The 263,709-nt window shown below is 47.3% G+C and overlaps 6 protein-coding genes and 2 long non-coding RNA genes across 14 annotated transcripts in view; all 8 read right to left on the bottom strand.

The window, feature by feature from the left end:
* Positions 1-2,921, bottom strand: part of PRKAB1 (protein kinase AMP-activated non-catalytic subunit beta 1) — a 9,609-nt gene extending 6,688 nt beyond the window's left edge. The window contains exons 1-3 of one of the 2 annotated variants that reach the window (XM_054844666.1): positions 2,803-2,921; positions 1,024-1,198; positions 1-144 (exon numbers count right to left, since the gene is read on the bottom strand). The exon at positions 1-144 is cut by the window's left edge and continues 23 nt beyond it. In XM_054844666.1, the coding sequence (XP_054700641.1) occupies positions 1-144; positions 1,024-1,188 (309 nt within the window). In that variant the 5' untranslated portion in view covers positions 1,189-1,198; positions 2,803-2,921. Of the gene's footprint in view, positions 145-1,023; positions 1,199-1,676; positions 1,820-2,802 lie in introns of those variants that run through there. The other variant, XM_054844667.1, reaches the window with a different exon arrangement.
* A 7,214-nt stretch (positions 2,922-10,135) lies between these two features.
* On the bottom strand, positions 10,136-28,145 carry TMEM233 (transmembrane protein 233). Its single transcript, XM_054844670.1, has 3 exons — positions 27,654-28,145; positions 19,934-20,068; positions 10,136-11,964 (listed from the first exon to the last, which is right to left on the bottom strand). Exons 1-3 carry the CDS (start codon positions 27,840-27,842, stop codon positions 11,953-11,955), a joined length of 336 nt encoding a protein of 111 aa, XP_054700645.1. The 5' UTR covers positions 27,843-28,145; the 3' UTR covers positions 10,136-11,952.
* A 12,022-nt stretch (positions 28,146-40,167) lies between these two features.
* On the bottom strand, positions 40,168-105,444 carry CCDC60 (coiled-coil domain containing 60). Of its 3 annotated transcripts, XM_054844444.1 has the most exons (14): positions 104,489-105,444; positions 78,813-78,896; positions 76,142-76,233; positions 60,693-60,872; positions 57,635-57,757; positions 56,577-56,681; positions 54,806-54,896; positions 52,023-52,251; positions 47,486-47,576; positions 46,768-46,866; positions 46,233-46,355; positions 44,717-44,848; positions 42,154-42,343; positions 40,168-40,698 (listed from the first exon to the last, which is right to left on the bottom strand). In XM_054844444.1, exons 1-14 carry the CDS (start codon positions 104,978-104,980, stop codon positions 40,600-40,602), a joined length of 2,130 nt encoding a protein of 709 aa, XP_054700419.1. In that variant the 5' UTR covers positions 104,981-105,444; the 3' UTR covers positions 40,168-40,599. The 3 variants fall into 3 exon arrangements, with proteins under 3 accessions (XP_054700419.1, XP_054700420.1, XP_054700421.1); XM_054844445.1 differs by lacking the exon at positions 56,577-56,681; XM_054844446.1 differs by lacking the exon at positions 60,693-60,872.
* Positions 105,445-125,681: 20,237 nt separating this feature from the next.
* Positions 125,682-129,789, bottom strand: HSPB8 (heat shock protein family B (small) member 8). The gene is made up of 3 exons (XM_054844797.1): positions 128,905-129,789; positions 127,666-127,729; positions 125,682-126,448 (listed from the first exon to the last, which is right to left on the bottom strand). Exons 1-3 carry the CDS (start codon positions 129,281-129,283, stop codon positions 126,289-126,291), a joined length of 603 nt encoding a protein of 200 aa, XP_054700772.1. The 5' UTR covers positions 129,284-129,789; the 3' UTR covers positions 125,682-126,288.
* Positions 129,790-132,346: 2,557 nt separating this feature from the next.
* On the bottom strand, positions 132,347-180,383 carry SRRM4 (serine/arginine repetitive matrix 4). 4 transcript variants are annotated; one of them, XR_008579586.1, is made up of 15 exons: positions 180,151-180,383; positions 160,149-160,292; positions 157,627-157,710; positions 157,362-157,433; positions 155,689-155,715; positions 154,947-154,997; positions 152,843-152,941; positions 151,696-151,858; positions 149,271-149,396; positions 142,938-143,275; positions 141,156-141,368; positions 140,784-140,894; positions 139,013-139,156; positions 134,823-138,435; positions 132,347-132,702 (listed from the first exon to the last, which is right to left on the bottom strand). XR_008579586.1 is itself a non-coding variant. In XM_054844912.1 (14 exons), the coding sequence occupies exons 1-14, from the start codon at positions 180,279-180,281 to the stop codon at positions 138,171-138,173; spliced, it is 1,968 nt and encodes a 655-aa protein (XP_054700887.1). In that variant the 5' UTR covers positions 180,282-180,383; the 3' UTR covers positions 132,347-138,170. The 4 variants fall into 4 exon arrangements, 3 of the variants coding, with proteins under 3 accessions (XP_054700887.1, XP_054700888.1, XP_054700889.1); XM_054844912.1 differs by having other exon boundaries at positions 132,347-138,435; XM_054844913.1 differs by having other exon boundaries at positions 132,347-138,435; positions 151,696-151,852.
* Positions 180,384-192,972: 12,589 nt separating this feature from the next.
* LOC129213697 (uncharacterized) lies at positions 192,973-202,117 on the bottom strand. Its single transcript, XR_008579500.1, has 3 exons — positions 199,623-202,117; positions 194,899-195,718; positions 192,973-194,596 (listed from the first exon to the last, which is right to left on the bottom strand). It is a non-coding gene; the product is annotated as an uncharacterized LOC129213697 (long non-coding RNA).
* A 332-nt stretch (positions 202,118-202,449) lies between these two features.
* LOC129213696 (uncharacterized) lies at positions 202,450-234,708 on the bottom strand. The gene is made up of 6 exons (XR_008579499.1): positions 234,510-234,708; positions 233,285-233,484; positions 227,958-228,128; positions 209,911-210,043; positions 203,614-204,730; positions 202,450-203,504 (listed from the first exon to the last, which is right to left on the bottom strand). It is a non-coding gene; the product is annotated as an uncharacterized LOC129213696 (long non-coding RNA).
* Positions 234,709-241,142: 6,434 nt separating this feature from the next.
* On the bottom strand, positions 241,143-263,361 carry SUDS3 (SDS3 homolog, SIN3A corepressor complex component). The gene is made up of 12 exons (XM_054844271.1): positions 263,126-263,361; positions 261,204-261,273; positions 260,167-260,222; positions 259,690-259,761; positions 257,407-257,426; positions 256,679-256,835; positions 253,482-253,577; positions 251,491-251,552; positions 250,554-250,575; positions 249,737-249,842; positions 245,578-245,662; positions 241,143-242,661 (listed from the first exon to the last, which is right to left on the bottom strand). Exons 1-12 carry the CDS (start codon positions 263,289-263,291, stop codon positions 242,563-242,565), a joined length of 1,011 nt encoding a protein of 336 aa, XP_054700246.1. The 5' UTR covers positions 263,292-263,361; the 3' UTR covers positions 241,143-242,562.
* Between the last annotated feature and the right edge of the window lie 348 nt (positions 263,362-263,709).

The raw sequence follows: 263,709 nt of genomic DNA, 5'->3' as shown, positions 1-263,709 counted from the left end.
CCAGTTGTTGAAGGACCCGGATAAATAAACTTCTTTCCCTCCTCCAGTCCAGCGAAAGACTGTTGGTCGAGCTTGAGTAGGACTTTTATCACTCACTTCCAGATCTTGTTGCCAAGCTAGGAATTCTTCTTTCTCCAATGGAGCCTACAAGCACAATGTCTTAATCAAAAGGAATTCTTTCCTGGCAGACTTAGACAATCTATATTTTACTGAAGGCGTTTTTGCACTCAGGCACGATTCTCTAGGGTACAAGTCTACAAGTAGTTTTTGCCAGATGGAGATTACAAACTGCATTTCTAGATGCTGTTCACAAATTAATTTGCACAAATTCTGCAAAGATGTTAAAGTCTTACAAATTTGCAGAAAGAGCAGAAGGCAAAATAATCCCCTTCTCTCAAGCCTAAATTAGGTTAAAAAGAAGTTACTTGAGCTCACAAGACTTTTCAAAATACACAGATATAAGAAAAGGGAGAAAAATAATTAAGAAGAAATACAGTTAAGCATTTCGATTATACAAATATCATAGGCACAAAATTTGTAGTTAGCAGAAAGATTACAAGTTGTCTATAGGAAACAGCTCTGTCCAACAGTCAAAATCTAAGTGTAATTTTCTGTTAGATGTTCTTATGAAACACGATAAATGACATTTCTAACAATCCATTTAATACTGAGCAAAAAAACCAGTTATCAGATCTTTTAATACGAAAAATAATAGACAAGTAAAATATCGCTAGTGACTGCAAGAGCATTAAGGATCCGAAGGAAGCTGGGGCACTGTACTTACAGCTTTGATCCAGTTACATTTTAGTTTTTCTACAATTAATTCCTGCTGGAAACCATGATGTTACTCTCATTATACCTGCTTGAACATCAATGCAATATCTCTCCTTAGCGTGGGAAGCAAGGGAGATAGTTTTGTGTGTAAACTCAATGACAGAATTACTGAAGGTTGCTAACAGCACCACAATTGGACAGCATTCCCAAAGCTAGTAATGTTAGAAGACAAGAACAAACCAGCAATACCTTCATCTCCTCTGAATGGAACAAGTCTGCATCTTCAGGACTGTCCATTAAGATTTTTGGTCTATCACCCTCTTTCGTACTGATGGCTCCTCCTGAGTTGTCACCTCGGGATGCCTTATGCCCATGACGCTCCAGTCCAGCTCGCTCACTGCTTGTGTTCCCCATTTTTAACAGCCTGAAAGACCAGGAAAAGCCAGATTAGCACATGTATTTCTGAAGCCAGAACAACACTAGGCAGGAAAGCAGGCTCATCAGTAGACCTGGGCTCTGTTTCTGAGTTGAAGAGTCTAAGAAACTTGATTAACCCAAAATGCTATCATCTTAAAATTATATCATATCCAGGACAAAGACACAAAATGACACTTTTTAACTACTTCTGTTAAAGTGCTGCAGTTCAATATCCTAGCGTCTCTACAAGACTTAGACACTCTAAAAGTTGACCAAGCACATATCTATCACTACAGCACACTAATATTCTGTCTTCCCAAGCTAAGTGCTTGTTCTTCTGAATACTCATGCATATAACATCCTACTACATCAGCTGAAACATCAGTAGAACGTTCTGCCAAAATGCTTCAAAAACAGCCTAGGAGAAATGTGACTTCACTAAAAAATAAAGTTATCTCAGGTGGTAACCTGCTGAAGATCCTTACAGTGGCTGGCTGTGGCTCTGAAGCACAAACAGCACAATCCCGCTGATGCTCCACTGGAGGCTTCCTCCAGTCTCTGCTTTTCTCCGGGAGAGGCAGGGGCATGCTGTGGAAGAAACACAACCCTTCCTCCTGCTCCACAGTTCCTGTGGCCACATCCACAGGCAGAAGGGATGACACTGGATGCACATGCTGCATCTTATCTGAAAAACTACTTACAGGTGAAAAGCAGCAACTTAAGAGGTGGCCAAGGGGGCTGTGTGGAACTGTACAAATGGGGCCTTGCAGAACACCCAGCAGGGTACAAGTACATATATGGGATATTGCCCTGTTTCCTGTAAGCTCAAATTACAGACGTTGCCCAACTTTCAACTGTACAGATCTCAGTTCAGTCACAACCTGAAACCAGTCATACCATGCACAGCTTAAGTAAATAAACTACTAAACAAATAATAATTTAACTGGCACTATAGAAAGTAAGCATAAATGCAAACGTTAATGGGCTATATGAAATTGCAACAGCTTTGAGCATTCTGTATCTGCTTTCAATAACGACTTGCTGATTCCATGAGACAGACTTTAAGAAGGCCCAAATAAAATTGAACAGCCACTGAAATTCTCATCAGCACGCACACCTGTACATTTTATCTGCTGGGCTGATTCACGCCCCGATGTGGGCAGCCGGGCAGTCACTGCCTCCGCCACCCACCTCTCCCCGGACCTGCCAGGCACACCGGCACACAGCACGGTTCCCCCGCAAGCACCTAGGAAAGCGTTACAAAGGCCACCGGGGCTGCACCCGCACGGCACCCCGGCATCCCCGCGCACCGGGACCACCGGCGCCCGCCGCGGGCCACGGACAACTCGCTCCTCGCACGGACGGCAAACCCCGGGCTTTGCAGCCGAGGGGCACCGGGCCAGCGGCACCGGGACCAAGGGCCCCGGAGCACCACACCCGCCCCAGTCCCGCCGTCCCCATAGCAACCCGCCCCGGCCTCACCGTCCCCATAGCAACCGTCCCCATAGCAACCGCCAGGACCCCGCCTCTTCCCCCGGCCCCACTCCCGGCCGGCCGCCCCGGAGCTTCCCGCACCGCCCGGCCCGGCCATGCCCGGCCGAGGGAACCCACCTCCCGCTTCAGAGCCCGCCGCTGTCCCTCCACCGCCGCCGAGGCGCTTCCGCTTCCGTCCGGCTGCGTGCCCGGGCTACCGCCCCGGGGAAAACCCAAGCCCGGCGCGCAGGTTCCGACGCCGACTCCCGCAGCAGCCAAGACCCTTTACCGGGCGCTCCCGGGTCGGGAAGCCTCCATCAGGCCCCTGCCACCAGGCTCTATGCCGATTACACCATACCTACTTAATATGACTGCTAAACTGGTGTCGTAGCTATGAGGTCAGCAGCAAAGCGTGATGGCTCTTTACCTGCCTCTCGGAGCTGTTTTCTCCAAATCACCACCACAAGGAGGTTTTGGATAAGCTCAGGAGAATTGCAGATGAGCGAGCACCAGGCCGCTGCAACTAGGCAATAAATGCATTTCCCCTCTTTATGAAACGGGAGCAAGAACCAGCTGTACGGATGCTGACCATTATGAGGCCAAAGTGGCCTGGGAAACCAGCAGCACATGGCTCTCTTTCCTCTGAGGAAGCACAGATGGAAATTTAAGTCTTTAACTGATAAATGTTTCCCAAATTAAATTACACTCATATATTTCTTTAGCATATCTCTCTAAGCATTTTCAATTACACTATCTCATTTTACCCTTTGCTCTTCATCAGCTGTTTCTGTCTGTCTTCTGCTTTTCTAACAGGCAGAAAGTTGTGTGACTGCAGGTTCCTGGATCAGCAGTTCTCTTTACAAGGAAATGGCTGGTTTTTTCTTAACAGATCGAAGCAACCTGCAAACAGACAGAAGGATTCCTACCACATCGCAGTGTATCCTTGTAGCACACAGTTATGTTGTGGGAAGAATTCTGCCAGGATCGACAGATTCACCATGCCTAATCGCGAGTGCATGGCTGGCTCTTGCAGTACGTTTTGAGGAACAGCTGCTCCTGGTTTGTCTTTCATGGGTAGAATACCTAGGCATGGGACAGCCTGCCAGAGGGGGTGTGAGGGGAATGCCTGTGGGCAGCTCTTCCTCAGCCCCTGCAGAACAGTTACCCTGCTATACAATGCAGCTGTTGCTATTTTGATATGTCACACAGCTTAGCACTCCTAAATTCTTTGTCTCCAAATGCGATTGTTTTGTTCTCCCCAGTTCTTTTTCAGCCAGCACCAATGCGCGTGCCTCTGCATGTGCTGGTTACGTCTGTAGGTTGGAGATACAAGCTACTGTGTATTGTCCATCGCTTGCCCAGTAGGACCATTGTGATGATCTGTACCACAGCCAGCCAGACTCATTGCAAGCGATGGTATCTTGACTTTGGGGCCCATCCTCAAGTCTTTGCAATGGTTTTTGTTACTTCTAAGAACCACAGATAGGTAATAACCTGCAGGATAAGGACTGCTAATAGCTCATGAGGCTGGGGGGAACTAGTCTGTGGTAGGTCCAAGCATTATTCAAAGTTCTGGTATTAAAATGTGATGGTTCCTCCCTACATGGATGAACCATCCATCCATGGTGTGCCACATTCCAAAACCTTTGGGAGTTACTGGTCTGCAGGGAGGACAGAGGCAGTGGACACATGCATCTTGACCTCTTGGTGGTTGGGCTTCACTGTTCCTGCCTTCTCCTCCCTCTTTGCCCTGTGACTGCTTCCTCTTCAACTCCGATTCTTGTCTTCCCTCACTGTCAGTCATGACAGACGGGTGCAGCACCGTCCTAGAGCCTGTAACTCTTTTTTGTGAGGTGCCTGGTCCCCATGAATTATGAGGGCTGGATGACATTAAACCATGAACAACAAGTCTTACCACTGCTGCCCACTAAATCATCACCCTTCCTCCTCATGGGCATGTTTGTAAGGTCCTCACATGCACTGGAGTATTGTTTTCTATCAGCTTGAGTGGGAGCCCAATTCCCTTACAGCTGTTAATGCAGGAGACGTGGGAAGCGAGAGATTAGCTGAAGACATACCGCTAGGGCCTGGCAGAGCTCATCCACCCACCAATTTTCTGGAACCCTGGAGTTTTGCTCCTCCCTTTAACAGCATCTGTGACTTTTGCCTCCTTCCATGCTCTGCAACGTGAAAGGTATAAAAACTGCCCCCCCACCCATTCCACATTCCAAAGGAAAACTACAAAATCCCTTTACTACTCCTGCCCCTTTACATACCTGTCTTAACCTTCTTTTTCTTACAGCCAGATGAGGATGTAACAGATGGGAAGCTGGTTCACAATCTTCTTTCAAGACTTCCATATGTGTCACAAAGAGGTTCCTGGTTAACTTTCCTAGTGAGAATGTCAGAGGTGTCACTTGCCATTGAAATAATTTATCACGACTCTCTCTAGATTCCTGAAGTGCTGTATCTCTGAGACAGGGGAACAGCAACAGGCCATTTAGGCTTAGCCCTCACTAAGCACTCCTGACATTGGTACCAGAATAATTTATTCCATAGGTGTTTAGCTATGTATGTTGCCCTACAATTTTGGGGGATGCCCATGAATAGTGACTGTAAGCATTTGCACTGAGAAAAAGAATTAGATAAAATCTCCTCCTTGCCTCTGACACTAACTACCAGCACAACCTTCCAGACGACTCTTAATCACTTTCACCTTTAGCTATTAGCTTTCCATCAGCCAAAGGAATATATACTAGGTTGAGTGAATATTGCAAAATCTTTTAGTTAAGTACAAATTCAGAACTGTGAATTATTTTGTTCTGGTGTATTCAGGACCCTGCTTGTGTTCACTACCCACATTTCCGTGGAACAAATACTCACCTTAAGTAAACATTACATTTAGACGTAACAAAAACAAATACGAAATTTTGGTACTAGCAATCACACCAACAATGCAAATGCCCTAAGATTTATGGTTGTCTACTCAGGAAAGAGAAGTGGCATCATAGAAATTGTATGGTGAATCACAACAACAGTTTGAATTGCAAATGGTAGGCTGGAGGGAAGAAGGCTCAGTGGAAAATGTAACTGAAGAATTTTGAGTATGAAATTCCCTTGGAAAAAAAAAAAAAGCACAGTCCACTTTCAGACTGTCCACAACCCATAAAACAAGATAAAAGTAATTGATTAAATGCTTTATCAGGTGTCACGACTGTTACACCACCTCATAGGGCAATGTCAGGTTCTAAAAGGAGATGCTTGTCAAACATCTGCAGGATAACAAGAGCTGCACGGTCTCCATGTTATTTACCACGTCACGAGCCACAAGCAAAGGGCAGCTCCTTTTTCCCTTAGTCACATCTGCCTTCTTTAATAAGCATGAACCAGACTTGCCCTGACTATTAAAACTCACACAGGGCATCTTATTGAGAAATTAATTTTAAAGCATTTTGGTTCTTGGCTCATAAGATCATGAGATTCAGCAGACTTTGTCAAAGTTCTAACAATCATGACAGAGCACTTTTGGTGCTGTACAGGCTGAGGGGTCAAGTGAAGTGACATCTTTACTAATGAGTCATTCTACCCCCTTGGAGATATCACTTACCATCTGTCTTCATCAGCTGACTCATTTTTTAAGTAAGGACCAGACAGATCAGATCTGAGGTCAGAGAAAACTGTGTTAGAGGAACATATTTTTGATTAAATCGGGCAAAGAATGGCCTTACAAACCTTTCAGGCCCAAAAAGTCAAAGCTAAACTCTTCTGCTAGCCCCAAGGAAGGGATGACACTCACCAACCACTTGTGCTCTAGGCCAGAATCTCATTTTCACTGTTTGGATTATCTCCTGGACTTGGTTAAAAACAAAAGGCAATTAAGCCCTGACTGAACACCGGTTGAGATATGTGTACACGAGGCTGCCCTGGCTCACCATTACCACACAGCCTGCTCTGGTGTGCATCCCTTAATTTCAGTGGAGCATCCCCTTCTCTTACCCCAGTGTACATGTTGAAAGAGAAATGCAGTGGCCTAAAGTCTCAGACTGTGCAGTTTAAAGTCCTGATGAATCCATTGATACCTGGCAAAGTTCTTTTTCCTTGACATGATGCAAGTTTATTTAGCCAAAGAGAAGTCATTGCAAGCAAAGTGGAAGCTGACTCAGCCCGACAGCTAGATATGACAAAACCAGAAGAGCCATCCTCAGTCATGAGCTTGTAGATCAAATTCAGACATGCCATAAATCACATTATGAAAGACACATGAGGAAGTGCTGCTTCTAGCTTCTGTGCTGTGGAGAATGAGTTAGGTTGCAGCAGCAGCAGAACTTATCCTAGAGTTCAAGACAGGATAAATTTAACTGCAGAAACCTTCCAGTTAAATTTCTTACTATAACCTTCCTTTCTACCTTGGGCTCCCAAGTTTGTTCCTCCGTCTTTACATTGGCCGAGTGATCTGTTTCCAAACCCCCTCCTCCTTTTAGGTCATTTCTGAATTTAGCCCATTTTGCCAGGCTGCCAGGGAGTGATGCAGAGGAAGTTGGGCAGCCTCCTTAAAGGCTCACTCACATTTCAGGGACACATGCCATTGCTGTGCATGCAGAACATGCCGTTGTGCTTGAGAATGGAAAAATGTGGGTGCCCATAAAAATCACTCATAGACCACTGCATCCCTTCTTAACTCCTCTACTCCAACATAACACTGCACACCTTCAGACACCTACTAATTAGAAAATGAGGTTGGAGATGAGAGGACAGTAAGAGAAAGCCAACATTCAAGTAGTGTTTTATCCTGAAGGTATTGCCTGTGAAAGATCGAGGGCTCAGTCTCAGAAGAGCTGCAGGTTAGGCAGCAGCCATTCAAAGTGCTCTGCACAGGCCTTCTGATTTCTCTGACTTTGCCTGGAGGTACCTCCTCCAAAGTCAGCGTAGGTTCCACATCTATTCAACTTCCTCTTAGTTTACCCCATTATCAGGAGCAAAGGTTTGGTGATATGGACTCTCTCCTCCACAAAACAACACATTCTGTAAAGGCTCCTAAACAGCTGTCAGGTAACCAGGATGCAGCTTACCAGCTTGGCCCTGAATCAATACAGTGACTTTCTTTGTATTTAAATCTTACTTGCCTTGGGGAATCCAGTCCTTCAAACACATCCTCTTGTGCCTGCATGCACGCAGAATGCACACAAAGCAAAAACTGGCAAGATGACCCAGTCTCTCCCCTACTGATGCAAATCAGTGCCAAAATCTATCTTAAATAACTGTAGACAAAGTTAGGGTCCAGGTAAGGAAATGAGCCTAGTGAGAGATGCTTGCACACTGTTCCAGCAGATGCATCTAGACTGATTCTGAGAGTCATGAACACTGTGGTAGTAATCAGATACAACCTATCTCCAGGCTGAGAGGCAGAGCACAGTTCACGCTGTGAGCACGTATCCAAAGACATGGGTACAAAAGCAACAGCTTCTGGAGCCTTGAGCCGCACTGTTCATAGATTGTGGTTGCAACCACATAAAAATGAAGAGCCAGTGTTGATCTTCAACTCACAAGCTGTAAACTCCTGGGTGTGCCTGCAGGGAAGCACCCTAAGAATTTAATTTCATATTGTTCCCTTGAGTTTTTTTTGCTGTGCAATCTGATGAAACATACACTGCATGTTGTTTAAGAGTCTGGCTGACCCCCTTCATATGGCAGCAAAGAAACTCCTCTTATATTTAGAAGCCCTCTTCTAGGGTTACATATCAAGATACGTGCACACTGCTGTTTTGCAGAATGCAGCTGCCCTGTAAGAAGCGAAAGATGCTAACACGATCCAGGAGCTGAGGCCAGCAATTTCAAGTTTCCATCTGTCTCTGCCTGTAATAGATGCAGGAAGGAAAAGAGAGCTGGACTTCAGGCATTAGTTGGTGCCTTCAGCATGCAGGAAGACTGCATCAAAAAATGGAAGCCTTGAGCAGCTTTGTGGAAGGAAGGAGGAGGAAAACTGTTCACCTGCCCAGGACACACGTTGAGTTGAAATACATTTTACTGTTTCCCCCCTCTACCCCTCCATTTCGTGCAATAACATCATTCAGAACATACATATGACATTTCTTTTTTTTTTTCCACCAAGAAATGGTAGGTGCAATGCAGAATAATAGTGGGCCAAATCCAAATCTAGATGCGTGACAATGAAGAACAGGTAATTTCCAGAGACTGTCATAGATAATGAAATTTGTTTATATGCCCTCAAAATATAAAGCAGGCACTAATTCCACAATCAGACAACTGCATACTGCCTTCCACACTCACTCCTGTCACCAGGGGTCTTGCTGATTCCGGCAGTAAAATGTCATTTAGCTTCCCTATGTTTGATACCTCACTTTGTATGGGTCTGTCACACCTACAACAGAATGATTTGGTGTACAAGGACCATATTCATTTCCAGCACAAGCTGCGTTTGACTGCATTTCTCAAACATGGTTGAAAATTTATGTTAACATAAATAAATGAGGAGAAATGATACCAGTACATTAGTAAAGCAAAAGTAAGATTACCTATGACATAGAAGCACTAAAGAACATTAGAGGAATTGCTGCATTTTCCCCCCTCTGTCACAGTAAGTGGTTTAATATAAAGCCTTTATTTTTATACTAATCAATAGCACTGTAAGGTAGCAACATCTATCTTCAGAAGCACTGAAGACACAATGGCTCGATTCTCAATTATATTAAGAGCAAGACTTCAAAGATATTTATGAGCATCAAGATGCAAGTTAGATTTCCAGTATGGTTTTCAAAAGCATCTGAACAAGTCAGGTGTCTAGCTCCTATCGATCTAAATCCTTGTTAGGCACTTTCAAAAAAATACTTCAAGTTGCCTATCCCTATCCTCTAGTGCCCAAATAACTTTGGAAATCTTTCTCCCCTCTCACACCACTAGCTGTGGTTTAGTTTACGGTACTGGAGTTTAATATTTTACAGAAGGATGAAACTTTTTGTACACGCTTTGATTTTTAGTATGCTGACGTAGAAAACTATTACTACAACAATGCCATGGTGTTTGATGCCAGCGATTCAAGATGGTGGAAATCTGACTTCTGTTACCTGCAGAGACACCTTTGGGGACCTCATTTGACCACTTTTCCCTCATAGTAGGAAAGCCCCAGAGACGACCGAGGAACCATTTTGAAAAGGCCTCAACACTCTTTCTGGATGCTATTTTAAAAATGAAGCAAAGAGCCTACCTTGCTGATATTTTGAGCACTAACTGATCTATAGCAACTTCTGAATGTACTAGCTACAGTATGGACTGGTTGTATAGTATCATGTAGGCCAGAAATCCTGGTTTTGCTGTGATTCACTTTATTCTGAAACTGTTCAAGGGGTTAGAAAAAGGGATATTAGTCTTTAAAATAGAAGAGGCAACAAAACTTAGGAAAGACACTTCCCACGTACCAGAATGGACATGAATTAAAAGTAATTTTATTCCACTTCTCAATGACAGTTCTATCATACCTGATAATAAGGCAAGCTACTAAAAGTCCCACAAGACATATCAGACCATTGAAATAGTATTCAAAAACCAAAGAGGAGTTCACAGAACAGCCAATTCTTAGGATCATCAAAATCAGTGGCAAGATTCCCACGTGGACAAATTCAATCAGTGTAAATGCTGAAGAAATCAACTGATTTCACCAGTGTTCATGAAGTTTTATACTGAAGTAATTAAGGATAGGTCATACATCACTGACGTCAATGAAAAACAGAATTTGGCAGAAAGAAAAGCAAAAAAGCACACTAAAAATATAGTATCAAGGCACAGAAAATACATGCTACTTCCAGGCATATACTTTAAGAGGTAAAGGTTTCTGGGAGATTATTATTTTTTTTTTAATAGGTAGTTGTACTCCTGCCAGGCATGATTCTTTTCACACTTGCACCTGCAAAACTCCCATGCATTTCTGGGTATTCGGTCCAGATTTAAGTTAGTGCAAGGAGAGTAAGTGTAAGTTGGCATAGCTTGCTTGAAGATGTAGTAACAATTAAAGCAAATGGAGCAAAAACCGCTGAAGATGTAGCTACCTGTCTCAATGCTCACCTGAGCTTACTCCTTTTAACATGGAATATTTGTGTGACAAAACAAATATATTCTTTCAAACAGTTTTCAGCTAATAAAAACCAGCGGTCCCATGCTAAATTTTCATAAGGTATCAAGAAACTGCAGTAATTTAGAAGCCATCAATTCTGTAATCTAAGGCTGTTCACTGAGTAAAATCTTAGGATCAGCAAGAGTGTATGCAACTATGTAAGGGTACAAAAGTCTGTCCATCTCTAACTGCATTGATATATAGACCATTCATAGCAAGATGAGAGGATGAACAAAACAAAAAAAGACATGAACAAAGCAGAACACAATGAAACTATGTGACTTGCTAGAGGAACAATAACAAAGGGATGGAGAACATCTATTTAAAAAGAAGATCTTTTGTCAGATAAAAAAATAGGAACTTTTTACATAGGTGAAGTTTAAAGAGGAAAACATGATCAGTGCAACTTTAATGCAGAACTGTAGCTAAGTCAAGGGAGTTCAACAATGAAAGACAACAAAACAAAAATAAATCATTAAGAAAAATATGGATGCTATGGAAGAATAGTGTCTCTTAATAATCAAGTGATTAAAATCGGTCCCAGATGGTTAAAAATCCAAGGTAAAGACCTAAAAACTGAGGATGACAGAAGAAAGCAGCCGCTGAGTCAGAGTACACCCACGGCATTACAAAAATCACACAGCAGGATAAAATCACAAACCCATGTTTATGATCGTGTTACGTTGAGACTATTTTAAAGTAATAAAAACCCCCTCATGGCCTGATCCAAAACCCATTGGAGGCAACAGAGTTGTTCTACTAGCTTCAGCGGGCTGTGCATCAGATCTTATATTGTGCACTATAAACAGTCTAGTTATGTTGGCTTTGTCTGGCTAGGGTCAGCCAGGGAACATCATGGATCCAGCATACATTCCATGTAAATGAGAACAAAAATGGAGTTGTTAGGGCAAGATCTTATCATACAGTTGGGTAAAAGAGGAAATGCTGCTTTATACTGAGATTCTTTATAAATAAATAATTTTGAAAACCTGGTCACGCCATGCTGATTAACTAACTGGACTATCAGTTCATTCACCAGCAACATGCCTCTGCAGACTTGTAGGGTCAAATCTAACAGTCTGGAATGAAGGGTTTCCTTCTCTTCTTCTTTTTCCCCTCCTGAGATTTACATGATGATATCCTCCCAAGCGCAGTCCTGGTCTTCAGATAGCATGCTGCAAGGACACAGAAATACGTATTTTTAAAGGAGGAAAAGACAAGAGAGTTTGCCTTGTGAGTTTAAATTATTAATTCTACAGATCTAATGGATACATTATGCCACATTAGTGGCCCTTGCTCTCTTAACAAACATCCCTCTAGATTAGCAGTTCAATAGAGTTTTGAATTAGCTAAGTTTCTAATGGCACTGGTCATCTGTCAATCTGAACTGAATTTTTAAACTAGGTTACCTGAATCAATGCAAGTTAGGAACTTTCATTGCCAGGAAATGGGCTCTTATTTGGCAAAGTTTCACGAGGTCAATGGCACCTCTGCTTCCGTGAAGTGGTACATAAAACAGCCAGGCAAGAACAATACTTTCAGCAGCAGACAACTTGACAAATACAACAGCAATGCATGACAGACGTTTTAAAAGGACTGGGTAACCTCTCTTGTGCATTTGCATTAGGAGAAGAAAGAGCTGGGAAGTTCCCTCAAATTCTTGTGTTGGAGATAGGTCTCAGACATTACTCATGGATGTACTGAGCTCACTGTCTTGTTCCTAGATGCTGGGTTCCCTGCTGGAGACCTGAGATATCTTCTCCATCAAGCAGCTACCTTTTAGCAGCTCCTTAAAGAGCAATCTAGGACATGAAGCACTAAGTCAGCATTAACTCCTTTGTGGATTGTCTCTTGGATGCTACTCAGGACTCCAATGGGCAGAATCTATTGTGGGGACATTTCCTCCATGCACAGGTGAAACAACTAGACCAGAATTTTTAACGTGGTTTGCTAAGGAAATGAAGCTGATGTAATCACATTGCCTCTGTGCATCTACATGTGTCTGCCTACTACTCAGCTTCTGAGCTGACTGAACACGTTTGATAGACAGGTAGAGGACTTTAAACTCTTATGTTTTTACAAATCCAGTAAAAAGAGGTAGGGTATCAAGGATATAATTACTTAGCATCCTTACTGATAGAAAAGCAGCAGTACGAGCTCACTGGCTAGGTGGACACCGAGAATTAATGTGGGTTAATGACAATAGGAGTGCCCTGACTTCAGACTTTGTGCTCTACCAGTTACGGGCAGGTCAATCCCTGCAGCAAAAAGCAGGTAGTCTTCCTTGACTCTTTTTTTGCCTATAGTAAGAACAGAGAACAGGATTGGCACTGTAAAGATCTGGAGGCTGGCTGTGCAATTCCTGTCATCTTACTGGCCCTCAGCTTATTCTGTCTCTGAGAGACAGTCACTCAGTGAAATGGCTGCAAAGGCTTTTGAGAGCCTCAGGAAGGGGACAGCAGAGATATTAAAAATAATCTTGCATGCCTTTTCCCCCTGAAAAATTATTTACAAGTTAGTAAGAAAATTGTATGTATACATCTGTCCCTGGTGCACAGTCTAAATGCTTACTCCTTTTCCTTCTACCCGTAATTACCGATGTTGCATTACTGCACATATGCTTGATTTAAGACCCTACTGATTATGAAACAGTATAAGCTAGTACTTTCTGCACAGCCTGGCTGTCTCTCTTGTCTTCCTTCAAAGCCATGCTGACAGGTGGTATTTTTGTGACTTCCTTGGGGTGAAGTTCTAGATCAAGTGACACTAAAGAAGGGATCAGAAGTTCACACTCCTCTACAAAAGCATTAAAATATCATAATGGTTTGCATGAAATTCCAAAGTCACCAAACATGACTATCCTTCTCACATAAGTTACTATTAAAAGTTAATTCTACCCTGCCTGTGGCCCTGGGGTTCCAGATAAACAAAGATAATGAACTTCTGATGTGAATGAAAAAAAAGTCTTGGACACTGGTCCATTGGCAGGAGTTTCTGGCATTCCCTTCCTTCAGAACTTACCCTTCCTTATACCAAAACTGCCACTATCTCAGTCAGAGCTGTACCGAAAAGCTTGTGTCTTTACTTCACTCTAACGCTTCTTACTAGTTCTCCACATTTCTACTTGACTCACTCCTACTTGCCTAGACTGCAGAGAACCACTAGAGAGGTGCACAAAAGACATGGGCTTTATATGATGTGCTTTGTAGCTCAATTGGGAAGTAAAACTCGTGTGAGCTCTAGTTCTGCCCTGAGCAGCATCGTCAAGTGTCACTCAGAGTGATACAGATACAGCATGTGCTGTAAGAAGCTGCGTATTGTTTCAGACTACTAACAGGCTATGCAGCACACCCAGCAATAGAATAAGAATGCATGATTCCCATGGTAGAATATGGCATGTTAACCCAGCTAGCAAGAGGGTTTGGGATACCTGGGGTCTCCTTCACTTAACTAAGGAGGTTCCAGCCCAAGATTATGTTTCTCTGAATCTGCCAGTGGGACTCAAATGAAATCCAAAGACACCAGGTGTCTTGTGTTATCAAAAAGTAAAATAAAGAAGAATTTGGAATCTGCTCCAAAAATTTGGAGACTGCTCTTAAAACACAGATTGTAAACTACTGGAGAACCCTCATTCACTGACAAAATTATTAGATTTTGCTGATCAAAATACTTAGGACAAGACAGGAAGGCTGACTCCAAGTCTTCAAGTCAGAGGAAAGGCTACTAACAGACTTCGTGATGGAGCATAAGAATAGCGGTACTAGGTCAGAGCAAACAGCCACCTTCACAGCATCCCACCTCTGACAGTGACATGTTACAAATGCCTAAAGAGACTGTATAAGAAAAGGCTAAGTCCAGGGTGATATTTCTCCCTTTACTGCCTTCCAGCTCTGGCAATCTGCAGCTTAGAAACTTTCTGAGCCCAAGATTATATCTGCATCTTTGCATTTAAGCTCTTTTTCGTAACTTCACTTGTTGCTGTTTCAAATCACTTGTATTTTTGTATCCACAGCAACCAGGAGGAGTAAGTTCCACAGCTGCATTGTCATCTCCTTGGTTAAAGCTGCTTTCCTCTGATGCCCCTTCATCTCATCCATAACAGACAACAAATAATCACTCTCTTTCACTGTCTTTAACTACTAATTCCTAAGTCTTTCTTTCCCAAGCCAAAGAGATTGTGTCTCTTTTGTCTTTCCACATATAAAAGTTTTTTTCAATACCTTGCAGCCATTCTCTCTGGTTTTATGTGGTGGGGTTTTTTTGTTTGATTTTTTTTTTGGTTTTTTTTGGGTTTTTTTTATGTGTGCCTATACACCACATATTTCTTAAGACAAGGACATCAGAACTAAAGGCAGAATTCAGGATGTGGTTCACAGCTTAGTGTCGCCTGTCATTAGGTGTCTTGCCATTTACTCTCTAACCAGGCATATTACAGCAGATTAAAGCCACACAGCTCTGCACTGTTTCAGGTTGTAGTGACATCTCCTTATGGAAGACAAGTATGTCCCTTTTCTCACTGCAGTTCTTGATGGACAACATGCCTATGGGCACATATGCAGGGCTAGACTCAGTGATGACACAAATACTGGTTTAAGTTACATCTGAGCAAGCAGTGGAAGTGTAATTCAGCATGCAGGACTGGCAAGGTAGGAGTGCAAGAGAAGCTGACAGAGAGGGTAAAAGTTACAGAATGGAGTAAGAATAAATTTGGCCTAGCATGGAATGGGGGACAGCCCTGATTTCAGCACACACCACAGCTTAACACTCAGTGATTCCTCAGCATAACGAGGAACACATCAGTTTACATTGATCAAGACAGACGACTTTTATTGCTGGGCTGTTAACTCCAGTGATGCAAGTGATGGCTTCCCCTTGTCTACGTTCAGGGTCATGACTACAGAAGGTAGATGGTTCCCAAGTGCTGGGTGGGCCCTGTTCCAGGCTATATATATATATTTATGTATGTATCACTATATCTTAACGTATGTTTGCTAAAGATAACATGCCAGTGTTAAAGACAACTGAGGCTCTCCAAGGCAGCAGTCGAAGCCCCGAGTTGGCTTAGCACTGAGGAATTCTTCAAAATGAAAAGCTAAGGCCGTTTCTTCCATGCAGACGTAGGTGCTGCCTGCTCTTATTCGTGTGCTACCATTGCTCTGCAACTGAAGAAACCAAAGGCAGCATGCAAGGAAGCTCAGGGCTTAGACCCCCTTTCTCTGAAAAGTGAAAGGGTCATCTTCTTTCTGAGTCTACCAGCATTTTGGGGGGTATAATTGGGGGTGTTATTGGGGATATAATGTCACTGCTTGTTCAAAGCAGGAATTTCTTGCACTTCCTCTCTCTGCAGCTTCTACCATTTCTACCCTCAACATCCCTGACTAGATGTTTCTCTCCTGGATGAGGCAGTGGAGTACCACGGGAGCCCTCCTCAGCTCTGCTCAAAGTACAGGACTTAACTCCCTTCCTAAGATGGAACGCATAGTAGGTTTGGGTACTGAAAAGCCAGAAGAGGAGATGTAGGAACAAATGGATAACTTTGGTTAGAATTTTTAATAGTGCATGTGGGTTTTGATACTCAGAGGCTACCGAAATTCAGCAAATTAGGCACTGACCTCATTGAACTGGTCTTCTAGAAATACCATTCACAGAGGTGAAATTACTTTCCAGTGAATGCTGAAGGAATCTGGGTCCAGAGATGGAGAAGTATTTGAGTATTCAAATCACAGAGGTTTCAATGAGAGATGCTCAAGAGCGGCAAGAAGGTTTTTAGCAATTAAGTTGTGAGTTTGTAGAGAAGGAAACTCAGAAACTCTGCTGAAGACAGCAAGGGACTGCTTGAGACTGTGCAACAGTGGTGTGATAAGCCACAGGGCACTGTCCCCAAAACTGCTGGAGCAACTGGCCAGGTTGCAGCTGCAGGGAGTGCATGCTGCCTGTGTTTGGGGCTGGGACACTGGTGGCCTCTCTGCTGGGAGCTGTACTCTGGCTGAAGCACTAAGTCTCCAAGGGAAAGGGCTTCAGGAGGAGGTGAGCAGACTGTAGCCATCAGGGTGTACAAACAGGAGACCTACAGGGTCTTCACAGAGACTTTGGAGAGGGGAGAGCCTGAGCTCCACAAAGCAAAGGATGAACAACTAAAGACTACATTTGAACAAGAACTGAATGGAGACTTCGATGATGGGGAAGGCCTGAAGTTTGTGACTTCTGGCAGGAGAAGGAAGGTTCTTTCTTGGCCTGCAGATCTGCATTTTCAGGATGTGTAGCCAGCCCCCTGGGAGAAGGTGAGGAGTTGTTTTGAAGGAGACTTCAGAGCCAGCTGAGCCTGAACCAAATTTCTGAACCAAGAGGAAAAGTTGTGTAACAACTGATAGAGATTCTTTCCTGCCAACCTGACTTGAATGTCTCAGGTCTGTTGCTTTCCAGAAATGCAGACCTGGGACACTGTGGAAGAACTCCTGAGGCTTATCCAGTACTCAAACTCATTACACCTTGCATTTTTGATACTGTTGGCAGAACCATGGATAGATCAGAATAAGCTAGTGAAAGTTATCAAAGGGTTTATGAATACTCACGTAACACCCTCTGTAAGAAGCTCTAGCAGTCATGGGAGAACAGATAAAGTACTAACACAGACTAGAAATGGGATGGTAGGATGTTAAACAACAAGCTCTAGGGAGAGATACGTAAGAATATGGAAGGAAAATACAAGGGGGTACTCCCAATGGTAATTTGCAATGAGACTTGTTATCCTTTGAAGACCAAAAGAAGTCACAAGGAATGTTCAGCAGGAGCAACTGGGTAATGTGGTAGCTGATGAATTTCATGTGGATAAAACACACAGCAATGAATCCTGGAAGGATCAAGCTTTTCATACATATTGCTGAAGTCTAAATTAACTTTCAAAAAAAATGCATGTGTAGGTCATGGAAACATAAAATCTGTGCCTAATGGTAATGAAATAAATCAGTTACAGCACTGATTGTCATATTATTCTAGTAAGGCTATTTTGTACTACCTTATTAATATTGAAGCATATACATTAAAGTTAGCATAGAAGTAATTTATGCTCATTTCACATTAGCAGAGTGTAAAGTTAGCAAATAATCATGACCAAGGTACAAATGGATGTGAGGTAACTGCACGGAACATGCAACGTCATCCACACCAGTGACATGTGAAACTCAAAGACAATTTAGTATAAAATACAAATATCCAAGAGTAAGGCACCAAAGGGGACTCAGGTAAGGATGGAGGGTGGAAAGGCCAGTTGGGTGCTCCTGTTTGCTCATCAGAAGAATAAAGAAGATTGTTGCTCCTATCAAACACTCTCTTAGAAGCAAGGGCTCTTTGGATGGTGACAGGTAAGAGGGAGAGTGAGAGAAGTAAAGAGACTGGAAAGCCAGAGAGCAGGGTGAATCCAGTAAACCTTAAATCCTCACAAAACTCAAGGTACCATTTGGCCAAGAGACCTCTATGGAAACTATTCACTGAATACAGAAATTAATATCCCAGCAGTGTGATGAGAGTTCCCAGGCACCTGGCAATACTTCCATCTAACATAGAGATTTTTCTCTTAAAAAAAAAAATCAAAAGCAATTTAAAAAAATCCTCAAAAGACAAAACTCAAGAAAAAACCACAGAAGTCATATTATACTGATTTACTGCTGCTTGCTTCCTTGAGGGTAGGAGAGAAGGGTGCTAACAAATACTAGCTAGAGGTAAAGCGCTAACTACCACTGATATCTGGCAGTGGGCACAAAGAAGCATTCACACATTCAGCACACAGGGTCCTACTGTAGCGGAAGTGCAATGTTGACTACAACTAAATGTAAGTAGTGTGCCCTGGTTAATGTGAATGCTTCAGGTCAGTGCTGTCTGCCATTCCTCATGCTGTCTTCTCCTCCTGCTTAAAAAAAAAAAAAAAATTATTGAGCTGCTATCCTTGTCTGAGAAATGATGAGTAAGGTAGTAGACGCGAACAGAAGAATTTACTGCTGCTGTCAATTACAAAACTTGGCACACCTAGCCTGAAGTGACTTGATTTTAAATCTGTGAGAGCTGAACAAACTGAACACAAGCTGATCCAAAGACAGATTCATGCTTCCAAAATGCATGGGAAATTAATGAATATACAGTAAGCTTCTGATTCTGTGGCACCATCCACGAATAGACTACAGAAATGGATCCCATCCCCATTAACTTCCCTGCAGTTCAGTATGGTTTACTTCAAGTTTTTGTCTGAAAATGTTGTACATGTTTAACCAGCTACTCCATTCCACTCCCCAGACACATGTGCATTTCAGTGGTGGATGAGGTGATCTCTGTTTGTAGTTTATGCATAAGTTTGTACAGTGCACTGAAAGGCTCTCCAATCAAAACAGCCAATAATAAATTGATTTAAATTGGTTATTTTAATGGGAAGCGCACATTACTATGGAGAAAAGAACATACTGTTGCACAACCTTAAGAAAGGATATCAATACCCTAACTACTTTTGTCCTCTTTTCCAAATAAACTTATAATCCATCTGGGTAATCACTGTGTATGCAAAGATTCATTTGTTGAGCTTCTTCACTCTTGTTCCAGGTGTATGGAGGCAGGTCAATTACACAGCACTGAGAGTGAACAACCTTCTGCCACAGCAAGCCATGTCAAAATTACATTTGTGGTCACCTTTGATATAGTTACCTTAATATCTAACAACAAAATGGTAACTATCATCTCCTTGCGAAGTTAAAAGACACATTGGATAGATTGTGAGACTGAAAATTAGCACCTGAGGACTCTATTACCTGAAATTTAAGGACCTCTATGCACTTGGTCTTGCAGATGGTGAAACTGAGGGGCAGGAAAGAAAAAAAAAAAAAAAAGCAACTGGCCTAAATTGGAAAAACCTATATTGGAGCTGCAAGAGTTTCTAGAAAACCCACTGCCGCTAGGACACATTCGTTTGCATTTAACCACAGACAATACAATTTTCTAAATTGCAAAATAAGAAAAAGTAAAAATTGCTCTTTTGGAAAACATGCATGCCTCTCTAATTTTTAACATTAGTAGATAGTTCTGACAGTCTTTAATTTCTTATTCTGAAGCCCGTGCACAGAGAAGAACTGTTTGCATTGGAACTAGTAGCGTTTTGCTTACCGTTGTGAAATGAACTACGCAATAGATTCCAATGATGACAAGGCCAATGATAATTGATGCAACAGCAACCCAGAGTGCATTGCGACCCAGTCTTTTTGACCCTTCTATATCTCCTTGATTATAACTGTTTAAAGCCTGTAGAAGAGAAAGAGAGAGATTGTGACTTCTTTTAAACAGATACCTGTACACAAACCAATGTGACTGCTTTGAACTAACATTAAGTTCTGTGCACACTGGTACTGTAGAAAGGACTTCAGAAAATGGTGATTTGTTTTGTGAAAATAAACATCCACTGCCAACAGTCCAAGCAGGGAGTCCAGTTTTCTGTTCCACTCATTTTCAGTATATCTCATTGCAACTACAGCTCTTATTTTCAGTGGTGAGGCTATATTTATATGATGAGTTTTCTTGTACACACCAGCATAAGAGCTGTCACATCAACTCTTATCTACCCACTTGCGTATATCAGTGGCTTTTATTTCCGGAAATATTTTTGTAATATATGTGAACTGTTAGTTGGCCACTTCACTAGCAGTGAAATAAGCTCTTACGCTTGATAGGACCATAAGCATGAAAAGGAGCATAAATAGGCTGCATTTTTACAGAAAACCTCAGGAAAACTTCTTTAAAAAAGCTTACTAATTTCCTATTTTTCAAATGTTTTGTTTTTCAAACTTTGAAGAATTAATAGGGATTTTGGTGGTGGAAAAAAAACAAACCCCAAAGCAAAGAAATACAGATCATCTGAACAAAATATCTGAGTGCCATCTTCATGGGCTAGAAATTCTGTCTCTCTGCATTTTTGGAATACACTGATAATTATTATCATATACATCCTGAGGTATTCATCAGACACACGGATATTATCTCAATAGACCTGAGCTTATCTCTATCCACCCATGATTTAGTAGATGCTTTATATTCATTACATGCAGAGATTGCAAGGTGTGATAGGACCACTGATCTTCTAGTCTTTTGTGAGACAGACTGTAGGATTTTCTGAATTAATTTTTGTTTTAACCAGATGGTATTTTTAAAAGATAAAATTCAGTGAAGGACACTGAAGTATTCTAGTACACGAGTCTAACACAGCTTTGTAGTAAGTTTCTCCCCAAAATAAGATACTATCAAAGAATTTTGAAAAATAGTATTATTACTAAGAATTATTTTGTAAGATCAGGAGAGTTTGAGTTCATAAACCATAACAGTGAGTCCAGATTTCTTTATCAGATTGCACTATTGAACCATCTCAGCATACTTCCTCAGGGAATCAGGTTAGTCATAAACTGTTCTTCAGTATCTTTAGTATTCCAGGAAGTATCCCAGAAATGGGAGGTGTGGGGGCAGAAATATGGGGACCTGATCAAATGAACTGTTCTGTGGACTAAATAATTGAGGCTGTCTTTAGAAAATGACTGCATGAGGTATCACCAAGGGCTATTACGAAAGTGCCTTAGGTATAAATCACTTTCTGTAGCAAAGACCGAACAACAGCTACATCAACAAAGATCTGAGACTGTGGAGAGCAGGAAAGGAATGAACTTCAGAGGATACCAAGCATTGTTGTAGAGCCTTTTTTCCCAAGCAGAAAAATAATTAGGGACATTATCTGTGTGTGTTCTGTCGATTAGTGAGCACAGGGAAGTTAATGGGCTAGATGCATCCTTGGTGTTAGCACTGCAGTAAGGTCAGTTGTGCCAAGACAGTCCCAAAGCAATGAAGCCTATATTCCTAGAATTGCATCTCAAGGATAAGTGCAGGTACTTATTCTCTTGTGTCTAAGAAAGGCTGAGCTGCTGATGCACTCTTGCCCTTACAGACAGCACTGATACATTTCTTCTCTTCCTGGCAGCCTACATGCCTAAACATTTCTCTATTTTATTTCCCTAAAGAATATCGCTAATACCTCTGTTCTGATGTCAAATTTCATTGAGGTTGGCTAGTGGACTTAAAGGATATAGTGGGGAAAGAGGGAAGAGATGGAAATGAAAGAGACACAAACACATCGAGGACTCCTGTTACAAACGGCGGCTGGCACAGTTCCTCTCACCTAAGTTACTCCACTGTTTTCAGCAGTCCTGTCTACAGGAGAAGAGCTTTCTTAGCTTTTCTCAAAATACATTTGGGAAGGCCAATAAAAGGACTACCAGGAGATAGTACATGGCTTGGCTTGGTCTTGAGCAGGCTGATTTCTCCTCCCTCCTCTGTCAGCAGCTATGAATGGGACTGTGGCTACAGGGAGAAACATGGAGAAGCATCACTGACACCCCAGCCCTAACTTTGTTCTCCCCACTCAAAGGACTCATTTTCCATGACATCCAGAAAGTGGTCCTGCAAACACACTAAACTCAGTTCCCCATACATGTGGTCTCAAGATTGAGACAGAATTGTAAGCAAAACATGGCAGCACCAGCTCGCAGTTCTGTGCAATTTTACTAATTATTTAGGAAGTCTGGAGAATGTCCATGTAATTTCTGCAGGTACTGCATAAATAATTCTCCCTGTGCACTTTAATAAATAATGTCATTTTAATACAAATTCACGATGAAGAGGAGGAAAATAGCATTAATGGTAAAGAAGAGGATATGGGAGAGACAGGAAGGAGACAAAAGTTTCTTTATTAAGAGGTTTAAATTAAATGGCATAACTTAGCATTCAAGAAAAAATAAGAGGTTTGGGGGAGTGGCTGGGGTCTGATGCAAAGCTCTTTGAAATTAATTTACTTCCATCTGCTTCAAAGAGCCCTTGGATCAAGCTTCCAGTTTTCAACATTAGACATAGATAATATTAACTGTTAAAGACTTAAATGTTACATCTGTTTATTTCAAAGGGCTAGGCAATCTATACAGAATACAGCATCTGTGTGCGACATTTGGTCTGCCCAACTTCTAAAACAAATTTCAGCCATTTTCAACCTAATACCATATGATTTCTCAGGTTTCTGCTACCTCGCTCACTATGAAGTAATAAACTAAATTAAAGCCACAGTTCTGCAGCTGCTTATTTACTTGAGCTATCTCAGTGACTTCACTAGGTCCACACACATCTATTTATAAAATATATTCTCAGTTCAACAATGAAGCAACTTAACCTCACATGAACAGAAATTTGCTGAATTAGTTACAAACTATTAATCCCTTTTAATGTGCATTTTTTGTTCCACGTTCCCAGAGCACCATTTACAGCAAAAGCAGAAAGAATCCTGAATTACTTCAGAAATCCTGCTCTACATCTCTTACAAATCTGGGCAGACCAGACTAAGGTTCTCTGATAAACATTTTCTATGCTTTCCATAAGCCAGGCTGTAACAAACCTGATTTGGCTGTGCCTGGAAATGAGACACTCTAGTTCAGACCAAAGGAAGAATGAGACATACTGGGTCAGTATGACTCCTCGCTGTGAACAAGTTACAGGGAAGAAGAAAGAAGATGGGGGACTTAGGGATCAATTCGGAACCAGGCTTGATCCCTACTTATTGGCAAATGAAACAGGCAGGTGATGAGCAGGACACAACAAAAGGGGAGTTTGCTTTGCAGCCTGTATAGCAGCATGCAAACAAACACTGGACGTCTGTGTCTCAAGGGACAGGTTGAAAGTGTTGTTGCAGAAGAGAAGCTTACCAGTTTGCAAAGATAAGGGCCATGCAAAAATGCTTAAAAACAGCTACTGAGCCTTGTTGTTTAATACTCCTGAAGTAGGTACAGGCTACCCCATATGATATTAGATGTGCAGATACCTACAAGCTACTTACAAAAAAAAGCTGTATAAACAATAAGCTTTCCAAATAAACTTTCTAACTAAGGAGAAGTACAGCTGTACAGGAATACTGGTCGCTATGCTAGTCACTGACCTGACTAAAGCCAACACACTGTATGTAGCTTGTTAGGATCCCAATTTGAAGAGGTAACCCCCTCAGAAAGCAAGTTCCATCCTTTGGAGGATGGGACACACAAGCTGTCCCATGACTTCTACCACCCTCTTGCTCGTTATCTCTGCTTAGGGAAACTAATATATAGACAAGACATCTGAATCCAAGAATAACAAATCATAGAATGGTTTGGATTAGAAGGGACCTTAAAGCCCATCTACTTCCAACCCCCCTGCCTTGGGCAGGGACACCCTTAACTAGACCACATTGCCCAAAGCCCCATCCAACCTGGCCTTGAACACTTCCAGGGATGGAGCAGCCACAGCTTCTCTGGGCAACCTGTTCCAGTGCCTCACCACAGGGAAGGATTTCCTCCTAATATCTGATCTAAATCTACCCTCCTTCAGCTTAAGACCATTCCCCCTTGTCCTGTCACTCTCTGCCCTTGTAAACAGTCCCTCTCCAGCCTTCTTGTAGGCCCCTTCAGGTACTGGAAGGTGCTATAAGATCTCCCCAGAGCCTTCTCTTCTCCAGGCTGAACAACCCCAACTCTCTCAGCCTGTCTTCATAGCAGAAGTGCAGTCAAAGAACTTGTTACTATCAGAGGCAGATGAGTCAAGATTATCACAGCTTGACCACATATGTTGCCTGAAACATGCAAATGATTAAACAGAAATGTGTCAACATAAAGAGGGAGTGAGAAGCAAATAATCAGGAAGAAATAGGTTTTGAGAGATTGTTTTGAAATTGTTACAAATCTAAGGTCCTGTGGAATTAGATGACTAGTCTGACATACAGATCTTTGAAATAAAGACAACTGAAGGTGCTGTACTGAGAAAGACCAACAAAATTTGTTCAACTATCAGACCTCAGTGCTGGTGTTAGAAATATCTCACTGATTCATTTTTCAGACTCGTCCCACAGCCTCCCTCTAGCTCTGATTCCATGAGTCAGGCACAGCCAGTCCACCTGAGCCAGTTCTCAGATACAACTGCCAGTTCACTGCCAGCTAAGTGCTCTTTGGGTTCACAATAGAGGGAAAAGACATGACTGCAGATAAGGAGCCAAAGAGCTCAGTGACACACTTCCTAGCCACAGCCTTGCACCAGAGAAGCCTCTTCTGTCACATGAGCCTCCTGGCTTGGTACCCGCACCCCACACTCCTGCCCTGATACCTGTGGTCTCACTTATGTGAGAAAGGATAAGGAAAGTCTGAGTGAGGCATCTCTGAGGTTGAGTGAGCCAACTAATTGTACAGCAACATGATATAGCTGCTGGAAGCAAGAGGAAGAAGGAGAACTGACGGCATCTAGCTGGAACTGCAGAAGAGTATTGAGAAGAACAGTAATCTACAGCCAGGAGTCCTGGCCAGGACCCTGGTGAAAACAGAGGTCCACCTGTTAAAACTGCCAAGCAACCCTCACACGTGCAAGTGACCAGTAACTAGTTTGAGGGGGTTGCTCTTCTAATGCCAGTATATCAAATCACTGATGCCATTAAGTGTCCAGTCTACGAGCTATCCTCTTACCCCTACTCCGAGAAATAGATTTCTTTCAGAAAGGAGATAAAGAACAAGAAAAGGTTATTATCACGATAGGGAGAACTTGGGAGAGGTAGATTCTAAAAATATAGTCAAGGAGGTAACATCTGAAATGGTAAGGTTTGTGCCCTCAAAGGTAAGAAAAAAGTGAGAAAACCAGTGCTGGAGTTGTAAATGGAGCAGCAGCAGAGACTGAAGACAAATCTGTCATTTAATTCGGGGGTGTGTTAGAGCCCAGACTCTACTTTTAGAGTGAAAACGTTGTCTGAATTGAGAGCACTTAAGGAGGACATGACAGAGGCAAACAGGGTGCTGAACCATGCTCCTCTAGAAGCCAACAGGACTTTTCCTTCCAGGCTCATTCTAGGAAGTGGAAATTTATAAAGAACTCCACTTTTATGGGTCTTTATCTCTTCTGACACAAGATCTCAGGCAAGCTCTACAGACTATAAAGGTGTCTTCCGTAAGAAAAGAAAATAACCCACTCTTGTATCTCAGTGTTAACCCTTAGCAACTCTAAGAAACAAGCTGAGAAAGAGAGGGAGGATGTAGATCCCAGCAGAAGTGGAAAAAAACCCAGCATAAGTTAAAATGCAGAACCTGGAGTTGAGGTTAATGGAGCAGTTACAGCTTGCAGCTCTAAAAGGCAGGGGAATCAGGCTGTGACAAAGAAGTTGGACATGTTCTTTTCATGAAAAAGAAGAGATTTTAAGTAAGAACAATATTGAAACAGAAGGCATTCACAGCCAGTGGATTATTGGTTTGGTTTGTGTTTCCCCCCTTTAAGGGAGCGGGCAGCTGAGACCTGCACAGACTGTTTAGCATTCAGGAAGTGCTCTTCCCACCCTGGTTTCTATGTATCCCCTGGTGACAGTTACTTACGCCTGACTCCAAAAGCCTGCATGAACTTCAACTAGGGTGTGGGTGGAGATTTCTCCATATGGGGTGCAAAAATCTTTAGAGGCCAAATTCTGTCCTTGACAGTTAACTTCTGTGCAGCCCTAGTGCTTTGGTGAAAGTACTGTCACAGCGAACAGATGCTCACAGCCCCAGATCATCAGCTCTCATTACTTTATATAGAACCCTAAGTGTCCACAGGCAGAAAGGATGCTTGGTACCAGCAGAACCAAATCTTCTCAAGTCAAGGAAAAGAGAATATTGTATAGTTAAGTTAACAACAAAGAAAATAAACACGTAGGGGAAAAAAAAAAAGACAGCTAATACTTACCTAGATGAAAAAGGTTGTGAAGACGGCTTTGGAATAGATCCTTTAAGTAATTTTCAAGTTTAAGCATGTATCCCAATATTTAGGTGTGATTTGTGATTAATCCTACTAGTTTTAAAAGAGTGTGCTTTAACATATTTTAGATATAGGTAATTATTTTTACACTTAAATGCAAAAAGAAACAACTATATTTTTACTTACCTTTTTAGCCCGGCTGTCAGAGAAAAGGATGAAAATACACAACATGTTTTAAACCCTTTTCAGCTCCTAAACAACAGAAATACATTGCAGTATTACTGATTACACTGATCATGTATCCTATCAGAAAAGTCTGGATCTGACTCTGCAACTTTTAACTCAAAGAAGATTCTGTTCTAACAATCCCTTTGAAGTTAATGGGATTGCTGGATTATTAAGGACTATGGAAATCAATTACAGCTTGTAGAAGTAAGGCTGTTCTCTCAGTATACTCGACACTCAATTTTATAAGGATTTTTGCCAATAACCTACAATCATTACTGTTGTATTATTCTAGCAAATAGTATCAGACTAAAGAACCTGTTTACAGGGAAAATGGTACTTCTATCGTATTTTATTAGCTAAAGTAGAAACCACATCTGTTCTTTTGCATATCTGATTTCTGCTCCCCAAGCGCCACTTTCACACATAGATACTATGTCCAATTCAGCGTGCAAGTTAGTTGATGTAACAAATCCCACTAATTGGGATAAACCTCCCTCCCTTATATAGCCTGATATTGAAAACTTGATTTGAACTGCCTTTCACTCCACATTTTATATCTGCTGCTAGGATAGCTAAGTGGACACCCTGAGCCGCTGATGCTTGCAGGCTTGCTGCCTCACCCAACTTTGTTCACACGTGCCAGGGACAAGTGGTTAAACAGGCGGCTGGATGCCCATTACCCTGACGGCTCCTCCAGCCCCACTTTGCTTCTGCAGATCCCGGGCGGGACTGGCCGGGAGCGCCGCGGCTGGGGCCGGGCCGGCGCGGAGAGCCGGAGGTCGCCCCGCCAAGTACTCAGCCCCAAGCCGAAGGTCGCTTGGGCACCCGGCGGGGTGCTACTCACCATGACGGCGAAGACGAAAGCGACGATATTGACGGGATAGGCGGGACAGAAGCAGGCGAGGATGCTGAGGAGCAGGTAGTTCTTGGGCCGTGGCTGCGGCGGCCCGTCGGGCAGCTCATCCTCGATGTTGGTCTCGGGGCTGTTCTCCAGAGCCCTCTTGATGTCGGCACCGGCAGGGAGCGCGGACATGGGGCTGCGGTGCGGCGGGCGGGCGGCTCGGAAAGCCCAGCGCCGCGCACCGGGCAGGCGTGACCCCGCCGCGGCGCCGAGCCAAGGGAGCCGCCCGGCGCGGCGCGGCACCTCCCCGGGACGGGCACCCGGCAGCACTGCAGGGCGGGGGTGGGAGGCTGCCCGCCGACAGCTCCTCTTACGAGAAATCTTTTAACCCAGGAGAAAATTTACGGGAGGAATCGGAACAAAGAAAATCAAACAAAAGCTGTCGCGGGTTTCCAGCACCGTGACCCGACTGCAGCTGGCCGGAGACAGGCAGGGGTTCCCTGGGCTATCCCCCTCCTGCTCCCAGGAGCCTCCCTTGCCGCGCCGCCGCTGGCACGGCAGGGTCCAGAGCCACATGGTCTTCAGCTGTTCCGGTATTTTCCGAAACTTTTTAACTGTTTGCAGTTAAACAACTTTAACTGAGTTTGCATTATCCCCAGGGAGAACTTCGCTGTGTTCTTAGACTCTCATTCCTAGTGTCAGTGAGCTCCATCAGCAAGTGGCAAAGTCTGCAAAGGCATTTGCTTTGATTTGGGCTGAATTTGTCATCTCATAATCCCAGTGACTTGCTAAACTTAGCAAAATAATGAAAAATTGGCAGAAAAAAAACAACGCTCGGGCCCAGAGTATTTTGTCCAATTTTTAGCAAGTGATTCAGTCCTTACTGAACATAACATCTGTAAGGTGAAATCCACTTTGAGGAATGCAGGAGGGAGAGCAAGGAAATTAATCTTTCTCATTTCCAAAACCTACTGTATTAAAAAAAAAAAATGCAAACCCCAAACAAACAACAAAACCACAAAACAAGTAAATAAAGATCTGCTTCCCTCATAGTTTTGAAATTGATGAAGAAAAGCATGACAGCCTGTACCCAGAAAGGAAACAGCCTCTGTTACCGTGTGATATAGGAATAAAGAACTTTATACCTGCACGGAGCTTCAGCAAAATAGAGACATTTCTGATCAGATGAAGGTTGGAGTTGAGATTTTGCTCTGTCTGGCTCCTCTTGAGAGCATTTCATTAATTAAAGTTACAGAAAACAATAAGGTGTGTTTAGAGCTTTATGAATGAGCTACTTTTGTCACTGGGAGTTTTGCAATTGACTTGAATGGAGCCACATTTTCCTGTTTCTGCATGTCATCCTATAAGATAAAATGCAGTCAACACAGTAAAGACATGAGAAATATAGGTGCAGTATTTTTACTTTCATAGACATTAATCATCTCTCAACTGCATGCCTGGAATATATAACATGGAATGAGAATCTGCTGATCTATCAAAATGTCAAAAGAAAAGATTCTTTATCTTTAGGAAAGAGTAAGAAATGCCAAAGTTACATCTGCTTGCCAATGTACCCATTAGTGTTCAGGCACAAGCTCTTTGTAGCTGTAAAATCTCTGATATGTTTGTTCTCAGGGGACTTTAAACACAGTCACCAGACAAGCTCAGAAAACACAGTTCGCATCACACGACAAATACTTTTGGAATTGATTTCAGTAGGGACGGAGGCCCTGGACTTAGCCTTTGCAAAGGATGAGCATCTTCCAGGGCCACGCCAGGCTTTAATCCATGAGAAGACTTCTAAGGAAACATTGTAATGGCTTAATAACTTTGAGTTTGTCTGCTTGTAGTTGAAACACTCACAGGTAGAAAAGGACTTACTATCAGGCATGTGAATGAGAACATCCAGCTCACATAGGGAGTTTGAGCCATTAAAGTTCAACATAAACAAGTACAACAAAAAGCTGCTGGCACATCAGCTCTACAGAGAAGGCAAAGTTGTGTGCAGAGACTAGTCAGGGAGACTTGAAACTGGGGTATGAGGAAAGGATGTAGATTCTCACTGCCTAATATCAGACATTTAGTTTAAGCACCTTTATGGGGACCTCCAAGAGGGTGATTCAGAGACTGGTGAAGTTACCAGTCACATCAGGCCAACAACCTGCACTAAATCTTTCTCCAAATTGTAGGACAAATCTGGGCTCTGTTAAGTTGGACCGTGTGAATCCCTTTCCAGCTCTCTCAAAGACACAGACCTAATAGTAGAACCTGGGGTTCCTTGTGCGTTTCTAGAAACAGTAAAGTTTAATTGTTCAAATGAGGCTGCTAAGGGATGCTAATGGATTGTAAAGAAAGCAGGAGACAGGAAGTGGTGAGATGTGTGGAGCTACAAAAAATATTATAGATATTCAGGGGCAATTTGTGATAATGAGAGCTCATTAAGAGGTTGTTGAGACAAAGGTTCTGTCATGAGGCAGTTATTGTAACTGAATTTAGTGGTTTGTTTTATGTAGAAGATGGGTTAAAATCCAAGAAGTATATCCTGTTAGGACAAGATTGATTAAATTTTAAATGACACCAACTTGTAGCCACTTACTGAGGTAAAGAAAAAGAAGGAGGTATTCAGCCAATAGTTTGGTTTCACAGACTGCAGCGATGGAGGGTAGTTACATTCCTGAGAACCTGGGAAAGGTTCTTACCTCAGAGGGAAGAACCACTGTGCTGAGATGGCTCAGCAGAAAGCTGTGGAAATTATTTAAGAACATTAACTGAGAGTTTTAAGATGGAGTTTCATGGAGAACAATCATAAAAATAGCCCTCCAAGAGAATGAGTCAGAGTACCCAATATTTTTGCTTACAGCCTTGCACTTCAAGCTGAGTCTTGAAAAAGATACTGATTGCTCTGCACAGAGTAGAGATTTTCCCAGTGATATGAGTAAGATATCCAGTATGCTGGATAAATTGCTTATCATGATGGGCAAAGCAGATGGGCTAGAGACATGATAGTTTCAAGATATTTTTTTAAAGGTCATCTTCCTCTGATTTCAGAGGGTGCTATAGCTTGACAGCAGGATTTGTTGTAAAGCAGAATATGGTCTCTCCACCACACTTTGCTGTATTGCTGGCTGGTAGGACTCTCCTCAAAGGCACGTTCATGGCTCACAGTGGTTCTGGAAAGAAGTTCTAGTGTCTGCACACACAAGTCAAAGCCCACATAAAGATCAAAAATGGTAGTTTAATACCCAGAGGTTGTTTGGGACATCTGTGTACAGAGAACATGATACAAGGAGCTTCCTCATTGGTTCTCCGCAGCACTAAGAGAGCAGAGTCTCTGCAAATCCTGAGCACTATGAACTCTTCTCAAGGGTAGAGCCACACCACAAAGAGCTGGTGGGATCCTGTACTGGCCTGAGAAACTGGTCAGATGGGCTAGGTGTAGCCTAGCTAGGTGTACACTAGCTCAGTGTAAGGTGAGGGAGGCATTTCCAGATCACAGTTCTTGCTGGAACAATGTGGCAACATGTCACCAAACTGGCCTTACATGAGACTGTGTTTGATTAGCAGAGTCAATCCCTATGCAGCAGAGCTAGTGATGTTCAACAAACCTGATTTCAGATAATGCTTTCTGCTCTCCTGTGGCAGAAATGAGCACATTGCTCTTTCCCAGCTACTCTTAGAAAAAAAGAGAATAACGGAAAATTTTTAAGAGTGCAGTGTGCCCAAGGGTGAGACATGCCCATTACCTGACAGTAATGCAAACAGTGTATTTCTAAAACAACTATCTGTTATTTTGCAGTATGGTCTCACAGCTGCCCATCATTGCCTCTGTTTCCAACCCTTCTGGATTATTAAGCTGAAAAAAGGACCATAGAAATAATAAAGGAGACCTGTGAGCAACACTTTTATACTTTTCCAAAGAACTGTTGTTCTTTGGCTAGATCATGGACTCAAGCCTTTCCAAATACAGCAGACAAGATGTTTGCAGGAACCTTTCTCCACCCAGACTTAAACATCACTTTCAGGGAAGGAGGTCACAGTAACAGTCAATGGCCACATAAGGCTCCAAGCTGAGTTCTACTTACCTGAAGAAAAAAAAAATCCTCCCAAGCATCTTCCAACATTTAGCCATACTTTATCCTTCCTGAGAGAACAGTAAACCTGGCTACCTTGTAATCCCAAGGGAAGAGAAAACTATAAACTGGAAATTAATTCAATGTCTAAAATTCTCATACTATATCCATTCCACAGTAATTTAAAATTCTTTATATACTTCATCACAGTATCTCATGATAGTAAAAACCATCCCTGTTTTACAAATGGAACAAGCAAGCCCACGGGGATTAAGGCTATGTATACACAGCCGGGCTGGTACTTCTGTCATGTACCTCAATGCTCTGATTCTCCCCCTCTCCCAAAAGGGGGATCACCTGGAGATGGGACACATGACATTGGATGGAGGCCTCCCATATTCCAAAAGATAGTATTTCAGTTTGTTTTAATAACTGCTTGTGCAGAAGTAGTCTTCTACAGGGGAGCAGGGGAAAACCAATCCACCTTTTTAAAATTAAAGACAGTTCTGTACCTGGTCATTCTGATCTTGACAAGCATGTGGGAACATCCCTTCTCTGCTTGCTGCTCATCCTCATGATTGTCAGGCCATTTAGCAACACTTCACAAACTCAGAGACCATGGCTACGAAGGAACAAAGACTGAAGTGCATTATTAGTTCTTGTTGCTAGTAAGTTACAAAGAAATCTGTGTCAGCCAAGCAGCTATGGGAGGGAAATGACTCCCTGTCTGTTCCCATTCACCAATGCCAAACAAACCAGCTTCTCCAGCTTTTCCTCTTTGCAGGCTTACTGCTAAATCAGTCCTTTCTTCTGTACATTTTCTACATTTCATTGTCCAAATTTCCTTTGCACTGATAGGTCTTTGCTTAGAAGCCTCTATTTATAGTGAACGGAGGTGAACTGTCTTTTTTTACTTCTGCCTGAACTCCAGCTGCAAAAAACATTCTATATTTTATTTTATTTTTTAGGTCTTAAACCCAAATATCTCCACAGTTTGGGGTTTTCAAGTTTTGGACCAGAACTCTGTGCCTGGTGCTTATTTTTTCTTAATGAGAAGCCATATTTTTTATTCTATATTGCAGCTAGAGTTCAACAGAAGTTACGGAGAATCCTGAATGGGGAGAGATATAAGAGAAGAGCTGCCCTGGTTGTTATATTGATCTTCAGATAATCCTTTCTAATCCTATTTGGTTGGCTCCTAGGAATGTTTATTTGAGAGTGACATTTTGTCCTGGACTCAGAAAAAGGAATAAAAAAGTAGCCTCAGTGTGATGACAGTGAATATACTACTATTAACCAACAGAAACTTTGGATAAAAATGGAAGTGATGTTAATGACTAAACCAGGTATAGCAGATGTCTAAGCAGTACTTAAGGAATCAGGACTATGACAGTTTCAAGAAGTGCAAAAAGAAAGAAATCTATTGTAATTCATTGTGTTGACCCCAACACAGTGGGGAGCCTAGCAAAGGTGTTATTAATTTATGAGGCTGAATCAGATAGGTACAGTTTACTGGTTTTCATACATATTAAATATTCACACAGTTATACTTTTCCCAAGACAGGCAGCTGCGGTGTTATTTAACTGAATACTGTATTCAAAGAGTTGCAAGAATAATTTTGATGGTGATTTCTCATGGAAGGCAGAGTAGTGGGTGGACTTACAAAGAAGAGAGAGAGAACTTGTCTGAAAATTATTTCTTTTCCACAAGAACCAGATAAGAGCCAGTATCTGTGCGTGGCACAAGTGTTGAATCAAGAGGTGTAACTGCCCCTTAACTCTCTGCCATAAATAAATGAGAACATTCAGGAATCAAATGCTAAATTCCTGTTCGTGTTTTTTTTTTTTCTTTTTTTTTCCTCCAACTTGCTATATTTGTATTACATTGAACTTCAAGAATTAATTTAGACCTTTCCCTAAGTCTGTTCATATCACTGTCATCATTTCTTCTAGTATATAACCAGTTAGGCGACAACAGGGGCATGTCTCATTTTTCCTGCTTTTGAATTGTACAAGGTTTAATATGTGGCATATTAAATAGTAGAAAGTGTAATGGCTGGAAGGATGTGTGTTCCCTTCCTTAAAAATGGTGGATTAGAACTTTTTTGCTATTGTATTTCTGTGGGTATTACTGAGTCAGCAGTGTCTGTGGGGCTGATGCATTATTCTGCCACTGTGTATACTGATGTTGTAATAGGTATTGTGAGAGAAATGCCTTTCTCAGCTTAAACATAACTTTGCAATTTTACCCTTGCAGCTGTATACTCTTATTTTTCATTGTGGACTATAACTGTGGGCTGTGGCTTTGCAAACATCAAAGGCCCGTGATGAGCTGTTAACTTTGGTAAATTATTCATGGCAAATAAATATGTCAACAGGGAAATGTTCAGATAAAAATGAAATTTCCTTCATAGTCTGAGATTGTTTTTTCATTCACTGGTAACCTTCTGAAGTACTATCATAATTTGAAGCCAACAAATAAGTTGACTGTGCAAACTGGCTAGCGCTTAAACACATGTGAAGATGTCTTTATGGTTTTTCATGATCTATCCTTTTCCATTCTATCTCGTGGCTTCTGACCTGTCTGATTTAGTCACATATCAACATTAAGGATCTGTTATGCCAGCTCAGACCACAGTGAGCATCTGCTCAGTGCTGTGAGAAGCCCTTGTTTTATCTCAGTGTTCCATTTCTCTGCAAATGAGTTCATGTTCTTGGAAGTTTTTTTCCTTGTGACTGACAAGACAGTCTGTTGTAGCAGTCCCTTTGTAGCACTGAAATGGCAGGATTTATCTTACCTCACTTTAACCATTTGAAAACAGAGCATCACAGCTCAGCTAAGTCAAATTTCCTTTAGAATCCATGTGGAGAAGAACGTGCCCAAAGTGAGCTTGCATGCCTTAGGATTAAAGTAAGAGGAGATGAGTCCCAGGCAGGAATTTTGCTTATAAGTCACTTCTAAAGCACATAAAGTCCATTACCGTGCTAAGAAGTGTTCTTAGCAGCTGCCTTCTGCAGCATGCCTGAAAAGCTAGAAAATTCAGGCTGTGCTGAATAGAAGCAGTTCCAGAGGCTAAGAGCCCTTGCAAAAAGAACATTCAAGCCTCTCCTCTAACAAAGGAGTCTAGCATACATGTCCTGCATATCCTCACTACCTTTCTTCTTGGCCCAGGTGGTGTTCCTCAGCTAGGCTTATCGCTGGTTACTATGGGCCTGTCTGGGATACAGGATGATGGGTGCAACCAGTATGCTTGTGTGTTGGTTGACACCTGCTGTTTGACAGCTAGCCAAAGACCAAAAAGCATCATTGTACTGGGAAGTTTGATCAGCGACTGGGACACACTTTTTGACCAGAGATAATATTCTGAGACGTATTCAGTGGTGCACACATTCTGCTGGCATTAACTTAATTGCTGGTGTTTTTCAAATTATCACACACAGGTTCCAGTACTAGTTCCTAGTGGACAGTATCATTTATGTAATCTAATTAAAACCAATGTTGATACAACATTTATTTGAAATATCTCATAAAGAAAACATATTTCTTTCTCTGTCACTGTGTGTGGACAGCCTATACTACGTTAAATCTAATTTTACCTCTTTTCTTCTAAGAGTCGTTGCTACTGGGAGGTTTAATAGCAGGCACCTTCTCAATTACATCTATCTTTCTATTAAACTGGGCACCTAATTTTTCAGATTTCCTGCTAGAAGAATTCATTTCAGACGTGGCTGTGCAAAGCAGTGCTGTAAATTCAGCCTTTTGGAAATATTAATGAACATTTATTTTCTAGGAGTTCCTGAAAATATTTACAACAGACTTTTTTAAGAATTGGAACAATTTTGCCAACTTGAGTGGTATTTGAATTATCAAAGAAATTGCAAACTAATTTGTACTAGCAAATAACTGAAAATTGCTGTTTTCAATAATTTTCATAAATTCAATTGTCTATGAAAATGTTTCAGGATTATTTAATATTATTTCATCTCATTCTGTTAATTAAGGCATTTGGTACAGACAATGAATTTAATTAGTTCTCACTCACCCCACAGTCATTCTGGAATCTCTTCATAGACTTCTCTGGATCAGCTCCAGCTTCACACAATACAAACAAGAGCAAAACACAGGCATGGCTGTGCGTATTCTGTGGCTGGACTAGGTCAGTCATGTTACTTACAAGTAGGGTAGGGCTTGAACCAAAAGGCTAAATGCACCCATTAGGGAAAGTTTGGATCCGGACTCAGATCTGAACTTGTGGGATAAGCTGAATACTAATTGTTTTATAAATAATTAATATACTTAGCACTTTTCCATTGTGTAGCATCCCATAGGAACCATCTCTCCTTCTCTCACACGTATACACGTGTACTCTTCTTTCATTAAGGATTCCCAAATACAGTAATTACAACAGTCATCAAATTCGGATCTGACTGATCAATGCCACTCCAGCTTTATTTCAATGTAATTGCAGTGGCCTAGAGTGCACTGGTGAACATGGCCGAGAACTCATTTAACTATTACATCAGGAGATCATTTAATGGGCAAAAAGCAACTGAGACACTGTTTCTGGGATATGAAACCCACCAGGAAATAACCTGGATGGAGACATAACAGGGCATGATTCTTTTTCCTAATTTATACGTTTATCACAATTCCAAAAAAAGCCCTGTTCAAATGTACGAACTCAGCATTCACTTTTGTCCTGTGATGTCAAGTCAAGTTGCAGTAAAGATAAAGCTACTGATTGGGTAGACACCAGCACATCAGACTCATAAATATGCAAATATTCTATTTTGGGACAGAATTGCCATGCTATGCTCCATGGCTGTCAAAAATCCAGATGCAATACTATCACAGAAAAAAAAACCCGCTCTTTGGATGGCTACTCAGAAAACTGAGCTTTAGCCATATATATCAAGCAAGTGATTTCTCTCAGCTCCCTCTATAGCTAACAGTGAGAGAACTGCTTCTCCAGAAACAACCAGAATCCAGTTACCTACACTAACTTGTGTGGGGGCAAGTACTTCGGGATTCTGGATTTTCTGTGTGGGTGAAGGGCTTCTTGTCCCCTTTAGCTATAGAGGGGGCTGTAACTGTAGAGGAAAACTAGCTAGCTAATGTTCCTTCCCTATGGCTAAGGAATCTGCCCATTGCTCATCCCCACACAGTTTCGATACGAAATGATTGTTTTGTTTAATAATTCCAGTATTTTCTTTTTATACTTCATGCATGAGAAAATCTGGTAATTCTCTTGTGGAATTTGGAGAGGGCTTTTAAAAAAAAAAAAAAAAAAAAAAGAGCGATATTCAGTCCTTGCTTGTGTCCTGTATTGTTTTTACAGGCCTGCAGTAATCAAGTCCATTTTTTTCCAAGAGCAAAAGCTTCCTTTTTGTCATTTTTATCTCAGCCACTTAGATTATACGGGTCACAGTTCTTCCTCTTTTCCTACAACAAATGGGAACAGTTGGACATTGTAATCTTCCCTCCACACTTTTTGTGCAAAGTTTTCATTATAGACCATACGTATTTCCCTTAGCTGCAACCTGCCCTACTTTGTAAACATGGTTTGAAGAACCGTAGGTAGGACACAGCCTCTTAAAGGCAAGCATTTGTTAGAATATTCCGAGAAATGTTTTAATAAACTATCTGTGCAAGACAATATTTTGATGACTGTTATAGTAATCTGGCACTAGAAATAAATTAGATGCCCCAGTTGTGAACCATGATGGGTTCTTTTAAAAATCCACTGCAACTTACAGCACAATGACTAAATCCATCATATATAATTGGGTGTAATTTACAATGTAATATACTAAAATATAGCCACCCTAATAAAAAGCTATGTAAATCACATAGAAAACAAACAACCATTTACCAGGAAAAAAAAGGAAAGACACGTCAACAAAAAAAAAGAGACTTCCTTTTTCAGCTTTTCCCTCCTTTAGGTTCTGACCCTGCCTGTGAAGTGTACTGCAAAAGTCTAGTTCAACAATGGAAAATCAGAATCTTGAAAACTGACTTTGTTAATCAGGACTGATACAATATAATACAATACAAAATAATGTAATTGTGTGGGGCTAATGCAGTAATTAGTCTAAACCTGCAGGAGATTCATGTAGCATGTCCAGCTACTTTAGAAGGCGTATTCTAATGGGAGTTAGCTTTGAGTTGCTCTGCTTTGTGCAAGAGCAAATTCTTTCTCTTCTAGCGGAATACACCATTTATTTCCCTTCTCAACTGCAGAATAATCTAGGATCTGCCTTTTATTTCTTAAGGCCATACTTTAGTATGGAAATGGCCACTTACCACAAAGAGGAAGAGCCCCACAATCAGTGCAGTAGCATCATCAAAACATGGAACTCAGTGGCTGGTTCAATGCGATGAATGCTGCTGTTTCCCTGTCCTTCTGCACAGCAGCAAAAGAGCTTCTTTTCTACCACAGTGAAATCTTTTCTATGAAAAAAAAGAGTAGAGAATGACAATTTCAGAACCATTGTGAAGCAGAAGGGAAGGGCGAATGGTGAAAAATGCATTACTTACTATTTTAATTGATGAGTTTTCCTGTAACACTTGTCAGCCTAATGTCCAAGAAATTCTCATGCAACAATAACTTTCTGCCCTGATACTAGTGAGACCCAGGAAAATGTTCTTATTTCAGTTTCATAGAGGCGTAATCTAAAAAGGGTGGGGTTTGGATGACACTGAGAATACATCAGGCAGCAGGAAACAGGATCAACATTCTCTGTGAGTTCAATGTCTGAATCCCCCAAACATCCCTCCAGTGTGTGAAGCAAATGACCAGCCCAAGCTTGAATGTTTGTTTTGGCTAACAGAATTTGTGAATGACTGGTCCATTAGCTGAAATTATAAAGGACCAGACCAGAAAGGGAGGAAGGATGAGCAGACAGAACACTAATCCAAGCAGTGCTACCACATCCTCTGTTGACCTTTAGTAAATTGCTTGGACTCTTGGTGCATCCATCTCCAATGTGTTAAATGGGTTACTTTGAACCTACTTCGCAAGGATCTACTAAAGCAGATTGTGAGATTGTTCATGGAAGTATTTGGGAGAATCCAAGATATCTGCAGGAAAAAACCCCCAAAAGTTTAAAAAGTTCAAGTCTACTTTTATCTGGGTACGGACTTCTAAACAATTTTGTATTGTTTCAGTCCTTTAAATTGGAAAAGACTTGAGTAGGGTTGAGGATCTTGCCTGAGGAAATCGTAAGTTTGTCAGGAAGCAGGAAAAGGGAAACTACTATTTTGCTCCAGAGGAGCTCTTCTCCACCTCAAAGAAGCAGAAAGTTTTTCATTAGGCTGGTGCTGGAGGAAGAGAAAAGATGGTCTATTTTCTTTTTAGAGGAAGAGTCCCTTTTTGTTACCTAGTGGCATATGAGAGAGAAGAGCCATTACCAAATGAAAACATACATAAGATATTTCATAATCCCACAAAAACATTAGAGACTCCTAACATTCAGCATTGGCATCCTGCCTTGGGAGCTCAAGAGCTGCTCAGACATTAGCTAATTACATTTGGCACAATCATCTCATCTTACATGCAGGCAGACACATTAGGTCTTGTGCTCGGCTGGTATAAAGTTTTGATTTTGGCAGCATGGCTCATGTACTCCAGCTGAGGACAAGCCCCTTTGTTTGCATTTCTTATATGTAAGGAAAACTCGCAACCTTATATCTGCAGTTCCATATAGTGAGGGAGCACCAAGATGAAGGTTTCACCTGTGTAACCACAGTTCAGCCAGGAGATCCCAAGCTGCAAAAGTGGGAGCACAGCAGAACTTTAAGAGCTTACTTTCTCTGATGGCTGTAAGTCAAAGAAATCTGTGTTCTTGGCTCTTTTCCTTGAAAAAGATTTCTCTTGATAGTGAGGAGGGGACAAAATAAGGCCAGTAATCAATAACATATTACACATCAGTGGTACTCACCTGGACCCTAAGCTGGCATTGTTTCCCCTTATTGCAGCTGAAGGATCAACAACATTTCTCCCCAGTGGGTCCTCTGGAAGCTTTGACAGGCAGATAAGCAGCTCATTAAGATCATCAGCTTAGAAGGTCACTGGGTCACTGATTCCATCACCCGCCAATTGTGACCCACCATGAAATACATGGTTAAGCCCAGACAGGTTCACAAAGGTCATGTATTTCTCGCTGTCTGTGAGTTCAGGGCTGTCATTCTACTGTCTTACCCAGCAGAGTAATGGCAAACATATGCTAAGGTAATCAGGGGAAAAACATATGTTCAGGTGAAAACCTGGGAAATGCATCTAAGGATGCTTGGTTTTTGAATACTGATTTTAATATGGCAAGAATTAATCCATAATCACAGAATAACTACAGAATAAACTCAATGCAAAAATAAAACATCTGAATTACAAGAAAGGATTAATGCAAAAAAAGAATTATCTTAAAGCTTACAACTGCCCTGTGCTTGGGATATTTTCTTATAAAGGAGAGCTAAAATGAAAAGCAGAGACAATGCTATTTAGATATGGAAATCAGTATATCCACACTGAGTAGATGCCTGTTATAGTGTAGGTATTGGTAGAGGAATATCTGAAGAAATAACCTGACCTGTGATTAGAAACTCAAGTCTTCATCCTACATGGTCAGATGAGATTGAAAATTGATGGTGTGTCCAAGACATCATATGGGAAGGAGCAACAGTATTTAGTTTTTATTTTCTATGGCAAATGACAGCCAGTGAAGGATTGCAGAGGGACAAGCTGCAGTTGTGCAAGAGCGGTCGGTGGGACTTCCTGAAGTTAACTCCCCTTCTCTAGTCTTCCTTGAGGCAGATCTCAACAGGCAGTAGTTTTCGGTTGGAGAGAGTTGTAGCTGGAAAACCATCTCATCTGGCCGTTTGATTAAAAGGTGGAAGACTCTGCAGTGAGGGGGGCTACTCTTGTCTGAAACCACTCGCTGAAATCCTCTTCTGACATCTGCACAATACTTTCACGTACAAACTGAAAAAGAAAAAGGTTCTTTCGTGAGCTTTTATGTGTAAGAGAAATAACATGGGAAAAGTTGACCACTGTGACAACAGAACAAATGTAACGGCTTCTGCAAACAGTTAGTATAATGCTTTATATCACCAAAACATTTTTAATGCAACTTTCAGAACAGCTAGATATTCTCTAAAAAGACTTAAAAGGAAAACTCTACAATCTTCATTGCAATTTATATCCTGAATCCTTCCAACTCAAGCCTTTGTGTTTAAAACTTGCAGCTGTCTTCTACCTACCATTGCAGTACATACATTGAAGCAACTTGAACTTCAATAAGAACTTAATCTGGAATCTCTGTCAGTATCAGCCAGGTCATATTCAGTGATGCTGCTCTTGCTCCTAAAATGCAAGTTTCCTTTATCTATTCCAGTCAGAAGGAGCACCAAGGTCCTCCCTTCCTTTGTGGCTAATTTTGAAAGACATATAAATAAATAGATAGGAGATTCAGCTACACTCGTGTTTTTCCTCTATTACTATTACACTAATATGAGGGATCAAAATGCAAAGGGAACAGCATGGAAACCGCAAAGAAATAGATCTAAAATGAGCAAGCAACAGAGACATACATTGAACATTAAATCAAGGCTGCCTCTCTGGTTAGTGACTCTGCAAAGTAGGGCACAAGACAAAATGGCTATTTTTATAAGACATCAAGAAAATACCAGTAGTCTGATCTCGACATGTTGGGTGCTAAACTTTTGCCTTTGTAAGGTACGATAACACTTGATATGTGTAAGATGCACAGTAACCTGCTGCCTCTCAGAGATTTCCGTTGGTCTTGTAGGTTAGGGGAAATAACTGTGATGAGAACAAAAAACACAAGGTGGCATCATTGCCATTTTTTGTAAGCTAGTTACCTGGTTAGACTACAGAGCGGTATATATTCTAAATGTAATCTCTTCCTTTTCTTGTGTCCTTCCTCTTCTGCCAATTGCTTCTAGAACTACAGGAGTCGAGCCCAACTTAAGATCTTGAGAAGCAGATTTTTTTTTTTTTTTAATGTTGCTGAAGCAAAACAAAAATATCTGCAGGGTTCCTGGATCAGTGATGTAATACATTACTTGAATAGCTCATGGATGTAACTACTGGGAATGACAGGCCTTTTCAGGGCACAAATTAATGTTTCTCTTCAAGTGTCCTTACAATTTATGACAGATGTCACTTTTGCTATGGCGGTAAATAAATCAACAATGACATAATAATAAAAAGATACTGATTAATAATCCAATGCTTGTCATAACATCTTTCTTCTGAGGAGTTCAAAGTACCTTGTAAAAGGTGAACAATAGCATCTTTATTTAGTGAAATCCTAAATTACTTCATCTGGTAACTTTCCATTGCACGAATTTCACCTATAGTGCTTGCTCTCCCCACCCCCATCACACAGAAAATCACGAACTGGACTCATCTCACCTCCACAGCTGCAGCAATTTCTGGAGAACACAGCTCCCACACCTGTAGATCAGCCAGAGCCTTAAGAAAGGTGTCTGGATGAATTTTCAAGTCAGGAATCTTGCCATATTTTTCTAGTTTCTTTAAGATTTTCTGTACATAACGGTCACTCTTCACAGACTCTGGGAGTCTGGCAAGCAATACAGGAAACCTTTAGCAGAAAGAACAACAGCAATAAAAGAGAAGCCATGGGAACAAATGCACATCTGATTAATAACTCTGGGTTTGTCTGGAATTTCTGCCACTTCACCACCTCCATAACTTCCACAGAAAAAATGGCTCTTTGGGGAATGCAATACTCAGTGTAATTCCGAGTAAACAATATGAAAGAGCTTTACTTTATTGGACTTGTTCACCAATTCCCTTTGCAGAGCATTGAAATAGATGCTTCTTCATTGTTCATTTAAATTTTGGATGACAAACTTGGGTATGGAAGGAAATAATAAAATCCTAACAAATGTTTCCATTTTACTACAGATTTGTCCTCTTCATCTTTGCTCTATTTATTTTGTTTAGCCTCTATGGATTTTCCAGTGCAATCAGTGCCTGATCCGACATGCTTTCTGATTCTCTTTACTATCCCTTTTCCCTGTGCTATCATCATTCTCCTCTCTCTATGTGCTGACATAAATCTCACTGATGTAAGTGCACTGTAACATGCAGTCTTTACCATCTCACTCTGAATATAGAGATTCAGAAGGACAATTACACATTACAATAAAAATAAAACTCTTGTGAAAAGACTGCCTTTTTTTTTTTTTAATGTTCTGTATAAATTCTGCAGTGATGCTTTGACAGTCCTGGAGAGCAATGTTCCAAACCTTTCTAGACTGCGCATGACTGGGGTGTGCTGTGGCTTTCATTGCAGAAGGCGGAGGATTTAGCAACACGTCAGCAGGAAGTGTCTTCTCCCTCCAGTTTAGGATACATGTTACTGGGACAGTAGGAGAGTGGTGAGGAATCTCCTCCTTAAACCAGTAAAAAAGGAAACACAGAGGTTCTCGTCTTCACTAGGGCCAGTTCTACACTCAATAGTACACTGCTGGTATGGGTACAGCTGTATAGCCAACTCCTTATTATCACTGGCTAGATTACCCAGGTTACCATAATCGTGTCACACACAGGCCTTTTATAACCCATCCATGCATTAAGATATTTTGAGAAAGGAAGCTGTGTTTAGTGTACTCTTATATTGCGCCGTTCTTATTTTATATTATTTTTGTTTTTCTCACTTCATGAGAGAGAGGAGACAACTAGACTGACAGCATATACTAGTAAAGTGTTCCTGCTGTGATTCAGCTTTCTTGGCAAGGCAGTGTTTGCAAGAGTATGGGGAAAAAACAGCCCTATTGTAAATGAAACAAGTGGTATGGTGAAAGCAATTTCTTTGTCATGACTTGTGTCTCCACAAGGGGGTTGATCAGCCTTGTCAGAGATTTTTTCTTCATACTCCTCACGGACAGCACTTTGCAAAACAGGGCTGGCATAGAAAGATATACTCATCTAACTGTGCTGGCATAGTGAAAGCAAGATGCCTCCTCACTATGGAAGCACGATTTTCATATGAAGGAACAGTGGACTTGTACTATTCTTGCATAGGGGAAAAGTAAAAAGCCATATTAGGATAGTCTCCTTCATACTCATGAAGCTTTGTGAAAATTAAGGCTTCTTCTAGTGGAACTTTCAGTATAAAAGCAAAACCACATCCACTCCAGTTTCAGGGCTTATTTACATGCCAGATCTTAAATCTGGGGGACAGCTGAAGCATACATGTTTCACAATTAAAACCAGAGTTCTGCTAGATAGGCCAAGACTAGGTTTGTTCATTCATGCATGACTGATGTGTTCCTGATGTGTCCTGGGCCACCTGCGTTTTGGACTCGAGATCAGAAATGGACATTTCGTTATCTCAAATTATGAAGGACATAAGGCTTACTAGCAAGGACAGCAAAAAAAGAGGGCAGGCTGAAAAAAAAAAAACCCAAACCAAAAAAAGACATTCCATACTCTGTAATCCCATGTCCAAGGAGTTCTCATGGACAGGGCAGTAGGGAAGACGCTGTGAGCTTGCTGAGGTATTCTAGTAGGCTATTTGTAGTGTCTATCTGGAAGCTGATCACTGGATACAGCTAATATCCTTTCAAACATAAAACACTAGTAATCTGCAGAATTGCTGTACTGGGAAGCACTTAGGTGATTACTCTACTTGCCCTTGTAAGTGTTACAGTATTATCCACGTGCAGTTCACTGGAAAGGAACTCTTCATTATCCCCTTTCTTACTGTTTCCAATTGACCTATTTGTTGAGCAGGCTGGGATCTGCTCCTAGAGATCATATCTGTATTTGTATTACTACCACTTTGAAAGTCTGCATTTCCAGCAACTGATTCAATGGTTTCTAGTGATACTTTGCTTTGGGGAGGAAAAAAAAAAAAAAAAAAAAAGAAAAAAGCTTTTTGTACTAGAGACAGAACTCTAGGACCCTGACTGTCTCGTTTGAACTGAGGGTTTCTGTGCCTCCTTACCAGTGTAGTCCATCTTCATCATGTTCTCTTTCAGCTCTCATGCCCAGCTGTCTTATTCTTTCCACGTCTCTCCGGAAATACTTCAATTGTTTCAAAGCCTGGTATTTTTGACAACATCGCTCTTCCTGCCTCCTAAAAAAAAAATTAAAAAAAAAATTAAAAGTTAAAGCTGTGTTTTAAACATTACCATGCTTCTGCATAGTTAACTAGGAAGATACTAAGGAAGGCAAAGAATGAATGTGAAGAACACATTGTATGTTCAGTCTGTGGACACTAAGAACAATTTTTGCTTCTGCAGTGTTCTGTATACATTCATATTTCTACAAACATATTAAAGCGTTTACATTTTATATCAACTCTAGGCAAGAAACAAACCTCAGAATACAAACATTTAAACTGAAATTCAACCTCCACTTTCTATCAGGTATCCACTGCTTAAAAAACAAACAGAATACAGTACAGTGATTTAGGGTAAAATATTATTTAAAATACAACAGAAGAGAGGTGGAATAGAGTGACCTGAGTTAGAATTTTGACTCAGAGATTGGGCTCATGTTTGCATTCCTACAAAAAGTTCCACTGTTTTATAACAAAAACAAACATCTGCTTTTTTTTCCAGTAAATTACTTATAGTATATCCTGCCAAACTGGGGTTTCATCTCCAGATGCTGATGAAACAGAATAAGCTTGTGTGGCTATACAGAGAATGGTAAAATAGCTGCAAGCAGTAAGTTTCCATCTGACTTGTCCTTCCATACTGCAAGATACTGGAATGACTAGTTCCTTATGCAGTCACAACAGCTGCTCAGGGAAGAAAACAAGGACCCAGCTCCACATAAGGACAGCTCTGGGGACAAAAAAAATAAATCTAAGTACAAAATGGAACAGAAGAATGGAAAGAGGAGGGAAGTGAGAGGGGGAAAGAAAGCTGTTCCTGTAACACCCTTCAGAACAGCAATGTAGAGAAGAATCTCAGGTCTGATGTTAACTGAGACAAAAGAATTTGCACAAACATCACACATTAATGTTTCTGGGTGAAAAGAAAAGGACGACAGGCTTCAGCTGGTCAACAAGGTATAAAAGTCACTGATCTGGGAAAAGGCCTTGAGAGAGGACATTGTAACTGTTACTATGAGAAGAGTCAATGCTGAAGAACAGTACAGTGATCTCTGAACTGAAAACACAAGACAGCCATACAGATTGTATGTGGACTGAATTTATTATTCTGTCTTTGGGTAAAAAGGACTACGATGTCCAAAGTAAATATATCCAATGTTTTTAGTGAAATTATTTCCAGAAAAGTCCTTCAGAAATATCCCAAAACACTGCTATAAATATTTAATGTGTAATATATTTTTGTGCACGCAGTCATAAAACTTTCTATCATCCCTATATTCTTATTTTAATGTAAATCCATATAAACACATCTTTAAAAGGCCTGAAGACAAGTCCTAAATCTGATCAGAAGCAAGGTGCGCAGTGTTTTAGGAGTACACAGAAAATAATCTCTTCCTACCTCTCAAGGCTCACTAGGGTATCATGTAAACAACAAGCTGCTTCTTCACGTACTGCTGAGAACTTCTGCCTCACGTCGGCACACAAGTTAGATTTGCTTTTAATGAAAGAGCTGATATGGCAGCTGCAATGAAAACACCACAGAAAACTGGAATTAACATCTTATAGTAACCATTTTGTGGTAAGCACCTGTGCTGCTCAGAACATACAGCAACGTGAGCCCACATAAATGATGAGATCTCCTTATTCTTAGTAAAAATCCAAATTGAATATTATCTACAGGTTTTTTTAACTCAGCAAATTTATGAAAGAATTATATTAAATTTAGATTTTTACCATCTTTGTAGCCACATCCTTCCAAGAAAGTGCTTTCTCATTGCATTGAAATACACTAAATATGCTGCAAGGTTTCACTGGCCTGCTCTGGTCTCATGTAATAAAATACTCTCTGACATTTGCATGCCAAATGCTTTTCACACATAGAGCTCAGTTTATACAGCACATAGTGTGCTTCAAAACCAGATTTGTACCCTTACCCCTGCCTTCTAGGCCTCTGCTTCCTTGAAGATATACTCTCTTGGTTCTTAATGAATGGCATATTTACTCTGTAGTTGTTCTGAGCCACTGGCAACAAACTGTAAGACACAACAAGGTTTAAAATAGCATACAATATGCCTTCTCGAGAATGTCAAAAATTCTACAGGTATGGATAAACCATTCTTAGTATTACAGAATTGCTGGAGCTATCCAGGTACAAAATTTATTTCTCTTGATCTTAACTCAAGTGGAAAAAAAAATGCTTCACCAAAGTCTAATTGTAAGAATGGCTTGTCATGTTGATCTTATAGCTGTGGAAACAACCACAGAGCTGAGTAATGAGGGAACACATCTAACGTAAGCTTAGCTGGAAATGTTAAGAGAGACTACTGAAAAATGCAGTGGTAGAAACAGAAACAATCCTACAGGAATAAGATAGAACATTGCTTTTTCTACAAAGCTGCAGGAGCATAAGATGTCTTCTGTTTGCAAAGGCAAGATTCGTGGGATATTTTCCAGAAAATACATACTGCTTACACAGCAGCAAAATGGGCTATTCTGCCACCCATGCCAAAAAGTGTGAAACATCATCTGAATTCACTGAATGCTGAATTCAGTTGTTTGAGGGTGGAAAAAAAAAGAAAGAAAAAAAAAGCGTAAGCTCTGTCCTGATGAGTTGCTTCCCCTAGTCATTCAGAAACCCATCAGGTAACGTACCGCTGCAGTCCAATCTTCTTAACCGTATCTTCTTGTTTATGGATATCTTTTGACACCTTTTCACGTATTGTCTGGATGACTTTCTGTAGGGCTGATAAAAAAACCTCTGTAAAAACATGCCAACTTAATAGTGCATTCCTCTCTCCCTTGCAGAGAGGGTACTATCCATGCTGGCCTGGATGAGACATCCTAAAGAAACCTGCTATTTAGTATTTCTGAAAAATTAAAGTTTCTTCAAAAAAAAGTAGCTTTTTAAAGAGGTTTCAAGATAGGTACCCAAATATGAATGCACCCAATTCATTAATCACTTTTGAAAACATAAGCTTTATTCTTTCAGCTGCAAAAAAAAAAAAATCAGGTAGGAGATACTAAATATTTTTACTTCAGATGCTTATAAAAATAACATATTAGAAAAACAGGTAGATTTGAACAAACTATGCAGAAAGTCTGTTTTCAGTTCCTGTACTGTGCTGTTAGCATTCTACGAGCTAACTGTCAAATCTTCTGAATTTCTACAGCATCACTACAGTCTATAGTATCACTTTGCCATTCTTCTTTTAAATATCACATGGAATTGAATACATTTAACACATTTAAACATCAACAGGTATCTAATTATCTGTCTGTGTCTCCTTATCAGCATCCACTAAACCTTAAGACATATCCTCAAGCAGCCCTTCCTTGGCTATAGTTTCCAGATTATCCACTTTTGAACAGGTCTCTCACTAGTAACACTCTTTATTCTTTCTGCCTTCTACTGTAACGTAAATGCTTATATTGTCCTCTCCCTTGAATACCTGGAAAGCTAATTTAACTCACTGTTTTCCTTCAAATTGACATCTTTGTTTTCCTTCCCACTGTTGTTTCAATCCTGCTTTGATGCCAAACTGCAGGAGAGACACTGAGATGGCCATCTTATCTGTGTTATTCCCTCCAATCACTCATGCAGTAAAACAACCGTCACACTTGTTATTAAAAATCTCAGTGTTAGCTGTCAAATTCTAAATCATCCTCTGTGGCATTCATATGTCCTACATGGTAATAAGAGACCTTTTACTGAGCACACAACATCTTGAAGTTGTAATCCCCAAATTCAAAAGGTCCTTTTCCTACATTTTTGTGAAGCACCACATATAGTATGATAGAAAATGACTGTTCAATGTTGACTGCATTAAATAGCAGCACAAGCTATTTCTACTTGTTAAAAGTACAGATTTGAATATTGTACTGTGAATTTATAAATGTAAGTGTCCTAGTTTCATCTGGGACAGTTCATTTTCTTCCTAGTAGCTAGTATAGTGCTGTATTTTGGATTTAGTATGAAAATAATGTTGACAACACACTGATGTTTTTAGTTGTTGCTAAGCAGTGCTTACAATTAAGTCAAGGACTTTTCAGATTCCCAGGCCCTGCCAGCAAGGAGGCATGAGCCTTCTGCAGGAGGTGCACAAGAAGCTGAGAGGGGGCACAGCCAAGACAGCTGACCCAAACTGGCCAAAGGGATACTCCATAACATATGTCATGCTCCGTACATAAAATGGGGAGGGCCGTGGCTTGGGAACTAGCTAGGCATTGGTCAAGAGTTGGTGAGCAGCTGTGCATCACTTGTTTCGTATATTCTTTTATCATCATTATTGTTATTATTCTCTTCCTTTTCTCTTCTATTATACAGTTTTTATCTCAACCCACAAGTTTTACTTTTCAATTCAATTCTCTCCTCCATCCCATTTCAGGGGTGAGTGGGGAGAGTGAGCTGCGTGGTTGTTTTAGCTGCCTGCCAGGTTACATCACAACATGGAGGGAACAAGTTGCTGGGCTAAAATTTTGAGAACCATGCTTATAACGAATATCTCCTTTTAGCTGTGCCAGGTGAGTTTCAAGAATGCCATGGTCCCACTCAGAAACTCCTAAGTTTTAGCACTGACTGGTTCTAGTGATGGGTCCACTGTGACTCTTACTAGTCTCAAAGTGTAAGCCTGTTAAGATGCTGGCTACGCCAGTGGACCTACTAGAGCTGAGGAGCAGTTTGAATACAATGTCTGACCCGCCCAGGGTCTGGAACCCAACATTGATATGGGCAAGGAGCTAAGGCTGCATACAAATCTCATTTGTTCTTGGCATGCAGTGTCAGAACCCTTCTTAGAAGACCCCAGTCCTTTCTATTTATAGGTAACATTTGGGCAGATTGTGTAACTGGATATCTGAAACTCATCTACTTTGCAGATAATGGTGCTTTGGAGGATGAGGGCTATACTAAGCAGTGGCTGCATTTGATGTTTTCTCGAAGATCAGTTGAGTTGTCTAAATCCAGTCCTGAAAGCAGTCCTGTTGGCAGATTTTGGAGGGAGATGACAAGAAGCAGACCAGGGCTAAATCCACAAAGATATAGCTCTTCTTTTTGGCTGATCAACAGAAACAGAGGGCACAATACCTCTCTGCCCTCCATTCTGTAGCATTAAAATCTGTTCCAATTCCCCATCTGGAGCAACTGGGAAAACAAATACTCAAGGTTGTCCATATGTGTTGGGTTTTGTGTGGCAAGGTTTTGGTAGCGGGAGGGGCTACGGGGGTGGCTTCTGTGAGAAGTTGCTAGAAGCTTCCCCTGTGCCTGATAGAGCCAATGCCAGCCGGCTCCAAGATGGATCCGCCCCTGGCCAAGGCCAAGCCAATCAGCGCCTCTGTGATAACATATTTAAGAAGGAAAACAAAACAGTTAAAGGAAGCTTTTGTAACCGGAGAGAGGAGCGAGAAAATGTGAGAAACTCTGCAGACACCAAGGTCAATGAGGAAGGAGGGGGAGGAGGCGCTCCAGACACCAGAGCAAAGATCCCCCTATTCTAGCAGCTTCAGAATTCATTACGGAATCCAATCTTTGCTACAGAGCTGCCCTGCAGAAACTAACTTCCCATATTTTTTAGCGCTAGGAACATAATCCTTGAGAGGACCAGACTGGTAACTCACAGCAGTCCCCTGAAATCATAGGCAATCACATAACAGATGTTGTTCCAAAGGGTACAGTGAATACCCTTCCCATACATCACACATACCGCAAGATATTTCTGTATGTCCCAGAGCAAATGGAGGCTCCCAGCTGTTACAGCTCTCAAGATTATTTTCAAATCTCATCTCACACACAAACAAATTGTTCACCTACATCTGTAAACAAGTTGCTTGAAATTATAGCTTTGAATTCTCCACTACTGTCATAGGAAGGCCATTCATCTGTGCTTAGGGCCATGGACAGCAGCAGCTGCGTAGGTAGTATATAGTGTCAGCCAATGTATTGGCTCTATATATAGCTTCCCAATATATTCACCCAGCTTCTGGCAGTCTGAACCTAAAGGTCTTTCAGACCCAGAGAATATGTCCATTCCTTTACATTTAAGAGCAATTAATTGTTTTCTATTAATTTAAAATGCTTTTGGACTTGAATATACTTCCAGCAATATATTGTAGCAATGAATTCTTAAGTTTAATCATGAAAACACTTCCCATTGCTTTAAATTCTCTAGCAGATAATTTAATTTGGTGTGCCGTAAATTTGGTGTCAAGGGAAGCTGTGAATAACCACACTCTAATCACTTCTTTCCCCATGCATTTCATGATGTTGCAGGGATCTGTCATAATCTTGTATTTAGCCATTTCTTTTCTGCACTGAAGAGCCCTAGTCTATTTAATTGATTCTCATGTGGAAGCTATTCTGTATCTCTAACATACCACTTCCCCCCCGCCCCCCCCCCCCATCAAACTTTACTACTTCTGATACCAGCCTGTCTGAATTGGAAGGACCAGAACTCAAGAAGCACATGTAAAACATTTGTATTTTTGCATAATCTGTTTTCTGCTTTGCCTTCCACTTCACTCTTAGGGTTGTTCTTGCCTTTTTGATAGCTACTGAATGTTCACAGAACTATCCCAAATGACTCCAAGAGCTCATTCCTTAGTAGCAATTTAGAGTCTAGCAGAGCAGTCTAATAATGATATTATAAATGTCAACAGGTAATTAGTGGTACTAAATGCTAATGTGCTTTTCTGGTCCAGCTTTACTTGGAAGGGAAAAGACTTAAGGTTACCTAGCTTTGTACTGAAACGCATTGCAGAGCTAAGAGAGAAACTATTCTGTCGGGTCTATCAAGCACGGGTTATCACTGATGGATGAGTAGGAGGAATACAGAGTAAGAAACCCCTAAGTTAAACAGAATCCCCTAAGTTAGACAGATACATAGTGGATCAGTTGGTTATGGCAGTGAACAGTTTCACTGTTTTCACCACCTGTTGGACCCTATAGATGTAGATGACAGTCTGATTATACAACTGCCTTAACTGAATATTAAATTAAAACTCTTAATATTCACACAGGATTATATTGTCTTTAAACCAAGTTGCTAACATGGAGGGCGCAGAGAAACTTGTGCAAAGTTCCATATGCCTGAAGAGAAATACACTGGTACATCTAGCAGTGTCTTTGATGTAGGTTCTCCCTAGTAACAACGAAAGCAAATCCATTTGATATTGGCAGTCAAGAAAAGTAACTTACAGGGGAAAAGAAGTGGTTGTTCTTTAGCTTGTGCTGACTCACTCATAACATCAGATGAATCTACGCTAATCTTGATGTTGTCTTCAGAGCAAAGTACAGTGGAAGTTTCGCTGCCACGAGGAGTTTGACCACGGGGAGATGACTGACTGCTAAGCTGAGAGATGCCTGGAATAGATGTCTTGTTTATCTTCCTGTGAAGTGGAGTGTATCGTGCTTTCCAGGTGCATTTCTGTACATAGAAGAAAAAAAAGAATAGAAAGGAGGGGGTTTCTATAGTGATTTGACATCAAAGAATCATATTTCTGTAACTAATTCCAATATTATATCCTTCTGGTCCTCCTGTAACCTCATAGATCTTTCTCCAGTGACTTCAAACAAGCTACTGATTTCTTGGGTAGTACTTCCTTCATTTTGATATCTATCTTCAATACTCCTCTGTTATAGCATTAATGTCAACAAATTAAGCTAATTTGTAAATGAGTAACACTGCAGCTGCAGAGAAAGCTGGTAATAGAGCACCCTTCTCATGTACAGGGAAGAACAGGTCAAAGTGGTTTGATAAATGGTCAGGTCTCTGATAAATGGTCAGGTCTCCTCCCAACGTCCAATAACCTGGCAAATTAATTTCCTGTGTCAGGAATGTAAAACTGAAGTCTGAAAGCAGAATAAATTCTGCAGGCTTGATAATCAGAACAATATGCATTATAAAGCCAGTGCCCCTGAAGGAACCCAGTATTTCCACTAGAAGTTTCATATCAAATATGAAAAGCAGTCTTCAAGTAATAATAGTGTAAATGACAGAAAGGAAATCGTCATTAATTCAGGGAGGAAAAAAATAAAAGTCTCAGCAATGTAAATGCCAAGAGACACGTCAAGACTGACATGCACTTTGGTGGTTCTGCTCATGATCATTTGGACATGACTTTACAGAACTGGTAAGACTGTATGGAAAAAATCAGAAAGCCTCATATTTAGAAACAACTCTGTTATTTATGTGACTCACTGACTTTCCTGCTCTGTTTGCTAACAGCAGGAAGAATATTTGCATAAACACACAATCTTTGTCTCTTAAAAAGTTTCACAACTTTTGCTGCTTATTCCCCAACAGAAATTGTAGTCTTATATTGAATCATTTTAATTATTATGTCATGAGGGTATGAGCTGCAGGTGTTGATAAGTATCAGGAACAAATAGCCTGCATGTAACAACAGCTCATATTTCTAAGAGTGCTTCACCTGGGGTTCTAAAAGCACTTCACAAAACTTGTTTAATTTAGCCTTATAGGAGGCAAAGTAAGAAACTAAAAGCTTAAGCAAGCAACTGAAGATCAAAATGCAAGATATGCTACAGAGTGAGAAACTGATTGGTTCTTTATGAATTCTCCTAATTTGACTCCTAGGCATCACTCATTCCCCCTTCATTTTCCTCCAGTCCAGCAGTTGCAAGAAGAAAAGTCACTCTGTGGTTTCAGAAAGACAGTAGAAGTGTTACCAAATGTTACAGATAATTTTCTAGTATTTAATTTCCTCTCAGGGATTAACTTTATTTTTCTTTTTAAAAGGCTTTCATCAGAATTGCTAGTTTTCTCCTTTCCTTGACTTTGAATGTGGCAAGTGAATCCTGCTTTCTTTAAAGGTCTCAACATTTGGAATTTGTTTCTGAATTCAGCTTTAAATTCTGTGTAAAAAGGCAACCATAGAATCACAGAATGGTTTGGGTTGGAAGGGACCTTAAAGATCATCTAGTTCCAACCCCCCTGCTGCGGGCAGGGACACCCTCCACTAGACCACGTTGCCCAAAGCCTCATCCAGCCTGGCCTTAAACACTTGCCTCTCTGGGCAACCTGTTCCAGTGCCTCACCACTCTAACAGTAAAGAATTTCTTTCTAACATGTAATCTAAATCGACCCTCCTTCAGCTTAAACCCATTACCCCTCATCCTGTCACTACACTCCCTGATAAACAGTCCCTCACCATCTTTCCTGTAGGCCCCCTTCAGGTACCAGTAAGCCGCAATTAGATCTCTCCGGAGCCTTCTTTTCTCCAGGCTGAACAACCCCAACTCTCTCAGCCTGTCCTCATGGGAGAGGTGCTCCAGCCCTCTGATCAGCTTCGTGGCCTCCTCTGGACTCGCTCCAACAGCTCGATGTCTCTCCTGTACTGGGGCCCCCAGAGCTGGACGCAGTACTCCAGATGGGGTCTCACAAGAGCCGAGTAGAGGGGCAGGATCACCTCCCTCGACCTGCTGGTCACGCCTCTTTTGATGCAGCCCAGGACACGGTTGGCTTTCTGGGCTGCAAGCGCACACTGCCAGCTCATGTTGAGCTTCTCATCAATCAGTACCCCCAAGTCCTTCTCCTCGGGGCTGCTTTCAATCCATTTCTCGCCCAGCCTAGAATTTACTAGAATAAAAGGCCTCCAGAATACCAGTCTGAAATTCCCATTTGATTGAAGACCTATTTGTGTGAACAAGTATTGTTACATGACTCTGGGTCATAAAAAGGGGGCAAATGCAAACAAGAGGCTAGTTATGTTTTAGGTGAATATTGAATTCTTCCCACATCAGTACTTATCACTAAGACCAAGCCACAGTTTCAATCAGCTACATACTGCTCTTCCTATTACCTAGTATCAAATTATTATTCTTCAAAACCTGACACAAGTACTCTGCAGTCACAAGATCCAGAGCATAAAATGTGGTATCAGGGGAGTTCAATTAAGCAACAGAACAAATGTTTGAAAAGTTGAATTAGGTCCCAAAGAAGAAATCAACAATGAACCTACCTTTGTGTTTGTAATAAAGAGCTCCCACATATATGTTGCAAACTTTTCCTCTTCTATTTCTTTTACTGTTTTTTTACAACCACCAGGGTCCCTAAATGAAAACAATTTCATTAATTTTCCATTTTGAGTGTCTTGCTTTTATTGTAACTTCTTTTAAAAATGCAATAATTGGAGAGTAAATGGTGTCTGACCACTACTATGATGTATATCTTTGCTGATAAGAAATGGAAAGACAATGCAAGGTCTATAAATCATGAATACATCATAGTCACAAGTGAAGAAGAATCTAAAGAAAGCACAGTTATTCTACAAACTATCACGCGTGTACTGGGCCAGATTATGCTCTCAACTTCCTCTGTGCAGGTACTGAAGAATTTTGTCCAGTATAGCAAGATTTCATGGATACAAGTGACAGCAGGTTCATACAAATTTGATTTTTCAGTGCTGTTGGCTGAATGAGGACCTGTACTAGTCCAAAAGTTTAAATGTTACATCATGTTGACAAAGGTAAATGTGGAAGCTGCAGTCCTCGCAGCTGTGGTGTAACAACAGGTCATTGCTGAGGTAGTCTCATTTATCATGCAGCCCCCACCTAATCAGTCACAGGTTTTACACAGCAGACTAGTGCTCTAAGCTTGCTTCCTTCACCACATTAAAAAAAAAAAAAATCTCTTTTTGTTCAGACACTATATGATCTAAATGTACGCCTAATTTTTCACAGTTCCTGTGTAATGAAGAACGTATGTATGCAGATCAGTTCAAGTGACATTGAGGGAGAGGAGTGGTGGTTATAGAGACACAGGGAGCAGAAGGAAGTATGCAACAAGAGACTGCACTACTTCAGAACCCAGAAATTAATTGACCCTTACACATTTATACTCTGCTGTCAGCCTGTATCCGTGAGACTTGCTGACAAACTGTTTATTTCATCCCAGTCTATTGGCTGGTCCTCACATGTGAAAGTGTGAAGAACCCATCTACAATACATACTGGGCTGATTCTCCCCTCCAATTTATCAGGCTAATTCTATATAATGCTACTTTGTCACATCCGTTATATATAGCCACAGTTTGTCTTGATTAAGAATATACAGAGAGAACAGAACAGCTTTGAAGAGCTCTGCCCTGCAAATCAGAACATAATAACGGTTCACTGTTTCACCAAACACTTATGAATAATTTAAACACATGTTATGTCAACATGATTATATTGACTAAGAATGTTGGGAACTTAAATTAATATTTACTTTTAACAGTATAAAAGTTCAGAAGCAATGCATCTTTTACAAGTACCCATCACTGTCATACATAATTGATAGAATAAAACCAGCTACTAAATATCACTTAATAGCTGGCTTTATTCTGTAATTATAATGCATATGGAATTTCTGTTGAGTTCACTGGGATAACCCCCTGAGGGAAGGCTATGGGAATATACATACATACAGTACTACATGTATTTAATTTGCATAATTATTAACCAAAAGAGAAAAAGGAAAGAAAACACAACTGAATTTGGCTGCAATAGCTCAGTATTTTCTCCTGGTTCTGCAACTTGCAATAAGAGGACCATGCTGTGCTACTGATTTGACTGTACAACTCCCTGCTGACTGCGTGCGGGTAAAGTCGATGCAAAATTTGCTTATGTTGCATGGCACAGAATAACATTTCACTGAAATAGTTATTACTTGAAAGAAGAGAAACAACAGCATATAAAGGACAAAAGATCCCAAGCTCCTCATTCCATCTACTATCATGCATTGTGCACATACATTGGATTCCAACAGGTTAATATGGAATGCATTGAACTGTTGGATTCAAGAGTCAAAGCTTCCAAAAGCCAGTGTATAGCGCACAGCTGTCGGAAAAGATGTTCACTGCAAAGAAGAGAAACAAGTGTGTTATACTATAGCGTCAGGGAAACAGTCAAACTGGCATCATGTTAGCTGAAATAGATACAGCTAAGCATTTCTGTAGCAGATGGGTTTTTTCATTGTCCCAGAGAATTCTAGACACCCTCTCAAAGTTTTTGTAATGTTAACACATAACTCTGAATCCCAAAAGCATATTTTTGGATGTGAAATTTTAATGGACTTATCTTGGTGATATGCTCAGTGCTTTCATACCGGTGAGGATTCCAGCATTTATCCCTTTATGGTATGGATTCTTATGGTTTTTGGATTCTACAGTAGCTTCTAGGTTTTGCATTTAAGAAAAAGCAGTGTGTGTTTAAAGTGTTGGACCCATCTTTTTCTGAATTAAGATTATCTTTGGCATTTTAGCTTATTCCACATGCAAATGTAAATATATAAAGACACTTCTGGTGAGCAATTGGGTTAACGAACTTAGAAGAGATAGTGTGTATTAGTAACTAATAGAAAACATAAAAGTGCACATGGTACATGTACTGTCTTCTCCTACTCTCTTTTGTGGGCCTACTTTTTTTTTTTTAACTAGGCAAACTAAATTTAATTTTGATAGCCTTTCCTTAAAATGAGCCTAATCTTGAAATGTGGCTATACCACATAAGCCAATTTCATGCAACTTAGAGTTTGCTGAGTCAAGATCAGCAAGGCAAATGATGTGTTTGTGTAGATGCACACATACTGAGTTTTCAGTAACTCATTAGGATTCCATCATTTAAAGTTAGAATTAAACACTTGCTATTAGTAAAGACAGACTATTTCATCATAAACTCCTGGAATTCTCAGGATATGTGTTTACCAGTTGAACAGTAGCTATAGGTATATCTGTTATGGGTCTGTGTTGCTGTGAATTTCACTTGTGTCCTACCAAGGAGAGCAGGACATAAATCTGCCTTCAAAGATACCTTTTTGCTCCAGGGGGGCTTGGAGTCAAGACACTGGTATAAACAGGAGTGAAAGACCGTAAGGTCATCTTTTTTTTCTTCTTCCCTGACTTCCTCAGGTAGTTGCCTTCTGTTGGAGAACAACTGTGGGAAAGGACAAAGACTGAAGTTAAAAAAGGAGTATGTGAAATGAAGATATTGCCAATAAAACTGTTCATTGTGTTTGCATCACCACACTCCCTCTTTTCCTCCTTACATTAAAAGAAATACTTAGGTATATTTATAAATTGTTAATCACAGCATTTATTAATATATTATTATCATATATTAATATTTATGTTTACCAGGATATATAATTATTATTTATTTCTAATTTGCTTACAGTACTTTATAAATATGGTATTGTTTGTATTTACATATTTATACTACTACTTATTATTAGCAATTGAGCATTTATGCGAAATCAAATTTGGGGGCAGACGAAAAAACATGACTGATTTGTCTGAGAAAAGATGCTGACATACTGCTTACATTCCATTATACTTGTTTTCTGTTGGTATCATGCCAATGGCATCAGTGGGATTATATACACACGAGGCCAAAGTTTCAAGATGTGTCTGTAAGATTCTGTTCAATTTTTCCTGGGTTAACATATTGTGTGCACAGAAAACAATAAAGATTAAGTTGAAAAGATTCACCCCAATGAAAAAGAGTCTTGAGTGCTGGCCAAACCAACGTAACAGAAAACTGAGCTCTTTATAGGCTGTAGGCACTGTTTCTTCACTGCCACAAGCCTGTTTGGCCACTTACATCTGTGCAAAATATTTATAAAATGCTACCAAGCAAGAAAAGGAAATGTTTACAGCTGTTTTTCCCCAAATGTAAATAACTACCTGCACCTGGTGTTAGATAATGGAGAGTCAAGCTTAATAAGCACAGTGAGATAATGTAGACTTCATTTATCAATAGTATACAGAAGACAGGAGGTCCACAAAGAAAATATAACATTAAACTGTTTACCATTGCAGACAAGCATATATATAACAGCACACAACTGGAACTAACACATGCTGGCAGGGGTCCTGCATGTGTGAAAAATCACGTGGGACAGTTTGAATGAGTACATCTGTCAAAGCATGTTGTTTCACACATGTTTCAGTGTGTACTCCTGTCCCACCCAACGCATCCTGGGGTTGAGAAAGTTCTCCATAAGACTACCTAATTTTGACAACTGATGATAAGTCTAATGATTTCCCTTTTAGAAATATTAGCAGATGTTAGAGGTGTTTTGTCTAAAAATTAAGTTAAACTCTAAATTAAGATTAGTTTTAAGTTTCAACACATTGAAAATATTAGAGGATATGGGTTTACACTAGGAACTTTTCATAGTGTAGATTTTTAGGTTAGTTGTAAGATTTTTTTCTTCATAAATTTTTACAACTGGCAAAAACCCTGGTGCAAATATAGGATTAAAGTGGTTTTATCAGTATTCACCCACAAGTCTAGTACACTCTGCACCAGTAAAAGCTTTTTTACTGCTAGTACAAGCCATACCTAAATGAAGGTAATTTTGCCTACACAGGTATACCTTCATAAAGGAAAGAGGAACGTTAAATCTTTTTAGGTCAGCCTTGCTCAAGAAAGAAGCTTTTCCTTACAGAAGAAAATAAATGACTTCAATAATTTGAATGGTCACAATAATAAAGGCAATGGTATTTTTCATACATGTAATAAATTATTTGTCTGCAATAAATGTGGATTAGCTGAATTATGGGTAGATAGAACAGTTACAAATAAAAAATAAGCATGGAGTTTACAGAAAGCTTTCAGGGGGGTTCTTACATATTCAATTTTTATTATTTTTAAAATTATCTTGTTTACCTAAAATGTTCATATGGCCTTCATTAACATAGGATTAAAGTGCTTCAAAGTGCCGTTTAAATAATACAGCTGCAGGTGACTTGTTAAAGTAAGGAGAATTTTAGATGATACAGATATTAGAGGCTAAGATTCCAAAATACTTTGACTAATATCCTATACCTTTTCTTCTTTCATAACAGTACCTGTCAGTAAAACTTTATTCCTTCCCCAACTTTTCTAGCCATTCAATTAGTGACCATTTAGAATGTTGGATATTAAGTGCTACTCTAGTAAATAGGGTATGTTTCTGTTCAGAATCTCTCAGCCTGTCTGTGCTACTTGTTTGCTTTTGGTCTGGGTTTCATACTAACAGTAAAGATTTTATTTCTTATTTTTTAATAATGGCTATATATTGTTGTCCCACTTTAGGGCGTGATTGCATCTCAGATGACTCTGGAGACTGAGTTTTCCAAGTTGAGAGTCAGTTCATGGAAGAAAGGTGAATGAGAGAAAGCTGGTACCTGGAAGTGATAAAAGCCACAGCAAACTGATGAGAAAAGACTGTTAGAGATGGATGAGCTTTTGATGCAGTAAGGCTCCAAAGGTGTGTAACCTCTAGAAGAGCTACTCTGTCCTGCTGAGCAAGTATTTAATCATCTTATCACCTTGCAAGGGTTCACAAATGGAAGACAACTACAGAGTTACAACAGGCATTAGAGGGGCACTGAAAAGACCAGCATGAGCCAAAGAATTGAAGACTATCTAATGATCAAATGGAGAGAAAACCTGAAGAATGTAGTAATAGGTCTGAACTAGTGAAGAAACCCACTCTGCAAGCTAAGCCAACTATTCTGCTGAATGCAATTCTTTTTTATTCTTAATATCGTGGTCCCATTGTGGGAACAAAAGCATGGTACAAACTCACCAGGCCTCCTCCTTTTCTCCTCAGAGGATCAGTTCTGAGTTGGCTATGAAACGTCTGCTGAGTTCAATAACCTTCTACCTTCTAAACTTCTTTTTACAACAGCACCTGAAGCATTTTTTTTTTTCCATACTTGCTAAGTTTACAGGTCTTCACCCAGATTTTAAGCATTTTCTCTTTCTAGTTCACACAAATAGTAATATTCTGCTTTAATACCAAGTAATGACAGAAACTGGAAACTATCACTTTTTAAAACCACTGCCTTCAGACCACCAAAAGCCCTCTGAGTTGACTTACGTGTTTATTTCTTCCTCTGACTCTTCTGCATCAAAGGAGTATTTGGGTGGCTGGAACTCAGTTCTCCATCTTGTGCCCTGAGCCTGCTGGGCTACTGTCAGCGCATTCTGCCTCTCCAGTGATTCTTGGTGAAGTATATAAAAGTATTCTCCACCTTGCTTCACAGAACTGATATGCTGCCTGCCAAAAATCATCACAAGTTGGTCAGTGTACTAAAGACACACTATCAAATTGATTAAGTTGGTGGGCAACAGAGAAATTAGTTTTTAACAGAGATTTCACATTCTTCTGTATTCAAGAGTTCAACATTAGTATTTCCTTCTGTAATATGATAACAAAGGACAACAATTCCCCAATATGAACGGGGAGATCTTTCCCTTATTTCTTTCAGTACTGCACAGGTTAACTGTTGGATGTCTTGAACTCAGTATCACTTTGTCCGCTACTTGATTTAAAAACTCCCTGCCGGATTGTAATTTATAGCAGCCAGTTGACCACTGAGCCCCTCACTGTCTTAACTCAGTTGTCACAGCCTGACAGGCACTGCCCTGAAGCTACCTGTTAGCTGCTAAATTCCACTTGCTGTCAGAAGGCTGCACTGTTAGAAATAGGGAAGGTGCCAGTGAAGCCTGTGAGTGAGCTGAAGACAACAGGCAGGATATTACTGCAAGAAAAGAAAATAAAGAAGAAACCATAATGCACTCCCTGTAGGATGACAACAGAGGTTAAAAAAAAAAAAAATGACGACACACAATTACTCTACAGCCTTTGATTAAAACATTAGCAAGAATGTAGCAGCTGTTCCAAGTCAGACAAGCATACTATCCAGGCATGGGACACATCCCTTTGAGTTAAGGTGTTGCTGACTTTTGAATAAAGTGTCATCAGCCAGTATTGATTCTTTCAAACACAATCTAGGCTTGAAAGCTGGGCCTCATTTGTTTTACTGACAAGTAAAAACTCCCTTTTCTTACATGTATTAAAGAACCTGAAGATCATATAAGGTACAAATTTCAGGCACTGAATTCACTAGTTTAAGGGGAGCAGTTTACTCCCTCCTTGCTTCCCTTGATGGAAAACCACTTGCAGAATTTAATGGTTTGGGGATTGGGTTTTTGGTTTTGTTGACATTATTTTTTAAGTCCAGCAACTATAAATACAAGCTTGAAAACATTTCCAGTTCAGGTAGATAACCTGTCTGCTAGATATTTCTACACTAGCTTTGGAAAAAGAAAAAAAAAAAAGGATAAGAAAATAAGATGCCCCTGATAAGAAATGCTGTGTGCTTTAGAAAAACATAAGGATTTCAGAGTTGCATCAGACTGGCTTAATATTTTTCATAAGAACTTAGTATTTTGCATAATACACTTCTCTTGGAATACTAGAAAACAGTTAATGGCCTTGAATTCTTGCTTTATGTCCTTTTCCAGTAGTTTTCTCTCTCCTTTCTGCCAACTATCAAGGTATTTGTATGTAAAGATATTTTTCCCCTTCATAGTGCTTTTTCTACATTTCTGCATGCACTAATATAAGCATTCCCTCTTAAAGATCAAAACCCCTGCTGTAGCTGTATATTATAATGCCACAAATAACAAACAATGAGGTTATTACATGAATCAAAGACAAGTGGTAAAGATAATTTTAATATTAATTAATAGAATTAATTAATAGAATAACCAGTATAACTAGCCATAACCAGTATTATTGGAGAAAGATGCATAAATGGCAAGCGCAATCAGTATTTTTTAAGACTAACCTAATATAGAAGGCTTTAATATGCGTATACCAGAAATCACTCTCATATACCCATAGGAAACATTATACACACTTGTGAACGAACGTTTTTAGTCTATAACTTCCTTGAAGTCCCAGGTATTACAAAAAGTAGCTCTACAATCTCCAAGCACGGGGGGGGGGGGGGGGGAAGAATTAACAGAAATGCAGGATATAAAAAAGCTGTAATAACTACCTGATTTAAACAAAAATAATCCTCTCATGATTCCACAGAGTTATTTCTGGGAAATTTATGAACGACCCTAAAGGTTCATGGACGCTTGTCAGGAAAACAGTAAAACAGATCCAAACTTAAAATACAGAGGTGACCAATGTATTTTTCTACAATGTAGATTTACAGGGTATTGCTGGAATAGGACATCAAATATTTCTCCATTTAAATTCTGGCATCACAATACCCTGTTTATACAATAACTTAATAAATTTAGCTGGGCTGCCTATTTGACAAGTAGGTGAGAATCCCTTCATTAAAATGCAAATGTAATCGAGATGAAATTTGGAATACATTTATTAAAGTAATTGAGCTTCAGTCAGCTGTAGTCACAACACAGATTTTCAACTGCTGTTCAGACAAAAGGATTTGTCTTATTTTTCTAAGTTAATATCTTTATCAGCATGAAAATTAAAAGAGTTTCCTGAGCAGTAATAACATACCATAGAATATTTCAAGTTTTCTTTACAGGGATGTATTATTATAGATAAGGGTCAATGACATGTGCAAAGGAGTGACCCAGTAGTGTTGGGCACATAGAGAAGCAAGCGTATTTTTAGTGCTTGCTGTAACTACGTACTTATTAAATTACTCTAAATCCTTTAGGGACTCAAGGTCATCAGCTAATTGTAATACAAGGCCATTAAAGTATTGGGGAACAGAACTTTTACTGCTAAGATTTGAGAGTCTTGATGCCTTTCTCTGAGTAAGAAATGACTCATAAAAATAAAAGGAAATCATAAATTTATCTTAAGTATAATGTAGGAGCTAGAAAAATGTTAAGATGCTATAATAATAACACCAGACACCTTTGTATCAGGGTGAAGACAAGCTAGATTTTTTTTACCTTCTGTTTAAATATACCTTATTTAAGTACATTAGGTCATCCTCACTAAATTCAAAGGAATCATACTAAGGATGTATTTGTCCCAGAAGATCAAGTTTTACAATTAACAACCTCACATCTACTTTGCACATAAACAAGTTCAGTGGGAGATGGTTTACTAAAGGAATGATGTGCACTCCTGAACACGTGATGCCAAATCCTTGCCTAGGTAAGCTGGTGTAACTCCACTCTGAACCAAATCACTAGATGGGCAGAAGGCTGCACAGCCAACTGTATTCAACTTCTTACTGGGGGGGCTTCAGTCTCGTTAACTCTTCCTGCTAATCTCCCTCTGTCCCATTCCCTGAGGTGCAAAGAAGCTGCAGTCTATTTATACAGTCTTGATTCTCTGTCTCTCCAAGGCTGAACATTATATTATGATCATGGTGAACAAAAATTGTGAGCTATAAGTAAAATAACTATGTATCTATCAAAATTTAACTACATACATATTTCTCTGATCATGGAAATTGAGTAAGCCATTTTATGAAACAGTGGCTAACAATTTTCATATCTTAATGGATACAGCCTTTATATCAATAAAGCTAATAACAGAACATTTCCTGCTCCAGATGCTATACAGAAAGAATTTAGCCTTTTCCAGAAGCTTGTAGCCAATTGTAAATATAAATGAATCCAACGTGGCAGTGCTCTGAAAGCCACTGAGAGCACAGGCTTTCTAAATGCCACTTCCTGTATTTTCATAACAGCATTTTAACCTGCATCTGCAACGACTCGCTAGTAGACCAGTAAAAGCTCCTCTTTGACCCTACTGAGGGTGCTACAAGGTGAATATCAGTTGGGCACAGTCTAGCTTGTTACACTAGTGACAAACTGAATGAGCTCAGGCTTCCCAGGTGAAAACCAAATGCAATTTTATGCACACTGCCACTTAAAAGCATTAAGCAAATCTTTTCTATAGCAGAAAAAGTAATAAAAGCAACAATCCATAAAACAAAGCACAGTAGGCACTAACTTTGAAGCTACAGTAAATACAACTAAACTGTGTTCTGAACATTACAAACTAAAACCATGGATTAAACCCCAGTATATTCCTTCTAAATGAACACATAGCATTATTTGCAGCCATGCCATCATGAGCTGTGATCCCATCACAGATCTCAAATGAGGTTGATGAGTGTTTGGATCTTGAAGAATTCAAAGAAATATCCACTGAAGGAAGTAATGAGAGCAGTAAACTTGCTTCATTTGGATTAAACTTGAAATCTATGCCCTTACCTAGTTTTAGGGGGCACTGTGGTAGTGGAGGGTCTTTTTGAACATACAATAAAATGGAAGTTCTGACCACCTGAAGTTATTAAGGATCCTATGGCAATCTTGGTAGGAGCACAAGCATTAACACCTGCATTCTCATCAGATTTCAACTGATTAAATATTACTGTCCTCACTGCTGTTTCAGTTGGAACAGGACTTTTTATCATTACAGTCCCCCAAAAGGCCACGTTGTGTGTATATGCATTAACACACATCAGACTCCATTTGAGCTGTTGCTGCATTCTAATAGCTGCAGTAATTCTTATATGTCCTTTAACTTTCTGACAAGGTGCTGTAACACCTAAATAGCTAGTAAGTGTAAACCAGCAGGAAATGCCAAGATAAAAGAAAATCCATATGCACACAGTGCTTTTCTTATACACAAAACACACACAGAACAATAGGAGAGAAAACTCTGCATTTCTTGTAAACTGTCGTTATACTGATTTATACCAGTGGAGAATCTGTTCTGTTCTCTTATCAGTAAATACTGGAACTGCTGACCATTTCACTCAGTTCTTTAATGCCTTTTACTCAGCATTGTAATCTATGCCAGTATGTCCCAAATTTATTTACATAAGACTGCTTCACACCTTTCCTGAGTGATGTAAGGCACTATCATTGTAAACAAGAATTAGAGCATTATTCACTTAAAACTATAGTCAGTGAGTTATTACAGGGTGCATACACTACCCACCTTCTGACATTACCTAAAATTATGCTGGGAGTTATCAAAAAAACACCTGAAGGACAAAGCAGTCATTGGTCACAGCCAACACAGGTTCGTGAGAGGAAGGGCCTGTTTAACAAACTTAGTTTCCTTTTATGACAAGGTCACCCATCTAGTTGACCAAGGGAAGCCAGCTGATGTCATATTTTTAGATTTCAGTAAAGCTTTCAATACTGCCTCTCACAGTATCCTTCTGGACAAAGTGTCCAGCATACAGCTTGACAAAAACATAGTGCGATGGGTGAGCAACTGGCTGACAGGTCAGGCCCAAAGAGTTATGGTAAATGGGGTTACATCAGGCTGGCAGCCAGTCACTAGTGGGGTTCCCCAGGGCTCCATTTTAGGGCCAGTTCTCTTTAATGTTTTCATAAATGACTTGGATGTAGGACTAGAAGGTGTCGTGAGCAAGTTTGCAGTTGACACCAAATTGGGAGGCGCTGTTGATTCCGTCAAGGGTGGAGAGGCCTTGCAGAGAGATCTGGACAGATTGGAGAACTGGGCAATCACCAACTGCATGAGGTTTAACAAGGGCAAATGCCAGATTCTGCACCTGGGAAGGGGCAACCCTGGCTATACATACAGACTGGGCGATGAGACACTGGAGACCAGCCATGCTGAAAGGGACTTGGGGGTCTTGGTCAACAGCAAGTTGAACATGAGTCAAGAGTGCGCCCAGGCTGCCAGGAAGGCCAACCATATCCTGGGGTGCATCGAGCACAGCATTGCTAGCCAGTCTAGGGAACTGATTGTCCCACTCTACACTGCACCGGTGCAGCCTCACCTCGAGTACTGCGTGCAGTTTTGGGCACCACAGTACAAGAAGGACATAAAACTATTGGAGAGTGTCCAAAGGAGGGCAACAAAGATGGTGAAGGGTCTAGAGAGGAGAGCACATGAAGAGAGGCTGAAGTCCCTTGGTTTGTTCAGCCTAGAGAAGAGGAGACTGAGGGGAGACCTCATCATGGCCTACAGCTTCCTCATGAGGGTGAGCGAAGGGGCAGGCACTGATCTCCTCCCTCTGGTTACTAGTGATAGAACCTGGGGGAATGGCATGAAGCTGCGATGGGGGAGGTTTAGGTTGGATATCAGGAAAAGATTCTTCACCGAGAGGGTGGTCGGGCACTGGAACAGGCTCCCCAGGGAAGCGGTCACAGCACCGAGCTTGACTGAGTTCAAGAAGCATCTGGACAACACTCTCAGTCATATGCTCTGATTCGGCTGGTCCTGTGTGGAGCCAGGAGCTGGACTCGATGATCCTTATAGGTCCCTTGCAACTCAAGATATTCTACGATTATCAAGAGTCATAGAGTTAAGTTTACATGGTGGTGAGCCTGAGCAAGCAAGTCCTACTATTGAGCTCCACATTCGGGTCATATCCTGAAAGCTTAGTATGTGGACAAGAAAAAGCTTGCAACTATTCACAATTAATAATGTAGATACTAGTGTAAATCAATTACAAATTCTGTTTTGGTAGTGTTTACAGCCAAGTTAGAGATGCAAACTTGTACACATGAAGCAACGGAGAATCAGGAACAATCTGGTTACTACTCCTATTTAATGGTTGAGTAATTACACAGTAAGAACCAAATGGGTAAATATTCATACATCTAGTCTTTTTAAATTCAGTGAAGACCAGATGATAATGACATTAAAATCTATTAAATGTAGTTACTAACCCACAGAAACTCAGACATATGTGATCATTTACCATACTGAACCATTAACCATTCTGGCAAGGAACTAAAATAGTACCATATCAACATCTGTCTTGAGTAAAGACATAGAAACAATCTGGAATACCTACATTATTTCAGATGTAGATTCCCATTTTATTCTCCTGCAAATGAGTACAATTATCTGTACTCAAATGTCTCTGTTTAAAAAACAAAACAAGGTTCTGCATAATGGGATATATGCATATTGTCACATGAAAATCTGACCATGAAGTGAGTCAAGAAAAAAGTAAAGTTAAAATAAGACATGAGTAAATTTGTGGTATGTTCATGGAAGTCTGTGCAGCAGGAAATGAGGATCTTCAATAGTCAAATCAACACCCCACACTATTATAAAAGATGTCACCAGGTGAATGTATTATGGCATATTTAAAGATGTCTCAGAGTGGTTTTCAATTAACTACAAAGACATTAAAAATATAGAAGATGCTGCTTCCATTGTGAAGTGAGGCAGGACTTTCGAAAACGAGGAGTGGTTTGCTAACATTGAGAAGCACAAACATAATTTTGGCCACCTGGAGGTACAAAAAACAACATATAAAAAAAGCTTTTTTTTTTTTTAAAGTGGGAAACATATTCTTCTCAACCTAGAAAGAATGGAGGGCAGAATTTTCTCTTTTAAAAAGTCCCAGAACACAAGAACATGCACACCCACCCCTCCACTTGTGTCATGCTGCAACTGCCATTCCTGTTGATCTTCATATAAAACCTTTCTTTGAGGGTAGGCACATTTAGGTTTCCAGCTCTTGGTGTCTCTGGAGAAGTACATAAAACAAAGGTGAGTGGAGGAAGTACTTCCAGAGCAGCACAGAGAAGACAGCTTTGTATTGATAAAGGGCAGAAAAATCGATCTGTGAGATTTCAAGGCTTTGCTTTAAATCCTTCTCTAAAAAGCTGTGGGGAAACTATTACTAAAGCTTCAAAAGAAAAAAATTATCTAGAGATTTCTGGGCTTTCCATTTTCTTGCTGTAAGCGTGTACAATAACAACTTTATGTTCATATTACCAATAAAAACACTGCTTAGTGGAACTTCACTGAGGTCCCTGATCTTCTACCAGGAAATACTGCTGGTTCAAGATTTTCATGTGAAAACCACTCCTCACAATCTAGTGTCTTGCCTTACCATATAAAGGTATTTACAGAACAATGACATTTTACTACTAAATAATGGAAAAGCCATTTTGAGTGTTAGCTTTGTTCAAACATTCAGTGACAGTGTGTCATTTTGTATCATAATAGGTGGGATTAGACTGTTGTGTTTAGATAGCTAGTAAAACCTAATAAGCAATGAACTATTTTGACTTATGAAATTTCAAACATAAACAAACATTTTTGTACAAAACGAAAGGAGATTGAGGCTCAAACGAACAGCCTGGAAAGGCAGAAATGTTGATGGGAATAGCAGTCTTTCCAGTGATTGATGATAGCGATAATGATTCATACATCCATACACTTAAATGGTTGTCTTTGCCCATGACTGCTGTCTAATTAATGTGAGCCATCATTCATGTAAAAGAACATTTTTGCTGCTGGAAAAAAAAATGCTGCAAACTGCCAGCAGTGACAGTGCTAGAAACATGCCAATTAGAGTGATTTCTGCCAAGCAACAAAAGGGCACAAAACACGGGTTTCCAAGCAACTGACATTATGAAGTATTAAATACACTGGAAACTAATATTGGCAGATAAACATTTCACCTTCTCAGTACTGCCTCAGTCTCTTCTTTGCTTCTTAACTTTATGTTGCCTCTCCTCCTTGCTTTTACAGACTCCACTGTATCTTCCAGTAAACCATATACATTAAGGAATGCCAACTGATCATAAGCTCTAAACACTAACATCTTTTTTGTCTGCATACATTAGAATAGGATTGGCATAGATTCACAGGTAAGGACAGACAAGGTCATAACCAAAACTCCAAAAATAACACATTTCTTGCCATTTAAAGTCCTCTAGTAATAGCTGCCATTTCAATCACAAAATTTAAATGTGTTTGTATTAAAATCAGATACACAGCCACTAGCAGGAAAAGAAGTAGGAGAAACTTCTCTTCAGGTAACAGTCTAATTGCTGTTGCAGGCATAAAGATGCATTAGTAGAGGCTAGGCTTTCTGCATTCAGAGTGACTTTTAGAGATCTGCCTTCAGGAAACTTGAACCATTTTAAAGAGCCATCCAGTTTCTAATTTAAAACATAAAAAGCAGCCAGTTGAATACTGTTAAACTGCCAGCAGTTTGACATTTAGTTTTATTTAACTAGCACAGCTCAGTGAAACAGATGCACGGGAGTTTTCTTCAAATTACAGGAAATGCGATGCAGAGGTTTGGCATGCCCTTTTTGCAAGTAAAAGCTTGACTGACTCATGGCACAGACACTTCCCCTTTGAGCTTGCAGCTCAGAGCTGTGGATTCCTAGATGTCATCAGCAAGGATGACCACAACTTGCCTTTTTACATGAGCACCTATGCTTAATGACTGTCACTGCAGTTTCCAGTTTCTATCACCTCTCCTACCTCATTTTTACACAAAGTATTTTCAGCTAGTCTCATTTGAAGCAATATGCTTATTTTTAAGCACTCACTTTTTTGTGGCAATGTTTAACAACAAGAGTATTTTGAGTACACTTGCAAGGTCTTGGTGGGCTGAGTCTACAGAAATGATTTATGGCAACTTGCTTTTAGTATGGATTAACAGCTATAAGCTTCAAATGCTTTGCTAACTACATGCTGTGTAACTACATATTTCTACAACTTATTAGTTATAAAGACTTCTACTTTCCTCATTCTCATACAATACATCCTCATGCAAGTCTGGATTACTTAATATTATTTCTGCATCCCATTTACATATGTCATTGGAACAAAGCAATAAGAAAGGATCTCTGCCAGAGCTGAATGTCATTTCAAAGGGGCTGTGCTTCTTGAGTTTGCTTAGTTGTAGTAAGAATAGCAATAGAAATGAAAACATAATTCTTAGCTCAAAGTTAAAGATATTTGAATGCTCAAGGACAAAGGTGGTGTCTTTTCTGCCATTCTGTATTCCACCCACTGGATCTGACATTGGGAAGTACTTAGTCAAGTAAGTCAGAGCTACTTCATGTCTACACAGGCAATCTCCACTGGAAGTACGATGTATTGATTGACAAAGGAAGAGGAATGATCATTATCTACAGATTTCCAAAATAGTTTTTCATTCTATGCTGCACAAAGATAAGCAAATTCCTTCCTACATTTTAATGCTGTGTTTAGGTAAAATGGTACCTGAGAGCTGACAGGTGTCTCCTTAAGGTGACTGGGTACAACTCATCAGTAAGGAAGAGCTGGTACAACTTTCTACTTGGGACTAGTGACTGATAGTTTTGAAAGATGAATAGTTTGAGCAACCTCTGCATTCTGTCATCATCCTCTTTTATATCATCATGAGGACTCAAGAGAGTATAAGAGAATATTACTGAGAGGAGGTATGAGGTCATAATTATAAGGTTTATCTTCAGTTTAATTATACTTTTAATGTGTAAGGTAGAATATTAAAGCTTTATGAATGCAGCTAAGTCTGTTCCAGTAATGACTCTTCAAACATTTTTGAGATAATTTTAAAACTCATACTGCTGTGCTATGTCACTGTGATCATTAAAAAACTTCCTGAGGTTGTTCTATTACATTCTTTCATACAAACAAACTGCAAGATCACAGGCACTACTTCCTATGAATATTTATCAATTAACGTCCAATTAAGACAACTGCTGGGTGTTCCTTTTCGATCAGGAGGAGGAAAAGCAGCAAAAACCAAGTCCACAAAGGTCATTTGTATTCACTGACTCCCTGTAGTATGTATTACCATGCTGCTCTGCTAGCCTGACTGCTTTAATTGAAATTAAAAGTTGCTGCCCTGGAGAAGAAAACTCCAGTTTTCTTCTTTCTTTCTTTCTTGCATTTTCCACTCTGCTGCTTTTTGCTAAAACAGCTCCTTTTCTATAGTCTGAAACTGTTACTAAGTAGTATTGCTGACCTGTCCTTTGGTCCAAAACAGTAATGCAGTCATTCTCACTTGAAATCATCTTTTCCTGCAACTTCACATTGCAATATTTGGTTAAAAAGTCTGTGGATTTGCTTTGCCCTTCTTACTGTTCTTTTTTTCTACATGCAGATTTAGTCAAAGTAACCTCGTGCAAACACTCAAGATGAACGGTTAGCACGTTTTCATTGTTAAAAGTTCATACGACGACACTCAAAGAATTTCCAGGCTTACACAACACAATAAAAATTTAAAACACCACACGACACCCCCCCCCCCCCAACCTAAACAACAGTTAATGTATACCTTTGATTTCCAGATATTAAGTCTGTTGGATATTTTTCTGCATACTGGGTCATTTGGCTACTGTACATTTCAGAAAGCATTAGAGAATGTCAGTTCATATTTCAAAAATCTGTTTCCCTGACTTCTCAAGTAAATTTCTCCATGGCCATTATAGCTCATATCATATTTTATATTATTTAAGAAGTGAGGCATGTAGGATTCATAATTTAATTGCCACAGTAAATAGAATAAATTATATTAGGTGTGTTACAGGATCACTACTGGGATTACAGTGTAAAGAATGTGTGGTATTACATCATACGACAGGCAAACTTCACTTGAGCATTTATTCAGACAATAATGCTTCCCAGAAACTAGTATTAAAGTGACCATTGCCTACACAAGAGCAAAGAGGCACATTTCTCCTGAGTGTACTAAGCAGCTTTGACTAGACCTTGACCATGCTAAACTTCTGATCTTCAAAAACCAAACATGTGTAAATATATAATTTACTGTTCAGAAAAATATACTTTAATCTTGTGCTACCACACAAATAAAGTCTTCCCTTTCTTCATCTTCCACCTGTTTCAATTGTCATGGAAAATTTGTGGTCAGGAATATTTCCATCCGGGCATTTGAAATCACATGAAGCTAGCTTTGAATGCAACTGCAAATTAAATTTATGGGACTAGAAGAAAATGGCAGAGTTGGAGATGTTTAACAGGTAGGTATTTTCTTACTTATCACCACTTCAAACTCTGCGTTATTAAAGCAGAGTTGGGTTCTTTGCGTCTTCTGCATCAGGGGTAAAAAGGATTCTGCAAGCCAAATTAGGTATTTAAGAACAACTGCACATCATCACTATCCTCTCCGGGTGTGGTGCAGGTACAACCAATCAGGACATAACAGACAATTCTACTGATAATGTACATAAAGGAATATAATCTTGTTTGCCCCTTTAGCTGTATTGGCTTCTGGAGGCGAAAAGGATGAAAGACTAAAATCTGGGTTTTTAATCACTCAGAGAAAAGATATGACATCAAAACACATTAGGATCAAATCTATTCACATTGTTAAAAATCTACATTTAATATAATTTTGCAGATTGCATCACCATTAAAAATTCAGTGGAAAGGAAATCTGCATTTATCATAATGTGGTGCAGAAAACAGAAATGTCTTCAGTTAAAAGTAGGCTACACTAAACATTTCCTCTGTTATAGGAAACAACTGCACTCACCCAGAGTAATGGGCTGGATCTCTTAAGAAGTCTTTCCCTGGAGCTTCTAATTTAGTAGGCCAGTTTTGAAAATAAAAATAAAAATCAGAAGCATCACTGAAGTCTAAGTAAGGCATTTAATTACCTGAGACAACCAAGTTCCAATTGTAGCTGTTCCACTGATAATCTTACATCCCCAATTTGACTTTCATAATTTACCTATGAGAGTAATAATATTTATCCAGCTAATACCTAGCAGTGCTCAGAGATGAGTAAGACAACGCTTGCATGTACTTGAGTGCTAGGTATTGTAAGATTAATCAAACAAACATCCCTAAAAGCATAAGATAGTGGTAGATTAAAAATTTTAAAAATAATTCAAATGAAAATGGTAAGAAAAATTATGCCTTATGTAAAAAAAAAAATAAATGTTTGCCTTCAGTAACAAAAACAATTCTCATTCACACTCTGCCATCCACACCAATTTAAAAGCTATGTATTTATGCAAAGACTTTAGTTCAGATACATTGCCTAGTTTCCAATCTCAATTTACTTGACAGAGCTGCAGAAGGGTCAAGAAAATTGCACAAAGGTACATAAAGAGTTAAATGCTCCACCAAGAGTTATGATCAATATCTTGACTCCCCCCCACCCCCATCTCTGACCTCCTCAACACAATGATGTAATACTCAAACATGAAGCAGAAGAAACAGATGGTGTAGAGAGATAATCTACTTTTTTTTTCCCTGGCATGGACAAATCATGTCCAGCTTCAGTTTGTACCACTGTTATCCTACATGGAGGTTCTTTAGCACATGAAAAAGCTAACTTTTAAAAGCATGGCTTTTTATACCACTGAATCCTTCAGGTTTAGTCCTTGACACAAAGGGCCCAAAACACCAGCTTCTGCAAAAGCAGTCCTGTATCACATTACTTACTATAACCTCAAAAACTATCTAGATTACAAAAATCAAATTTAATTTCATAGGTTTCTACAATTATAAGATTAGAAACTCACTCTTCATCCACTGAATTGGAGAGAATTTCAAAGCTGTGGAAAAGCTCAGCTGATCCTAAACATCTCGAGATTGGCCAAGGTACACAAAAACGCCATGTTGCTCCTCATGGCACTTCAAAAGTATATTTCCCAACAAGTATCAAATGAAGACCCCCTCATGTTAACCTACTAACAAAATGACATTTAAATTTGTTCAAACTGTAAGTTGTAATGAAATGAGTGGTCCAGCTTGCTTCATCCAAATGTCTACAAATCAGTTTGTAAGATTTTAAAAATCAAGCCCTTTAGTACCAATGGGGATGGTAATTTTCATCCTACAGAACACTTGCAAGTATTTTTTGTCCCACTCATTTGAAAATTAATGTAAAGCAGCCAAAAGCAAGCTCCAAGTACCTGCAACTCATATATCCATAACTAAACTGATCTTTGGCAGGTTATCATCAAAATAACTTTAACTTGACCTCAAGGAGACAATCCTACTGAAATTTAGCAATGAACAATGAACGCAGGCAAACATAACAGTGCATTTATGGCAAAAACAAGTCATGCTTTACTAAAATGCCTTATCCAACCTTCAAAGTAAACAACATTTATTATTTTGTTTATGGTTTATTATTATTTTCAGCCAAGTTTACCATGTGAAAATTCACTAAAAGTGAATAAACAAAGAGAATAATAAAAATAATTGGGAGCAGAGAAGGATAAAAAGGAAGAATGTGAAATTTAATGTTATCACAAGTAATTAGTATAAAATTTAGAAATTGCTCTGATGTAAATATTTGGGAATATTTACACTAAGTTGTTGTGAAACAAAGCTCTGATTCCTCTACAGTACTACATGCAAAGATGCTACTTTTCTCAAATTTCCTTGAGTTTTATACAGCTACAATCTCAGCCAGACAATGCAAGAGCCTAATTTGTCTTCCAGATATTATGCTAATACAGTATCATGTGTTCTCTTGACTACCATATTTGCTTAGATTTAACCTAATTAGTAAGTTTTTATATAGATGTCTAACTGCTGCTTGCTTTAATTCAACTATTTTTAATCAAGTGAACAGTCTTCAAAGACTTAAAGTCTAGGAACTTTGTAAACACTTGTGTAATCTGTACCCTGCTGGGGCTGGCAGTGGCAATTTGTCAGTTTTATTTGCAGCACACTGTAACTAAACCTTGCCAGATGTAAATCATCTTTTTGTACTACTGCTTGCTGTTTCAGTTGCAAATGAATCTCATTTCTTAGCTTAACACTCACATCAAGAAAGCTAGAAGGTTCCAGGAAAATTTAGAAAACCCTAGAGTCACCCACTGCAAGGCTTATTATGCAGTTTAGCAACTGTTTAAGCTAATACTGAGCAAATAGAGTGAATGGTCTCTGTAGGCAAGTTTGGAGTGCAATCAGAATGTGTGATTGCAACAGAAAAGCATATTGAAGCCTCAATCTTGTCAATTTACACACCACCTGCAGTGACAATGGTGAAAGATAGGTGACAACACAGCCTAAGTACATTTAATAGTATGAGTGCCTAAATGGGAGAGCCCTCTTTGTTAAACTCTATTCGCAATAGGCCTCCCTCATTTCTGTTATGATCTCAGTTATAGAAAAAAAAAAAAAAAAGCCCTGCTGGGACAGAAGTTTATCATGTCTAGTGGCAACAGAAGATACTCTGTAGGAAAGGCATGCACACCCAGCTACTTTCTGTGGTCAGTCCCATAAAGCAATGGTTGCTGTCCAGACTTGGCTGGCTAAAAGGTATATAGGATCCCAAATTACTTCCTATTATGACAGCTCGCTGCCCATTAGATAAAGGGCACAAAAATCTATTCCTTCCATGTCAGTATCTTCCTGAGACCCAAGCTGGTATATTCCAAATGAGTCCATGCAGGTATTTCTATAATAGCAGTAGAGATTTTCATTATGATTTTTCCATCGCATAGTGCACATTCTATGTCCTAACATGGCACATTTTTCACTACTTTGTTTCCAAATTTTGGCACAGCACTGTGTCATGCAAAAGACTATAAAGGTGCTTGTTACTTCTTTGCAAAGAACGCTAAAACAACATAGTACTGGTATAGACAGAGCTATCAAACAGCTATTCCTCATACAGCATTTACAGCATTTTGAGTATACATAAAGCCTACAAGGTAAGAATTGTAAACTATCTTTTCTAACCTGTTAGTACACAGTTGATTATTTTGCCTATAATCCAACTGCTGCCGCTGCAGAACCAGAGATTCCTTTAGCCTTGACTGGCCCATTTCCTGTGCTCTGGATTCCCTTACCTTGAGCGAGCTAGAGTTCTACTAAGAGTCCTCAGCTCCTTTCCTGTTTCTCTAAGCAGGGAGAGCCTCTTCTCTGGTTCCAGTGGATCAGACTGAAAGTGATCAAATTGAAAATAGATATTACAGTATTAATTAAGAAGAACTTAGCATAGAGAAGGTATGTGCAGTCTCAGGGTTCAGTTTGAATCACCAAATGTTTTCTGAGATGATCATCACCTGGGACAGCATTGTGTCATTTCACAAGCATGTGAACAAGCCTTACATGATACCGCTGTGCATGCCCATATGTACATGTGTTCCAACAGCTTTTAACTCATTGGCTGACTTCAAGTTTGACAGAGTTTTTGACAGAGTTCTTTACAGGCAGTTAAGCACCTGTGAGCTTCATTAAACTATGAGACAGGAAGAAGAGATTGTTCAGTGGCCTAGACTTAAGGAATGACTGCTATGAGTGCTTACGCATTAGCAAACTACAAAAAGCATGCATGGGAGATAAATCTTTTTGAAGTCCCAACCCAGAAAAATTTTCAGACTCAAAGGAACAAGAGTGACATTTGTAAAAAACACAAGAATAAGAAAAGCTCCACAGACATAGCTGGTTTTGGAGCACAGAACATAATGGTTTTATTATTTCTCTCACTTTTCAAGAGTGTACAAACCAGGTCAGCAATTTTACATAAGAGAATTAAAATCACCTACTTAGTATATCGTTCAAAACGCCTGCAACATTTTTTCTTCTGAGCAGCTATGGAACATGGGAGATGAAAGCTTGTATTTGTTGTTGAACTAGCCCTGGCTTAGAAGTGCTCTTGGGGTTTCCAGAGAACTGCTGCATCAATTTCATAGAATTATGATTGTATGCGGTGCATATGCAGTGTGTTTGCATGTGCTAGGTAATAAAAAATGCAGCTGAGGCAGCGCTCAAGGTGCAAAAAGTACATGGCTAAATTGCTATCCATTGGGAGCCATAGTGCTGGTCTGCAGAGACTGAGGTGTGGCCAAAGGTATTCATCAAGGCAGTTCTGTGCATTTCATAAGTGTCCTAAGGTGTCCAGAAAAATAAATTCCCGGTAAAGGAAATAAAGATCCTTATGCACCTGGGAAAGTATGCAATAGGATATTGCAGATCTCATTTGGATCTGGAGACAAAATGTGCACCTACTCAAGAGAGACTGCAACTCTTATTTCAAATTGTTATGCATATTTGAATGTACTGGTTTTGATCACTGAAACAATTGATGCTCTGTATGGACAAAAGCTTCTATGACAAGACCGAGCTGCGTACTTCACCCTTTCTTAGTATATTTTTAACTCTAAGAGAACATTCTGGAAAGTGCAAACAAAAGACAAGACTTCTTATGAGAGGTATAGATAAAAATAACAACTGTAAATTAGAACTGAAAAAAAGAAAAACAATAAATGAACATGATGGTGAAATATTTCTGGTATTCAAGCCAGAATGCTTCTGCCAGTAAAACAGCTGGCACAGCTGCGCCTTTTAGCAGGACTTCCACAGCACATCCTACTTTTCAACTTTGTTAGCTTCTAGCAAATCTGAAATACCTCACTGACTGATTTGAGTTACATAAAAAAATGAAATTAAATAATGTGCCATGATAGGCGAGATATTACTGGATACTGAAGTCAGACTAACACTTGTGCTTTCTTCCTTAAAGAAAACCCTTAAAAAAAAATTGTTAGTCTCATTTGTCAGTTTTCATATAATTGCAAAAGTACCATCTTTTCTCTTGTGTTAACATTTTGCTCTTCTCTTTTTTATAAAAGAATTGTGATCAAATCAGCTGCCTGGCATTCAGTTTTGTTTTACAGAGAAAGGAGATGGATCAGATTTTAAATAAGCTAACAAAGACAACATATGATGAAAAAATAAATCTTTCTGCTGGTTTCTCTGCATAGAGAGAAATTAAAACGTGTTTTAATTCCAACATTTTGTTTATATTTACAAGGCCTGAATTACTTTGGGATAGATAGCCACAAACTACACTGTAACTCTGCATTATTGTGTGACAGGCCCAAGTACACATCAAATAGAACATACACTTGGGTGGTCTTGGATGAATGAGAACAGACTCACCACAGTAACTTTTCTGTACTGATCAAAAAGTGGCATTCAAGTAAAATTGGCCTTTCAATATTTAAAATTAAGGTCGCACCAGGAAAAGGCTGAAAAACAGGTATAGGCTAGATCTTCAACAGCTGTTCATTTGTGCAGCTCTACATAACACCAAAAGGAACATCCCTTTCAGCTTCAATGTACTTTAATAAAAATACGCATTTTTGAAATAAAAAGTAATTTTGAATGTATTAGCCATTTCTGTGCTAAAGTGTCATATGGTTTAAAGGTCAGTCTTCTAGACTTGACACATGGAATAGCTTACACAGCTAAACTGAATTTTCAGAACATTATTTTTACCAAATTACAATAGAAACCTACACCTCCCTTGATTTTTTCCAATACTTTCAGGAGGAGTTTTACTAGATAAAATCTGTGAAACATTCATCAGTCAGCAAAAGGCTAGTTCCTTATGTACAGTAAGGCTTTAGACCTTGAATTCAGCAAACAGATCTCCATAGGAATAATTAAAACATGATGTTTGTCTGTTGCCTTCTTTAACTACATCTTGAATCAAAGCTTCACCAGTAGTCTCACCTCTGGATTGAAAGAGTACTTGTCAGTAGTAACCTCAGCCACTTCTTTGGGTGTTTTTTCCTGCACATCTTTTTTCACTGGTTCCTAAAAAAAATGAGCAAAACCATGTAACCATATTTGAAACTGCTAGTTATCTGTACTATAGCAGGTCATAATTTTCAAAATTAAGTGATGTAAATAAAATTTTCTACAGAGATGCAAACTAAAGCAAAAATAATGGCTAGTCTATTGTAGAAAAACTTAAAATGTCACTAAGTAACTTTGGTGCACAAATAGATTCTCATATGAAGTACCTGCTGACAAGCTACTGTGCAAAATGCATACATGCTTTCTAAATTGCTATGCTTAAATGCTTAGAAAATGTAATTTTTCTCTTGGAAAACTGTTGTAGACTGCTGTGTCTAACATAAAAATAAAATCCAATTTCCAAAACCAAGAATAGGAAATTACTTACCTGTAATTGTTCTTCCCTGAAGATACACACTGTGATAGACCACTATTCTTGGATCTGTGCTTTCACCCACAAGGAAGGTATAGACTCATAAAAAGCCCAGAAGTCAAATACAAGCACACTTTTAGTCCTCCTTCAATGATCAGTTTATATTCAAGTGGAAGGAAGACATATTCCCTCCTATTAAAAATATTATACAGGTAGGTTAATAAAAGACTTCAGATGACTCAGCAGTGTATGGTGCTCTGGCTAAAAGGATATGAAAACAGTAATTCCTTTCTGCGCTAGTTTTAGATCAAAGAGCTCATTTCTTGATTCCAAGCAAAGTGAAGCTGGAGGCCCTAGCAAGTCACATCCATAGTGTCAGGGTAGAGCCAGTGTACAAAAAAGGCTGAAAGACTGCACAGCAGACTCAGAGCTGTGGATTAAATACTTGCTATGATGTATAACTTTTGCACAACAGAGCAAAGCCTGAAAATATTTAAGCATGAAAAAAAAAGTTAGAGCAGAGCATTTTGCTTGTTGGAATCTTGACTTGAGAAGACAGAAAATTCTTTCCAAATTTATGTTCCTGGGTAATAGTTCAGCAGAACAAAGGTTCAAAGTGTAAGGAAAAGTATCTTCACCCACTGGAGAACTGCAACCACCAAAGTTCTAACATAATGACTGAGGCAGCCCACAAATAGAAAACCCTAAGCCCAGAGATGGTACTGAGAGCAAAGTAGCTGGAAGGGAAAGAAGATCTTCTGCAGACAGAATATAAGGATGAACCAGTGAAATGTTAAAGAGAAGTCTGAAGGCTCCACTGTTTCACGCAGTTGGGACATACTTAACCAGGATCGGACAGCAGCAGAAACAGATGGCAAACTGACACTGCTCAGGAGCACAAGTCTTACAGAGAGCTACCAATGTACCTGACAGCCCGCCCCAGCAAATGAGAAAACCACATTCACGTACTGAACAAAAGAGGAATCATTTTACAGCCTGAGTGGGCACCTATACTTCACCTATAGGAAATGCTAATCAGAGGATATTACTAAGGATAAACATGCATTCAGTATAGAGTCTGTTATACTGAACTTTAGGGAAAATAAAATTTAAGTATTAATGATTAAATTTATGAAAAATATTTGGTATCAAATATCAAAGTTCCAAATATCAAAGTTATTTATTTTAACCTTTTGTAGTAGGAAGCAGATTCTGTATACTAAATGTATTTACCTGTAAAAACAGGCTTTCAAAAGTAGACTGGATTTTAGAAACAAGTTGCCAAACAAAAATTTAAAAAAAAAATCATTTCCAGCATAAGTCTGAAATATTTGTAACTACATTCCTGTATATTCATGAACACAAATGATCTATCTGGAATATAAATAATGCTAAAAGACAAATAATAATTTATTTCCTCTGATTTACCCTTCTAAATTTCAGAGTACTCTTAAAGGTAGAAAGGTGCCAAATGGATGCAACGGAGGACTTTGTAGGTGAAACACCTTCAGGGAAGCAGGTTCAGAAGCAGTTTGGGTTTGAAATTGGAAAAGTTCTCATATTTTGGGTAGTATTTAATTTGTAATCAGGGCACACTTTGGTTTTTTGAGTGTACAATGAAACCCCCAAGAAATTCTAAATATTTGGATATCCTTCTATCTTCTTTCTCCTTTTCTGTTACTATTTCCTTATGGCTATCTTCTCTGCATTGCATGTCTATTTGTAATCTGTAATGCTAACAACCACAGCATCATCCCATAGCAACAAACCCCAAAACTGTAAACTTGTGTCAGTTTTCTTATCTTCTGTGCTACAGGAATAGCATGCAGCAGACTGATGCTGGTGGGGCTTTTTTTTTTTTTTTTTTTGTTAAATTGCACACATTATCTGTATTTAAAGAGAAAGCTAAAAGAAATCTGATTTGGACTTTGAGCAGAAGCATCTTACACTCTACAAACAGCAGAATTTCCAGTTGGCTTTGCTCTTGACAGTATTTGGTGGTTTGGGTTTTTTTGTGGTTGGTTCCCCTTCCTCTGAAGCAGCAAAATGTTGACAATGGCCAGGTACCATTGCTTTTACATCTGGCAATACCTTGATGACACGATTAAAGCCAACTGAGAGTCTCAGAATAACTTCCTACTCAAAGGAAGAGTGGTAGAATCTAGTCCTAAGGTTTCAATGACTTGAAGGCACAAGCACACTGAGCACTAGTGTTGGGTCTGAAGCCATTTAGCTATATTCATTTCAAGTGTCTAATGCCACAGAGGACTGAAGAAAAGAAGTTCTCAGGTGCAACATTTCCCTGCATCCTACCTCTGGCCAGCCTGCTCTGCCAGTTCATGAGGAAAGGAGGAAAAGAAAAAAAAAAAAAAAAAAAGAGCTGTGAGCCTACCTAACCTTTGCACAGTTGCTCAGGGAGGGAGGTATCGCATACACTACTCCCTCCACTCGGGCACTGATAATGTGATTCAATCAGTCTTATCACAGAAAACAGAAGGGAATAGCTTCCTTTTCTACAGTATTATCTTCCATTACTATGTCATGTATCGAAAAGGTGCAATCTGAGCTTAAAACAGTAATGGTACATAATTATAGAACAGTAGAACTCTTTTTAATTTGCAGTGCAGATATAGAAAACAGAAAACAATACTGGTATGTCTAATTTGTTAAACTCAACAATATATTATCATGATAATCTGAACAATCTTTGGAGTTTGGGTGTTGGGTGTTTTTTAGTGTTTCCAACTTATGAAGACTTTCATCTAATTTGCTTTTAAGCCATCAAAAGGCCTGTTTCAGTGATCATTTCCTGCTTTCATTATAGTGAAGTAACAAAATCTCATACAACTCCATATGCAAGAAACAATAATTAAAAAAAACAAAAAATAATCCTAAAGTAATATATGAAACATCATCTTAAAGTGAGATGACATGAGGAAATGAACCACAAGTTTTCCATTACAATGATTATGGTCATTTTTCTTGAGAATCACATCCAGCAGCTCTAGGTGAAATGAACTACAGAAATATTGCAGTAGGTGGAGCTCGATGCCATCGGATTGTCTAGAGCTGGCCCCTTCCAGTGCTATCACAGGTGGGTAATGGCACACAGGAAGCCCTGGCATTCCTGCTTACTGCCTTAGCTCCTCTTTGTGCGTCCTCTTCATCTTTAGAAAGAAAATCGAAGGGTCTTAAAGTATTTTTGGATGAGCAAATTTTGGATTAATAGCTTGTTTCAATCACAAACCACCGTCTGCAGACACTCTAGATTTTATTCTAACAATTCCCAAATACTTCCACTTTCTCTTCTAAATAATTCTGGACATTAAAAATTGTTCAACTCTGACAAATCCTTCCTTTCATTAAGCGTTCTCTCCATTTCATACACCTGTCATCTTTGCAGATGTCATTCTGCAAGTTTTGAGAATTTCCATCTTTCTTCTCCAAATCTTTTCGTGGTAAGAGCCTGAGTTGGTGCTGCATATGCCATCTATAGATGGACAATCGAGGTACAATAAACATGCTTTTAGGTTGTACATTTTCAAATTTTTTGTTTAAGCTAATGAAACTTCCGTGGCAATTCCTGAAGTTGTTTCATTCTAAGTAACTAAGTTTATATGGTATTGTCAAAAATAGCAGATTGACACACCTATCACACTCTTCTTCCTTCTAATATATCACTGGAATAGGAGCATTATGGTTACATTTGCAACTGTGAATGTGTTTTGATGAAAATAAATCGGCACAGCCTCATCACAAGCCAACATTTAATCATCCAGACACAAGGTTGACCTGGTGAAATATATTTTTTTAATTTTACAAAAATATTTAGAAAGCTTTTGTGAAGCACTACATAAAGATGACTACTGCTGTTCTTCAGGTGGAATTCTAAATGTTGATTTTTAAAGGCAGTATTCTAGCCAAGCACTCAGGATTATTTATTTCTATTTCTTCTACTGTTGCTGCTCAATACTGACCCTTTGTGCCCTTTCACTAGAAAGTAGGAAAATGGAACAGACATCAGGACCAAAAGAGAATTTTCAATTAAACACAAGAGGCTCCAAGGCAAAGGACTTCACTAAGAACATATATATCAGAAAATTAAGATTTCTTTAAGAACAATGCTATTTTAGTGCTTCAGCTTAAAACAAAGCCACAACTAAATCTGCAGATATAAATATATATCAGCATCAAAGACAAGATACCTGATTTGTTAAGGTTGTGCTGTACCATATCAATAATGCAAAGCACTTTGCAGTTGAGAATCTCCGTTGCCAAGGGGAGTGCTTGACAAGAGCTACTGCAGCAGCTTCCATTCCTCCGTCTCTGGTCAGAAATGGTTCTGATATCGATGGAAAGGGGCACTCATCCTACTGTTTTACCACGGATAGTTCTAATGAGCAAGGGAGTTAAAGTCCTGTTCTGCACTCCAGTGAACACATTACTGTCAATATAGACATATCAAGAAAATGGAAGGAGGCAGCTGAAATGTGAGAGAGGGGCTGTCTGCTAGTGAAGGTATGAGAGTGAAATTTGGAATAAGTAGACTCAATTTCACCTCTGTCAGAAATTTCCTCTGACATCCTAAATAAAACATTTAACACCTTATCCCAGCTACCAGATGCCAGTTTGTGGGGGTTTTTTTACTACAATGAATTTTAGTACAAATTCCAAAGCTCATTGTGCCTCTACTCCCTGTGTCTGAAACGAGAAAAATAACAATTCTTTCATTAACAATGTATGAAGCATTCAGATATTATAGTGATGGAAAGCATATGTACAGAAGGACCGTTTTCATAATACCAAGCTATTTGATCTGGTTTTGTTGTTTATTCCATCAGTTTCCCTCCATTTATCATATTCTTTGGGGAAATCCTCTTTTCATTTTCCTGTCTCCAAAGAATAATTACCTAATTCTGATAAGTTTGGTAAGTTTTGTAAAATAATTGGATCAAATTAGTCTCAGTTGTAATACCATTGATGTCAGTGCATTTACCCTACAGTTACTTTTAATCCTTTAAGCAACTACTTTACTTGAGCTTATAGTCTCCATAAACTCTTTTCATTATGAGGACTTGAAAAAATGTGTGATTTGAAAATTTTGAAATGTGTCCTTGGAAGTCAATGCAAACAAACAAGCAAAAAAGTTATCATTTCTGTATGACATCTTTCTCTATACTGCTTACATTTCTGTCTTCTGTTTCTGTCATTTACATAGTCTCTGGACAACATGCCAGTAGTTTAGGTATCTGCAGTACTCCCAAAGCCTTTTATTCACATTTTTTATATCATACTGGCAATGAAAATATTACTTGGCTAACATTTTCTAGATATTTTCCCCTACTCAAGTCAGAATTACAAATGTTCTCCCCAAGTCTTCTTCCAGAAGACCAAATGTTCCAAAGACATTTTAGGTCACCAAAAATCCACTCTGCTAGAAGTGAATGTAATCTGTGTTAAACTGAGGAAAAGAACACTCTTTTGCACCACAATATTGCTCACTTATTCTTGCATTTAGTAGAGTTTAAAATAAATTACAAAAGTGCTGAAAAGAACCTTTTAGGTACAAAGGACACTCAGAAAGCAGAAACATCTATAAACATCTCTAAAAAATTAGGTTTTCTGCTAATCTAACAGGATTTCTTATTGGAATGCTATGCTAAAAACATGAAAGTTCATGAACCAAGGCAGGAATATCTAATAAAATTATCAGATCAATATCTGCTACAGCACAGAGTCTCTATTCAATCCAAAAGCAAACAAACAAACAGAAGAACATGCTATTCTGTTTTATTTCATAGTGAGAACAAAGTTAATTTGAGAAGGAGTTGGGGGAAGACACAGCTGGAGAGCAGAGTTACCAGCCTCAGGAAATTCAAGGAAATGTAATTGAGAACGAATTATCTCTTTAATTACTTTTGACCAAATCAATAAAACCCGTGGAGTAAAAAGCATGATGACTGCCACCTGGTAGAGGACAAAGAACACCAAAGTTGAAAATTACCACAAAACTAAAACACAGCCATGTAAAGAACAATCAAAGCACTTCTCTTGCAGAAGGAGGAAAAAAAAAGAAGGGTGAAGGATATCAGTTCAATGAACAAGTAGTGCATGCAGAAGTTAATGGTCGTTTTTGGCCTTTGCTCACTGTTTTCATCTGTGAAGATTGTTAACTATGTTGTTTAAATTTCAAATTGTTCCATCATTACTCGGGGACCAGAAAAAAAAAAACAACAAACCAAACCAACCAAAAAACCCAAACCCTAAGACCTCCTGTTTTCCTTCTGAACTTCCATGGTTTCTCCCATGCTGGCTTTTATTTACTAAACACCAACGTAGGAATTATTATTTAAGGCACAGCACTTATTTTTGTTGATGTGTCAGCAAGATCTTACCTTTCCTTTGGCTTCATTCCCAGATATGAGTAGTAATACTCACACCTGGGGGCCACAAATGTGTAGCTAAGCACGGCTGGCTCTGAAAGTGATGGATGGGACATAGTCTTCTGGCTAGGCAGAGACAGAGGGACTACAGGGGCTACAAAGGCATCCAGTAGCAGTGAAGACTCTAAAGCCTATCTATCTGTAATACTTATGTGATCCTCATCACTATAGTAGTTTAGCAGTTTACCACCTTCAAGACATTAATCCTCAAAACATTCTTGTCAAGCAGGAGTGTGGTATTATCCTCTTTGTATATATAAAGAATGAAGGTAGAACAAGATAAGTCACTTGTCCCTGGTCACATACAATGTATACAGGAAGAGAGGGGTATCGAAAGCAGGTCTGTGAAGCCAAAAGCTTGCATCTTAGTGTGGAAGTCCCAGATCCCCTCCCACAGTCTGACTGAATCTTACAGCATTTGTCACTGTCACTGAAGAACATTAAAGGAGGCAAATTTCTGAGCCTCCTCCTTTCTTCTCAATCATGTTTTAGTTTAACATTGCATAACTGTTCTTTATGTGGATGCTGAGCACTGAAGTTAAAGTGGATTTCAGATGTGCCGTTGACACCTTGCCCTCTACCTTTTTCCTCTTATCTTATTGCAACTCCTCATGGACCTTAACATCTTCAGAGTTACAAGCAGTTCCTTTAAAAGTCTTGGCATTTATATGCGAGCAGGACAATCTGTTTATTTTATGGGCAGAGTAAAAGAAATTTCACTCTGATGTGACCTTTGCTTGGATTTGTTCTTGCAGGGAAGCAGAGTGGCCATTTTCTATCTCCAGAATTCTGCATCTAGATTCATAGCAAATAAGCTGAGATGACTGGCTCAACTGACCAGTTAGCGACCTCTTCATAAGGTCCCTGACAGTGATCATCTGCTTTATCCTGCTTCACAGCAGAGCTGGTTTAGCTTGAGATGAAATTCTATTATCTAGTAGAAACTAAATTTCACAGCACCAAGGAAGTAGCATCAAGCTGGCCTGTAGCTAAGCACTAATTTTTCTAGGACCTTCTGCTTCTTTCTCACAAGTCCTTATAGTCAGGATTTACTTGAGCTGGCAATAGCAAAGGACTGCAAAATGCTAAACTGGCTCAGAAGCCTGAGACAAAGTACACTACTATATAATAATCTTCATGCTACCCTGTGCTGTCCAAATAGCTTAACTGTTTCACAGAAGTAATTAGAATTAGCAAAAATAGAGGCCTTAAAAACAAATAATCAAAAAAGAAATAAGGCAGTTTAGGAAGATGGCAATATCTCACTGATTTTTAAATAGTAAACTGTCTTTTTGAGATGCACTCTTTCCCTAGCAGTAACTAATTCCTTCTTCCTCTCCTGTCCAGCTTAGTCTATGCATGAGTTTAAGGTATAAGTCCTTCACACAGGGGTAGTGTGTCATTCCAGTCCCACCAACACTGATTATGTGTAACCTCCTCACATTAGACAGAAAAGACAGGATGGCAATGAAGGATCAATCCAGCAAACAAAGTGCCTTTGTTCTCTAAAACCACGCTCACATTAGCTAGAATTTCAAAATTATTGAAAATCCAATATTACAACACAATTTCCCCCCCCCCCAGGAGTATGTATCTTACAGTTTCTGAATAGGTCTGACTAAAGTGCAGACATGCCTAAAAAGTTATCTACTTTTTCAATGGAACAGCTCTGACTTCTACTAAAAGTACCATCACTGGCCCAGGAAAAAAAAAAAAAAATCTCAGAAAGATGAGATTTCACTGTCAGACCTACAATGGAAAAGAAATTTCAAGTGACAACATAATGCAGACAATGCAGTGAGATATGCTGTATAGACTGAGGTAAAAGAAACTGGCTTTCGAGTCTCTTTTTCTTGTAAGTTGCTGTAGCCCACTCAGCAAATAAATGGATTTGGGGCCAAAACCATTATCATCGTTCCATCCATTCCTACCAAAATGCATTTTCTGAGAGGTCCTGGGAGCAAACATGCACCACTCCTACTGGTTTTGTCAATAAATAGAAAATCTTATTCTGCAAAGACTGTTAAGCAAGCATTTTTCATGAGATCTAAATTAATTTTAAACCCCAACAACAAAGAAAAACACATTAAAAAATACAATATGACAGGTTTCCTGGCACAGTTTTCTCAAACAACAGCTGGCCAAGTATGCCAGACTCACAAGAAAGAAAGAGCTGGCTGTGCTTTCTAAAGGACATTATTTCAAACAAACTAGATCTCAGAACTCAGAAAGAAAAGTCTTTTTAGTTGGCATAAGGACAGGAAAACTATTGGTAGAAGGAACAACTAATTATGGTTAAATTCACCTCTGGAAGGAATTGGGGATGCATAAGCAAGCCCAGCTTGGCATTGTAAACAGAACGCACAGTGGATCAGTCCCAAAAACTTTTGTCTCGAGCTCCGAGACAGCTACTTTCATAACTTCTTTTAGAAAACCTCTTTCATGCAAGAAAGTTGAGTTCAAAGTTATCAGCTTTATGTGGGTGACTTTGCTTTACTGATGTCTCAGAACACCTGATAGCTTATGTTAGTAAGGTTTATTAGAATTCATTGCATCCACTTGTATTTGAGTTTTAAAAGAAAAAAAAAAAGGGGGTAGGAGAAGAAAGGGCTTAGAGAATTTTCCTGGTACTTAGAGTCAAATTACTGGATGTTAAATTCCTAATTATGTGAGCTAGCCTCATGTCTACCTAGCACTTATTTCTAGCATACCTCAGCCTGATGAGGTATATGTGTTTTTTTCCACATAGACAAAGCCATCCAAAATCTGAAAGTCTTCTAACGTGAACAATGATTTGTCAGAAGCCTCATAGTGAGCTAAGCTCTGATCTCTCTGCAGCCAGACCCAGAGTGGTTCACAACCTGCATAGAAGGACAAGATGATTTTCAGAACCATTTCTTAACAGAGGATGGGCAGGACCAACGGAGGCCAGGAACAGCAATCCCATGGAAAACCACACATTTATTTGATTAGAGATTTAGAAGCTAAGACATTTATGAAACTGATTCCTCACAGGCAGCATCTGCAAAACTTCAAACTTTACAGTCAAACAAACATTTATTTTGCTAAAAAGTACCAAAATAAAAGAGGTACAAAATGTAGCCATCATTTCCATGATTAAAATTGGTTACTCTTAGACAACAATAGAGTAAGTTTAGGTGCTTGTGTATAGGCAACTGAAGAGCTAGAACTGTGATAACCAGAGGTCTAAGCCACTATAATTTATTGTCATTTCAGATTTCATGACGTTATTTGCTTGTAAGGAATGTGCCGTAATGTTTTTCACCATGATTCTTCTCTAGAGAAAAGCTGTGAATAACTGGAATAGCCATGGTGATTTTTGCTTGTATTTTTATACTCACAGGACACAAAAATAAGCCAATAATCTTCATCTCTATCCTAGGATTTACTTTGGCCTTGGCATAGTAAAAAGAATGGATATTACTGAACCACTTTCACAGTAAAAGTTTAAAAGGTCTCTTGGTAAGACTGAGGGTGTCCTATTCAGGATTGTGCAGAAGAAATTCATCTTGGACTTCTCCAATTATAGATCATCTGATTTACTCGGAACTAAGCTAAGAAGCACTCACTGACACGAACACATGCGCTTACCAAAGCCCTGCTACAGTAGACAATTTATTTAGTTTATATACCTAGTTTGGTGAAAAGCAATAAAGTCTAACATAGTCTTAATCAGCATGAAAGATTGTATTTATTTTATTTAAAGGTCTGAGAAGCCTTAGGGATATGTCAAGAGTCTAATTTCTGGACAATCCATATGGATAGTCTAGAAGTAGCTGTGAGACTATTACACATTCTAGTGAAATAGCAGTGTCTTAGTCTTAGGATAAATGCTTGAGCTAATGTGTTCTGTTCCATAGCTCATGTAACAGCAGCCTGAAGGTGTTGGAAAGGCTGGACAGCGATACTGTGGTTGGAGAAGAAAATGTCAAATGTATAGGGAGAGATTAAGCCTGAGCCTGTTAGAGCAATTGTTTCACTTGTATCTTCCCAGCTCACTACTGGCACCCTAAGTGTTATTATTCTGGGATCACAGTGACTCATGTTTCTGTAGAAGAAAATAATGGAAAGTCAACATTAACAGAAAGCTCAGCTGATTAAACATCACTTCCTCCCATCTATGGCTTTCCTAAGAAAACCTGTGTGAAGGAGAGCTGTGCTAACAGATTGCTTTCCAAGTAAGAAATCTAAGTGAATTATTAGTTAGGCCAAATAATTATCAAAACTAACTACTTTGCAAAAAGTAGTGGCTGATAGCTATAGATCTTGAGCCTTTGGGAAAAAAAACCATCACATGCAGTTCAGGGATGGGGAAGTCCTCCCCCAAAGACAGCTAAGACTCAGTGATTAGGAAAAACAAATTCCTGTAAAGAAATGTTACAGAAGTTTAGTAACAGTAATTTTCTCCCATCATCACAGCACTTTAAAATATTTTTTAAAGGATGCAGTTCTCTAGCAACATCAAGAAAGACAATATGCTAATGCACACATTCCTGCTACAGATTCTCTCCTCTAAGAATGCAGAGAAATCAATCAGAAACTCTAAGCAGATTGGAAAATACAAATTTTTTGTTTGGTGTTACTCTGCATGCAGTGATATACTGGCAGTCAGAATGTTACCTTCCATATGAAGTAGCTAGACAGTGAGAATAACATAGGAGGATCATTATGGAATTTATCCATCATTCTTTCAATTTGTTTTGTCTCTCAGAATTTAAACTTCTACATTTATCTTGCACAGTGTCTAATCTTTTGGATATTCTAAATCATATTTTAAAACTCAGATGATTGAGTTTGTATAATGAGAAATTTAATGTCCTGTAAAATGAACAGAGTGCATCTGCCAGCTCTGAAAAAAAGAGTCATCTTTTCACCACAGGCATGTCACAACATAGGACTGACAGTTCCATTGTTATTTTTCCAAGCAGCCACTCCTGTAGCTTCCCTAAAACAAACATGCATTTTTGGATGCAAATTGAAGACTAAGATTATTAAAATGCTTATATATTTCTTAAAATATTTTGCCAATAACACTTTACATAAATAAACAAAGAGTATGCGATGGTTGCTATATAAATGCACATTCTCTCCACGCAAACTGAAAATACAAAGTTTACAAAAAGATAACCAAATTCTGAACCACTCTAATTTCACTCAGCATATTTTTGTCAAAGGGTCAAATTCTCTGCTGGAATAAAGATCCTATCTGAATCCATATATTTGACATGGATGAATATGGTCCATATCGCAACAGCAGAATGAATGTATCCACAGACTTGCCGGCACCAACTTCATCCATGATAAACATGAGACAGATGAACATGTCAAGAAAAGGATCTCAGTGGCTAGTTTTATGCAAGATTACAGAGTATCCTTTAGTCCTGATACAAAGTCCAAAACACTCTTTGTATCTAAATCAAGATCCTAGCAAACAGCTCTGCATGGGTTTTAGATTTAACACGCTGAACTAAAAATGCCCTCTCCTTATTATCTATTTATAATTTATACAAAAACTTAAGCATACACACACTCCTTTTTTGTACCCAGTGTAGGCTGGTTCATCAGATTAAGTTAGCTAGCATTTTGGCATAGATTTGACTAGGTTATCTGCAAATAAAGCCCTATTATCATTTTACCTGTGACTTGAAAGAAATATTAATATTTAAAAACTACTCTATACTTCTTGTAAAAGAAATTCAGTCCAAACTGCTAACATCTGACACATAAATAAGAGAATAAGCCACAGCCAAGCCACGACAACTTGACTTTCCGAAGGACAGCTATTTTCAGAAGCATTTTGTGATAGCTGTGCCAGCTGCACACACAGACTGCATTACATCTGTGGCCCATTCTCCTTAAGCATTGTCTTTGTTTTGATTTCCTATTTTGTATTCCATTAGTTTTAAGGCTGTATGCCATACTGCCATTAAATCATTGTTTTCAAGCAATAGTGTCTTCCAGCTGACCTCAGAGCAAAGCAGCACAAAGATTTGCATTCATACAATTTGCTGTTACAACCAATAGATGCTGGAAAGCCTTACTCTGAAGCCTCTATCTTACATAGCTAACTTGCTCTGACTCAACAATTATTGCCATGCACCAATTCAGATCTCACATAGATAATACAAGCTAACAATTTATGAGAACAGCCAAAAGTGAAATACCTGAAAGGAAAAAAATTACATACACAATATTTTACCAAAACCAGCTTTCTTAAATGGGAAGGATTCAAACATTTGTGATGAGCTAATGGGGGGGAAAAAAAAAAAAAAATCAAAGTGACTGTTTGGAAAAGGTTTTTTGGTTTTAGGGGGTTTATTTGGGGGTCTTTGTGTGGGTTTGGTTTGTGGGGTTTTTTTAATGTTTTTATCTGCTTTCATTAAAAAATGAAGTGAGTTCATGGTCAGAAAGAGTGATTTCTGACTGTAAGACAGCAAAGTTGAATGGATTCTGTTCTGCTGAGCTTTTAAAAAAAGTCAGAAAAAAAAATAAAGCTTTCATCTGGTGAACCTGGATAAGGATCACTAGGATCCTGCCAAGGTTTAATTTCTCATTTTTCATGGATTAACATCATTGTTTATAGTTCAGGCTGTTGCATAGTGACACAAACTCTAAACAGGGTGACAAGAAACAAATTAAACCAAACAAATAACAATTCCAAGACATAGCAATGCCTCTGATGGGAGTTTAAAATTAGCTTTTTTTTTTTTTTTTTTTAAACACACAGAAATCCACCTATGAGCTTCACCAACAATGGCAGCATTTGTGGAGGCAAAGCTTGCGGGTGAAGTGCCTGAGAACCCTCCAGCAATGGTACAGCTGTCTGCATAGAGGATTCAGCTCCCTGAACTGTAATGAGCAATTTGTCTCACAGCTTTGATCCACTGTCAGTTTAGTTGACACTGACTCCAGGAATTAATTTCTAACATTTCAGGGTAACCTAATAAAAAAAATGCAGTGTGTGGTAGATATCTGTATATAATCTATCACCTGCTGCAGGTGTTAACAGAAAAGTTAAATGTGTTTCTGTTATAGTACAAAGGCTCTTGGTTTCTTGAATGCGTAAATACATAACCCTAAGACAAACTATCAACAAGGTAAAGCAGCATAAAGGATAGAATATTTTAAATCATACGCTCTAAGCTGTGTTAGTCCTATGTATCTGAGAAGCTTCTTTACAGAAAAGGCTTCCTTTGTACAACTGAACAGATCCTTTATTTGAACAATTTGCTCAGTTCGTAAAACAGGTTCAGAACTAGGGGAAGAAAATTTTCCAAGTTTTTAAAACCAACACAATGGAATTGGACTTTTTTAATTGTTTTAATTACAAGACAATTGTTATAGATTTTCAATTATCTTGTCAACTTAAATGCAATGTATAAAAGGCATAAATACTTGTAGCTCTGGCATAACTGATCAACACTAAATAGAGCAGTAAATACTGGCTTTGGAAAACATTTAGACTAGGAAAACAAACTCTCTTTAAATTCAGTCCTACTGTCATTACATTGCAGATGAATTACAATCTATTTCAGCCTGTTCTGGGCAAAAATCTGTCAGTAGCAAACCACCACTATGTTGTGGCTTAAGGTTGTCACACTTGACCATTGTGAACTGATGGCAGTCACACCATTCTTCACCAACCAGCCAACAAACCTGCCAATATCATTACACCTGCAAGAAAGTACTAGCCCTAAGAGTTACCAATGACCAGAATTCCAGACCTTTACTATTTCCTATTGCCCTGTATTCAGGCATGTGTCTGGCAGTAGGTTCTGTGACAGGAGTGGAACATTGCTGCTGGGCTCTCATATGTGATTTTTTTTTTTTTTGTGGGAATGTTTCACATGTAGGCTCCACAAGGTGATACTCACTACCTGCAGTACTGTGTCACAGCCTCTCTTACATATCTAACACAGCCAGTTGGCAAACCACAGATCAAGATCACCAGTAGCACCTGGGGTCAGACAGTACCACAAATATACAAGGTATCAGTCTAGTTGTGAGGGAATTCAAGGCATGAACCGTATATGTGAGTCTTATTCTAAAGCTCTCAGACATGATAGGTTTGACTTTCTGCCTTTAACTCTCCAGTGGAAAAAAGATAATGTTTATCCTTTATTTTCAGGCCATAGTTATGAGAACTTCATTTATTCTTAAAATAAATAGCTCCCCAAACAGCAGGGCAAACAATTAGCTATGAAGATCATCTGTTATCTAATAAAGCTGTGAGTCTTCCTCTACCTCAACTGGGAGCTAACAGATTGAAGGGGTACAAGCACTTAAAGAATTACTTTGAGGGGAGAGGGAGGAATCAACTGAAACAGAGCAGAGTTTAACAACACAGGGTTCCTGAAGCACTGAAGGGGAAATGTTGACACATAATGGGACCAAATGATGCCACCTAGGAATCCCAGACAGATCAGAATCCTCAGTATGGAAGACAAATGAGGCTATCTGATCACCGGGAACCATTGCACCTGCAGGAGAGAAATGAAGCACTGAGGCCAAAACTATTGAAGTAAATACATTTCGGACTGAAGTACTGCAGTCCAAGGACTGCTCTAACAGATGAGGAATGACATGATTTCACCCTCTCAGAAGTGCCACAGGCATTAGCTCAAGGCCAAAGACACAGCAGAGTGCATTCACAGTGACTAGGATTTGCCAGAGGCTTCAGCGGACTCTAATTTACTGCAACCTAGTTTTAATTGCAGCAGGGAAAATATTACAAATAGACTGCAAAGCTGTTAGGGTTATTTCAAACATATGGATTGTTATCTGGAGCGCAGGGTAATACAGCTAGAATTTGCCTTTTACAAGTAAGGAAACTTACTAAAAAGTCAAAGTCATTCTTAAAAAGGGAGGATTTGTAATGGATGCAGAGTATGAATGAGCGATTACAAATTTAAATATGTCACAACAGCTTTATGAAGCATCATTTGACCCTTAAATTCTGTAGGTATGTATGAAGTTAAATGCTCACAGTCCAAAATCTAGCAGTGTTTCACCTGAACTGTGCCTTACTCCATGATTACTCCACTGAGGTAGACAGGCGTATGAAATGTCCAGTTGTTCCACACCAATAAGGACTGTGGAATCTGTCTTTTGCATCTGTAAGATTGGCAGAGAGGGCACGTAAACCTTTTATCAGTAAGTCATTGAGGAATTAAGTTAAAACCACACCAGAAAAAAGAGGTTCCAGGCTACAGTCCAGGCCACAATACCCCAATGTCACAGCATAGTTTTCACTGATAATACAAAGCAACTCCTTTTTCAAAATCAACAGAATCCAAAGCAACATTATAGCTACTACCTCCCTTCCCCATACCCTGCTTTTGAGCTCTTAATGTAAAGAGTGACAGTTATATAGCTGCCTAATTAACTGACTATTGTTCCCTTAAAAATACTCTCTATCTTAGCTCTCCTTCTGTGCAAATAGCATAATGTTGATTTAAAGGAAAGGTCACATTATACTACAAGGAATGTAGTGACAGTCCATTATGTTGTTCTCTCCCTGCTTACAGTCCTCCCCCTGCATTGCTGTTGTGCATTCAACACTTTTTCTATAGGCATTTCATGAATAATGAGAAGCTACTCTTGCCATGGAAAGTGCTGCCTTCCACTACTTGCAATTTAAGACACATCATTCCACAGTCTCAAGGAAAGTGAACCACCACCAATCTGATTTTACACAAATGGTTTTTCCTCTGCATGCCAAACTCAAGCTTTAGTTATTTTGCTTCTTCCCCTCATTGCTGAATGCCTTCATTCACTTTGCCTGCACAGGGAAACATTCCAATTTAAGAACAGGTTTCAAAGTTCTTGCATTCAGATCAACTTACCCTGAAACTGTTATTTTCTGTATAAGAAGGACGATTCCTCCTCTGCCGTGCAGTGTTTGGGGGGGAATCAGCAAGGTGTCCTGGCTAAACTTCAACTTGCTCAAACTGCTGGCTGCTCACTTAAGTTCACCTCTCCTTTTTCAACTGGATACATTATTCTTCATCACTTTCTACCCTAAACTCTTGGGTAGTATTGCTCTGCTCTGTTGACCACAGTTAACCAGGGATGGCTGATACGATGTCTACATTCAGCCTGCAAAGTGCTTTTGGCATCACTTGGGGTAAAACTGATCTATATTATCCTTCCTAGAAACGTGCACAACCCAATCTATCTACAAATTTAGTCCTGCATTTCTACATCAGTTGTGATTTCCCCCCCCATGTGAATATAAAAATCTCCACATTGCTCATGCTCCCCTGCCTCTAATTAAACACCTACCACTTCCTACTAGTGATCACCTACACAGAGAGATTCCTAAGTTCCACGTATGCAAAATAGCTCAGTTTTACCACCAGAAATGCTTTCTTACATTTCTAGTACACATACACTCATTCCTGACGTATCTCCACTGAACATTAGAGAAATCATCTAGTGTCTGGCAAGATCAGCATGAACGTTCCTTTGTGCTATCAGAGTGACACAAAGGAATAGGAACCAGAAACTCATCCATGAATTACAAAGAGTGTTAACTTTACTGTCCAGTGCAAGTTCTAAACTGATCATACCCATAAACAGTAACAAACATTTGTTTCTTACATAGCACATCGAGTCAAATCTCAAAATGTTTTTACCCATTCTCTCCCAAAAGTAACCTTTTGACAAAGCATTACCAGTTAGCTAAAGTCATTTTTAACTGCCACACTGCAGCCAGGGGAGCACCAGGTTCTTCAAATATAAGAAATCGTCTATTTCTTTCATTATGTAACCTACAGAGTATTTGTATGCACTATTTAAGAGAAGCAGACATTAAATCTTCTAAAAATCTAATGTTTTGAATATTCACTATAAAGTGTAACCTTTGTAATGCACTTCTCTCCTGCCCCAGGCATGATATTGCAGATCAATTCCCAAACCTAGGTGAGCGATGCAATTTGCCATAATGACAACTCAAGCTGTAATCACAGAAGCATAATGCACCATGACTGTACCAGCAGCCTGACATTTGGCAAGTTTACTAAAACCTTAATAACAATGCATTATTACATTTGATATGCTTCCCTTAATTCATTACGGAAGCAGCCTTTAGGAACAGAAATTGAACTTTTGAAATTGATTAGACTGTTCTGAACTTAATAGCATAGAGATTGTGTGGACCTTACCAGTTAGCTGCTGTTCCAGAGATATATCAAACTAATTTAGTGATCGTAAAGCCTTTATTTTTATAGAACATAACATTTTCATGTAGTTAGGCTCAGGTCAGGATTAGCAACTAACATTCAATACTCACATTGGAAAGTAAAACCATCACTCTTAACCAAATAAAAAAGCCTGATCTTACAAATATAGTTCCATAAGCATATGCCCTATCTCTAGTCTCATTTATATCACCATTTTTATTTCATACTCTAAAAGACAAAGCAAGAACACCTGCAGGAAAACCCGAAAGCTCAAGAGCAGAAAGTTCTTTACTATAATACCAGATCTGTATTTTCCATATGCAATCAGCCAAGTTAATTCACTTTTCTAAGTCACTTTCTCTGAAGGTACAAGAAAGGTAATGCTTGTCAGTCTCACAAGGCCATGAAGAAAACATTTCAACAAAACTCTCAGTACACAAGTACTTAAATGTTATGGTTAACAGTAATAAAACCAACTACTTCAGCACTAAAGGACTGCTGCTGTTCTAAAATAGCCAGGAATTTCTAACAGACACATGACTACAGTGGCAGAGTAAGTCACAGATAAGAATGAAAAATGAAATTCAGAAATTCTGCATCAACAACAGCTTCACTATGCCTGCTAAATAATCTCGGTTGGCAGTGTTGTTATCCTTGTTAGAATTACTGCAATATGATGTAATATTTCCCTGTTTTGTCCATGGATATGTATAAGTAAGAATTCTAGTTCCTCAAAAATGGTGTGACTGACATTTTTCAACTTTTTAATTTTTAAGAGCCCTTACTAAACCCAAGTTAAGAGAAATATATTTATGGTTCAGACTAACAAAGGGCTTAAATAAAACACTTTAATTAAGCTTAATAAAACCAACAGTAGCCAGTGCGCAGTCTAACAGCCTAATCTGATGTAACATTTGTTGAAGGAGGTAGAAAACTATCTGCTATTGCAATTTAAGCATATATCCAAATTTGATAAAATGTCTAAAATTGAACTTTCCTTCTTGTATCATTTGCTCTGTTCTGGTTCTGTCTATGATGACACCATTATCTAGCACCTCACTTCACAGCTTCTGTTTATCTTTCACTCCACTCCTCCTTTTAATACCACTCTCGCATAACCAAACTGCTCCAAGACCACTAGTTCAGTCACCTAAAACTATACCCTTTTCTGTTATTCCATAGCCAAATTATCCACAGTCTGCTAATTCACCACTTTCTAATATGCCCACAAACCTTATGCATTCAGGCTTACTAGCATTTAATAACGTGTACATAAAAGCAGCAGTATAATCGTACATTATCATTACATTGCAAATGTCTGCTGGGTCAATGCCTCATTGGATGGGTGAGAAGAAATTCATATGTGTGTGTATATATATATATATGAGAGAGAGATGCCATTAGACTGTTCATTTCCAAACATCCTCTGAGATTGTCTTTTGCAAGAAGAAATGCATCTGTTACTATTTTTAGAGGGAAAAGTAGTGTAGCATTATGCTTGCCAACATAGTTAAAGGCTACAGAAGACAGTTTAAAAAAAAATTACTCGAGCAACTCATTCTATTTACTGAAAATTAACATTATCCATAAAATGTACAACAAGAGTTTCACTTGCTTGTAGTGACCCTAGTGAAAGTTGGAAGAGTACATCAGCTTTCATCATGAGAAGTGAAGGAAACATGTCACCTCAGACGGATAACGTGCATGAATTCTGTCCTGCCTGATGATTGCTATGTTAAGAGCTTGCACACCTAAGTTATCAATAGAAGTCATGAAACATGTATGAAAAGTCATTGGTATAATATCCACAGTTAGTTCCACACACACACAGAGCCAAACAGCTACTTCCCTCTATGTTCACTCCAGAAAGGAGAAAACACCTCACAACTATCTGGTTCATACCAAAGGAAAAAAAAAAATCCACAACATCCTTTTACCTATTAAAAACAAGAAAAGAAAACTAGAGAAGGTTAGCCAAAGAAAACTATCTGCAAAATTCATCTATATTAATTAGGTACGAAAAAATCTCCATGGAAACCTAAGTCCGGCATACCTGTATACCCATTGTATGGCAGGTAAGCTTTCAAATGGAAGCAGCACACACTGATGACAAAGTCTTTCAGACATTCCTTAATGTACATGCAGCCAGGTCTCAGAGGCATAAAACAACGCACACTTTCGTTTCCATAACAAGCAGTAGAATCTTTCTTAAAGTGTGACACTATGAACTTTAAAATTGTTATCACAGTGTCACCGTGCTTGCACTTGCCTTTTTTTTTTTTCCCCACCTGCTCTGTACTTGACATCACTAATATGTTTGGGCAATAGCAAGGTGATAAACTGTGCAAGAAAAGTCAGTAGTTGGAAAACTGCCCTTTATCAATTGACTGTAACCTATTTCTTTCTCTTCTGTCCTGGAGTATTTCTAGCATGTAGGCTTATCACCAGGTGTAAACTGTTGTGACTTTAGAAAGCAAGTAAAAAAAAAAAATTTCTTGAAAATTATACGTTTCCCATCTTAACTGTGTTCCACTTAGGAAATTTATTTTATTCACGATCTGCAACAGATAACCAAGATTATGCAAACCATGACACAATCTATATAGCTATTGCAATGGAAGGGTAAAGACAAACCTAGTTTTGCAGATGCTTCTAGTTTTCACACTGATTTTCACATGGGGGGCATGCACTGCTGTCAGAGCTTCAAAAAAAACACAAAAAACTTGGGCATAATTTTGTGTTTCTCATCTTCATTCCCATTATTTCGTCAGAAATACACAAGGACAAACAAGATAAATTTAGATCACTGCTACAATCTCTTCTGTACCCTCTCTGTTTTTCGCTTGTTGCCTTCATTCCGTCCAAAATACCGGTCCTTACAAGCATGTTATTCCTGAGCTGATAGACTGTCATGACAAGATGAGCCTGGCAAAGTAGTACCAGCAGGAAAAAAAACCCCAAACTTAAATCAAATATGAATCAATCCTCGCAAACAAAGCACATCTCAAAATTCTCACCTTCATGCTGCCAACGTGCATTTTTTAATTGTTAAAAAGAGATACTCAAATGTTTACCAACAAAGACTTTGAGACCACCCAGTCTTCCACCAGCAGTGGAAAGATGCATGAGGGTCCAATTTAACCAGCCAACAATCTACCAAAATACCCCAAGAGATACTTGGATCTAAACATCTCTATCAATGCTTTGGTGCTTCTGAATAACAGCTATCCCAGTGATAACTCACCCTTATATTCTACCTCATATAGCTAATAAGGAAAAAAATACTCTAGAAAGTATTAGTATTTTGTAGCTTTTCACTTTCAAAGCCAGTTGAGTAGTTAACTGAAAGAAATGTTGTGCTATCCTCTTTCTCACTAGCATTTTATTGAAATTTCATGTTCTTCAAATGGGAAATTTTAAGGTATTTATTATAGATTTAGAAGAAGCTTCAGAAAGTTGGTTTTTTTGTTTGTTTGGTTTTTTTTTTACAAAATGACTCAGGCATAACACATCTTAGATGCAGGTATGAGACTAGGGTTGATCAATGACCATATATTAGTTACTCAATTCAGAAAGTATTAGGAATGTCACCACAGCAGTGAAGTCTGTCCTGACCAGTTTCTCCATTTTGGAGATACTAGGAAGATAACCCACCATAAATATTTTCCTGCTCTTCCCAGAGCAATAAGGAATCGTGACTGACCTTCACATCAGAGACCTGGCAGGAAAAAGGTTCTTTGCTTTATAAGTTCTGCCTTGAAATACATGATTTTAGTCTTCTGGAAAGGAAGGTTTTAAATTGGAAACCCTGACAGATCTTTAACTGCAGCAATACAAATAAAATCAGTGTAATTTCTCTTGAAAGAAATTGCTCTGTTTTCTTCTCATTTCCAGTTTAAAACCTTTCATTGTGGATGCTGTTGTCAATCTTATCTAGCAACCTATTTACCTAAAATACAGAATTACAGAACCGAATTTTATGACAAGTACAGGGCTGATTTTGACATTAATCATACTCAAGATTTTGTGGACTTGGATTGTTTTTAGGGCTTGGTCAGAAAAGCCACTTTCTTTCACATAAAAAGTCAACAAGCCACCTCAGAGGTTTTGCAAATGAATTTGTCATAGCAATTAAGGGAAAGAAGCTATATAAACATGATAAAAGGTGACTAACATCACCATGCACCATTACATTAAGGACTAAGAAAGAGACCTTTAACACATTGCTCTGAACACTTAGGAAATCAAAAATACTGTCTGGGTAGCTACATTCTTTGATTTTCAATGAATCAGTGCTGTCTGCAATGCGCACTCGACCTTTGAGAGGGGAAAAAACCTCAAACCGAACAAAGTAACTTCCAATTATTTGTAATGGAAGCTGGAAGGGCTCTGTCTTGCAGTATGGGTATGGACTGATATTAATGCAACACAGAACCAGGCAGCCCCACAGGGAGTCTCCTTCCCCACCCCCTGAACAAGTTTTAAAAAGGTAAGAACCTGAAATCCATTGGGAAAATGCTTGGTGTAGCTGCTCTGGTTAAAATATGTGGCCCGTTCAACTTCTCAGGATTCTTCTAGTAAAGACAGTGGCAGGGAGCAGACAGCACATGTAGAAAGCCAACACATGCAAAGCACATCTGAAAACACTGAGACACCACTGGGGTTAAAAGTTGGGATAACTGGCAATTGGTTTGTAAGGGACACAAAACCCACATCATTGTGAAAGCTGGCCACTCTATTATGCTTGGATAATACTGTACTGGATGGGTAAAAGAAGCCTTGCAATGGGTTTGGGTTTTGTTGGGTTTTTTTATGGGGGTCTGGGGTGAAGGAGGGTGGTGGTGTTTGGTTGGTTTCTTGAACACAAACGCTACGCCTTCCTGAGCCTCCCCCATTCCTCACCAGTATTGCTAGTAGTTTGGAAAGGGTTTATTTTGTTCCCATGGGTGCAGTGGAATGCAATTCTTCCATTGCATTGATCCAGCTTTAATTACTGTTTTCACTGTAAGACAGATACCACATTCTCTGTGCGACTACAGAACAGCAGTTTCCAATGCAACAGTGAGAACATTCAAATACCAGCTCTACGTTTTCAGATACCAAATTTACTTAATAAAGATACAAAGAGCATCCATGAACATACAGATTTTCTGAACACATTTGTTGCCATCAAATATATAAAAAAATCCTAAATGTGCAATTATTACATATAATATCCTATGGCCATATCATTTTGTATAACCATCCCAGCATACTTACTCAAATGTTTTTAGCTCTTACAATCTATTTTTTTTAATATCAGTTTAGAAAGCAGCATTTGCCAGCAGATATTAGCATACTCAAGTCCTGTTGAATTCACAGGGCTTTTATCATCATAGTGTTGTTTACAAATTTTACTGTCATTCATCATTGCAAATCATCAGCTGTACTTGTGGCTGAAGAAAACGCTAACTCAGAAGGCAGAGATGAGTGCAAATGCATTAATCAGAGAACATGATTTTTACTACCAGGAATGTTATGTGCTCAGACATCTATAATTAGACATATCCAGTATCTACAATCTTCTCAGTTATTCAAAATATTATGGGGACTGCTAGATGTGGGTGGGAATAGCGTAAATAACCCATATAAGCAAAAGTACAGGTAATACAAAGTATTTCTAGAATTAGGCTATAGAAATACATTTCTGTTCTAGTATCTCTGAAAAACACATAAACAGATTGCTGCAGAGCATGCTGGCAGCTTAAATAGCAAGAGCTGGTGTATGAGCAGCATGAAATTGCTGGGCCTTCCTCAGTTTGTGGGGATGCAGGTATGGAGGGAAGCAGCAGACAGGTCAGATTCGCTGCCAGGATTTTTTTTTTTTTTTTAGGTTTTTCAACTTAGTAACCATTACCTTTTTGAAAAAGGAGAAAAATGGTTAGTCTGAGATTTTCAAGACTATGTAGTGCTTTTAGCCATGCTCTCCACAAAAAGGAGCAGCAGGTGTGACTACATCCCTTGACAGCTTCACGAATCTAAAGTATAAGCCACAATCACACATTAGTGACCTACATATAGTTTATTTTCTGTATAAATTGTATACTTTTAATATGGTGAAGCTAAGTAGCTGAGTTCCAACTGGGTTTCAGAGCACCCTTAAGGATCAAATCACGACATCATTTTTCAATACCAAAACAACAACCACCACCACAAATTAACCAACATTTTCAGGATTATCAGCATTGTAAAGATTATATCTGCAGTTGAAAAAATCTTTAAAAGAACTTCTAATATTCAGAAGGAAAGATGTTTTAGAAGTTAAGGATTAAAAGAGCAACACTGGTAACACTTGCTGGATGTTGACGAGTTTACAGAAACAAGCCTCTGAATGAAGACAGCCAGCACGATGCTGCTTTAGGTAGGTAGTATGTAAAAATAAAGTGAATACCACCATTGCCCATTTAGAGCTTAAAACAGTTCATCTAAAACTTTAAGCTCTGAATGCAACACACACAATCAGAGCAGAAAATTAAGTAGTGGGTGGACAGAATCTTTTCTCCCTATTCTGAATAATAACCACGCTGCTTCTGCTGCAGCTGTCAGAGACTATCCCTTGGGCACTCCATTAGGAAACTCATAGCAAAGTGTAGGCTCAAAGTCACAGAGACTGATGTTACAGATAGCAGGCTAGAGATACTTCACCCTGCTTCCACGAGGAAAAAATCGCTCTCTGCACAAAATAGCACAGAAAACCCAGAGAGCTTCAGATCTCTTTGTGTGATCCAACAGCACCAAGGAAAAGAAAACACATGAAAACACTGCAAGCTCATCTCAAGCATCAGTGACTGAGCTCTCGTCCCTGTGGTTTAATGATTCCAACTTGACTTAAAAGCAACTTAAGACAGTACAAGACCCACAAAGTCAGTGGGTATGCAGCACTAAGGAGACCAGGAGATAATAACCACACAAACAATCAATCACAGACACTCCTGACTAATCCCCTTATACCTTTCTGAAACTCAAATACAGATACAGAGTAAAATGCAAAATAATTAATCCACTACCTCCAAAGCCACCCCTACCTATGTAAGTTGTATTACAAATAGCTTACTTTTTATACCATTCCTACACTCAACTTTTGAGCTTTTTACCCACCCCTCAACTGCCACCATTTATCATTCCTGCTTTTTAATTCATCATTTGCCCTCGTGCCCTCAGTATGATTCCCCTACTTCCATTTTCAAGGCTTGTTACTTTTCCCCAAAGTAGTCTTCATTATCCCATGTTTTACTTTTCATTCATTAGCCTGCTATTGTCTCTGCTTCATTTTAAGTGCTCTCATTAAAAACTTTAAAGATCGGTTTCAAAAGCCAGTTCCCAAACCACAACGTACACATCAAAGCAGTCCCACTTTATCTACAAATGCTCTGTACCATCATCAAATACTGGATCAAATTGTGATTATCTGCAGGAAGGCATCAAATATTGCTTCAAACATATATTTAAGCAAAAATAATAATTCTTCTCCCTGGAAACAGTGGCTTGCAATTTACTTAGGAAAAAAAGCCTCCCTGTTTTTTTTATTTAAAGCAGGAAAGTCAGGCCTACCTGTGCAAGCTGCCCCAAAGAGTAGAGTGTGAGTTTCTTCGGATCTATGTAGAGAATCTCTCCAAGCTCCCGATAAGGCTTCCCAGGGGGGGTGAAGAGTCCCTGAGTGAATTGCTTTTGCCTCCTATGGTAGTTTTCCCAGAACACTTGTTCTCTTGAAGGTTCACTGCTTCTGTAAATTGTTCTGCCTCTGGCTAAGACCTTTCCTTCCTTCTGACCACAGCCAGGCAAAGCCTGAATGCACACAAAATCTCGAGGATTCAACACTTTAGTGGCTGCCAGCACCTTGATTCTGCTGTTCTTAGGTGTATCTGGTGCCACAGGTGCCTTGAGACTGCTGCTTTTAGGTGTGTTTGGTATCACAGGTGCCTTGAGTCTGCTACTCTTAGGTGCGTTTGGTACCACAGGTGCCTTGAGTCTGCTACTCTTAGGTGCGTTTGGTACCACAGGTGCCTCAACTCTGCATTTTTTAGGTACATCTGGTACTGGCATTGTTCCAGAATGGAAACCTTGGTGCTTTTACTCCCTAAGTTATTAAATACTCTGGTTTCCCAGTCATGAAAACACACACCTGCAGCCTTTTTAATTTTCTAAAGGATAGCCCAGAAGAAAAATCTGCCACTAACTAACACTACATGAGGTCTCATTCCCCTCAGCAGGCCCTCAAACAACAGAAATAACTCCTGAGGGACCAGGACACCCAAAACCTAACCGGCCTGCTGGGGAACATCCAGAGACAGAGCACCTCCCTCTGACAGGCTTAGTTACAAATAAAACTCCTGTACGCCAATTTTCAACAACAGCACAACCTTCCCCTGCCCACAGTCCTCACGCCAAGGGCCTCCCACCTCCCAAACTCTGGAGACTTCCCTAAACTCCCCCCACCTCCTTCCTCAAGGCGCCGCGGGGGGAAGAGGACCGACCCCTCTCCTCAGCCGCCTCAGAGGACGACACCCTCCCGCGCGGCGCCGCGCGACAGCTAAGGGCCAACGATCCGCGTCACCCGGTTGCCCGGGAAACTCCGCGCGGCGCCGCGCGCGTGCACTGGCGCCGCGCGCTTGCGCAGAGGAGCCGCGCACGGGCACCAGGGGCCGCGCACAAGGAACCGTGCAACGAGCCGTGCGCGTGGGGCCGTGCACAAGGGCCCGAGCAATGACCCTTGCACGGGGCTGCGCACGGGGCGCTGAGCACTCGGCCTTGCGCAGGGCTGTGCGCACGAGGACGAGCAGCGAGCCCTTTGGGCGGCCGAGCAGCGAGCCTTGCACCAGGGACCGTGCACGGGGTGCAGCGCGCCCCGCGTGGCTGCTTGCTCGCCCGTAGGGATGAGGCAACACAAGCATTGCGGCAGCCCCGAGGGGCCGACGGGGAAAGGTTGCAAAGGGATTCCTCTTGCAAAACCCACGCTGGGGGTCACCGGGAGGCAGCGACCAGTTCAGGGTTTCTCCAAGCATGAGGTCACCAATGGAGCTGAGGTTTTTCACCTTTCTTTCAACTGAAGGGGAAGCTGAGGTGTTCCCCCGAGCGCAGGGACATCAGAGCTTGTGGCCGAGGGAGGACGGGGCTGTAACGTCCGTTGCCTTTAGGTAAACAAAACTTTATCACTCCCCAAAATTGTTAGAAGGCTCAGTGGTTAAAGCACTGGGAAGTAGGAAACCTGAATGTCGTCGTAACAGTAAAGGTAGTATTTATCAGTATGTGATTTAATTAAATACAATCCTTGGCTTCTCTCCTGGGCGGCACCTCGGGGCGTGTGGCAGGGCACCCCCAGCCCCTCCGCGCCCAGTTGGGGGCCCACGGGCAGATGCTGTTCAACCCTTGAGAAAACCTGTCAAATCTCACTTCGACGACGACCATTTTCAGTAAAAGCCTTTCAAACTTCGCTCAGACCTTGTCAAACAAGCAGTTAACTGGTGGCAAATGAGAACTGGAGATGAATTTAATACTGTATCTTTTCAGCCCTAAAATACACGGGCGATCAGCAGCAATAGCACATTATTTGAGGTGTGTGATTTCTAGCAGATTGGGTTTTTAGCCTGTCAAGATCACTCCAACCATTTGAATCCTGTGAGCTCTCTAAAGGGATGGGGTATCTGGAGACACTCCCTCCCTCCCTCCCTCCTCTCTGTCTTTCCCCTCAACCCTGAAAAAACCCACCCTTGCTATTATTCCCTTGCATTTTAATCTGTCCAACACTTCCTTCCTATTATGACATCTGATTTAGAGTGACGTGACCAGACACGAGAGGGCAGAAGCAGCGAGCCGCGGCCCGAGGAGCGGAGCTGCGGGGCTCCAGGGCTCTGAGGCTGCTGGAGGACGCAGGGGACGTTTGCAACTGGGAAGGTTCCCCCCACCTCATTTTCCTCCCTGGATTTTTATTTTCTGCAGGCTGAGTTGTTCCCCAAAACCCCGTGTCTTGTGCTGCTTTCTGTTTTAAGAGAAACTTCCCACCCACGCGCTGATCCGGGCCAGAGGTGCTCACACATGAATCTGCTCAATTGTGGAGCTGGAAATGCAATTTTGGTTACTTTTCTTATTGGCTGCAGCTTAATCATAGATGTTTCCAGCTGAAAAGAAATATTCCCACACCCAGCGTTTGAGACAGCCGGGAGAAATACCACAATTTGGTAATGACGACCTTCTGAGCTCCTGCTTTTGTTGTACCTGGCTGTACGAGTGTGTTTGCAACTGAAACATTTGAGAAAGAACTAGTTGCGCTGACTTCCCTAATACAAATGGCACCATCTCATCTAGCACCAGGATTTCAGCTCCAGGGACTTCAGGGAAATATCTGCTACACAATCACCACATGAAAAATATAAAAGTGGGATTTTCAAGGAGCCTTTAAGCCTAAAAATGCTCTTCTGCATCCATACGGTGATGCTTTTGCATCGGAAAACGGTGCTTGATTGGTTTTGCTGATTGATTGGTTTGCATTTGAGGAAGCCTCAGCTCAACTTTTGGCTGCAGCAGGTTGGGACCTGCCAGGGGCTTTGGTTCCTGGAGCGGGAGGACCCTGGCTGAGACACGCCACCCCCAGCACCCTCTGCTTATTTAACTTGAGTCAATCCAGATGCCGCAAGTGCTGCTGAGCACCAGGATGGGCACGCGAGAGCCATCCTGCACCCACGCCCTGCAGGCTTTAATGCCGTCACGCTTTGGAGTTGTGCCCAAAACACCCTCTGCTTCCCTGGCGGATCCATTTTTTAATGGCTTTAAAATAACTGAAGCACTGTTTGGCTTCATCAGGATGCTCGGGGGCTGGTGGGGCCAGGAAGGGACGTGCACAGAGCAATGTCCTGCTGGTGCTGGAGACACCCCGTCTCTCCTCGTCTCCCTACCCTGCAATTCGTGCTCAGGTCTCCCGTCCTGCTGGCGCAGGCATCCGCACCCCATGAGCGGCGTGCAAGCGCGAGCCTTGGGGCAAGGCTCTTGCAGAGATATCACACCTTTCTCTAAGCTGTTTGCAATTTGTTGCCCCCAAAGTTTGTCACTGGGAGCCCGCCCTGCAAATGCCTCTCTGGCACGAAGTTCCCTCCGGAGCCGTGGTGAGTAACAAGCCACCAGCTCGGAGAGGAGCAAGCTGCGTGTGCCTGGCTCCTTAGTGCCATCTCCATTTAAATAATCTCCCTCCGAGACAGGGGAGGATGCATTATTCAGAAACAAGCAAAAAAGATGGATTTGTGGGTTTGTATTTTTGGAGACACGCAAAACCATTTCCCCCCCGCAGCCCACGGAGGCTCCTGGGTAAAGCTCTTGCGGTGACCAGGTCCTGCTGCCCCGCCGAGCCGGTCGGAGCTCCCAGCTCTTCCCTTCCTCAGCTCCGGTTCTCCTCCACCCTATTCATTGTCTAGTCCCCTTTTCAAGAAATATTCCAGGAATGACAGGTATGCATTTGTTTCTTTTTTCCTTCCGTGTCATTTCTCCATCCAGCTTACAATTTTTGGTGGCAATTTAACAGCTTTTACAAATTACATTCCTCTCTTTTTCTCGGTTATTGTTACGGAGGAGAAAGTCCCATTTTTCACTGTGATCCTTCAGGTTTCTGCTGTCACTGTATTTAAGACTTCTTTTTTTTTTTCCGTCCTTAGCTTTTATTTTCTTATCCCTCAAGGGCAGCCTTGGAAATTCAAAGCTGTTCCCTGACTATCAGCGGATCTGGTATTCTCTTTTGGCAGTTCTGCAGCAACTGTCTCCCTTCCTTCCATCCTTCCACCTAAATGACACCCTTTTCTTGATAAATTACCCTTTGTCTTTCAAAGCGACGTTTCCATTTGTGACAGTTCGGATGTATAATAGTTGCATCCCAGCGGATACCTTCAGGAGCGTCAACTAACAGGCCAATACAAACTCAGTCATGCAGAAAATAAAGATATTTACGTATTTGGGGCTTTATTTCCCCCCCAACAATTGGGCTGTGCTCTGAATTTTCAAAGTTTGAGTTTAAAGGTATGGTTTCTTGGCACCAAAAAATCCTCTCCTGGAATGGAGGGGTGGCTGAACCCATGACAGGATTCCCTTTTTTTCAACAAAACATCCCTCGGGGGGCCCTGGAAAATGCCCTGGGGTAGCCAAGCCCAACCAGCCATGCCCCCCAGCATAGGGCTACGTGTCCCCGGCGTGCTGACCACAATGCATAAAGCACCAAAACCTGCTGAAAGCACGAATCCGGCACTGCCAGCACCACACGCTCAATTCCTCCGCCCCGTTTTGGACATTTAGCAACGTTCACACATTGCCGGCGTGGAGCGACGGGGAGGTGAGCGACGCTCCGAGTGGTAGGTGCAAGGGGAATGCAAATGGAAATATTACCTGCAGTAACGCCCGTGGGTATCTTGCATGGTCCCTAAACACATACGAGTGACCTGGGAAGGTTTACGCCATACAGCAGCGCAGGCCAAAGCGTGCCGGGTTGCTTCGAGTGTTCGCAGAGCCTTGCACAGAGAGAAGGCGGCTGTTCCGCCAGGAACGAGGAAATGTGTTGCATCGTACTTTGCGGTTATCCAGTGTTTTCCACTCTTTGTGGCAGAACTGTGCCTAAAAAACAGCCGACCAACAAAAGCCCTGATTGCTTGTGCTACAGAGGAAACACTGATTTTGCAAACATTTCCTAGCAATAACAACGGTGATCGATTATTGCTGCTGCTGCTCGTGATCTCGCTAATGGAGGGTAAACGTGCAGCGTGGCTGGAACAGCAGCTTTGGAGCATCCCCAGGCTCCCCATGGGCAGGGAGGGCTCCTGGGGACCCCCCCTCTGCGCCGACCGGCGCAGAGGGAGGGTCCCCAGGAGCCCTCCCTGCCCGTGGGGACGTGCACATACCCAGCACTGCTGGAAGCAGCAGATAAAGCTCGAGAAGGTTGGATGCTCGCACCCCGCTCCCAGCGGATGCCGTGTGTGTGTGTGGGCACATCGCAGGGCATGGGGGTGGAGATGTCTGAACACAGAGCTGGTGACAAGAGCATTCCCCCCACCCCCCCACCCCCCCGTGACTCCTGCAAGCTGCCCAAAAGCGACAGATTGGATATTTTTGTAGAAGTTGTCAAGATCCAGACCTTGGTTTTAGCAGCCTGGGACTTTCCTCTCGCAGCCCTGCACCTTCTGTCTCCTTTCCAAACATCAGACAAGCCAAACATTATTTTACAATCCCAGCATCTGGCAGGCAGCTCTGGGCAAACCTCTCAGCCTGTCACTGGTGAGATAAATGAGCCCCGTTTCAGTGGCCGACTTCATAAAAGTATATGAAAAGTAGTTAACAAAAGGGTATTTCACAAAGCCGGGAATGCAAATGCAACCTCTGAGATAACTAATTAACTGAAACAGCCATAAAAAGGGGAAGCAGCTTCCCATCTGTGGAAATAGATGTCATTTTATAGAGGCTCTAATTAGTTATGCCCAGTCCTGCAGCCATTTCATCAGCGGCGCACACAAGCTGCCTCCTGCTCCACAGCTCCTGGGGCTTTTGAAGTAGAGGTGGAGAGCAAAGCTGAGGTGAAGAGCTGCTTCATCTTGCAAAAATCTCCTACGAGTATCGTGTTTTCAGCTGGTACCCAAGCAGCAAACAAAACCAGGGTTGTTTTGTGGAGGCGGCCAGCGCAGCTGTGCAGAACCATCCGGCACAGAGGAGCACGGCAGGGTTGGACCCAGCAGCAGCAGTCCCGTCCTGGCCCTGGGGACATCTGCGATTCTCCGTCTCCCCCAGGCCCAGAGGGACGCGTGGGGAAGGTTTGCTGGGGGCCGCGGTTCGGCAGCGGTGGTCCCAGGGGGATGCGGGTTCTCCTCCAGCATTGCTGCTGCAGCCCGGGGGCTTTCACATGCGCTGGATGTACGTTATTCATGGCGTGCCTGGGAGGTGTGCTCGGGGGGTGTGCGTGCGTGTGTGTGTGTGTGTGTGTGTGTGTCAGTTGTTCAGCAGAGCTCTGGGTTTGCCAGCTTTTATCTGGTGGGAGGCAGCATGTTTACAAATACAGATTTACAGTCGCCTTGTTTGAGTCTTCCGAGCTGCCACCTCCTTGACAGAGAACATCCCTGCGGGGGTGAGATCCCCTCCCAGCTCTTCCACGGAGAGAGATTTCCCCCCCTCCTCAAACCTTTCCAGCAACTTTTGGGCAGAAGTTTTAGGGTTTTGATTCACCCCACACTTTGGGCTGTACCCCTGCTTTGGGCTGAGAGCACAGCTCACACCGAAGCGCTCCCCAGGGGATGCTGGCACCCGGACCGAGCGTGCTGGCGTTTGTTCCCGCTGTGCCGCTGCCACAGCCCACGCCTGCCCTGTTCGAGCTCTTCTCATGCAACATTCACCTTTCCTTGCTCCTCCGCCTGCAAGGGTCCGTGCGAGCCCCCCAGCACGCGGCGGGCTCAGCAGGATTTAACACTGGAGCGGGGCGTACCACGGGGATTAGTCACTGCCGGGACCTCAGTCAAGTGTTTTATTTAATGCCCTTTTCCAAAGACATTTGTACTTGAAAAAACGAAGAAATATGAGCTCTCTGCTAACAGCGTGACTCAGAGGAGCTGTGGGCACACACCATTTAAGTGAGAAGTGTCTTCACGGCACTGATGCAACGTGGGCGAGGAGGGGAGAGGCTGCTGCCTTTTGCCGAAACAGCCAAACCCCGCCTGCCACCTGCTTTCCTCCCCTGAGGCAGGGCTTCACCTTCTGCCACGGGAGAAGGTGCTGCTGAGCAAGTGGGTTTTGCAAAAAAAAAAAACAAAACCAAAAAAACCCAACCAAACCCCAAACCCAAATGGCTTAAATTTGCACCGCCAACAGCTTTGCTCCAGAGAGGATGGCTCCGACTGCCGCCGGGGAGAGGCGGCCGCCAAAACTGCACCCAGCAGCTTGGCCGTGATCCGACTTGTCCCAGTAACAGCAACCAGAGCAGCTCCGGAGCACACCTGGCTCTGGCAGTCAGTGCACCGAGCAAATCTGTGCCCAAAACACGGGGCCCAGTGCTCTGCTACCAAAGGCCACACTGCCCCTCACCGTGCCGTCCCGCCTCTGTGGCTGCCAGGAACTTGCTCAGCAAGAGGTTCATGGGACATTGCCAACCCACCCAGGAGCTGACGTTAAAACCAACGTGCCTTTGCCCGGCGTTTACCCATAAGCAGCCCCAGCGCACAGGCCCGTGCATGGAGCACCGAAGGCACAAATACGTGCAGGAGCCATTTGGGGGTTACCCAAGTCCCCATGCCAAGGCAGCACAGGCATCACGGGAACGAGGGAGGTTGCAGGAAAAAAATAATAATAATTTATTCAGTTTTTCTGGACACATCTCCCACCCGCATTCAGCATCAGTCTTGCTGGGAATTAACAGATCAGACATCGTTAGCAGCTGGGAGATGCTGTGCAGGGGGAGGATGACCAGCAAAGCAATTTATAGGGACACGTCTTAAACTTTCTTCGGGCGACTTCCAGCGCGTTACTGGGATGGTGGGGATTAGCTGCCAAGCAGAGGCATTTGGAAATCCTCCCAGCTCTTTCCAAAGTGGAGGAGGCGGCTTTGCTTATGCTGAGCCCGGTTATACTCACCCCTGTAAGGCCCCCGAGGGACCCGCGTGCCCCACGGGACCTCGCCTCCGCCGCTCAGGGTGGGAACGGTGACTTTGCACAACGCTGCGTCTCGGTGACTTGTGATGCCGGCCGCAGCAGCTGGCAGAGGCTCGCCGGGAGCGGGTTGCAGTCTGGGTATTATTAGACACGACGGGTTTATTTCTTTGGCTTCAGCCAAAGTTCAGCTGGTGCAGTCTGAGCTCCGATGCCACGGTGGGTGCTGGATGCATCCTGAACCGGCCATTCGGTGCCCAGGCTTGGAGGGGCTCAGCCCAGACAAACATCACCGTGTCCCATGCACACCACCGTCCAGCCACACAACTTCCCACGGCAAAGTATTTCATAATCCTCCCTTTGTTAGCATTAAGAAGAAAGAGAAGCGATGACAATAAACGATCCTAAGCCAGGGCACGCAGGGCTCTGGGTCGTGTAGCACCAGCTTTGCCAGATCACCCAGCCCTCCCCATTTTGCATTCCCTAGGGAAATTTCCTCCCCTCTTTGCACAGCTCCAGCTCTCAGAAATCTCTCCTTGCTGCTATCCTACTCAGAGGGGGAAGATATTAAATAAGAGCGTGCACAACATTTGTGTCAAGCTGGAGCACATCCCTCATCTCCTCCGGTGTCACGCAGCATCTCCTCTCGTGACTTGCCCAGCCTGGGCTTGCAGAGCAGGGGGGTTGGGGAGAGCAGCGGGGCCGGGGCTCGCCGTGGGAAAGCAGCCGGGCTCCATGGCTGGAGAGGGTGAAGCAGGCACTGCCATCAGCCCAGAGAGCTGGGGGATCCCTCCGTGCCATCCCGGCGTTTGCAGGATGGGGGTCATTTTTCCAAGCCCCTCAGCAGCAATTCCCGGCACGCACACAGCCAGCTCCTCGGATCTTGTCAAACTTCCTCAAGTGCAACACTGAGCCTGCGCTCCTGGCTGCGGCTTGTTAGAATAAATTGAAACGTAGAGGGAAAGTCATTAAGATCTCTTTCATTAACACCATTCCTCACAGGCCTGGAGAAGCTGATGTTTTGTCAGATCACGTTATCACCACGGCTTCGCTGTTTCCGAACCTTGAAGAGATTCTTCCAAAAAGCGCATCCGCCCTCCAGCCTGCTCCCCTTTCAGTCCTCAGCTATTTTTATTTCAGTCCTTGAGATAAAAGTACGTGTGTGTGGGAGGTATTTACACACACATAAGAAAATATAGATGCACATAAAAATAACCTGATGATTTGAGAGACACATTTCACTTCTGCAGAGCTTTCCATTCTCCATTCCACTATAAAAATAAAATGCTGGAGTTGTTGAAGCTTGGATGGGGGAGGTTTGCCGTGGCTTTTGTTGCAGATGCAGCGAGCATCCTCCCACCCACTGCAGGCTCTGCCTCTGCACAGGGTCTGAAGCCCCCAATGCACAGGGCGGCAGCTGGGGGAAGTGTGCACTGGGTTCACGCCAAAATTCCTCAAGAGAAAAAATAAGGAGACTTTTGTGCCCCTGGAAAGTTTACGGCTCTCTATGGAGCAAATACACTGGAGATGAGTTCCTACAGAAACCTTCTCATACCTTTATTACATTAATGATACATTTCCAGACTTGTAACTGCCTGTCTTTGCATTGCTTTTACCTTTGAAATATCTTTTTTTTAAAGGAAAGAGGGAGAAAGACGAGAGCCTGGTACCGCTAGCCACAAGCCGACACTGCCCGGTCTGGGAGCTCGGCTGCGCCCTGCGTCAGGGTGATGCAGCATCTGCCTGTCCCGCGGGGGGAACGGCCCCGGGGCTCACATACCCACCGCTCTTCCCGCAGCCTGCACATCCCACGGGACAAATTTAGCATTTGCTGACCCCAAGAGAAATGTGGGGTCCTTTGGGTAAGACCAGCCTCCAAGCAGCGCATGGATTCGGGAGGGAGCAAGCTCAGGCAGTGAGGCAGGCGGCAAGGGCAGGTGAGCATCTCTGCCAAAAAGACGACAACTCACGAACACGAGACCCAGGGCAGTGCTATCAGCGTCCCTGCAAGCCACAGCACGCCGGGACGTCGCCACTGCCCTGCCGGCGAGCGTGTCACGGGCTGCACCAGCCAAGCCAGCATAGCTCCGCAGTACAGAACATCCTCGCTGGCTCCAGCGCGGGGGAAACACGATCCCGCTCGCAGAGCCCCGGCAGCAATGGCGATGCACTTGGGCTGTCTGCTGCCAGCCTTGTTTTGACTTTCTTTTTAACAGGCTGCCACACACAGCGTTCTCGGTGACAAGTGACAGCCTCGTTGCATTAAGAGCGCTCCACCAAATGGTATTACTATTATTATCTGGTTTTGTGAGTATAATAGATAGGATGACTACCCCCCTCCAAAATAACCTGGCGTTTGAAGGAAAGATTTGGATTATTTGCCGAACATCAAGCTGTGATCACATGAGGCAGTACCGTGTCATACCAGAAAACGTTGCTGTGTGTTACAAACACCGTACCTGCAGGAAGATTCTCGCATTAAACCGCAGGATAGCTCTCACTGAATCATTCTGTAATTGCAGGAAGAGATAACAAGAAAAGGCAGCGCTCTGGCAAGGCCTGCCCAGCCGAGGTTGTTTAAAAAAACCCTAGCCTCAGCCCTCATGGCTTTCCTGCAGCGCTGCTGGGTGTTGGAAAACCCACGCTGCTGGTGGGCAGGTGCTCCCTGCGGGCTCAGTCCATTGAAATAACTGCTGGGATCTCACCCAGGATCGCTTCTCCCAAAACTCAAGCCAGATCCCAGCTGGAAAGTGCTCTGCTACACTGGAAAAAAACACCCAAACCCACAGCAACGTGCCCTGCCAGCGACCTCCGTTTCGAGTTAAGCATGAAGACATCTCACCACCCATTGGGAGCATCACCCTGCCTGCTGGATGGACCCATCTGCTGTAACGAGTCGAACACTGGATATAATTTTATAAAGTGTATGTAAAAAAAGGGTGCCTAGAGGTGGGCTGGAAGGTGCAGCTGCCCCACAGGAACCAGGCTTGGATGGGGCTGGAAGCAGCAGCTTCTGACCCAGCGGAGGGTCAGAGGACCCTGGGTGCGGAGTGCTGCCTGGGCACTGTGGCCGCTCACCCCATCAGCGTTCACTGGCACGAGGTACGGATGGGGATAGGCTTCCTGTCATCCCCAGCGCATTCTCCTGGGAGGCAACGCAACCAAGGCTTGCATATTTGCTGCTATGGCTCAGTCTCCCCTGAGCACCCCAGCCCACCCCAGGGAAGCAAGACTCGTCAGAGGAGACAAACCAGCCCGCACACGTTTCTTTTGCCGTGACTAACAGCTTCAGTAAACGACCAAGTAAACACACTAATTTTACTTTCAAAACTAAACCAAAAAAGCCACAAAGTCCAATTCTTCTTCCTTGGGTAAAGACGGATGCGTAACTACTGGCATTTGTCCTCTCGGTGCTTTCACAAGTTGCCAGCGTTTTAAAACCTGGCAGACGCTACAAGACAAAGTGACATATTTAGCTGAGGAGTGAAAATGCTCCTTGCTTGTGAATGCCAAGGAGGGAGGAAAAGGAAAAAAAACCTGCGAGAGAAGTGCCTGCTGCCCCACGGAGCGACGCTGGAGATGTTCCACAGCATCGTCTCAAAGCCAGGGGGATGGAGCCTGTCCCTAAAGCAGCACAGCTCTGGGGATGGCCGGCGTTAGGGTGATTTATAGCCAAACGCTCCATTCCTGCATTTGAGGGTCCGTGCATTCTGTGGCAGGTGGCTTTCCAAGGAGAAATACAGCTCCAGCCATCGCATCTCATGCTGAAAACCCCAAGGCTGAGCCCCGACACCTGGGATTTGGCTACTGCTCCTTCTCTTCGCTTAGAAATTGGCTTGGGCAAAACACCCCACACCCCCCCCCCCCCCCCAAATCCCAATCCTGAGAGCCGCTTTTCCAGGGAGCGGATGGGGAGGTTTGTTAGCATGAAGGCTGCCTGCATCCACCTGGGCTCTAATTTTATGGTGAGGCTTATTCTGGGGTGGCTCCAAGGAGCAGCACCTCACCCACACCCCCATAGCTGTCGCTCCGCTGGGTCCGACATCCTCTCCCCATCTCTCTGGGCTCACACCGCGGTCACGCAAATGCCCCAAGGAACCCAAATCCTGCAGCCCTCCATCCCAGCCTCTGCAGAGGAGTGGGCAAGGAGCCCAGACCTGACCCAGGCTCAGGATCTCTCAAGTCTTAACCGCCATCAGATGCAGGATTGCGATGAGGCCGTTTCCTACGCGGTGCACCGTAAGGATCTCACTTGCTGTTTGATGACTCCTCTTGTGTCATTTCAGTAGCAGGTGGCGGAAGGGGGGTAAAAACCTATAAAATGTTTAACATCCCTTTAGCTTCAATTTATCTGAAGAGAATTCAAACAGCACAATTTCCCCCTGCCATCTGGGTGCCACTTTAAAAGACATTTTCTCATATCATTGCAATTTCAGAAAATCTTGTTGTATGGCTATGGAAATGCAAGATGCTTCCCCTAAATTGTGCATCAGTGTGAAGCTTTTTAAACCTCAACTGCAGCTTATAATCTATTTTGACAGCTCACAGACAGCTCCTGAGAGACTTTCCCAGTTCCAACACCACCCGTGCAGGAGAGCCCAGCTTCGGGCACCGCAGTCCTGCAAAGCAAAGCCCTCCACTTGGTTTTGCTTTGGTAATGGGAAGAAGATTCCCTTGCAGAGCTTTGAACCTGCTCGCCTCAACACTCAAACCCACAGGCTATTGCATATGGGTGCACACAGGTGCACGTGTCCGTGACTTGTATTTCCCACTCACGCACCCCAAAATAGCTTAGAAACACATTGAGCTACTCCAAAACCTTAGAGAAATCTCAAAAGTCCTTATAAAGATCCTGCAAGCAGGCAGCCTGGAAGAGTAGAAGGGCTCTAGTCATGTCCCTCGGCCCTTAGACACCCCAAACCGCTGCAGGGAAAGCTACTCTTTGCAGATGGCCAGCCCCAAAGCACAGCTCCACAGGAGAGGGGCTTCGGTGCTGTCTCCTTCAGCACCCCAGCCCCAGGGGAGACTCCCAGCCCTTGGTCCCAGCCATCGGCCAGGTGAGAGGGACACCTCAGACCCCAGCTCTAAGCCTTGGCTTTGCTGAGCTCCAGGCCAGAGCCTCAACCCTTGTCTGCACAAGCTGATCCCCTAATCCTGGGGCAAACTCCTATGACCAGCGGTACACCGCTCAGCCCATTTCTCCAGCCCTGTGAAAGCCGTTTGTCCCTGTCCCTCCTCAGCAGGGTCCCCACGCGTCCCGGCACGCCGCTGCCCTCCAGCCCCACCGACCACCTCCAAAATCCCCTGAGCTCAGACCCTGACTCACAGCCCGAGGAACTGACTGCAGAATGAACCGAAGGGTTAGTGCAGGTCAGTGGGTGGTTAGCGTTAGTCGCCTTAAAGCTTAGTGATCACAGAAATACAACAGGAGTAAGTCCGGAGCAGCCAGTTCATCAAAGGGATGATGAGAGATGGGACATGCAGCGACCGGTTGCTCACACACAGGCAGGGTGTGCCGGCAGGGCTGCACCCATTTCACCGGCAAGGGGTGAAGCCGTGGGGCACGGAGCCGGGGTTGAAGCCAGGAGAGCGCTGTTCCTTCCCCGGGGGGATCCAAACAGCCCCACCATGGGGCTGCTACCAGGTACACAGCTCTGCTCGTCCCGACATGTCCCTGTTGCTGCCTGCGTTTCAGCATCCCCAACCTCAGAAGTGGGGTGCGCAATCTCCGTCATTGGCCACGTTTGCTGGGGTGCCATGGCAGCCCCGGGCTGGGCATGGAGAGGGAGTCATTCCTTCCCAGGAAGGACACTGGAAAGGGAAAGACAGGCATTTGGGAACAGTAGAGATTTTGCTTTAAATCCAGTGGGTTTGCTTGGTTTTGAAGATATTAATGATATTTCCCACGTGGCTCCTGCACAGCAGAGGAAGGCAGCTACCCTGGCTCCATGGGCAAGGCCGGAGCCAACGTCAAGCCAAGCTCTGGGCACAGAAGGGCAAAGCTTTTGTCATCTAAACACTCCCGGACTCTGGAGGGGTCTGGCAGCTCACCGAGGTCATGGGCTAAACTGAGGTTTGGTAAACCCAGAGCTAGATCTACCCCTGGCAAATCAGGTCTGGATGAGGCCAAACCATAACGTTTTAAGATCACACAGGGCAGTAACAAGAAGCCAAATTTTGAGAAATTCCTGCTGTACACAGTTCAGGGAAGTCAAGGACATTTCCATTGGAGAAATGGATGTCCCTGAGGGACCAAAAAGCCATCCAAGGGCTGAGGATCAGCCTTGCTACCCCATGCACATCACTTTGAGGGCCTCAGTTTCCCCAACGTACAGAGCAGGGCATTTTCAGTCCTTGAAATGCAGGATGCATCTTCCAGGTTTGCACTGAAACCATCACAAACCAGCCCTGGGAACTCAGGTGGATGCTGGTTCTGTGGTGTTCTTCCAAAAGTTGGCTCCTGCTGGATGGAGCCTCTCGCAGCTCGCTGGGAGGAGTTGAAATGCCGAGCACGCCTTCCCCGTGTTCGCCTTGATTTTCAGAAATTGCAGTAAATCAGTATCGCTGCAAATTGGCCTCTTTTTTTGGCTCTGGCTTGATGTAAAAAGGAAAACAAATGGAGTTTTAAAATGCAGCTAATCAAGGAGTTAAAGAGAGGTTAATCCTAATGGATTAATCAACTTGCAGAGGGATGGGAAGGAGGGAGGAGCAGAGAGCAGCCAACCCTGGTTGCTCCTCCCAAGGGCAACAGCAAGTTTCAGGGAGAGTTTGGGGACGACGGCAATGCTCCTTCATTTCACCTGCTGCATCCAGCATGGGGACCACACAGGTTTGATCTAGCAATAACAGGCAAGTCCTGGGCTTAGGTGCACCTTCCCTGAGAAAACACTGAGTCCTCGATGCATTTGTTATCACTCCTGGGAAAAAGAGTGAGCAACGTTTGACTTCACCACCCTCACCTACTGTCCATCATCTCCCTTCAGACACCAATAGGTGATGAAACCCAGGCTATGGGGTGGCCCTGGCTGGTGCTAACCCCCCCTGCAGAACTCAGGGGGTGACTGGGAGAGGGGTTTTGAACAGAACGGACCTGCCCTGAGGTTTTCCACCACCTCCTGCAGAAAGCAGCACCCACCATGGCTGCCCTGACCATAGGTCCAGCCTGTGGCTCCTACAGCAAAATCCAAGCATCCTCCTGCCCAGTAACCCAAGACATCAGCATCTGCCTCCCGGCACAGCCGGGCATTCTTCATGGGATAAAGCCTCTTTATAGGCAGCTAATTGGGCTTAGGCATAAGAAGGGCTTGAACATAATTAGTGACAGTGAAAGCAAGGAGGTTTAAAGAAGGTTATTAATGATATACACCACTGTATACAACAGCATAGTCACAAAAAAAAATATTAGATCCATTAAGTATCATTATCAAGGCCTGGAGCTAATCATTTAAGCTTAATGAAACTAATACATTTCTCCAGTACTAGTGCTCATCCCTTGGAGGGAAGCAGCAGCTGGGAAGGCTCAAGCCATGGTTTCTGAGCAGCATCACCACTGGCACTGGCCGTGGCACCAGCGCCGGTGCTGGCTCTGGGCTCCGCATTCCCACGAGCTGAGCCCTCTTCCTAGTGCTTTCGGAAGCGATTCACTCAATTCAGCAGGAAACCTTTTGCTCTGGCAGCTCACAGACCTTCTGGTCAATGATGTCCTCTGTGGGCATTTAACACGTTGCAGAAGGTTTTCCCTAGCACCCCGCTGGCAGCAAGCCCTGTGCCCTCAGCATGGGTCAGGCTGGTGCTGCTGCTCTTTGCTCCCTGGGACCTTTGGCTTGAGTGTTAATGTCATCAAGGAGGACAGCAAGATCTCCCAAACCTCCCTTAGCTGGTGCAGGAGCAGGGGTGCACAGTGTCCCCAGCGTGTCCCCCTCCAGCACCCATCTCTAGGGCTGCCTGGGCATCCATCCAGCTGCCTCCCCACACCCCCCCCCTCCTCTCCCTTGTTTTGAGCAGCTCTTTGGAGACCGGAGGAGAAATGACTCTGAGCCAAGGCAGTTGTGATGATCTCACTGCTAATTATGCAAAGAAGTCATTTAGCTGTGGCTGCGTGTGATGAAGTGATATGACAGAGGAACAAAACCCCATAGCTGCTTTGTGCATCACAAATTAAAGATAAAAAAACACCTAAAGCGAGCAAACCCAAGCTCCTCGACCTGCGCCTGTCCCTCTGCGAGCCACTGCAGATGCTGCGCTACCCCCAAACCCACTGCAATTAGGGACTGGCAGCTCAGATTGGGAAACAATTAAAAATCCCATTAGCTCTGCTTTCCCCTCGCCTTTGTCTGGGTCTGTTTTCTGCCCCGGTCCCAGGAGCAGGATCATCGCTGCAGCAGGACTCACCATCACTTTAAAGAGGAGCCTGGGATTAGCACCGGCCTTATTAAAAACACTCACTCACACCTCATTTTACCTTCACATTGGAGATGATTTAGCTTGATTTATTCTAATTAGTCATAATTTATTGTTTTAATGAGCTCTTCTGCAGGCTTTTTGTGCTTCATAACCACCCTCCTCGGCTGCTATAATCGTTTCAAGGAGGTCTTTTAATAAGAAGAGGTTTCCAAGGCTGCCTTGGATAGGAAGCTTTTTGTTGCAATATGAAAGAAGAAAAATAAGACAAAATTTGCCTCTCCTCCAGGATGGGTTTGCTGTGGAGCATTTGGCTTGGAGGTTGCACTTCAGCAAGTCACCCGAATGGCAAGACAGCCCTTAATTACCAGCAGCATTTGCAACTGGGTTTAAAGATTGACAAAAGAAAACAAAACAAGAGAAAAGTCTCCTTCCCCCCAGCCACAGCTCATTATTCGAGGGAGGAATTCATAGCTATGAGATGTCACAGTGCCCAGAGGCAGCTGCAGCTCCACGAAGGCGGTAGTGATGCTTAACACCATGGTCACACACGCTGTCCTCCCAGGAGGGTCCGTGCTGCTGCTGGGGGTCACTGGGCTTGAGCCTCAAAGCACACCCAGTCCCCTCCCGAGATGGGTACGGGCAGAAGCATCCAAAATGTGATGCAATAACATCCCACCGGCATTGCTTTATCTACAGAGGTGTCTCCTCCCCTTCTCTCTGCTGGGATGGGCAAAACTTGAAGAACTTCTTGGTCTGCTCCCAGGGGTGGCCGTGCTGGTTCATGGCCAGGAGCTCCTGCTGAACTTCCTGGCCTTTGATTTAAGAGAGACAGAAAGGCTGTCTGGTCAGCCAGGGTGGGTTATTTCTCTGACATTGGGTTCTTTCATTAGGAAAAAAAAAAAAGAAAATTTTTGCTTCTCTGTCCCCACAGCCATTGTGTGGCAAAGTCTTCTCTTTGGAGGCATCCAGAATAAAGCAGATGAGATTTGCTTTGCAAATAGAGACCAAAACCACAACAAAGGAAGGTCTCCGATGGAAGAGAAGCTCCCAAAGAGAAACATGAAAAACCCTAGATGACCTCAACTTTAGCAGAGAAACAGCTGGATGGTTACGGGGTATTCTCTGGGGGAAGAGGGACCAGCTGTAACAAAGGGGGGCAGGTTTGTGTGAGAAACTCTGGGGGAGCCCGGGACACTGGGAAGGAAAAAACACCCAGCAGAATTATATCAACCCCACTGTGCAAACCCAGCTGGATACTCTGCAGGAATAAGAACCAGCTGCCGAGCGAGAGCCTGAAGAGCTGCACATGACCTGGAGGTGCTGAGGGGGCAACTGCAGCATGGGGGGGACCAAGGAAGAGGGTGCTGGAGGCAAACAGGCTGAGCTCCTGCACGCCCATGGTGCACACGCGGCTCAGAGCTGTGCAGAGAGGCTCCCGGAGCAGCTGGGAAGCGCAAACATCCCCGTCAGCCAAGAGAAGGATCTCTGTGGGCCACCCAAGGACCCCACAGCACCATCGAACAGCGTGCTGGGAGCAAGCGAGACACATCACATGCATCTCTGCGAGGTGGGGCGAGCCTGCAAAGTGTGACCTGAGCCACAGGCACGCACGGACACAAGAGCGATGCTTGCCCGGAGCAGAGCCGGACACAGCTTTGGGAGCTGCTGTGCCAGCCGCTGGCCATGGCGCTGCCCAGGCACGAGCCGGCTCCTGCCGTAGGACCTGGGGAGTCAGAAAATGAGACCAACCCAGATCTTCCAGGGGAAGTAAACCGGGTCTCTGGAGATGCCTGGTGTATCTGGACAGCTCTGGAGCTTCTTGTGGATTATTTACCCTGCTCCGTATGCTGCCAACCAAAATAAATCAATTCAGCTTTTGCTTCCATTTTAGGAAAATAAATCCTCTGGGACAGGCGGGGAGCCCGTGCCCCGTGAGGAGCCACACGCTCACCCAGCCCGGCTCTGGTGGGGTGTAAACCGGCTCTCAGAAGCTGCTCGGCTCCCCTGGCCCGTGCCACCGCCTTGCCGAGGGCCAGTGACGCCAGCACAGCCCCTGCGGCTTCCTTGGCAGCTCAGGACAGACGGCAGGACACTGCTGAGCAGTTTATTCAGCCTCCTGCAAACCAAGCTTCCTGGTGAGCTCTCCCAGGGCTTGGGGGACCTTATCTTATCTCTTGTCACCCTTCAGCCCTGTCTGCAGGGGCTGGTTTGGGTGGCAGGTCCCCTGAGGCCTGTTTCCCGTGGTGCAGCCCCCTTAGCTGGCGGGTGCTTCGTTCCCAGCGCCGAGCCCTCCCTGTCACCTCGGCCCAGCTCCGGGAATCACCCACTTGTGCCGCAGGAGGGATCACCGCTGCAAAGCAGCTAAAAAAAAAAATCTTTCCCAAAACAAAAAGGCCACATGAACCACCTGCGTTTCCCTGGGGCAGCCAGGCACGTGCTGGCATGGATGGCACCTAGAACCTGACGCAAATTGCCCAGCATCAGACTGCTTAATTACACCAGCCCCTTTCAGATGGGCTTGTGTATTTTATCATAACTGACTTCTTCAGAAAAAAAAAATATATATCTTTCAAACACCTGCCCCTCTCCCCTCCCCGGCACAGCCCCACACCGACAGCATCAGCATTGCCCTGAGAGCAGGGTTGAAAGGCCTGATTAGGATGGCTCCTCTGCCTCCATCAGCAGGAAAACCCCTTTGGCTTTGAATGATGTAGGTATGAATGTGTCTAACGCTTCTCCAGAAGGAGAAATAAGGGAGCACTGGTCTCCTGGAGGACGCTCACCCGCAGCCACATCCCACGCACGGCATCACTCTGTGAGGGCCGATGTTAAGCTGTGACCCATGACGTGTTACGACCACCCAATGCAGCGTAACTGCTATAAACCCACGAAACATCATGTAATTGGCAGAGCGGCCATCATAGCCTTGTGTTACGGGTCTGATGGCTTCAAGCCGTTCTCTCACACGCAGGCTGAGGGTAAGCAAACAGCTCCTGCTCCCCACTGGCCCTGCAGCAGCCTGGTACCCCAAAAATGCACATTTCCCACCCCATCCTCCTCAGACACTGGGGGAGATACTGATGCAGAAACACCCCGGCACTTCCAAACTTATTTTTCCATTTGCAGAAACACCAGTAGACAATACTTTTTTTTAAAGCCTCCATCACTTCAATAATCAGGTCTTACTAAAAAAAGAAATCTCCACTTACAATGATTTCATTAGTGTCTGATACTCCAGACAATCCAACAGCTTGAGGAGCTGCTGGCTGCACAGGTCCAAGCATGCTGCCTGTGTAAGAGGTCCTCAGTGCTGATTACCAATGCCAACCTCAGCCATTAAGAAAATTATTGCTAATGCATCTTACAACAGCCTTTATAAGACATTATTAAGGAATTCAGCAGAAAGTAGAACCAAATAAACCAGGAAATGATTAAAGAAAAGAAAAATAAATCTTCCCCCAAACTGCAGGATCAGCAGGAGAGAAAGACGGGAGCCATCATCTGACTGCAGCAGCCCTTACCTGTGTCTCAGCCCCAAAATTGAGCCTGGAACCCCCTTTTGCCCCAGCACTAGTGCAGCTGCAGCCTGGGGACCTCCCCATATACCCTGGGGTGGGAGGGGGGCTCAGCTGCGGCTGATTTCCCCCCACAGCCCCCTGCAGAGTCGCAGCTGGTTCCCTGCACCTGCAGCCCTGCTTGGGGAGCCGGCATCTGCCGCTCGTGGGGTGCATAGCGGCGAGGGCTGGAGCTGTGACTCATGACTTTTTTGCTTTCCATCCCGGTGTCAGTATTACATTTCGAGGATTATATTTTATTCGTAACAATTGCTGCGCTCACAGCTGCGCCTGGCAGAGCCGTTGTGGCTGAGCCCGGGGTTGGCTCCTGCTGATGGGCGGGGGGGTGCTGTGCACTGCTTGGGGTTCGGAGCTCCGTAACAACCGTGGAAAATTAAATAGATTATATAAAATCAGGGCGAGAGCCCCCAGGTTCCCCTCCGTGACCTGGAGTGCAGGTACCATCGTGGCCCCCGAGCGCCGGGGCCGGGGTGTACAGCACGTGATGGGCTGTTGTTGGTAACCGCATCCTGAACGAGCCGGAGAGGAGCATGTGAGGTTGTATTTTTAACTCCGAGGTCCTGGTGACACGGAAAACTGGGTGCTCTGTCCAGGTGCCGCACAGATCGATGGAAAAACTCCTGCTGCCCGTCGGCACCTCTGCTTTGCCGACCCCGGGCATCGCAGCGTGTTAACAAATCTTACCTGGCACTTTCCCCCCAGGAATGGTTCTAAGGCTGCGTTCAGAGCCCAGCAGAAACCATTTGCTCGTACCTCCGCAGGGGAATTAGCTGGGAAGTGCTTCCCCGCAGAGCTGGCAGGGTCAGATGGAAATGGGGACGGTGCAAACCCAACTTTCCCAGCTCAGAGGCTGATTTAGCATCCCCAAGCAGGAAAAACATTTGCAGCCCCTCAAGAGGGTTGAGCCCACGGTCCTCGCTGGGCTCCGTGTCTCCCTGGCACAACGTTAGCTGGGACGTGGCATTCACAGGCTGCAGAAATGGCTCGAGCAAATGCTTCAGCCGCCCATCAGTGCAAACATCCCCGCACGTCTCTCTTCTCCTTCCCCCCACGGGGAGGACCCCGTGCCGGGCTAGGAGGTGGCACATGGTGGCATCCCCCCTTCTCCCCGCCACCCTCCCGCAGCCCTGCGCCCACCCCGCCAGGCTCAGCCAAGACAAGTGGAGGCTAAGAACATCGACTGGGTTTTATTCCTCAGGTTTGACAAGTAAAAGCACAAATTCTGTCTGGAAAAAAAGAAAGAAAAAACAAAACAAAACCAATGTTCAAAACACGCGGACGGTTTGTGTTTCTCAGGACGGAGGCCGTGCCGTCAAGCTCCGCCGCCAGACGTGTGTCCTTTGCAGAGATGTAGTTTAAAAATAAACAACCCATGGAGGAGGAGAAGACACAGGGCTACAGGATTCCATGTCAATTTTAGAGAAAAAAGGGCCCTTTTTTGCTATCATTATAAATATCCCATCCGAGCGATTCAGAGCAAAAAATAACCATAATGAAGACATCCGTTCTGCTCGGCCCCATGGGCACAAAATCTCTACCGGCACCTCAGCCCGCTACAAGCTCTCGGGAACGGTGGCCTGGCACCCGGCATGCGTGCCCCAGCTCTCAGCTGGTCCCCCCACAGGGTGGCGGGTGCTGCCGTCCCTGCGAGCGGCACCCATCACCCTTGCCGGAGGCTGTCCGGACGCCATGCCGCAGGGGAGCGGGAGCAGGGGTCCGGGGGGGAGAGGGGAGAGGGGAGGAGGGATGCCGGGGTGCGGGAGGGACGCGGGTGGCCGGTCAGGCACAGGTGGCCTCCTGGCTCTCAACAGGGATCTCGCTGCCGCAGCCGCCCTCACCGTACTGCTGGTAGGGGGGGATCTGGGGCGCCTCGATGATCAGCAGCCCCTCCGGTGACAAGGAGGCGAAGACCGTGATGGGGTCCACCTCGTAGGGCAGCCTGCAGGAGGGAAGGAAAGATGAGATGGTTTAGGAGCTGGGGAGGGGCTGGGGCACATCCCTGGTGGACATCGACCCTTGGGACGCCCACGCAGGACCCCCAGCGCGTGGGGAACCACCGACGCCGAGCCATCACCCCAGCGCGGGGCCCGGCGAAGCCTGCGTTATTACTGTAGTGCCTGGGAATGCGACGGGGATATTTAAAGAGGCCTCCTGGCTGGTCTGGCCCCCGCGGGTGCTCTGTTTAATCTCCCTGGCAGATGTGTTTGACGGGATGTCACCCGCCGCTTGTGCCGCCCGGGCTTCTGCAAAGCAGGAGTAAATCATCGCCGTGCCGCAGCCCACGTCAGCCACAAGCCTTGCCCGTAAAAGGAGCCACCGCAGCCGCCGAGCAGGAGGGAGCGCGGTGCTCGCCCCAGCTTTCCCATGGGAGTTTGGGATGCACAGGGCTCCTTTGGGGTGGAAAAGCAAAGCTGAGCTGCCGCCAGCACAGGAAACCCTTCCCATGCCCTGGGCTTTGCTGCTTCTCCCTGTTAACCCCGTGAGCACTGTGGCCGGGGGTCTGGCTCCCCCCCCGTGTGGGTGAAGCGTTGTGGTCCGGGCTCGCCTGCCTCCGGACTCGCCTTTCCTCCCTGCTCGTTGCTGATGTTGTTGCCAAAGTGAGCCGGCGGGGTGAGTCAACGCGATAGCAATCTAACTGACATCATTCATATATATACGTATATATACACAGGGATGTATTTTGGGGCTGACGATGGTGTCAGCCCATCGTGCCCTGCTGAACCCCGGGGCATGTGCTGGCACCACCAGCGCGGCTCCGTGCACCCCTCCTGCTCCCTGCGCCCTGGCCGGCTCCAAATGCAGCCCCGGGCCTGGAGGAGACTGACAAAGCACCCAGAAAAAGCCCTCCTCCTCTTTTCCCTCCCTTGGGAAATCACCGTATGGCCCAATCCAGCCAGACACGTGCTGCAAAAGGGCAGATTTTGGGGTGAAAACAGGCACAGGAGTCCCTGCACGTGTGAGCCGGGGCACGGGGACTGGCAAAGCTCAGCCCTTCGCTGCCGGTGGCATCCCCGTGCTGCCTGCGACCTGCCCACGCTGCAGGGACGGGGTGTCACAGCGGGGTAGTGACATTTGGGTGCTGGTTGAGGGGACGTGCCAGCCCCTGTCTCCCGGCCCCCTCGGCAGGAGGACGCTCCGGGGCCACGTGGTACCTACTGGATTTTCTTGGTGAAGTTCTTGGAGACGATCCCTCCTTCCACCTGCTGCTCCTCGTGTTTGCCTGCAGGGAAGGGCAACACCCCAGTCACCACCTCACCGCAAGATTATTTTTCCCCCAACAAACAACAACAAAACCCAAGAGAGGAGTTTTCAGAGGAGCCGTCTGCCTTCCCCAGTGCAAACCCTTCGCTCTGGGGAGGGCGCAGGGACCCCCTCCTTTGTGGGGAAGGAGGTGCTGGACACAGCACACCCGTATTTGCAGTGAGAGCCTGGGGTCTCGCACGCTGCCAAGAGCTGGGGCTTAAGAAAAAGACCCCAGGTGACATAAAACATTTGGAGGTGGCAGCGTCCCCCCTTGTCCCGCTCCCCAGGCTGGGCTCCCCTCCACCGCACTGTCAGGCTGGGGGTCCCTGTGCCTGGAGCATCTCTGAAGTTAAAACCACACCGGTGGCTGCCCAGCCCCCTCCTGACCTGCGCTTTTCCCCCTGCGATGCAGTGAGCCCCAAATAAATACCCAGGGCCATGCTGCGTGGCAGCCCCCGGCCCCTCCCTGGGGACCTGAGCACCCGGGAGCCGTGCGGGATGTTGGTGCCGCGCTGAAGGGATGCTCGGGGCTGGGTGCTGGTGGGCACCCCAGATGCGGTGCACCCCGCTCCTGCTGTCCCCACCGATAATTGATGGATAGCAATTGAATTTTTAAGGACGAGGTTCTGGCTGGCTCATCCCCAGGCTGGGGCCTCTCAGGGCGGGGTTGGGGTGGGGGCCATGGGGTGGCTGCCCCCCGCTTCCCGGTGCCGGATCTGCCTCTCTCTCGGCCCCTTTAAAGGGAATCTCCCTCCGCTCCGGCCTCACCCTGGCTATAATTAACCCAGCCAAGCTGGGGCCCCTCTTGGCAGCTCGCTGCAGGGTGCTGCCACCCACAGCGGATCCTCCCCAGCTGGCCAGGCTGAAAACGGGGAGATGTACCCCAAAGGACGCTTGTCCTTTTCATTGGTACAGCAAAACCCCATGGCTTGTGAGCTGGGTCCCCCCAGGTCCCCCCCCAAACTGCCTGCAGGGCTGCCCCAAAGCCCTGCCACAGCCCTGGCCCTGCTCCCGAGCACGGGGCTGCCGCCGCTGGCTTAAAATAAAGATGATTTTTGCATTTTACGGCAATTTCTTAAGCCGGCACAGGCAGGGCAGGACCGGCTGCTTTTCATGCCCCATCCTCCTCCTCCCCGGCGCCTTTGCTCTCACCTGACACCTCGACATAGCCATCCTTGGTTTTGACCGTCAGCTCCTCGGGTTTGAAGCTGTGCACGTTGACGCACACCTTCCATGGCTCGCGGGGAAAGGGCACGGGGCTGCGGCTCTCGGGGTACCCCCCGAAGCGGGTGCCGTAGCTGGGGGCCATGGTGGAGGCACGGGCCATGCCGGTGCGCAGGGGACCCGGCCAGGTGGTGGTGAGCCGGGGCCGAGCCCAGTCGGGCCAGTCCGCCGTCAGGTCCCCGGGGAAGGGCGACATGCCGAAATCATCGTCCAGCAGGCGCGAAGTCAAGCCGGGCTCCCGGAAAGGGTCGCGGACGCTGCGCCTGCCGGGGTAATGGCAGGAGAAGGGCATCTGGCTGTCGGCCATGGCTTCCTTCGGAGGGTTCCGAGCGCGTCCCCGGGGCTCTCCCACGGAGCCTCAGCCTCTACGCGGCCGCTCCTGGCTGCAAACTTCCCCAGGGAGCCCGTCCCGGAGGAGACGCATCCACCCCGGGCGGGACGCGGGCTGCGGGTGGGCGCTGCGGGGACGGTCCCCTCCTTCCCTGGCACCAGGTGAAGGACGACGGAGAAAATCAATTCAGGGCTGAATCACTGGGAGCCGGAGGAGCGCAGGAAGGACGGAGGGAGCTCTCTGGCCGCGAGAAAACGCTTCCTGTCTGGCTGCGATCCCAGGGACCAGGGAGAGGAAAAGAAAACTTCTCGGTGGGAGAGTGGAAAAAAACCCCAAAAAACCAAACCCGAATATCCTGAGATTGAAAAGCTTATCTCTCCCCTCTTGCTCCCCGGCACTTGATGTGCGACTTTCCCTGCCGCTCCCGGGCGAGAGCTGCAATAAATGCCTGAGCTCGGAGCCGAGAAACTTCTCTAGCCTTCCAGCCGCCGGGTGAGCGCTATTTATATGGATTTGGGAGGAGGGGGGGTGTGTTTTGCAATTCCTGCCCTGTCAGCCGAGTATTTTGGAGAGGATGAAACAGCCGTGGAGAATCTGGGCTGCGGCAGCTGACCTCTCCTGCTGGCCTGAGGATCCCGGCTGCCATGGGGCCACGGTGCTTCAGCTGCTGCCCTGGCCCCCGCCCCCCCCTCCCGCCACCCTGCGCCCAAAATAGCCCCCGAGCTCAGGGCCAGCTGCTTTCACCCCAGTGTCACCCGTTAAAAATACCCCCTCGGTGGGGCTGGGCCAAGCTGCTCCCCTCACTGTAAAGCCACGTGTCCCCGCGCCACCGAGCGGCCCACTGTACCGGGAAATGGGTCACTGGGGGCACCCCTAGCTTGGCGCTGCGAGGGCGGTGGGACCCCACGGGTGGGCTTTTGGGGGATGCTGGGGTAGGTGACGGACCCCCTTTTGTGGCCAGGAGCATGCAGTGCCTTGGCTGCCCGGGGGTGAGCGGGACTGCGGGGTGCAGGAGGAAAGCCGTGCTCCGAGGGATGGCCCTCTCCTGCCCTGCTTCCTCCGCCACCTTCACTGGTCGGGCCAGGAGAAAAGTCCCCTACCCATGGGAAGGTGAGGGACCCCCGGGCAGCAGGCGGGCAGGGTCCTCACGGCGCTGCTCAGCACCTGCCTCCTCCTCACCCCACCGCGTGCCCGGGCCCTGCCGCAATCGCCGCGCACAGGCAGGGCGAGGCGGTAATCACAGCCGCGCGGCAGCGGGGCTAATTACAGGGCAGCGGTGGGGAGCGGGCAGCATGCTGTGGGAAGAGGCGCAGCGGCGGTGGTGGCGGGTGAGCTCCTGGTGAGCATCCACCTGGGTGACACGGCCCGGACCACGCAAGCGGGGGGTACCTGGTGGCAACGAGGGGCTGCCAGTGGAGGTGGTCCAGGCACGGCTCGGGTGGGTGATGGGATGCGCCGGAGGACAGGATGTCGTCAATGAGGGTCATGCTGGATACGGTACCACTTCCTCATGCCGCATCCTCCCTCCTAGCTCTGCCTCATGCTCCTTCTCCCCAGCATCTGCAATTTTTCTAATGGACTTGATGGAACTAATTACAGCAGGAAGATTTTAATGCAAGGCAGGCCGCGCAGCAATTCAGCCGTTGGTCACTCCAACTGCATTAATCACGCTGCACCAACACGGCATCGCTGGGGGAGGGACCTGCCTTTCCTTGGCCGGGGGCAGGGCTGCTCCCCTCGGCTCAGCTCCTTCGCCCTCCCCATGCGTGGGGACAGCTGGGCATCGTGGGGGTCTCCCTGGGGACCAAGGGGGCTGCCTGGAGATGCCTGCAGAGGTCCCAGGTGCTGGCTGAGCACCCCTGGGTGCAAGGAGGCTGCTGCCAGCGGAGGGGCACAGCATCCCCCTCCATCCCCTCATCCTGCCCGGCTGGGGGCTCCTGCTGCCCGGGGGTGACAGCAGGGTGTCCTGGGGGTCATTGCCACACACCGAGCCTGAGCTCAGCTGGGCACCTCTCACCTTGGCTGGGGAGAGGGATCACCCCAGCACCCAGCCCTGCACCTGCTCAGGCAAACACTGGCCGACAGGGAGAGGGAGACAAGCCCTGAGGAGGTTTCGGGCAGCCCCACAATCCTGGCGTGTTTCCAGGAGCCTCCCAACATCTCCAGTCCTGAGTTTCCCTGCATAGCTCTGGGCCATCCTCCCTCCCTGTCCAGGAATCCTCCCCGTCGCCTTGTTTATCCCGATTAGTCACACGTCCTCTCCCGCCGGCTCTCGCCCTCTCTGGGCCATCCCAATTTAGCTCCTGTTGTCACTCCAAATTTCCCAGCTGCCTCCCACCACTGAGCCAGCCCCACGACATCAGCTCTGGAGAGCACGAAGTGGCCTCGCAGCCTCCCTTCTCCTCCGAGTGACCTGGGGACGCTGCCCCGTGCCCCCAGGATCTGTCCGTGCTGCAGCCAGACCCTTCCCGGGTGCCCATCTGAGTCCTACTGGGAACAGCACGGGGACCTGGTCCAGTGCTACTGCTCCCGTGGGGCTCTCCGCACCTGTGGAGCACCCCAGGGTGAAGGGCATCATCCGGGGTGCCGGAGAGTCCCACCACCCCGTCGCTCACAGGACAGCACCCTGGCTCCTGCCGAGACAGCTGAGAAGGTGACCGCAGCGGGACCCCGTGGCGCATGAGCACCGTGCAGGGCTTGGAGAGAGCTGTGCGGGCAGGGAAGGGCACGGCCCCGAGGAGAGCACCGGTGAGCCCGAACAGTGACCTCCACGGTGAGGGCGGCTGCATTTCTGGCTTGGGCTGCCGGTGCCTGAACAGGCTGGGGGGACCCAAAGGGCAGTGAGAGCCTGGCCCAGGCAGAGCTGCCAGGAACACCAGCCCACAACTTTTTTTGCTTCAGGCAACGCCCTGAGGAGCCGGCCCTGGGCAGCTGGGAGTGGAGGCACATGCCCTTCCCTGCAGAGCAGCTGAAACAACCCAAAATATCCCATCGCGCGCAGTCGGATCCAAAAGGAACATGACAAACGGGGCTGCGATGAGAAGGAAATACTGTCCGAACCTTTATTGGAACCTTTTTTTCTAACCAGACTAACAACTCAAATACCCCAGGAAGACTGAAGAATACAGTATGTGTTTCGATGGAGAGCAAAGGGAGTTTTACAATGAAGTCAAATGAACAGATGCGCTGGTGTCATTTGGTAAGGAATCGACCAACAGGCGAGAAAACAGAGACACCATTTCCCTTGCGGCTTTTCTCCCATCTTGGCATTTGTTCTAGATCTTCGCATTCCCTGGGTTTCGAAGGCGGAGAGCTGCCCCCAGGCCGGTGAGGTTCAGGGTCTTGTTCTCTAGGCAATAGCCCAAAATTTGGGATGCTCGACCATGAAGCTGTTCCTACAACAGCAGATGTACCGGTACTTCAGAGACCCTCCCGGTCATGTGCAAACTTCCAGGTAGCAGCAAAAGTCATGAGAATTATTTATTCTCTGGTAAAGAGGTAATAACACCCCACTGGGCACTAAAGGGCAAAGTCGTCACTTAGGCACCTGAATCTGTCCCTTTCTCAAATACCCCGATAGCCTGGGCTGAGCGCTCTGCAGCTCCTGGCCAGCTCCACGGGAACAGCCCAGCACCGGGCACTTGCCTGCCAACGCCGGAGCCATGTCCACCCTCCGCCAGCCCAGGCAGCTCTGCCCACGGGGCACAAACACTTCCCACTCGGATGAAGAGGACAACAGATGGAGTGACACTGGGGCAGGTTGCGATTTTTAGCACATCCCATGCTTTTTTCAAAGCTGGGGTAGAAGCCTGCAGCAAGCTCTGGGTCATGTTGGAGACAACAGGAGAGACCTCCCCAGTTCTGTCCTGGCCACCTTTCCCAAGCTCACATCTGGGCAAAGCTACTGGTTCTGGCACAAAGCTCGGGGAAGGGGGCAAAGCAGGACATGGCACGAGGACAAGGGTCTCAGGATGGGGCAGGGTGGACATCCTTGCTTCCTGGTAGAGACCTCGGCAAGTCACTTCAACTTTATCCCCTTCCTCGCATCAATGAAAGGGCAGCAAGTCCTCCCTTCCCCCAATAACCACTGAGAGCCAAGAGAGGGTCAGTGGTGGGAGATCAGAGATCTCCAGGGATCTTTGGTGAACCAAGCAGCCCTACGAAGAGCAAGGTTATTCCTCCGCCACAGCTGGCCTGTCATCTCTGAACGCCCAGCACCTTTCCAGAGGGTTGTGATTTGTCAACAGAAGCTGGTCCAAGAAGATGGAGGATTTTCCCCTGCCTTGCTCATCTCCATCTGAGGTTTCTCCTTAAATCACCAGTGGTTGAGCTCTAGATGAGCCCAATTTGTCTGCCAGATGCCTCTGTGCCGGCCTCAGTAATTCACCTGATAACCTCTCTCCAATGTATATGGCAACACCTCAAAGGCTCCTACCTTCATGGACTCAACGGCAAGGCCCAAATAGCTTTTTAAAGGTAATGCTCAATAAATAGAAGAAATAAATATTAAATAGAGGCTAAATCTTCTCAGCCTGTTCAATATATGTACAATGCATAGCAAAATAACAGTGATTGGCTGTTGCAGACAAGTTTGGTACAACTTCAGTCCCCCAAAACAACAAAAACATTGAGAAAAATTGCAGTGAACATAAAGCAAAGCTCAACCAAGTGCTGTAACCCGTGAAGAAAAGAAATAACACAACAGTGCTTTGAAATATCCCTTATCTTTGCTTTCCAGCAAACCTGCAGAGATTCTGCTGGGTTTTCTGGAGCCTGGCCCCAACGCCGGGGTTGGGAGACGAGGGATGAGCCTCGCTCGGTGTGACAAACCCAGAACCAAGGCTGGTCCAGGGAGCGGGGAGAGCCAACGGCATGGCTCTGGGGTGAGGGGGACTGCAATGGGGAGAGGGTGCTGCAATGAGCGCTCTGCCAAGGAAAGGCAACCGGGGCGCTTGTGGGATGGAAACAAAATTGTGGGTGGGAAAGAGCCTCCAAGTTTGAGGAAAGCAAAAACCTTTGAGATAGGGCCTCCAAAAAATGGTGGAGATATTTTCCTGAAGCCTCTGGGTGAGGCTGCGCCCAGCCCTGGGCATCCCTCGTGCGAGCAGCGATTCACCTACACCGAAATGGCCGAGGTGCCTTTCCACCAGGGAACACTGCTCTTTGCAGAGAGCACCAGCAGCATTCTGAGATGCCAGACGTGGAGCAAAAAAATCCATAAAAGTGATGTATGAACGAAACAACATTTAAAAAAAGCAATGGCAGAAGGCACAGAGACAGAAAAGCTCATGGGCTTCTCGCAAACCAACCAAAAACCTAGTTGTCCACCAACAGAGAGGGTGATGTTGCAGGTTGTACTAAAAATCTTAAATAAGTTAAAAAATAAATACCACCACTGAGGAAAACTCATATGTATATGCACATATGTACATATCCATATACACGCACATACACGTACACATACACACACAGACTTGGTTAGGTCCTGTCACCAGAAGCTGGATTTTGCAAGCACCTTCAGCACGGATCACTCTCTCACGGTCTCATTTCTTTAGTTTTTCCATGGGTGGGTCATCGCGCAGCGATAAACACGGCAGGGGAGTCCTAGCGACGGCATCCTCCCAGGGAAACCAGCGGTGCCTGTGCAGAGCTGCTCGGTTTCGGGTTGTGCGCTGGCTGCGGAGCCAAGGGAAACAGCAGCAGCAGCCAGCTGGCACCCCGCCGGCGCGAGCACGGACCGGGGCGAGACTTCCCCTTGCAGTGCTGCAAACTCCCCTTCACTCGGCCGGCTGGCAAGCAGACCCTCGCTGTCACCTCCGTGAGGTCCTAGACCCACTTCTCTGGTGACATCCATCACATTCCTGCACAAATCTAATGAGAAACCGTAGATTTTAACATGAAAACAGACAAACAGTTCTGCCCTGCACCCTCTAGCCCTCGCATGCTTTCCGTCCCGCTCCAGAGAGCACAGCCGAAGGGACACGTTGGCAGCAGGAGCGACCGTCACTCCAGCCACATCGCCGAGAGGGGCCAGCACTGTAAACCTTTACACAAGAACAGTGGCATGGAGACATTCAAACAAACAAACAGATCTAAAAATAACTTATTGTTCAAAAAAAAAAAAAGAATAATAAATAAATACTGGTAATGGTGACCACCTGCATCCATTCTGACATACAATTAAAAATAGAATAATCATAATAATAAATAAATAAATAAATAAATAAAGAGGTTTACTCCAATGCAAGTCTGCTCGGGAAACCCCAGGAGCGTTTAGCTGCCACGGACTGTACAAGCAGAGGCAGTCCTTGAAGCGTGGATCAGCCGGACGGGTAGGACAGCCGCTCTCAGCCCCGCGCAACCCTCGGAGTCATCTCCTGTCCCGCGGTCGGTAGGTGCTGCTGCCCTGATGCGGTGCTTTGATCATCTGTCCCCAGCCACGAGGAACTCAAGTCAATGTTGTGTTTTGATATTTACACCAGTTGCACAAAGCCCCTCTTCTTTTCCTTTTTGACTTCCTGGCGCGCTGCTTCCCTGGTGCAGATGCACATGTGCGGGTGTGTTAAGGGGCATGAGGCTGCTCTCAAAACACTGGTAGATTTGGGATATGGGGTCCCATCGCTGCCTTTAGGTCTTCCTGGGGAGCAGAACAGTGGGGTGTTTCAGCGCCAAACTGGGAGAGACTCTTTGGGGAAGAAGCGTGAGGTTTTCAGCCCTTTACGAGAAGGGAGTTCACTGCAGAGGATGGCCAAGGGGCTGCTGTCAGGGCCGGGCAGGGGCACCCTGCTGCAAGAACACCCCGTCTTTGATCCCTTGATCACAGCCCTAGAGCATTTCCTCACCCCCACCAGGAATGCTTTTCTCTATGTCCTCCCAGGAGACGGACACATGTCCCCACCAAGCCACTGACCATACCAGTGCCCAGCTCTTTGCCTCGGCCACCCTCATCCTCACCTCACCTGCTGAGAGCAAGGCGGAGGATGAGGGTCTGGGAAAAGGGGGGGCTTTGGGGGCTGAAGGCACAGGACAAGGGGGACCAGCAATAGGAAGGATACTGGGAAAAAGGGACCCCTGGCATAAAACTTCCCCTCGTACCACCCAGGTGGAAACACACCCCACACTGCTGTACTTTCCAACAGGTAACAGGTTTATACACTTGCTAAGGCGATCACCCGGCTCCACCAGAACACCACACGGCACTTGGCCTTCCTCCGCTCGCCGCTGTGCCTCTTTACCTGCTGCAGTGGGACTGGGGGCTCCAAGTAACTCTTTAGCTGGGGAATCTGCATTTCTACCCCCTCTCCTCCTCCAGCAGATGCCGGCTCCACTTAGCCCTCTTCTGTGACACTTAAATGACACACCTCCTTGACTCATTAAACCCAAACTCGTTAATAATCATGCAGGATGGAAGGGGAGGGGATGGAAAAAGGGAGGGCGGGAAGTCTTAGACCCAAATTAGCGTCTCTAAGCACCCAGGTGTTGTAAGAGAAAGAAACTCCTCAGCACCAGCTCAGCCTGTGCTGGGAGAAGCCTTTTGTTGCCCTGCAAAACACAGTAATTGCGCAGGCAGCTGGGCTGGCAGGCCTGGCAGGGAGACAAAACCCCAGGGCTGCCCGGGGAAGGCAGGGCCTTCCTGCCGCTGCCCGCGGCTCCTTGGAAAAACAAGCAATTAGCGGGGGGCCCTTTCTGTCCCCCTGCACTGCTCCATCCTCCCAGCAACAAACTGGGGCCGGAGTGCATGTGCCCCAGCTCAGTGCGGGCCCTGTGATGGGGCTGCTGCAGCTGCTAATCCTGGGCTCAAGGAGAAATGATTCCTTGAAATGCTCCGGGCACAGTTAAAACTGCTGCCTGTTGCGAGGAAGGGGAATTGGGGTCCCCTGGCTCATGCAATGCCTTTTAACCCTGTGGGCTCTCACTACACCCCACAGCTAGGCTATCTCCTTATCTCCTTACAGTCCCACCAGCATTGCACTCCACGGGCAAGGCTCCTTTAGAAAAACCTAAACCCAATCTGCAAGAGGGCTCCTCTGAGAAGGGAACCCCACGGCCCCCACCTCCCATGCCGTGGCCGGACCCTCGGATCACAGCACGGCGCCAGCTCCCTTCTCCCTCCTACCCCACCGGCCCCAGGTCTGCTGCAGACCTCAGCAGTTTGCTCGCAAGCAAGTCACAGTGCTGGGGGGGGATAAAACAACCCTGCGAAAGATGATGCGTATCTGATAGGAAAGGGTGGGAAAAAGAAGGGAATGGCTTTTTTTTTTTTTTCCCCAGGAATTACGTCAGGAAGGATTTCTAGCCTTCTTTTTATAGTAGGGACTGGCTGACTGGCAATAAATAAATATTCTCTCATGGAAGAGGTCTGGAGGAAAGAGCCAAGGGACCTGATACTTGCCTGGGTGGGGACAGGTCACCCCCACTCATCACCAAAACTTCCCAGCAAATTCCTCCTTAACTGGGTCTCTCCCTCCAACAGAAATTAACTTGCTGGCTCCTGGTTTGGCACAAGAACAAGGAGCTGAATTCTTTCCTTTGGACCAGCTGGTAGTGCTTCGGAGAGTGGCAGCGATGGGGAGACGGGGACTTCTGGGAGGATGGAGCAGGTCTGTGACAGACCCTCTGTAAAGCACCGACCCTTTGTCCAGCCCTGGGGAGCTGGGACGGATCCACCGGCTCCTCGAGGTGGCAAAGGGGCTGCACTGGGCGCATGGGGGCTCTTACTCTGAACTGGGGAAGGGGGACCCGGCACTGCCACCGCATCAGTATCAGGGATGATTGCTATCGATGGCCAGGTAGGTGAGAAAGGAAGCGGAGAATGCCAGGAATCTGGAGGTGACACCGGCACGCGTGCCGTCGGTGGCACTCCCTAGCGACGCAGGCTGTCAGAGCTGCCTCCTGAGTCATAGCTCCTGCTCCTGCTGCGGCTGCTCCTGGGGCCCGAACTCCGGCTGCGGCTCCTGCCCTCGGCGCTGCTGCTGCTCCAGCTTCGGCTCCGGCTTGTCCGGTAGCTGGAGTAGCTCCGGCTCCTGCTCGGGGAGCGGCTAAAGCTGCTGTACCAGGAGGAAGAGCTGCTGGCGCTGCTGGAGGAGGAGGGACTGGGACGGTAGTAGGGGATGGGGCGTTTGCGGGCACTGTGGGGACAGAAGGACATGGGTTACTGGTAACACAAGGACTGATTTACTGCCAAAATCTCCCAAAAGCACTTTTTACTCTGCACAACACTCCCCCAAAATGTGATTGTGTTTGCTTAAAAGTTAAAAAAGGAAGAGAACAGGTAGTCAGTGGGCCTTGGGATTCAAAGCACCAAGTCTGAGGCCAGGCTCTTGTCCCAAAGAGCCTTCAGCGTGAAGGTTAGAGTCAATATTTGACTGTCTCTACAGTGTGGGACATCTACCGCAGGAGAGGGTGAAACAAAAAGCTTGTAAGGGTATGCTTCTGACACCTGCCAGGTGAATCCCTGCTCTGCCTTCATCTGCCTTTTTTCCTTTGTTGTTAAATAAGACCCCCCCCCCCATCCTCCCTCTGCCTCTAGCTGGAAATCCCTAAACTCTAGGAGGGGCAGAAGGGCCTGCTGCCCAGGCTCAGGGAAACCGGTCTCCTCCTGGAGAAACCTCCGCTGGCAAGGGCTGGGACCCAAGGAGATCCCACCTTCTGCCCAGGGAGCGCCAGCTGAGCCTGTCTCCAAACAGCAGGACTTCGTCCCCTTACCTTGTGATGCGCCGAGCTTCGAGGTGGCTGGGAGAGTCTCTCCTGCGTTTCCTCAGGGGTGAATAGGATCGCCGCCGCCGGCGGTCACGCTCCCTGTGCGACTCCTTCTCACTGGAGCCATACTTGTGCTCTCGCTCGCGGTCTCTGGGGAAGACACAAATTGGAAACTGTCACTGCTGAGTTTTTGTGGGGTGGGTTTTGGATATGGAGGCAATGACCCGTGAAGGCACAGAAATGCTCTGGTAGCATCAGCCCTGCGCACGCTCGCTTAGCTGGACAAAGAGTCACTCATCTGGCTGGACAGATGGACACCCACTAACTGAGTCTGGTGGTTTCAGCAGTGTCTCCTGGTGGCCCCATGCTGTCGAGCTACAATGGCTTCCGTGTACCTGTATCTGTGGATGCACTCAGTATTTAGCTCTACTAAAATTGCTCTTGCTGGCTGTGCTGCAGAAGCAGACGAGAACAACCCTGCCAGCAGGCCCCACGTGAGCGGAGGGCCCCCGGTATCCCTGCCGGGCTGTGCAGCTCCGCATGGCTCGCCAGAAGGAGTGCCGGTGTTGCTATGGTTTTCTCCTCTGTTAAATTCCTGTACACGTCAGCACAGGCCCTTCCGTGGAGCGTAGCTGACTTCATACACCCTGCTCAATGCCATCTGCAAAGCAACGTGTTACAGGTCAAGGGCCTCATGCTTGCATGCAGGAAATATTCTCCTACAACAGTGCAGGGATTGTCATGGCCTGCAAGAATCAGACCCTGGGAATGTAACATTTTAAGGGTGCAAAATGTTCACAGTGGCAGAGATGTTACCAGAAAAACCTGCCCAAAGGCACCTCTAGAGCGGAGCTGAGCTGTGAGATGTCTGTTTTCTGTGGGGTGTGGAGGGAGTAGAGTAGCCCGGACTGCATTTCCCCCTGCAAGGCTGTGTGAGTGCCAGCACGAGGGTACCTGGCATCTGCGCACGCCGCAGGGGCACTTCCCAGGGCCTGACAACTCTTTGGCAGAGCCGCGACTCTGAAAAGCGGAGTGTCCGTCCCTGCTGCAATGAGATCCCTCTCTGACAAGGGCTGCAGCCCTGCTGCCGGGGCCGCTGGCTGGCACGGGCTCCTCAGGTGATGAAAGCTGTGGGCAGCCCAACGCTCTGCCCACCATTTACACCAGCACGATAGAGAGGGGCACTCCCCGGGTTTTCCTACAAGGCATCTCCCACTCACACGAGGCCCCGGCAAACACCATCGAGCAGCCACCCGCGCACTCTCGGCTGCATAGCATCTTCCCTGCAAGGGCTCAGAGCGGAGGAACAGCCACTTCACCTGCCTCACGCTCCAAGGGTGAGATTCCGTGATGCTTCAATGCTAGAGATAAACCAGGCCTCTCTCCCAGCAACCTACCCCCGAAAGCGCTTTGAGAGAGTGAAATTCCCCTGAATCAAGGCAGGGCAAGTCCTTGACTATAGGAAATCACTCTTCCCACAGCGAAAGGCTCACATCTCTGGGCTCTTCCCTCTGCAACCAGCACCAGCTCTGGGGCAATAAATGCTGAGAAATTTCCACTGGACTGGGGGCCAACATAACATACTGCATTATGCCTTACTCCGTGTCCCCCTGCTCCCTCTCACCCCGGCGCTGAAGACTAAAGCACCCAGTGAGGAAGCTGAGGGAGCAGTTTGGGACTGGCAGAAGGAGCCAGAGAGTGTGCTGGAGTCCAAACAAGTGATGGAGGCAGTAGGAAAGCGTGAGGCAGCAGATATGACATGAGGAGACAGCTGTACCTGCTAGGGCTGTAGCGGGAGTAACTGGGGCTCCGACGAGGTCTTGAACTCCTGCTCCCAGGACTTTTTTTGCAGGATTTGGAGGAATAGCTGGGGGAACGTGAAGAAGACCTGGAGATAGGCAAGAACCATAAAAGAGTTAAAGACGCTAGAGGGTAAGGCTGTACCAGACTCCTCCAAATCTGGGCTCAGGGGGAAGAGATACCCCATATTTCATGGTCTCAGATCAACTCTGAGTGGCCAGTTCACCCCAAGCCACGTGAATCCCTCGGCACTCCCAACTCTGACACCTCCTCCTGCACGCAGCCTGCCAGCCTGCAAGAGTTAGACATTGCCCAGGATCACAGACACAGCCATTTTAGCTGGCCTTACCTCTTTCCCGAAGAGCAGGACCTGCTTCGGGAGTACCTGGGAGAGGCCTTGTGGTGTGAGGAGCGGGAGCGGCTGGAACTGGGGGAGGATCTGCCCGTGCTGGTGTACGACTCGCTGCGGGAACACGGCCTCAGCAGGGAGCTGTGGGTTGGGGATGGAAGGAAGTTTCGTTTCTTCTCCTCTGAACAGCTGAGGCACAAGGACAGGCACCCCCTGCGAACATATATTTGGACAGTCATTGAAGCTGTGGCTGAACTGGGACTGGTCCCTGGCTGAGGGGAGCACCATGCTCCAACCAACAAGTACTCCCATCCTCCCACTCCCCAAATGGGGATAAAGAAGACCTCCCAGCTCCCCAGGCTGCTGTTGCAGGAGACCCCATGTGTGTGTGGGTCAGAGCCCAAGTGCTCACCCTCCAGGCTGTGCCAGGGCAGGGCTGTGGAAGAGGTCTCGGGTGGTGTGAGGGGCAGCTCTTCTGCCCCATGCCTGGCACACCAGAGGCGTCTGGTTGGCAGAGCCTGGGTCAGGGCAGCAAGCAGGTCCTGGGGAGGGAGCTGACACAAGGGAAAGCCAGAGTGCGGCAGGGCAAGGGCCTGTGCCCCAGCCTGGCTGTGGAGCAGCACGAGCGGGCACATCCCGTTGCCTTTGGACAGGGCTGCGTGAGTTCCTCCACTTCCAGAAGCACCCTGGGTATGAACTGGGGTTACAGCCCAGCAGCGAGGCAGCCTCCCAACAGGCAGAGCCAGGGGCAATCCCAGCTCCACCCATGAGAAGTCTGAGTTCTCCCACTGGAATCACAATGTGAAAAGTATATACAGCCCTAAAATTTTACCCTCTGACTGAAAATCGAGGGCTTGTTCTTCCTAACACCAATTCCCCTGTCTCCCTCTCCTCCCTCATCCAGTGATCCCACCCCCAGACCACATCCTGGCTCTAACTTTCAGCATTTAAGACCTGAGGGCCTGAGCTGGAAGAGCTCCCTAACACCTCCGAGCACAGCCTTGGGCACCAGCCACCGCGCTTCAGCGCCTTCATCCCCAACATCACCTGGCAAACCCCCAGGAAGGGGAGGCGGTGATGGAGGCTGGCATTGACTCCCCTCTCCTGATGATGACCTGTGGCACCGGATGGTGGTTTGGCTCCTGTTGCCGGCCCTGATGCCCTGTGGCCCCAGCGCACAGAGCTGCTGCTGTGTTATCCTGCACGTGCCCCTCCCTGTGCCCCCCACCTTCAGGAGATGCTATCTAGTCACCCATGACCAGTCCTGAGTGAGCTGGGAAGGAGCAGGCTGGATTTGGCTCATTGGACAGGTGAAAGAACAGCCTGTAATGGTTTTAGCAAAAATGAACCCCGCTCCCCTTCCCCACAGTAAGTGGAGGGGGAGAATTAGCACAGCAACCCCTGATGCACCTTTCCAGACTTTGCCCAGTACGGTCAGCAACTCTTTTCTTTGGTTTGGTCCTGCCCAGCTGAGCAGGGCTGCATTCAGGACACGGCTCGACCCAGGGCCAAACCCTGCATTAGCCCCATTAATGCCAGAAGAGCCAGCACAGGGGCGTGATGGCTGGGTTTTCATCTTCCTCCTCAGGCTACAGTATTGGTCATCGCTGGGTTGTGGGCTCCAGACTGGCAAGACCGTGGGTCTGATTTATATCTAACTGCCTCCAGACCACAGAAACCTCCCTGCTAGCTCACCACTGCAACTGGCGAGCGGGCAGGAGATACAGAACAACAACGTACCAGGTATTTGGCTGCCAGCAGCAGCTACTGGTAATCACTGACCTTCGGTCTTGTCCCTGGGCATCTGGAGACAGATTTTCCAAAGCTGTTCCCTTGGTCTGGGAAAAGCAACTGGTGAAGGAATTTCCTGAATCAGAGCTGTTATCGCTGTTGGCCAGTTTGGGCTTCCCGGACGAGAAGGCATGGCCAAAGCCATCATGGACTAGACTTCTTTTCTCCTGGCTGTCCTTTGACCTGGATGAGCTCGTTTGAGTGGAGGGAGGGGAGGAAGTATCGTTTCCTGAGTCATATTCATGATACTCTCCGTTCTGGCTGGCTAGGTTGCCAGGCGGGCTGTCTGTTTTGGTAAAGAGGTCAGCAGAAGACCCTGACTGAGAGATCTGAAAGCAAAAAAGCCATTTGGCATTGTTTGAACGGTTTTTGGGGGGTGTTTTTGGTTTTACTTCACTTTTTTTTTTAAATAAACTCAGAAATTTTACCATCATGATGCACTGAAACAGAAGGAAAGGAAAGAAACAAAGAAAGAAAGAAAGAAAAAGAAGAAAGAGGAGAAGAAAACAAAAGCATATATCCCTGAGAGAAATCCACAATAAGCAGAAACTTCTTTTCCCCCTGCTATAATAATGGGAAGATTTAGAGATCATGCAAAGAGTATCAGCATGCGATTCATGTTAAACAAAAGAGTTCAACAAAGTAAACGGGCAACCAAAGAATCAAAATAACTAACTGAATAAGATGGTGTAACAGAGGACAAAGCCCTTATTTAACCTTAAAGAGGGGGAGAAAAAAAAAAGATGGGTATATACATATAAAAAACCCTACATAATCCTTGGCAAGAAAACAAAAATGAAACAAAATCTTAAATGAGCAAATTTGTTAAGCTTCCTTAATAAAGAGGCTGAACGAATGTCACTAAAATAAGCAAATAAAAAATCAAATCAAGGGCTTCTGTACAAAGTAAAAACTGGCAAATAAACAAGCTTATCACTTTGAAACAAAAAAGAAAAAAAAAAGGAAAAAAAAAAAGGAGGGGGAGGGAAAAAAGAAAAATCCCTCTGGAAATAAAAGGTATACAGATACTTCTTTGTGTGCTTTTTTTCCCCCTGAAGAAGATATAGCTAATGCGCTCGAGTGACCTCTAATAAATTCCCTGGTGTCTTGCGGATAGCATCCACTTACCCATCAAGAACTCCTCCTTTAGTAGGTAAGGTGTAAGAAAAAAGGAAGAGCGGGCAACATAAGTCCATCATTAGTCTCAAATTACATGAAAAAAACATAAACCCTCTCTTCAATCCACACTGCCAACTGTTTGCTCGCCTCCTCTATGCAAATGTCACGACTGCTTTTTGTCTCCTTGCTTGTCTCACTTATTATTCATTTTTGTTTCCTTCTGCTTTAAATTAGGCCGTCCAGCCTGTTCCTGGAGGCTGATCACTTGTGCTGAAAAGTCGCAGCTTGCACTAAATCCCCTTGGGTTTCGTGGAAGTGATAAAGGGCACTCAAGTGAGGGAAGAAGTAAAAAAAAAAATAAAGTAGAGGAGGAAAAATATCCCCCCCTGTGCTGTATTGGAGACCTACAGGGAAGGGGACGACAGCCCTGCTCCTGTCAGCCTCTGCGTAGGGTTCGACCCTACCCTGGCTGGGTTTCCGTGGGTTGCTGAACCAACAGGTCAGCAAGGACCCCAAACCCACGTAGGCTGCCCTGGGCAGGGCTGTTGTCTGGGAGCCTGAGCACCACCAAGGGGATTTACATCATTTGAGTATTTTATAGGTCAGTTTTAACTCCAGTGGCATTTCTCTGAGCCAGTCCAGGAATGTACCGGCACTGGGAGTGAGGTGATGTTAGTGCTAACGTCTGCCCTTGCAATGGGGTCAGAATTAGGGCCAAACGTGGACCCAGCACATCTGCACTCTCATGTGGCCACCTCCTCTTTCACTCAGATGCTCTGTTCTCCTCATTCCCACCCATAAGGTTTGTTCTGGGGTCTTCAGAGTGTGGACACATAGGTTTGGTTCCCTCTGCTCGGGATAGTCCTCCAACATGTTCCCAGCAATCCGTGCTCCCTCAAACACCTGCACATGTCCTCACACCACACTCTGGGGCGCACAATGCCCTCCCTCTATGCCATGCACTCACAAATATGGGGTATTCTGAGCAGAGAAAACCACATTGCAAGGCTGGTAATATCTCAGGGAGCAGAGGAGACTCGGATCAGCTGTCACACAGCAGGGACTGGGCCAGTCCCTTTTGGAGAGCTTAGCCCTGGACCAGCTGGTGCAGGGACAGGGCTCTTTCTCATCCGCAACAGGGCTACAGACCCAACTGTGTCACTTTTTACATGGAGTTCCTTCATCCCATCAGATGGTGCCTTCACATCTACCCTCCTGCCAGTGGCATCTGATTTGTGTCCCTGGGGGGGTAGCTCTCGACCTAGTTCAAGAGGTGCTAACTGGGACAGGGACAGCTGACTCAGACACACGTGCTGCACCAGCAGTGACTGAAACCAGAGCGGAGCTGCCAACACACCGAGCGGCTCTCGGCACACAGTCTGCAGAATGATGACTGCCCATAACATCCTCACCCTCTGAAAACACCTGGAGTTAGAGGATCTCCACATACTTCCTATGTTGCCAAGGAGAGAGGCATTACTGCTTCTGGGATAAGGGACAGAGGGACAGGAATTAGTTCATCCCAGCAAATCCGTACCGGAGCTGGGGACTCCCCATCCCCACTCCATACTAACTTCTAAGCCATGCTCAGTCCTAACTTGGAGGCATCGGGATCCCCAGCAGCAGACATGGGAAATGAAGTGATCCGTCTTCACTAGCCAACTTGCACCTTCAACGCAGAAATACTGGACAAAGCAGAAACATCTCCCAAATGTTCCCAACCAGGAATGAATGGAGACACACATTGCAAGTCCTCATTTCAGCATCTGGTACTGCTCCTTGCTACTTCTCAGTTCTAACACTCCTCTACCAGTCCTTGTTTATTCCAGTACAAACTGAAATGTCAAAGGAGCATAAGAGAGCCAGGTATCAGGCTCTGGTTTTCACCATTTCTTTCTGAAACCCTGATGCCACATCCAGAGCCCTGAGAGAACCTTGCTAGGAACCACCGCTCTCTCCCCAACCGCATCCCAGAAGATATAGGATTGTGCTTTCAAATATGGCACCAGATTGTTTTAAAAGAGATGGGTTATGATTTGCATTAGATCTGAACCCTAACCAAGAGTCAACCAGCTTTTCACCACCTTTCATTTGCAGGCATAAAACCACCGTGTGAGGTCCTCCCTCGCTGCAGAAGCAGGAACGGCCTGGAGGGGGCACGGGGCTGCTCCGAGGGACACATCGAACACACAAACACCTCGCTTCTGTTCCCTCCCGGTCTGAACCCAAAGACCTTTCTTTCTGCCAAGAAATACAGCAGTTTCTTGGCATTTCTAAAACAGCTTTTAAGACTGCTGCTGGGACCTGGGACCTGGGACCTTGCTTTTGCTTTGCCTTCGCTGAAGTCTACCTTCAAAGTGGCAACTGTTGTCAGCACATCACAAATTCTGTCAAATGACCGGGAGATCAAGCAGCTCCTCTGTAGCTCAACATCTGTGGCAGCAGCACTCTGGGAAGAGGCAACATGTGGATATCAGTGAAATATGGAGCCCACAGTCCTTGCGAGGGCTGGAGGGTCTGGCTAGGGCAAGGCAGGTTCCGGGGGGAACACAGCAGCTTCTCAGCACAAGTCTCAAGGTGCTCAACTTGCCTCTCTGCTCGGACAAATTCCCCATCTGATGACCTTGGCTTTGCTTCTGGTCCCATTTTACTGCTTCTGAAAGGCATGCCAGCCAGAGGAGATGGAAACAGAGCACCACATCTGAAAATACTGTGCAGAGCTCAATTGAATTCTAATGGCTTTTTATTTTTCTAGGGTGTCTTGAAATGAGTCTGCTCTTTCATGAATCTAATTTTCTCTATGAGAACATTTGGATTTTTTTCCCCCCTCTCTAATAAGTAATTAAATAGTCCCAGTGAACTTTGCTTTCTCCAGCTTTCAGCAGGGGACCCACTGCTGCCCTCAAGGGAACTCAAGATATATATTTATTGGATTTTTTTTGTTTCAAATCATTATTTAATCAAGATGAAGGGGGAGTAGAAATGAGGCCCTCACTCATACTCCAGACTGTCATTTTGAGTGCAATCCTAGACCAAGAGTCAGTGCAGTCTAATAGGTTACAAAAACACAATCACTACTCGTCTTCCAATTAAACTGAACAAGTCCATTTACTGCGCTGCAAACAGCCCTGAGGCGAGAGATGACTATACATTTTCTCAGCCATAAGGAGACCGAGACCCATCAACGAGCAGTGTGGCACAGCCTTGCTTATAGTTGGAGGATTTCTTTCTTGGGTCTTTTTTCTCTTGTTTTGCAACTCACTTCAAAGTGGAATTAATTTCTTTTTCAGAGGTGCATAATCTCTCCCTTTCTTTCTTTTTCTGTGCGTTGTAATAATGAAAGGAATAAAAAACTTGCATCAATGACCCCGGTGAGCCTTGCTCTTGGCCAGGGCCCAGCAGACATCTGCCGAGGAGCTGCCGGCACGGGGAGCAGCACCTGCTGAGGGGGGCTGCTCGGGGGGACGAGGCTGCGTGCCGGGTCTGGGGTACCCCCATCTTCCAGAGCAGGAGGCTGGGGGGAGGCCTTCGCCTGGGGGAAAGGGGCTCACCTCTGCTGACGATTTGCCCCAGCTGAAAAGCCAACTCCTTATTAAGGGAGTACAAAAGATAGCAGTGCTGTAGGAATACAATAAAACCTCTTTTTGCACAATTATGAATCCCTCACAAGGAATATTGAGTGGAAAATACCCTTTTTTTTTTTTTTTTTTTTGCTAGATGGAGAGTTCAGGGTGAGGCTTTCTCTACCACAAGGGCTACATTAAGTCCGGGAGCGTGGAGGCAACAACACAACTGTCCCTGCAAGGTCAGAGCTTGGGTTATTTGGGGCTGGACGGCAACACTGCTGAGCAGCCTGGCTCCCAGACCCCTTGCTGGGGGTAAATTCCTGAGAATGCCAGGCAAATGTTTGTTCCTTTGCAAAGATCTTTTCAGCCTGCTGGGGTGGTGCAGCCAGCGTTGTGTGATGCAGGCCAGGGTGTGCCCACCTTGGCTCAGGCCAGGCTGGCGCTACTTTGGAGGAAGGGTTTGCTTTCCACCACCTCCTCTGGTACCTGGTGTACAGCACAGCCCTTCAATGGCTGCAGGCCTCCCTCCTTCACCCCAGGCTGCTGACATCCCTCTGGTCCCGGCACTGTCTTGCGAATTTACCAGACAATAATCAGGGGTAACCTCAGTCCCCTGGCTGGGAGGGGGGAAAAGGAATAGCAAAAAAAAAACAACTGCCATATTATGGAAGGGTTAGCCTTTCTGCTCTTCAAGGGCTCTGTTTGTTGTCACAAACGTGCTGCCTAACAGTTAAAAGAATAGCTTGTCCTCTGTAAACCAAAATCCAGGCTAGGAACCAGAGAGCAACAGCAAGCCAATATGCAGGTCTGCTATAAGGTTTCCTGAACCTTCCCTGCACACGCTGTCCCAGCCCCTGCACAGTATTTCCCCACTTCTACCTTTCTGCAGATGCACGAGGACAAACAGCATCATTTGGAGCAAGTCTACCCCACCGAGCCTCACTGAAAACCTTGCTCAAGCCTGTATTAATTTGTGACATCGTAAATGAGCTTTAGTGGAAATAAAGGAGCTGGCAAGGAAAGTGTGTGCAGCGCACAGTTATCTTCATCAAATCCAAAGGCAATTAGATTCATACCCTGCAGGTATTTATATTGCACTGCTCAACTGAAAGCACAGTGGCATGTAATACATCTGTGCTGGTGTAGAATAAAGTGTCTGCAGCAGGTTAGGGGTGTTCTGTTCAAAAATAGATGCTGCATATTAACCACGGGTTCTTCTGCATGCTGAGGCACAGACCCACAATCCTATTCTCAATAGGCGACTATTGCGGCTGCATGGGATTAAAGGGAGAACGAGAGGGTGAACCTTGGAAATTCACTGCCAAAAAGAAAAGTAGCAGGGAGCTTCGGGGTGTTTCTACATGTGTGCATGCATAAAGGCAAGAGGGAAAGAAGCAGCAAGGTAGATGCATGGGCAGGACGTTATTTTGTATGCTATATCCCTTATAAATTACAGGTAGGTCTAGCTACAAATTGTGGCTGTTCCAGTAGAAAGGAAGGAAAACAAACCGGGGGGGGGGGGAAGGGGAAGATGGCAGGATTTACCACAAAATGCTTAAAATTTTCAGAAGAAAAAAAATATAGAATAAAAATTGGCTTAAAAAGCAATATCTTTGATTTGGAAGTGCTATAGCATTACCTCATGGGAGTTGGTGTATTGCCTCTCTGGGTCTCTTCTGCACATTGGGATCCTCCCTGGACAATCCCTTTCCTTTGGAGATATGACAATGCATCTCCCCAGGCAAGGATGGTTTGGCTTGGAAGCCTGGGCCAGAGGGAAGGGTAGGGAGCGTGACACACCAACCCCCATAGAGGACTGAAACATGGCATTTTTGAATCCCAGTTCTGGAATTTTCCACAAAATCTTTTCTTTTCCAATAATTTATTTTTTATATGTGATCAACATTTTCTGCAAGAGCACATTTTCATTTCATAACACATCCAGGCTGCTCTCAAAGTAGATTCTGACAGAACTAAACTTATTTATAGAGCAACCATTTAACTCGCAAAAAGGAGAGACATCAAAGAGTTGTGTATATTCATTAATAAATGAGACCTAAAGTTCCCATTCCATTTTTCCATTGCCAGTTTTGAGTACATGATATTTAGTGACCTTATTCAGAAAACATTCAGGGGCAGCACTTAACCAGGGGCTTCAATTTAAACCAGTGCTTAAATGTGCTCTTGAATGATGTCCCAAGAGAGCATATTTGTTTTTGGGAACAAAAGGACACTAGTGGGTTGCATAGTAAAGGTACTGATGCCTTTTAGCCATTGAAATATTTGCCTGTATTATTAACCCTTACTTGAAAGGGTGCAGCAGGGGTCTGATGACTTTTATTTTGCATCCATCCCCTGCATCTGTAACTATAAAGCTCTGATTTTCCCTGCCCTGCAGCTTGTGTGCTCATTTACCCCGAGTGAAGTAAGTGGAAAGAGGAGTGCAGCATGCTTGAATTTAGCTCATTTTAAAGCTTTTACAATTTTAAATGAGAGTTTACTCTTGCTCAGGGAACAGAACAGCTGGGAGTCAGCCCCACAGGACTCAGGGAGCCTGGCTTCAGAGAGAGGAGACCTAGCAGCAATTAAAAACCAGGCTTAGACTTGAAAACATTTATGTAAAATATGCAGCTTGAACAAAAAAACCCTAAAAACCAAAACCAACTCTGGTGACATGGTGCAGTCTTTGGCTGGTTATTTTTTGGGAGGAGCTGTTAACTCATTACTACCTTCCCAGGTTGACGGAGGGCAAGACCCCAGGCTCATGGCAATAAAAGCTTCCTCTCTTGTTATTCTTTCTTTGCACGTGCACGCACACGCAGACATCGCAGTGTGGTGCGCGGGTTCTGCTATTCGCTCTACCTTATATGGTTTTATAAGCAATGACTCACATGTGCACTACACACTCAGTAGACGTATATAACGAGAGCAACTATGCATATCTATAATGTTGAGAGACAGCTTGTGCCTGTCTGTACCCACGTATAATCTCTGTGTATTTTGATCGGAATGCTGTCTGTGTGGGTGAGCGGATAAAGTCTCTCCTCTTGCTGGCACTATCTATCCCATATCTGATGTAGCTACTGCGTATGGCTGAGCTATTTCCAACTGACGACTGGGCCTAAAGCAGAAAATCAGTTCCCCATTATATACCACTTTGGGGCTTGGAGGACTCTCTACTCAAGACACCTCTAACGTTACACATCCACACGTGTTGAGTACCAGATTCTGCACTGCCTTGAGCCCTGTGTAGCAATTTCTCTCTCCAGAATGCCTATCAGATACTAACACCACAACCAAAGAGCATCACACCTCTGCTTTGCAGCTGCCGGGAACAAAGGGGAAACGTGCCATGGAAAAGAAAGACTTCCTATCAATCTGTGTCTAATATTTCTCTCCATCTCTTGCTCCCTCAAATCTATGGCTTGTATTATATCATCTCTTTCCATGTATATGGAAAAACATCCCAAGGCACTGAGCCTGATTTTACCCTCGGCTGCACACGCAGTTCCCATTAGCATCAATGAGAGCTGCTCATAAGTTCCGAATTTGGCCCCTAGGCTTGTCAGTCCAGAGCAACAGTGATCCTAGAAGGATCCTGATAGTCAGAAAACATCCCCTGCCAATAATCACCAACTCATTAAATGTAAATGTTTCTTTTATATATGTTTGATTCCCTTTCTTTCCCCGAAGGACTAAACTTTTGGACATGAAGACCAGTGAATTATGTTCACATCCAGCTGAGCAAAGACTGCGTAACAAACACTTCCCTGTAAAATATCATTGCTGGAGGCCACTTTTTTTTGTTAAATGTCCTCAATTCATTATTTATAGGCTAGAGCCTTTGCAAATTTTTCCCCTCTCCAGCCCCACCCTTGGTGTGAAAGTGCTGAAGGAAGGAATGACTTTAAATACATTGGAGAACAGCACCATTAATAAATAATACAGTTGTAACCAACTTTGTCTAACATTGCTATAATTGAGTTATAAAAATTTCATATCAGATTTCTTGCCCAGATTCCTGTGGCTAGTTCAAGCAAAGCAGCACAGTGTGTAATACTTACTACTTCCTTAGGAGACAGGAAGCTGTAGAGTGGGAGGGTTTGGCTGGCTTTTTGGCTGGCCTGAACCTCTGCAGAGGAGCTTCGCCTTGCAGTGATCTTTGAGTGGTGCCGGGAGTGTCTTCGCCGTGTTTTATGCCCTTCCTCCCGAGACCTGGCTCTGTGCCTCCAGAAGACATAAACAGCCAACCCGTTATTCCTCAGTATTGCAGTAGCGCCCACTACCAGCTCCATGCAAACCCTTGGCAGCTCTGTGCAAGACCATTGCGTGTGGGAGAAGGTCTTCCATATGACTACTCTGTGGAGTCATGATGGAGAGGAAAGGGGTGTTTTTCTTTTCTACTTTTTTAAAAAATATTTTGCATCCAGGCTTTGGACCTTAACCTCAAATTTCAGCTCCAATTCATGATTTTATGGTGGCTCAAGGCAAACCATACTTTCACGCAGCCTTGAATGTCCCCATGGCAATACACCTCCGAGAGAAGACACGCTCTGCTCTTGCATGAACACCCCTCCAATTACTGATTGCATTCCTCCCCTCACTGATCATCAGCTTTTCGTAAGAAAATTCCCAGTAGTTAGGAGGAGTGGAGTGGGAGTGTAGGGGTGGTTTGATCAAGTGCTTTCAGACAACGTGAAACATGAACTCATGATGTGTATAAACTATGCGACTTGCTATTGCAGCAATGCCGGGTCTAGCACCAGCATCCACTTAGCTGGCCCCAGGATGCATCTGTCATCCACAGGACAGAGATTTTAATCAGGTCAAAGACAGTGGCTATAGATTGCCACAGGCAAATATATTTCCATTGCTAAGACCATGTTTAAGGGTTTCCTGGGACATCAGCAGTACAGAGCCCTTGGGTTAGGGAAGGGAGACTAGGCTGGAATCAGCTGTCATGGGCTGATCATCAGCCATGGGGATTAGAAGTGACTGCTGGACTGAAAAGCTGCAGCCACTGCTCCTCGAGGCAAAACCCTTCTATGGCCGAGACCACAAGAAGCTCAACCCCCAGTGCATGACGTTGCTACCAGAACGGGATGCGGCTCTGCACAGAGAGTTTGGGGGTCGCACAGGCTATTGCAATCACGTCCTTGAGACCACTGGGAAGTGTTGCAGGACGCTCAGCTCAGGGAACGGTGACGATACCTGCTTCGGCAGCCGGGGGAGCGGGAGTCGGAGCTCTCTGAGCGAGAGTGGCAGTGGCGGTGGCGATGGCGATGAGATTTCCGGGTGCGCCCACGAGAGCTTTAAGAAGCAGAGAGGAAAACCACCGTTAGGCTGACAGACTGGGGGGATGCAAGAGCCAGCAGCTGGAGGCTGAAGTCAGTAACATTCAAATCGGAAAGGAGATCTGCGTTTTAAACCAGAGATTGGTGTATGAAACATTGTGCAGGACACAAAGGGATGAGAAATTCTCCATCCCTTCATAGCTACACCAACGTTAAGGCAAGCCACCTTACCAAGATCTATGCTAGCATTTTAACTACAAGCTATTAGGTTGGCTCTGTAGCCTGCTGGGGGAAGATCTATGGACTAGCATGCAGGAGTGCAGCAGACAGCACCAATTCTTTCTGCTTTCAATAATTTAAAGAGCTATGTGCTTGCCCGTTCATCCGCTTGCCATTCATCCTGCGGCCTACCCTAAGACAGCCAGGAAACAGGCTGGGATCTTCCCATTGCTGAGCCTTGTTGGGGGAGCACCGTCTCTCTCCAGGCAACTCATGGCAAAGCTCCAACCCTCCCATTTCTAGCTCCAACCCTCTCTGTAGTGCAGGCTCCTTGTTAAAGAGCAGATGCAGAAGGACATGCTCCAAATAATACAGTACGCTCGGTAACAGCCAGCCTTCCCCACGCTAAGTGGGAGGGTCTAGCCAGTCTTATTGTTGCTATATAAACATGAAGTACAACTTCCCTAACTGCAGCCTGCCCTACGCACGGTTCCTCCTTGAGGGGCAGGACCATTTTACCTGGCTTCTTACGGGTGTCCAGTCACTGCTGCTCCCTTTTCTGACAGGGCCACAGGACAGTTACCAGCAAACTGTGCGCAGGGACCCAGGTTCAGTGCCTGCTGCGCTTCCCTTTGCTCCATTCGGGCTGTTACTCACGGATTACCTGGCCCTATTACTGAAGGGCTGCTGTTGCCTGCACCACCAGCTAAAGTCCGGCGTGCAGAGAGCAGGGTGTTGTGGGTGGCAGGCTACCTGTCACCTTCTGTGCCCATTCCCTCTCATTGTTACCCACCACAGCAGTTATTTTAGATCTCGTAGTGTCTACTGCTCAGGCTGGCACCGCTGTGCCAGCAGGCAAAGCTAACGATGGGTTAGCTGGTGGGAACAGCCTGGTTTCATGGCCACGCTATACCAGTCACTGACAGCACTAATACGACCTGCTCAGACAGCATTTGGTAATTTGCTGCTATAAAAACTCGGCAAATCAATTGCTTGAGGACAGGATCTTCTTTAAGACAAAAGGGGAACCTCCAGGGCAATTGCTTGAACTCCACCTTGCTGTTTTCTCTGATGCTTTTCACACCCTGTGATTATATTTTTAAAAACTTCACATTTGGGGTCTTCCTTCGTTATTTCCATGCAGCTGAAATCAGCAGCACTGCACATCTCCCCCTCACATAGTGGATTTGTGTGAAAATCACCGCGTTTGCTCTTCACCCTCTGCATCAGTCCCTCCAGTTTAAGAGTTTTCCTGTTCTGCTGGAGGAAAAACTGGTCCTGTGTGATTTAGATAACCAGTTGCTCAACACAAAGATAAGCCAAAGCAGGGTGATTATACAAAAATCCAGATCCGAAATGGCTCTTGGAATCTCTCTGATCCACACCCAGGAGCTACCCTCCAAGAGCGGCACACAAGGAGGAGCTAAGGCCCTTTGCCCAGAGAAGGCTGTGGGGCACTGCGCTCTGCAGATCTGAGTTCATCCTCTCATGCTTCCCTCATCAGAAAAGCTGGAGTCTCTGCTCAGGACTGGATGAAGAAGACACGGTACATCCTTGTGAGATACAAAGAAAGTACTGAACGAGGTGGCACAAAAGAGAGGGAGAGGAAAGATTTCCAGCCTCTACAAACCCTTTTCCATTCCAGTAAAACCAGAATTGCTGGTTTTAGCTGCAAAATAATCCCAAGAATTGCTTAGGGTGGTGCAGCCAGTGTTGGCTCCAGGGGACCCACCACAGCAAGCACTTCCTAGCCCCACAGCTCTGCGCAAGCAGGGCAGGGAGCACCACGGATCGCTACTTACTGTTTTTTGTGTTTTCTTTCTTCCTTTCTCTTACTTTTAGGGCTTGAAGAACTAAATAAGAAATGGCTAATTAATTCAGAGATTTCTGTTCTGATAAAAAGCTGCACAATTACACATCAATGTTACAGCTAGATTGCCCAAGAGCGTGCAATAAAAGTGAAAGGGATTAATGATTCTGCCACAGTACAGGGGGTCTGAGTGCCTGCTGACAAATCTGGCTTGTGGGCTTGGCCAAAAAGGATCAGCCGTCCTGGTGGCTTTGCATTTTCCCACAGAGAAGATGAATACTTCTTGATACTGTACAGACACGTACTGGAATCAGGAGAGTTCTTCCAGTACACACCTGGAAAGTCACTGACTCTGAATGTTTTAAGGGTGGGCACTGCTGGGGGATGCTATACTGTTTGCAAATAAAACCGTAAGAGAAATGAAGACTGGAGATGCAACATGGATGGGGTTGTCAGGGGCTAGGTTATAGCAAGAGGTCTTTTCCAGTTACATGCTTGATTGCACAGGTTGGGCTGGAGACCAAATTCCTGCAGGGTTTGAGGAACGCATAAGGCTGAATAGGAGAGGCTAGCTCCAGACCCACGGGGAATGGGGGAGCCAAGGGGATTCCACAAGGAGACACAGAAGAAAAATGTCTTCTGCCCCCAGCCAGTGAATATCAACCTTGTGAGGTCTTGAGGAGACCATTTAACTCATATTTCTAAGGGACCACCCACACTTGCTCAACTCTTACCTGTGTCTTCTCTTCTTTGATGATAACCTGCAAGACACAAATACATACATTGAATACAGGGTCTCACAAAATTGGAAGTTTGAATCATAGACAATGTGTTTAGGCTCAGTGTTAGACTGAGCACTGTGAGAAGGCCTCACGTACCAGCTGGGCAGAATGGCCCTGGCTCTCCTTTGGCCACCTGGCAAGGGAGTAGCTGAGAAATGCTGGTGTGGTAGAAGTGACTAGTACACTCTACAAATAATTCAAAATATGATCCTCAGGGTAACAAGTCTATAGAGATCAGACACATCCTCTGTCCCTGGTGACTCCCTTTTCTCTGCTAATGCCTCCACAGTCTTGCACTGCACTTAGTTTGAAGGGGCAGAGGTGAGTCCAGTCCCTGGCTTTCTGTACGGAGGACCAAGGAGCAGTCAAAGGAAGAATCCTTTCTGGAGCATCCATGGGATGGCACAGGAGCCACTGTGCTGGTGGTCCTCATAGAAAACCCTGGGAGCATGGAGGACACTCTTCCTCATAGCGAGGCCTGGCCCCAGTACACTGCACATCCTGCTGTGTCTCATCTCAGCTTGGAGCACAACATCCTGCAGAAAACATGGCCTGAAGTCCTCCTGCCTAGAGGGGCCGTGAGATTGCCCGTGGCAAGGTCAGTTGGGATCTGTAGTTGAAGTGGTATCAGGTGTCTGGAAGCAACCTCCATTGGTCATGAATGCTTAATGGTTTATCACACTGCCTTTTGGGACCAGCTACAGCTTGTCCGTGGCTTGCAGGGGCATAAGTGGACACTAAAGGTTCAAGCCAAAGAGCATCCGACCCAAAACTGCCATCAGGAGATGGCATCCATAAAAGAGCATAGGAATCCCTCCTTGGGGAGGTAGTATTGTAAAGGAGTTTCTAAATCCTTGTCTCTCCTCCTTCCTCCCTTTTCTTTAAGATTGAAGCTCAGCTTTTCACCCTGTTGTCCATTTTTGGTCGCTTCTCTCTTTGGTTCAATATATTATAAATACATGAACTTTCCAAGGGAGAAGGCATCCACTCTTCTTTTCAAATATTGGTTTAACGGTTGAGAGAAACCAGTGAAATATTTGCAATTTTAAAATTTAATTGTGCTCTTTAAATTAAAAATGGGCTTCAGAAGGGGAACATGGAGGAGGGGTAGTTGCCCAGGGCTGGGAGGGAAGGCTGAGATGTGGATACAGGGAGCTGGTCTGAGCCTTTGCCCGTCCCAAACGCTGACCCTTTCTGGGCTGGGGGAGAAGGGAAAGGGACTGGTGCAAGCCCCGAGCGCCGATCCCGATGGCATCCCAGAGGATGGGAGCCATGTGAAATAGGACAGCAGGCAGAAGCTCTGCACCTCATGTAGATTTGGCTTGTCTGTCTCTCTTCCCCCGCACCCCGACAGCTCGTATTTATCTGTTTGCCCTGGGTGTGCACCCCGCTTCATGCCCTCCTCACCCCGAGGGACGCTGGCTGTGCCCCTCCTCGCCTGTCCGGCGTTCACCTCGTGCTGGGGCCCTGCCCTCTGGGCAGCCATTATTAAGAGTCAGGAGTTTGACACCTCTCTGCTGTGGAGCTCGACCAGCCGCCCCACAGCGGTAATGTCTCCCACCCCTCGTCCAAGCCCTCCCAACAGCTGCTGCTGGCAGGGAATTACATGTTCAAAGGAAAAGTACCTGTTTCTTTTTCGCTTCTTGGAGCTTTTCTTCTTCTTCTTCTTCACAGGCGAGGGGCTGTAGGAGGGAGACCTGAGGAGGCAGAGGGGCGTTAGGGACCCTAGGGCTCCCCACAGCCCTCCATGGCCACCCCAGCCCTTACCCCGCTGCCAGCGGCATCCTCCCAGGGTATCCAGCCTCCATTTTACACCAGCTTTCTCCCCTCACACACAGCCACAGGCTGCCTGTCCCCTCCTGCCCCACACGCCACCATGGCCGCCCTCACCTCCTTCTCTTCTTGCGGCCGGACTTCTTCTTCTTCTTCTTCCCCCGGGCCGGCGGCGGCACACGGTCCCCATCACACGAGGGGCTGAGGAGGGGGGGAAAATCCAAATAAAAATGAAAAATAATAAAAATAAATACTGAATCAGCTCACATGGGACTGCTCTCCTCTATCCCCACCTCAGGGGCATCCAGGGCAGGGAGATCAGTTTTCATGGTGAACCTGGGGTGCAGGCAAGTGCCTAATTACCCTCTAATGAGTAATTTGGTCACAGTTTAAATGAAGTGTTTCCTCCATGGCTTTAATGGAGATATAATGAGACAGCTACTGTATGCCACGGTGATGCTGGCTGATTATTTAAAATGTGTTTGCTGAGGTTAACGACTCTGTAACAGATTTATAGGTTTTGTTGCTCTTTGTAAATATGCTTTAAATAATTAATTGGCATTTAATTTGCATGCAATAATTATTGCAACCAGATGCATCTAACTGTAATAAAAGACTTGACATATGTTAAATAGCAATTGATTAGAAATATATATATTTATTGAGATTCTATGGTAATTTAATGAGATATGCATCTCTTACACAGTTGTTAAACCCTGGGAAAAAAAAAAACCTGTAAATTAATTTCTTTTTTAAACATATGACACTGAATTGCGTTATGTTTCAATGAAAAGCAAATACCATGGTTAAATTAATTCAGAGCACTGGGCTGAAAATATAACAGATACTCCGTGGTTACTCATTAACCAAAGCAAACACTTGTAAAGATGGTGGCGGCCTGTGAATCCCCAGGTTAATCCCCAAATCAGGCTGTGGATCCCCTAATTGATCCCTAAATCCCCAAAGGGATGTGCGGTTTATGGGGAGCATAGCCAGCTTCCCAGGGCCTCTGCAAAATCACTGCTAGAAATGAGGGCGCTGGGTTTGTGCCTCAGTTTCCCCACTTCTTGCCCCGCTGGCGGAAGGAGCCACTAGCGGGCAATGTGCGAAGGCAGCCCTGCGTTTGGAAAATGCTGTGGGATCTCCGCTGCAGAAACCGGCCGAAAACTCGGCAGTTTCTGCCGAAAGAACAAATGTTATTGTTATTAAGAGCCCTAAGGCAGAGCAAACATCACAGCACCTTGCCCTGTGGAGGCAGTGACAGGGGGTCGTCTTGGGGGGACTCGGGCTCCACTGTCTCCCAACACTTGCTCACCCACAGCTTGAGTTACTACCAAAATCACACTATCATAAAAAGCCAGTTGCTTAGTGCTTTTAATATGCTTTGTGGTTTTTTTTCTTTTTTTTAATTGCTCTGCAAAACAAAACTGTACGCTAACGCTTCGGTTGTGAGCTGTGAATAACTGAGTGCTTCTGGTGCAGTAAATCCGAGGTGCAACCACGCTGTGACCCCCAGGAGCATCCAACTCCTCCTCCTCCTCACTCTCTCTCTCCTCCCAAGGATTTCCCCAACCAGCAGAAGCACTGCTAGGAGATACGGCACACCTTGGGCTTAGTGGGTCTTTTGTCTGCATTAAGGTAGAAAAAAAATGCATTTTCCAAGACAGCTTGTTGTCGCCAAGCTCAGACTTCTCCCCAAAGACACCCTGAGGGTCTGTCCCACGCCAGGGACCTGGACACCCATCTCAGCCCCTCACTCACCAGGATGCTTAACCCCAGCTCCCACCTGCTTTCCCCCAGCCCAGATTTGGGCTCCCCAGCAAACGGGTCTGGGTGCGTCTCACCCCCTCCTCGCCCAGGGCCACAGCCAGGCATGGCCACGGGAGAGCGGGGAGAAACCTCTGGCTGTGCCGGGCAGCCGTGGGCGGATTCTGTAGAGCCCTTCTCCCCTCTCGCAAGATAAAGCCTTTTGTCTTTGACGTGGAAGATTTCTCCCTGCGCTGATCCAATTTTAATTGTTTCTCTGCGATTGTAATCAAAGTCTAATTAAAAATACGCTTTAGATTATTGTTCCGGTTAGCCTGAAATCTGAAGATATGAAATGTGCTTTCTTGCTCTTTCTTTCCAGCATCTTTAAGCAAACACAGAGTCTTTAATCCCAGAGACAGTTTAGCAGGCAGGGCTCAGAGACCCCAGCTGCTTCATTTACAACGTTTGATTCATTTTTCCGCTCTCAAGTTGTCAGGGGCTAATGATGAACTGATAATGAAGCTGCGTCCTAACAAAGCCAATGCTGCTGGTCTGGTCTAGGCATGGGGAGAGGGGAATTGCTGGGAGTGATGCCCAGCCAGGGGTACCCTGCGGACCTGGTAGCACACGGGGATGCTGGCAGGTTGCCTGCCTTCCAGCCAGGATTACTTGCAAGGGGGCTGTAAGAGCAAGACGTGGAGTGGAAGTGAACTACAGGTGCAAACATGCACAGGGATTTCATGCAATTGCATAAATTTGCTGTACGCTCACATGGTGGTTTAACCCATCCCCAGGTCCTGCAGACCCCAGGGGTGGGGTAAACAGTCACTGACGCCTCCTCTGCCATCCCCCTGTGTCGGGGTGACCCCCCTCACAGCCCGGGCTCCTACCTGCGTGACCTGCGGCGAGCATGGTCTGGTCTCTCCTTCCCTTTCACACAGCCGTTGGTGGTGGAGGCCTCCTTGACCGCGCGGCCACTCAGCTTTTCGGGACGTCTGTCCTCCGCAGGGTACGGCAGGCAGCTGAGCGTCCCGCTGCGGGAGCAAGAGCGGAAAGAGAGAGCGATAAAGAACTATCCATTCAGCTGGGCTCGTTGGCTGAAGGTTTCCCATGTGGTGGGGAATCCCCTTGCCTTTCCGCAGGTAGGACCTGTGCTGCTGTGAAGGAGAGCTGCAGGTTGCTCTCAGGCCTCCTGAGCCCGCAACGCTCAGCCCTGCAGTGGGAAATGCTCCTGCAAGGCGCCAGGAAGCCCCCATTTCCAAGCCCAGCTGCATCCCAGCTCAGCTTTCAGGCAGAGATGCCACTAGCATCGTGCGGCTGAGGGCAGCCCCATACTGCAGGGACAGCACGGGGTCCAGGTCCAATGCGACACCAAGGGGCAGTGGTAGCTGACCAGACCAGCACCCCTGGACATCTTCCTCTGCGTTGTGGGTTTTAGCTCCTCACCAGCTCTGCAGAGACAGCACCGATCTTGCACGCTGGTAGAAAAAAAGCTTTTGCATTTCAAACGCCGTTCCCCAAACCTGCCGTTAACCTCACCACGCATCCTCATCCTGTTCCCCTCACCGGCACTCAGGTGGAAGCAAAAGCGTTAGGCACGGCCAGAGGCCGGTACGCCCCGGGGAACATCCTGCTGCCTGCCCCAGCCCTGAGCAACACTTTTCCGGCTGGAGTCGGCACCGGAGCAGCTGCAGAAGAAGGGTCTCCCCTCTCTTTCCATCTGTGTTTTCTCTCTCAACAACCCCCCCACTTTGTCCAGTAGCTGACTCTTTCTCTGTAATGCCTGAACATTTAAGGACGTGCATCAGCTAAATACAAGCGACAGGGGTCAATGCGGGGAAGCGGAGTGGAATATTTCCAGCCCAGGACATGGAGGAGGTGACACTGGCTGATCCGATGGTCCATCTCACTTTAAAAATCTATTTCTCTGCTTGTAATAAATCCCCCAGTTGCTTCCCAACATCTATGTTATTTTTAACCATCCGGGAAGCTACATGGTTAATTGCTTTCTTTGTGCGAGCTAATTAGCTTGTGGCCTTTCCCGAACCCCTTTTAAGAACAGTCTTCTGAGGCTCAATCATTAAGATCCATTAAAAATGTCCCCAAATTAATGACCTGTGCAAAGTCTGGGCTGGATCAGCTCCAGCAGCAGAGGCGGGAGGGTTCCTCCCCGGGCTGGCAGCACATGGGGCCACCGCTGCCTTGCGGAAGGGACCCGGGCATGGCAGGGGATGTCCCTCTCACCCCGGCCCCCGCTCCCGCTAATGGGATTTTCAGGGTCCTGGGGTTAAAACATATTGGCCTTGAGGCAACCAAGGACTCCTGTCCTGCAACGCGCTAGGAACCATTCCTTCTGGGCTTGGAAGTAATTATTGATGGAAATAATTATTCTCCAATCCCATCAAAGGCTGGCTTCAATTCAACCAAATGTTCTCCTCTGATGAGTGCCGAGAGCCACTAACGCTCCAAACTGGCTGGTAATCCCCTTGCGTTAAGCTCCATAGACGTTGATTGAATATATATATAAAAACATATATATTTTTTTTTGTCGTCTTTCATGTCTTTCATGACTGATATAAAAGTGCTTGCAGTTCGGTGTGAACGATTACTGTGGCCTCAAAGGAGAGGATTATCACACCTTCCCCTGCCAGTCCTCGCCTGCAGCAGAAAGGAGAAAGCCTCTGCGGGTGGTTTGCTGGAGCCTGCCCCGGGACGGCAGCGAGGACGCTCGGGGCGATGCAGCTGGAGCTCGCTCAGCACAGCCGACGTGCTGCCCGCAGAGGTGCGTGCCGGAGCAGGCAGGAGGAAGAGGAGGCAGGCAGGATGCCCAAGGTTTGCCCTGCTCCGGGCTCAGTAAGGCCCACAGCCTCTCTGCCGACGTACGAGTCGCATGGTTAGCTCTAAGGACACGCTCCTGGCCGGGCCAGGATGGGGCAAGCTGCCCACCGGTCCTGCGTGCCCTCCAACTTTCTCCATTTCCATGAGATGATTGCTTGCACTTATTTATTTATTTTTCTTTCTTTCTCCCATGCAGAAATCCAGCCTATCCGTCAGGCCTGCCCAAAAGCAGCATCCTTCCTCCTGATGGGGAGATCCCATGCAGGAGGGCACCCGTCGGACTGCCCGCAGCCAGCTCAGCACAAAACGCACCCTGTGCAACCTCCCTCTGCAGATGGCTCACCTTGTCCCTTCCCTTCTCCAGTCCAGGAGGGTTTTTCTGGGCTCATGGCAATTTTTGGCAGCTTTTCAGTGGCCGGGAGGGAAGCCACAGATACACAGAGCTCTCACCCCTTCCACCAGCCCAAGCCTTTCAAAGCTTTTCACTACCTGGCCAGCCCACCTCTGTGTTTTGGTATCAGATTTGGGCTCTCCCATGTTTTTCTTCCCTGACAGAATGTGTTGACAGCAGAGGGGAGCAATAGATCGTTTCCCTAATAGAAATGATGCAGAAAAGATCACTGGTGAGAAAGCACCCAGATGTTCCTGGTTTGAAGAGGGGTGAAACCACTGTAAAACCCTGTGGCTGTGTGGACAAGAATGAAGCGGGCGACAGCAGCCCAGCCAGAAGGTCAAGGGTCCCTGTTTATTTTTGCAATCTGCCCGATACACTTCCCCCCAGCCTTTCCCAAAGGCACATTGCATTTCCGAATCCCACGGGGCTCCCCGCTGCCAGCAGCATCCCACAGAGCCCTGTCACCCAATGTGACCCCATCCTGCCTCTCTCCCTGGGGCGCTGGCATGTCACCCCCTGTTTATGCTCATGGGTGGCAGGATGAGGACCCTCCTCTGCAGAGGCCAAGGAAAATGCAGGACTGGAAAGGTCCCCCAGGGCATTCGCAAGAGCTGGGAGATGTGCTGGGCTCAGCAAAGACTCCTCACGGAGTTTGTGCAGGGAGGTTCTTAAAGACACGCTCTGGCCTCCAGAGCCATGGGTGAGCCCCACGGTGAGCCAGCGTTGGGGCACCCTGACAGCTTGAACCAGCCCAGCCATGGGGAAATACCTCCCCCCCCCAGGGCTGCACCGCCCTTCCTGCCCACGGACAGACCCTGGCACCCTTCACAGAGGGCTGGGCAATGGCACGGGGTATTTTATTTGCTGCCTCAGGGAGCAGAGCTAACTCACAACCCATCCCCGTTCCTCCATCCCAGGCCACCGCGCGTGGTGCCATGGCCAAGTGCCATCTCATCAGGCCATGAAACATGGCACTCGGTGACGCACGCTTCACCGGGAGCTGAGCCCGGTGACACCCATCCCCGCCGGCCCTGCAGTGCCATGCAGTCGGTGCAGGTTTGGCGTGCACTTGAAATCCCTGCGTGCTGGCGTCTCAGTGCTGCCGGGGCCAGGCAGCTGCCCTCCCCTGCCTGCAGGCTCCTGCGTCCCAGCCGAGCTCCTCTGCCCCGGCCCCGAAGCAGTCTCCTGCCACAAAGCTTTCATCAATCATCCTTTTCCCCCACGGTAACTCAGCTCCTCTTCTCGAGAGGAGAGAAAAGCAGGAAAATTGCCTTCCTCGTGACCTTTCAGCTGCCAGACCCTGCCACCAGCCCGTCTCCCCACCCACAGCAGCATCGTCCCTCGCTTCTGCAGGACGGGCTCCAGCAGTCCCAGTCCTCGGTGGCCTTGCCGCAGCCCCTCTGCCCTTTTCAGCTGCTTTGCAAGCAGCAGCGTAAGCACATCAGGGCTGGATCATGCTAACCAAGCCTTTTTTTTTTTTTTTTATCATTTATTTTACTCTGCACACACAGCTGAGTTGGGTGCTGGATGCACCCGGCCGCATACACAAGCACTTCGGAGGCCCCGAGCGCTGACTGCACTTGGCAGACCTGCACCGACAGCATTTCCAAGCTCAGGACAGAGTATTTGGGAAAGCCAATATGGAAACTTTACTACCTTGCCCTTTTCAGCCCTGGCTGGCTCTGCATTCCCATCATCTCTACAGCCCCCAGTGAAAAGGTAGGAGCAGCTCCAGCCAACCGGAGCCCCGAAAACGAGAAAGGTTAAAGCATCTCTGACGAGCCTATTAGTTGTGACTGGTTCCCTGGCATTAAAGCCATGATGGACACCTCGCCTGGGGGCTGGGAACATCAGCCCGTGCAAGGACACAGGCGTCCCACAGCCGCTCGCACCAGGGATGCTGCTGAGTAACGTGCAAAAAGTGCACGGACACACGCTTGAATATCTCAGCTTTCCTCTCCTCTCCTCACCTGGAGGGTTTGGCTGGGCAGGAGGGGGCAGGCGGCAGGTTGGGTACCCACTCTCCTGCATCCCCGTGGCTCTCTGCCACGGCCACCTCCGACGCCCCTCTGCCCTGGGTTCTTGGCCCCGGCGAGGGTGGGCTGAGCTGCGCACAGCGTTTCTAAAATCCACCGCTTTGGGCTGAGAAGCCTCTTGGTGTGGGCAAAATGCCCCTTTTATTTTCTCTCTTGCTCTCTAGCTTTGCTCACCTGATTGAAAGAGACAATGGTCGAACCAGTCCTTTGTCCCAGGAGAGGGAGGGGGCAGAATATAAGGTTGTAAAGACATTTCCAAGCAAAAACTCCAGCAGAGGTGTTTACGTAAAGCTCTTTGAAACATGCACTAAAAATACCTCTTCAAAATTAGGAGATGGGGAAAATTGTAAGTGCTTCCGCAAACACACACACACACACAAACACCCCACGGCAGGTTCTTTCCCCACCTCATTCAAACCATTATTATTAGTGCGGCAGGAGCCCTGCAGTTTGTTATTGAAAATTATAATAGCAAATCACCAAGATCTTTTCCCTGATTACACAGACTCCAAGCCAGTTCAATTTTAATCTTCTCCCCGCTATTTTTTCCGTGCATCAGCAGAGACACCAGCTGCAGAAAAGCGCGTGGTTTTCTTGAGGCAGTTTAAACACGGAAGAGAAACACAATTCCGTAATATACATTTTTTATCCAATTTTTGCCAGTCGTGACTCGCCTCCCCCTCCTGCTCCCTGGAACCCTGCGTCCCGCTGCAAGCCCGGATGCAGCAGCAGCTCCTTTTGCTTCTTGGACTCCAGAAACATTTAACGACCGCTCTTATCGCATCCCAGGCCAAAAAAGCAGCTTGGCTTTTTATTTTCCAGCAGTTGATTTGCCATGCATGGTTGAATCAGAACAGAGGAGCTTCCCTGCTGGAAGAGGCCCCGGTAGCGGCGCAGGGTCAGTGCCAGATGCTTCGGGGGATACTGTGCGGTCGCAGCCCGCGGGGAGGGCTCCGTCCCGGGCACCAGCTGGCGGCAGCTCCCGCTGCACAGCACGGGATGAATGACCCTGACGGAGCATAAAACTCCACGGGGGAAAGCGATGCTCTCGTGCACCATCTTTCTTAGGTAGGGTCAGCCTGTCCCTGCTCCTCACAGATGGGTTTCTTTCTCCCTAGAGATGCTTCCTGTCCCTCTTCCCTCCCGAGCACCCGGCCGCCTCGCAGGACTCAGCATCGCCTTCCCTCGCTGCCAGCAATCCGGGATGGCTCTGCCGACCGCCTGCCAGTGACAGCAGAGCTAAATCTGAGGAGTATGGCACATTTCTAAAGGAAACCTGGACCGCTGCCCCGACTCGAGCCGTTTCTACGGCATCTTGTGTCTCCCGCGCTGCTGGCTCGGAGGTCCCTGCAGTGCTTTGTGCCTGGCAGCACCTGCCCGCTGCCAGGCTTGCTCTGGGGGCACAATCCTGTGCCCTTCCTATCGAGTGGAGGGTGTCCTGCCCGTGGCAGGGGGGTCGGAACTAGATGATCTTTAAGGTCCCTTCCAACCCAAACCATTCTAGGTTTCTATGATTCTATCCTCAAATCCTCCTCCTTAGGCAAATAGCCTGCAGGATCCCATGCCTGTAAAGGAGCCAGTTTTCCCCTCAATCAGGGAATAGGAAAGGAGAAGCCTCAGCTTCTCCCCGGTGCCTGCAAACACAGCCAAAAGTACTGACGTTACCCCGACCTGCGCCACAGCGCAGCAATCCTGCACACGTTTTGGGGGACTCCGGGCTCCTGAGTGACCCTGGCATGGCAGGGACTGGCCTGAGGAGGGGCTGGGGCCAAAAGCTTATGCTAAACCCCGCCATAGCCCCACGGCCACCCTCCTCCCGGCCAGCCGCAAACTGCAGTCCCAGGCTCCGTCCCTGCCATCATCCCCCAGGCAGCCCGGAGCAGCCGTGGGGACAACCGCTCCCCGCTGAAGGGGACAGAGCTGACGGCCAGGCGCGAGGGCAACCCTAAGCAGCCCTCGTAGAGCTTGTGATTAGGAAAAGCCTGGATCTGAGCTCAAATTTCTCATTAATTGCTCTTCCATGAGCGGTGCAGTACAAAACCAAGGCGGGCGAAGGTCAGGACCGTGAGCTGGGAGGGAGGCCAGCGGCTGTGGTTGGGCACTTCCCAACACAACGCTGGGAGCTGAGGGAGCACCAGGAGATGACACTTAACATTTTAGGAGGGTTTTAACAATAAAACCCACAAACTGAAGGATGTCTCAGAAAAGAAGCGCTTTGCCACGATCTGCAATGCGGTCAGGCTGGAGAGCACCCTCACGCCTGATGGGCTGCACGGTGTCAACGTCCAGGGAGCATCCCCCGTGCCACCGCAGCACCCCCGCATCAAGCCAAACCCCTGCAGCAGCACCTTGCATCAGTGCTGGCTGCTGCGGACGGGGCCACGCTTGCACACAAGATTGCAGTTCCCTGCACCGGTTAATCCGGGATCTTAGGAGAGCGCTATCCTCCCAGCAAGCCTGGGCTCGCTCTTTAACGAGGAGCCACCCCGCACGCCGCGAGCGATGGCAGGTCCGGGCCACGGGATGCTGCGTCCGCGGCGGTCAGTCATTACAGGCACTCTCTGTGATGCACCGATTCCCTCCTTTGGCCAAAACCCCGCGCTGTTCGGCATGGCGAACGGCAGCGAATTAGTATATTTGCCAATAACATAGCTCGTTAAATTTTAATCAAATAGGGGATTGTAAGCACACAGTTACCAGGAGCTCCTGGGAGCACTGAAAGATCACTTTAAAAATGAATTAGTAATAAGGCACATTAGAGGCAGCAAGAAAGACAACGGCTGGAGAAGATCCACCTGGAGCAGGAACGCTCCCTTTGCTGCTCACACAAAGCTTTTCCCTCCTCTTCCTTAATTGGCTTTTTTTGAATTGCCACTGGAAGAAGGGAGGGAAGCACATCAGAGGTCCCAACACTCAGATAACTCCAAAACCCCCCAACCTGTTCACGCAGCTGCCGCCTGCCCACGGAGGTGCCCTGGGAACAGCTCTGGTTGATGGGGACAGCGGGGGACAGGGACGTTCAGGCTGCTGCACCCCGTTAATAAACCACCCCCTGAGTGGGACGCAGGCACAGCTGAGGAACAGCAATCCCAAGGGCTCAGCTTGAAACCACTCCGACATTAAAAAAAACCCCATGCTTAACCCCCCAGCCCAGAACAGTCCTGTGGGCGTCCCCGACCCGGGTGTCCTGGGTGAACGGCAGCCGGGGTGGGGGGCCAGTCCCAGGCGGCAGCCAGCAAAAATCAACCTGTTGCACTTGGGGGGGTCTGGTGAGATGGGGGTCCCTGGACATCCTCCTGTTTGGGACTCGTCTCCTGAGCATCCATCCTGCCACGATCCCCAGGGCCACGCAGGGCTGGGAGGGCTCAGTGACGGCACGAGGAGCAGACGTCCCCGCGCAGGGATGCGTGGGCAGCAATTAGCTCCCGTGGAAAGAAATTAAGCAACAGATTTCTGCTGCCGGAGAGACGAGCTTACAATGTTCCTGGCCCAGGAAGGGAGGTGGTAAGCGGGCTTTAACAGGGGGGTTACACGCTGCTGGGGGCTTTTCATGGCCAGAAGGGCCCTTTGCCTCCCTGCATCGCATCTCCTACGTCAGATGCGCTGGGAAATTCCTGAACTGCAGCTTCATGGGCGGGAGGGTTTGGTTTAACTCCAGTCCTCCTTCCCCGTAACACCCCCAATCCCATGGGAAACACCTCGGCGGTCTTGCCAGCTGCCCAGGAAGGACTGGTGATGGGTTAAGTTAAGGAGAGTTTCTGGGAGGGAAGACGGGGCCTTTTCTCCTCCCGCTGTGCTCCAAGGAGGGAGAGGTTGGTACGGCCATGCCGTCCCCGCCAAATGGCAGGCACCGGGGTGCTCGGTGCTGCAGCACCCAGGGCTCTTTGGGGGTCAGAGCCAGGAAAAAACCTCCCTCTCCGCTCCCAGGTCTCGTACCCGACCATCCAAACCACCCTGCAACTCTGAACATTGTTTTAAATCATCCCAAAAAAGAAAGGGGAGGATATTTATTGGCTTGCTGCTCCTTATGGGGAAGGTTTGGAGGAGGCAGGCAGGTCCCCTGGCTCCTGGACCCCGTGGCAGACCCCGCCAGGAGGGGCTGGAGTGAATTATTTCACTTTTTGGCACATCCATCCTTAATTGGGTGTAATAATAATTTTATTGCTTGCTGGGATTTGTGAGGCTGAACTAATATTTGTAAAATGCTTTGCTATCCTCAGCTGAAAGGCAATCTAGAATGGCAAAGCCCTGGTGTTATTCACATTTGGATAATCCAGAATTATTCATAAACAAAATAAAGATTATGCAAATATATTCATTAGTTCTCAGAATACCTCCAGGAAAATAGGGGAATTAGTCTTGTTAACAATTATATATTATGTAAGTGTGTGTCTAAGCACACGCAGACCCGCGCGCTGTCGGTGCTGGGACACGTTTGCCTGGGACTTGTCCCAGGTTCTCAGAGCACTGGAGAACAAGAGCTCGGCCTGTGCAAAGCGCCTACCTCAATTTTGGGATATCCCCGTGCCCTACGGGAAGCGCCAGCGCCCGGCACAGACCAGGGGGTCCTGCCGGCTGCTCTTCAGCCAAAACAGCAGAGACATCCCCAGCATCCCCTCCGCACCCATCGCGGACAGCCCATGCATGAAAACCATCACTTACTCTAACCGAAACGACCTTTCCTACCCAAATGAGGAATTTTACGATACACACGGGGCTGGGAGGCTGTGGAGGTGGGATCTCGATGCAGCCCCCCCGCTCGGGACCTGCCCTTTTTGCCCTGTGCGAGCCCTCGCCCCGACGCGAGCTCGCACCCAGCTGGGCTTTCCGCAGTGCAACGCCACCGTCTATTCGGGGTGTGCTGGGAGAGGGGAGATAAAGGTGCGTTGAAAATACCGCATGGTTTAATTAATGCCGCATGCCTTTCACTCTATAGGTTGTGTGGATTGTTAATTATTTTTATAAAGAAAATAATTAGTCCCAATCAAGGCAGAAGCTCTCCAGAATTACAGCTCATTAACTGCTCTCACATTTTTCTGTTCTATAAAAAGTCATGTGGTGCTGATGAAAATTATAGACCCTTGGAATCAGCATTAAATACAAATTCAGACAGTGTTACCATCCTATTACCATCAACCGCATTGACTTGGCTTCGGTAATTGCAGCTGGAGATGAAGGGCAGGGATTTCTGCTCTATACAATCTCTGAAAACAAGCACTCTGCCCATTAGTTTGCCGGAAACAATGTGACACCAAGCCCCGACTTGGCTAAATACGTCCCCGAGGAGATGACAGACACCAAGGAGAAAGGGGAAAGCGAGGCGGCGTTGCCGGCGATGGGAAGACAAGGGCTGCTCAGGTTCGGTTCAGCTCTGGATGTCGGCGGGGCTGCTCCTGCACAGAGCAGAGGGACCACGCAGGTCTGGCGCTCGTCCGAGCTAGGAAGGTGAACCAGCAAACGATGCGGCAAATCTGTCCGACGGGCCGGGGTAAGAGAGCCACCAGTCCGAGGGACGGAAAGAGCTAGGAAATGCAGAGGGGACAAGGACAATCCCACTTTTAAGCAGTGGGATTATCCTCATGGGGAGGATAAGACACAGAGGGATACTCTTGTCAGGGATGTGGGAACATCCCCAAGCATCTCCCTGTGGACCGTCCTGGTCCAGGCACCGTGCTGGGGCTGGCTCTATCGAACGCCGCAGAGGCCTCGCTCAAAGCCTAATTGAAAGAAATCACAGCACGTTAAAGGGAGTTCAGGTCAAATCAATGCCGACACGGTGGGGAGGGCGAGCGGGGGAGCAGGGCAGTGGCTGCGTCCCAGCACCGGCTCTGCAGGCAGGGCGCAGGCTGCGGCCGCGGGCTTCGCTGCCTGCTCTTCTGCCACAGAAAGGCAAGGTGACACCCACCATCCTCTGCTCTGCGCAGGACAAACCCGGCGGCAGCGCAGGATGAGGGTTGGTGGCAGCAGCCCGTGGCGGGGAGGGGGCAGGGGAGCCATGGGTCCTCGGGATCCTGCTTTTCAGTTTCCATTAATCAGGGACGAACGTGCCTTTGGAGACGTTCGCAGCCCAGCAGAGCTGGCAGCAGCTCTTTGGCCCACAAGCCTCCATCACAAAATCAACCCAACCATCCCCATGGTGGCAGCTCCCATGCTGAGCGCCTGCCCCTGAGCATCTGAGCCCGCTCGGAGGGATTAGGACGGGGAAATTGGGTCTGTGGGTGGAAAAAACACTTCTGGGGAGCCCCCGAGGGCAATGGAGTAGTAAGACAAGGCAGCAAACAGTGGGAACCAAACCTGCTGCTGGTGGTGTGCCTTTAGCTCTGTCCCTGCAGGCGCTGAGATGCTCCACGCTCACGGCGAGGGCAGGGACGGGGGCACGGCCACACGGCCCCAGCATATGCGAGGGCAAGGACATGCCCGGAGCATGAAACGGCTGTGTCTGCCGGCCTGGACTCCAAAACGTCCAAAAAACCCCCAAAACATCTGAAGGACATTCTTCACCCGTGCTGGCTCCTGAACCACGCATAGGGAGAGCACAAGGACGGGTCCAAAGCTTTGCCAATGACTTCTCCAGCCATCGGACAGAACAGGCAACAGAGTCCCTGCGTCTGGGGGTGCCCTGGGATCCTGGGGGAGATGCAACCACCACGTCCTGCAGAGCTCAGCCCCACACAGGGACCTCCCGGGGCAGCCAGGGTCTGGGGACCCAGGGCCAGAGGAGGTCACTGGATCATCACATCCATCCTCAATTAGGAGGCATGGAGCACACCCGGGCCAACAGCCCATGTGCTCCACCTCTCCCCAGCGGGCTGGGCTGCGAAGCGCCCCTGGGTCTGTGTATATGAACCGGCGGCTCCCTTTGTTCCTCCTCCACCGGCGATGCCCACCCAGACCCCACTGCACCTCCCTCTCCCCGGCACACGTTATCCACCCACCTTTCTGCTCCGGTGGCCCCGCACCATCGTCCTTTGTTGACTCGGCCAATGCACGGCTGACGGGCCGACAAAGGCAGGGACGGGGCAGGCGGCTGCGGCAGGCGGATAATCACAGAGCCCATCCCACGCAGCAGGGAAGGGCAGGCGAGATGTGGGCACTCTGCTGCTTTGGGGTTTTTTGCCCCCTACATCTTCCTGATCTGGGAGTTTTTTGGCAAAGAAAAACCCGTCTCTTGGAAGAAGCAGTGCTAAACCCTCTTGTCTTGCTTCTCCCAATCGTAATGAACCTGGCCGTGCTCTGATCAAAGCAGGAGGGATTTGAGAAGGGCAAATGCTTTACAGGCAATAGGTTCCCAGAGTTGAAACCACCCGCCTCAGGGGGAAATACCCGCCGAGGGCCAAAGCCCTGACCGCCCTCCCGCACTCGGTACGCCACGGCCTCGGCCGCTCCGCCGAGGAGGGCTGCTCCGCTGGCTGCAGATGATGGAGCAGCACAGAATAAGTTATGATATATTTACATGCTATTATACATTGGTGTTATATATGCGCTGCTTTGGCGGGCGGTTGGTTATACGGCAGCTCCAGCTGACCCACAGATTAATTCAGCAGGTGGTCTTTAACTGTGAAATCTCCCTTAATGCAAAAATATTTCTCTTGCTGGGCAACAGCTAATTCTTCATCCCGACAGTAATGTAGCTAAAATCACAGCCCCCTACCCTGCTCTCTTCCAGTCACACCCCTACACACGTGCTCCCAAGCGCACACGGGCGCAAAGATAAATTTAATACAACCAGCCCATTGCCAAAGTGCTGTTGAGCTCCACCGGGATGATGCGCTGCTGGAATTCGGTGTCGGCAGCAGAGAAAACCCATTTTCTCATGGCAGCCCGTGGGTCTCGGAACGTTTTCAGCCACCTGCACGTGAGATGGGCATCTCACCCCGGCCCTGGGATCCAACAGCACCAAAGACACTGCAGCCCGTACGAACACGTCGCAGCCTCCCCTGCCCCAGAGGTGAAGCAGGAGCCAGGAGGAGAAAGCAAGACTCTGCCTGCGCTGCCCCCGACCCCTCTGCCCGCCCAGACACCCGCTCGGGGGCAAATGAGCAGATGCCCTCGCCAGTGCCCCCCACAAAGCCCCTGGCCGGGGCTGGGCAGCAGCAGCTGTTTCTTCTTTCATTAATGACGAGACAAATTAAACGTGTAGTGTGAAACGGGTCATCAGCGAGGCAGCTAGCCCCAACCTCGCTGCCTCCTGCCTTGGCCACGGTCTGGGAGACCCAGCTCAGCCAGCCTGAAACGCCAGTAGAGATTTTCACAGAGATTTTTCTCCCCGCTTTGGGTTTTTTTTTTTAAGCCCTTCCTGCAGTCCCCGCTGCACTGGCAGGGAAAGCACTCTGGCCGCATGTGAAAAAACCTGCTATTTTTAAATTCCCACTGTTTGTCAGCGCTTTTGGCTCGAGTGGCTGATGGAGAAGCCAGTTTTGCAGCACCCAATGTCCTGCGGAGGGTTGCGTGGCCTTTGCCGGGTGACGGAGGCACCAAGACGTGGGCACTGTGCCCGGCCGCGCTGCCGGAGGTGGTGGTCCAGCCCATGCATCCCCCGGGCACGGGCCAAATCCACACCACGCCAGAGCCCCGTTACGGATGCTGTGCTGCTGGGAGCCACCGCTCCTGCCAGATTTCAGGCGCTCGTGGCCCTCCCTATGTTTGCACGCACCCATAAAAATCAGCTGCGAAAACAAATCGGCTCCCGAGGTTTGGCGTGTCTCTCTGCCCATTGCTGGGAATGCCGAAGGGCTCTGATCCGGGCGTCAAACCCAGCCCTGTTTTCCAGCTGGTGATACACAACCCGGCATCGCTGGGGATCGGGACCAGAAGAGGACCCAGCAGGGCTGGGGGCCACGTGTGGGTCTCCAGTGGGGCAGGGTAGGACCGTGGGTCATGGCAGACCCACGTTCTCTTAACAGCAAAGAGCCCCCAAGGGCTTGAGCTGGACCAGGGTATGCGGCAAAACCCCGGCACCAACCGCAGCCGAACCGCAGGTGGGCTTTGCGATGATGAAGAGGTTTCAGTGGCCGCAGGGAGAAAAGGAGAGAAAAAAAGAAAAAAAAAAAAAAAGAGAGAGAAAAGGAAAGGGTGGTCATGCATGAAATGATTTCATTTCAATGACACGGGGTTTGCATTTGATAAGTTCATCTTATAGAAAAATGTACGTATAGAAAGGTCCAGCCGCCAGACGTGGAGATGTGGGAATGGGATAGGATGGGGCTGAGGAGAGAAGGGCTCAGTTCTAGCCACAAGCCTCTGGAAGGAGAAATCCTCTGTGCCCGGGGATGCCAGCGGAGAGCGGGGACCCCCCCATGCAGCAAGAGCGGGGTCTGCAGAGCGCTTTTCTGGGGACAAGCCGCAGCGGGACTGGCTGCCGCGGACGGTGGAGGCAGAAGGGTGACGGCAAGGGGACAAGAGCGGCCACAGGAGCCATCGGTGGGCAGAAGCGCTTCAGCAATCCCTGGTATCAGGGTCATCACTGCTGTTTATTATTTAGAGCCTCGCAGCCCTAAATCTTTACTAGTTAGCCCTCGAGGGAGGGATGTGAACGCGTGCACGGGGTTTCAAAGCCCCGCTCTCCTGCCTCTCCGGGACGGGAGATGAGCGGGGCCGGGGGCCGGCCCAGTGCTCCGGGGGTGTCTGCCAGCTCTCCCCACGCCTGGCAGGGGTGGGTCCCAGCCCCGCAAGACCCTAAACTGCCCCATTTTCCCCTCGCCTGTTGCTCCGCACTTCAATACCTCTATGAAACACCTCAGCCAGGTGCTGGGATGGCAGCAGCCCGGTAGGGAGGGGACCCCCGTGGCCAGCACAGCCCCCCGAGGTGCCGGACCCCCCCCCCCCGGGGCTGCACTCACAAACCCGGCATCTGCAGACACGGGGGCTCCCCAGCAGCTCTGTTCAAGGGTGAAATCAAGTATTTCTACAAAACGATCCTCCGGCCGGCCAGTGGACTTTCCCCCGCTTTTGCTTCCTTCCACCTGCTTCCATCCCTCATTCTGAAGCCCCAGATTCGGGGTGAGCCGCACCCCACGCTGCCCCACGAGACGCTGTGAACTGTCACTCTGACGGCGGGTCAGGCTGCGTCCATGTTCCTCGCTGGCGGGCGTGGGAATTGGAGGCACGGGGCCAGGTTTGGGCCCCAAGTAAAGCTCTCAAATGAGTCAGAACTTGCCCGCCCTCCAAACCACAGTGTTTCCCACCATCATTCTGGTTTCCAGTCGCTGTGGTGCTGGTCTGGGGACAGCCCTCAGCCCCACGTCCACTTTCGGGAGCTTTTAGGTGAAGGTGACAAAACCCGACGTAACTGCAGCGGGGCACAGTGGGGAAAGGCGGCATGTTTGGGGGTACCCAAAGTCTCTAAGACGGCCCCATCCATGGTCTTGAGATCCCTATGGGGGCTTCCAAAGGCCCTTTCCCTAAATCCTAAGGTGCTTGTACACCTTCCCACGCCGGGACACACACGCCTGGCTAAGGCACCCATGGGTGCTGCGCCCGGCTGTGCCAGCCGGCACACGCTGCATCGCACCCAGCCCCGGCAGGAACCTCCATCCCCATCTCCCTGACATGCTGGCGGGGCCACCGCTCTGGGGACAGAGTTGTCCCCCACCCCACCGGGGAGGCCAGCGGGAACACGGTCCCCAGCACCGGTCCAGCGGAGAGGCAGATGGACGGGGTCAGGGTGAAGGAAGAAGAGGAGGACGAAGGCTCTGTGAGGAGCAGGGAGGGGTTCCCGCAGGCATCCCCAGCTCTGCCGCTCGTTCGCTTCGCCCTGGCTCCCCCCAGCCTCCCGGCAGCTCCCGAGCTGCCTAATTAGCTCTTCCCGCTCCCATCGCCGTCCAGCTGGAGCTGGAGGGCAGGGGCAGACAAAAGCCTCCCTACTGACAGCCCCGCCGAGGAAGGGGCTTTTTCTTCTCCCCCTGGGCTTTTCTTTTCAAGCCCCTCTCCCCCCGCTTGGGCTGGGGCCACGGGCTCATTAGCGCTTGGGCTCGTTGGGAGCGGGAGGGAGCAGATGGCAGCCAGGCGGCTGGCGCGGCCGAGGGCCGCCGCCTCTTCCCGCAGAGCAGATGCCCGACCAACAAGGGGGAGGATTAACGGGAGCGGGGGGCCGTGGGCACGGCGGGGCCGTCAACGGGGGCTCCCTCCCCAGCAGCACACCCTGATGCCCAGGGGCTGCCAGCCCGCCGGGGATGAACGGGGTTCAGGGCCACCGAAACGTGGTCGGGAAGCCAGAGGTTGGGATGGGAGAGAGCTGGTCCCCAGCCCATCAGGGACTCTCTGCTGCGCCAAAAGTCACGGGGGAATTGTAGGCACCTTCTGCTCTCGATGGGGCTACTCTGCCCCCCCCCCCAGCAGTGCCACAGCTGCTCCCGCCGGTCGCAGCACAGCCGGGGGACACACGCTGTCACCCTTGTCCCAGCAGGTTTGCAGCAGCAGCGCCCAGACCCGTCTCCAAGATCACCCGCGATAGCCAACCAGGCAGTGAAACTGGGCTTAATCCCACTTCAGAAACACACCCCTGCCTCCCCCTCCACGCGCAGCACATCCCAGGGGATTAAGGGTTAAAGCACAAATCCCCTGCGCTGCCCTGATGTGACCCACTTAGGCCATCTGGCAGGGAGGGACGCAGGAACCTCCTTTCTCCCAGCGCTGCCTGTGCTCACCCGGCATCGCCGGCCTCCCCGGGAGCTGGTACCGGCACCCACCATCCTCAACAGAGCCCTCGCTTTTCACATAGAGGTGGATTTCGGCTGAGTTTGGGGGTGCTGGGATGGAGCAGCCTGTGCCGCACTGCCGTGGCTGGCAGTGGGGGAGCAGGGAACCCCGATACCCCCAAAAGCATCCCGCAAGCCCCCAGACTGCCACCAGCTCTGGGTCCCAGGGGAACCCTGGAGCATCTCCCGGCCTGGCCGCTCCCGGCACCCGCAGGTTCCCCGGCAGACGGGTGTGTATGAAATATGAAGCGGCGCCAGGAGAAGTCAGGCCGTCAAGCGTGAAGGGGCTCCCAGCCACCACGCCGCAGCTGAGGTCACGGCCAGGGAAGAGACGCAGGCAAAAGCCCTGCCAAGAGGGAGGAAACGGGGTCCCCAAAGTCTGGGCTGAGACTGGTGGCACCTTTAGCACGGGAGGTATAAAGAGATTTTCAGCTCATGAGAGCCAAAGCCCCTCGCGGCTGCCATCGGGTGGGGATCGCAGCGTCCTTATGGATCAGGGAGAGGGAGCGAGGGGACCTGTCCCTGTCCCCATCCCTCCTGGCACACAAGCCCCTGAAACCACCCCAGGATTTTGCGAAGGCGAGCATGGGGCAGCCCCAGCCCTGCCCAGCCTCCCCGCACCCCCAGCTGCAAAAGCACAGCCCCAGGCTGCACGGCGAAACCCCCCCGGGCCCTGCGTGCGGAGAGGTTAATTGGAAAAGCCCCTTTCCCCATCACCTCGGTTTTTCCTTTCACGCTGCAAACCGGTCAATAATCCATTTACTTTGGCAGAACCCTGCTCCGGGCACGGAGCTGCGTCGGGGGCTGGAGCGAGCGGCCCCTCCAGCCCTGGCAGGACCAGGAGGGAGGGATTAATGTATTCTTTTGTTCCAGGATGAACCCTCTGAACCTCCCAGGGAATTTAGATGGAAGAGGCTTTATCTCTGGGACCAGCAGCAAGGTGGTGGCGAGGGATAGGGCACAGGGAAGAGCTGGCTGGAAGGAGGGGAAAACAAAAATAAAATCACCTTCTGCTCCTGGAACCCCACTGCTGCTCAACAGGGAGGCAGGATTGAGCCCTTAGCCATGCCCAGGGCACCCTGCGAGGATGGATTTGGGCTGTGCCCACTGTGGGGGCTCCCGGCAGGATCCCCATGCTGCAGCTGAGCCTCTTGGCACCCCACAAGGACACAGGCTCAGCCGGCAAAACCGATGGGGAAAGGGGCAGAGCTGGCCTAGAAACCACACCATCACCTCCACCGCTGCGGAAAGCGCGGGGCCAGATCCGGGGCAGAGATCTGCGACGTTTGCAGAAGAGCAGCTGTCAAGTGTGGGAGAAAACAGAAATCCAGATGGTCATCTTAATTTTTCATTTGGCTAACTGGTCTCCCTGTCTCCTCTCTGGTGCGCTCTGCTCACTGGCACCGCAGTCATTTGCTCTTAAATTAGCCAGGAGCATCGTCAGGAAAGAGAGGCCGATCCAAGCAGCGGCACAGTGAAACCCTCCAGGAAAAACAAACCCAGAGCGGAGCCGGGCGCAGAGACGGCTGCGAGAGGAGCTGCCGCCAGCCCTGGGGCCGTTCTTCCGGCGGGTGGGGAGCAGGAGCCTGGCTCTGGCTCTTGCCGGGCTACAAACTTCAGGGTGCTGGGGACGCTGCTGTGTACCCCGATGGGGACCCGCTGCACGGCCCCTGGGGATGGGATATCTGGCATCTCATAGGCGTGATCCTGCCAAGACAGCAGCCTCGGGCTCCCGGCAGAGCCCTGCGCAACGCAAGCCAAGCTGGCAGCCCTCCTGAGAGGAGCCGCTCTCTCTGCTCCCCCAGCCTTCCGCTTCGGCCCCCCGAGGCAGCAAAGCCCCTCTGCGGCTTGGGGGCAGGGGCGAGCGCGGCAAGAACCCCGCAGACCCCAGGGAGAGCCCCGCCGGGGCTGCCCCCCCCTCGACACCTGTAGCGAGGGCGGTGGTGCAGATGGCTGCACCGCGGGGAATATCCCCCGGCCCCGGCCGGCGGCACGTGCTGCGAGGAGACAAAAGGAGCCGAGCTGCACCGACACGGTGAGCCGGCGGCATCACGGAGCACGCCACAGCTCGGGGACCCCGTAGCGCAGGATCTACTGGTGCCAAAGTGCAAAACGTGGCAAAGCCAGGCTGGCGGGTCCATTTTGCCACGTACCGAGAGCTCCTGGCCCCTGCACAGACGGTTCCCCTGCCGCCGGAGCTGGCGTTGCCGGCGAAACGGGGAGGCACGCGCGGTCCTTAACTTTTTAACAGAGCTGCAAACGCTCCCAGCCATGGTTCTCAGCCCAACCAGGATATCTGTGGCAATCCAAATTGCTGCGTAGAGCCGTGCATCGTTCCTGGTGCTTGGGCTTGCTGTATTTTCCCAGTGCCCTAATTTGTTGCCGTATTACATCTCCGACTGCAAGACACTTAAGCAGCACGGCTCGCTCAGGCACTTTCAGACAGGAGAAAGTGCGTGTGTATGAGCCAGCACCCAGCCTGCTGGTGGCCCCTTTGGGTGCTGACCATAGCCTGACGCAGGGGAGGAGAAAGGCACGGTGGTTCCTCTCCCCCACGAAGGCTGAAGCCCTGCAAATGCTGCCTGTGGAAACGAGATTTCCTCTCCCCCTTCGGAAACCTAAGCCGTGCCTTTCCCCATTTCCTACCCTGATTGATGGCAATCAGAGATCAAAAAAATTCATGCTCAGGCAGCTGGGCCATGGGGGCAGAAGTGACCCCCTGCCCCGTTGCACGACCAGCGGGACCCCCGTCCCCCTCGCTGTTGCAGCTCACAGCCTCCACCGGCATGGGAGACATCCTAAACGGCTCGCTCCCCGTGAGCTCTCTGTCACTGGGTACAGGCAGAGCCCCCGACACCCAGCGTGCTGCAGACTCCTCTACCAACCCATCGCCTTCGTGAAACTTTGGGTTGTTCCCCACAGCAGGTGGGGAGCAGCCAGCAGTAGAAATACAGAGCAAAGAGAGGAGGTGCAGCAAAAGTCTCCTTTCCTTACAAAAACAGTGCAAAGAGGGTATTTTTAACCAATATTGAGATAGTTAGGAAAATAAAACCAATCTAAGTTAGAGAGCGCATTGCTGTGAGGAAGCCGCACGGCCCCTTGCCCACGCGGTCGCTCAGCTGAGCGGCTCGGTGGGTACAAGCAGCCCCCCTTGCCTCCTTTCATGGGTCCCTGCTCTGCCTCGGGCACACGGGGGGGCACCGGCCTCCCGGGGAGCAGGAGGGACAGGGCAGGCAGGCACCAGCAGTGCAAGGCTGAGGCAGCTTGGCTGTGAGACCCGGGGGACACCAGACCCACAGCTGCTGGGTCCACAGCTGGGTGCAGGCACCTTGGGCAGCCGTAGCCTCTGGGCTGCACCTCCCTGGGGTGCATCAGCCTCCCCCCTGCGCCAAGGCAGGGTCGGTTGGGGGGGGGGGGCTCTTCTCCTCCCCGGGCATCACCTTCCCAAGGGTCCCTGGTGAAGGAGTGATGCAGAGACAAGACAACCAGCCGGACACACACCCCGGGGCTCTGCAAGGCAGGGATAGAGGTGACTGCTCTTTCGGGCTGATGACCCCCCCCACTGCTCCCTCTCCATAGCCCAGCTAGAGCGTTCCAGGCCCCCACCCTGCTCCCCCCAGGAGACAGCCAGCTCCCAGGCGCCAAGCACCACCAAGGCAAAGTTTCCCAAACCCGCTCCCCTTCGGAGCACAGCACCTACCCAGGGAGGGGGTCCGGCCAGCCAACATCCCCCTGCCCCAGGCACTGGGGGCACCCCCAGCGCCTCCAGCCCCTAACTGGAGGTGGGAGGAGGAGACACTCCAGACCCTCCTGATGGGGGGGTACTAATTGGGGGTGGGGAGGTGGCACGGGGTGGTGCAGCCCCCAGCCGGAGGCGGGATGGGGGGTGTCCCTGAGCCCCCCCCCGCCGTGCCCTGGCAGCCCTTACCTGGGCAGCGGCTTGCGGGCCGTGATGCTGGCCACAATGATGCTCTCGGGTCGCGGCGTGGCCACGGCTTTGAAGGTGCCTCGCCAGAACTTCTCGAAGAGCTGCTTCTCGCCCTGCTGCACGCTGGCCATGGCCCCCCCTCCCCGCCGGCCCCGCCGCTCTCCGCGGTGCTGAGCGCTACATCCCCGGCACGGCACGGCACGGCACGGCACGGCACGGCACGGCACGGCACGGCACGGCACGGCACGGCACGGCACGGCACGGCACGGCACGGCCCGGCCCGCGGGGAGGTGTGCTGCCCGAGCCGCCCCCGCCTCCCGTTTTGTGCCGGCGAGGCGGAGAGAGGGGCCGGGCCCGGCCGCCGTCCCCTCCCCGTACCGCCTCCCGCAGCTGCTGCGCCCCGAGCCGCGGGGGGCCCGGCCCGGCCCGGGAGGGGGGTATCACCCGCTCCCGGTGCTGCTCCGGCTGGGGGGGGGGGGCAGCTCCGGAGGGCACCCGGCGGCCCCTCTGGGGCTGGATTCACTCTTCCCCCTGCACAAAGCACGGGCGGCCTCGCTGGTCACCCTGGAGCGGACGGTTTGGGCCGGGGGGGGGGGGGTGTGTGTGTGTCTCAGACGGCTCGGGGGGGTCTCAGACGGCTCCCTCCCTACAGGCAGGTTTTCCACCCTCACTCCCAGCCCCATTGCCACGGTCCCCAGCCCCTTCCTTGCTCCATCCCCGTTGTCACCTTTTCCAGCCAAGGCAGCACTTCCAAAGGGCACCCCCACACCTTGCAGGGCACCAACGCTCCAGGGCAGAGCACCAGCCTGGGCCCCCGCAAGTCCCTGTCGCCCAACGCAGGCTACCAGTAGCCTTTGTGCTTGCCCACTCCCAACTGTTTACCAGACATGAGGGAAGAAAGGAGAGTCCAGAGCCACTAGCTTAGATGGCCAAGGGAAAAAGCAGCAGGAGGCCATGGAGATCACTCTGTAACTGGTCCATACTGGGGCCCATATGCAGAGGAGACTTTCAAAGACACCCCCCCCCCCCCCCGCTTTTTTTCCCCCTCCCCATTTAACAGGTGCCAGAAGAGGGACAGGGCACGTTGCTTCTTGGCTCCAGTAAATGGGGTCCTAGCCAGCTCAGAAAACAAGACCTCACCTTGCAGGACAGGATTCGACCCCCCAGGATTGGGCGAGTGGAGAGGGGGAGGAAAGGGCTGGGGTGGCACAAGTGCAGCCGTGCAATTTCCCTCAGCCTCTGCACTGAGTACAATAAAAACATCTTTAGGAGAAAATGCTTCTTCTACCAGATGCTTTGAAGCGCAAGTAAAAGCTGGTGACCTTGGATGAATGAGACTCTCTCTATTGTGCCTTGGAAACCCGCACGATACGTTTATGTAAGCGACAGGGGGATAATAGAGCCAGGAACAATAGGCAGTGGGAGCCGAGAAAGAATGAAAATCATGGAGAAACTTGATCGCTTTCTTGTGATAAATACAAAATTAGCAGAAGGCACATCGTGACAGCGTTGTCTGTTGAACTCTTCCTTCCCTGCCCCTTTTTGCTTTCTGCTCCTGGTGCCAGGGCTCTGCCCTCTGGTACCTGGGGCCAGGCGGCCCCGAGCTGCGTCCCCACGCTGAGAGCTGCAAAGCGAGAGCCTCGGCAGCACGCGCCGGCCGGCAGCAGCGGGCTTTGTGCTGCGAGGCCATGAACGGCTGGAGACGGATGCTGGGGAAGCGGCGGCAGTGGAAGCGGGCACGGATCCAGCAGGGCTTTATGGAAACCCAGTCAGCTCTGCCAGACATCGCCTAAAAGGCCTGATAGGGAAGGACGACATTCACGCACGGCAGAGAGATGCTCGCTGGGAGGCTGCTCAACCCCCCCTCCCCAGGAAACTGCCCAGAGGCGACGGGCACCGCGCTGGGGCTGGGAAAGGCCGGCTGTGAGCGTGGCTCTGCTCTAGCCCAGGGCACGTTGCACATGCCGCGGGGGGGAGATGTCAGAGTGGGGCCCCTCCAGGGACTGTCATGGCCAGCAAAGGGCAGGGCAGAGCAGAAGGAGCAGGGGAAAGGGCTCGAGAGCAGCCATGCCGTGAAAGCACGGCTGGGGGAGGGCACAGACAGCACCCCAGCCCCCGGCAGACACTCACCAGCCCTGGGACAGCTGCCCACCAGCAGCAGTGGCGGTGCCACCACCATCACCCCATCACCCTTCTCCCAAGGACAGGCACTCACCACCCAAGAAACTCCAAGCCTGGGTTTCCTCTGGCCCTTCCAGTCATTCCTGTAACGCGCAGCCTGTTCCTTAGGAGCCCGTTTTCCTGCAGAGCACATGGAGCTCCAGGAAGGGTCAGGTGTAAGTACGCACCTGCCCCCATCTCACTCTGGTTTGCTGGCAAACGACCCAAACATGGGGTGGGGGCCAGGCAGGAGCCGGCACGGCCAGCCCTGCTGCCGGCTCAGCCCCTGCCTGTGGCTCGTTAACCAAATACCCTGCAAGGCATCAGCCCCCTGCACCCCCCTGGGCTGTGCAGGATGAGCCCAACCACCCCCAGCTGTGGCCTGGGTCCTCGCTGCACCCCAGAGCATTTCACCCCCTTCCACCAGCAATCCTGGAACGGCTCTAAAAGCCCCCAAATTAACTACCAAATAAAAGGAATAATAAATGTTTGCACTATTAAATTAGCAGCACGGGTGGCGTGTGGGCAGGAGGAAGGCTGCCATCATTACAACCAGAACCCTCTCTCCTGGCATACCTTGTGGAGACATCAGTGAGCCAATTAAGCAATTGGCTCTGTTAACGGAGGCTCCTAGGAATAGACTTGCCCGCTATAGAATAACTGCGCTGTAATAAATTGCCTCATAAATAAACAGCCTGAAAAAGCATTACAAGATATCCAGAAAAAGCACTATATCATAGGCAGAAGTGATACCTTACATTTCTAGAGTATCTATTAGCCCACGGCATTGCCAACGCCTTCCCAAACCCTGGCCGGTGCCCCTGCCAGGAGCCATGGGGACGGTGCCATGGGGCACAGGCAGCCCCGAGCCCTCGGGGTGCTCACAGAAACAGCACCCCCAGAGCCCCAGCAGATCCTGCCCACCCCGCGAGACCGCCGTCCGCCAGCGGCACGCAGCCGGCAGTTACTCACCCCGTGGGCATCGCAATAAACGCCACCCCGGGTTATTTACAGCCCCGGTGATAACGCGGGGCTCTGCCAGGCTCCAACGTTTGCACCCAAACGGGTGCCATAAACTGTAACAGAGAGAGCCCAGTCCTGGGGCGGGAACGGGGAAACTGGGAGAGGATGGCTGCACAACTTCCTCCAAAGCAAAAGAATAAAATAAAATTTAAAAAAATCTCTTCCTTAGAGAGCTCTGCTTCTATGATTTGGTTTGTTGGGGTTTTGTGTTTTGTTTTGGTTTTTTTTTTTAAATGGCAGAAAGGGCTGGGCCTGGGCTTTCTCCACCTGGCATGGGGGGGGGGGGGGGCTGCAAACAGGGCTCTGCCCGAGGCCACTGGGCCCCCCCGCACCGCTCGCTGCCCCCAACTCTGCAGCCCCACAACCACCTGCAACGCAGTTAACCACCCAGCACCCCCCCACCCCGCAAAGCCTCCCCTCGGGCCCAAAACCCCCTGAGAAACCCCAGAGGGACCTACTTGGCTCAGAGGCGGGTGGGGATGCTCAGGACCCCCAGCCCTGCTTTCTCCTGCTTTATCCTCTCCCACATTTAAAGGGCCCAATCCCCCATCCCCTCCTGCCCCCAGGCTTCGATTTTTGGGGGCGATCGAGAAAAGAGAGCGGTCCCTGCGCTGGGGGAACACCCGCTGTGGGTGTCGAGCTGCTGTCAAGCAGGATGAGCTCTGGGGCCGGGGGAAGAAGCGATCAGCAGGGCGAAGCTGTGTGTGCACAAGAGGTACCCGAGAGGAGGGAAAGGAGAAAATGTGTTTAATCAGGATTAAATTTTAATCTGTTCCCCCTCCTAGGGAGAAGAAAGCTAGGTTTTTCCTGGAGCTGCACAAATATTTTTCTATAAATGTTGAATTTTAATTTTTTTTTTTTTTCTTATTCGGCTTGTGCCCGGCAGGAAGAGTCGGAACCTGGTTTTGCCCAAACAACCCCGTTCCCACCTCCACGTGGTGCTGGCACGGTGCTGCTCCACCCATTCCCCAGCCAAACAGGTTTACTGCAAATGCAGAAAATCAATAATTATCTTTGGAAGTATTCATTATCACTCAAGAGTCAATAAACAAAGGCCACGAGTGCCCTCTATTCATGGCACTTCAGAAGCATCTACCAATTATTCCCTTGACTAAGCCAGCCCTGCCTGGCAGGAGGGGGTTCACCACCGCACGCTGCAGCACGGCTGCCTGCTGCAACGTCTTCCTGCTTTGGCCAGGGAGGAGGAGGAGAAGGAAGAAGGGCTCCTTGCTTAAAATAACATTTGCAACTGAGATGCGAACCTGCGAGGCGATGCACGGCTCCGCTCTGGATGCCGTGGCAGATGCAGATGGATGCTGAGTGGGTCCAGCCATGGGGCTGCCCAGGCGGAGGGGCTGGGAGATGCTCGGCGGGGCTGGATCTGAGCTGGTTTGCCCAAGAAAGGCGGCGCGGAGCGGGCTGCAGGGCGGGGAAGCAGCAACGGCCGTGGGACGACGTGCAGCACCGCGTGCTGAGCTGGGGAAAGCCCTTGGAGGGTGGCGGGCGGCCGAGCAGCCCCATGCCACCACCAGAGCATCTTTAACTGGGCAAATGCATTTTGCGGAGTCAAACTGTTGCAAGAGGGCGTTCATCATCTTGCTGGTAGGAAATATCTGTTTTATGGCTCTTTTCCCCCACTGAAAGGCTCCCAGCTGGCTCCGCAGCCTGCGCGGCCCTGGGCAGAGCCCGGCACCCAGGTCCCCCCTCTGCCTGTCCCCGCGGCCGGGTACATCCAGGGACGAGGCGCTTGCCAAAGGCGTCTTTCTTTCGCGCTCCCTTTCTCCACCCATGGAAGAGCCATCGTCACCCACGGGATACCCAGGAGCACCCACAGCTGGGGTGCCTGCAAGGCTGTGCCGCCCCTGGGGCGCGGGATGGTGGCAGTGGCCGCCCTGTCCCTTCCCGCCTTCCTCCCTGGCCCGTCTCTCGCCGAGCGGTGGATAAGGGAGAGGCTGGGAAGCGGAGCTGCAGCCTTCCCTGGAGAGCACCGGGGCTGGGGCTGCGGTGGCGGGACCAGGCGTCTCCCAGCCCGGCTTTCTGCACCCACCCCGGTGGAGGCAGCCGGCTTCTCCGTCGGCAGGAGGGGGCTCCGCCACGCGCCCACCCACGCACCCACTCCAACAGAAGCTCTTGTTCCTCCCCGCTCTCCTCCCAAAGCCGCCCGGCCCCGATATTTAGGCGGCGGAAGATGAAAAGACGCGGGGACAGATAAGTGCGAGCGTTTGCAAGGAAAGCCATTTGCAGCTGCCGGAAAGAGGGGAATGAAAGGGCAGGAGCCGAAGGGGGGCAGGAAAGGCAGACCATGGCCTTTTCTTCCCTTTGGCTCTAAAAAAAGCTCCAGAGCGGGAAGGGGGATGGAGGGATGGAGATGAAAATATAATTTTTCCCCTCTGAGCCGCAGCGGCCGTGGCGGCGAGCCGGCCCCCAGGGACCATGCGGCAAAGCTGCGCAGCCGCCGCCGCTCTCCAAGCGCCACTGCCAAAAGGTCAAATGCAGCTGGCGGAGGGGGACGGAAGGGGATGGAGGGGGATGGAGCCCGCGGCCGCACGTGTCCAGGCAGGAGCGGCAGGGCCCGGCTTGCCAACCCAGGAGCAAATGGAGGAAAGCCCCTCGCTGGGCTGTGGCGGGCACAGGCAGCCCCCGCCCGCAGGCAGAGGGTCCCAGCACCCCAAGGACGCGCTCGAGAGATGGGGAGCGCAAAACACAGAGCTGCCCCCCTCTTCATCGCCTTCCCCAGCCGGCAGTTAGCGGCCTCCCCTCACCCGAGCAGCACCGTGTCCTAGGGGTAATCGCTAGCCTAGGAAGCGGAGGCAGCTCGGTTGGATCCCAGCGTCCAGCTGGGGGTCTGGCTGGAGGGGGGTCAGGGGTGCTCCGCACAGGTCTGGGCTGCAGAGCTGGAAGGCGTCGGGCTTTTGCCTCCAGCTTGGGAAGGGTGGGACGGGTCAGAGCCGGGCTGCACGTCTTCCTCCAAGCCGGCACTGGGATGTTCCCGTTCCCAGCTCACTCCAGGTCCCGGTGCCAGCCCGGCAGGGCCGGGTCCTGCCCACCCCCCCCTCCTCCAGCACCTCCCTGTGCCTGACTGCACCTCACCGCCCTGAACCCACCAGCCAAACTGGGGGTGGGAGGAGGTTTGGTTTCCCCAAACTGCTTGAGCTTTAAAACCCCGCCAGGCTCAGCAGCCCTTGGCCACCCTGGAGCCCATCTCCTCGGGGGAGCTGAGACCCGGATGCGGTGGGAGAGGGGGAAGGTACGCTCCCCATCCTTTCAATTTGGGCTCAGACCTCTCAACTCATTGCACACCGTGAGCCCCCCCATCCCAAGCCCCCCAGGGACGGGGAAGATGCTGCCCAAGAAACCCAAAGCTGTTTACCCAAACCTGCCTGGGCTACGCTGATGGGACGAGCAGCTTGACTCCATGCAATCGCCGCTCATCGAGGGGTTTGGGTTTTGGTTTTTTTTCCTCTGGCTTTTTCTTTTCCCCTCTGGATTATTGTGCTGGGGTAGCGGCAGCCGCGGGTAGAGGAGCCCTGTTCTGCCCCCGCAGCCCCCGCCACGCAGAGCTGCCCCCGCCGCGGGGGAATGAAGCAGCAGAGAGCAAAAGTGCTGCGTTCCGGCTTTTATAGACTATTACTTATAATGGAGAGGAACAAAAATACAGTAAAATAAAGCACTTGGGGGCATCAGCCTAAGCATTAAATAGGCTTCTACTAAAAAGCTGCTTCGACTGAAAAAGCTTCCTGCTTTGGATCGGAGGCATTACCCTGCTTGTGAAAAACCCGGAGCTTTGATAAAGCCGGGGGGACCCGGAGCACCATCCCGGGAAGGGGCTCTGCTGCTCCTCCTGGGGCACGGGATGCTCCCTGCTCAGCTCCAGCCACTTACAGGCATTCCAGGAGAGCACCCACTCACCTAAAGTTCAGGCTTCCCGTCCCCGCGGAGCAGCGCTGCCCCTGCAAAACACGCAGAGCATTTTGCAACGTTAATGGGCAGCACAACTGCTAATGTGCAAACTTCTGCTACTCTGGAGAACAAACAGAGAGTTTGGGGAGCAGACATTTCCCATTAAGACGCGCTAATGAAATGTGAAAATGTTTGACTGTGCTGTAATTCTATATATTTTCGAACGCAGCTGCAGCACTGTTCCATTTGTGGCTAATTTAAGCACCAATTAAACCAGACTAAATTACAGTACGCCGTGGGAACCGATGTGACGAGGGACGTGTCCAGGAGCCCCAAACCTCGCTGACCTTGCCGTCACCTTTTGAGCTGGTTTGCAAGCTGGATCAAGAGCCTCCGGCTCCCGGCACTCGCTGAAGGGTCACGAGAGGTCTCCGAGGACGGCGGGATTTTCCGGCCGGGGCGATGCGATGTCCCCGCGCCTCCCACGGACTCGGGAGCAGCTGGGGGCATCTGCAGGTGCCCGGCTTTCAGAGAGGTCGTCGTCTTTGTTGGCTGCCGGTCAGGAGCTCGGATGAGGCCGGGGCTGTGGCAAACCCTTCCCGCTTGGCCCCCGCTCCCCCTCGCAGGAGCCGTGACGTCCTTCCCGGGGCACCCCCTCAGACCCCAATTCCCCGGCTAACTCTGGGGCTGCTCTGCACGCTGCATCCTGCATGTTGCCGAAGCTGCCGCTCGCCCCAGCTGCCTCCTGGGGAAATCGATTCATCTCAGGAAAAACCCCTCATTCTTCTGGAGAATGGAGCAGCCGGTGGGATTTTGTTCTTCCTTTTGGGCAAAGGGAGGAATAAAGTCCCTTAGAGCTGGGTTCTGCCCACTGGCCTCACCCTCACAGCATCCCGAGCGGGGCTGGTGGCCGCACAGCCGGGTACCGGCTCCCGTTAGCAGGGATGGAGTCCAACGGCAGTGCGGGCATCCCACTGCCTCGCATCCTGGGGGCTTAGGGTGCAGAGCCTGTTCTCAGCAGTTTGAGGGCGGGGTTTTTGCTGATTTATTTAGCTGATGATGGCTTTAGGATTTGCTCCAGTGAGGATAGCTCAGGGGGCTTCAGAGGAGCTGCAGGCTGGTGTTCGGCACCAGCAGCCAGCTCAGCTGCTCCCACAGCCCCCGACGTGGGGAGCTGCCTGCTGTCCTAAGGGCTTTTTTTTTTTTTTTAAGTTGATTTAGGCAATTGCAATAAATCCCCTGTGGCCCCCCCTGGTTTCCAGCTGAGCCAGCCCCAATTTAGCTCAGAAAGAGCAGGACTGGCATCCTCCCGCAGTCTGTGGGTACGCCTCCGCAGACCCCCTGCCTGCCCCCCCACCTCTCCTCGGTCCAGATGAGCCACCGCGTTGGCACCCGGCTGTCGGGACGGGAGAGCGGGGCCGGGCAGCAGGAACGTGGTGTTTCGCCTCCCCGATGCCTGGCAGAGGCCGCGGGAGCAGCAGGGCAGCGCGGGAGGCTCCGGTGCGGCCAGGCTTGTCCCGCTCAGCCCCTGCCGCAGGGCTCCTAGCCCACCTCCGCCCACGCGGGGCATGCACCCCCCCTTTGTGCTTCTCCCCAAAATGCCAGGGCTACCAGATATCATCTGCTGCCCGTCCAGCAGCCGAGGCTGGTGGGGAAGGTGACCCCCGCCTGCCAAAACACCCACCTGGCTCCTCGCCTCTGGGTCCCCCCTGGGCTCACTGCCCCCCTGCAAGACCCCCGCCCCGAGCCCCTTGGCCGGCGGCAGAGCCCACCCGCAGTGCCCTCTGCTCCCGCTGCCTCTTACAGGCGCCCGTTAACCAGGCCATGCCTCATAAACTCCAATTAGCAGGCAGGTCATTTCCATCATCCACCATCAAGCCCCAGCGCCTGCGGCCGGGCGAGCGATAGCCCCGGGAAAGCGGGGCTGGCCCCGGCATCTCCCGGCGATGCCGTCTGGCACCCGGCGGGCACGGCTCCCGCCGCTGGAGGAGCCCGCAGCCGGGCACAGACCTCCCCAGAGCGGCCGCTAGTTCCTCTCTAATTAATCCAATTACAACATCGCGTTGGCGGCGCAAACGGTGGATTAATTGCGGTTTGCTCCAGGTAAATGGCAGGCGGAAACGCTCCTGGGTTCAAACAGGCTTGTTATCTGCTATTGACTGTGCAAAGCCCGGCCTCAAACACAGCTGGCGAGGAAGGCGGTCCTGCCACCAACATCATCCTCGTCGGGAGAGCGGAGAGCTCGCTCCTCCCCGGGCTCACTCGGCGCCCGGAGCCCTCACGCTGCTCCCGAAAAACAAATCCTTGCCTAAGACTAAAAAACCAAAGATCAAGGGGACAACGCTGGGAGGAGTGCAGAGTGGAAGGCTCTCAGATATTTTTTTTAAAATAAAAGGAGATTATTGGAAACAATTAATTGTTCAGACTGTCAAGAAGATGAAAGTGTCAGGAGTAAACAGATGCTGGTCACGATTCAGCGCTCATTAAGGCAGGAGAAGGATTCATTTCATATGCATGATTAACTCCTGGCCACTGATGATTTACACAGCAGATGATCAAAAGAGAATTAATTATTCCACAAATCAGGCTGCTGCCAGCCCGGCCCCGGTCCCCGCCGGCGCTGCCGACGGCACGGCCCGTGGCTCCCGAGAGCAGAGCTGTGGTGGCCATCGCTGCCCCGCGGCCATGCCCGGCCCCGGCTCTGAGCTGCTGCCCCTGCCCTGGGTGTTTGCCCCCGCAGCCCCCAGCCCACCCTCCTCACCATCGCCCGGCATCGCTGCCTGGCACCTCCTCCGCTGCCCCCCCAGGCACCTCTGGCATCACCACGTTCAACATCGAAGGGGTTTCGTGCCACCCAGCCCTGCCGGAGCAGCCGCCGGGGAGGTATCGGCTTTCTGACACCCAGCCCAATAATCTCCTCCTCCGTTAATTAACCCAGGGAAGGTTTCTCTCCACTTGACACCTTTTCTTTCCTTTGTGATTGATGGAGTCTCTTGCCGTTACAAATCCATGCCGTAATTAAAGGAAGGAACTCCACTCCCTCTACCTGATTTATTTTTTAATACGGTCCCCTTTTGATCTCGTCTCTCTCTTAATTAAATTACAAGCCGTGAATCAACACCCTGCCGCTACAAAAGCTGTTCTGCCTTGTTCACGTCCCTCCACCGAGAGGGAAATAGCGTCTCCAAACCTTGGTGACGGGGAGCTGCTGCGAGGTACGCGAAACACCAGCTCTGCTCTTTGCTGGACTCGACGAGGAGCGCAGGGACCGGATCCTGCGGGCCAGTGGGCTCGCAGAGAGCAAACATGACCCCCCCACACCAACCCGGGACCGGGGGTGCAGAGCAGGGAGTGATGCTGCGGGGTGATTTCCCTGGTCCCTGGTGGGTGCTGGGGCTGCTGGGGGACATGGACCCAGCCCCATCTCAGGCATCGCTCTCCTGCCTGCGCCCGGTCCCAGGGAGGGCAAACCCCTGCCAGAACCAGCACCGGGGCCCCGCCGGGCCCGTCCGCCTTTGGGAACAACCAATTGTCGGTCTGCAAAGCCCCGGCAGCGCTTGTCTGCTCCGGGGGCTCAGCCCGTCCTCGAGCATCCCCGGCACGTGCGGCGCCCGTCCCTGCCACGCGGCAGCATCCCTCCTGCGCCGTGCCAGGACCAGCTCCCCTGCACCTCCCCTCCCTGCTCTGAGGCCACCGCAGAGAGAAAAATCGGGTGTCAGCCACCGCCAACGGCCCAGCACCGACGGCTGATGTGCACCACCGCGGCTGCTGGAGGGCGGGGGAAGCCGTGTGTCGCTGGGAGCGTAATGGCGTAATAACTCTTTCCTGTGCAGTCTGGGTGATGACAGAGCTTTTAACGAAGGATAATGGTGTTTTGCATTTCAAGGTACGGCGCTGTTGACTCATGCCTACAGCAGGCCCGGGACGGGAGGAGTCAACGGGGGGCGGGGGCTCCCTGCAACGCTCGGAGCCTCGTCGTCCCGCTGGAGGCATCTCCTACGGACCCCCGGGACCGAGGGCAGGGGAGGTGGGCAGAGACACCTTCTGCCTCATCCCCCCGCCACCCGCAAATGAGCCTGATGCTAATTTAATGAACTTCTGATGATTATCACCTTTATTTTTAAATCTGAATTCCTGCAGGAGTCACCTTCAGCAGGGAAAGGCGGCCCCTCTCCGAGGCGGCGGGGGGATGAGTTGATTGCCTGTATCTGATGATTAGCAATTACACTCGGCGCACTTCAGCAGTAAATACCGTCACCCTGGGCTGGGGACGAGGCGACGGCAGATTGCGGGCGTCCCTGGGGAGGGTGCTGGGGGGGGACCTGGAGCCCGCAGGGATGGGAGCAGCACTTTGGCATCCGGATGGTGCTGACACCCGCCCTGGGCTCGGTGCCCGCGCAGCACGGAGCCGGAGGCCACAGGCACCTCCTGGCTGGAGGGGACAGTCCCTAAAATAACTTGCTTCCCAAAGATTTTTGAGGCTCCAGGTGGAAGCCGCTGGGGTGAGCTTGATGCCTCTCCCGGGATAACCATCTCCTGCTGCCGGAGCCGCCGGGCTGGTGCTTACGGGCATTTATGAGTTGTGTCTTTAATACAGCGCTGGAATATTTGCCTTATAAATTCTTAAGAACAGATTTATAGATGAGCTATTACTGGCATTACAGACTATTAATAAGTCAGTTAAACCTACATAAAAAAATTTGCATTCCCTGCCTTTACGTTGGCATAACACTCATATAAGAAGGGACACGAGGCACAAGTGCTGCAGCTGGGGACGATGGTGCCCGGCCACCGCAGCAGCAGGGCCGTGTGCCGTGTCCCCTGGGCCGCCTGCCCTGCTCCTGGAAGCCACCAGCCATCCTTCCCTGCGGGGACGTGGGACACACGAGGCCGAGCGAGTCACCAGTCAGCTCCTGCGGCAAAGCCGGGGATCCCCCGATCTGGGATACGACTGCCTGGACAGAGGACCCCGGCACATCCCCGCTTCCCAAGCGGCAGAGGCGTCCCGGGGGAAGCGGAGGATTTCTGCACGTTGGAGCCAGCGCCAAGGCACGCAGGAGCGTGGAAGGGACGCAGGGGACGATGCTCCGACTGCGCTGCTTCCTCCGTTTCGGGAGGTGAGCTATTTGCAGAGCCGGCTGCTCGGCGTACGCAAGCTATTTCTGGCAGAGCCTTGATTGAGAAAAGCCATCTGGAGAAAGGCGGCAGCGGAGCTGCGTCTCCGGGAGCAGCTGGCTCCGCGCCGGGATCCGGTGGGTTTCGAGGGCTCTGATGCACACGGAGTCCCCCCTCGTTCCCAGCTGCATCGACCGGCTGGATGTCCGGGGGTGCTTTGCCCCTAGTTCAGAGCCTGTGAAGCCCGGTGGCTTTATCCCCGCTCACACTCGCTCTTTCCAGCCTGGGGAGATGTTCAGCCTCCCCACCACCGAGGGCTTGAACCCAACACCAGCTCCTGGGATGGGGGTACCAAGTGAGATCCCCTTCCTGGAAAGAAAGGGGCTGAGGGGAGGCGTAGCGGGAGGCGCGGTGGGTTGGTTAACAGCAGGGCAAAGCCTGTGCCCTCCGGTGCCACCGAGCATGAGGAGCCCCCATGAGAGCCGGGACACCTCCAAGGGAGTGTGGGGGGAGATAAACAAACACAAATGCAATATTTTCCTCCGCCACCAAGATTCCATCAGTGCTGGCTGGCTGGGTTTCATTAAACCTCTCATTTATTACATTTAGGAAGAATATAATTTAGCTGCCAGATCAGAGGCAAATAAGACCCATGTCAGGGGTCCCAGCACACCCGTTTCCCCAGAGCCACCACGGGGCACGGCAGGACAGGCTGGGGGGTGACGGTGGCACCTCGGGGTACCCTCAGCATCCCCACCCAAGGGCTGCCCAGCCTGCTGGCCCCTTCGCTGGCCTTTCTCCAGCTCGGGACGTGGCCTTGCAGCTCCAACACACTGGGGGGGGCTCCCCTGAGGAATGCAGGCATGGGGGACCCACGCGGCCAAGGACGGACCACCGCAGGGGTGCAGACTGCTCCTCCAGCGGGCAGGGCCATTGAGGAACCTAGTCTCATTAAGACAGGTCACCTGGGGACAGGACACCCATGGGCCATGGCCACCCAGCTGCGATCTGCCCGTGTCGGCGAGCTGGCCCACCCCCGGGGTGCACCCAGGGCAGCAGAGCTCCAAGGGGGTGCAAGGGCGATGTGATCCCATCCCCGATGGTGCCGGGGCAGCCGCTGGGGAAGAAGCCCTGCTCTCCAGAATCATTTCCATAGAGCCTGTTCAAACGGGCACACACCACTTCGCTGCTCTGGCAAGCTCTCAGCCCTTCGCCTGTTACTCTTAGATGAGCCGGCTATTTAAACAGCACTTCAGCATTACAGCTGCCGGGCTGTAAAGTGTCTCTGTGACACGAGCCCCCGTTCCCAGGCACTTTAAAAGCCTCGGTGTAAAAGAAATTAATAACAAAGTGAATTGTACTCGAATACAGCTTCTGGAGAGACAAGGCAGTGGCGAGGGGAGCAGCGGAGGGTGAGGGACAGGAGTTTAACCTCCCCTCCTCTTCCTCACCTCCCCAGGCAGCGAAGGACGATGCCGTCTTCAGAGCACTACAAACCCACGGCAGATTAAAACCAAAATGCGCTGAGGTCCACCAGGGTTTCTGCTCGGGGTTGTTACTGGCGGGGGCACCATGTCAAACGATTGCTTTCGAAGCAGGCTGGCTTTTCTTCCCAGCCCGATGTTCGGAAGCCGGGAGGGATGGAGTTGCCTCCTGACCCCAGCGGGGTTTTGGTCAGGTCTCGCCCAGCAGCCAGCGATCGATGCTCAACCCCTGTGCCAGCTGTCTCCAGCTTCAAGCTGCTCCTGGCCGGTGGTGTTTGTTCGCTTCGTGACGGACAGAATTTGGGAAAGCTCAAGCCTAAAAACCTCTAGTCTCAGCTGGAGGCCACGGGGCTTTCATCCCCAGCCTTTGCCAAATCAATGCAGCAGCAGCAGCAGCCAAACCCACCAGCCCTCCACGGAGCCGCCCTTGATCCTGGCGAGCACGGAGAAGGAAAGAGTGTATTTTAAAAAGATGCAGGTTCACAAGGGCTAACCATAATCCCCGCGTGCCCTGCGGGCAGGAGCAAGAGGCTGGCATGGAGAAAAAGCATTTTCCATGGGGTTCGACCCCAAGGGGAACGCAGTTTCTTCCCCGTTTTTGGCTGGAGTTTTTGGGGAGCAGCACCGCTCGTCTGCAAAATATCCCCGGCTGGGGAAGCGCCAGCAGTCAGGACCTTGGCGTCACAGCTCCGCCAGACACCGCGCAGCCATCGTCAGCGGCGATTAATGCGATGTCTGAGCTGTCGCTCAGCGCTGCGATGAGTCTGTAAGTGAACAAGATATATTAGGGGAAAGCGCCTGTGGGAGAAGAAAAGGGCTGGGCTGTTAACTCCAAACCTCACAGACCCTGCGGGGAGACTCCCGTTGGCGTCCGGCTGTTCAGACAGGGAGCATCCAGTCCCCAACCGGACGCCATCTCAGTTGGCATCCCTCCCAAGCACTGTTTCGCTCCTGATTTCTGAGGGGATTTGTCCCGCGGGGGTCCCACAGGCGCTGGCAGAGCGGAAGAGCAGATCGTACCTGCGCAGGGAGAGCAACGTAATGTCATTCAGAGCTGGGATCTTACCTCCAAATCCTTCCTTCTTTGACAAGAGCAGAAATCATCCACTCAATCTTCAAACAGCAGTTTAAGGCCTTTACATCACTCTCAAGCTTAATTAGTAGCTAAATAATAATCCAGGATAAGTCTTATCAAGGCATAAGAACCTCGACATGGTCAATCAGTGATGTGGGGGATCCAAGGCTGGAGAAAGCTTCATGTTCCCAGTTAAACGCAACATCTCCCTGGAAAACGCAGGCTCTTCCCATAACAAACAGCCGTGTCAGGAGTTAATCCTCACCAGAGGAACATTTCAAACAAAACCCACCTCAGACAGAGGGTCCGTTCACTTTACATGTGTTAACACGCGTGTGCTTAGATGGGAGCAGCAGAGCTCTGGTCGCTGTTGGCCAACCCAAGTGCCCACCAAGGCAACACGTGGCTGACCCCGTAGAGGACAGGTTACAGGTGGCACAGAGCTGACAGGCCGGCAGGATCCCAGGATCCTGGAGGAGGCTCTAAATATAGGGACACGGTGTAAGAACTGGGATATCCTCAAATGCAAATGGTGGCAAGCAGAGAGGAGGCTCTGGAGGTTCCCTGTGATGCCCTTATGCTGTTCGTACACATCATGGCTGGGCGCTGAGCCCATGGACCTCCAGCGCAGCCCAGAACGGCTGCCCTTCTTGCTCTGGCCTCCCATCTGGTGCCGATGTCCCGCTCCAGGGGCCGTTGCTGCAGGATGCAGGGTGCTCCCCAAGCCATGGGTGAAAGCCTCGCAGCTCCACCAGCCCGGAGGTGCCGTTCCTTTACTTCCAACCCCTGTTTTCCCAGACACCTCCAAATGCTAGGAAGAAAAAATAAATAAATAATCAGCTGCAGCAAGCTGGCTGCACCAGAACATTTATTTCATATAATGCATCATTTATTTTCAATTATCGTGGTCCTTTCCCCCCGCCCTTCCTCCCTGTGCACTTGGCAGATCGCTGGTGGAAAGTTTGCAGAGTTGCAAAAGAGCCGTGGCAGGAGCAGCAGCTCCAGCACAAGGCAAAGGGACAGATGTGATGGGGACAGCGCTGGAACCTCTTACAGCAGCACGGGGCTGGGAGGAGGATGGCAGCCCGGCGGGATGGGGGAAAGGATGGACACCTCAGGGCCATGGGTCAGACAAGGAGAGACGCCCCACCTGTCAGCTCGCCTCTGGACTAACGCGCTGAAGGAGGTGACAGCAGCGAAGCAAAGGCGGTGACCAGGACACTGCAGGGGAGGGCACAGTGAGGGATGAGAGCAGCGCTATGGGCATCTTCTCCCTCTAGCCACAGTTTCACCCTCCCGGCCCCAGCCAAGCACCGGCCTTCTCTCCCTTTCCCTCCCCGCTGGGGACCCGCTTTCAACGCCTTGGTGAGCTGGAGCTTGGGGATGGACCCAAGTCAACCTGCGGCTCATGGGAGATGTCCAGACCTGCCCTCTGGGATGCAGCTTGAGATGCAGTTTCCATAGCTGGTGGTTGGAAAACCCCAGCCCACCCCAAGTCCCTGCATGGCCAGGAGACCTCCAAGGGCCGGGGTGGCTCTGGGCAGGAGCAGAGCTGCTGTGGCCAGGGTGCTCATGCAAGGCCCACCATGTCCCGCAGCATCCCCATCCCACGGGGGGATGCTGCAGCTGCAGCCCAGCCACGGAGGTGCTCCACTCCCCGTCTTTGCCCCATATTTGCACCCCAAACAGGTGCAAAATTTTTTATTCCCAGGTCTATCTCAGTCAAAGCCAGCTGAAGATCTCTGACATATCATGAAGGATTTTCTAATGGGGTTCAGCAGACTTTAAGATTTATATCAAGAAGCCCCAATTTATTGAATTAATGCTGCAGAGCAAAACCGTGGCTGCTTAACAACTGGAGTATCAGTATTTTACAGCAACATAACTAATAAGGCCATTAATACAAACTGGGCTCACTCCTGACATTTATATCACTGTAAATCTCTCTCTCAGCACTGGAATTATTTATGCCGTCCCAGGCACTCGAGAAGTGCTGTCGTCCTTTATCAGGCTGAAAGATTTAAGCCAAGAGAAGACGAATATAAACGTAATTAAAAAAAAAAAAAGAAGCTTGAGAAGAGCTGGAACAGGCCCCTGATGTGGACATGGGGCTGCCCCTTGCTTTACAGCAGGGATGGGACCGGGGGGACCTGCAGCCCCGGCCATGTCCCTCGAGACCGAAGCCACGTACCGTACCTGGCTGCACCCCGTTTGCCCTGAGCCAGGAAATCGCAGATGATTTTGGGCAGGGATGGCAGATGCGGTTGGCACCCTTACTCCCCGCCATCCCCTCCGGAGAAGGTTTCCCGGCACAGCCCGAGCCTGGGGCAGCCAGGAAGGCTGAGAGCTGCAGAGAGTGAGAAAGGTCAAACCCCCCCCCCAACCCCATCCCCAGCACTAACCAAGCACCCGGGAAACTGCAAATAGGAAGGAGATTGGGGCAGGGGGTGGGAGAACAGAGGAGCCTGACAGACCTCGCTGAGTACTAATTATTTCTGGCATTGTCTGCACAGACAGATAAGGTTTTCATTAATAAACTTGGGGGGGGGGCGGAGAGAAGCAGCGACAGCAGCGTGCCGGGCGAGAGCTGCGAACGAACCACAACCACCAGCGAAACGCAATCAGGCACAGGGAGCAATTAGAAGCCCAGCTAGCAGCGGTGGCAGCGCGGGGGACATGGGGGACGGTAATTAGCTGCCAAGCCTGTCCCCGCTCAGCTTTGTTTTGCAGGCTGCCTCATACTTCACGACATGTTGGAAATGAAATCGTTAGTAATCTTTCATAGGCAGGGCCTTATTAAACCCGCTATCTGCGCTTATTTAATTGGAAGGAGATAAACCCAGGCCAGCACGGGAAGCAGGGCGAGGGAGATACGTCACCTCCTCGCAGCCTTGCTGCGAAAGAGATGCAGGGGGTGCACGCGTGCGTGGGGAGAGGGGCTTGCAGGGGCTCCGGAACCACCAATTTTGGGTTCTGCCTACGTGAAGGAACCCCGAGAGGCAGGAGGACGGGGGAAAGCCCGTGGTTTGCAGGTGGTGTCACCCAGGCCAGGGTTATGCAGGAGCACGGTCTGGCCAGCTTTGTGCTGGCTGGGCAGATGGGGGGGGAGATGGGGGGGGAACCCAAGGAGCTGCAGCAATGAGCGGATGCAGGCAGGTCGCCATGGCAACGGGGCGGTCCAGCCCTCTCCATCCCGCACAGCCTCGCCCCGAAGGTCAGCGGCAGCACGGAGGCTGCAGTGGGAGGAGGGAGATGGGCGACCCGGGGTCCCTCACCACAGCGGCCCTCGGGCCGTGCTGCACGAGACACGGGCTCCTGGCTGGCACGGGGACCCTGCGTCAGCTTCAAGCAGGGGTTCTTCAATTCAGAGCAGTTCAAACCAGAGATCAGTTTTCCCCCCTTCCCCTGAAGATGCTTGGTCCACCCAAAAGAATGTATTGTAGCACACAGTTAAAACCAGGACAAACCAAACCCCCTTTCAACTCTCTGAACGATGCACCCATCCCAAACGGCCACCCCTGGGTGACCGGCGACCCCACAGCCCGACCCGCTCCCCCCAGCTCCCCCCTCCATCTCTCCCCCTGGGCCTGCAGACGCACGGGGTGACATTTCATCAGCCGCGCCGTGCTGCTCCGGCTCCCTCCCCGGGTGGCTGTTCGCTTTGATTGCTGTTGAAAGGAGATAGCGTCCTACCTGCCGGGGAGATAGCCAGCCCTCCTGCGAGAGCCCTTTGCTTTCCAAGAAGCCGGAGCTCCAGGGCCTCTGGCAAACTTTATTCACAGAGGGGGAAAAGGGAGAGAGATTGGAAAGGTGAAGAGAGAATTGCTTTTCTCCATTTTATTGGAGCCAAGTCTTTAAATGGCTCTCCTTAAACTGCAGCATTGCAAAGGAGGCGGAGGTGAAAGGACGTTATTTCTTGAGGCAGGGCGAGGTGCCATCTCGGTAAATATTTAATTAGGAGTCAAACAGCTAGACCAAGGAGTTCTGCCTGCAGAGATTTATTGGCCACAAACATCGTCTGTTGGAAAAAGCAAGCAGCTCATCAGGAAGTATTTCTTTCTGCTTGAGCCTGAATCCACGCCTAGCTATTTAAAGCCAGAGTAACCTGATGAACCCCTTTGTGCCACTCCAGCCCAGCGCTGAGATGAGCTCAGGGGCTGGGGGGGGGGATGTTTGGCCTCTTGCTCTGCCCCCAGCCAGGGAGGGTGCTCTTAAACCCTGTCCTCATAACAGGGAGCATTTTCTCTCCTCTTCATCTTCCTCCCCTCCAAAATTGAGGGAATATGGATACAAACTACAAAATTCCTGAGGACCCACCCGTGCCCCCTCCTGGGCATGGGGTGGGTGTGTGGGGCTTTGCTCTGGGGGGAGGTTTCCCGTCTCCCCCTGCATCCCACCCCGCCGGACATACATGGGTGGGCAAACCCTGCCAGGCAGCGTGGGAAAAGAGGACACACCTATAAACCCTGCTTCAGAGGGCAAAACTTGCACTAAAGCCTAACCAAGCCAGGACTTAGTCACAGCAATGGTGCTAGCGATGAGTGACCACAGGTCCTCTCTCCTGCCAACTCAGGCTTGCAGGACTCTTCCAGACATCCATCGGCTCTGCAGAGCCCAAACATGGGTGGCCACAGCCACGTCCATCTCCCACCCCCTCACAGGCACCACGGGATGGGGGGGTCTAAAATCCTCTTTGCTTCCTTCAATGAACTGACCTGAAGATGGGGAGGTTTGGTTGGAAATCTCCCCGTGCTGGCATGGGCACGGCATGAGGTTTCACAAGGTGAGCTGGGTATGAAGAATGGTCCATCAATAGCTCGGGATCCCAGGAAACACAGCTCAAAGTCCTGGTAGGAGAGGGAAACGTCAGCTGCTTTATACATTCGCAAACTTGCAAGTCAAATCTATATTTAAGAAATCACTAATGCTGAAGGAGCTAAAACCCCAGGTACATCTGATGGAAAAGCTTCCTGAGTTGGAGTGTGTCCTCCAGTGCCCCCAAAGCGTTTGCTCAACTTGCAAGGATGGGAAGGATTGCAAGGATTGATCTCCTGTCTCTGTCCTCTGCCCCCGAGTCCATTCCACCCTCGTACTGCCCGCACTGGCACCAGTTAGTCGGCTCCCCGCTTCCCATTTAACATCGCAGGGAATTACCGGCATCTCCTTCCTGCGCACCTTTTCCCTCTCGGTCGTTCAAGCAGAGGGAACGTTTCATCGTTTCCTTCAGGGTGCTCAGGAGCTGCCTCTGCAGCGCTGCTTACCCAGAGCAATGGGTGTGCCGCAGACTCGGCCAGATCTAACCAGAACAACCTTAGGAGACAGAGCAGCTTGGCTTCCAGGTTTCCCCCTCCCTGTGGCAGGGTCCCCAGCCCAAGCCACACTACGTCCTTGGTGCTCTCCTAAGCCCTCAGCCAGGTAGAGCCAACCTCAGACCAAGTGGAGTTTGGTCCCAAGTTAAGATGAAGAAGAGAAAACCTCCAAATCATATCATTGACAAAAAGAGTTGAAAGGCCGAGCTCCTCGCCGCTCCGGCTCCTTCGCCCTCAGCAGAAGAGCAAGCAAACTCCCGGTTGCTTAATGAAGAACTGCAGCGCTCAGTAGATGCGGCGAGCAGAGTGCTGTCATCTGTGGCTGCCGTTGGAATTCATTAAGCACGGCATCGCTCCGCTAAGCGCCGCCAGCCCACATTCGCTTCCCCGCGCCCAGCGAGGATGTGGGGCACGGATGGGAGCTGCACGGGATGCAGACCTGCTCCACCGCTGCCTCCGGGTCTATGCCACCCCATCGCCTCCGCTTTGCTGCGCAGAGCTCTCCCACAGCCCCGACAGCTCGGGGACGTCTCGCCATCCAGCGCGGCAAGAGGATCAAAGCCGTGGCAGCGAGCGAGCGGCCGGGATGAGACATCCTGGGGAGGGAGGTCAGCCCAGCCCCGGCACAGCAATACGGGGGGTAAGGTCACGTTGCGTCGTGCAAGACTGGAGAGGGGAAAAGAAAAAAGAAAAAGTCCCATCACCTATCCTTCTAGGATCTCCTTTCTCCTACCTTATTGCCCAGCTTCTCCATAAGCCAAATCTCCAGATCCTCCTGGTAACAGCAGTGATTTGCCCTGCTTGGCCGTAATTAGCTGCAAAACCACCACAAAAAATTGCCCGGCTGAAGAACATTTAAGGACCACAAAAATGGAACTGACCTGCAAGAAAGCAAGCAAAAAAAATCCATCATGGCTAATTATTTGCTCTTAAATTGTCAAAAAAAGATGGATTGATGAAAGGAGTTGGTAAGCAGGACGATAGCAAGAGTGTTCTTGAAGGCAAGCACTGTGGTAGGATCCAAAAGCAAGACTTTTCATAATCCATGGGCTGTTAATTATCTAAACACAGGTCCCTTGGAGCTGCCTGAGTGAAGATTAATTAGTTTTTGAAATAATAGCTAAATTGATACTGGGAAGGAGTTTGGGCTCCAAAATAATAGCTGAAAATTAGCCAGCCTGTTTCTCCATTTCTCTTTGCCATGTTCAGGAGGACATTTGTCTCTGTTGCTTTTTCAGAAAAGGGCCATTAATCAAATCAGCAGATGGTCCTTCCCAACCCTGTGATGTTGCAGAAAGACAAAAGGGAGGAGGAGGAAACTATCACCCACAAAAGTGTTAGGGAAAAAAAACAAACCCAAAGCCTAGTGATTAGCGACTCCAGAGACCGTCTCCCCAGAGAGGGCTGGATCTGTTCAACTGGAGTAGCTCTCCTGGAGATGAGGAACATCTCCTGTGACAAGCAAGCACCTACAGGAAAGGGATTTGACCGTCTTTAAAACAAATTACCTGCACTAATCCCAAATACCAGGATTTATGTCTCCTGGTTCACCCAAGTTTGACATCTAAGTTGTCACTGTCTGCCAAAGCTTTCGCCCATGAGCGGGCCACACGCACGTAAGGACTCATTCCTGCATGTCCCAGGGGTGTGTGCATGCCGGCTTGTCCCTCCGCGGTGATGCTCACCGTCACCTGCTCCTGCCTGGCTGCACGTTTCACAGGACGCGCAGGAACATCTCCGTGCAGGAACATGTCCCGTCAGCGTCAGTGACAGCTCTGCTGTCACACACGGCTGAGACCATCCAAGGGGCTCAGCAGCTGTCAGATGAACAGGCACGCACGGAGCACGATGGCACACATCTCGTTTCCTGGGATAGTCAGCCAGCGGGAGCCTCGGCTCCTCCGAACAGCCCCCCAGTGCTCCCTGCCTCCCCGGGCATCCGACCCTGCCTTGGGGGTGGCATTGGCCATTGTCACATGCAGGCGAGTGAGCTCACACAGCCCCCTGAGCCCAAAGCCTGCAAAAACCCTCACAGCAGGTACCCACGCAGGTGGCACCCCACTGCCGAGAGGGACCCCACTGCCTGCGGCGACAGGGCGCCCCGGGGAAGCGGCTCCATGTTACAGCGCAGATGCAGGCTATCGGTCACACCAGCCTCCGCCCGCAGAGCCCCCTGTCTTGAAAGGGCGTCTGGTCCATCACGTACGCACGGCTGACATGCGTGAAACCCTTCGCAGCATTTATTGATGTACGTTACCTTGGATTTTATGGCATAATAAATAAGGGGGGAGAGGCAGACACCCGTCCCCTCAACGCTGTCTGCACTACATCGCCCACCCTTTGTGGCTTCTCAGATCCGGGACTGCAGACAGCGTCTTCCCTGGGATGTCATTACTCAGACACCCCACCGGCGACACGCGGGACAGAAGGTCGTGCTCCCAGGCGGGGAGGCCAAGACCTTGTTCCCCTTCCCGTTCAACAGCCGTTAGTAAACAGGCGTCACCAGCTACCAACAAAAAACGTCCTTCCAAGCTGCTCGTTATCTTTGGCATCAGTCACGGCCAAACGAGGGGCACACTGGCTCCGCGCAGGGTGGTTCTCCTCCAACGTTTGCCGGAGCCACCGTGGAAGGCTCAGACCCTGTCTGTGAAGATGACGTGACAGCCGTGCCCTCTGCCATGCAGATGTCCAGCACCCTCCTGTAGACCACTGCCCTGCTGCGACCTCAGAGCAGACACCACTGGCAGATCCGCTCTCGCTTTACGCTGCTTGTGGGCAGGATCAGACCTCAGTGATGTGTTACGCCGCAGAGGAGGCTTAAGCGGCGCTCGGAGGAGAGACCCTGTTAGATAAGGGGGAGCAGACAACAGGCCCGTAGCAGAGGGAAGCCACTCCATCTCCGGGAGGCTCGGTTTATCAGCGCAGGTCCCAGGCAGCACAGAGTCCCTACCGCCGCGTCAGCCAGCGAGCGGCAAACATCTCATTAGTCACGGCGAGGCTCCCGCTGCTCTGCCGGCCTGGGCTGAACCGGCTCCCAACGGGGAACGGTTTTTCCCCCCTCAGCAGCAGATCAAAGGCAAGGGAGGGAGAAGGAGGGGGAACACACCTTGGGGCTGCTGGTCCAGCAGCATCCTCAGCTCCTGGAGCCCACAGCCTTCAGGCTGCGTAACCTTGTGGTCTCACTCCACTGCGATGCCTTACCTAGATTAATCACTCCCGCCACGGGCAAGAGAACTCAAGTGGATGCCGTCTCCTTGGCCATTACTCTGATTTTGCATCCTTCACTTACTGCGGATATAAAAAAACCCGACAGTGAGAGTGGCAGCCCCCCAGCCCAGATGTTTCCATCATCACTGTGCAAACACCCAGAACAGGGTGAGGAGCACCCATCGCTCACCGTGCCCTTCGCTGTCCGACAAGCCACTGATCTACCTCCAGGTGCTGGGAAGAAGCGTGGCTCACCGGCAACCCTTGGGAGGGCAAGCACAGCGTGCTGGGGCCAGCTCCAGCTCCCGGGTGGGACGCTGGGGCTCAGCTCCACCCGAACACGTCCATGCCTGGTGTGTTGAGCGTGGGCTTTTTGGCCCTCTGAGTTCTGTCCAGCCCCGGGCTGTCTGCAAGCACAAACGCCAGCTCTTCCGGGCTCTCCAGCCCAGCTAGCGTGGTGGGGCGAGCAGGCAGTCTCTTTTCTGGATTCCATTTTAGCTATTTCCCAGCCCCAGGGACGGAGATATTTTTTCATCTCCTTTTACAAGGTGATTAAACACTGCATTTGTAAAACACTTCATTCTGCAAAACAAATTATGTAAAACACACTCAGTGGGATCTAATACAAACCGACACAATCAGCCAGCAGTGGGGACTCTGCTCCCAGGATTTACTTTCTAGGGGCTGGGAGCAGCAGCCTGGACAGCCTGCTGGCCTGCGCCCTCCTGGGAGAGGGTCTCCACCAGGCACAGCGACGAGCTCTGGCCGATCCCGCTCCATCGCAGCCTCCTGGGGACCTCGGAGCCTGCCCCTCCTCCGGAGAGGGCTGGGTGGTTGTACGCATGGCACAGGGACGGGCGTTGCACAAAGCAGCTCTGGAGGTCCAGCAAACCTGGATCTGCTGATGTTGCTTATTTTAACACTCACGTGAGTTTTTCAGAGCTCTTCTGTTGCTACTACTGCAGCACTCTCGTGCACCATGCTGGGAGAAGGGCATCCGGATGGCCCTTCAGTCATTGCCGTGTTTCCAAGCAGCTCTGGGGACACTCTACCTGCCCGCAGCCTCGACCCGTGCTTACCCAGCAAGAGACAACTCTAACAGAGCTTTCCGTGCTTCAGAGCACCAGCGATGGGAAACGCTGCTGCTTGCCTGAGGACAGGCCGCTCGTCATGGCAGGTGTCAGAGAAAGGAGCTCTTACTTCTTCTGGACAGGCTCAAGGATGCTCCGAGGCAAGCACTGCGGGCCGGTACCATGCTGGAGTAGGATGGAAACCAAGCCAACCTGGAGCCTGCCTTGGGTGCACAGCTGTTGAAAAAAAGGAAGAAAAGAGAAATCAAGATTTCCTGCCCCCAATTTGCTGACTCAGTAATGACTCAAGAGGCTAAATTTAGCTATTGAAGAGCTCAGCAGCAGGGTGAGCGGCTGTTGGCCTCTCCTTAACCTTATTATCAGACCTTTTAAGCAAACTCTTCACCAGCTCAGGACAGATTCTGCTCACGCTCCACCGGGATTATAAGCCACCTTTGAAAGCTGGAATAAAGCACACGTACGTACAGAGGTACACACATGGCTTTCTGGTGGCGATGCAAGACCTGGGAGTGGAGAGACAGCACTTGAATGCATCATGCTTGGTGAGTCGTCATAGCAACAGGGAATTTTAAAAGCAATTAGGTGTGGGTTCATCTGTATCGCTCTAAGGGATCTCCAAAAGCCCCGGAGCTGCGGGCAGCCTGGCAGGCTGCGGTGGGCAAGGGGCTCCTCCGGTTCAGAGATGTGGTGGCACTGGCTAAACATCATCGGTCAAACCCAGAACGGCTTTGCAAGCCAGGCAGGTGCTGGTACGGCAGCTCAGCCTGGCCGAGGGAGAGGAGATACCCCGTGGGGAAACACAGAGCTGTGACCCAGGCTTGTTCCTGTACCAGGGTGCACCGAGGCAGTCGAAGACTTTCTGACCAAAGAGAAGTAGGAATTTCTAAACAGCAACAATATCATCTTTTGCAGTACAGTTTGACCCGGCTGCAAGCTAAGCTGGCTCTGTGCTTCAATAAGACCCGTTCCTGTAAGGTCAATCATTATACAACCTCCCACAAAGCCTTCATCGACCATTTCCCAGAAAAGCCCAGCCTGGAGAGCAGCTCACCTCCCGCATCGCTCAGGGTTCACGCCGAAGCAGCGCGTGATCCAGAGAGCGGCTCCTCGCTCCTCTCTAGCCCCGGGCAGGAGCTGGGGGAACCTGCCAGCCCCACGCTTCCCAGACGTGACCGATGGACCCTCAGCTACGGCAGGGATGGAGACAGATTTACGCACGTTCACCATCACACGGGCTGAAGGCATCATCCCTTCTCCACAGATAACGACGACGCATGCTCTGTCTTTCCAGTAGCATTGCTAAGAGCCTTTTTCTTTTCATAGAATCCTAGAACGGTTTGGGTGGGAAGGAACCTTAAAGCCCATCTAGTCCCACCCCTGCCATGGGCAGGGACACCCTCCACTAGCCCAGCTTGCCCAAAGCCCCATCCAACCTGGCCTTGACCACTGCCAGGGAGCCAGGGGCAGCCACAGCTTCTCTGGGCAACCTGCGCCAGGGCCTCAGCACCCTCACAGGGAAGGATTTCTGCCTCAGATCCCATCTCCATCTCCCCTCCTGCAGCTTCAGGCCATTCCCCTTGGCCTGTCACTCCCTGCCCTTGGCACCAGCCCCTCTCCAGCTTTCCTGGAGCCCTTTAGGTACTGGAAGGTGCTATAAGGTCTCCCCGGAGCCTTCTCTTCTCCAGGCTTCCCCTTTCTTTTCATATGTTACAAATCAGTTCCTCCACCTCACTGCTAGAAATTCCTCCCAAGTTTTTCATCACATCTTTTCACTTCCCTTCACAATTTCTGCGCTTTCCAGGCTCCATACTGGATGAAGCACTGTTGATTTCCAGGTTCCCCTTCCACTTTCCACATTTTCTGCTTGCAGCAGCCACTCAGGCCAGGCCACGTGCTCTGGCACTCACTTTTCTGGCTGGGGACGTTGCCCTTTGCATCAGACAGCTTTCAGGAGGCCCCGAGAGCTGCAGAAGTGTGGGTGGTATGATGTTCATGTCTCGCTTCAGCATCCAACCTCCCTTTTTACTGATGAGCTAGAGAAGGGCTTGTAGCATTTACTAGGGACTGGGTTGGGGAGCAGCGTTTCGGCTGCTTCCTCCCAGCTGGTGAGCGAGGGGGGTAGCGTCCATCTGCAGAGGGGAGATAAGGTAATCGGCCACCTCAAACGCCTGGGATCTTATTAAAGGAGAGCTGGCTGGCGAGATCCTATCGCTGCGCAGAAATATCTGCGACTTCATCCTCGACTGTAACATGAACCAAAACAAATGGAATGAGCAGGGCGGTCAGGCTGGGCTCTCCTGCGAGGCAGGACGGGCAGGGAGCGAGGGGAGGCTGCTCCCCACGCAGCCGAGGCCCTGGCAGAGCGGCCAGAGGATGCAGGCGGGAGGATGCGCAGCCGCGGGAGGATGCGCAGCCGTGGCAGCCCGACAAGGGGTGGAGATGGCTCTGCCAAAGCGATAAGGGAGGTCCTGGTGCGTGGGGAGGCTGGGCCGTTACAGCAGCGGGGCAGGATGCTGCCGCAGGGTGTAGCTGCGGGGACCAGAGAGACTTCGTGAAGGGCAAGGGACGGGATTCAGCCTCGTGTGCCGAAGGGCACGCAGCCCGCGGGAGCTCCTGAAAGAGCAGACGCCTGGCCGCCGGCTTTAACCCGGCTCACAGAAGTGCCTCTCTCCAAGGGCCTTAGGGACCCCCAGTCGCGCTGTCCCCCCGGGCCTGGCCAGCGTTACTGCTGATGGATAAACCCGCGGCAGCTCGATCCAGTTCGACTAACGCAGGTGGCAGAGCCCGTCCCTGCTGCCCATGGTCCTGGGAGCGCAGGGGGAGCCAGAAGCTGCGGAACCAGGGTTTAAACCCCCTGCTCCCACATTCATCTGGGGACACGGGGGACAGGGACAGCTCTTGGACAGCCAGCATCTCCTCTCTGTTCCAGCCGCGGCAGGGGGAAGCGGGCACCACAGGCAGCTGATAAGCAGCTGCATGGAGCCAGGTCTCGCCCCGGCAAAGACCGGAACGACTTGCACACGGGTGAAGCTCAGACTTCCAGCTCCTTTCCTCCTGCCCAGGGAGCCCGATTTATCTCGGAAGCCATCACGTGCAGCTCACTCCTCTCGGGAACGAGCACGAGGCCGGCAGCAGCAGAGGGAGGGATACCTGCCCACTAACACCCTTCGTGCCAGTCACAGCCGAGAGGTGCCGCAGGCTCCTTTCTGCCAGGGCAGAGCTTGCTTTGAGCGCGCAGCGATTTGGCGAAGGGGTTTCGGAGGGCAACTAGAGCTTCCCCAAGGCTCGTGGGGCAGGGACAGGCGCAAACAACATCCCAAGTGGTTATAGCACTCTTCTGGTCAGATTAAGCTTCACGCAAGCCACAGGGATAATAGCAATAAATTCTCCCCGCCCGTCAAAAGGGAGGGCGGGTGTGCAGGAGCCTGCTCCAAGCCCTCCTGGGAGGCAAAAGAGGATGCAGCCTCCATGCCCCCACCAAAAAGCCTGGGAAGAGCCTGCCAGCTCACGGCACTGAGCAGCCTTCGCCTGAGTCACGGGGGAACAGGGACCTCGGTGCCACCTCCCACCCAGCCACAGGAACAAACGGAGCCTCCTCATCCTCGCCGGCAGGGTGGGGAAGGACGTGTCTCTGCCTGCAGGCAGCGAGCTCTGCCCTGCCCGCTACTCGGGGGGAAGGGGAGCAAACAAATCCAGCCCCCGCAGCCAGGCGCGTGGGCAGAGCGTGACAGCGCGTCACCCATGGGTGGGCTCTGCTCCGAAAGGGAAGCTTTCCAGCAGCGTTTGGGAAGAAGGCTGCGCAGGCGAAGGGACAACGGGGAGAGGACCTGGAGCACCAAAGATGGGAGAACAGGCCAAGCGCTGCAGCAGGGAGCAGACACGAACGTCAGTGGAAGGACCGTGAGATCCACGCAGGGGAGCTCGGAGCTGCACATCGCTTCAGGGACGGGGGGCAGACACAGCTGCTAAGGTTAACGGGGAGCAGCAATACTGAGGGAAAATGAGTAGGCGTGGGGAGGCAGGCCCAGATACACCAAAGCAACGGATGCGAAAAAGCTTCTGTCAGCTCCTCTCACCCTCTGTAAACTCCACCATGGGAGCAGCACGCTCCCCTGCACACCACGCTGGGATTCACAGCCCGCCCAGCCCAGCCCCGGCTCCAGCGGGGCAAGGAAGCATCCCCCACAGGGGGCAAACACAGATCTCAAAGTATAACGCATCAAACCAGACAGAAACGTGTGTTACCAGCTGGCTTCTAGCAGCGGTTCGTGCCTCTGTGTTCCCCACTGAGGCTGACAGCCCCTACGCTGCCAGGACAACACCTAGACAGCAAGGTCAATGTTGACCATCCCACCTCGGGAAGAAGTCCTGCAGCCTGAGATAATATTTGTGCTTCTCAAGATGGGATGATGACTACAGAGGGCAAGAGCCTCAATTTAAAGCAGCCCTGATGCTTCTGGACTCCACAATTCTTCGCTCAGAGTTAGCTCAGGTATCGCTGCATCCCATCACTGTGGAGGCAAGGAAGCCTCTTTGGGTGAAACAGAAACTTGGAAACCATCGGATGAGGTGGAAGGAGGACGTTACTGCCTATTACCTGCAAACGAAGATATGCTACCTGACTTATCCAGGGCAAACAACGCTTGTCAAGAACAACGTACTCACGGAACGGCTGCATTGGTCAGTCTGTGTTGACAGAGCTCATCACAGTGCTGCTGCAGAAGTAACGTGTAGCAGCTCTACCCAAGCTCTCAGAAGATGATGGGAAAAGGAAGGAGGTGAAAGCGCTGACAAGCCAGCCTCATCTGTACTGAGCAAGAACAAGAGCTGACATATAGCTTAAACAACGTATTAACGAACACAATGAAGGAATGAAAAAAGTTCAGGGGATTAAGGATGAAATCTTTTTCCCTTATAATTTATAAACATCCAGAACATGATACTCGTGGACTTAATATCACCAGGACATGACAAGGTAAAGGGGATGCACTCTCTGATCTGCACTCAGATCGTTAGCTCACCTACACCGGTTTTGGCAATGAAAGGCAGCAGAATTTAGATGAAACCATGGGAAGAGGCCAGGGCTACTCCATGGTGGGCCGGGTCAGGCTGTCACCACAACCAGTTGAGTAGGACATCGAGCTGCAGGTATGTCAGCCCCCAGCAGGTCTGGGGTTCCCCAAACAGGTCCCAAGGCAAGTGCCAGTGACCCAGCTAATTGCGTGGAGCTAGTCTGCAAATGCTGGCTCATAATAAATGACCATGCTCTGTAAAAGGCTCCTTGAACTAGCTATATCATGGAAACGGCCTCAGGAGTCAAAGCACTTAGCAAGATCAGCGTGAAGCCGGCACTAGAGGCTCCTCCCGAAAGCAAGACCCCAGCTGGCAACACTGACCTTACGAGGAAGAGGAGACACCCAGGCAGGAGCAGCACAGGACCATCACCCCGCGTTAAGCCTCTCTTCAGCAGCAGCGAGAAGGGCACGTCGGGAGATCTGGTATCACGTGAAGGGCTGCGGGTCTGGTCTCCTGGTAAACAGGAAAGCAATATACAGGAGATCCGTATTTCAGCGAACTCAGAGGACGAGGTTGTATCTCTCACGGCACGTCCCTCTGCCTGCCTTCCTATAGCGGTGGTTTCTCTTCTCGGGTTAGCAAACACCACCGACCGCGGAACCCAACCTCCTGGGGCAGACGGCTTTTTGCCTTGGTAGCACTGCGCTGATAGGGAAGCGGTGGGGGAGAGATGCTCCTGCCTTCCCACGCTAGGCGATAGCATCGCCTCCAGGATGGCAGCATCGGCAGCGCTCACTCGCATCGGTGCCGAAAGCCACCCGAGGCAACAGGAGGCCACGGCGGAGGCAACCTTGGCGGTAGGTGCTGGGAAATGAGCTCCGCGCTCAGTCCCACACAGGCACAGCCGATAGCTGCTGTCAGCCGTGGCTTATTGAAATCAGTTCCCCTCTGCGGGTCCACAGCTGCCCCGATGCCCCAGCCCGTGCCGTAAGAGGGAACCGGGGACGTTCAGGCATCGAGGGATGGCAGCAGGCACGGGGTGGCAGGAGAACACAGTTCTGGCTTGGTAATGAGTTCTGCATCGTGCTGCATTAACCCCGACTAAATTATCTTTTACGCTGCTATGCTTCAGCTAATAGAATAAATAATATAACGGGCAAGCAGTGGCAGATAACTTCTTCGTTTTGATAGCTATCGAGGGAAAACAGACCCTTTGATTGGAGCCCCTCTGCTGCTGACGTGAGGGCAGGTTTCCAGATACCCCAGGTGCCGCTGTGGTCGGCATGCGTCACGAGCACCGCGACAGCCATCCTGGCTGGGTGGAAAGGAACAGCCAGTGCTCCAAATGGAACTCCTAGCTGGTTAAGGAAAGAAAAGTCTATTTAAAGGAGTCAGGGCCTTTTTAACCTACCTTCCTTTGAAAGGAAAAAAAAAGCCCACCTAAATATATCTTACCAGAATTAGAGCTTTTAACCTGTTTGCCTCCTGCAGCCCATTGTCCGGCACGCCAAGGGCTGTTTCTCTGGAAATGGCAATGGTAGCTAATTCCTGTTTGAAGTCTTTCCTCCTACGGAGCAGAGCAGCAGCCTAGGAACGCCCGCTCCCTCCCCTGACAGCTCCCTGCAGAACGGGCTTTCCAAGCCATCAGCAGGCGTGGGGCCAGATCCTGCTCTCTGGAGCAAACCACACACGGATCCCGAGGCGGCGGGGGGGGCAGCTGGCTTTTCTCCATCACTCCCTGCTCACTCACCTCCCCAAAATCACAGGCACGATCTAGAGACAGACACACGGCCGCACCAGCCCTGTCTATGGGGCCAGGGTTGTGCCAGCATCCCCCCAGCAGCGGGGCAGCCAGGTTCCCCGGGGCCCCGCGTCTCCGGGAGCTGCCTTTTTGCTGCGGTGGAAGGCTGGTTGCCCTGCCCGGAGGGGATCCGCGGGGGAAGGCAGTGCAGCCAGCCAGCCAAGCCCCCCGCTCCCAGCGCAGAAGGGCTGGCGGGCTGCATTAACACACAGCTCCCAGCAGCCTGGGCTGCCTACGTGACCCTCCCCGAGGAGCAACAGGGTCTGGCCCCCTTTCTCACAGCAGCCTGCAGACCGATAAAGAGCTATTTCTCCCCAGTTTTCTCCCTAGACAAGCAAGATTTAAACCAGAAGCGTTTCCCTGCAGAAGCCACCCTAGGGCGGATGCAAAGGGGAAACTGCTGGGGACACACGTGGGGACCAGCACAGCTCCAGTGGGCCCTCTGGGAGAGGGACGAGCCTGCAGCCTTCGTTGCAGATGAGGAGTCAAGGCAGCAAGGTGAGAAAGAAACGTAACCAGGAAGAAAAGCACATCTGATTTAGCGTTGGGCAGATGCGTGCTTTTGCCTAGGCTAGTGAGAAGAGCAGGTTGTCAGAGGGCAGAACATTTTAGTGACAGCTAGTGGTAAGGGTTTCTTTTTTAAAGTAATTGCTACAACTTAGGAGAAAAAAAAATAAAAATTGCCTTATCATGAGCCAAGATAATTTTCCTTCAAGAAATCCTTGAGGTTCGGCGTTTCCATCGAGCTCTGCAGAGGAGAGCGCCCTGCTCCCAGACAGCTCAGCCAGGGCTGGGGAAACCACTTTCTGGGAGGCGAGGACGGCCGGGGAGGATCGTGGCACGGCACTGCCCTCTTTGGGTACATCCACCCGCCGATCCCGGGCTCAGCGCCGTGCTTGGTTCAGACCCGGTGTACAGCTGCATCGTTCCTTTGTGTGCCACCGCAGCGGAGGCGAGGTCAGAGATGCACACGCACAGCAGATATTTGCTGCGGCAGCCTTACCCTGACTCACTGATGGTCCAGAGATCCTATCCTCCGCCACAGCTCAGCCGAACCCCACGTCCAGCCAAGCTGCTGCCGTGCCAAGCCTCACCACCACTGCTGCGGGGATCTGCTCCCGGTGGGAGAGCATCCAGAGCAAAGCCAGGCTCCCTGCCTGTCCCCCCCCGGCTGGGAAACAAGACCCCGGCAGAGCGTTAGGCAGGAGCATGCGTCCCTTTTGCTGGCCCCGTGTACATGAAGAAGCTGGTGCTGTGCTGAAATGGCTGCTGAGGCTCGGGGTGACTGTGCAGGAGCTGCAAAGGACCCCGTGGATGGACAAAAGGCCGCCAAGGTCAGAAAATCCCAGCGCTGCAGGGGGCGGTGAATGGAGTTCTCGGTATTGCAAGAATCAGGGAAAGCTTTAGGTCCTTTTCCATCTTGTTCCAACTGCAGCCACGCTCCTGCCATCACACTTGTGACATCCGTGCTCCTCTCCACCCCACATCCTCACAGCCCGGCCCAGAGAGGATGCCAGCCAGCAACGGGCAACTTCCCACAAGTGGCAGAACCAAGGATCAGTGAGCGACCTTCACCTCTTCCCTCATTCCCACAGCGCTATGGCACATCCTTCGGACTTCTTGTGAAACACAAGGAAGCATCATTAGGAGATTAAGATAAGGACCTTAAAGAAAAAAAAAAAAACCTGAAAGCCCTGACCTGTAGGCACATGCCCCCCAACTGCTGGGTGAAGACCTGCCAGACCTGGGCTACAACATGAACCATCTGCAAGAGGAGCCATCCAGACCTCCCTGCTTCATCCGGTGTCCAGAGAAGCTGGGATGTTTGGATCCATCGGAGAAGTGGTGGGTACGGGAAAGGGACCTTTTGACGGGGCTTTGCCAACTCAGGCCAGGTACCTCGTGCCAGAAAACTGGTCACTGATCCAGCTCCTCTGTAGATAACCGTTAATAAAGAACTCTGTTCATTTAATAGTGCCAAGGGACTCCGTGCTAGGATCTGCCACTGGGTACAAGCGTAACGCTTCCAACCAGCTTAGCAAAGCCCGGAGCAAGGACGGGGTAATTAACCGGAGAGCAAAGCGGCAGCAGGACTGAGATGCTGGATACTCCGACGACAGCAGGAGCGGGAATAGAGCCCAGCCACGGCACTGAGCAGCGAAGGGAAAGGCAAGGCGCTGCAGGTTTGTTCACTATTCCCGGGAGGGAGAGAGAGCAGGGAAAGAGGGACCGTGCCCAGGAACGGTGTCAAATACTGCTGAGAGGGAGCGGGAATTTCAGAAACATATGCGTCTACAAACCAACCTGAACACAAGCACAGTAAGAGTAACAAACAGCTCACTGCAGAGCTACAAACACTGCAGCTATTTTTAGTTACACAAAAGACCCCAAATTATAGACAGGATTGCTGTGAGACTTTGGGAGAGAAACAGATCCAACACCAGCACACTTCCCTCGAGGCCAAGGGAAAGCTCAGCGCATTCAAAAACAAAAATGAGTGAGGAAATGCTCAATTTCGGCAACTTAAGTGGAAAGCAACTTTCCAAACCCCAAGTTCACCCCATGGGTCTCCATCTCCTACCCCTTGGCTGCCCCAATAAGCAGCCCTGTTTTCCCAGAGATGGTCAGTGGCGAGGACGGGCATCCGCCTCCACTCTGCCAGCGTATCTGCTCAAGGGGCCACAGAGCCGAAGGCTCGGGTTCTGCTGCCCGTTGCTTGTATCTGTAGTAAGCTACAGAGCTACTTCCTTTGTTTCTCCTCTATATGAAAAGGACTTGGCCAACTGTTTGCAAAAACATAGGGTAAAAAGAACATCCTGGGGCACGGTGGAGACGAGAGCGGAGGATGGAGGAGAGACCAGCAGGTTGCTTGGTCGCTGCAGCTCTCACCTTCACGTGGCCACAAGGAAGGGGACGTGTTACAGCGGCAGGCAACAGTAATACTGAATGTCCTTTGTCTGGGAGGATGGGATTTCTCCAGTTACCTGGGAAGAAGCAAGCAAAGGCTTTCACTGAAAGAATTCCCTTAGGACTGGAAGGAAATATCCAGAAGGAAGAAATCCATCCACCTCCCACGCACAAGCGTAGGCCACCCTGCGGGGCGGCAGGCGAGGCAGGTCCACTGCCAAGGCACTGCCGTTCACAGCCTGCTCCAGGGCTCGGGGATCCCGCTGGGAGAAAACATATGCATCCATATGCCTCCATATGCAACAACGTCCCTTCGATTTGAGTCAAATTTCTGGATGGGTAATGCTACCTCAGCCTTGTTCTGCTCCAGCCCTTCTCAGCTGCAGGTCTGGTCGGACTTTGCGGGGGGGAAAGCCGCCTGCCTTCGAGCTGCATTTGGATGGAGACTATTTTTGGGCCCTTTGCTGGCACACAACACCGCTGTAAGCGGTCACCTCCGAGGTTAATTAGATGAGATTCTTTGGCGAGGTCTCCGGAGGAGCAGGATTTCCTTTTCTCCGCATTAAGCCCTTTTATTAACACCCTGATAGATCTCAACATCACGGTGCCCCCACGACGCCACCTATCATACAACTGGCAATAACGGCGGGTCTATTGCAGGAGATTAGGGGTGAGCTACAGAGAATTGCAAACAGCAGAGAAAGCAATAAAAGCAGAACAAGTTGAGAGATTGTCAGCTATAGCATCAACCCCAGAAGTCACAACCGTGCTCATGCCCACAGCAATCAGCCCCGTGCTGCAAGAATATCACACGATATTAGAGTCACCGCTGCTACCGCTGCTTGCAGCAATCTCTCTGGCTCGTACCCCTACAAATTCCACAGGGACTAGAGATGTCTCAGAGCTCTAAAAGGCACCACAAAAAAAAAAAAAAAAAAAAAAAAAAAGGACAGTGTTCTCGGTTTAATGCAACATGACTATTTGCTTGCAAAAATGACTTGGCTTCTCTGTCCCTGAACCTTGCAGGTGTTTGTTTAACAGCCTGCATAAATTGAGGCTAATCACAGCTCCGCCAGCTGCCAAGGAGTCCGACAGCCGGGAGGACACGGCCTCGCTTATCTCGAGTGCAAGCTGAGCGAGCTGCTCCCGAGGGTGAGAGCTAATCTATGGAGCCCTAAACGAAGCAGCCGGTCTCTCACGCCTGCAGCCTCACCGGGAAGAAGTGGAGGACAGGGTCTGAATGGGATTAGTGTGGAGGAGAGAGGAGATATTCGGGGCTGTGCCTCGGCTGCTGCCAAGGATGCGCCTGGGGAAGAGTCTGCCTTGGCCGTCCCCGCGATGCCGAGGGCTGGGCTGGAGGCCAGGGATGTCCCCCTGGGTCTGGTGAGGAACGAACACATCTCCAGGCTCACGTCCCTTCTGATCTCCCAGCTCAGTGCGGAGGGAAACAGGCACCAGAGCTGGCCAGACAGCAAAGCTACAACACCCCCCCCCCCCCCCCCCCGTCTTGCTTCCAACTTGCTGCAGAGGCATGCCATGGGCACGGCACGAGGGAACCGAGCGCCACTGATGAATAAACCCTTCAGATCTGGCTTTATGCACCCCCAACACACACAAGGACATGAATTAGATATCTAACAAGCCAAAAGCAATTTATCTAAAGCACTCTTCTGTCACAGACCCAGGCTCCTGCAGCACGCGGGGCATTTTCCAGAAAGTGCCATTCCCTAAAAGCACCGTGAGTTTCCTGGCTCCATGACACCCTCGCTGGCTTTGTTCATCCACAGCTCTTTGCGACAGAGCAGAGGGCAGGGACTCGGCTGGACACGTGTGCTTGTGTCTCACCTCGGAGCCCCGGCAGGACAGGACAGGACGGAGCAGCATCCCGAGGCAGTTTGGATCCCAGCCGGGCCACCTGCAGCCCAACCACACGGAGCCCGCGCAATGGAGAGCGGAGCCATCTCCTCATTTCCCCCTCCTGTTAAACAAGGAGCAGAAGTCACTGGGCACCCTCCTTCCAGCCGAGCGTTTGTTACGACACACCGCAGCACCCCAGGGTGGAGATACAGCTCCAGCACTCACAGCCTCCTGCTACTCCCCGTGCCCAAGTCAAGGCAGGGTGTTGGGGGACCCTGCCCCCTCCTGAAACGCTCTCACAGCAGGGCTCGATGCCTCCAGGCACCATCCTGGCTCTCCACAGCATCCCACCCAAGCCAGCACCTGGGCGCTGCCTGTGCCGTGCAGCTCTTTCCCCACGGCGCAGACACCTACAGCGACAAGCTGCTCCCCCTGAAGCCGCGGAGAAAGCTTCCGGCAAACCGGAGCAACGCAGTGCCCTTCCCTCCAGCAAGAAAAGGGCTCCACCAGCACCGTCCTGCTGCTGCAGAGCCCACCGCAGTGGTCACGGCATCGCGTGTTCTCTGTTGCCCCCGCTAGCCAGTGCCTGTGACACGTCCCGGCTCCTCTGCTCTGACCCGGGCAGCCCTTGCCTCCGTGGCGTCCCACAAACGTCCACGCACCAGCGACTCCGCTCATCTCCGCGCCATGAAGCGGGGCCATTAGCCAGCACGGTACGGGCTTGGGCTTAAAACCCAGGCCTGCACACCTCAGAGCTCTGCAGGGACCATCCCTGGACGTGAAATCTGCTTCCCCATGCACCCATGTGTCCAAGAGCAGAAAAGCAGAAACGATGGACTTGTACTCACGGCATGGCAAGCGCCAATGATTTCTGGGCAGTGGTGATCATTTCCGATCAGAATGCCTTTCACAATGACTAACCCCGTAATAAGGCCACAGGGAGGCAGCTGTAAAACACTAATCACACGCCGCCCCTCGCTCATCAGCTCAGCCCAGACCTCCCACCAGCCTGGTTCCCACCATGACAGGGGGGACGGCTCAGCACCATCAGGAACCAGCCCCCTTTGCTCCTCTCACTTCAGTTTATTCCAGCCTTGTGCTTTCCTGTTACCATAAGAGCCCGACTCCATTCCAGGGGTTTATTACACACATAGCTTAAGCTGCTGAAGAACACAGCGGTCAGAGGTTTTAAAAGCAACCCTAACAGCGCAGGCACTTATTTCTGCAAAGTACAATGGTCTTCAGAAGCACTTTTTCAGTAGCTACCCGTATTTAAAGCTGGGCTCCCTACCGCTGTGTTAAGAAGCAGCAAAACTGTGGCCAGGACCACGCAGCCCTGCAGAACGGGGATGGTGGAGAAGGAGCGCTGAGAAATGATAAAGACCTCATCCAGCCATCTCCAAGGCTCTCTGCAAATAACCTTGGAGCTTGGGAGCACAGACACTTTCCCCGTCACGCCTTGGCTCATAGGACCAGCCACTTTCACCACTCACAACCCACTGCTACCGTTTCACACAGGAGAGCACGCTCTGCACTGCTTTTCACCCTGATATCAACCCAAACCAGGGAGAAAGAGGCAGACAGCCTGCTCTCCACCCACCTGCTAGACCCTGACATCCAACCTCACGTCCCCACCAACCCATCTGCATCCACAGCCCTTGCTCTTAAGCGCCCGCATGGTCCAGGAGGCAGTAGAAAAACCAGCACCCCGGCCCCGGGGTCCTTAGCCCCCATTTCTTGGGCGGCTTCCTCAGCCCAGCTCGCCTGCTCAACACCAGCCCTGCTTCCCTGAGGGCGGCAGGGTTATCGTGCCGTACGGCTCTGCGGCACCTCAGCTCCAGAAGGCTTGGGCTGCTCCCTCCTCCCCTTTCGCTGCATGGAAATGCATAGTAAGATCTCAGCGCAAGCCGAGGAAATCACCTCCCTTTATCTTGCCAGTGCGTTGCCCAGGCCAACCAGGGAAGAACGCCACAAGCAACAGCCAGAACACAATTCTCCTCCAGACAGCAGAGTCCAGCACTGAAGCTGTCTGCAGCCCCTTTGCCCCTCAGCTTTCCATTTCATTTGCATTTCATTTTCTGGAGCTGCACAGCTCTAAGCACAAGCCCTGCAAAGGGCAGGGGATGCTCCAGGGCCAGATTCCTGCTCTGTAGGTCAGCCACGGAGAGAGAAGGCACGTTCCCTGCAGCCCCTGCTCACCAGTTCACGAGGTGTCACCAAATACATGAGGAAGAGGCCAGGCTTAAGAAACAAAACCAGAAGCCCCTCTGGCAGCATCCTGGCACGCTCAGCCTAAGAAGAAACAGGTCAAGCTTCTCCATGGATACTTGGATGAGGATGTTCAGGAGGAACACCACAGCAGGTGGGCAGTGGTCCAAACTCACAGTTTTTAGGCACTCAAGAAGCCAAGATTCTCCCCCATGAACTCCCAGAAATTCTCCTGAATCTCCCTGCAGCACGGAGTTCAGTGTAGCATCAGAGGCTCTTCCTGCAAGATCCTGGGTAACAAATGGCCCCACAGCATGCCAGATGGCTAATAAATCCAGACTTCGCACACCACCCGCTCCTGGGAGCGCTGAACACTTCCTGTGCCTACAAACAGGCATTATAGATCAAGCTCCACTGGAGATGATGGCTGATGGCTAAATCCATTGTGTAGAACAATTGCCTCATTAGCAGGCTGAGCTGGGTACGAGGTCAGGGAGACGGGGCCTGCCAGAAGATAAGACAGAGCTATTTTGCAATAATTTGTCTAAGCCTGCATGAAATGTCAGGGTTACAGCAGCGCTCTGGAGTGGAACCAAGACAAGGACCCCATCACGGGTCCTACACAAACTCACTCACCCCCAGCCCTGTGCGAGGGGAAGGGGAGCAGCTCTGTTCTGTCCTTCTCAAGTGGTCCTTGGGAAGCGTGACAAGGTGAAGGCAGTGGTTTGACTCTGGATGAGGTACTTTGGGGAAAGAAGTTGGAGATTGATCAAAGAGCCACTTGGGAGAATGTCCTAAAAACGTTGCTGGTCTAGATGGCAAGAGGCAGTCCACCGGTCCATGGACAGAGGAAGGGAGAGCTTCTCCAACCCCAAAACACAAGGAGGATGCCCCTCTCCTCTCCCCTTGCCACAGCCCAGCCCCAGCAGCCACGAGTTCTCATAAATGGAGACAAAGCAGGACAGGGGGTTCCAGCTGCTGAAGCCTCCCCTGTCTCGGCCCGGCCACTCTCTGAGCACAGGCTTGGAGGACAGCTCTGCCCCACAGCCCACCTCATCCCCGAGGAGGTCACAGGTAAACGGCACAGCCTGCTTCTGAGGAATTAATCACGAGGCTTTGCATGTCAGCAAAGCTTCAGTACAGCATCTCTGCAGCTCTGAGCAACAGCCCATGCCAGAGAGAGAAGAAAGAAAAAATAGCCTTGAGCCATCACGCTGCAAAGATGCCATCCCCTGTGCTGGCACCTTGAAGGACAAGCACGTAGTGCCTCGCTTTCTCTTGGCCCCATTGATTTTCTGCAGCTCTGCCTCCAGATCTACACCCAGAGGCAGCTCATTCAGCCTTGCAGCAACACCGGTACAGGATGAGGATACCTGTATCACACCGGGGGCGAACGAACCGAGTCGAAGAGCAGAGACAACAAAAGGCGTTGCAGGACGGTTGGGTTAATACAGCCATGAAGAGGAGACAGGCGTTCCTGCTCCTTGGCCTGTCCCCATACTCTAGGACAAGGACTGCTTTGAGCAAACACTAAGGTGCCTGGGTCAGAGCCAGCTCCTCGATGAGCTCCTCGCATCCCCGGGTGGCAGGATCCACCCGGAGCCAGCCCCGCCTGCCTGGCGGCCACGTTCACGGACTTCTCAAGTCTCTCAAATCCGAGGCTGGAAAGCAAACTGCAGCAGTTAACAGCACTTGCTGCTGTGAATGGGAACACTCTGTAAATAAATTACATCTCAGAAATTAATAAGCATTGCCTAATTGAGGTTTAGCATCTTAAATTCCTAAAAATTCTTACAAGTCAACAGAAAAGGAGGGAGGAAGGACATTCGCTTGGCTGGAGAGCCCTAACCCAGAGCAAGCAGTAGGCAAAGGCACCTGAGCAGACTCATTCCTGCCTGTCACCAGGTTGCCCTGCTCCCACACCAGGCTTACGTACATCCCGGGCTCAGACTAATTTCTCCTGCCAGCAGAGCAGCAGTATTGCAAATGGCTTTTGAACATCAAGCTAGCGCTCGAGTGCTTCTAAGGCAATGCACAACACGCATCAGGGATGGAAAAAAAAAAATCAGATGGCATTAGTCAAGTCTGGGCCTTAGGACATGAGCCAGAAAAGATTTTGGCATTCAGCATTTGCGGTGGATGAAGCTCAGTGTTCCTCTCCTCCTCCCGATGGCTGCCAGCTCTTTGGTGAGAAGCAGGTATGGACACACTTTGGTGACCTGGGAGCTCTCAGAACCTCTGGTGTGCTGTGTAGGGAAAGCATTTTGCAGCCAAACTCCCCTGGCATCACAGATTCCCAGCAGATGACTCCCCTGCCACCACGCTGGCAGCTTCCTCCTGGCTGCGGGCGCTCTCATGCCAAGTCTGTGCTCCATCCACCCTCCAAGCAATCTGTCCCCACCGAGGGAGCAATGTGCTGTCCAGATCTTTTCCTTGCCTGGAGCAAGCATGGACTTGTGCCCAATGAGAAGCAAGTCTGAACACATACTTCTGGGTGATGCTGATATTTTGATCTCCTTCCGATTACTCCCATCCGCCTCCCAGACACCCTCGGGTTCCCAAGGGACGCCATCTCCCAGCCTGTTAAAGGGAGATCAGGGGACAGGCAACTGGGACAGGAGTGTTTTCCACACCTCCAGCTCCCTGGTGCTTTTGTCCCCAACAAGAGCATCTTCCGCACCTCCAGCTCGCTGGGGCTTTTGTCCCCCGTCCTTCCCTGGCACCCCTCGGCGCAGGCTGATGGGCACGCATCCCTGCTTGCTGCCAGTGGCGCACAGAACCGGCATTGCTGTGGAGTCAGTGTCCTCCTCCCTGCTCCACACAGATATCTTGACAGCTAAAGGACTAATCCTCTCTTCCTCTGCCCACGTCATTAACACATCCAGGTGAGCAGGCAGACACAGCCCCCTGACACAGAGCACTGGTTTTTCTCTCCACGAACTCCTGGGGGATTGGCACGCAGAAACCTTTAATGAATTTGACATAACTCCTAGCACAGAGCAGCTCCGCTATTTGATGCAAAGTTTAATTTGATTTCTCACTTGAATAGCTGAGACATCCTTGATACGCTTCCTTCAGCTCCTTCCAGAGAAATCTGCTGAATACAATTAGCGCTGGGAGTCACCTGCATTTCACCAGCCCTCCCCTTTGCTCCACTCCAACCTCCACCTGCACCCCCCCGGGCTGCAAAGCCACCCTGGCTTCGGTCTTTGGAAAAGGCTTTCCATGTCATTCACCCTTCCTTAGCAAAGGGAAAGCTGAGGTTAAACAGCGGCAGCAATCGACCCGAGATGATGAAGCTGGCAGAGGCCAAGGCAGGAGCTGCAGCTGAGTGTCCCAGCTCAGGTCACCACCACCACCGTCTGCAGGAGGGCAACCACGGGCGGCAGCAGCAGCAGCAGCAGCAGCAATCCTTTCTAACCCCAGCTGCCGTGTTCCTCCGCAGAAGCGGCTGCGTTTCAGCAGCAAGGCTTGCATCAGCTATACAGCCCTTGAACAGCAGAGTACAACGCTTTGAAAACAGGGAGCAAACATTGTGAGTGCTGTGAAAATACTAGAAGCACAGATGGGAACGCGGTGTTACCTTTTAAAAAACAAAGACGTCTTCAGGTTTTTCTGGCGCCCGTTGACAGGACATACTGCAACATCCTACAATCCCCAAAGCCTGGGGACCACAGACCTGCTGAACCAGGGTCACTGTCAGGACTTGAGGAAGACCCACAGCTTCCCAAAGCCCCAGCGCTGTCCTGTACCACTGCTGGGCACAGGCAAAGGTCTCGCCCAAGACTCGAGAGCCCCCACGGGCTCTGTCTGGTTCAAAACCCACCGGTGAGCCAGCACAAGCAACATTGGCTTGACTAAATCCGTTCCCTTCCCAAAGCTCTGAAGCACAACAGCTGATTTAAAAATCTTCAAGCAAACCATTGGGGAGTGAAAGATGGATTTGCAGGCATTAAAGCCCCAGACCAAGGAGCAGACAGACACCTTTGATTGAGAAATCAATGCTTGGGTTTTACAGCATTTCACACTAAGCAGCAGCAGAGAAGAGCCCTGTGCATCTCATCCCTCCAGGGCAGGGGAGGGGGAACCAGCAAAAGGCAGAGAGGAGAGACACTCGGATGCAGGGTTGAATGTTTGGAAGCTTATTCCCAGCACACACGGTGCTGCCGTTGCTCAAGGCCAAGACCCTCAGGGGGCTCGGCCATCTCTCCTGGCTCACCTCACAAGGTGATCCCCACCCAACGCAGCACACGGGACCTGCTGCTGCTCTGCCAGGCAGCCCTGGGTGCAAAAAGGTTGGCCTAGAAAGGAGAAAAAAAAAAAATATCCAGAGACTTGGATTGATGAAGATGCCAGAGGAAAGGAGCGAGTCGTGAAGGGAAGAGGAGGAACAAGCCCTGCACTCAACAGGGGTGTTACAAGCAAGAGAGACATGCTGACAAATTAAAACAGACCACGAGAACCCCTGATATTTTTTAAAGCTCGCTCTTTCTCTCAGCTTTCTTCTTTTCCTTTGTATGTTGAAAATTCATCTTCAAAAGCCATTGCAATGCCCCCAGAGGGAAAAATACCCCAGCACAAGGCAGACTTCCCTTTAGGCAATGTGAATCTGCATTACCCAAGTAAAAAGGCTTTCATCTCAAAATCATTTGTTTCCAGAGCACTTGACCCAAAAGGAAGTCTCCTTTATTTCTATAAAAGTCACTTTCTCTACCAAAGTCCGATGGCTTCAGATGGGAGCTGTTAGGCAGCTTTCACTCTTCACCATTTCCTGCTCTGAGCCCTTCTCCTGCCTGCAGCAGCGGGCAATGCCCGCACTGTGCTCCTCGGCAGCCCCACCGCTGCCCCAGGGAGGGCACGGGGCACTGGTGGGGCAGAGACCAGCCCCAGGGTGCCTCAGGGACCCCCCTCCTCCCCAAAGGGCTCCTCTGCCCCTGCCAGGCTCCACAAGCCCCTTCTGCCTGGTGACGGCGGCAAAGGGGAACCCTTCTCCAGCCGCTTCTATCTTTCAGCAAGAACCAGCGCAGCGGTTGCGGTCGTTGGTATCTGACTTGTTTCTCGTCAGATGCTCTAAGCCAAAAGTGAGCTCCCTTCCCCAGAAGGAAGCCACAGACAAGGGTGTACCTGCAGTGCCCGGGTGGTTTTGGACAGCTCGGCGGTGCCAGATAGAAACCAGATGTGCGAGCGGTGGAGCCAGGGCTCGGGGAGGCTGCTTCTGCCCGGGGAGCTGTCATGGCTCCGCGAGAAGCCAGCTGTGATCCGCACCTCCAGGAGCTCACAGACCGCAGGGACGGCCCCTTGGGGCACTCACGCCTGAAACGGAGAGGAAAAGCGGTACTAGCAATTCAGCAGGAGGAAGGAGAAAGGCTGTTTGTCAGAGGCAGCACACAGCCAGGCAGCTGGCCTGGGTGAGACGAGAGCTCCCGGCTCCCACGGCCGTCTGAGCTCCGGGGAAGATGCTACCACTGACAAGGATCTCTGAACCAAAGCTCCCAGCCCAGCTAAGCGCTGCTCAGATCCCACAGGTCCCGTGGGCGACAGGACAGGGGCACCACGTGCTGGAAACGCGCACCCCTGCTCTAGCCTAAAGGGCACCGAACACCAGACGATCTCGCTCACATGGGACACAGCTCAGCACAGCAACCTCGTGCTCGGTAAAGTTGTAGTCCATCAAAAATCACCGTTTCAATGCTGAGTTTTGCAACACTTGATGTGCAACTCAATGGCCCAGCCTCGGGTCGGGAAAAAGCACAACAGGGCCCTTGGCTCATAAAATTATAGCAAATTTCTTCCCCTCCAAGTTGGGGAGAAGAACTCAAACCCCAGTGCCCAAAGCGCTGAAAAAGCCCAGGGGCTCCCAAGGCTGGTTGGATGGGAGCTCCCTCAATCCCTGGGGGTGTAAGCAGCCCTTGGGTTTGATTCGAGCGCCTGTTGTCGAGAACCCTGCAAGCAGCTCCTGAGCGTAAGCTCGGCTCCCTCCCACACAGCAGCACACCTAGCGTACACACGTGCCGGGCTCTGGCTCACTCGCTGGGCTCGGCCGTCCAGGACGGAGCAAATTTAACAGGCAGGACTGGCAATAAAGATAACGGTGTCAGTGATGATTCCTTATGCTGAATTGCTCACCATGCGCTGGGAGGTGACATCCAGTGTGAGATATCTACAAAGCTTTATAGAATAAATACAACCTGCTTCAATTTATACAAACCATCTCTGCAGAAACATTAAAAACCAACGGTACGGCACTAACGGGGAGGAAACAGGAGGAGCCAGGATATCCGAATTGCCTTTCCAGCGAGGATGCAGTCTGCCGGAGGCACCGTGCATCGAGCACACGAAGGCAGCACACACACCCCCTCGCACATCAGCGGTACATCACCCTGTGCACGCGGCAGCTTTAGCATCGCAAGGTGATACCGTTGCCCGCGTAGGGTCAGCATCCCACTGATGCGGCCCGACAGCATCCCAGGGGGAGTCACTCACTCCAGCCCCACCTTACCCGTGAGGACGGAGCACAGCCCCTGCCCACGGCACCGCAGGAAGCAAACCGAGTTCAGCTCTTTCTGCTGGCATGGCCACGCAGAAACACAGCTCCCACTCCGTGTCCTGGTGGGAAGTAGTACCGAGCAGGCAGCTCTGCACCGGGCAATCGGGAACGGATTCCCGCCGCGTATGGGTTAGTGGTGGGTACCAACAATGCTGCTCGCTTCCAGGCAGGAGCGGAGACCCTGTGCAGGATGGGGGGGTCACACCTGCCTCCCTTCCCGCTTCTGAAAAGCGAGTACAACCGTGTTCTATCTGCTCAAGCCATGCCACCCCCAATGCTTCGGCAGCAGCACTGAGAAGCGAGATGCTCAGAGGCAGAGGGGATTTCTCAATCTGCCTGGGCGGTTTCTGCGTGCCTTTGGCAGCATTTTCAGGGGGGCTTTTCTGTGGTTTGAAGCTCTCCATTTCCTTCAGCTGACAATCTCGCCACCCCCCCTTTTCTGTACACCCCAAGGAAAAGACAATGAAAATCTTTAAGGAAAATAACTTTCAAAACTCTCGGAGACAAAAAAGTCCTATTACACTAATGTTTAGGAGAGCATGGGATGCAGGGAGAAGAAAGCTTAAGCTAGACAAACTATAGTGAAAAAAATTGATCTGTTAAAGCAGTGGATGCTATCGGGGAAGCAAGCAATTTCCTGCAAACCGGCATAGCCAGACGCATTTCTGCTAAAGCAGATCTGTCTTGACTTCTCTGCAGCTTTCTCCTCTACCTGCCTGGCTCCCGGCAGCCCAGCTCGCCAGCTCTAATGGCGCGATTCACTTTATTGACCTATTCGCTGCCACCTGCTTGGGACGCAGCCACGGCAGATTTGCCATTGTGTAAGCAGCAGCAGCAGCAAACATAAAACCCTAAATAAATTTTCGGAGGCCACGGAGCGGTATAATTAATCACAGGGTCCTTCATGAGGCAGCAGCAGCAGGGAGGCAGGCAGGGGACCGCAGAAGGCAAGGCTGAGGGGGGGACGCACATCAGGACCCCCTTCTGCTGCCTGCCCCCACCCTGTCCTGCCAGGGATGATGCAGGAGCTGAGGATTCGGAGTCAAGGTCCAACTCCATTTCCACTGCTCACCCATTTCTTGACCCCGGAGCAAGCGACTCTCCCCCCAGCGTGCTTCGTTCGGGTACATCCTTGGTCAGCAAATAAGCAGCGCTCTCAGCCAGTGTTTGCAGAGGTGGAGAGTTAAGCCTGCTCCAAGCCCGCTCCCCACTACGCTGATCTTACACCTTCCCTTTCCCACATTACCTCTGAATCTAGCCCAGAGCGAGAGCAAAAAACAGATGTCAAAGGAAGAAAAGGAAGGAAAAGCTTTACACACCCTGGACTGGTTCCTTCCAGCTCCTCACTTGGCAAATAGAGCAGGGAGGAAGAACCGAGGTCTGCGTATCTCTCAGCCATCTCTCCCCTTGCACTCCCCTGCGGGTGCTCCCGTTTGGGATGCTGGTTCCTGCTGCCCACCCGACACCCGAATTGCTGCACGAAGGCACGCAAAGAAGTCTGGTGACTGCTTGGGGAAAAACAGGAGGCCCCAAATTTTACTGGGTTTAGGACACAGCACACCTCCAGGTCAGCATGCCTTGTCGCCTGACAGCAAGGCTCTCCCTTGGCAGCCTGCCCCTAGGTTCACCAGCAGAAGCAAATGGAATAGCTTGGCCCTGGGAGAAAGCTCATACCATCTCCACTTCAGAAAGTCATGGGGCACTCTTGGGGACACTTGGACTCACCAGGATTCCAGAAATGGCAATCTGGGAGCCAGGAGGACTTCTCTGGAGGGAGGTGACATGCTTTGGCTGAGCCCTCTGCTCCTCCTGTCCTGCATCCTCCCTAATCGAAGGGCAGTGCTCATCATGAAGGTGTTCTCCTACTTCAGAGCGGCACTGCCCTCGTCTGTAGAGCAACAAGAAAAAAGGTTTTCTTTCCTGCCATTGAACAGGAGCGGAACAAGGCTAAAGCACAAGTCCTAAAGGCTATGGTGGAGTTGAAGTGTCAGCGCTCGCCCTGAGCCCCGAGATCATCCCACCCGAGACATGCCTCTTCTTCCACCCTTCCTTCAGCCCCGCTCCCTGCTTGCCCCGGATCGCTGGCATCCCTGCGGCTCCGATCGGCCGCTGTCTCTCTGAGCAACGCTGAAGCACTGCTGAGCAGAAGCCCTCCTCAGGAAAGGAAAAAAAAAAAATATTCCAGCCTTTGAGCCATGCTTTTAATATTTCATCTTTCTTTTTCCTGCCAGAAGAAAGTAAATTCCTTATGCCAGCTGGGCTGCAATCTCACCACCACATCTCTCTGAGAGCCCTGGCTGCCAGCCCCTCCAGGCAGATGGCAAATACAAGGCTCATATCCCCCCCCAAACTCCTCCTGCACCCCTCAGCGGCGGCCAGACCGTGGGGTGGCCACGGAGCTGCAGCACAGCAGGGACAGGGCACCGCGGGCTGCATGGGAACAGCCACATTCAAGGCAGATCCAAGTATTGCAGAGGAGCCCTGCGCTGAGCTCCACGGGGCCACGCCGATGCCTCGACGGGCCCGCTCTTGTGGAAGAGCTTGTTTGGGAAAGGTGACAGGTCAGCAGCCACTGGGTCACACTGAGTGACATCTGTCAATCACCGCCATCAAGTTCTGTCTCAAAGCCAGCCACCATCCCACCCCCACGCAAACTATCCAGCAAACATCAGCTGTGTCAAGCCAGTTTTTATTTTAAATTTAATGCCTGTAAAGTATTTTGGCTTTAAATTATTCTGCAGACTCACTCAGTTCAGCAGCACTTCCCCGTCTAGACAGAACAATCTTGTTGTCAGTGAAACAGATTCGCCCTGACATCCCCATGGCACGCGGTGATGCGGTTGCTATTTTGGAGAAAGGAAGAGAGCTAAAAAGCTCTTTCTCTTACAGTTTTGGAACGCGATTCCCATCCGTTCAACTTCAAACACACACCTCAATAATCAATCCCGCCGTGTTTGATTTGGTTGCTCAGTTAGGAAGCGGCGTGGATGGAGATAGGGAGAATGGCTCAGCATCTGTGGGATCCAACATCTCCCCGTTCTGCTTGCAGCACGCCTGCCCTCCTGGAAGGGAGGGATTCCCTCTCCTGCTCTCGCTTTTAAACCCACCTGCTTTGGCTCTCTCCTCCAGGCTGCAGACTGAGGACTGGAGCATGGAGATCTCGTGGTGCCCCTCCGTGACGCCGAGGTCCCTGCTCCCAAGCGCAGACCTGCCTGGTCCTCTGCAGCTGCAGGACAGGGCTCGGATGACTGGCAGGAGGATGCAGGAGCATCAGCAGCCTGAAAGAGACGTTAAACCAAGCCAAAATACATTTGGCATATCAGCTTTGCCCCCGTGCCTCTGCCAGGACTACAAACGCTGCCTTTATAATTAAAAAAAGGCACTTCTCCTCCTTGTGCAAATCCTGCACCGAGGCAAAGGTAAATCAGAGCGAGCGTTTGGCAGCACCCTGTGTAGCCTCCAGTATTTGGAGAGGGAAAACAGCCTGATCAAACCAAAAATAACGTGGTTCCCCTTTTGCTCTGCCAGTGACACATCCTTGATGCCTGCAGTCAGAAGTAATAAATACCCGCTGGGGATCTTTTCATCTCCTCTCCCGATAACACGGCCACCTGCCCATCCGACCCGCGGCACAGGGAGGTGACCTGTCTGCCTTGTGCGAGGCATCCCCAGCCTGGGCATCACCCCAAGGAAACGCACAGCCCCCAAAATTCAGCCCACAAGCAGCCAGCCACACACACAGTCACGCAGGAACAGAGGGTCCTCCATCACAGCAAGTTGAAGGTCAAGAGCTCAGCCCCAAGGATGCCTCTTGTGAGGCAGGGATGGGGAAGAGCGCGACTGCCCCAACAGGCACGTCTACAGGGTGGCAAATGGCCCTATTACACGGCTGATTGCACTCCCCAAACGCCTATAGACCTCCGGGAGCTGCCCAGTTCAAAGCAGACTGTATCAACGTTTAATCCCAGTGCTAGAGCATCACACAATACATCAGCTACAAACGTACTATACAGAGAAAGAGACACTTGCCTCTAAATATTCAAATAGGAAAAATGAAATCAGGAAGCAAGGAGGACTTGCTCTTTGCACAGGCACCACCATCCAGCGGTGTAATGGGAAGAGCTGCCTTGGGCTACCTCCGCTCTCCGGTTTCCCACCCTCCACGTGATTTATAACCTCGTGGATTCGTCCCTGTTCTGACCTCCATGGAGATATTAACCCGCTCACAGGACTGATCAGAAATCTACACCCCAGCCCGGGAGCAAGCCAGCTCTGCCCTTTAGGAAAACCCTGCCTGCGCGCCAGCGCAAGCCTGGGTGTGCGAGAGCCAAAGCTGCTCGTCTGGAGCAGCCACCAGCACGTCCAGCACCAGCCAGGAACCGCGGTGCGGCAGATGATCCGGAGGGGAAAAGCAAAGCGGTGGAAGATTTCACCATCCGAGAGATGGGCCGTGCAGAATCAGACCACAGGGCTGACTGTACCAAGGAAAAGAGCACCAGGACAGTATAGGAAACAGCATGTGGATAGTGGCCCTTCCCCAGACACAAGATTCTCTGCAAACACATCACCCGACGGCCATAGCTGGCTGGAGAACACCCCGCAGCACCAAGTTCTACTTTGTGCCTCCTCCTTTACCCAACAGTGTCCTCTCACCAGCTCATTAACTCAGCCAGAAGGTTCTGCCCCAGGTCTGGGGGGGACCAGCAATCGCTCTTTTGATCAAACCTGTACCTTGAACATCTGCTCTCCGTTGATGGAGAACTGAGCCAGCCTTCTGGGAAGGCACCTTCCCTCCTCACCCCCTCTCCCCGTGCGCGCACCAGCCCTGTTGATGCTGAGCTGCACAATAAATGGTGTCACAGCACCAGCCGAGCGTTCACCGTCCTCCTGGGACGGAGAGCGTTAATGCACAGGCTGAACCGGGGCTGGGGGAGTAAAGTGCTGAAAAATTACACGCACAACGCCTCATTATCACATCCTTAATAGCCCTGAAAATACTATGAGGCCCTCTGTCATTTCTCCTCCCCCTGGGTCATAAGGAACCATTCCGTCTGTCTCGCAGCAGGGCCTGGTTTCCTCACCACGGCTGCCGGCCATCCAGGCGGACAGGGCACCTCAACGCTTGGAGCCAGGCATCCTGCGAGAAACTGCAGCAGAGTGGCTGCGCTGGCTCGGCTCATCTGCTCTAAATCAAGTGACTCCAGGAGGGGCCACTGGCATCAGGCGTCCAAATTTTGCTCCTACACCCTGCTACTGCCCTCCCTGACGAGAAGCAGGCTGTGCCTCAGTTTCCCTGCCTATATAAAAGAGTTGTAACATCTCCCATCCACCTCAGTAAAGATCTTTTGTTTTTAATTTTTGTTCTGCACTCACAAAGCATCATCTATACATTTTGGGGGCATTTTCAGCCAGTTCAGAGGTGCCGATGGCACTTCCAAGATCACCCAACATCTGGGTGACAGCTCTGCTCCGGTTTATTTTCAAGCACGAGTCACCGCATGACCCTGGACGTCCCTGTGCTCTTCAGTGGGAGAGGGGCTTGGACCCCAGCCACCTGCCCTGGCCAGGTCTCCTGCCACACACACACCTAGAGCAGATGCTTTAGATACAGGTTGGATCAAAGGAGCACCTGCTGGTTCCTCAGACCTGGGGCAAAACCTTCTGGCTGAATTATCGAGCTGGCAAAATAATATTATCAGGTAACGGAGGTGGCACAAGGCACTGGCAGGTCCTGTGTCTGCACGGAGGCATTTAGCTTCTGTGGAGCAGGTGGTTGCACCCGTAAGCGTTGCATCTTGGTCCCACTTTTCACGACAGCTGCGCTGAAGGGATTTGATAACTCCCAAGAAATACCAAGCCAAGAAGCTTTTAAGAACTACTGAACTGCCTTTTTAAGAGACAGGGGACATGTGCACCTAATCCAGTCTTAAAACTAATGATTTAATTTACCTTAGGAGAAGCAAGCCAGCATAAATTAACATCTCCCAGTAGTATAACATAAGCATGTTTTATCTAGAGATTATGTTGATTAAATCATCAAGTGCCATAACCTTCCCTTCCTACTTCACTAAGATGGGGAAAGGAGAAAAAACCCCAAACTTAAAAATATAGATGCAGCCTTCTAAGTCACAGGAGGGAACCGCACATTCATCTCCAAGCACTCTCCTCCCTCGCTAAAGCAGGCACGCAAGACTCCCCACCCGGGAAGAAGCTGTTCCAGCCGGTGTGGTACTAAGAGGTAAAATGAAGCTACGTGTTCAGAATCGAGGAGGTGCCAGGAGATGGGGGCTGGAGGAGCTTAGAGGCAGTCTAGGAGTTACGCTTATGGGGTTTCGCTCTGCAAATGTAACCGAAGAAATTAGATCTGACTTCTCAAGGCTATATATCTGCTTTCAGGATATAAGACACCAAGGCCATTAGTCACGCAAGCTGGAAATTCAAGTGGCTGAGATCCACCATGCAGGGAGATAATGCCTTAGCAGAGGGGGAGAACACAGAAGCCCATCGAAAACATCGTCCTCCCACCTCCCTAATCTCATTTCTGCTTGTTCCTACCTCTTTTACTCTACATCGAAAGGAAGGACTAAACCACCCACCTTGATGAGTCAAGACGCCCTACCTTGACTTTTCCCAACAAAGTTATCACCTGCTGAGGGTGGTTTTTCAGACAAAGCCTATTCCACTGCAAACACTCTCCTTCAGCTTTCTGCCAGGTAATCATGCATGGGCACTTCACATTTAATGGCTTTGTCTGCTGGCTGTTTGGATTGTGCGTGGAGTGCTCTAGAGCCCTTGGGCAGGGCACTTCAGAAGCACACCACCTTTTATTTAAAGCCAATTCAAAACCACAGTGGTGATTTTGAAAGCTTCCCTGGAGAATGACAAAGGATCTTGTTAAGCTTCTTGCAAAAGAGAAGGGGTCCAAGGCCAAAAAAGATTCCTACAACAACAGAAAGCTCCCCCTGAAAAAACAAACTCTAAACACTGTTTGTACCGACCCCTGACACCAACAACACGTCTCCAGCAACATCTGTAACAAGGCCAAAACCCAACGTGAGCAACATCGACGCACCCTCCTAGCCCGCTGTTACACAACTGGGCGTTAGTGTTTATGAAATAAGTGGATTTTGCAAAGGAAGGGCGATTAACAGATGTAGTTTTATTTGCTTATTGGAAAGTTGGGGCAAGCAGCAAGCTTCTGCCAGCGGTCCTAAGCGTGGGCTGCGGCAACCGCAGTCGCCTGCCTCAGTTTCCTCATAAATGGAATAATTACTCCAGTGTTGTAAAGCTTGGAAGCCTTCAGAAGAGAAACAGCATTATCTGGAATGTTATTTTAATATCAAAATGAAGTTATCAAGAGGAACTCCGTGCCCAGTGTCTGACGCAGCAAACACATCTCCACTCAAACATCCTGTCCCTGCCAGGGGAATAAACATGCATGGCGTGGAGGAACCAGTTTCAGGTTCTGCAAGGAGGCATTTTCTCAGCAAGAGTTTTTCTCAGAGAGGAGAGACAGTGTGCTGACTTGCAGCATAACAAATCTGGAAGCTGCAAGAAGTCTCTTGACATTTTTTTCATTATTCATTTCTGTGGTCCTGTGAACCTGCATGATGATTCACAGAGCAGAGGACGGTTGCGTGTCTTTCCTTGAACACCTTTCAAATTAAAACTCAGACCCAAGCCCCTTTCTCACCCAGAAGCAAGCCACCTAGTCTTACCACATAAAACTGACTTCCCAAAAATGATTCGGGTAAAGGAATGTAATTTCGGAACAATTCTTCACATCCTTCTGATGTCATTTTACAGTAGAAATAACCTATTCTGACCCTCTCCCTCTGCAAGTGTGTCTGCCTTTCCAGGTGCGAACAGCATCTCCCTTCTGGGCTTTGTACCTCTTCAGTTCAATTAACGGGGTCCCCAAAAGGCTGAGGACTTCATTACTTTTAAATTAAACATCTTCAAACACACTAATGCCACTTATCTTCTGCAGGACCCTTGTTCCAGACAAGCCTGACATTTTGACAGCACCTTCGCACTCATTTTCCCCGAGCAAATGCATCATTACACAAAGCTTAATTTTTAGGATGGCTACAAAATCTCTCCCTCAAAGCAAATATTGGACAAACATCTATACTCTGCATGGAACTACATGTCAAGCCACTCAGTAAAACCAACTTATATTCCAGGAGCAAGCCTGACAAATCCTTGGTACAGATGCCTTTTTCCCCCACATGCACATTTGAAGTTGTACATGGAGTCCTCGAAGTCTAGAGGAAGGGAGGGTTTTCCACCCGTTGATCACCCTCATCCTGCCAGCACCACCTCTACTTGTGCTTCACCATCCCTACTGAGACAGCTGCCTTTGGAAAGGAGGATTTTGTGAATATACAGAGAGAAAAGCACTAAAAAAAAAAAGACACAGAGGTTGCTTTACCTCTGCCCTCATACCCCGAGCTCGAGGAGCGCTGGGAGAGCGAGCGCTGTCTGCAAACACCACCTTTGCCATGTCTCCTTCTCTCAAAAAGCAGGCAGCTCTGCAGGCAGCGCACACCCGGAGAGGATGCTCGGCTCCGCGGTGACACTGGCCACTGGAGTCACATCATTCTGCTGCTGCTCACAGCAGCTCATTCTTTCCTAGGGAGAAAATTCAGTTGCGGAACTTGCTCCTTACTTCAACACTCTCAACAGGCGAGACCTACAAGTGTCTGCATTTTTTCTACTATATTCCCACCCTCCCCAAGCTGGGGGGCAGAAAACCTTCATAGATCAAAGCCCACAAACATCAGCCAGTTTTTCTTCCTTTCTTTTGCCAGCCTTTAGCTCCATGATGCCCTGGAAAGCCAAAGGTGGTAGGCAGAAAGCCTGTGCTCCTCAGCAAGATGGACTTCATTGTCTCTAGCTGGTGAGTTCCACCTTGGAGGGAGAGACCCTCCTCCTTTGCAGGGGGCTCAGGTCCTCTCTGAGCTGTCTCACCCAAACCCCTCCCCTTTAGCTAGCATCTTTGCAGACACCGTCGTTCCATACTCAACATCCTGCACAAGCAAATGATTAATTATCTCCAGTGAGTTGCCATCTGTCAGCTGATCCCTGAGAGATCTGATTAACAGACCATCCCCACGTTCTCCACCTACTGCAAAGGAAAACATGCTCTCTTCCAATGGTTTATGCTAACACATTTTTACTTCGGATTTGCATCCAGTTTCTCACAGTCAACTACCAAATGTAGCTGATGATTAGCAGTAACTCATTATGCAGAAGTCATCTGGTCACCTGCTCTGGACTGAGCCTTGGCCTCTCCAGCTGGGTGGAGAAGGGACAAGAGGGTGACGCTGAAGACGAGATTACATGCTGAGAGGCATAGATGAAGTTCTGACATAGCTGAAACCCTAGAGCAAATCCTTAAGGAAGATTTTGTTGCCCAAAATCCAGAGTATAAGCTAAGTTAAGGAAGGAGAAGGGTATTTCAGGCTGAATGACGGACTCAGCTCGCGGTCTCTGGCAGATCATTGCACTCCTGTGCCTCAGCCTCCCCAACTGTGCATTCTCATTCACTTCTCTCTACAGAAACCTTTGAGATTTGCATATCAAAACCACTATACGGGTAAAATCACTGCCAAGACAGGCAGCAGGCGGCACTGGATGCCCTTCACAGCACTGACCATGCAGGAAAGCAGGATGCTCTCGCACTGACGCTGGCTTCTCCCACCCGTTCTGCTCAGCAGCAGTCAAGATTGCCACAGCAACAGGAGAAAAATATTTTTCTGGAAAATATTTGGTTGCTTTTTAGTGGATTGACATAAGAGTTCGTTTATAAATACGTCAAGAGCATGTCGGTGTGAAATTGGAAATGAGAGTGGATGGCAGCACCGCAAGCAAAGTACATGGGGTGAGGAGATTAAACATGCAGGTTCACCTGAGCGAGGTGCAATCGAGAGATCCGTGGGAGAACGCAGGATCTCAGCACTACTCAACTCCATCATTTGGGAACGGAAGCCCTTTTCATGAACGTAAACAGCTTCGTGGTTACTCACCTCCCCCCACGTCCCGGGGCCCGAGGACCTGCTGCCTCCACAACGCCCACCGTGGTGTGCAGGGACCACGCGCCCGAGCTGCAGCCTCCTGCTATCCCCTGGGGACGGGAAAGCCGACAGTGCGCTGCTCCGCTTCCAGCTCTGCCGCTGCTCCGTCAGCCGAGCCACATCATGAGACTGTAAACAGGGACAATAAGGTCACGCAGAAGATGGAGGTCTTCCCCAAAACAATTTAAGAGCCTCATTAAACCAGTTAATAGCGCAGGAGCAGCACTGACACCACGCCGTAGCGTTTCCAGTTTTCTTTGTAATAACCTCCCGAAAGACTCAAGCATTTAGCTCGAGTGCTAAGTGGCACCTTGAGCCCAATCGAGGGAGCTTGTCAGGAGCTGGAGAGGGCAGCTCATCCTGAAAAACACAGAAGGTAACAACCCTGGTCGTGGAAGAAGAGTGAGGCTTTCCCCGTGCTCTGATGATGATGGCTGGGTTGAGCACCCAGCAAAGAAACAGGCAGGCACAACTCACCCTCGCCATCCTTCACAGCACCCGTGTGTCCCACGGCAGCAGGGGCATCGGTAGGTATTCGAGAGAGAAACCTGCTCACTGAAGAACAACTCGGGGGAAGCAGGGTGAGAGCTGAACAAGCACTGGCAGATAAACAGTAACTGCAGTTTTGCAGTCCTGTTGGTAGCCCCTTAGAAGCATACCCAGCTCACTGGAGTGAATACTGCAGCAAGACACAAGCAACAGACGGGGTCACGGGACCAGGAGACCTCCTTGGTCATCAGTGGCATCACATCCTGCAAGGCCAGCAGCAGACCGAGGCACGCAGAACCTGCCAGGACCACGTTCTGCTGATGCTGGCCTTATCCGAGACACCGCTCTGACTCAACAAGGTGTTTGGCAGTAAAATAATTCAGAAACAGTGAAAACGCTCGCTATAATAAATTAATTTAAAGAAAAAGAAATGTAGCTTCAGGATTTAAGTAAATATGCAACAACATTGAAACGGGGTGTTGTAACACGGTGCAGTTGGCTGGCTGAAAGAACAAGCAACATTACTGCTCCTTCTGGGCTCGTGCCTCTGCTCGGCTGACTGGCTGCATCCGTTAATTACAGCCCCGTTACAGAGGTAAACACACCCACCAGAAGCACCTTACTGCTCCGTCATTCAGCCCGGGAATATGACAGATACAACAAAGAGCCGGGCATAACTGAGATGGAGTACCTGTCAGACGCTCTGATGGAAGGGGAGAACCCCCTCTGCTCGGAGGCTTTGCAGATGAATACCTTTAGTTACAGGAATGGTAAACAGGAACCGCCGTGCCTTGTGAAGGTTACAGCCAGTATTTGAGGTTGTTCGCATCCATTACAAGGCAAGTCTGTTGGTATGTTCCCCAAGGTCTTTGGTACTCAGGTAGTAGAGGGTGGCCACGTGCAGAAGACACGTACTGCTGCATCTTCCCTGCTCCCCATGGCTCTCAAATCACTGCAGAGCCAAATGAAAGCCTTGGACTTCTTTGAGAAAGGCGGCCTCAGAACAGAGAGGTGCCAAACCTTGCTAAACGCTCCAGACGCTCCTCACCACACATCCCAGCCATTCCAGCCCCAGGATCAGCTCAGCACTAGGTCTTCCCACAAGCAGCACCTCCCCTGCCCAGACACAGCACAGGTCCAGGGAGGGGAGCACCAACACTGCAGCTCTGCACCCCAGAATACCTGCTAAGTACTCGTCTTCACAGCGCCTGGAAAGGACAAGCGCCCGCATCTCCTCAGATGGATGAAATCCTCAGCGAGCAAAGCCCTGTTGTGGCAGGGCCACTCACTGGGTGGCTGGTCACTTGTCCCTTCCTTGGGACAACGATTTTTCCATCTTCAGGCAGAGACCAGGGGACAGACGCTTTATTTTCACTTTTCACCCAAAAGCTCTCCTCAAAATAGTCATTTCAATGAAAGAGGGAACAAATCAATAGTTTTGAATTCTCTTAGGAAAGAACAAAACCAACAGCCCGAGCCAGGGCTGGGAACTATCCTGCCAGCTTCGCCACGTTATTTCTCCATCCTGAACTGCAAAACTTCATACGTGGTGCAAAATGAGATCTGATCAATACCTAGCGCTGAAATACTGTTACAGAGCACATATCCCTGGCTCAAGTTATGCCTGAAACTCCTCTGCCATGTCTTATGGTCCTCAGGACAGTCTTAAACCAAAGGGTCTAGTCATTCCCAATCGCAATGGATGAGATTTTATTTTTTTTAATACCACAGAAATCCTTATCGGAATATTTGCCTCCTGTGTTTGTACTCATTTTGTGCAACCATATCACATGATTTAGCATCATTATATTCAGAGTCTTCCTCATTACATGATGCCTCATGATGTACGAGGTTTGGAACATTGCTTCCTAATCACATTAGGGAAAAAAAACAACCCAAAACCCATTCACGTGACTATTACACGCTGTTACTAAAATTTATTTCATGGGCAAAAGGATATTTCTTCCCCATAATGGACAATTCTCCAGTATTCTGATGCGATTGGCAGCTACCTTCAACTATTTGCTTCAACAGAAACCACTTATTTGCCAGACATCCACTACTTCCCTGAAAAAAACCAAACAAAAACCTCCACCTACCTTTGAATTTTGAGGCAAGCAGACAGGGAGCTGCATCCCCGCATCCCGAGCCAGCCTCTCTCCAAACCCACGTTCGGTCAGCGCGATCGATCTGTTTGCTTTGACACCTTTCAGTCACCGATCCCAAACAGGAGCTAAACCATCGAGCAGAAACCTGGATTTAAGACACCGACTTTAACCTTGATTTGCATTTGTATTTATTTTCATATTTAGCTTTCATTAATTAGGATAGCCATTGAAATAGAGATTTGCAGGCAATCACCACTGTCAAAAGAATCCTGTTAATAAAGTGAAATGAAAAAAATGTCTCTGTCATCACTACTCTGATTTTTTTTTTTTTCTTCTCAAGATTTGGGACAGAACACATAGTCGCAAATTAGAACTCAATGAAAAATGACAAAGCTACCCGAGGCATACGGGGCAACTGATGGGTTTCAAATTTAAGATTGATTAAATAAATGAGCAGCTGTTGCTGGCAGGTTCGATCTCTTGGTTCCAAAGCCCAAACTTGCTTTGCTCAAAGCATTGCTATTCTACATCCCGAGGCTTAAGGAACTCTTTCCGCACTGCTGTTCAGCATCTCATTTCTACAAGGGGAGTTCAGACGCCCGTCCTGCTTAGATATACACCACCAAAAGTACTTTGCATTTGTCTTTGGTCACCTAAATGTTATTTCAGTTTTGGTTCCAGGGTACAAGGTTTCTCTGAGCTACTCTTTCCCTTCCCCTACTTGTTAACATCTCATCAGAAAGAAAAAACACCCCAAAGCCTTTTGTGGGGTTTATTTTGACTCTCAGCTAAATAATATAAACCCAAACAGGTCTTTATGCATATCTATTAACTAAACTGAAGTCAATTATAGATTACAGAAAAGCACCCTTGCATAAAAAGGAGGAATTTAAATACCAGCATTCACTTCATTGTAAAGAGACGGGTACTTCAATATTAGACAAGAGATTTTGGCATCCCAAAAGTTTGAGCTGATGTTAAAGGTGTTTCCCAAATTCAGCCTAATGTTAAAATAGTGGAATTCTTTAACTGAATGAAATGTGAAGTTTCAGTGACAATAGGCTTTCAATAAATCATTAAAAAATGGAAACATTCCTTCTTTTGTTTTCTAAATACTTCAAAATATATTCATTTTTTCGGTTTAGAATTGGACAAACTAAAACCTGTAACAGCAAACCTTAGACACCCATTCTGATTTTATTAATCATTTAGCATTTGCTATTTGCTTGTGGAACAAGAATCAAAAAGGTGTTTTAATTTTTCTTTTTCTGAAAGAGGCAGAATCTCAGTTATTAACAAGGGTCACAGCAATTTCTTGCTCTTTTAGGCTTGATTCCCCTAAGTTCCCCAGAAATGCACAAAAAAATTGCAAACAAGACTTCTGCCATTAAATCATTTTGTCTCTTTACAAAATTCCAGACAAAGCACATGAGCTAAAAAAGATAATTTCTTTTATTAACATTCATTCTAGGAAAAAGCCTCTGGAGAAACCTTTCAGAGTCTGATGTCAAAAAGCCACTGGAAGTTGGTTCACTGATGGGGCTTCCCGTTCAAATGGAACATCTGAACATCTGATGGCTGGGGGGCAAATCTTTTTTTTAATTTACCCTCAATCAACATCACAGTCCATTTCTCAGGGCAATGCAAAACCTGCTTAATGCAAGTCAACAGCCAACTATAATTTAACCCTCAATAAAAGTCTATTTTTGGCAGAAGGTTCAGCTTTCTTTAAAATTACTATAACCAGGAGTTAAACCCATTTCTTAAATTCACTTTAAATGCTGTACATAATGAGGATTAAATCTTTTCATAACTGTAGCAAAGCCATTTCTGTTCACTGAGGGTTTGAATTCTTCAAGACTGATGTTAGACAGTCAAAGAGCAGACAGAAAAGCCAATTTTCTCTTAGAATTTAAGCAAGACCTTGTCCATCTCCAAGTAACTCATCTATTTTTCCAACCAGTGGCAGGAAATCTTCATTTCTACAGCCAACATCTATACTCCTGATCTCCACATGCCTCATCCTCGCCAGAACGCATTCTGAGCGTCCTTCTAGGATTCAAAAAAATGTACTGCTTCCCCGAGTGCACAATAAGGCACTGCATTTTTATCAGCCTTGTAAATGGCACAGGCCATTACACAACAGCCTGCTTGAAAAAACGGGATACAATATTCACGTACTTTGTTAAGAGGAGACAGATCTCCTTCTTATGGTCATCAACTACTGCAAGACTAACTTCATTAAAATAAGAAACTAAAGATGAAGTAGACTTAAAAATAAAATACCTTCAGCGTAGCAGTTAAATTTGAGCAAAGAGCGTTAGAAGCCTCTGGGAAAAGCAGAAATTATAGTTCAAAGGTTGATCCAGGGGCACCTGGAAATCAGCAACGGGCAGGGAACTCAGTTGTACAAACCTCGCACATCCTTCCTGGAGGTCCAAGATTGGCGTGAAAGAGCAGAGTAAGAGCTTGAGATCAAGTTTTGACAACTTCCCTGCCTGCAATCAGGATCAGTTTACATAACCCATCTCCCCAGCAATACTGCAGTAGACTTAAATTTCTTCCTTCCCACCCCGAATGCTGACTGTCCTCATTCTTTCTCAGTTTGTTTTTCACAACTTGCAGTCCAAAGCTAAACTCCTTATCTGCAACAACGCATGACGACTCATGATCACAGTAACTTTCTCAGCACAGCAGAGCATCCAGAGGGGAATTACAGAAGAGGGAGATGGTGGAACAGTCCCACAGGTATTTTCCAGAAGACTATGCCAAATTCTGAAGGTGTGAACTGGAAATGTGTGTCCCATCCCATCACACACCCCTCACCCCCTGCAATATAAGGCCACAGCTGATGGAAGACAGGCTTTTGGCTGCGAGAGCAGCTATTCTTTCCTCCCTTCTGCCAAGGAACAGGGATGGTGAGCAGATGATGTTGATTCAGATTAAGATGCAGTGTTGAAGCTATATAATTAAGCTTACACAATCTGCACCTATACCACACCTGGCTCTGAGCTGCTGCACTTCCACACTTCTACCAATACCTTTAAAAGTTACCCCAAAACAGGTAACATCACAGCAGCAGAGATCACCTGCTCTTAGCAGGTTGGCAAGATATTGCCCCAAAATTGAACTAAAGTTGCCAGCTCTTTCCACAAATATAGATATTGATAAAATGACATAGGTAGGAAATAAATCCTGCTATTTACTTAGCACTTTTTATTATAAGAACTACGATGTTCGTTTTAAGGCTCAGTGACAAATCCTGTTTGGTACATCATCACCTTATTAAAAACCTGTCACACGTGCAGAGAATGCTAAGTTATATTAAGTACGCTGTTAACTTGACAAAATACAGCCTGCCGCTTTCCACCTGACTAACGCTGCGGCAAAGATGGCACATTTTCAAGGGGTGGGAAACAGACACCCTTCTCCTTTCCTCGCCAAGGCTCCAGATCCGGTTGAAACTCTAAACACAGTAAAAATAGGTGTCTCGGCCACAAAGGCAACACATCAGAAACTCAGCCATAACACTCCACTCCAGAGCCACGTACGTACATCAGTTATCGGGATGTGACTGCCACCCAACTGCAGTAAGTAAACGAAATGGAAACAGTCATTTAAAATACTCCATTTATCCAGATACGAAAGAAAGGCTAGACTGATGCTGAACAAGAAGGCAGTTCAAAAGCAAAAACAAAAAGATGCCTCAAAGTGACAGATAACGATAAAGGCAGAAATTACAACTTTTTGTCCAGTAATTCAAAAGGAGCACAAAGTTCTTTTGCACAGAAGGCAAAGATCTGACAGGGTTGCCAGCGCACTGTGCAGTTCAGGCCAGCGCAGTCACACATGGTATCGGTGGTTTCAGCCATCAGCAAAAGACTAGGAATAATAAAGGAATGCCAGAGTCAGATCTTTAAACATCTTGGAAGGGAGTATATTAATATCACCACTTGAGCATTTTCACTTGTGCTGTTGGACGGCAAGTGTAGAAACCCAGTGTTATCTCCAGCAATTAAAATACCCTTCAAAGGGAAACCTTTCTGTGACATTTTAGGGAATGAATATCTCAGCTATACGCTCAGAGCATGTCAACGCCACTTTCTACTCTGCACCAGGCTTCTTTGGAAGATACAACGGATAGGTATCTTCTGTCCGCAGGATTCCAGTGTGACCCATTACTCTAAAGCATCAGTGAAGAAAGAGAAATTTACCTTTCACCTCTCTACGCATATGGGTGGTTATACTCAAACCTATCAGTCACATAGTCTCGCTATCAGCAAAGTCCAGTTAATTAATCCTTTGGTTTATACTCATCCGCCTATTTCAGGAAATGGACTTCAGCAAACAGACATACTCTTGGCTTGTTCATTGAAGGGTTTTTTAATGTGAGGAGAAACGGAAGCTTCTGATTAACCACGTGTGACTGCTTAACTACATTAAAATCAACTGGATTTTCAGCAGTTTCTAAGCTGTTCACACTTTCCTAAAAAAAGCCTCAATGCTCAAGTCTTTAAACAGTTCATCCAATAAAGCTGATGTCATATACCAGGTATTGCAGATGCATCTTGGCTGCAGCTGAAAGCTGGCAAGATTAATCTCCTTTTGCCCAACATCTGAGCCTTGCAGGAAAACAAAACCAAAAAGAACAAATAACCTCAGGTCTTGACAAGCAAAGCTTCTTCCATTGGTCTGATTCAAAACAAATGTTACGTTCTTTTCCACATATGAGTCCCATCTATGCACCATGAAACAACGATGAAAACAGTATGATGCAAAGTCTTCTTAAATAGTCACCCAAAATGTAAAGAGAGCATACAGAAGCTTGATGCAAAATCCGGAGATAGTCCAGGGCAGTGCTTGGGTATCACTAAAGATTTAAGGACTATGGGGGATTATGTGGCCAGCCACAAACTGTCTCGTAAAAGGTCATGACAGAGTTCTCTGCTGCTAAGATGAGTGAACAGACTGCCATTCCCCGTTAGAGGTTTGTCTATCAGTTAAAAAAAAAAAAAAGACCAAGGAAGAGCACACAGTCATGCTGCTGATCGTCGACGAATCACAAAGACACCTCGCTGCAGCTGTCCCAGGTAGATTCTCATCTTTGTGCTGTCACTGGTTTTCCTCACCCAGATCTGCATGAAAGAAAAAAAAGGGGGCGAGGAGATATATTGGGGAGAAAAAGGGAAAACCCACAGTAAGCAATACGCAGACAAGTAAGTCCAGGTATTCTTATTGTCAGATCTGAACATCTGTTACTCAGGGTGTACAGAGGATTTAGCTTAATCCCTTCTCCCTCCCTGCATTAGGCATTCGCAACCTGAGTAGAAAACGAATTTCTAACTTTAGCACCTTAACTTCCTGCTCAAAACAGTCACCAAGAACAATTACTCTTTCCAAGCATCATCAGGAAAGTTAAGTTTCCTTCTGCTACAGTTCACAACAGAACTCTGGCATTAAGCTTCACCTAATCAAGAATAATTCTCTCTAGATCCACAGATCATAAAATTATCTATCCTGGGATTTGCCCAGACAAGTAACTGTTAGTCGAATGAAAAGCTTATTCTGATTTTGTTCAGTGAAGCATTTCTCACAATGTATTAAATAAATTGTGTCTGAAGATAAAAGGGTTTCTTTTTTAAACACCTGCATGGAAGAATTCACATAACTTGCGATATTCAGTATGTTTCAAAGGACAAATAACTTCCATGGAGGCAGCCACTCAGAATTTAAAAGGAAAAAAAATCACTTTCAAGAAGTTTAAACCCAAATACCTGTAACTTTAAAAATCAAATCTGAGCAAGACTCCTCTGCATTTTATCATTCTAATGCATTTAAACATATTTAAATAAAAGCATGGAAAATAAGAGTTATCCAGCTCTTAGTACTGGAGTATTTTAGGATACAATATTGCCTCCTGCAAAGGACTATAAAGTTAGTGCTGGCATGCAATTTATCCAACACTTTTTTTTTCTTAAGGTATCATATTAGCTACAGGCCTGGCATGGTAGATGGACTTAACACTATTATTTTAATTATAAATTGACTTTACAATCAGAAGCCCTCAATATAAAATAAAATTAATAATCTGAGCAACCATACAGGACAAACATGTACAGTTTTACACCATTCCATCATGTTGTGGTAGAACGTATTTGTTAAGTTCCATTTGGGGGAAAAATCAAAATTCAGTTTTAAGTGACCAGAATAGTGAAATTACTTATTAACACTAAAATGTGCCACACAGTTCAGAAAAATAAAAGCATCAAGACATATTCTGAACTTAAAACTGATCTTTTAGACATACAATGTATTTTTGCAATAAGATAACATCTATTAATTCCAAAGATCTGAAGGAGACAGTGAATAGAAACAACCAAATCCCTCTGTGAATTTCTTTTATTCCTAGACTGTAACCGAGAAATAAGCTTCCTCCTTTTTTCAACTTCCAACCAACAGATTGCTGAATGAACTTGTGGGAATGAAAAAAAGCTTTCCCCACATGCTGAAGAGTTTATTGTTGTCAAAAGGCAAATGATTGAATTGGTTCCATGCACTTGGCCAATGATTTCCACCAATGCAGTATCTGATGCACAGTTTCTAAGAAAAATCACATCGAAAGTAACAGAAATATTTTCTGTTAGATCTAAACACATCACCAATTTTTAAAGAATTTGGGCCTGGGAAGATATTTTTTGTTTGTTATTTAAGGGGGATTATCACAGCTCAGACTGTGTTGGAGAGGCCCATAGCCAATTACAAAATTCAAATCCAGTATAAGAAAACTGATTTAGACCTTCATACGAAGAAAGATGCCTCTGATACACTGTTAACTACTTCCTTCCCCCAGCCACAAGAAGGCAAACTGTATGCCATAACATCTCTGACATTTCTTAGCCATGTCTTTTCACTTTGAGCATTAATGGAAATGCTGGTGGGGAGACACTCTGCAAATCTTTTCAGTAAAATTCCTTTGAATACCTTGACTTCCTTCAGAAATGCTCTCAGCTTTTGACTCCAGTCTACAGCTAGACACCTCAAATCTAGGTCTGCCTTCCGGCTTCTAAATTCAAGCAGGACCTAGTAAGATCACAATTTGGCAACCACGCTTTCAAATGTGTGATGAAATCCGAAACGTGCACATCGTGCTCCCAAGAGAACATCTTCTCATTTCAGTATTCTGTTACATACTTATCTCCCTTGGCCTTATATTGTTGCAACGAACCATCACAGGGCAAACAACTGCCATGCCTCCTCCCCAGCCTCTCTCAAAAACCCCTCACAAAACTAAAACAAAACCTATTGTCTCACTTAAGTGGAATTCATGCAACTAGAATTAATGGATTGCATTTCTTTCAGGTTTCAGGTAAGATACTCCCAAAAGATTGAGTTTAAATGCTATAAGTTACCAGCAATAACTTTAATCAAATTAGCAGTACTATATTTTTAATGCATCCATTAGCACACTACTACTACTTTATCTAAATAACCAACCGTTGAGCGTAACAACTGTTATTGAAAGAACAGTTGTGATACAAAGCATATCCCATATGCAACTCATTTTGTTGAAAATAAAACATTTTCCCTTAGCTGCCAAAACAAATTAAAGTTATTTTATTGGCTGATTAAAGAGAAGTGCATTCAAGTCTATGGCTTCTTTCCTTGAAGTGTCTGGAGTCTACAAAGAAGAAACCGCTCCCTTTGCCCAGCTGATGTATTGCTTGAGGCACTGAGCAGGAAGAATCTTCTCCTCTTGTAACAACTAGATTTGGTGACAAAATTTTTCCTCATCATCTTCTGGATTCCCAATGGGATTTTTTTTTTTTTTTTTTTTAGATTTTTCATTAATAACAACTGTATGTATGTTCTTGAAATAATGGAAACGGTCCTTACGAATGCAGTGCCGATGAGATGCAATGTGTCAGTTCTCCCCATTTTTTCTGAACGTAACACTGATTTTCTCTTAGCCCTTACTAGACAGCTACATGCCTGCCTACGCTGACCCACGGCTTTCCCCACTCCCATGAAAAACAAACAAAGCAGCTCACTACCTCGTTGGCACCCACAGAACTGATCACGCAGCTGATCTTAGTGTTCTCTTTAGACTCCAGGTAAATAGCCTGGCTCTTATGGTACCTGCAAAAAGAAAATAAATAAAAGGAAACACATGAAACCAAAGACTGAGAAAAGAAATAGTAATATGATGGATCAGGCTAGGATTGTACAAGCATTTGGATACAGTAAATATGAAGTCTGTCTTTCCACGCCACTTTCCTCATCTTCACCAACGCAGGGGGTGGTCTGATTCTACACACACACTTTGCATTTAAATGATGCTTCAGAATGCATAAAGCTTCCTCAATCCACCTTCAATTCTGTACGCAGATTACTGTAAACAGATTTCACATCTGAAAGAGGGAGGGGCAGAGCACCGAGCCACAAGACAGGAGAACACTGACTGACAAAAAGCCCAGGTTTCAAGAGTTAATTTCACTTTTCAGACACAGGATGGATTTTAGAAGGCAACTCCATATTATGCCTGATAAAATGTGACAGAGCAAATCACAGATACTAAAAAGTTATTCATATTCCCCAATATAAAATTAGTAGTGCACCAACAAAGTGAATTGTACTCAGTGCCATCTATTTATTGTTTAAACAGAGACCTCAAATTACTAATACTGTCTTATTTTGTGAAAATACCCAAAATGGTAAGTGATGGGTAACTGAGTCCGTAAGAAGCTGTACATACCTGCCATAAGGAGGTCGTGTCTAAGCACATCCATTTTTTCCCCTTTTAGATCATATTTTAGTCATACTATATATTTTTCTTAGTGCATTTTGTATGAAACAAAACAAAAACTTCAAAACTCATAACTCTGAATTGCTTGATGTCATGATCTTGCCTTCTTCGCAGACCATGCTCCTGGTAAGTGCTGCAAAGCACGTTAGGCAAAACTCCCCAGTTTCTGTTTATTCTGCCTAGGAGAGTTCCATAGGCAGAATTAATTATACTGAAACAGATTATTTGTAATTAAGTAATCTTAATCAAGAGAGTACCAAAATGGTTTATAGTTATAAAAGCAGAACTATATTTCCACCTTTACTGTAATCATGATGTGCTTCATATTTAACCGGGCAATCCAAGTTGCAGAATGACTGCACAGAGATTCCCCCGGCAGCTACTCAGTATGCAGCCCCCTGCAGTCTGATTGGCTGACAGCCATTTGCCAAAATGCATGGATTTGCATAATCTTTACAGTTCTTTCTACAATAACCATACTGTAAATATGGAAGTCTTCCAATAGTTTATTCCATCATCTCCTCCTACTGGCTCACACACTCAGAACTTTGATGCTGCTTGCCAGTAACAAGAATTGATAGTGTCAGCTTTGAGTGAGGTAATAAGAAAAAGTTCAAGTTCTGCAACCTTTAGACACTTGTGCCCAACCATAATTCTTTCTCCCTCATTTTAACAGAAAGGATGTCAGTGAGTTCCAGGGCAATGTAATAGCAGCAACGATCTGAGCCCAAAATCTCAGTTTACTGAGCTCAGATGATCATTAATTGACACAAAGGAACAGTATAAGCTACTACAAACCAGACCTCACTAAGACAAGACATAAAATTCTCAGTCCAACAGCATCCTACCATGCCATGCTGTGAGTACTTAAGCAAGGAGAATTGATGATCTTGACTGAATCAGCGCACAAACTTCCAAGTGCAGAAGATACCACTGCAAACAACAACTCTCAAGTGATATCTGTGCCTGCACAGATAATGAAATAATTTTTCCAAAGCTGTTTCTTCCAATTTTTGATTATCAGTGAATTCCAAAGCTAATGACTTACATGAAGCTGCTTCAGCCCCTGGATTTCACATCACAAGTTACCATCCATCAGTAAATCTATATTAACTGTGCACAGAAAAGGAGGTAACAAGTTAGTTCAGCACTTTTTCACTGAAGAGTTGTCTCAACTGTCTCATGCTCCATGCACACAGAGAGACTGGTGAGCTGAAGGCACAGTAGCCTGGTACATCTCAGTTACAAGTTCATGTCGCAGCCTTTTGCTGAATTTATATACCCACAGAGGTAGAACTGAGGAAAACACCTCAGATGGAAAAATGCAATGGAATTTAAGTTGGCTTCCAAGAGAAGGAAAGTGCCAAACATCATTTCCTTTTGCAGCAGGGAAAATACACCACAATACTGACAAGTGAGGTAAGCAGAAATAATACCACTTTCTGCTACAAAATATTTTGCTGAAAGGCCAAGATTTTCAACTGTATCTCCATCAGAAGATTGAAAGAAATCACTCTGCATTATTGTATACAAAGCTAAAAGCAAAAAGATGGTTGTTATACAGTGAACTGTATTTTAGGAACTGATGGGGGGGCATGGAGCAAATTGACTGAGGATAAAAAACCTGAAGTCTAATTCCACATCCATCTGAAACTCCCTATACAAAGTCTCCACTTCGGAGACAGGTTTGTGAAACGCCTCTGCAAGAACTGAGGGAGTCCATTACTAGCCTTAAACATTCACTATTTTGAGATAATGGTCCTTCATGGCTGCTGTCAGGCAACACAGAAAGCAGTCACTCCTGAGCTGTCACTTTTATTATTTCTGGGCTACAGCCTCAATACACCTTAGATAAAATTACCCTCCCACTATCAAGAGTTACTTCATTATTTTAAAATACCAGCTACTTTACACAAGTACTATTACTATCAATCAAAAAATCTGAGTAGGATTATTACAGCCAAAAAATGTAAAATACTTCTCTTAAAACAGCGTAAGAACAAGGAAGACAGGAAAGGCAACAGCTGGAATTCCTGACAGTGAGACCCCCCTGACAACTGAATTTAGCAAGATGAAAATGTCCATTAGTGTTTTATGTCCCAACTAGATATCTTTCAAAGAGAGCTTGTGTTTCTGACAGATTCATCTGGGCTCACCAAAGCTCTTCCAGGTTTAGATTTGGTGGGCGCTTTACTGACAGATTATTCCAGATCCCATCATTTTTTTAAATTTTTTTTTTACTTATGCAACACTTTACAGTACTCCACAGGCTTAAAAATTCTAAAGAACAGTTTATTCATCCACATATATCCTAGAGGATAGTCACCTTACACAAAAAAAATTATGAAAGCAAAAAAGGAACTTCGTGAATTTGTGAAACGACAAGTAGCCTTTTCAGTTCATGTCTGCTTTATGCTTCATGAAGTTCAAGCTCCAGGCAGCAGCTTTTATCAGAGTGGTATATATTGAACCCTTGATGAAACTTCACTGTCAGAAGACTAGCAGAAGGAAAAACTGACCAACTGTACAAGGTGGCTGTTGTGTAGAAAACAAGCTTCACGCCTATCATTTTCCATGATAAAATTACAACTGTGTCACTTGTTATTTTGAGCCACCAGAACACCAAAGTAGGCTACAAATAAGCATACGACTTGAAAATTGCTTTCTGCTCAAGTAGTACTAGATCGCCCCCTTGATTATCCAGTTTTGCATGTGTCTCAGATTAAGTTTAAGACCTACTAAGATTTCTCTGCAAAATTTATTATTTTCCTTGTGTTTTGCGAGACTTGCACAGCTATACGCCCATAAAACTTAACAGAGCTAAATCCAATCAGCAATTCTGAAGCTGCTTCTCCCATGTGGGTTTGATCTTTAAAGGTTATTTGGATTTCTTATTAGAAACATTTTTCATTCTGCTCATGTGACGTACAACATTTCTTCCGCCACCTTGTGGAATGATGAGCTGGTGTTCTACAAAACCAGAATACTGTTGACACCACCATACCTGCAATCGCAGAGTATCTGTACCCTACCTGACCCACATCACAGCTGTCACACTGCGGCCGCTGTTGGCTCTCTTACTTAACATTAGGTTTGACAAAAATGTTTCCCAAGAGTCACAGTGTGCACAACTGACTCCCACAGAAAAGATTTAAGTCTTTTATTTGAGCCAGTAGTTACTTCTGAAAGGTCTAAGTACTCCACTAAGTACTATGAGGTCTAAGCACTCCACTATCACTTCTGATTTACCAAAGTCGCAATGATTAGTCCTTGGAGGAAGTGGCTAACTGCCCCCCAAAAACATTTTGTCCTCAAATTCTTTTATCAAAGCAATTTCTCTCTGCAGTCTTGGTCTCCTTGCTACACAACACTCAGACTAATTAAAACAGAAATTTACTGGGACTTACCATCTCTTATCGTAGTAGAGTTTTCCATCTTCTATCCGGGCTTCAAACCGCTGTGCTGGCGACTCTGCTGGTGTAGCTGGGAGGTGTTCGGGAGAGGAGGGAGAGGCTGAGAACAGGAGAGAGAGTGTGTTTAAAGATCAGCATGTGTCCACCACATAGCAGCACATCTGACAGCAGAATTGCAATTAATAAGGTCATATTAAGCAGAAATAACAAGCACAGAAATCTACAAACTCAAATTTCCATCAGAAAAATATTCTCTATTGGGACAAATAATTCAACCTCTGCCTTGAGTATATAATATTCACTGAAATATAAAATTTATCTGAAAAAATATTGATAAGTAGGTGATAGACAATACGTCCTTGATTTTGTTCTAATTCTAAAGTAGTTAAAAAAGGTCAGAATTACTTAGGCAGCTTAGTACCACTCTGTCTTGAAATAACATGTATAGATACATCTAGAGAGCTGGAGGCATAAACCCGTAAGTTCTCAATCCCTCCATCTACCTGACAAGCAGGCAAGCTGCCCAGATCCATCTGAATATAAAGAAAAAACCTTGTTACACAGTTAAGATTGTCCCATGCCCAAATATTTCAGCCAAAGATGTGCATGCCTCCCTTCCCATCCCTGACAAACTTCTGAACAGACGCAGAGACTCCACACAGCACCCATTTGCCACAGCAGCTCCACAAAGAACAGCAATTACACAGTCAAAATAATTATACAGTCAAATTACACAGTCGAAAAGTCTACAATAGAATTCTCTGTTCAAAACAGCATGACTGAACAAGTTCCAATGGAACCGTTAACTCACCTGGTCTCTTGGGTGATTTAAGCTACATGGAAAGAGAGCAAAGAAGCGTTAGAGAGCTGACATGAGCCACAAAAGTCTGCAGTAATAATTTCAGATAGTCTTACTTTCCATACTCTAAGTAGTTCTTTTCTAAATGTAGTGTTAAGTGGCATAACACATAACCAGAACAGCAGGCCGTACACTGCCAAAGGTGTAGATAATCAGTATCATGATACAACAGGTCTACAAACTGAACTTGAGAGCGTCCAGATAATCCACTAAAGTCAAAATCAAACCCATCTAACACAATAGCTTTTTGAACATGATCCAACATTTCTGAAGGTACACATAATACAGGAGATAAATCATTAGGGACACCTCAACAGCTGGCACAAAAAACATGCCCCACTATCATCCTCAAAAGCCTTAATGAGCAGCCTCTATTATAAGGAATTAGACAAGCCTTTAAGTGTTTAGCGAGAAAGCAATAGGTTAATCAAATGTAGAAAAACTGTAAACATACACAGTGCACCCTGTCCAGTTTGCTCAAGTATTATGACAGCGGGGAGAAAAAAAATCCCCAAACCCTAAAAACCACCACCCACACTACAGTCTAAACCAGAGGCAGCCTGTAATCTCACAGAAAGACATGTTAACATCTGTTCAGCCATGCGGAGGAAGAAAGAAACTCCTTGAGATAGCTCATCACTTGGTTCAGACAAAAGGTAACATTTTCAGGTGACAGTCATTTTAATTGGGTTAATTAAACCTATTAAAATAAAAGGGAGGAGATACCATCTTGCTAAGTCTTTTATTGTGCTACTTCAGAAAGCCTACTGGGATGAAATAGTCCCGCATCTCAAAGAGGAACATAAACCAGAGCGCTCTGTTCTCTTCAGGGGAAAGCATTAGCTTTCTTTTTAAAACAAAGAAATACAGATCAAGCAATAATCCCTACCTTATTCAGTGTTCTCAGGTCCTCCATTATTTGCTCATCAGTCAACAAATAATTTAGCTGAGGTACACAGAATTAAGGTTCTCATAAGCTCTTGACAAGCAAGGCTAAAAATTAAAGCTCGATGACATTTTGCTTGACTAAATGTAAGCCAAAAGGTCTCTATAAAGTTGCATATACTTTTAATAAGTGTCATACTTGTATTAAGTTCATCTCCACAGAGCCTTACATTTAGCAGCAAGTAAGAGTGCAAAATCATTTTAACTTACTCAGACATAACTATCAATGAAAAGCCTTTAGTGCATTGACATTTACTTCACGAAGGCATCAAACACTAGCGCTTTCAGTATTTTTCATCTTGCCTTTCTGTAGAGAACAATCTGGAAGATGAAACACAACAGACTTGCTTCTGATTTTGTACAGTGAAGCTGAATTCCACCCAAACCTAGGAGAAGTCAGCCTTTTGCAACTTAGTAAGCAGGAATAGAGAGACAGGGAGAAGAGAGGAGAAACTCACACAAAAAAAACCCACCTCAAAAAACCCCCAGAAAATAAGGCCAAAGGCACAAAACTCATCCTTGTGTGGATGAGGATAAATAAAAGCCTACCATTCACCTGAAAACAAAACCAAGAATCTCATAACACAGAAGTTCAGAGAAATTCTGAGTAAGGATACAATATCCCTTACTCTAATATTGCGTCCTTACTAGAGCTTCACTGTCATTTTATGCAGTTTCACAATCGCGTCTTCCTACTTCCCTTTTCTACTACTCCTCCTCATTCCCACACAAGAAAAACCTACATTCACAGAAGGAAAACAATACCCAGACAAAGCAGCAGACCCTGTCTCCAGCTTTAATCTACAGTGTTTCTTCAAAACAGCTGTTAAGTCGAAAGTATTCAAAGTATTAAACTAAAGTTAACAACTGCTAGGCTGCATTTTAAGGATTTTGGTTCTGATGGACTTTAATCCTCTCCCCAGTGAGGAGGCAGGTAGTTTCATACTGTGGTTGCCGTATCATGCTCAATTAGTAGGTCATGTTCACTATGAAACTCATTTATTTTGGATGCGATACGGGCACTAATAAATAGATTATTTTTTCCCCTGAAAGAGCAAACAGAATCTCCAACCAGAAAGAGGTTAATTAAAACTGGAGATGCTCGTGACCATCCTGCATGAACTCAAGTTCAAGTTTTGATATTGCCTTCAGAAAATGTGAGTCACTCCAAAGTTGTAAGATAAGTTTTTTTAATCTGATTTAAGCCATACAAGTTTGGAATCTAATAATAAGCCTCTGCAAAGCAAATATCACTGCTTTCCTTTCCAGGTGAATTTAATATACAAGTAGAAAAAGTGCCTATCATCACACAGGAGCTAAAAACATATTTCCAGAAGCCAAGGAACATTTTAATTATAAGAAACATGCAACAAGGCAGAAGAGAAGGATTACATATACATGTTTTTCTCTCTCTTGTGATATATAAAAACTAGATGGATTTTCGTCTTTTCATCTGGACTAGAGATCTGAAGCCTTTATCAGAAATGGAAAAACTAGTTTGATATGACAAATATGATCTTTCTGGCAAATGTTTTGTCACATCTTGAAATGAGAAAAGCTTTGGCTCATGTAAAAAGCCATTTACTATCTATGGAATCAATTACCTCAGCATTTATATATAATGTTCTTTTAAAGTTTTTCCTTTGTGAAAAAAATTGCCTGAAGAATTCAAACTATTCTCACAAAATAAATAAAATCAAGTAAGTTCTCACAACACTGAAGTTTCAGTTAGGATACCAAGGGATCTCTGAAGACTGGTTGTGTTATATTAGTTTATCACACATTACACATGACAAATTGTGCTTCAATATTCCCTAGATTAAAATCTGATCCTAGCACCTCATTTCATCTTCCTTCCTGTACAACACAACAGAGATGCAGGTAGCACGCCGGCTTTAAATACAACAGCCCTCCCGTGACTCTGTAAAAGGATATCAGGGGCAGGTTTCCTCCTCTTGTCTGGGATAGGAACTGGATCATTTGGTCGTCGCCTCAGTTTTCTTGTCATAATAGGCTTCACTTCCATTGAATCTGTAGAGTAATGAAGTTGGAGAGCTGATAAGACCAGAGGGAAAGGAGTAAGATACAGCAGCTTTCTACACAGGGCACAAGGAAAATAATCTTTCCTCTTTCATAGAGAAAATTGGATTTTTTTTTTTTTTTGGTGATAGCTTCCAGCATCCAAGGTGAAACTGCTGACCACAAATACAAGTTCTCCTTCATACTGGGTCACTGTTCAGCAACAGCATTGCGATGCCATGGTTACAGCCTTCCTTGGCTGGAAGCGGCACAGTTGGTTTGGGGGCATTTTACAGCTCCTTCAGGTACAGGTAACAAGCATTACGATGCTAAAAGGATTCAGGGCAAATTTCTTTAATGCTAATGCTATCTGCTTTTGCATAGATCATTTAAAAGGCAAAGTTCATGGGGTTCTTTGCTAACAAAACTGGGGTAGTTAATCACATGTAAAACATCGGCTACAAATCAACTGCTCTCGTTTTCTTGTCTTTGAGCTGTAAAAATAGCTTTGTCAAAGTAATACAGATAATTACTGCATTCAAGACTTATACAAGTCTGCTGGAACAATTTTAAACACAAATAGTATTTAAATTCAGATTATCTAAAAATGTTTCAAATTATGATTAATGAAATGAACCTAATTAATAACATGCAGAACAGCAGTTGACAAGAAATAAACTGTAGCATATGCACTAAAAGAAAAAACCTGTTTAAAATTGAAACACAAGTGTCATCACCAAGTAATTATCAAAAATTACAGTTTGAGTAAAGTGGTTCAGACTACCTGGAGACATTTGGGACAAACTCTCACAAATCATTCCTTAATTTACAAAGATACCTCGAACTGGCAAGCAAGAGACCACATCTTAAATGCTAAGCACATCACCTCTCTTCTCTTTCTATGTGCTGGGAATTATTTGCTCATCTTTAAGTAGACCTGAATCACATCCTAGGTAGCACTGAAGTCCGTGAAGCCTCTTTAGCTCCCTCTAGATACTAAAACCTTACGCAGCTACACACTTTCAAAACACACCAAATTACTTTTCTCCTTATCTCAAGGGTGAACAAGGATGACCACGCTGCACATCAAGGGAACAAATGTTATGATAAAAGCCATTCTTCTCATCTGTCAAGACCGATTTACAAGAGCCTCAGAAGAGTGGTTTGAAGCACTTACTCAAGGCAATATGCAGCCAAGTCGAGAAGGCTTTTTCTCCTTTTTAAAAATTAGTTTCAAATGAGTTGTCACAGAGCTGTTATCTATATTGCTTAAAACATGAATAAGGCAGAGATTAATTTGCTTCTCTCTTTATCTTAGCATCCTGTATCTTAAAATTGTGACAAGTCAGCTGAAAGTTGGCACCAAACAAGTTTTCAGAAAAACAGTTTGAGATTCTTCCATTTAATGTTAAACATTTGAAGAACTTTGAGATTCTTGATTCATGAAAACTTTATAAAGGAAGTTTTGAAGAGCTGCTAAAAAGCACCAATGGATTTAACCTGAAACACAGTTTTGCATGAGACTTAATAGTTAAGAACCACACTATACAATACTCCAGAACAGGAGGCAGCTATTGCAACCTAACGGAACTGCAACGCTCCCAACACCCACAGGCAAGCCTACACATCAGGCTGCTAACTTGCATCCTTGTATACGCTGAACTTCCATGGGTTTTGAAAACCATCAAGTCAGTATCGGTCCCAGTGTTCTTACTTCCTAGCCTCCAGCACACATTCACAACAAAATCTTTTACTTCTGAAGAAATCCCATTGCATTTCCACTTGTCTGGAAGGAAGGAGATGAGGGAGGGCTAACACGCATAGAATGGATCTCTTCTCCACAGTTACCTACATGTTGTATTTGATGAAACAGCTCATCTCCTCAGGACACACAACAAAATGGGGGGACGCAGTTCCCTGAAGAGGCTTAACCTGGTCCTCCAATCAGACTACTAAATATTTCTTTTTACCCCTCCTCAGTCTCCCTTTAACTCTGCAAATCTGAATCCTGATAAGAGTTGTCTCACTGACAGAGAAACTGGATTCCTTCAGACTCCTAGAACATTGGTACGCAGATTTCTCAAGGTCACATCCTGCTCCACTAATGAAAATCTGCTTACAAGATTAGTACTGTATCCCAACTCAGTAGCGAACAGACACAGGCTTAGGATAACAATAGGAAAGTTAAGGCTAAGGTACAGTTTGTAAGATCAAACTAAACTTCATAATTAAAAAAAAAAAATCAGGTAAACAACATACCTCAAGGTGTTTCCCAGACCAGATTAGCACTAACAGTTTGTACAAAGCCAAGAGCACTCTTGAATATGTCCAAACAGGTTTTAATTCTCGCTTCTGAACACTAATTAAATAATGAGTTTACATAACTTCTGTAGAAGAAGAAAGATATAAAAGGTCTAACTCATGGGCAGGCCTCAGCAACACAACCAACATCATCTGTCCACGCAGTGAGGGAGTTGCTCTCAAAAAGACAATCAAATCAGACTTTTGGTTCAGTATCACAGCAACACAATTTGTGAAGGAGGCTAATTACCCCTCTGCTTAGCTCCCCTGTGTCAATTACTGCAAAGAGCATTGCCAAGGCGCTAAGGGTACCAACTGGTCTCGTGAAAGAAATCTGTCCATTTAATGTCCATTTTCCAGTATCTGGACACAAATGTAGCTCAAAAATCTATCTTTCTGGCTTTATGGAGCATATTTCAACCTTTATCATTTGCCTTTCTTCAACTTCTTGAACACTTATTACTGGAGAAACAAAGGACACAGTTTACAACCTGGCACTGCTGGTTGGGTCAATATTGTGGCATATCTCAGTTTTATTGCCAGATCACAAGAACTAAAGTCCCTTTCCCTGCATGTCAGAAAGCCTATGCATGCTGCTGCTTCACTGCCACTATTTTGATTACCTCTTAGTAATTCAGGTCACTGAATTTTTATTCTCCATTAAGATGTGTTCTACATCTGTTGGCATCTGGAAAGCTTTAAAGCCTTCACACTAGCTGTCTGTCTAAACCAGCATCGTTACCCTTCTATCTTTTTTTCTAAGCAGTAGCGGAGTGGATAAGACAAATGGCAGATGCCTATCTTGTTTTTACCTCCTGTTAATTCCATGGTTAGCTTTTCATTCTCAATCATCTTCTTTTTCTCTTCCAATTCTGCAATTAAATTTTCCTTAAGCTCAATTTTCTTATCTTCAAATTCCTTTGCTGCTGCCTTCTTTTCCTTGACGTAATTTTTTTCCACCTGATCTGTCTAGTGCAAACCAAAAGAACAAAAAGGTTAACGAAGGAACCAATGACTCAAGTTAATGATATCACAACAGCTTCTGTCAACTGCTGTATTGATTAGCTTTTCAGTTCAAAACTGTAGCCAGTTCTAAAGATTATCAATATTCATAATCACCAGAAAAACATCTACAAATGCCTACGGAAGCAGTACAATATTGGCAAAAGAATTAATTATTTTTTAAAACCATTTTAACATTGCATAACATATCAAGTCTCAAGCAGAGAGCTCTTCAGATTTAAACACAGCACTATCATTTATCAACTTAAGCTTTTTAAACAAGGCAAGTGTAGCCAGCATACAGCAGCCCAAAATATTTCTTTTAATACTATTTTAATGACAAAGTCCAGAAGCTACTTGAAGTAATACCTACCAACAGTAGGTTGTACTACATCTCAAGTGTAAAAACTTGAGAAGTGAACTACAGGAAGAAAGTCTCTTTAATCCTTGTGAGAAAATAAGCACTAGTTGATGAAACAGAGGGTTTACACCTCTTCCATCCAGATAATATGTATTTTGATAAATTAAGAGTACTTACTTCCAGCTGGAGGAACAGTTCTGGAAGAGAAGAAAGACTTAATTTATTATCTTCAAAGATGTGCAAAATGACTTCTCTAACGTTTTAAGTTATTGAATATTGCAGCCAAGAGGCAGTGAACTAAATAGTGTATGTACTCATCCAACCTCTACTCTCACTTTGCAGTTTTACGCTGAAAATAAAGTAACTATGAAAAAATTCCACAAAAATACACTGTTAATGGAAGTTTTCGTCAAGCAGATTTGCAAAGCTTACACAGCAGCATTCCAATCCACTCAGTTCAGCTACCATTCCCAGCAGTACTAAGCACGTAGTCCATCTTCCTTCCAGTTTAATTACAATCAATTAATACTAGATACAAACTTCCCAGATAGAAGTTTGAAACATACAGCTGAATGCATGCCTGGCAAAAATTCACAGTTTAAGCCAACTTCATCAATTTTAGCAATGACTGGTACAGAAATAATTCTGCAGCTCTTAGAAGATTCATCTACTTAACTCATGTGTGTCTGATTTCAGGCTGCTTATGCCTGAGAAAACAAGCAAGAAAATTGTTATGTATCACTGAAGGTGAAGTTCTAACACATGGCAATGATTAGTTCAAGTCAGACCTATTGATGAGGTGAATGGATTTTTGGCTGTGAAACAGTCCTGCTACTGACATTTGTGCAATTCCTCACAACTTGAAATTAAGCAGGATGAGACCCTTCTTGTGTTTCCTGGAGGACATAATGCCCAAAATAAAGCTTTCGCTCAAGGTACGGCAAGAACAGTAAACTAAGACATCTGATCAGTCCTCAAGTCACCATATTTCACCAGCGTATTAAGCTTTGGCAAAAAAGTAAAAACTTCTGTAAAGATCACAGGCTTCAAATACATTTTGGAGCAACACTGTACTACTGTGCTTTTTTTTAATATATATAATTTTAAAACCCAACAAAATAGATACCAAAGATAACTGCCCAATAAAAGTCAAACCTTTTGCTTGCAAAGGGCTCTACCAATTGAGCATGGAAGCAGTATTTCAGGGGTAATCAAATACAGAGAAATCTAAACTGTTGCTTTAATATCCGTGAGTTCACAAAAAAACCCCAAACCTCAACAAGGGAAAGAATAAACATAAAAGACCATCCTCCTGTAGCACTAGGCAGTTGGATTTTTTTTTATCATAAAATTAAAAGTTATCACCATCTGCCCTCCTGTGGAAGAAATATGTTGCTGCAGCACTGGTCTTTGCCAGCCAAAAATACAAGTTTGCAGTTAGTCTTAATTTTATCAAAACGACCCTATATTACTACATGAAATTCATCTCAGAAGACGGATTCCTGTTAACAAGAAATAGTTCAATTTCCTTAAACTCCTCAAGCAAATCCTTTACCATCTCAAAGTCACAATTTATAGTATGCAAAGGTTGGAGTACGTTAGCCACCATACAACTGCCACTGCCTCTCTGTTGTATTTCCCAGAATAACAGCCCAGGCATTATAGAATTCACCCAACTTTTCTGAAGGAAGAACAGCTATGTTTCCTATTTCCAGATAATAGCTTCTATGAAAGGCCTTGCTTCAGTATCCAAGATAAGAACCTACCGGAAAGAGAACAAACAAGAAAGAGGGAGGGCAAGCACACGGATCTGACTTCCAAGCCATTTCTCTGCAGTAACACAATAAAGGCTACCCAGAAGGGCTGAGAGCTAGGCACTTTAAAAAATTAACTTGGGCCTTCGCTCCTGAAATAGTGTGTCAGAACAAAAGTACAGGCAGCCCATTCCATGCCACAGCTATACAAAATAACAGTTTCAGTAGCAAACCCTCTGCATTCATTGTGCCAGGGCACAAGACAGATCTGTGGGAAAGCATGTAGTCCTAACTTTCCATTCCTGCAAACTGAAAGGAACAGTGCACCTGAAGGGTTCAGACAAGTCGCACAAAAGAATGAGCCAAAGTGGGAGACCGTAGATGAGGCATGGTGCCAGATGAAAAAATTGTTTCATTTTTACTTGCACCGTTTCACACAAACGAAGACTAAACCTGGTTGTCGGTGTTCAGTAGGCAGTCATCACACAATGTTGATGAAGGAAAAGAAAAAAAAAAAATCAAGACAGATCCTGTCACACTTCATGCACTCTCAAGAAAATCCTACACTATACCCCTGGAACCAGAAGAACCCTTTTGCTCCAGCAAGTTCCTTAAAGGGACAGAATTATCACTATTTTTCTTTAGGTGTTACAAAACCCATTAATTTAAGTTGTACACACCATTTTAGAAAGAAATTTCAGCTTACCTGCATTTCGTATCCTTTCTTTGTACTGCTGGTCCAACTTTTTCATTCTTTTCTGATATTCCTGAAGAGTACCTAGTTGAAATAAATTGTGGATTCCCATTGAAATTTTATTTTTTCCAAGTATTAACTTTCTCAAAGAGCCATACACCGCTTGAAACACAAATACTAATATCTGAAGTCAGAAAACTACAGTTCTAGTTTGCTAATTTTGATAAGCACGTTCCCTGGGTTTTTCTTCCCCCCGGAAAGCTGACTATTCCTTTTAAAGAATGCTTTAGTACACAGAGGCTTGACTACAAGTGTTTGGACGGAAAAAGGATGGAAAGCAGCCGACATTTTCCACTAAGCAGCATGACCGAGAGCCACCATTCAGTGAAGGATGCTGCTTACATCTTTCAAACCCCTCACCCTCCTCTGACCTTTGAAAAGTGCTGAAAATTGTTCAGAAGAAAAAAAGCTATCCCCTTCAAAGCTTACCTTCCTGCAATTGCTGCAATTGTCTCTTCAGAGATGCCAGTTTGTCCTGATACATCCTACAAAGATAGAGAGCACGCAACTTTACTTTGAAAACCAAACATACATTATTTTCACCATCTGTTTAGGTTACAACGTGTTTACACAGAATTAAAAAAACTTTTCAGAACTACTTCAGGAAACAAACAACAACTAAAAAAATATTACTCAAATGATAGGTTATCATTCTGTCTAAAACCCCTGCCACCCCAATGGTTTTACAATGCACCCAAACCAGCTATTTTTGAAATAGTTCAAGGTAAAATAGGATTTTTTTTTTAAATGTTGAAAACTAAAATGACATTTAGATCTACAGACACCAGAAACTTTACAACAGAACCATTCTGCCACTTTGTGTAATAATTCCCTACTTATAAAACAGAAGGCATTTCCTCAAGTAGATCTTGACATTAGAAAAAAAAAACCCCAACGTCTATTCCTGGCGCCGTTGCAAACTTGCATTTCCTTTCTCACATATCTGTGGTTTAACACAGGCCAACTCTTCCTGACCTGTACAAAAACAGGTCTCTGCCAGTAAGAAAGAGTACAAAATACTGCAAATAAACCTGAACATCAAAGGAAACTATTTCAAGCCTCCAAAAGGCCTGTCATCTTGGACAGGGCTAGCATCCTATTGTTTAAAAGATTTTAATATGCATCTTACTTTTTGCTTGGCTTATATGAAGTAGATCCTTATCTTATTTAAAGGATCTGACTGCAGTGGGATTCATTTGGAGCAAAACTCAGCTGCTCCCAGAAACCTGTACCTATGTCTTTGTTCAAAAAGGCAGCAGTGCCTAGTTTCTTGAACACATCTAGAACAGAAAAGGTAACTGAGGAGAGAAGAAATAAAGTATATGGACTCATTTGCTACTGCACTGGGCTAGGCACTTAAAAACTCCCATCTTGGCCCAAAACACTGCAAAGTTTTATGCAAAAAAACCCCCAAAACCCAAGTAAATAAAACATTACTTTACTTTTTATTAGAATGAGTTACTTACTGTTCTTTCATCTCTACAAAGTCCTCTTCCTCGTGTTTTGCCAGGTCAGTTTCACTGGCATCCTCCGTGTCTAAATTGGGTAAAGAATGACTTGTTAAAGCTAAAGTAGTATTTTAAAACAAACAACAAAAAAACCCCAAAAAACAAAGTAGCAAATTATTTAAAAACAAAGAAACAAACGAATTAAAAAAATCCCCAAACAAGCAATTTAACCTCACATACACAACCAGATAGGCCTCTGGAGAGATGAATTCAGAGGTGAAATGAACCATCTCATCTCTTCCCTGCAACGGAACCTAGGTAAATCCACTGATAGTTTTGCAAGGCAGCTTACATGAAGTCTAAACAATTTCAACTTAAGACAGTCTGGTAATTTCTTCCCAGTTTAAGCCAACAAGTTCTACATTAACACTCACACATGCAAAGGGGAGACAGAAACAGTCTAAAGACTCTGAAAAACATTTCAGAGAGGTCTTCCTATGGTTTTGCCCATGACATAATATACTGTACGGAAGACAATGACTGAAACAGCTAAAACTGATTCTGCATCTTGACCTGAAACACTCCAAAACAAAAATACTATGACCAGATGCTGTTAGGGTTGACCACAAAGGTCTCGCTAAAGATAACAAAATCACTTAATGCGATCTGAACTTGACTTCTCAGCCACACGTTGCATGGAAGTCCTTCAACATTTATACACAACAAAGACCAGCATTACCATAAAGATAGCCTCAATTTTATGAACAGATAATATAAACTATAAATAAATCAAAGCTGTATGGGACCGCTAGTTTTCTGCTATGCCTTTTCAGGCTTGTAAGATATGAGTAGCCAAGAATTCATGACCTTCCCTCCCCAGGGAGAGGTCAGCATCTCCAGGCTGGAGTTGCGGTAGGCAGTGTGCAGCTGTAAACCTAAACTGCAGCCGCATTCCCTACGCATGGATGGGGGGGCACCTGTCCCTTAAATAAAACATTCCTCAGATTTTTCTTAAACTATGAAAAAAATCTCTTTAAGCATACATGTATTAAGATAAAATTCAACACACCAAACATAAACCAGGAAGTTTTAACTGAAATAAAAATATCTAGATGTCTAGGTCACCATAATGGACTTCCATGCTCAGTTTACTTGGGTGCAGCCACGGAGGGCCCCACGCCGACCAGCACACTGTCATCCTTTGTAAGGATCTGCAGGTTTGGCTCTGGCACCTCCTTCGTGAATGTACCAGGAGTGATTGAAGACTTCAGGGAACAGAGCAACAGGCACCAGCCAAGGGTCATTCTTCACCTCCCTTGTATGTTATTTTACGGATCCTACACCCCAGAACACTCTGGGGTTCACTTCCATTTCCTCTTCTCCACAGCCTTCCTGGCCCTTCTACAAAACCCCTCCTCCCTCTCGCACCCCCTAACTTCTGTCCACACTCAGCTGCCTCCTTGCCCCTTCACACCACAGAAATAGAACCCAGTTCTGCACACCAGACCTCTCCCCTTCTTTTACCCTGTGCCCCATACGCTCAGCCCCACCTCCCCAGTGCTCTCCCTTCCCCTCACTGCCTCTTCTTCACTTGGGAAACCACTTCAACCCCACCTCTGCATCGGCTTTGCTTTCTACTCTTCCACAGGGAACCCCTGCGACCTAACAGGCCCTTGGGTTTTTTCGCATTTTCTTGCTGCTCCAGACCCCTTCTCCACCAAACGCGACCCAAGCCTTTCTTTCCCAAACGCTCTCCTCCACCCCGTGTGCAGAGCGGTCCCCTCCTTCAACTCACCAGCCCCGTGAGAGCCCCCCAACCGCCCCCCATGAGCCCCAGGCACCTCCACTTCCCACTTCCATCCCCCGCGCTCCCCCAAGGCACCAAACCGCCCCCCGGCTCCTTTCTACCGCGCTGCGGCCCAGCCCGCCACACTACCAACCCTCGTCGGAGTCGCGGGCCCGAGCGCTCCGCTCGCCGTCCTCCTCCTCGGCGCTCTCTAGCTCTTCCTCCTCGTAGTACTCGGGGCCGGGGGGCATGGCGGTGGCGGGTGCCCCAGGCGGAGTGGGGGCCGGCGGCGTGGCAGACACCAGCCCGGCCGCGCTCATAGCGACGGGACGGAGCCGCCGCCGCGGACCCGCGCCTCTGCCCGGCGCTCGGCAACGGCGCCAGGACCCACGCCGCCACTTCCGCTTCCGGGCGGGCCGTCCCACTGCCGGAGCGCCACCGCCCGGCGAACGCGGCGGGCACCTAAACGGGGTCCTCGGGGGTGGAGAACTGGTGTGGGACGCGGGTTCGAGTCCCGGCCCCGCCGGTAGGTCGGGCCAGGGCTGAAATCGCGGCGGCTGCGGGCTGCCTGCCAGGGTCTGCCCTCCGCGGGTCGGGGGCCGGCGGCTTTGCCCGGAGCTCCGGAGACCCACGCTCCCCTTCCTGCCACCGGGATGACCCATCTGCCGTGAAACGCCCGTAGCGCAGGACACAGACACGCAGCGGCTCACCAGGCGAGGAGCAGGACATCGCAGCGGT

This window comes from Grus americana, chromosome 16, assembly GCF_028858705.1.
Source record: "Grus americana isolate bGruAme1 chromosome 16, bGruAme1.mat, whole genome shotgun sequence".
NCBI lineage: Eukaryota > Metazoa > Chordata > Aves > Gruiformes > Gruidae > Grus > Grus americana.
Note: the sequence above shows the minus strand (reverse complement) of the source record. Positions and strands in the feature narration are given on the sequence as shown.

Excerpts from the sequence above, each read along its gene's own strand:
- TMEM233 (XM_054844670.1), bottom strand. The coding sequence starts at position 27,842 with ATGTCCGCGCTCCCTGCCGGTGCCGACATCAAGAGGGCTCTGGAGAAC. Across the intron at positions 20,069-27,653 it reads CTTTCGTCTTCGCCGTCATG|GCTTTAAACAGTTATAATCA; the intron begins GTGAGTAGCACC and ends TCTCTTCTACAG.
- CCDC60 (XM_054844444.1), bottom strand. The coding sequence starts at position 104,980 with ATGCCAGTACCAGATGTACCTAAAAAATGCAGAGTTGAGGCACCTGTG. Across the intron at positions 76,234-78,812 it reads AGTACTCTTTCAATCCAGAG|TCTGATCCACTGGAACCAGA; the intron begins GTGAGACTACTG and ends GATCACTTTCAG. Across the intron at positions 56,682-57,634 it reads AGCCCCCCTGGAGCAAAAAG|TGAACATCTTTTCCGACAGC; the intron begins GTATCTTTGAAG and ends TCTTCTTTGCAG.
- HSPB8 (XM_054844797.1), bottom strand. The coding sequence starts at position 129,283 with ATGGCCGACAGCCAGATGCCCTTCTCCTGCCATTACCCCGGCAGGCGC. Across the intron at positions 127,730-128,904 it reads TGGCTATGTCGAGGTGTCAG|GCAAACACGAGGAGCAGCAG; the intron begins GTGAGAGCAAAG and ends CCTTCCCTGCAG. Across the intron at positions 126,449-127,665 it reads AACTTCACCAAGAAAATCCA|GCTGCCCTACGAGGTGGACC; the intron begins GTAGGTACCACG and ends TCCCTCCTGCAG.
- SRRM4 (XM_054844912.1), bottom strand. The coding sequence starts at position 180,281 with ATGGCCAGCGTGCAGCAGGGCGAGAAGCAGCTCTTCGAGAAGTTCTGG. Across the intron at positions 160,293-180,150 it reads GCCCGCAAGCCGCTGCCCAG|CGGGACGCTCAGCTGCCTGC; the intron begins GTAAGGGCTGCC and ends TTGCTCCCGCAG. Across the intron at positions 149,397-151,695 it reads TCCTGTCTCCTAAGGAAGTA|GCTTCCAAGCCAAACCATCC; the intron begins GTAAGTATTACA and ends CCTCTGGCCCAG.
- SUDS3 (XM_054844271.1), bottom strand. The coding sequence starts at position 263,291 with ATGAGCGCGGCCGGGCTGGTGTCTGCCACGCCGCCGGCCCCCACTCCG. Across the intron at positions 259,762-260,166 it reads ATTGCAGCAATTGCAGGAAG|GTACTCTTCAGGAATATCAG; the intron begins GTAAGCTTTGAA and ends TATTTCAACTAG. Across the intron at positions 250,576-251,490 it reads ACCTGAGAACACTGAATAAG|CTTAAATCACCCAAGAGACC; the intron begins GTAGGGATTATT and ends CTTTCCATGTAG.